Source organism: Heloderma suspectum, chromosome 5 (genome assembly GCF_057233095.1).
Source record: "Heloderma suspectum isolate Gila_16-S chromosome 5, 16-S_ref, whole genome shotgun sequence".
Lineage (NCBI taxonomy): Eukaryota > Metazoa > Chordata > Lepidosauria > Squamata > Helodermatidae > Heloderma > Heloderma suspectum.
The window spans coordinates 92,335,344-92,562,971 of NC_139462.1; the positions used below are offsets into that span (position 1 = coordinate 92,335,344).

The 227,628-nt window shown below is 42.7% G+C and overlaps 1 protein-coding gene across 7 annotated transcripts; it reads right to left on the bottom strand.

The window, feature by feature from the left end:
• Positions 1–23,938: 23,938 nt before the first annotated feature.
• Positions 23,939–196,917, bottom strand: TUSC3 (tumor suppressor candidate 3). Of its 7 annotated transcripts, none has more exons than XM_084856689.1 (10): positions 196,759–196,917; positions 148,711–148,880; positions 130,711–130,828; positions 128,651–128,791; positions 125,734–125,874; positions 110,903–110,992; positions 61,257–61,320; positions 37,408–37,482; positions 34,163–34,253; positions 23,939–24,787 (listed from the first exon to the last, which is right to left on the bottom strand). In XM_084856689.1, exons 1-10 carry the CDS (start codon positions 196,864–196,866, stop codon positions 24,772–24,774), a joined length of 1,014 nt encoding a protein of 337 aa, XP_084712815.1. In that variant the 5' UTR covers positions 196,867–196,917; the 3' UTR covers positions 23,939–24,771. The 7 variants fall into 7 exon arrangements, 5 of the variants coding, with proteins under 5 accessions (XP_084712815.1, XP_084712814.1, XP_084712817.1 ...); XM_084856688.1 differs by lacking the exon at positions 23,939–24,787 and adding an exon at positions 31,332–32,574; XR_014792154.1 differs by lacking the exons at positions 23,939–24,787; positions 34,163–34,253; positions 37,408–37,482 and adding exons at positions 54,557–54,570; positions 56,199–56,258 and having other exon boundaries at positions 61,155–61,320.
• Between the last annotated feature and the right edge of the window lie 30,711 nt (positions 196,918–227,628).

The following is a 227,628-nucleotide window of genomic DNA, read 5'->3' on the forward strand; positions in this document are numbered from 1 at the left end:
ACATCTTAGTGGGGCGGGGGGAGTCCTAAAGATCCTGTGTTATTTATCTGCATGAGGACAAACATGAATGTGTATGCAAGAGATATGTCGGAATTCTCATCTTGTATGAGAGGCAGCATGCAATTCCAACAGGAATTCAAATACCAGGTTTGCATGATTGGCAGGCAGTTAACAAGCCACGGTGGCTGTTGTAGGGTTCTGGGTATCTTGTTAACAACATGCCACCCTGGCCAGGTTCACATGACTTGACAAGCTGTGCTGCCAAGGTAATTATGCAAATCCCCCAGCATATGACCAGCTCAAGCAGAGTAGTTAACAAGCCACAGTGGCTTGACTGCCCGCTGAATGTGCAAACTGGGCCTAAGTCTTCAGTGCAAGGTGATGGGCATGGAATTATGTTTACTAGGCAAAAAAGAAGAATTATTCTCAATATAACTGACAGGCATCAAACCATATTCACGGAATTCCCCCATCACAAAATCAGCCCTTGTAGAACTCTATTTCCGGGCACTCCAGGGATAATTTCAGGATTTGTTATTGTAACCTCCGCCTGCTTCTCTATCCATATGGTACTCTCCCCAATCAGTGTGACCCCATTTGCAGTCTGCCTCTCATAGTGTCCTCCACCACCCGCTTACATCAATTGTTATTTTGGAATAAAATTCTGGCTACACAGATATGTGCATTTCCTTTGATCCATATGCACATATATTTCTAGATCTGGCCCCAAAACTATGTGAACTTTCCAAATCCAGTTCTCTGGAATAGAGGAATTCAGGCGGTCTTTCCCAGAGAAACAGGGATGATTTTCTATGCTTGCTTTTCTTCATGGCGGAATGGGAACTGCAACTCAGTTTAATGAATACTGACAATGCAATTAAGTTTCTTACATGCCTTGCATATCCCAGGGAACCTGACAAGGAAACAAAAGGTAGTCCTCAATCATGTTTCCTATATCTTTGCAGAATAAAGCAAATGAAAACAAGGGCACTGAGGAGCCGCAGGATAAGCATTTCAATGCACAGTCTTCAAAGGCATTTATCTTTTAGTCTTCAAGTACCAATCACTGCTTCCTTTCTCCTTGTTTTTAAGAACACAGTGCATAAATTAGTGGAAGTTATTAATATTAGCACTAAGTAATCTCCCCAGCATTTTGGAAAATCTGTGAAGCAGTAAAAGAAGGGTCTTTAATATTATAATGGATGGACAAATGGCAAGAAATGGCTTAAGTAAACACTCAGCAATATCAAAGGATCCCAAAATATTTTACAGTTCATATGCATCAGACCTGTGCAACATGCCACCCATCAACTTGAAAGTAGCCTTCCGGCTCATAGCTGGAAGGCTACTTCCAGCCTACTTCTTCCATCACTTGGAATAAGCTGATTATCTAGATCCATTTCAATCAGGCTTCAGCCCTGGGCATGGGACAGAAATGGCCTTGGTCGCCTTGGTGGATGAAATGAGGAGGGCTTTGGATAGGGGTGAATGTTCCTTCCTTGTTCTCCTCGACCTCTCAGCAGCTTTTTTTATTTATTGCATTTATATCCCGCCTTTTTTCCTCTTGCAAGGAACCCAAGGTGGCTTACATTATCCTCCTCCTCTCTGTTTTATCCTCACAACAACAACCCTGTGAGGTGGGTTGGGCTGAGAGTCCAAACTACTGGCCCAAAGTCACCCAGTGAGCTTCCATGGCCGAGTGGGGACTAGAACCCGGATCTCCCAGCTCCTAGTCCAACACTCTTGCCACTACACCACACTGGCTCTCTCTTTTGATACCATTGACCACGGTATCCTCCTGGACCACCTGGAGGGCATTGGAGATGTCATATTACGGTGGTTCCGGTCCTTTGTCTCCAGCAGGTACCAGAGGGTAGCACTGGGAGAGGAGGTTTCGGACCCGTGGCTGCTCACTTGTGGGGTGCCACAAGGTTCCATTGTCACCCCGATGCTATTTAACATCTATGTGAAGCCGCTGGGGCTGTCATCAGGAGGTTTCGGTTGCGGTGTCATCAGTATGCAGATGACATGCAGTTCTATCTCTCGTTCAAATCTTCACCAAGGTTGGCCATAGAATCCCTGTCCAAATCTCTGGGAACAGTGAGTGGCTGGATGGGGAGGAATAAGCTGAAGCTGAACCCTGACAAGACCGAGGTACTTTTGGTGGGAGACAAGAGGAGGCTGGGGGATGCTGACCTGGTGTTGAATGGGGTACAGCTACCCTTGAAAGACCAGGTCCACAGCCTGGGGGTCATTTTAGACTCCCAGCTGTCCATGGAGGCTCAGGTGTCAGCTGTGAGCCGGATGGCACTGTACCAACTCCATCTGATACGGTGGTGGTGCCCCTACCTTCCTGACCATCTGCTCCCATCAGTAGTACATGCCCTGATCTCCTCTTGTCTAGACTACTGTAATGCACTCTATGTGGGGTTACCCTTGAAGACAGTTTGGAAGCTGCAGCTGGTGTACAGTACAACACGGCGGCTCGCCTGATTAAAGGCAGCCACTGGCATGATCACATCACTCCAGTGCTGAAGGAGTTGCACTGCCTACCAGTTGTTTTCTGAGCCAAATTCAAGGTGTTGGTTTTGACCTTTAAAACCCTATTTGGCCCAGCCTGCCTCAAGGAGTAGCTCCAGCAACACCAGGCAGGCCTCTCAAACAAGATCAGCCACGGATGGCCTTCTCTCTGTCCCTTCTCAGCCAGGACAGTTAGGCTGTTGAGGACAAGGGAGGGGGCCTTCTCTGTGGTGGCCCCCACTCTGTGGAACTCCCTCCCTAGGGAGGGAGCATAGCCTATCACAGACAAAAACAGGGGCGCAAATGGCATAGCGGACACCATTTGCGGCCGTAAGGCTGGTCGATTAGCCTAAATGCAGCTGTAAATGGCTGCGTTTAGGCTAATCAACCAGCTTTATGGCCTCAAATGGCGCCCACTATGCTATTTGCATCCAGGGGACTGACTTACACAGAGATACGGCACGGCAATGGCTGCCAGCCACATCGACTTTCTCCAGTCCTGCGGAGCTGGCAGCTGGCTCCGCAGGGCTTCGAAGCGGAGCCAGCCAGGATGGATTCTGGGGGGGAGGAATGGATCACCTCCCCCCCATCGAGGATCCTGGGGAGAGGAACGGATCCCCTCCTTCCCACCAAGGATCCCCAGCAGACTGGAGGTAAGGGATTTCATACATCCCTAAAAAAACCTGTTAACTTTTTTCTCTTGGTCAGAACTGGATAATAATTTCAGGCATTGTTTGTATGTATGTATGTATGTATTTTCTTAATCGCCCATCTGGCCAGTCACCCGGCCACTCTGGGTGATGTACAATGGTACAATTTAAAGCCGTAAAATTATACATTAAAACATTATTTAAAAATATTTCAACCCACCCCAAATGCCTGCCTGACTAACCAAGTTTTCAGTGCGTGGCAGAAGCTCATTAAAGAGGGGGCATGGCAGAGTTCCCTAGGGAGGGAGTTCCACAGAGTGGGGCCCACCACAGTGTGTAGTAGGGGATTACACCTGCCCAATGTCAGAAAAATAGGTGCAGGGTTTATATATAGATTTTCTTTTAAAGGGAACTGCCAATAGCATTCTTATTCCTTGGAAGAATTGGATAAAAATTACAGAATTCATTGCCCCATCACAGGAGATTATGTCTGCCAAATTTCAGAATGATAGCCACAACGGTTTTTGTGCAAGAGTGGCCTTGACATTTTGAGGTCTCCAAAAAAGGACATACTTATCTCCCTCTGTTCCTTGTGGACCATTGTTCTGAAAATTACAGACAGCCTACAGTTGTCCCTAAGTAAGAAACCAGCAAAGTTTCAGAAGGATAGGTGCAGCAGTTCATGTGGAAGGGGAGTTCTCCAATTTGGGGGAGGGAGTGATTTGCTTTCCCTTCCATTCACCCCTTCCCCAATAGTCTCTGGATAAATTCGTATGAAAATGCACAGGTCTTTAGAGGTGTCCCCCAGCCAGGCAAGAAACCTGCAAAGTTTCTGAAGGATATACATGCATGCAAATTTAGAACTACTAGAATTTATTTACATTTCACCAATGTTAGCAGGAGTTGGGAAGTTGCTATTGCACTCATGTCCTGCTTGTGGGTTTCCTATGGGCATCTGGTTGGCCACTGTGTGAACAGAATGCTGGACTAGTTGGACCTTGGTCTGATGCAGCACGGCTCTTCTTATGTTCTTAAATAATGTTCTTATATAGAGTGCCTCTGAGCATGTGCAGAATGTTTTTCTTTCACCACTGGGCACTTTCATTCTCCCCCTCCCAATTCCAGTCCCCTCCATGCAACCATCCCTCCTCATCCTACCATCCTCCAGCAACTCTTCATCAAAACGGATGTCTTGTTTTGTGCAACTCCTCTTTACTTCCTCCTTCTTATGCTCAAGCTCTCATTGTATCTTCCTCCCCATAACTTCATTTGTGCCAAGACTTCACCAGGATTCAGACAATGAGTCTGTTTTCAAAACTAGGGCTAAGTTATGGAGAAACTCTGAGCATGTACTAAGTGCCTTTCCCTCACCACTGAAGCTAGAGTTCATGCAAAATAAAACACACACACACAAATGACAAAACATGCATAAGACTGAGCTGAAAGGGTAGTCAGTTCATTAGATGGAATTGGGTAAGCAGCACTATGTTAAGCTCACAGTACCATGCTCACAACTCAGGACTTATTTCTGAGTAATCATGCAGAACATCAAGGTCCAAACCTCTCTGAAAAAGTAACTTGTGCTGGAATTCTATGCACACTTTCCTGAGGGTAACCCTCATTAAACATAACGGGGCTTCTGAGTAGGCATACATAGGATTGCATAAATTAGCAATATTTATCTCCCCTCCACTTAAAAAAACAAACCCCAAACTCCTTTTTTTTTTTTTAATTAAAGCTTTCTGTTCATAGGAACACAGGAAGCTACCTTATGCTGAGTCAGACCCTGGGCCCATCTAGCCCAGAAATGTTGACACTGACTGGCAGCAGCAGCTCTCCAGGGTTTCAGGCAGGATTCTTTCCTAGCCCTACCCAGAGATGCTGGGGATTGAACCTGGGACCTTCTGCATGCCAAGCATGTGCTCTACCACTGAACTACAGCCCTTCCTATTGCGGGATAATGGCAACTGACAAACAAAACAGCCCCAGATTTGTTTTTCTGCAACCATGTGAACTCACTCTTCTCAAATACTTGAGTGAGGAGAAGGAGAAAAACCAACCCTCTTGTCTCTTTGTATAAAGTCAAATACAGTTCAGAACTTATCTTGCTCACTGAAGAGAATTCTGTTTAAGAATTCCCCAAGATATGCTCTGGGTGGAATAAAAAAGAGAGAGGAAGAAAGAACAGGATAGGTGAGGGAAGAAGAAAAGAAGAATGGTGATTGGAAATGTGCGCAGGGGCAGAGAGAATTCCCTAAGCCAAGGGGCTCCTTTCAGAGAGGTGGTACTTCAGAGGAATTTAGGAAGCTGTGCAGGGTTTGCAAGGATTGTTGTTTTTGTTGTTGTTCAGTCGTTAAGTCGTGTCCGACTCTTCGTGACCCCATGGATCATAGCACGCCAGGCCTTCCTGTCCTGCACTCTCTCCTGGAGTGTGCTCAAGTCCATATTCATTGCATCGCTGATGCTATCTAGCCATCTCATTGTCTGCCATCCCCTTCTCCTTTTGCCTTCAGTCTTTCCCAGCATCAGAGTCTTTTCCAGAGAGTTTTCTCTTCGCATTAGGTGGCCAAAATATTTGAGCTTCAGCTTCAGTATCTGTCCTTCTCCTTCCAATGAGCAGTCAGGGTTGATTTCCTTTAGGATTGACTGATTTGACCTCCTTGCAGTCCAGGGGACTCGTAAGAGTCTTCTCCAGCACCACAGTTCGAAGGCATCAATTCTTTGGCGCTCAGCCTTCCTTATAGTTCAGCTCTCACAGCCATACGTTGCTACTGGGAAAACCATAGCTTTGATTATACGAACCTTTGTCAGCAAGCTGATGTCTCTGGTTCTTACTATGCTGTCTAGGTTTGCCATAGCTTTCCTCCCAAGGAGCAAGCGTCTTTTAATTTCATGGCTACAGTCACCATCTGCAGTGATCTTGGAGCCCAAGAAAATAAAATCTGTCACTGCTTCCATTTCTTCCCCTTCTATATGCCAGAAAGTGATGGGGCCAGATGCCATGATCTTCGTTTTTTTTAATGTTGAGTTTCAAACCAGCTTTTGCACTCTCCACTTTCACCCTCAACAAGAGGCTCTTTAGATCCTCTTCGCTTTCTGCCATTAGGGTGGTATCATCTGCGTATCTGAGGTTGTTGATAATTCTCTCGGCAATCTTCATTCTGACCTGTGATTCATCCAACCTGGCGTTTCTCATGATGTACTCTGCATATAAGTTAAATAAGCAGGGCGACAATATACAGCCTTGTCGTACTCCTTTCCCAATTTGGAACCAATCGGTTCTTACTGTTGCTTCTTCACCCTCATACAGGTTTCTCAGGAGACAGGTAAGGTGGTCTGGTACTCCCATCTCTTTAAGAATTTGCCACAGTTTGTTGTGATCCACACAATCAAAGGCTTTAGCATAGTCAATGAAGCAGAAATAGACGTTTTTCTGGAATTCTCTTGCTTTCTCCATGATCCAGCGAATGTTGGTGATTTGATCTCTAGTTCCTTTGCCTCTTCGAAACCCAGCTTGTACTTCTGGTAGTTCTCGGTTCACATACTGCTGAAGCCTAGCTTGTAGGATTTTGAGCATCACTTTGCTGGCATGTGAAATGAGTGCAATTGTACAGTAGTTTGAACACTCTTTGGCATTGTGCTTCTTTGGAATTGGAATGTAAACCGACCTTTTCCAGTCTTGTGGCCACTGTTGAGTGTTCCAGATTTGTTGGCATATTGAATGCAGCACTTTAACAGCATCATCATTTAGGATTTTAAATAGCTCAGCTGGAATACTGTCATCTCCACTAGCTTTGTTGTTAGCAATGCTTCCTAAGGCCCACTTGACTTCACTCTCGAGGATGTCCGGCTCAAGTTCAGTGACTGCACTATCATGGCTATCAGGGACATTAAGATCTTTCCTGTATAGTTCTTCTGTGTATTCTTTCCACTTCTTCTTAATCTCATCTGCTTCTGTTAGGTCCCTGCCTTCTTTGTCCTTTATCATGCCTGTCTTTGCATAAAACATTCCCTTGATATCTCCAATTTTCTTGAAAAGATCTCTAGTCTTTCCCATTATATTGTTGTCCTCGATTTCTTTGCATTGTTCATTTATGAAGGCCTTCTTGTCTCTCCTTGCTATTCTCTGGAAATCTGCATTCAGTTGGGTATATCTTCCCCTTTTTCCCTTGCTTTTCGCTTCCCTTCTTTCGTGAGCTACTTGTAAAGCCTCATCAGACAGCCACTTGGCTTTCTTGCATTTCTTTTTCTTGGGGATGGATTGAGTTGCTCTCTCCTGAACAATGTTACAGACCTCTGTCCATAGTTCCTCAGGCACTCTGTCTATCAGGTCTAATCCCTTAAATCTATTCATCACCTCCACTGTATATTCATAAGGGATGTGATTTAGGTCATACCTGAATGGTTTAGTGGTTTTCCCTATGTTCTTCAATTTAAGCTGAAATTTTGCAAGAAGCAGCTCATGATCTGAGCCACAGTCACCTCCAGGACTTGTTTTTACTGACTGTATTGAGCTTCTCCATCTTTGGCTGCAAAGTACATAATCAATCTGATTTTGATATTGACCATCTGGTGATATCCATGTGTAGAGTCACCTCTTGTGCTGTTGGAAAAGCGTGTTTGCTATGAACAGCGTGTTCTGTTGTCAAAACTCTATTAGCCTTTGTCCTGCTTCATTTTGTACACCAAGGCCATGCTTGCCTGTTATCCCCGTGATTTCTTGACTTCCTACTTTAGCATTCCAATCCTCTATGATGAAAAGGACATCTTTTTTGGGTGTTAGTTCTAGAAGGTGTTGTAGGTCTTCATAGAACCGATCAACTTCAGCTTCTTTGGTCTCAGTGGTTGGGGCATAGACTTGAATTACTGTGATGTTGAATGGTTTGCCTTGGATTCGTACTGAGATCATTGTATCGTTTTTGAGATTGTACCCCAGTACTGCTTTTCCCACCCTTTTGTTGACTATGAGTGCTACTCCATTTCTTCTAAGGGATTCTTGCCCACAGTACTAGATATGATGGTCACCTGAATTAAATTCACCCATGCTTGTCCATTTTAATTCGCTCATTCCCAAGATGTCGATGTTCAATCTTGCCATCTCTTGTTTGACCACCTCCAGCTTACCTTGATTCATTGGTCTTACATTCCAGGTTCCTAAACAATGTTGTTCTTTACAGCATCGGATTTTCTTTTCACCACCAGACACATCCACAGCTGAGTGTCCTTTCAGCTTTAGCCCAGCCTCTTCATTCTTTCTGGCACTACTTGGAAATTCCCTCTGCTCTTCCCCAGTAATATATTGGACACCTTCCAACCTGAGGGGCTCATCTTCCGGTGTCATATCTTTTAGCCTTGTGATACGTTCCATGGGGGTTTCTTGGCAGGAGTACTGGAGTGGGTTGCCATTTCCTTCTCCAGTGGACCACATTTTGTCAGAACTCTCCGCCATGACCTGTCCGTCTTGGGTGGCCCTGCACGGCATAGCTTATGGCTTCACTGAGTTACGCAAGCCCCTTCTCCACAACAAGGCAGTGATCCATGCAGGGGCAGTGATCTAGATGAACTTTATGAAGTGAGGTGGCTGAGGGTTTTTTCTTAGCTTATTTAAAACTGTAGAACCTATTTAAAAGCCCCAGCAGTTTCTTGATCATGACGCCACATAGTCCTAACCCTCCCTTTGGGATTATTTGAGTCCTACAGCTATTTAGGAGAAATTAAAGTGGAGGGGAAGAAAGAAGTTTGTGGAGGCTGATTGGATCCAGTTCGGGGCAGTAAAATCAGATGCTGTGTGAAATACCAGTATTTCACATGGAGCATTTTCGTCCCTTCCTTGTCCCTCTTCAAAATTTCATTGCAGGCAAGCTCACAATGGTGGGCATGTAAGAGCAGAAAAGTAGGGGGAGAGAGGTTTTTTGCAACTCAAAAAAACCTACACCAGAGATTAGGAATAGTGACCTCCTAATGGTCACCTTAAACACTTTCTGGTTGGGATCTCTAATCCCCTGGGTGACTTTTTTACTTTTTGCTTTAGACTTTGAGAAAAGGAAACTTTATGCATGGCTAGCGCAAAAGCCACTGGACCTAACTGTCTGAAATTTGGTAGGTTCAGTCACCTCTATAGGGCCTGCTTGGTCCTCAAATTCCATGAATTTATGTTGAAGCACAAAAAAATTACAGCTCTTTACTTTGACAGATTTTCTTGGAAAAAGCAAATTTTACCTGTGGCTAGCACAAAAGCCACTACACCTCACTGTCTGAACTTTGGCAGGCTCACTCATCTCTATAGGGGCTGCCAGGTCCCCAAATTCCATGCACGTATGTGGAAGCACAAATCTTTGCTTTGGCAGATTTTCTTGAAAATAGCAAATGTTACCTGGGACTAGCACAAAAGCCACTGGACATAACTGCCTGAAATTTGGCAAATTCAATCAGTTCCATGGGGCCTCCAAATTTCATGTATTTATCATACAAACTAAAAAAGTTATGGCCATTTTTGTTTTCCAATGCAAGTCAATGGGAAAATGTTAAAAAAAAAAAAAAAAAGGCAATTAGGACAGTTCGAAAGATCTGCCCAGGTTGATCCTTTGCTAACAATGCCCTTGTGTTCCTCCATATGTTCCTGTCCGATTTGGAGGCTCTTCACTGGGTGCTGCCACCCACAATGATGAGACCAGGAAAAGAACCTTCTCTGTAATGCCCACCCCCCCATGTGCGGAGTATCCTCGCCAGGGCAATCTGCCTGTATACATTTAGACACTAGGTCAAGACCTTCCTCTCCCAGCAGGCATTTAATCTTTAATCTGTTGCTCTTTTTATCAACTGTACTGCTGCCTCTTTAATACTTTCAGTGTTTCACTATCTTGATATTTCCATGGTGGCATTTTTTGTTTGGGTTATTTTAGTGTTGTTTGGGGTTTCTCATGATTGTAAACAGTCCTGAGGGCATCTGCCAGCTGGGCAGTATAGAAATAAAATAAAGAAATAACTTCTCCCTTTTCCCAAGTAAGCAACAGAGCAGCAGAGATGGATTGTAGAACCAATGAAAAGCCCAGTGTGAGGTGAGCCCATTGGAGAAGGGCTGTACCTGACTGGAATACGGGTTCCTCTGTTCAAGGGAAAGGGGTTTTTGCATTTCCAAGATCTCCTTTTTGAATACTTATCTCATCCTGTTCCTGAGTGCTATAGCTCACATGCTCCTATTACTATACCAAGCACATTCAACATGTCTCAAAACAGCTACTGCATGGTAAATAGCCCAGTACAAACCTATATCTGTGTAATACTAGTGCTGTAGTAAAATCACCACAGGCAGACCTTTACGAAGCTATCTTTTTCAGAGCAATCAGAAAAAAATATGGCCACACAGAGCTCTAGGGGAAAAAAACACACACACCAGTAGAACTGATGGTTAACCCTTCCCCCAAGTAAAGCCTTTTTCTGCAAGGAATATGTGTGCATGTGAAATCATCTGCAATGCATAAATTACTAGTTAATCCAACACTCTATATTAGGAAGACAGAATGCTTTACATCTGAAAAGACTATGTGTGTTAGCTGTCATTATTGTTCTAATAAGTCAGGATTATTCATTATAGCAGAGTATATTTGACAGATATGTTTTGTGAAGAACATAGAAGGTTGGTGTCAGATCTAAAAATGGATTTAAGCTTTGTATTTTCTCCAAATTGCTTTATTTTATATCATGCACACACACATTTTCTTTCCTTTACCCTTCCTCGCTGGAGAGAATTACAAGCAAATCACTGCCCAGCTGTTTCCTCCTTTACTCTCTCTGGTAGCGGCTTCTGTTCCTCCTCCCAGCTGTTCAGGCAACAGAAGATACTGCTCCTACCAGAGAGAACATGCATAGGGAATATGTGAACTAGCACTTATGGAAGAAACAATGGAAGATGTATATTAATTTATCCTATACCGAAGTATAACCCATTATCAGATACATGAAATGTTATCCCACACATGCATACACACACAAATTCAGATTGTAAGCAATGGGCCAAAATGGCTATTAGTGCAAGAGTCCCATTGATTTCAGTGGGTCTACTGCTCTAAGAATAACTATATCTGGATTCAACCCATAAAGTGCAGTGGACATTCAGAACAGCTGTGAATGAACACTGTGCTTCTACTGTATCCTGTTTTTTCCCTTCCTTTTTCCTATTCTGTTCATTTTTGCCATTTGCCATTTCTGCAGCCAGATCACACTGCTGATTCCTATTCAGCTCGTGATAGACTACAACTCCAAGATCCTTCTCATACATACTATTGCCAAGCCAGGTATCCCCCATCTTATACCTGTGCTTTTGATTTCTCTTTCCTAAATGAAGCACTTTGCACTTATCTCTGTTAAATTGCATTCTGCTATTTTCTGCCCAATCTTCTAACCTATCAAGATAATTTTGAATGTTGTTTCTGTCTTCCACCCAATTTTGTGTCACCTGAAAATCTGATAAACATCCCCCCTCACCTCTTCCTCCAAGCCAGTAATAAAAATGTTGAAGAGTACAGGGCCCAGGACTGAGCCCTGTGGCACCCCATTTGATACCTCCTTCCAGTTTGATGAAGAACCATTGACAAGCACTCTTCGAGTATGGTTCTCCAGCCAGCTGTGGATCCATCTAGTAGTAATGTCATCCAACATACACTTAACTGACTTTCTAATCAGTATACAGTGGTGTGCTTTATCAAATGCCTTGCTGAAATTGTGATATATTATGTCCACAGCATTTCCACAATCTACTAAGGAAGTTATCTGATTGAAAAATTAAATAAAATTAGTCTGACAGGACATGTCCTTGACAAATGCATGCTGGTTTCTAGCGATCACTGTATTAGTATCAAGGTGCCTACAGACTGAGTGCTTTATCAGCTGCTCTAGAATCTTCCAAGGTACTGATGTCAAACTGATTGGTGGTGGTTTGTAATTTCCTGGATCTTGCTTTTTGCCCTTTTTGAAGAATAGGAACAACATTTGCCCTCCTCCAGTCCTCTGGGACTTCACCTGTTCTCCAGGATTTCTCAAAGATAATAGATAGAGGTTCCAAGGGTCCATCCACTAGCTCTTTCAACACCCTAGGATGCAGTTCATCCGGACCTGGGGCCTTGAACTCATTTAAGGAGCTTAGATATTCCCTGACCATCTCTCTGTCAACCTCAAGCTGCCTTCAGCCTGTTTGTCGCATATGCCAGACAGAACACAGACCCTCTTTTGGGAGAAGACTGAGCCAAAATAGGAGTTGAGCAGTTCCACCTTTTATTTGTCACCTGTGCAGCTGGTTTATTATTACTTTTGTCCTCCTTTTACTTTTAACATATCTGAAGAAGCCCTTTTTGTTATTATTAGCATCGCTCATCAACCTCAGCTCATTCTGAGCATTAGCCTTCCTGACACCATCTCTGCAGTTCCATGCTATCTTACATAGCATGTAGACAGGAAGCTGCCTGATACTGAATCAGACCCTGGGTCCATCTAGCCCGGTATTGTTGACACTGACTGGCAGCAGCTCTCAAAGGTTCCAGGCAGGATTCTTTCCTTGCCCTACCTGGAGAAGCCGGGGATCGAACCTGGGACCTTCTGCATGCCAAGCAGGTGCTCTATCACACTGAACTATGACCACTTCCTGTACACTTCCTCAGTGACCTGCCCTCCTTCCACCTCCTATATGTGTCCTTTCTGATTTTCATATAATTGCTAAGCTTTCTGGGCAGCTACATTGTCTTCTTCCATTTTTCCCCTCATTAGGATTGTTTCTGATTGCGCCTTTAGTATCTCCTTTTTTAGGAAATCTCATCCATCTTAAACTCCTCTTCCTTCTAGGTTTTCCTGCCATGGAATCCTTCGTTTCACTGCTCCAAGTGTATTAAAATCAGCATTCCTGAAGTCCAAGGTATACATTTGACTATACCCACCTTTAGTTTTACTTAAAATTGAGAAGTCAAGCATTACATGGTCACTTCCACTGAAAGTTCCTGCTACTTTCACCTCATCAACTAATTCTTCCCTATTGATCAGAATCAAGTCAAGGATGGCTGATCCCCTCATTCCTCCCTCCACCCTCTGAAAAAAGAAAGCTGTCAGCAAGTCAGGAATTCCCTGGAGAGAGCATGCTTGGGAGAGTTTGTCTCCCAATAGATATCAATGTAATCAAAGTCCCCCATTACTACTACTTCATACTTTCTTGTAATATCCTCAATTTGCTGTAGGAAAGCATCACCCACATCTTTTCCGTGGATGGTCAGTAGTATACTCCAACCACAATATATTCCACTCACGGGAGTCATCCCATCCAGTCTCAGTTATACCTATTAAGTCATATTTATATTCTTGAACTGAGAGTTCAAGCTCATCTTCTTTATTTCCCCAAACTCTGAGCATTAGTAAAAAGACATTGAAAGCCATGAACTTTATGTTCCAATGACCTCTCTGCATTTTTATGAAGAGGTTTAATAGGCCACACTACAGCTGCTTTCCCAGTTCCTGCTACAGTGGATGAGGCCTTATCTGTAGTCCTTACCTCTGGGCTCTCATCTCCATCTCCCACAGGATTCATTTTAAAGCCCTCCTGATGATCAAACTTGTCACCCTTTGAGCAAACGCATTCTTCCCAGTCTTTGGGAGGTGCAGTCCATCTTCCGCCAGCAGTCATTCATTCAAAAAGTATAAACCATGGTTCCAGAAACCAGATCTATCACAGTGACACCATCTTCATAGCCAGTTATTCACCTCCAGAATTTTTCTTTCCCTTTCTAGTCCTCTTCCATGGATTAGAAGGATGGATAAGACCACTTGAGTCCCAAAGTCTTGAGCTTCCTCCCTAGAGCTTCATAGTCCGACACAATGAGGTTATAGCTGTGCTTGGCAGTATTGTCCATTTCCCGATGGGCAAGCAGGAGGGGATAACTATCAGTGGACCTGATGAGTTTTGGCAGCAATTCCATCACATCTCTAATTCATGCTCCTGGGAGACAACACACTTTTCAAGCCAATGGGTCTGGCTGGCACACATTCCCTTCTATTCCTCTCAGTAGGGAGTTACCAGCCACTGCCACCCTTCTCTTCCTTTTGCTGCAGGGAGTGGTTCTATCCCATCTGCTCCATAGGGCTCCAGCATCTTGTTTCCTGTCATATGAGGTCTGCTGTAGATCTTCCCTCGAAGGCTGAGAGCCACTCTCTTCCGTAAGAGTCTCAAAAGAGTTTCCGTAAGAGTTTCTTAGTCCTAGTGGTGCAGAATGCCTTCTGAATCTCTTCCTCCTGAGTCTTACTGTCATCCATGACGGTTGCTCTTCCATTTGTTCATCCAGCTCCTCTTTCTGAGTCGCTCCCTGCAATTGTCCTTGCAGCGCCTCCTGTGTTTTGTCCAAGAACTCTTCGTCCTCTCTTATATATTGAAGCATGGCCACTCAGTGCTCCAGGCTGCTTACCTTTTCTTCTAGTAATGCAACCAGCAATTGCTGCAAATGTACACCATCTTATCATCAGGCAGGAAAACAAATATACCACATATTTTGCAGATCACCACTGCTGAATGGCATCTGTCCATTTTAACTTCCATGTCGGTCCTCCCTCTTCTCTATCAGGGCCCTTCCCTTCTTCTTATTCACTGAACTGCTCAGTTGGTGGGCCCGCCTAAGTACACACTGTACACTTACCTTATGGGGAAGTTTTGTTACAGACCTCTTCCTTGATCTCCGCTGCCAAACTCCATGTTCACTTGCTCGGTGAGCTCACTCCTGGGGAGGTGGCTGGCTTATTCTAGACCTACTGATGCAGCTTCTGCTGGCTCAGCAGGAAGCAGTCCTCCAATGGTCAATGAGCAACCAAACAACTATTTTAGGAGACACGCTTTGCAATCAAGCAGCAGTTTCAGAATGCACCCCTTTTCAACCAACACAGCTGAGCACACGATCCATCAGAGCACACGGTGGAGCACACGGCCCCTCAGAGTAACCAGACCACACAGCAGAGCATAGAGCTTCTCAGTCTTGCTTAGGCACAAGACAGCTCTCCATCCCTTGTCTTTTCACCTCAGCCTGGGAGTACATCAGTCTTTGGCCAAAAATGTCACAACTGAGAGGGCAAAGGAGCCAATCCTTAAGAAATCTATGTTCCTTATTTCCAGAGGGCTCCTGATTGCAACCTTCATTTTGCACAGTTGTTCAGCCCTGTCTTGTAGCTGGAAGTTGCATGGCACACATTGTAGCTTCAGGGCTGTATAATGGTTAGCTCTCATTGAGGATGGAAGCAAAGATCATGCCATCCTTTCCTTCACCTGTCTTATGAATGCTAGCAGTTTCTGACAACAAAAAACCCACTGACCTCTCCCGCTGTTTGCTTCTTCTATTATTCTGTATTAGCTTTTTCAATTGACTCTTTGGGGGCTTTGTACTGCTGGCTCCAGATAACTCAAAACCCTGAATTTAAAAGCCTGCCAGTATACAAGAACATTGAATACAACAAGTGTCTCCAAGGGGTGAGTAGCATTATGCACTTTCTCCTTTATATGAAATTACGGGAGGCATTGATTGAAAGAGGTATATTGATATCCAAGGTGTACACATGACATTTTGAACTTCTCTTTTACAGCAAGAGTTGTAAAAAGAAAAACCAGACAAAAAACCCACCCGTTTTTATTGGGCTGTCCTTTCAAGGGTCAAGGTCCCCTGCAAGCACTCCCACACATTTGCTTCATGGACAGTGAATTTTTGCTACCATTTTGAGGTGAATATTCACACGGAACCTGGTCTTGCATCCTTCCTGCTTGAAAAGCGAGGCTGAGGCTGAGTCAGGGATGGGAAACTGGTGCCCTTTCAAATATTGTTGGATTCCAACTCCCATCAGTCCCAGTCAGTATAGCCAATGGCCAGGAATGATGTGAGTTATGGTCCAACAACAGCTGAGGGACCACAGACAATCTCACCCCTGTTGTTAAGTGAACAACAAAGCATATAACTCTATATGAGCCGGTTTGATGGTTACAATGTTTGATTGGGGCTTGGGTGATCTGGGTTTTAGTCCCTGCTTGGCCATGAAGCTTACTGGGTGACTTTGGGCCAGTCACTTATGCTCAGCCTTATCTACCTCACAGGGTTGTTGTGAGGTTAAATGCAGAGGAGGAGACTATGTAAGCCACCTTGGGTTCCCTGTGGTATATAAACGTAATAATAAATACGTACAAATATATTGGAATAACTATCCAATTATGCAAGATGACATACATCCAGAAAGGGAAATTTTCTTCTACCTTGCAGGATAGATCTCCTTAACCACCATGTTGGACTCAAACCATAACATTACAAGGAAGGCATTAAAGATCTTTTAGAGCCATGTGAAGAATTCTATGCTGCCATGACTAAATGTGATTGTCATGTGGCAGTATGGGCCATCCACTATTTTTTGTTTAAAATACCCAACAGATGTCAGAGGAGGAAAAGGGAGTGATTCGATAGTAGGTATGTTGTTGAAGCTGAAACTAATTATTTAGATCAGATAAACCACAGCTTTAAACTTGAGTCATGGCTACTATCCCAGGTCAATCATAGATTCACAATTTTTTGCAAGATGCCTCCAAGCTCAGGACAAGTGAATAGTCAGAAATGTGTACTGTTTAATTAAACCCATTAAAAACTTGGGGGGGGGGAGTGGAATCCAAAACCAAAACTGATCTTTTTTTTGAGCAGGGTGGGGGGAACAACTTGTTTCAACCATTACCTGGAAATATTTTAGCATGAGGGATTACACTTCACCATTGTTGATTGTGTTGTGTGTGTGTGTGTGTGTGATGCCATCTTAAATGTACATAATTACAAATTGGAGTAAAAATCAACAGGAATAACAAACAGGGTTGGTTCAGACACCAGGGAATGCTTAAGTCTGCTCTCAAGGACTGTGCTTTTAGTTACTGTTCTTGCCAGTCTGCTGCATGGCCTGTTCTCAGTAAGCACTTTATTATTATTGCAGTTGTTGTTGGTTTTGCGCCTTCTGTGTAGCCTTCACTTCATGTAACTTTTCATTGGCAACAAAGGTGGGATATGTCTGACTAGGGATGGACAAACATGCGATGTCTGAGCTTGATGAGGTTCTCTAAATTCTTCTTCAAACTTCAGTTCACCTTGTTCATGTTCCTGAACGTGAGCATCCTTTTTTCTGATTGGGAAAAGTTAGCATTTTTGATCAGGGAAAAATTCACATTTTTAAAAGTGTGCACCCAAAATCCATACTCCCCCCCCCAAGTGTGAAAATGCAGATTTTGGGTGGGGGCATATACATTTTTGGAAGTGCACACTTGTACAAGTGCACAGTTTCGAATGTGAATGCAAGCTTGAGAAATTGTGAACATTTCTTGAGAATTGCACTTCTCACGTTCATTTTCAGGGTTGCAAACAGGTCATGTTTGCAGGAACAAAATCTCATACATCCTTACATCTGAGCCACACAGAGTGGTTCTTTATGGACTAGAGAGAGACAACAGAATCCTGCTGAACAGATTCATTTAGTGGATTTCTACCAGATGTCAAAACTTTTGAAATAATTATTTCCCAATCACCAAGACCTCTAGCTCTCAGCACCCTCCCAAAGGTGTTAATGGGTGTATGCCTTCACCTAGAGAAGGGGTAGGCAACCTGGTTTCCTCCAGATGTTTTGGACTATAACTCCCATCAGCCCCAACCCACATGGCCAATGGTCAGTGATTATAAGAGTTGTACTCCAAAACAAAACAGTAATCCTTAAAACAAATTGATCATTATTTTGTAATAGAAACTGCAGGCATGGGGGTAGGATTTAGATTGGGCCAATAGAGGCAGGGGAGAGTTAAAGACTGGGTTCCCTGCACCTACTCTAGGGTAAAAATGAGAAAAAAAGGTGTAGCTGTTAGCTGTGTCTTTAAAGCAATATCTGATTTGGCCCTCAGTCTGAGACAGGCCATTTAGTGTGTTCCAGCTTAGAATAAACCTCAGTTATTGCACATTGCTTTCTTTAATGAATCCTTACCTGGAGGCTTTTCTCTCTCTAGAGTCTGCAAACTGTACACACCAAAGCTTTTCATGCCTTCTTCAAAACTGTAACGTATATTCTGAAATCTATTTGCAAAGTTCTGGCCAAACATGAAAGCCTGTAGAAGCCAGCAAAAATGAACTCCCGTTACTGTAAGGTAATCTAAATACCAGCATCTTGGAAGCTGACAATCTTACAATGACATGGACTGGAAAGGCGGAAAATAAATAAGAAAAAAAAGAGTGGTAATCTATAGAGTGGTAATCAAGGGGTTCTGAAAAAGAGGGGAGACTAGATGTATCCAACTTCTAATGCATTAAATATTTGTTTTGCTTTGAACCTCTGGTTAGTTAGAGCTGAAGTGAGGATACATATTTCATTTTTAGCAGTGGTGGAAAGTGAAAACAAACAAAAACCTGTACTGGCTTGTTTCCCTGCATATAATGGCTCAATTGAAAAGTCAAAGACACTCAACTGTATACTTGAAATCCTCCAATTCAAATGTTACATTATTAAGAACCTAAGAACCTAAGAAGAGCCATGCTGGAACAAACCAAGGGCCCATCTAGTCCAGCATTCTGTTTATACAGTGGCCAACCAGCTGTCAACCATGAACCCACAAGCTGGGCATGAGTGCAACAGCACCCTCCCACCCATGTTCCCCAGCAACTGGTGTACGTAGGCTCACTGCCTCTGGTACTGGAGGTAGCGTGTAGCCATCAGTAGCCATTGATAGCCTTCTCCTCCAGGAATTTGTCCAACCCCCTTTTAAAGCCATCCAAATTGGTGGCCCACACTACTTCCTGTGGTACTGAATTCCGCAGTTTAACTATGTGCTGTGTGAAGAAGCACTTCCTTTTATCTGTCCTGAATCTCCCACCAATCAGCTTAATAGGATGACCCAGGGTTCTAGTATTTTGAGAGAGAAAAATGTCTCCCTATCCACATTCTCTACACCATGCATAATTTTGTAGACCTCTGTCATGACTCCCCTCATGGCCTCACCTTCCTTGTTTTCAAGCTAAGCAATCCAAACTATTGTAACCTTCTCTCATAGGGGAGATGCTCCAGCCCCTTGATCAGTTTAGTTGCCTTTTTCTGCCCTTTTTCCAGCTCTACAATATCTTTTTTTTAGGTGTGTCCAGAACTGGACACAGTATTCCAAGGGTGGCCACACCCTAGATTTGCATAGGGGCAGTATAATATTAGCAGTTTTATTCTCAATTCCTTTCCTAAGTATGTCTAATGTGGAGTTTGCCTTTTTTACAGTGGCTGCACACTGGGTTGACATCTTCATTGGGCTGTCCACCACAATACCAAGATCTCTTTCCTGGTTGGTCACCGCTAGCTCAGATCCCATCAGGCTATACATGAAGTTCGGATTTTTTGCCCCAACGGGCATCACTTTACACTTGGCTACATTGAACCTCATTTGCCATTTAGATGCCCATTCTCCCAGTTTGGAGAGATCCTTTTGGAGCTCTTCACAATCCATTTTTGTTTTAATCACCCTAAATAATTTGGTGTCATCCACAAACCTGGCCACTTCACTGCTCACTCCTAATTCCATATCATTTATGAACAGGTTGAAAAGCATTGGTCCTAATACAGATCTCTGTGGGACCCCACTATTTACTTCCCTCCTTTGGGAGAATTTACCATTTATTCCTACTCTCTGCTTTCTCTTCTTTAACCAGTTACAGATCCATAAGAGGACCTGTCCTCTTATTCCATGATGGCTAAGTTTGCTCAGGAGTCTTTGGTGAAGGACTTCATCAAAAGCCTTTTGGAAGCCCAAGTAAACAATGTCTACTGGATTACCCCTGTCTACATGTTTATTAACACTCTCCAAGAACTCTAAAGGTTAGTGACACAGGACTTACCTTTGCGGAACCCATGTTGTTTCTTTTTGAGCAGGGTTTGCTCTTCTATATGCTTACTAATTTTATCTTTAATAATGCCTTCAACCAATTTACCTGAAACAGATGTTAAGCTGATGGGCCTGTAATTTTCCAGATCCCCCCTGGATCCCTTTTTGAAAATTGGTGTTACATTGGCCATCTTCCAGTCCTCTGATATAGAGGCTGATCTTAGGGACGTGTTGCATATTTTGGTTAGAAGGTCAGCTATTTCATATTTGGGTTCTTTGAGAACTCCAGGATGGACACCATCTGGGCCCGGTGATTTATTTGCTTTCAGTTTATCAATACGTTTGAGAACTTCATCTTTTGTCACCACTATTTGCCTCAGTTCCTCAGACTCCCTTCCTGAAAACATCAGTTCAGGTACAGGTATCTGTCCTATATCTTCTGCAGTGAAAACAGGTGAAAACAATTAATTCAGTTTCTCTGCCATCTCCTTATCTTCCTTCAGTACTCCTTTAACTCCACTGTCATCCAGTGGTTCAACTGCCTCCCTAGCTGTTTTTTTTTTTTTGCTTCTGATATATAGTAGGGCTGTCACCCAATTACAGAAATCTTAGTTCATCCAGTAAATTTGCATAACTTCACATACGGGTACAATCTGTCATTTTGAAGCACAAAACAACTTTGCTTTATTGTAAGACGATGCATTCTTGTATCATATCAGATATAAACTTGGAGGAGGCATTCCATCCTACATAGAGAAAAGAGGGACTACCTCTTTAAGATGGTGTTTGCAATCTGAGGGGTACGTGTGTATTTATGTGAGGCAGATGTGTGCATGTGTGTATATATAATCTGTTTTCCAATCAATCACGGGCACCTTTGTAGTTGATCAAATGGTTTTGAAATTGATTAATCTAACCAAATCATCAGTTAAACACTGTAGCCCTTCACTTTAGTCTTGAATTCAGATGGTCTTAATAAAGGTGAAATGGACAGCAGCAGTTCAGCTAGCTTCTGCTAATTTGAGGTAGTTGACTGAGATATGACACTTTCCCAACCTCTACCCTACCAGCTATCACTTCATACATTTTGCAGCCACTGCTCAGAGTTTTATTTTAACCGTATCTCTGAGTAAGAAATCTCAGCTTCATCAAGTCTGCTAGTAAAGTCCTATGTTACGTCTGGGCCATTGGTACCCCAAGATATTTGTGGGACACACTGACTTCCTGAGGAAATAACAAGCCTTTGATCATCTCTCACACAATGCTGTCCTGGCAACCATAGTTGTTCATGTTCTATATAACAACAACCCCTATAAAGATGAATCAGCAGCCATCAGGAATATTACTCCAGATAATGCTACAGTACGTTTGATCACCTAGTTTGCTACTGGGTCCTTATCCACTGTTATGTTTGGTGACGCTGCTAAATTTCAAAAGTAGTCGGCTTGTCAGTCAAAACTCACCTGTTCATAATGCTCACCTCTGTAGCAAGCCTGAATCAATGTGTTATGGATTCGCTATTATGTTTGGGATTGTGAGCTTCAACGTGTGCAGTAAAGGAGTACACAGATTCCGCCCTAACTTTTCAGTCATCCTACCACCTAGACCCACCCCCCACTTACTTGAAGCAGGCTCGTTAGCTACTTCCTCATCACTGCTGCAGCTCTGGCTCAGAGGAGTAGGAGAACTCTGTGGGTCCATCTTCATGCTGGTAATTGCCGATAGCAAGTAAATATTGCATGATTATCATCACTCAGGCAAGCCACGAGAAAGCAATCAAACAGAAAGGGGGCACATAATGTGGTGATGCATGATGTCATGCTGCTTTACGCTATTCCAAACTACAGCTCCTAAGATGCACATTGATACTGTGCATGTGCAAAAACTTGTATTTATGTAATGAGATTTCGTATTAAAGGAGAGCTCTCATCTGAGCTTACATGGACGAATTGGTTAATTTCTGAGTCAATAGCAATTCACCTGTGGTACATTCACCCATCACCAGTTATGTTGTATTTGGGGAGGGCTTGCATCTTCAGGTCAGTGGCACTGCCATGATTACTCACATGGCTCTGGAGTAGACCAACTTGGGTGGAAATTGCAGAGAAGCAGAATTCATCTAAACATTAGGAGATAATGTCCTAACAGTAAGAGCTGCTCAACAGTGGAATAGATTGTCTCAGGAAGTGGTGGGATCTCCTTCGCTAGAGGTATTTAAGCAGAGAGCCAGTGTGGCGTAGTGGCTAGAGTGTTGGACTGGGAGCCCAGAGATCCAGGTTCTAGTCCCCACTCAGCCATGGAAGCTCACTGGGTGACTTTGGGCCAGTCACAGACTCTCAGCCCAACCTACCTCACAGGGTTGTTGTTGTGAGGATAAAAGGGAGAGGAGGAGGATCATGTAAACCGCCTTGGGTTCCTTGCAAGAGGAAAAAAGGCGGGACATAAATGCAAAATGCAATAAAAATGCAATAAATGCAATAAATAAGAGGCTGGATAGCCCTCTGTTGAGAATGATGTAGCTGCATCCAGCATTGCAGATCCTGCATTGAGCAGGGGCTTGGACTAGATGGTCACCAGGGTACCTTCCAACACTACAATTCTATGAACTAGAGCCCAACCTGGACAATGATACTTTCCTCTCATAGGGCTTGGGTGGCAGATCTGTCCTTGCTTTAAGATAGCCCCTTAACCTAAAACAGCAGCTCACCATCACCAACAGGCCACAGGGCAGAAACACAAACGTAGGGGCCAGACCCTACAACATACCCAGATGCACCCTGCCAACATTATCATAGGAACTAGTGACATCAATCCATAATAATATCAGGGGCTCATTCAAATGCTCATCTTCCAACGTAATATGGAAGTCCTTGAAGGGCCGCCTTCACCCATATCAGTCTGCCCGCACTTTAAGATCAGAAAGAGAGGCCCTTCTCATGTGCCCACCCATGAGAGCAGTCAGGTGGGTGATCACACATGAGAGGGCCTTCTCTGTGGTGGCCTCACACCTTTGGAACAAGCTGCCATCGGAGGTCCGCCATGCCCCGTCATTGCAGACGTTTAAGAAGGCCTTGAAAACATATTTTACCTTGGCCTTATGACTGCTGTTGCTGTTACTGCTGTTAACATCATTGTTGGTTTTATTGTTGGCTTTTATTGTTTTTATCACTTTTATTATTTTAACTGTTTTTATGTATTTTATTCCTGCGAGCCTCCTGGGGAGGGCTTCTGTCCTGCAAGGCGGCCAAGAAATATTTTAAATAAATAAATAAGTCTGGCTGGACTTCAGGAGCTAAACTACTAGTTCTCTCTGCACATGTGTGTCTCCAAATCCAAATTGGCAATAAAAATATAGCAATGCAGGGGCTGGAGTCTCTTACAGGTAGGAGTCAGAGGGTGGGGTGCTTAACCTCTCCCTTAGTACTCTTGTGACTGCAGAAGGCTGGGATATAAATAATACATTACTTACTAAAACAGGCTATCTCCTAAAAATGCCCTCCCACCCTCTCCCAGCAATTTTCCCTCAGCGAGGCTTACTTCTGCTTTTGAGGTTTTGGGGAAAATCGATTAAAATGACCTTGGGGTGCATTTCCAGCGGTCACGAGAATGGGTTAAACTCCACCTCCTGCTTGCAAATTCTCTCCTGCAAGCACACCCTGCCTCTGTATTAATGTTATGAGGGACACACTGGCGTAGCGCACCGCCTCCTCTCCCTCCCCCCCCCCCCCGCAACACAAAAGAAGGAAAGTTGTAAAGGTGCTTAGGAATAATTTTAAAGAGAAAATCAACACACATTCAGAGCATTGCTTCCTCTTCTTCAAGGAATTCTAAGGTTACTTCCTAAATACACAAGAAGGGCCTTGCTGAATCAGACTGAAGGCCTATCTAGTCCAGCATTCTGTTCACACAGTGGGCGGCCAACCAGTTGGCTGTGGGCAATGTTGGCCACTGAGCACAAGAGCGCCCTCCTGCCTCAGAGACAACTTATTCTTACATAAGGAATTAAAAGAAGGGGGAAGAAGGAAAGGAAGCATTTCTCCCTGAAGTAACCTTAGAATTCCCCGAAGAGCAGCAAGCTCAGCAAAGCTCAACATTTGTCGGACGTTTGCTGATTTTCTATTAAAAATTACTCTTACGCACCTTTGGGCCTTTTCCTCTTTTCCTGATTTTAAAAATGAAGCTCTCTTGGCTATTAAAGAATGCCAATTGAAATAATTATCTGTCATACAATGCATGCTAACAAATGACTCTGCAGTCTTCAGCCCTCATTCAGTTTTTGTTTCCTTTATTAGGCAAAGCTGGGTTGGTAATCTTACATTACTTTATCCACAGGAGTTTCAAAATCCTGAATGGTTTGACTTGTTTCCAACTGAAGTCTATACAAGTGTGATACAACAACGATGACGACGACAACTCTAGACTTTCCCACTGGAGTTAGCTTTATTTAAATTCAGGATCACCAAGCATATCCCACTTTCACTCCTGTTTATCGCATTTTCCATTTAGATATCCAATATTTGCTATGCATTATAAATTAGATGAAGCATTTGGTAATAAGATACAAATGCAAAATTGTCTTCACATAAACGATGCAATTTATCATAGGAAGCGGACGAACAAAATGCAAAAACTCTTGAAGAAATGTAATGTTGGTAAGCAGATACTATCAGGAGCTGCTTATCTTCATAGTAAACATTAGCCTTATGCTAATTTCATTTGAATTCACTTAATTAAGAAGCTGAAAAGAAAGAAAAAAATATGATCAAATGCTGAAAAGAATGTGCACATTTGTGTGTGTGTAGCTTTGGCTTCACTCCTGTTGTTGAAAAATCAAGATCTGAAATGCCCTTGGGCTTGGGTAACCATTAACACATTAGAACCAAAGCAAAACACATGCGATTCCAAAATGTATAATTCTATATGTGATGGATACATAGAAAATTAGGCCATTTTAACTAAATATTCAGTTTTTATAAAACTGCATAGCCTGTTTCTCTGTGCGAAGAGTTCAGGGGAAAATAGATAATTATAGCAGATTCCTTTTTACTTTCATATGCAGATTAAGTATCTGCCACATTTGTGTCTGCCTCTTTATTCATACTAATCTAAATGCCAGAGATGAGGTTCAGTAAACAGGCTATCAATAATTACACCTTAACAAAGCTGTAAATAAGCGAAGTATTTGATATTTACAACACAATCCATGCACTCAGGAACATCTCCCACTGCGTTCAATAGGGCGCATAGTAATTGCATCCATAGGATTGAGGCTTTAGTCGAATTACTCTCCTATGAACCCTAGCGTAGGTGCTCCTTGTGACTGGATGTATACAGTCGTCATTGATTCGTTTTACTAAGGGAAAAAGATGGTTGTGTTAGTCTTGATGATGCCCCAATATTCTTAGAGAACTGTCTGAGAATGTCTATGAATCAGTCTTCCCCAACCTAGTGCCCCTCCAGATGTGTTGGACTACAACTCACATCATCCTCAGATTGGGGAAGTCTGCTATAAATGACATCAAAATTTGAACACATAGTTCCTTCCACCTGTCCACACTTTTTGTTACCGGTAAGCTATGCACACAAGTGATCTTAAAAGCCACAATGGAATTTTTAGTTAATGGAAAGTGCAGCAGTTACATTTAAGCTCCTTTGCTGTCCTTGAAAATACCTTGCTGAGAAATGCAGATGGAAAGCAGGTCTCCTGACAGCAGTGTAATTATTGCCAGAAAAGGCCAGGGAAGTTTCATAATTTCACCCTGAAGAGATTATCATCCAAAAGTAGCTAAACAAAGTTGACCATGGTAGATTAGCTGTAGGCTCTGCTGAACTGAAGTTAACAGAGGACACTGTTCAGCACTTTATCAGATGTCAGTTAAACCTGAAAAGGTAAGAGCAGCCCTGCTGGATTAGACCAAAGGCCTATTTAATCCCAGCATTCTCTTCCAACAGTGGCCAACCAGAAGCCCATCGGAAGCCCACAAGAAGGACATAGGTGCAATAGCACCTTTGTGCTCTTGTTCCCTAGAAACTGAAATTCAGAGGCGTACTGCCTCTAATACTGGAGATTATATATAGTTATCATGAGAAGTAGCCAATGGCAACCTTACCGTCTCTGAATTTCTCTAATCCCCTTTTAAAACTGTCCAAATTGGTGGAAATCGCTATCTCTTGTGGAAGTGAATTCCACAGCTTAACTACGCACTGTATGAGGTACTTCCTTTTTTCTGTCCTGAATTTCCCACCATTCCGTTTCATCGGATGACCCCGGGTTCTATTATTATGACTTTTTTTTTGCCTCTCCACTTTCTCTACATCATGCATCTTATACACCTCTTATCATGTTCCCCTGTACATGCCATTTTTCCTAAGCTAAAGAGCTCCAAACATTAAAACCTTTCCTCAAAGCGGAATTGCTCCAGCCCCTTGATAGTTTAGGTTACACTTTTCTGCACCTTTTTTAGGTGACTAGGGATGTGTGAATCAGCAAAATGAGCTCGTGGAAGTTCTTCGAATTCCACCTCAAAGCTCATTCTGACTCAAGTCCTTTTCACATTAGGAGCGTTGTTTTTGTCTTTTCACATGGAAATCTATGGGTATTTCTCCAATTGTGCACATCTTTGAAATGTACACATTCTTCTCCCATTGATTAAAGCATATTTGTACACATTTTTCAAAAGTATGCATTTTTTTCCAGGTGCATTTTCCAAATGTATGCATGCTGTCAAATGCTTTTTCTTGGTCTGCAGATCACATTGCGAGCCTGGAAATGTAGAAATTTTGACTGCAGATTGCATCCAAGTTGGTGTTTGGTCTGGAAGGCATGAACTGTGTAAATCCTGATCAAAACCGAATTGACACAAGTTACTCATACATTCCTAGTGGCGATTAGAAATGTACATAGCAATTTTACTGTCCACCCCACACATTTTGAGAAATCCAAACTCCAGGTCCAGATAATTTATCAATTGCTCTAACTTAAAGGAACACTGATGTGGCTGTGCAGTTAAATTTAACTGATGTACTTTCCATGAACCAAAAGGGGTCATTTTAATGAGCATACGTATGGCTTACCACCTGCAAAGAAAAAAAAAAGGGAAACAAATGGAAGGAGAGATAGCCACGGTGAGAGCAAATGGCACGTGTAGAGGGATCATCACACCATTTGGAATTCCAAACTGGGGGTACAGCAGGAAACTAACCCACTGGTGCTATTCCACAACCAAAACATCCCCCCTCCAATCAAATGCAGAGTGAAATTAATACAGAGGGACTTACAGGAGCATCTTTAGTGGAACAGTAGTATCATGGAGTCAGGTTTCCAAGTTAACTTTCTATAAATAGCAAACTCATCAAAAGGTCAGGATTGGCTGTAGCTCACTTTCAAGTATATACTTTGGCGGCAAATCTGGATTGGTGTGCAATGTATGCGAAGTCCCTAACTTTTAACTTTAATGACACAGTGTACACATATGGGTTCTTGACTCAAGAGTATGTGACATTTGGTTTTCTTTTGTTGTATGAACTGATGTTTTCCATATAACCATTTAATGTTTTATTTTCATTAAATAAACATTACAAATCTGAAATGAGTTTCTGGGTATGAATTTTTTATATTTCTAATGCAGCCCAGGAGATTTCTTCCCCTTTGCTATTTGTCAGTATTCAACATTACTCTGTTTCTCCATCTTCTGTCCCAAAGCTCAGCAGGGAGGAAAATGCAGATTGATTTTTATGGCTTAAGAATAAGTCCCCCAAACGTTCTGCTCCAATAGTTCCAGAGCACCAGTGAAAAGAATCTGCCCACATTTTCCTTTGTAATCAACTGCTATAAAGCAAACACAATACCTTAATGGCCCTGGTGTTTAATTAAATAATTACACCCTTTTTGCTTTTTTAGGGGCAAGTTTATTCACCCCCTTTCCCCGCACTTTCATGAGCAATCCTGACCTTCTTGGGCATTCAGTCACATGGTGCCATGTTCACACATTACAATCTCTGATCTGTCCAGTGGTGATTCCCAATAATCACAAAACATTTTCCTGACATAGGTAACCAGCTATGTCTATAAGCTGCGTACATCTATTACATTATTAATAATTACATTATTAATTAACAGGACCACCAAGTGTGATGATCCAGACGTGGTAGTTCCAACATGGATCTGATTTCCATAGAGGGAGGCATTTTATTATGTACGAAAGGACCCTAACTCAATTACAGATCTTTACTCTGACCTTTCATCCCCTTTTCATTATGGAAACCCCTCCCAATACCACTCTGCAGGAAGCAATAGTTCCATGATATATGAAATCATAGTTCCAATTTATTCTGCACTGGTCAGGTGGTGGCCACATCTGGAGTACTGTGTCCAGTTCTGGGCACCAAATTTTAAGAAGGACATTGATAAACGGGAGTGTGTCCAGAGAGGGCAACCAGGATGGTGAGGGGCCTGGAAACAAAGTGCTATGATGGTATGATTAGCCTGGAGAAAAGTTAAGGTGAGATGTGGTAGCAGGCTTCAAATATCTGAAGGGCTGTCATGCATAAGATGGAGCAGACTTATTCTTTATTGCTCTAGTCAACAGAACTACAACCAATGGGTAGAAATAGCATGAAAATAGATTTCAACTATACATTAGGAGCCACTTCCTAATGGCAAAAACTGTTCAACAGTGGAACAGACTATCTTGGGATGCGGTGCGCTCTGTTTACTGGAGGTATTTAAGCAGAGGCTGGACGGCTATCTGTCAAGAATGTTGCAAATGGATCCTGCATTGCAGATCTTGCATTGATCAGGGGGATAGGCCAGATGATTTCTAAGGCACTTTCCAACTCTATGATTCTTTATTCAGCATTTAGCCCTGTTCAAATGTGGTGTCTTATTACAGAATTTGAACTGCTGAACAAGAAAGTGAGAATCAGACTTGTGGAGGAAGGATAGGAAATACCACTGTTTCCCTAACTTTGCTTCTTCACAAGGAACCAAGAGGTCCATTAATAGCCAGACTTGCAGTGCAGTCCAATACATGCTTACTCAGAAGTCTCACTATGACTAATGGGATTACTCCCAGAAAAGTGTGAATGTGCATAGAATTACAGCTTTAGTGGCTGGACACACTGAGTTGCATGGAGCTGCATCCCTGGCTCCTCTACACTTCTGGTATAAAGTGAAATGAACTGGAAGACCAGGAAGCTCAGTGCCTTACAAGATCCTCCTACCATTTTTATGTGACTATATTAAATGCAGGGGTAGGGTGGGGAAGGCAACCCTTTCCCTCATATTTCACTCTTGATTTATTTTTATTGTGACAGAGCATTACCTCATGGAGGTCCGCAGTGAAAAGAGAGGGTCAATCGCAGGAGACCTATTATTTGGGGGGCCCTTTATTGGTGCACGCTGCTTCAGAGGAAGATTAATATGGCTGTTTAGTGACGCATAAAACACAAGATGTGTAATATTTGTGACCTGCAGTTTAGGGTGAGCTTCATGTTGAGGGTTGCATCTTTTAAGTGTGTGGCGTCAAATTTCTCTTTAAAAAACCCAATTATTTAAATAAATCAAACAGAAAGATTCAGACACTTTATTTCAGAGGTGTAGTTAGTCATCAACTTGTTTAAGCTCTGATGAAGTCTAGTCACCCTGTAATGTTTTAATTCCCACAGTTATGTATCCAGCGCTGTCACAGAGCTAGCACAACGCCATTAGCGCTTGGCGGGCAAAGGGAGAAAACAGTGATTAGCCACCACATTTCGGTGGCAATCGCCACTTTCTCCCTTTGCCCGGCAAGTGCTAGCATTGGTTTATGGTGGCGCAATGTCATTAGCACTAGTGCTGTGACAGCGTTGGGTGCTGCCCTATGATTGAGAGCTGTCCACAGCATGGGTAACACAAAGGCCCATTTTCTGTTGGGGCTGAGTCGCTAACAGCACATTATGTCAGTCAGTGTGATCCTACACAAGGCATCTTACCACACATCTGTATCTGATGTGTGGTAACATTATTCTTACTTATTGGAAGAATGGTAGAAATGAGCAAAGCACCCTGGGGTGAGTTCTCTCTTGCCCAAAGGTAGACTGGTCATTTGTACAGGCTCACTGCTGATTGGTCTTATCCACCAAGCACATTTCATTGTGTAAGTATCTTTTCCTGTTGTTTTTGACTCGTAAATGGTTTGGGCTCCACAGATCTTAGAGACCACTTCCCCACTCATGTGCCCTTGCATATTCTTCATGCCCTTCTGACTATGCCATTTATGCACTGAGTCTACAAAAGCAGAACATATTCTTGTAGCCCTTTCTGACTTTGCTTTAGTGCCATTGGAGCCACTGCAGTGTGCATCTTTCCCATGCTGTTCCAGAAGCTTCAGGGCATGTGAGAGTCAGGGATGTGAGAAGCAGTGAAACTCGAGCTCGCTGAAGTTCTTTGAATTCCATCTCGAAGCCCGTTCCAACTCGAGTATCAGATTGTGAGCACTAGTTTTCTTTTCATATGAAAATCCATGCATATGTTCGTGCATAGTTCCTTGCATCAGTTGTGTGCATCTTTGAAATGTACATAGAATATTCTTCTCCTGCTGACTAAAATGTATTTGTGTGCATTTTTCAACAGTAAGCATTTTTTTCATGCACATTTTTCAAATGTACACATGCTGCTGAACACATTTGGGGAGGGGGGGCGGGTCGTGAATCACATTGCCAGCTTGGAAATGTATGGACTTCAATCACAGATTGTATTTGGGAGTCTGAGTCTGTGTTTGGTCCGGAGGGTGCGAACTGGGTCCTGACCAAAAACAAACTGAAACAATTTATCATACATCCCGAGTGAGAGGTCTCCCCAATATGGCTCATCCCCATGCCAGTTGTGCCACAGCTCCAAAAAGGGGCAGCACTGGCATGGAAAGGAGCCAAGCTGTGGCTTCTGACATTAGTAGTGCAACATAGGAAAATGCAGCCATTCCCACACTTTCAATTAACATTGGAAGGGACTCATGGTGGCTGTAGAATTTGCATCCTTTAGGTTTCCAGGCTACCTTTACCCTTCCTTTGAAGGGTGTCAGTAAGATAACTGGGTCAGTAAGAAGATGCAGGTGGGAAATGTGTTCTTCTAAACCATATAGAGGACTGGCAATTGCCCAGTAAAAGTTGGTCTACTCTAAAGACAACGGTTGTGGGAGAAGAAGAACATATGGACTAAAAGATAACAAAATAAATAATATATAAAAGTTAACTTATGGTTGAGCAGTTAATGGTATCAAAGGGAGCTTTTAAAAAAAACCCAAGATGCTATTTAAATACAGGGCAACTCAGTTTTCTCTGTTGTATTTGGCAAACATACACATATTTTTCATTACAACTAATGTGAGTTACATGCATGCCTGGAGGAGAATATTTAACCTAAGGAGTAAGGCAAGACTGCAGCACAACCACTGAAGTTTACCGCAGGAGACAAAATTGATTTCATGAAAAGCCTAATGAATCCAGCAATGCTTTGCTCAGACTATAATATCCCCAGAGAGTTGGGTAACAACTCCCCAAGCAGAAGGGTGTAGCACTGGATGACTTTGACATGGCATTGGAACCAGTAACTAGGCCAGGAGAGTTAAAAAATATTGACTGAGGAGCTAGAAAATTTAGGTGTAAAGGCTGTTATGCTGCCAGCTATTAGATATTCTCCAAACAGCACACCTAATGTCTAAGTACTAGGTATGCCACTCCAATTACTCAGCCAAAAATGAGTAGAACCGTCTGGGAAAGTATTAAAAATACCTTTGAAAATTGGTATTTGAAAAAAGCTCAATTCAAAATGAGCTGCAAATGTGGCTGGGCATTTCTCTCCTCTGCCCATTGAATCCCACTTATTCAGAAAGAATGACTTAGGTTATAGGAATACAGATGAAGAACAATTTTGAGAGTGACTATTTCTCTGTTGTCCTTACCACAGGGAAAACAGCCTTAAAAATGAAGCAAATTTCTGGGGCAGAGACCAAAAGTCAGTTGTGAGCTGCACAAAGGGGTTATCAAAGATGTGAGTTCAGGTGGTCTCCTGGGTCCTGTGAGCCAGAAGGTTCTGTATGTTGTACACCAGTGACTTTCACACCTGGTTCCTGCAGGTCTTCCATTAGAAGATAACCAATGGCAGACAAGCTTTTTTTTTTTTTTTTTTATAAGACAGCTTTCACACTACTACCAATCTTCCCCTGCAGTTTGATCTCCTGATGGCCAATGCAAGAGGCACAAGGGACAGCAAAAATGTTTACAAGCCAGCCTCCCTCAATCCAACTATTCCAAGTAGCACACTGCTCTTCCAGATGTTCTAACTGCCACTCTGCTTCTGAAACTTTGGGCCCCAGCAGGTCTTGGAGGGGAATGGCCATGGCCTGGAATGGCTGTTAGAGCAGCCAGATGTCAGTCTCTCACAGGTGGTTTTTTCTTTTTCTTTTACCCAGGCTGTTCCTGCCGCCTCTTACAAATATGCAAACAGTGATCAGTTGATGAATTCTGCACTGTACACAGCTGAACATGCTAGGTATGAATGATATTAATGAAAATAAAGTTGTTAAATTCTCCCTAGGAAGCCAGAACATTACAGTACAAAAACAAATAGAATCCGATCACCCCTCAAATTGGTGCCACCTGAGATATGGAGTGCATATCTCAGGTGCACTCCACCTGAGCTGGGTATTTGAATTTTTCAAATATCAGAAATTCTTATAAGATTCTGTGCCTGCTCCCACAGATGATGATGCCCTCCCCACCCCTGCCCCCCTCCACAAAAAAGGTGATAGAAAGCTGTAGTCAGTTGCCATTCTGCAAACCCAGCGGACCCGGGGATCCACATGGAGTTACAACGGAGTGCAGTACGAGTGGGCAATCCTCCAGCAGTAATGCAATAAGGTTGCCTCTGTTTCCATGGAGCTCCACGAGCATATCATAGCTGTGTTGTTAGGGCCAGCTTTCTGAACATTATAATTTAATTGTTAATGACTTAGGGCCTTTTCTGGACCAAACACAACTGATGTGGGATTTTCTTTTTAAAGATTTACCATTTAAAAACATGGACTGCGGGCTTTTGGTCAGAGCAGTGGCACTGAGGTAACATGGTGTTTAATCCACTGCCCTGCACAAAATTGCCCTGATCTAAATTGCACCATAAAGCTGCTGGTAGCCCTTCAGGGTGTCTGCACCTCTACTTTCCCCCTCCACTACTACTGAAGCTGTGCGTGTGCGTGTGCATGTGTGTGCTTCTGTGCGCCCATGTATGTGAGTGAAATGGTGTAGGGGAAAGGGTTAAAATCCGCTCTCATAAAATTTGAAGTCTCCTCCATTTCTTAAGGCTAAAAAAAACCAGTGGAAGATCTAATTACAGATCTCCTACATCACATGGTGGTTTGGCTCTCAGCTGGTCAAAACTGCAGCAAATGTGAATGGGATCCAGAGGTCTTTTCTTCAAGGAAAAGCTTGTGTTGGGATGAAGGCACTCAAATCATAATATATTGTTGTGGGGAAAATGTCATCATTTTCCAAACTAGTGGATCCATTGCCATTTGGAATCTGGAGTACAGCTGCACCAGTGTGTCATGGGTACTCACTGGATAGTGCCCATGTCATCTCTGATGACAAGCAACAATTAAATCCTATGTCCATGCTACACAAGACTCAGTTTACAAAGCAGGAACATTCAGTTTCCAAAGAGGGCGCATTCATCCTCGAGACTTCTTTATATGGAATGACTGACAAGCTGAAATTGATTTCTTCACAATTTGCCTTGATGCTAGCTGGGGTTGATCCCCTGTGGAAGGTCCCTCTTTGCATGATAAGCACTTGCTTGTTTCATACATTAGACTACATCACCCTGCAAAAGGCTGCTGTTCCCCACTTACATGTGTGATCTCCAGCACACTATTGCCTTTTCATTATAGCTTTCAGAACCATCCCACAAAGGCTAAAAGATAGTGATGGCAGGTTTTGATATGATCATCAAATAAGCCCTTCAGATACAGGCACAACTTACTTGTTCATGAATTCATGAATCTCATAGCAGAAAATTGGGAGCAGAGGTAGCTGGCTGAAAAAAGGTACTTGGATGCTAGCTGCATTATTTGTGGTTTACCTGTATGGATAGCCATGATACTTGGAGCGGAATATTGACAGTAGGAAGCTGAAGAAGAAAACGACGAGACCCAATCCCACCAGGCATATTACTGGAAAAAATATCAACATTGAAGATTCTCTCAAAAAGCAGTATTATATTCAACATTAGGTACAAATAACTTACAAATATATTTTGTATTAAGTAAGTTTAGTTAGGTTGTCTGTATCACCTGAGGTAACATTATAAACTTTTAAAGAAAAACAGATTTCCAACAAATTACCTTTTCTTGTCATCATAAATGACAATAAAATGGCTGTTTAAAAGAAAAAAAAGAAACTGAGGTGGCAACATAGCAAACATTTCATTTGCTAGAGGAAGCAATGAACTTGGAAATATACATTTCAGGCAGCATTATTTCACATTTATGTCAGACCCTTTTGCAGAAAAAAACTACTTCTTAATTGCCCATTGCCACACGTTGTCTAATTCACAGCAACCAGATCCCACCCCATGCATTTTTTTTAAAAGGAAGTGGTTGACTCAGCCAGTTCTTATGCAACTGAGGAATAAACTAGATGAGACAACATTCATGCAACTAGTAATTCTGTGAATGGCTTAAAAAATTATTGCAAGCACAGGTCCTTCAAAATAGATTGGGACCCTGACACAGGGGGTAGGGGGCTTTAAGCATTTGCCCCTGCAGCAGTTCCGAACTAGATTGGGCCTTTGCACCTGCTATTTGCTTGAGGAAAAGAGCTCTGATGGGAGCTTTTCCCAATGCAAACAGAGGTGTGGGCCCCCCAACCAAATTGGGACCACAGTGGGGGGCGAAGGGTTAAAAGCCCCCTTATCCCTCACACCAGGGTGCCAATCCCAATCAGGGGGCCCACATCTGCAATTTACTTTAAAAGTGCCATACGCACAAATGTTAATTGCATAAATGGCATTGTGTTGGCTCTGATAAAATGCTGATCGCTTGATTTAGGTTTGAGGTCAGTGATCATATTCCCAAATCCCCATTAATGTAAGACCTTTATTAGTCCAACCAAATACATGGATTTTGGAATTTTACTTACGGTCAACATGGCTATCTTTGCTTTTTGTGAGTGTTCACATTGTTTCATTAATGGAATTTATTTCCCCAAGTAAGGCTTGGATGATTTCTGCAGCCAATGAGCTGAATCCAATGACTATCCCAAGTCCCCTTACTTTCAATGGGTTTACTCTAAGTAGAACTAATGTTGGATTCAACCCCCTGCTGTACTAGTTTCCTCCATTCCAATTTTCAAATGTTCTTCTAAATTCATCTCTCTCCTGCTTCTACGATGTTGCCACCTCTCAGCTTTATTTTTGCAATGTGTCACTGCTATCCTTCAGACCAACATCAGTGTTCAAGTCCTTTCTTTTAAAGCTCTCCATCTCCCTGGCCCTTCCTAGTTTAATCAACAACTTAAGGCACGGGTGGAGAACAAGTGGCCCTGCAGATGTTGTTGGACTGCAACTTCCATCAGAACCAGGCAACATGGCCAATGCTGAAGGATGACAGCAGTTGCAGTTCTGACAGCAGTTGCAGTTCTACAACTGGAGGGCCACAGGTTCTCCATCTCTGACTTACGGAATGATTAAAGTATCATCTGTTAATGCAGCACGTTCAACAAACATGTTCTTTACTTTACATGTTCTTTACCAGTTTACTTAATACAATATTGAAAATGCTGTTTAATGTACAGAGCCAACGTTTTAAGCAACCTGCTTGTACATAAAAGATTGCCTTTTCTCTAGGGCTGTGTTTCCACGGCAATGGAAGGTGAAGCAAACAAAGGAATACCGGATTTTTCATGGAATCGGCATGGCTCTGCACAGGGCTCCACAAAGGACTGCGCTGCACCATTATAAGTTGCTGACAGAAACATACTCCCGGGTGGGGTGATTGGAAGTGAATGTCATTAGACTGGCAGGGGCTGCTCAACCAATAAGAAAGGCTCTCCCCTCCAGGCTCTACTCCCCTTTCTCCTCTCCCCCTAGTTAGGCGATGATGCAAAGGATTGAAGCTGGAGTTAATTACTCCCAAAAAGCCTTGAACCAAACAGCAGAGACATGCAGCTTTGGAAATGGCACTTCACAGCATTTAGGGGAGTTACTATGCCTTTCACCAAATGAATACATGATGTACCCTGGGTGAACTTATTGTTTTTGGTGTAATGGCAATCTCAGCAAATTCGGGAACAAGCCTCACTGATTGCAACAGGAGTTACTTCTGAGTAGACTTCCCAGACCTATGCCCAATTCTGCCCATTTTTTCCCCTTTCCCTCTAAATATCAGGCTTCCACATTAGCAGGCACCCCTGAATAAATCTGCTATCACGTGATAGCACACTTTTCAAAACAAGCCTTATTGACTACAACAGGAGTTAGCACATTAGTTCAGGAGGTCCTGCTATCAAGCAATAGCACAAATGTGTGTTAGTGCTATTTTGCGATTTAGTGATAAAGTGAGAGCGAGATACTGACATAGAGGGTATGTGTACTGAGGGAAGAAATGCACAGTAGTCTTAGAATGAGATAGTGAGAGGGGTGTAGAGGTGCTGCTGGAGAACTGGGGCTTTTTTCGCTGTTGAGCGATGCCATCTAAATATACAACTGAGGATTCTGCAGTAACTACCTCTAGAACTGCAATCTGGCCGGGAACTTATATATGTACACCCCCCATGGCTCTTTTAGTAGTGTAAGCCTTCGCCCCTGATAGAGTAGCAGCTTTAATGTCCAACATTGATACAGTTGGTGGCTAAGTGAATGGGGAGTGCTTAATTCTGGTTCATGACATAGCGCTCAAACATCTTCAACTGAAAACTAAACATAAGCTCAGGAGAAAGTAATCAGGAATATCTGCTTGCTTGATATATTACACAATTGCTTCTAACAATCACACACAAATATGGCCAGAATCCAAAGCATTGCACAGCTACTTCCAAGTAACCAATGAAGTTCTTTGAACAGCAGTTCTTCATGCTACATGGCAAGCTGCTTTGGAAATGGAAAGAACATGCCTCAAGTAGTTTTTTGGAACCCAGCCTGTGGTGTTATATCACAATTACATGGAAATGTGTTTGTAAATGAGCAAACACATTCGCAAGTGCTCTGGAAAATATGGACATACATTTTAGAATCAGCGTGCTTTCATGCAGATCTGCAGTAGTCACACATACATTTAAATGTCAAGAGAACAACTATGATGATGTGGCCTATCACATCAAACAACTTACTTCTCCTTTTCCCAACATCTCCTTTGGAGGTAGCAGCTTCATTCAAAAGAACCATTCCCATGGTGATAGCAGCATCTATATTGTTGTTGTCAAGGAAACAATAGAAACTGCAAGTCTCGCAAAGCAGTGCAACTGTAAACTTAGGAAGTACCTATTTTATGATTTTAAAAATGTAAAAAACATGTTCTGTTTATGGATTGTAAATGTATGCAAAGCTGTCAGGAGAGGAAAAGCATTAAACCAGTGAGAATTCTTATGTATAATCTACATTTTGTGTGTTACTTACCTCTTTGCTACTTTTAGATTTCTGTAAATCATCAAAATACAATAGCAAAGTGTTTAAGGACTCTAAGTACACTAATGATGTTTTGCTAAATTAGGTAAGTACTGTAAAGCTCTCAAACCTACAAGATACCTGAAAACTCGTGTACCAATTCTGGTAGTACAAAATGAATGTCGCCCGGAGACAGATACAGGGTGCATAAAAATAATTACATTAATTCTCTGATTAACTGATGCATACTAAACCATTTAGATAGGGAACAGTATGTTGTTTCTCAACCAATGTTTCCAAGACGGATAGTATCTGTCTAATATGCCACAAGAATGGAGTAAAATCACTGCAGCGGCAAGTGTTTTCAGTCACTAGCCATTTTTAGAGTCTTAATTGCTAGCTTTTACAAATGCAAACAGGCACATAATGATAAAATAATTTAAACTAATTTGCCAGGATCCTAAGCTATTCACATAATTGTTTGAAAATGTATCCATGAAAAGCAACTGTTACTACTGTAATTAACATCTGTTCCAAGCAGTCGGCATACAACAATGCAAGTGGGATTGATGTATCATGGGAACTGTATCTATTTCTAGCTCTCAAAAAAATCTACCATTTTATAATCTAGTCTTTTTTTTAAGCCTCTTTAGTATGTACAGTAACTAAATAAAAACTATCCATTGGGCATCACCCTTGTTGTAAACACCTCCCATTAACTAACTAATGTTTGACATTAGGAGATTCATCTTTTTATAGGACTATAATGATTAAGAATATGAGACATAGATAGAATATAATTGGAGAAAGATTCTCCAAGTTACAGTGCAATTCTATCTGTGTCTACTCAGAAGTAAGTCCCATTGATTTCAATGAGCCTTACTACCAGGTAAGTGGGTATTAGGAATGAAAGAGTAATGAAATTATGACTGATCATGAAGAGCTTGAAAATGGGGATGGAAAGATAAAGCAAGTCATACTCCCCCTTCTAAAATGTGTAATCGTTCTTGTCCCCTTTCTGTGTGGAAGTTGTAGGGATGAAAAAAACAGGATGAGCCATAGAGAGGGGCAGTAGCTTTAGGGAAGGGCTGAAGCTCAGTGGTAGAGCACATGCTTTGCATGCAGAAGGTCCCAGGTTCGATCCCCGACATCCCTTGGTAGAGCTGGGAAAGAATCCAGCTGGAAACCCTGGAGAGCTGCTGCCAGTCAATGCTGCCAGTACTGGGCTAGATGGACCAATGGTCTGACTCAGTATAAGGCAGCTTCCGATGGGCAGCCCAAAAATATGAAGAGTGCAGAAAGAAGCCCCATCAATTTTAGTGGGAGAAAGTTAAGGCACGTGCTTAACTTTCTTCCATTAAAATAAGCAGGGTTTTAAAGAGCTTAACTATGGTTAAGCTTAACTATGGTTGGAGGAGGCCCAAAGTTCACAAGGAGACACCCCAACCTTGCTAACGCTAAAACATTCACCAGCTTGAGATTCCTCCCATAGACAGACACTGTTGATGTGAAATAGGGGAGTTCTTGCACATTATTTGATGTCTGAGAAATGTCTGAGCTCCTGTCCATAACATAAACCAAAGGCTGTCAATGACATCACAACTTTGTTGAGTTGTTGTTGTTGCTTTTCTTAAACACTGAAGTTTTCTTAAATTTTGGCATATGGTCTTCACTTTGTTGGTCTGAATGAGGAAATGGACAGGGTTACTTGTTCATCATATTATTTTTATTTAGTCTGCTTGACAAATTTGCAGGGAATGTTAAAAAATCTAACTGTGTGAAACTCAGAATTCATGATAAGGTACTCAAAATAAAATTTACATTTGAGAGGTAGGCAACATCTTGTTCAATACTTGGGAAGGCTCAAAGGAATACCCAAGTTTCATAAGTTTATGCAGTTAAAAACCAGGTATTTTTACCCAGTTAAATAAATTTTGCAGTGCAGTCCTATATACATCTCCCCTTCATGGATCACTGCCTTGTTGTGGCGAAGGGGCTTGCGTAACTCAGTGAAGCCATAAGCTATGCCGTGCAGGGCCACCCAAGACGGACAGGTCATGGCAGAGAGTACTGACAAAATGTGGTCCACTAGAGAAGGAAATGGCAACCCACTCCAGTATTCTTGCCAAGAAAACCCCATGGAACGTATCACAAGGCTAAAAGAGATGACGCCGCAAGATGAGCCCCTCAGGTCGGAAGGTGTCCAATATGCTACTGGGGAAGAGCAGAGGGTATTTCCAAGTAGCGCCAGAAAGAGTGAAGTGGCCAAACCCGAAAGGACACTCAGCTGTGGATGTGTCTGGTGGTGAAAAGAAAATCCAATGCTGTAAAGAACAATATTGTTTAGGAACCTGGAATGTCAGATCAATGAATCAAGGTAAGCTGGAGGTGGTCAAACATGAGATGGCAAGATTGAACATTGACATCTTGGGAATCAGCGAACTCAAATGGACAGGCATGGGCGAATTTAATTCAGGTGACCATCATATCTACTATTGTGGGCAAGAATCCCTTAGAAGAAATGGAGTAGCACTCATAGTCAACAAAAGGGTGGGAAAAGCAGTACTGGGGTACAATCTTAAAAATGATAGAATGATCTCAGTACGAATCCAAGGCAAACCATTCAACATCACAGTAATTCAAGTCTATGCCCCAACCACTGAGGCCGAAGAAGCTGAGGTTGATCGGATCTATGAAGACCTACAACACCTTCTAGAACTAACACCAGAAAAAGATGTCCTCTTCATCATAGGGGATTGGAATGCTAAAGTAGGAAGTCAAGAAATCACCGGGATAACAGGCAGGCATGGCCTTGGTGTACAAAATGAAGCAGGACAAAAGCTGATAGAGTTTTGCCAAGAGAACACGCTGATCATAGCAAACACTCTTTTCCAACAGCACAAGAGGCGACTCTACACATGGACATCACCAGATGGTCAATATCAAAATCAGATTGATTATGTACTTTGCAGCCAAAGATGGAGAAGCTCCATACAGTCAGTAAAAACAAGACCTGCAGCTGACTGTGGCTCAGATCATGAACTGCTTCTTGCAAAATTTCGGCTTAAATTGAAGAACGTCGGGAAAACCACTAAACCATTCAGGTATGACCTAAATCATATCCCTGATGAATATACAGTGGAGGTGAGGAATAGATTTCAGGGATTAGACCTGATAGACAGAGTGCCTGAGGAACTATGGACGGAGGTCCGTAACATTGTTCAGGAGGCAGCAACGAAATCCATCCCAAAGAAAAAGAAATGCAAGAAAGCCAAGTGGCTGTCTGATGAGGCTTTACAAGTAGCTCACGAAAGAAGGGAAGCGAAAAGCAAGGGAGAAAGGGGAAGATATACCCAACTGAATGCAGAGTTCCAGAGAATAGCAAGGAGAGACAAGAAGGCCTTCTTAAATGAACAATGCAAAGAAATCGAGGAAAACAACAGAATGGGAAAGACTAGAGATCTCTTCAAGAAAACTGGAGATCTCAAGGGAACGTTTTGTGCAAAGACGGGCATGATAAAGGACAAAGAAGACAGGGACCTCAGAGAAGCAGATGAGATTAAGAAGAGGTGGCAAGAATACACAGAAGAACTATACAGGAAAGATCTGAATGTCCCTGATAGCCATGATAGTGCGGTCACTGAACTTGAGCCAGACATCCTAGAGAGTGAAGTCAAGTGGGCCTTAGGAAGCATTAGTAACAACAAAGCTAGCGGAGATGACAGTATTCCAGCCGAGCCATTTAAAATCCTAAAAGATGATGCTGTTAAAGTGCTGCATTCAATATGCCAACAAATCTGGAACACTCAACAGTGGCCACAAGACTGGAAAAGGTCACTTTACATTCCAATTCCAAAGAAGGGCAACACCAAAGAGTGTTCAAACTACCGCACAATTGCGCTCATTTCACATGCCAGCAAGGTGATGCTCAAAATCCTACAAGCTAGGCTTCAGCAGTATGCGAACCGAGAACTATCGGAAGTACAAGCTGGGTTTCGAAGAGGCAGAGGAACTAGAGATCAAATCGCCAACATTCGCTGCATCATGGAGAAAGCAAGAGAATTACAGAAAAACGTCTATTTCTGCTTCATTGACTACGCTAAAGCCTTTGATTGTGTGGATCACAACGAACTGTGGCAAATTCTTAAAGTGATGGGAGTACCAGACCACCTTACCTGTCTTCTGAGAAATCTGTACGAGGGTCAAGAAGCAACAGTAAGAACCAGACATGGAATAACCGATTGGTTCAAAATTGGGAAAGGAGTACGACAAGGCTGCATATTGTCACCCTGCTTATTTAACTTATATGCAGAGTACATCATGAGACATGCCGGGTTGGATGAATCAGAGGTCGGAATTAAGATTGCTGGGAGAATTATCAACAACCTCCGATATGCAGACGATACCACCCTAATGGCAGAAAGCGAAGAGGATCTAAAGAGCCCCTTGTTGAGGGTGAAAGAGGAGAGTGCAAAAGCTGGTTTGAAACTCAACATTAAAAAAACAAAGGTCATGGCATCTGGCCCCATCACTTCCTGGCATATAGAAGGGGAAGAAATGGAAGCAGATTTTACTTTCTTGGGCTCCAAGATCACCACAGACAGTGACTGTAGCCATGAAATTAAAAGACGCTTGCTCCTTGGGAGGAAAGCTATGGCCAACCTAGACAGCATAGTAAGAAGCAGAGACATCACCTTGCCGACAAAGGTCCATCTAATCAAAGCTATGGTTTTCCCAGTAGTAATGTATGGCTGTGAGAGCTGGACTATAAGGAAGGCTGAGCGCCGAAGAATTGATGCTTTCGAACTGTGGTGCTGGAGAAGACTCTTACGAGTCCCCTGGACTGCAACGAGGTCAAATCAGTCCATCCTAAAGGAAATCAACCCTGAGTGCTCATTGGAAGGACAGATAATGAAGCTGAAGCTCCAATATTTTGGCCACCTAATGCGAAGAGAAAACTCTCTGGAAAAGACCCTGATGCTGGGAAAGATTGAAGGCAAAAGCAGAAGGGGACGGCAGAGGATGAGATGGCTAGATAGCATCACGGATGCAATGAATATGAACTTGAGCACGCTCCGGGAGAGAGCGCAGGACAGGAAGGCCTGGCGTGCTATGGTCCGTGGGGTCACGAAGAGTCGGACACGACTGAACAACAACAACCTATATACATCTAGTCAGAATTAAGCTCCACTGAGATCAATGGGACTACCAGGTAAACATACTAGATTGCAGCTTGCTTTGATTTGTAGGTGTCATATGGTGCAATCATATGCATGTTTAGACTGAAAAACGTTCTACAACTCCCAGCATTCCCCAGCCAGCTATGCTGGCTGGGGAATGCTGGGAGTTGTAGGACTGTTCCCTGTCTAAACATGCATACGATTGCACCTTTAGCTAGTTAATTAAAGAAGCATACACTTGGTATGAAAAAAACATTATAGATTTCATGAAATGCTTTCTTTTTAATGAGACACACATGCCACAGCAGGCATCATATTAGAGGAGGCATCTCCCTTCTCTCCCATGAGAAGCAAGGCATCTTCTAAGGAGGTGCTCACCATCTGAAGTTGTTAAAAAATAAGTATTTGTACTAAAAGTGATAATTTTTAAAAAATCTGCTGCTTGATTAATTGGCAACACCTATTTTGTCAATCAAAATCTTTGGGAATCATCAATGAACTAAAAATAGGGGTATGCAATGTGGTGTCTGGAGGCACCACTGTGCCCCAAGACACCTTCTTTGATGCCCACCAAGACACCCCACTCCTCCCAATTTTTATTTTAAAATATTTGTATGTTTTCTTTCTAGCAGTGGAGATTGTTTCTGAGTGAAGTGGGAGCCTCTAGCTGCTGCCATCTTAACTCCCCATGACTGCCTCTTGGCAGGTTACTTGTCCTTTCCATGCCCAACCATGGAAGCCATTTTATGTAGGGATGGCGGAGAATTTCTCCCCGAAACTCCCCGATAACGTAGCCTATCACGGCTAGATCTGCAAAGTCAGCCGTGATAGGCTACGTAAATCGTCACATAGCCTATCACGGGTGACTTTAAAAAAAAAGCGCGTACGGATAATGGCGGCCCCCATAGGGAGCCGCCATTCCTGTTCCTTATTTGGTCGCCGTAGTCTACGTAAATCTTTACGTAGACTACAGCGACCAAATAAGGAACGCGAATGGCGGCTCCCTATGGGGGCCGCCATTAGCGTACGCGGTTTTTTTTTTTAAAGTCACCCCTGATAGGCTACGTGACGATTAACGTAGCCTATCATGGCTGACTTTGCAGATCTGGCCGTGATAGGCTACGTTAATCGTCACGTAGCCTATCATGGGGGCGTTTGTTTTTTTTTAAAAAAAACTTTCGAGTTCACGGCCGGGCGAGGCAGGAAGCCTCCTCCCCGGCCTGAATTTGGGCCGGGGCGAGGCGGGAAGCCCCCCCCCCGGCCTGAACTTCGCGGGGGGAGCAGCGAAGCACCTCCCCCCCACCGCGAACAACCTTCGACAAAAGGTAAGTGACTTTCGTCCACCCCTAATTTTACGGTTGCGCCCAGGACAGTTTCTCAAATATCCAAATGTGCACATGGATCCAGCAGGTTGCCTACCCTGAATAGGCATTACAGGCCTGTAATGAACCCTGAATAGGTCTGTTGCTGTTTTCAGAGAGAGAGAGAGAGAGAGAGAGAGAGAAACACACACACACACTCTTTCACCTTCCTAGCTATTTCATCCTGGGATGCATGCCTGAAGTGCAGAGCTGGAACATGAATGGTTACAAACTGTGGCTCTCTTACAGGGAATGCAAGACAGATACATTTTCAGCCTTTAATAAAGCTCTTGTAGACTCCATGCTGTGCTATGCCCTGATCAGCTTTCTTTCGTCATATTTTTACTCCATTAATTAAATCTGACTTAATAAAAAAGAAAACTTTTTTTCAGGTGGACAGAAATAGCTAATGATATTTGAGTACCTGAGGCAGAGTATCTAGCTGGTGCCTCCCCGGCCCTGTGATAGGATACAGTAAGCTAAATAATCAACAATATGATGCACTTTAATGAGATGAATTGGTTTCCCCCTGAATCCATCCCTTGATTGCTCTGTGGGTTCCACTCCTGAATTTTGGTGGAACTAGAAGAATTTCAGCAATTAATTCTGGAATTGGGGCTATGTGCAGTTTTGCTGTAGATTTCAGTTGCTTCAGATCTCTTTCTTTTGTTTTCGACATTTCCACTGTGTTTTTGCACACTGATAGAACGCTGCCAAAAAGAAAAGAAATCCTGAAGTGAACACGTGGACAATGGCATCAAGGTTCTTTTTGTGTGTTGTTTTACTACAGTGCAACTATATGTACAGCCACATCTTCATACAACTGAATGTACAGTACAAAACACTTCAAGAATGCTTTTGTGTGAGGTGTCTTTCAGTGGAGATCCACATTCATAGTGTGTGTGTGTGTGTGTGTGTGTGTATGTATGTGTATGTGATGAACGACCTGAAACCTGCAACAAACTGCAGAGCTACAACTTTCTGTACAAAATTTGGGAATTAAAAAAATGGATGAATGAAGATTTCTAAGGCATTATCAGTTCTGCCTTGGAGTCACCACCAGGTAATTTGCACCTCCAAATATCTGGGAAGGAAGAAACTTTCAGAAGCATCCTTAAATAATTACCCACCCCAAAGGCCTCTTCCAGAGGTGGGGTGTGTAATGCAAGGGCTAGTCTATCAACTCCATGTTGCAAGATAGCGGCCTTCATTCTGAAATTTCCATTTGGAAGAAATGGTGGGTAGTGGCTATGGTCTAGGGAAGCTTATTTAAAATCAAGGACTAAAGGAAATGACCTTCAGCAATGGAAGCAACATTGGCACTTCTGGCCATGTAGTTAAAAAGGCAGGAAAATAAAACTGGCAGATTTGGTCATTCATTGTATGTGAACGGGCAGACACTTGGCCTCCTTGTCCTTCAGGCAACTCAGCTGGAAAATTGAAAAAGTAAAATCTCACTGAAAAACCAGATGCTACATCTGAGCCGAGATATCCCGAGCAAATAAATGACAAATGTATAAATAAATAAAAGGTCATTGGCTCACTATGAGTTAGCCACTCAAGTATCCATTTTAATTTTTAGGAGACGAGTATTAGGCTAAATGTAAAGCTTCGCAGTGAGTCCAAATCTCAACCAAGTCATTATTTATTGAATTTATTTATTCATAGGGTAATAATTACCAACATTTATCAAACCCTGGCACCATGGAAGAGGTCAGCAGCTGCAAGCATGGCCAATGAGGCAAAGAATGCTGCCAGCTTCCCTCCATAGGCCGGCTCCCAATGGCTGCATAATCCCCCCTTCAGAACTGTCTGGCGCCAGCTGAAGAGATAGCAACATCTTAGGGGATGAGTCTGCAGTGGCGTCACTGCAGAATGTCAAGAGTTAGGAGCCAGTAGCAATTCACAGGCTGAGGCACTTCAGGCTCATGCCATTTTTCCATGACTGAAAGCAAGCTGGGAACAGCTGAAGCAACCTGTCAACCAGGTCTCCACAGGACAGCAGCCCTTTGGCTCAGTCCTTCCCCATACACGTTCAGCACTGTTCAGTACCTGCTGCACCCTGGTTAAGGTGTTTACCATATTTTCTGATTCAACTAGCTGAGAGTAGATGGCATCTTTACAGCCTGAGCTATAAAACCACTGGCTCCATAGCTATGCTGTAAGAGAACTACAGAGAATCTGAATGCTCCCTGCTACCAAATATTAGGAGTGGTTTGCATCCCAACTTATGCTCTCCAAAAACTCAGAGAAATTGGCAACGTTCCTGAATGTTTCTAATTGCAAGCAAGGCCCATCGCTTAAAAATGGAATGGAACTTGAACACTGTTGTGAAACCACCACCTAGAAGGACCTTTTGGATAATCTGCTCTAGTGGAGGCCCCTCGCCATACCATACTTTTTTCTTATACAGACTGAAAATGATTTTCAAGGCAGACAAATGGTGCTGCAGCATAAACTAACAGATGTATTCTGTCATGTGCAAGATGCAAAAATAAAAATGGACACGTCTGAATACCATTTGGAGCACTTCATGTAACTTTTGATTACAGCACGTTTGATGTCCTTACTGCTATAGCTTAACATAGTACAAGATTAGATTCTTCGAATTTGTTCCTGTACAATGTCTGCTCAGCTTCAGAGCTATTCCTTAACATTCCGATTTGCCCTCAGTTAAGTGCACTTAGGCCTGACTCAAGTGCACTATCTGTATGATGTACTATTTCTCTCTAGCTACTCAGTCTATAGACCTGTCAGCTTTTGGGGGGTGTTTTGCTGTCTAGTGGTGAACAATCTGAGGATGTGCAGGGTGATGGACTATATATGAGTACAGAACAGCCTTCATACTGCTTTGATTTAAAAGTAGCCACCCTTGCTTGTATATATGTATTGGACATCAGATTCTGAACAACTCTGTTTACCCAGTCTTTATACTTAACACGACTTCTTCAACCACTTTGACATTGATCACATTTGGATTATAAGTTCCCTGGGATATTGTTGAAGAGCCATCTACGATTGCATGTGTGTCTCTTAGGCACTGTACAGTAAAAAAGACAGAATTGAAGAGAATTGAAGAGAGATGACACAGAATTGAAGAGATTGAAGAATTCTGCCAACAGACTTCATTTGAAGTAATCAGACACACAGGGAAAAGGAAAGGCGGAAGGGAAAAGGCATATGCAGGTGATAAAAATGGTGAGAGACCTGGAAACCAAGTCCTATGAGAAAAGGTTGAAGGAACTAAGTATGCTTAGCCCAGAGGTGAATAAGAGGTGAAAGAATAGCCATCTTCAGATATTTAAAGGCCTGTCAAGCAGATGATGGAGCACATTTGTTTTCTCTTGCTCCAGATGGTAGGTCCTGAACCAAAGGGTTCACATTACAATAAAAAGGATTTAGGCTAAACACTAGTAAGAACTTCGTGATGATACACACTGTTCGACAGTAGAACAGACTGCCTTGGAAGGTGGCAAAATATTCTTCATTAGGGGTTTTTCTGCAGAGGCTGGATGGCCACCTATCAGGGATGCTGCAGTATTGGATTTCCTGCATTGGCAGGGGGTTGAACAAGATGCCTTTGAGGTCTCCTCAGATGCTCTGATTCTTAGGAATTAATGACAATGAGCAGCTACCAGGAGTCTATATTCATGCACTCATAGCTTCAAGGGAAATAGTTCTAGATAACCTTGAGATGATTTTCTCTGACAGCTTTTCATGCAGCAAGTCAGGTCCTCTGCAGTAAAACTAGGGATGTACGAAAGTGACTTACCTTTCGCGGATTATGTTGATGGTGGGGGGGGGAGGCGTTCCGTCCCTCCCCGGGAATCCTGGCCGGGGGGGGAGGCGCTCCGTTCCTCCCCCTAGAATCCTCGAATGGCCGGCTGTGCTCCGCAGTAGCTCCGTGGAGCAGCTGGCCAGGCCCGGGCCGGCCAGGCCAGAGCCATCCGCAGCCGGATTTCCGGCCGCGGAGGGCTCTGGGTAAAACAAAAAACAAAAAAAAAACCGCGTATGCAAATGGCGGCGGCTACAGCCGCCATTTGCGTTCCTTCTTTTTGGCCGTCTTAATCTATGTAAATATTTACATAGACTATGACGGCGAAAATAAAGGGGAATGCAAATAGCGTAGCGGGCGCTATTTGCATCCCTTTTTGATTCGCCGTTTTAGCCTACGTAAATCTTTACGTAGGCTAAAATGGCGAATCAAAAAGGGACGCAAATAGCACCCGCTACGCTATTTGCGTTCCCCTTGATTTTCACCATCATAGTCTACATAAATATTTACATAGATTAAGATGGTAAAAAGAAGGAACGCAAATGGCGGCGGCCGTAGCCGCGACCATTTGTGTACGCGGTTGTTGTTTTTTTAAACCCACCCAACCATGATAGGCTACGTAAAGATTTACGTAGCCTATCACGTCTTTTTTTTCTTTTCTTTTTTTTTAAACCTAGCCATGATAGGCTACGTAAATCTTTACATAGCCTATCACGTCTTTTTTTTTTTTTTTACACACAAGCCTGGAAATGGCGGTGGCGGCAGCCAGTCAGAAGACCGGCCGCTGCCACCGGAGCCGGCGCCACCGCCCGGAAGATCTGCCCCACTTGAGTCTCGTCCTGGGGGGGATCCGTGGGGGGGCGGCAGGCCGTTCCGCCACTGAGTTCGGGGGGCCAAATGCACTGGCATTCGGCCTCACCGAGATCCGTGGCGGAATTCTCTGACATCCCTAGGTACAACAAACACATATACAGTGTCAGGATCTGCTCCCTCCCTCATGGTATGTGCATTCAACACAAAATCTACAACCTGCCTCTTGTATGTGTATACAGAACTCTCCATGCAGTCAGGAAATCTGAAAAAGCAGGGCTCTCCATCATGCAGAGTGGGGTGGGCAACCTGTGGCCCTCCAGGTGTTTTACCCTACAACTCCCATCAGCCTTAGTGAACATAGATGACAACAGTGAGGGTTCATGGTAGTTTCAGGCCAAAACAAACTTTCTTCCACAAATCATCTCTTTGAGATGTTCTCTTAGCCAATCAGATCTTTCCTAAGACTGTAAATAATACAGCTCCCCAGAAGAGAGTATTTTTAATATTAGCATTCCCAGTGATTTCAAGGAATTCACTGGGAGCTCAAATGCGCATCGTTTACTTGTAGAAAAACAGGACCAGTCATTCAATCATTTGCTACAACGATTTTAGAAGAGCAGCATTATTGTAACAGTATTGAATTGAGAATGGGGGCTTTTGTTATCTGGCTGCCTATAGTACCAATATGAGTACATAATTCTAACAGGAATCTCAAACAGTAAAATGCTCATCTTAGGTATATGTGTGTTGTTTTTAAAGGAAACACCCCAAATATAAGCTGTTATGAAGCTTGACTGTTTCTGATGATCTCTGCTGCTGAGAACCAACGTTCTATCTAAAGCTATCAGATCCATGAAGGTAAAGATTTTAAAATCCATTTCAGCCCAGTCCAGCTACAACAAGCAGAGTACGGAACTACACCTGACTGGATGACAGACCACTGATTTTCAGATTTTTCCTTCTCAGTGAGATAACACCTGGGCTACTTAGAAAGGTGCCAATCAAACTGGTTGGAGAAAATAGGTTTTGAAAAGCTTGAAAATGAGAGCCCAAAATAAAAGTTGAGACACGGATATACAATTACGATTTCGAAAACAACAACCCAAGTATGTGGAGTAGAGGTGATAAAACATTGATTTGTTCTCTGAAGAAAGAAATAATCTGTGGTAGAAGCACACAGCCACCCAAGCTTATGAATTTGTAAGAAAACTCCCCTGAAATCTCTATTCCTTTATTTACTTATACTCTCTATTCTACTACTTAATTGGTATGGCTGTTCTGCCTTGTTTTCTGTTATATCACCTGCTCCTGCAAATGGCTGCCCATTTTCTCCAGGCTTCACCATTCCAAAACGTTTACATGATGATACTTCTCTCTCTCTCTCGCTTCAAATTCTTGGTGAAAACCCCACCTCTCTGAAGCTACTGGCTTAGCCTCTTAAACTTTGTTCCCAACTTCAACACAGCATGTGCATGTAGCTACGCAGCCTTCCCCAATCTGCCCCCAGATGTGTTGGACTACAACTCCCAACATCCCCACTGGGATGCTAGCTGGGGATGACAACACTTGTAGTCCAAGACATCTGGAGGGCACCAGGTTGGGCAAGGTTGTATCTGTATTTCCTCATATTCATCTCATCACTGTCAAGCCTGGCTTCCTCACAACTTCAGCAACCAAACACATGTTAAAGAAACAGTGAACTCCTTTATCATAGCAGGATACAAAACACAGGCAGCTCACAGATCAGAGTCCTTAGTGAACCCAAGTTCAACCAAACTCAGATAATCTAACAGGAGTCAGAGACAGGGTTTTATAATCCAGTGGGATAATCCAAAACAGGGTCGCCCATGGCACAGGATTCAAGACATGTGTTAGTTCAGGGTTCATGAGTAGTCTCAGCAAAGGAGTGTCTGGGATTAGCAGTGCTGTAACCACCAACCTCATATGCCTATGCACCAGCTTTTATGAGGGGGAGACTAGAGTTCCTCACTTGTTAATCCAGCCCTGCATGGGAACTTAGCTTGGAGTTGAAAACCCGACCTGACGGTTTTTCTTCTCTCCTTTTCAGTCACCAGCATTATGTGGGAGACAGCCTTGACCACATCCCCTTGTCAGCCCCCTGGCCTCATATCAAAAAATGTTCCTCAGACTGGGCTGAGTCTGCCACTTTTTCCCAGGCTAGCGCTGGCTGCAGGGGAAGAGGAGTAACTGCCTCCTCCTGATCACAATCTACTGTGAAATCAGGAAGAAACAAACTCCCAGCACCCTCACAATCCAAAACTCAACTAGGCCTAAATCAGATCCTTCTATCTCTGAATCAGATTCTCCCTTTGAGACTATAGTTTCAGGGGAAGGCATGACAATCACCCTACCCTTTCCCTTTCATCTATTCCCTTCCCCTTTTGTCTTCAAACTGACCTTAAAACACCTAATTAGAAAACTAAGTAGTTTTAGTAGCTTAGTTACCAACATTTTATCTGCATTAAATGTATTTTAGAGGATTAACTGTGAAAAAAGGCCTGCTTGTTGTTCAGTCGTTCAGTCGTGTCCGACTCTTCGTGACCCCATGGACCATAGCACGCCAGGCCTTCCTGTCCTGCGCACTCCCCCGGAGTGTGCTCAGGTTCATATTCATTGCATTGGTGATGCTATCTAGCCATCTCATCCTCTGCCGTCCCCTTCTCCTTTTGCCTTCAGTCTTTCCCAGCATCAGGGTCTTTTCCAGAGAGTTTTCTCTTCGCATTAGGTGGCCAAAATATTGGAGCTTCAGCTTCAGTATCTGTCCTTCCAATGAGCACTCAGGGTTGATTTCCTTTAGGATGGACTGATTTCACCTCCTTGCAGTCCAGGGGACTCGTAAGAGTCTTCTCCAGCACCACAGTTCGAAGGTATCAATTCTTCGGCGCTCAGCCTTCCTTATAGTCCAGCTCTCACAGCCATACATTACTACTGGGAAAACCATAGCTTTGATTAGACGGACCTTTTTTGGCAAGGTGATGTCTCTGCTTCTTACTATGCTGTCTAGGTTTGCCATAGCTTTCCTCCCAAGGAGCAAGCGTCTTTTAATTTCATGGCTACAGTCACCGTCTGCAGTGATCTTGGAGCCCAAGAAAGTAAAATCTGTCACTGCTTCCAATTCTTCCCCTTCTATATGCCAGGAAGTGATGGGGCCAGATGCCATGATCTTAGTTTTTTTAATGTTGAGTTTCAAACCAGCTTTTGCACTCTCCTCTTTCACCCTCAACAAGAGGCTCTTTAGATCCTCTTCACTTTCTGCCATTAGGGTGGTATCGTCTGCATATCGGAGGTTGTTGATAATTCTCCCAGCAATCTTAATTCCGACCTCTGATTCATCCAACCCGGCATGTCTCATGATGTACTCTGCATATAAGTTAAATAAGCAGGGTGACAATATGCAGCCTTGTCGTACTCCTTTCCCAATTTTGAACCACTCGGTTGTTCCATGTCCGGTTCTTACTGTTGCTTCTTGACCCTCGTACAGGTTTCTCAGGAGACAGGTAAGGTGATCTGGTACTCCCATCACTTTAAGAATTTGCCACAGTTCGTTGTGATCCACACAATCAAAGGCTTTAGCGTAGTCAATGCAGCAGAAATAGACGTTTTTCTGGAATTCTCTTGCTTTCTCCATGATGCAGCGAATGTTGGCGATTTGATCTCTAGTTCCTCTGCCTCTTCGAAACCCAGCTTGTACTTCTGGTAGTTCTCGGTTCACATACTGCTGAAGCCCAGCTTGTAGGATTTTGAGCATCACCTTGCTGGCATGTGAAATGAGCGCAAGTGTGCGGTAGTTTGAACACTCTTTGGCGTTGCCCTTCTTTGGAATTGGAATGTAAACTGACCTTTTCCAGTTTTGCGGCCATTGCTGAGTGTTCCAAATTTGTTGGCATATTGAATGCAGCACTTTAACAGCATCATCTTTTAGGATTTTAAATAGCTCAGCTGGAATACTGTCATCTCCGCTAGCTTTGTTGTTACTAATGCTTCCTAAGGCCCACTACACTTCACTCTCGAGGATGTCCGGCTCAAGTTCAGTGACCGCACTATCATGGCTATCAAGGACATTACTATCATGGCTATCAAGGACATTAAGATCTTTCCTGTATAGTTCTTCTGTGTATTCTTGCCACCTCTTCTTAATCTCATCTGCTTCTGTGAGGTCCCTGCCTTCTTTGTCCTTTATCATGCCCGTCTTTGCACAAAACGTTCCCTTGAGATCTCCAGTTTTCTTGAAGAGATCTCTAGTCTTTCCCATTCTGTTGTTTTCCTCGATTTCCTTGCATTGTTCATTTAAGAAGGCCTTCTTGTCTCTCCTTGCTATTCTCTGGAACTCTGCATTCAGTTGGGTATATCTTCCCCTTTCTCCCTTGCTTTTTGCTTCCCTTCTTTCCTCAGCTACTTGTAAAGCCTCATCAGACAGCCACTTGGCTTTCTTGCATTTCTTTTTCTTGGGGATGGATTGAGTTGCTGCCTCCTGAACAATGTTACGGACCTCCATCCATAGTTCCTCAGGCACTCTGGCTATCAGGTCTAATCCCTGAAATCTATTCCTCACCTCCACTGTATATTCATCAGGTTTAGTGGTTTAGTGGTTTTCCCTACGTTCTTCAATTTCAGCTGAAATTTTGCAAGAAGCAGCTCATGATCTGAGCCACAGTCAGCTGCAGGTCTTGTTTTTACTGACTGTATGGAGCTTCCCCATCTTTGGCTGCAAAGGACATAATCAATCTGATTTTGATATTGACCATCTGGTGATGTCCATGTGTAGAGTCGTCTCTTGTGCTGTTGGAAAAGAGTGTTTGCTATGATCAGCATGTTCTCTTGGCAAAACTCTATTAGCTTTTGTCCTGCTTCATTTTGTACACCAAGGCCATGCTTGCCTGTTATCCCGGTGATTTCTTGACTTCCTACTATAGCATTCCAATCCCCTATGATGAAGAGGACATCTTTTTTTGGTGTTAGTTCTAGAAGGTGTTGGAGGTTTTCATAGAACCGATCAACCTCAGCTTCTTCGGCATCAGTGGTTGGGGCACAGACTTGAATTACTGTGATGTTGAATGGTTTGCCTTGGATTCGTACTGAGATCATTCTATCATTTTTAAGATTGTACCCCAGTACTGCTTTTCCCACCCTTTTGTTGACTATGAGTGCTACTACATTTCTTCTAAGGGATTCTTGCCCACAATAGTAGATATGATGGTCACCTGAATTAAATTTGCCCATTCCTGTCCATTTTAGTTCGCTGATTCCCAAGATGTCTATGTTCAATCTTGCCATCTCATGTTTGACCACCTCCAGCTTACCTTGATTCATTGATCTGACATTCCAGGTGCCTAAACAATATTGTTCTTTACAGCATCGGATTTTCTTTTCACCGCCAGACACATCCACAGCTGAGTGTCCTTTCGGCTTTGGCCCAGCCGCTTCACTCTTTCTGGCGCTACTTGGAAATACCCTCTGCTCTTCCCCAGTAGTATATTGGACACCTTCTGACCTGAGGGTCTCATCTTCCGGCGTCATATCTTTTAGCCTTGTGATACATTCCATGGGGTTTTCTTGGCAAGAATACTGGAGTGGGTTGCCATTTCCTTCTCCAGTGGACCACATTTTGTCAGAACTCTCTGCCATGACCTGTCCGTCTTGGGTGGCCCTGCACGGCATAGCTTATGGCTTCACTGAGTTACGCAAGCCCCTTCGCCACAACAAGGCAGTGATCCATGAAGGGGATCCCCTGTGAAAAAACTGTGAAAAAAGGCCTGCAGGTTATTGTAAATCCCCATAACAATGACCTTCAAATTTATCACTTGCTATACTAGTGAATCTATTACTTAAAATGAGAAAGTCTTTTGATAAAGAAAATATTTATTACTTGAGCTGCATTAAATGGAATGTTATTGCAACTGCAAGTTGCTAATCTTTAGTGTTCTAGTGCGAGAAAACTGAAGCAAGTATTGTGAAAAGCTTATGGTAAAATGTGCAGAGAACTGATGCATGCTTTTGGCAGGATTAGAAATGTCATCTAATTTCTAGCACTCTGGGCACATGCACTGTGTGTGTGTGTGTGCGCGCGCGCGCGCGCGAAAAGGGAGAATTAAGCATAGATTCCCCTCCCCTCACTTACCAAGACATTCGAAGAATGGAAAGGCTGACAGATTAAAGGGCAAGTGGGGAAGAGAATAGTGTTCCAGACCTGAATTCCAAATGTATGTTAATTTTAGAACAGGGCTTCCCCCATCTACTGCAGTTAAAACCAAGAGCTGATATTCAAACTACAAGAGCTACAAGAGCAGGAGAATGACCATATGCTACACTTACTAGGATGTTCCTTAAGAGGGACATTAATTGGAACACTTGGCCAAATAAAAAACTAAAATTGGGTGTCACTGTGAATCTTGCTTGGTCATAATGAAATTCTTTTCCTTGGCATGCTTATTCTCTATCTACAGGAAATATTTCCCCTTGAAGAATTGTATCCCAACATGTTTGAAGAATCCCAACATGTTGTTTCTCTTAAAAGTCCACAACCTTCCCTCCCACTCAGTAGATACTACTACATATAGAATAAATGCAGTCTGGTCCCAAAGACCTCCCTCACCCACTCTCACAGAGAATAAATTAAAAGGAAGGTTTTATTTTCCAGGGGAAATCTAGTTTGCCTTATAAGTTAATGCTGTAGATATGAAATACAGTAGTATAGTGCCAATTGCTGACAGCCTATAAACCCTGCAAGCAAGTCACCACTTGTATACAGAAAGGCAAACATACACCAATTTCATAAACATGCCCCCCACCTCAGATTTCATGAAGCTTCTAGGTATTGCTGGTGCCAAACAAATAAAATGATTCCATATTGGTGTACTAACGAGAAGCAGGACATAGCTTAGGCAAATCTATTTTATGTTGATTTCTATTCAGTTGATCAGTTTTCTTGTATTTACAGTCATTCAAGCTATCTCACGTGCATCTCACCTTCTAGGATGATTTATTCTAAAAAACCACACACCTAAAAACAAAGCAACCCCCCCCCCCCACGCTACTCAGGGCACCCAAAATATTGATATAAGCCTGCCTAAAAACATGAACTATTATTTGTGAAAATGCATACAGTACCTTCAGGCAATGATCATCGACATGAGCTGGTGACAAATATGTTTATAGTACATAAATCTTCATTCTCAATTGTACCTGATAACAAGCTACTGTTGCTCTTAGGAAGGAAAACAGGGCTTTGCTAGTTTAAGATACAGGAGAACAGATGTTGAGGAAAAATGGCATTATACTGTTGTTATAATGACAGATTAAAAGAAATTCAGATCTAAAAACAATTCTCAAACAGCATTCAGCATTAATTTTTCATCCCCTGCAAATACCTGTCCTTGGATGCTCTGCATGCAAACAAATCTGGCAGTAGAGGCCCATCTATTCCATTCCTGGGAAAAGAATCCACAGTTTGGGAAGTTCGCCTTTCAAAATTATGTGAGGCAGTAAAAAAACGAGCCTTGTTATCCCTTAAGTAAGCTTTAGACAGGCCTAAATTATTACACTTTGACAGAACTACCCTGGATTTACTTTGATGTAAATGGGACAGGCATGATGCTCATATTGTACAAAACGTGCTAGATGGAGCTGCCAGGAGGAGCAGGAGGGTAATCCCTATAAGCTTATGGCAGCAAACTCTGATGTCTTATGATGACATTTGCGGACTTAATTCTGCACTACCTGAGAATTGCTTTAAACAAGCATGTTGTCTAGAAAACTGAAGGGATATTAGAAGCTGGTGCTAGTAAAACAAAGCAAGTATCCAACGCCACCCCCCAACTGAACACACGCACCTACCCGCAGTGGCCACTGAAAAAAACGTGCCTGTACTGGAGATTTAGGCATGGGAAGTAACATCGGAACTTCTCCATGTGCTGGCATAATCATGCACAATATCATGTCAGTTGCTTCTAAAGAGATAGGATGCTGGCATGTTAATGCTACCACAATTGGATTCACACACAAGGGCTCCAGCATTATTCCCTTCACCTGAATCACCAGAATGGGCAAGGGCTTTCTGGCAGCAATGACAAATAGGGGTGCATATTGGAAGTGGCCCTAGCAGCAGATTAAACTCGTAACAGGCAATGCTAGATGGCAGCTTTCCACATGTCTGGTTCATTGACAGGAGCACATGAAGTGTCATGGAGGGAAGGCAGGCTCCGCTTTTTCTTGGGGACGCCTTCATGCTCCCCAAGGCAGACATGCAGACCTGACAACTTATGCCTGTCCTGCTTGTGGAGATGCAGAGACCAGAGGCATCCTGCACATCTGGACTACATGGTTCATAAGCACAGAATAAGATTTTAAAACATTTCCTACCATCCCCCTAAAGTGTGCCAAGACAGCTAAGAGAATAATAAAGTACAATAATCCCCCAATAAAAATATTGAGCAGTATCTAATACTGCCTGTGTGCTAACGGGACCTACTGCTAGCACAATGGGAACCCAAAGCAATCCAAAATGAGTGGAAACGCTCCTTTCTGGAAGGGGGCAGATCAGCAGAGCTCACAGAAGGGTGGTCTGCTAACAAGTACTGTTCCAGAAATGAATGTTTCTGCTAGTTTCTGGGGTTACTTTTAGAACCACTAATTCCCTGTTGTTCAAGCAGTGGGTCCTGGGAGCACAATGGAACCAGCGAAGGCAGAGCGGCAGTACTGGATTCTGCTCATTAGCATTAAGCATGCATCAGTTCAACAATGAAAACCAATATATGAAATCAGCAGTGGAAAGTAATGTAGACATTATCTGAATGGCTCATGGCTTGACTAAAATGTTTCTACCCAATAACTACCAAATCTTGCTAATGAAAAGGTCCAGACACAGCCTTCAAGTATGTGATCTTGTTTGGCTTCCTTATAGACAGAGGGTCAAGCAAATTTGTCTCTTGTCTGAATACAGATGATTCTGCGATGCATGGGAGCTGCACAGCCAAAGGTTTTGGATTTATGGTCCTAGATTACATAAAAGCTCGATTCAATTGCAAATTAGTATGTTTTAATTGCTATAGCAATTAGTTAATATGATTGCTTGTTCAGGAAAGATACGAATTTCAAAATGGGAAACTTGATTTAAAGCAATTATTTAATCCAGTCGGTCTTTCATTTAGCCATTATCATGAAAGGGAACTTTCAAATTCAGTACGCCTCTGCATATCAATTACTGGGAGGCAAAACAGTAGGGAAGGTCTGCTGTCTTCATGCCCGGCTAGTGCACTTCCCAGGAGAATCTAGCTGGCCACTGGTAGAAACCAGATACTGGAGATTAGACAGTTGTTTCATCTGATCCAGCATAGCTTTTTGTACATTATTAAGTTTTATGAAAAAGACAAGACAACCTCTGCCTTTCAAGCATTGTCACTTGGTAGTTGTTCTGGAATGGGAGAGAAATGGATACGTTTCTTTTCTGGGTGACACATCCAAATACAAATTGATTGAATGCTTGAATGCTAGTTATCTACCAAGCAATTCTCCTGCGCAATTTGAGATTGAAGTGTGCATGGCACTATAAATCCTCAAATCCTGCTATGCTTTCTACATTGGTATCAAATCAAAAGAAAAACAAAAACCTTGCTATCCATCATACAGCTGGTGTGATTCAGCCATATAAGCACTTTTAAGTCACACTGATTTAAAGTGGAAAATTAAATATATGCTTAAATTTCTTCCACTGAAATCAATGGGACTTAAATGTGCCCAGTAGTAGCTGAATTGCACCCTTATCCTTATTCTTAATGTTATAAGAACCAAGTTGTTAGATGAATCACATTAAATTTGACAATGCAATTTTTATAAAATCCACCATTAAATAGCACTGTTTAGGAAAGTTATTTGGCACTTTTCTCTTTATTCTACACATTGTTTTGAATTAAAGAACAAAACAAAGAAACAATGGAACAAGTAATAATTATTGCTGCCATAAAGAGGGTAATGGAAACAAATTTTTCCAAAGACCATACATCAGACTTCACACTGCTTTTGAAACCACTTTGCATCCCAAATTTCAGTTTGACGGTACTGAGCCACGAAATAAAACCTTCAAGGACTCTTGCTGGAAGATGGATTAAGATGCCACATGCAGTTATTTGTTCTATCAACATTATGAGTGGACTGGTATTTTAAATAATGCATACAACCAGGAAGCTGTGAGAATGATGTGTCAAGTCCAGTAAAGAAAAAAAAAAGTGTCTCAGCAACTTGGCTTCTTGGTTATGTATGCTGCTGTGGGTATGATGACATTTACTGGAAGTCAGGTTTTAGGATCATGGAATAAAAGTCCTCCATTCTTCCAAATAAACAAATGCATTTAAATTAGACACTCTGTTAAAAGTTGGGAGCTAACAGAAAATTTCTCTTTGGAAACTGGAGTGCTTTCACTTAAAACTCATGTTGTCCACTTCTTGGTCAGGACCTATTTACTTAACCTAACATTTGGATGTAGTATGTGCACATGGTAATGTATGAAGTTGGAACTGCTAGCTGTGAAGGTATCATCACTGCCTGTGAACTTGCCTCAGATACAGGGAAGGAAAGAACAGTGTGGAGGGGCATTTCATCAACCAACTATGGCTGTACTACTTATCCAAGAAAGGAAATATGGCTCTGGTGTAGACAAAGGCTTCAACACATCCAGAACTCCACACAACTATGAGCTGCCCATACTTTTTTGTGAGTTGGGGAATGTTCCCTATAATACCATAGATAAAATGGAAGATCATTCCTGGAGAGAACGCCTTATGATGATTAGAATCCATTGGAATCATGGATTTGTCATAGATCAGGACTCTGAACCCTTGTGCTCAAAGAGGCTTCAGAGTTAATGTAAAATGACTCTGCTGTGGAAAGGCACCATGAGGTTTTCATCTCTCCAGAACCAGTTCTCCAGAACGATTACAGCAGTTGTCTCCCTTGTGTCCAGAGGAGGTTGCATTACTGAGAGCCACGAGGACACTAGCATACCACAGCCACTCCCACTCCATCACAGCTTGAGACTGCTAAAACAGGCTAGGTCCCTTTGACTAGGTCCCTTTCAGTCAGTAAGGAGACAGGGCCAATCAAGCCAAAATTCAACTAAATTCTTATTTAAGGCTCTGCTCCTTGTTGGAGCAACATACAGACAAGCCTGTCCAGCTTCCAGCCCCTCTTGGAACTTTCCGTGGTCCTGATGTATACGTATTCCTGAAACCCAACCATGTGGAAAAACCCTAATCCATAGGATAATCCTGCAACCCAGACCTCGCCAGCACCCAAACCACGTAAAGCCCTCATTATAGTAGAGGCAGAATAGAACAGGATTTTGTCTAGGGAGTAAGGGTATGTAGATGTGTGTACACACACACACACTCTATAACCACCTTAAATTTGTGAAGTATTTCTGATGTATGTACATACTACTAACAGTGAAAATGGGAAAGATCTGACAACTAACAGCAAAATATTAGGGAGCACCAGAAAAAATATTTGTAATGACACTATGAAGTTTGTGCTATATGTAGGTTAAACATTGGAGTTTGGTCAAAATATATAATACATTTTCATTGCAATATACAAACATTTTCTTTAAAATCTCCTGTTTTAAAATCATATGTTTTTTATTTAAAAACATAAAGAAACTATAGTGAATTCTCTGCATCCAAAGATATTGGCCCCCACATTTTTCCAAGTTTGGAGCATAGTCACAGGGCTATATTTAACACTTGGTTGATGAAATTATTAAATGAGAAGGACAGAGTTCACACAGATCCAGACAGCTGGCACCTGGAGTTTATGTGCATTCTCACCATTCTGTGTAGAATACATTGTCTGACTGGGTGTCTATGTGATACCTATGCTTGTGATCCACCCAACTATTTTAGCAGCCGACTGATTGTGAGGACAAGGAAGGTGCACTTAGAGATGCATAGGGGTTGGCACTGGATCATATAATATGTTCTGTGTGTGATAAGCGTGAGGGAATGCACATTCATGAATCTGTGACTTGCATCCATATTTCAACCGTATAGCGTCTGCATGAACCAGGTCTTTAGTTCTGACAGGCAAGTTTATCAAGAGATAAAATTATGATCATCTGATGATCATTATCTTTGCTGATTCTCAGTGCATTACAAACATGTTTGGTTTCTGATATGAAGGAATAAAAATATATAGTGCAGCATCAGGAAACTAGTTAGGATTTAGAAAATGAAATCACTACATAATAAAACCAAAAAGAGCTCTAGATTTCTGTAAATAGCAAAAATATTGAGCATCATCTTACTCATATAGTAAATAGGCAGGGAATGAAATACCTGTTCAAAACTTCAGTGATATTCACTGCCAACGCAATTTCATTTAATAGCAAACTCTTGCTTTAGCTTGCCTTGTTCCATCCATCAACATTTGAAGGATACTCAGGAGCAGTATAATATGAGACTCCGCAACAAATTGTGCCTGGCTGCTTCCATGTATGTAACTCTAAGAAACAGAGGGATGAGAGAGAATAATAGATGAGTATTTACAAAAGATTAGTCTGTACAAAATGTATTTTTTAAGGGATACATTTTATAATGTTACATGGAAACCGAATTAAAACAACACAAGACCAGGCTGACAAAACAAGGTACAAAACAAGTACCATGTAAAGATGAAACAGGTACATAAACACAGCTGCAGAGTTGCACTTTCCTTCATTAATTCTTGCTAAAAGCAAAACAACTCTAAATGCTAGGGCTGCTGCCTTCATGCCCTGTTTGCAAGCTTCTTGGAGGCATCTGATAGACTGTTGTTGGCAACAGAACACTGGACTAGATGAACCTTTGGCCTGATCTGGGAAGGCAGTTCTTCTGCTCGTAAAGCAACGTTAGCCTGCCAATTCCTGCCCCCGCCCCCCCGGTCCTTGTAATTTGATTATAATGATAGCATTAAAACAGAACTAAACCCACGCATTAAATCGTTTTTAGATAATAGGTATTATTCAGCATGCCAAGCTTTTAGCCTGGTCTCTTGTGTGCTTCCTTTCTAAGGAGCTTCCCTGCTGTGGCAGCTGGATACATTGGCTGCCCCCCATGCCCAGTTGCTGGCACACATCTCTGTGTCTCATTTTTGTGTGTTAGCACAAGGAGAAGTGGATTGGCCACTTACTCTTTTTGCATGTTACAGACTATTATCAACTGTCTCCTTTATGATGGAAACCATTATAACTCCTCCCTCCGCATCACCTTCTGCTATACAATTCAAGCTGATGTCATTTATGTCCCTGAACCGTGCTCATCTTCTCTCACCATCATTGTATTAAACCTGCAAGGCAATGATGTACTGATGAAGAACTTGCAAATTTCCATAAGCACAGGATCAACTTCTGACCAAGGCCCTCAGGTCCAGTCTCTGTTGGCTTCCATATGAGACCACACTGATGTAAAGTATCCTAGAAAACCACTTGCCCCATCCTCACACACCAAGTGGGTGGGTGGGGAAGCACTGAATGGTGTTTTGGGAGGGGCGAGTCCAGTGTTGTCCCCTGCTGGCTGCACCATCTTTTTGTGGACCAGCCAATGAGGAGATGGTTCCCTTTTGGCAGCAATAGTACAACTTAAGAGGGGATTAAGAGACAGGGAATTGTTGGTGAGCACTCGGAAGCATCATCTGGAGGGTGAAGGGGGTTTCTTAAGATCAGCCTTTCGGAGCTAGTGTACTGGGTTGAGGAGCAAGGAACCAATGCCCACTCAGAGCTAATGGGCTTGATGGTGATGATTCTGGCAGTATGGAGATATCTTAGTTTGCTTCTGTTGATTTTTAAAACATGTCTAAAACACCTGCCTTTTGCTGTGTGTGTGTGTGTGTGTGTGTGTCTGAAGAGCTGTTTATTTCATTCATCCAAAAGCACAAAGGTGTCCATTTGTGTTGAGAACGACCCTAATGAATGAGATTGGTAATATGTTGTATGCTATAACTTAATGTCTCTCATAATTTCCCTGTGGCAACAGCCTTCTGGTTTCATGGACCACTGCTTACCATTTACCAGGAAGTTAATTAACATCTGCACCCCCACCTGTGTACAGAGCAGCCCAAAAGTAGGTATACAGTATAGTTTATTTGCATTTTATTACATTATTACATTTACATTTGTTTAACACTGTTTAATCTCGTAAGTGCTCAAAATGTATTCCATCAACGTTACAACATTCCTCGAACCTGTCCAGAATGCTGTGACACACAGTACGACACAAATTCCGGTCCGCATCAATGTCCATACTCTTTTAATTCATTCACTGTCCAGGGATTCCTCTCAAAAACCTTATTCTTTACTACACCCCCCCAAAAGAAGTCCATTGGTGTTAAGTCGGGTGAACATGGCGGCCATTCAATGCTGCCACGTCGTCCGATCCAGCACTGTGGGAAGGTGTTGTCAAGATAGTCCCTTACTGCAAAAGCATAATGAGGAGGCACCCCATCTTCTTAGAACAGCAGTTCGGCGAAGTTAACCCTGGTTATGAGTTGTGGCACTACCACGTCGCGTAACATGTTTAGGTAATTGTTACTATCCACACTTATATCAAACAAAACAGGTGCTACAACACCTTCACTGGACAGTGCACCCCACACTGTGACGCCTGGCTGGTTCAGTTGAGATGTGATAGTCAAATGAGGATTTTCATCTGCCCAATACACACAGTTATGCCTGTTCATGTGGCCTGACAACTTGAAAGAAGCCTCATCTGCCAAGATGATCTTATCAATAAGGTCTAGTTCGTTAGAGATTTGGTTACGCATCATCTCACAGAATTGCAACCAACGGTCTGGGTTGTCCTCCAGAAGACCATGTAACAGTCTTGGATGGTATGGCTTCAATTTCAATTTACGCATTAAGTGTTGCAAGGACATTCTAGGTATGAATAGCTGCTTAGACGCACGTTGTGTGGACTTTTTCGGACTGTTCACAAATGTCTCATCTCACCCACACATCTTCTACTCACAAATTATCTCCCCCTCCCATCAACATTCTAAACAACTGTATACCTACTTTTGGGCCATCTGGTATATGTGTGCGCGCACACGCACACACAAACACAATTTCAGGGTCCATTAATTGCAAGGGGTATTTTATTACATTTGAAAGAACAATCATATGTACTAAGTGAAGAATACCCGTTTCCTAACCAGATTCATAAGATCCAGTTGAGGTCAACAGGCGTATACAGTGATTGAATCACTTGAACGATGCAGCCAGTAATAAGCACCTGCTTCCATACAATGCTTGCTTTTGTAGATAATCTCAGGTTCAAATTTAAAGCAACTCCAACTCATGTGCAGAGAATGCAGCGTTAACATTGCCAAAATCGTCCCGCTAGCATGGGGGCAGCACAGGATAGTGCCCTAACTTATTAATCTATAATAATAAAAGAAGTGTGTCTCTCCGTCAGCACCACAGCACCACGACCAGGCAACCTAGACACCTGAAACTTGGCATGCATATTAAGAGACCATAAAGACTGTGCATCTCACGAGTATTTTGTTTTTAGAACATATTAATTAATTTTAATTGATTTAAATGTGTCCATGTGGTTGAAGCCTGCAGCAGCATCTTCAGCCACTAGGGACAAGCATCCGGAAACCGGCGCATAGCTTTGCAGTTCATACAGTTTGAAGCCAAGGGAGATTAGCTGGCCAAGCAACTGACTTGTATACCTACCCCCTTCCCTCTGCTGTCACTGCTGGTATAAAACTATATTGCACAGAAGAAGAAGTCATAATTGACAGTAGCTTCCTTATCGAATAGCAGTCATTTGGGAAGTCTCCTTTAAAAAGCACCACCTCCACACTGAACTGTGTGTATGCACTGCCTCTTTTTAAGCAGAATCCCCACTTCCCTATAAATACAAGCCTCATTACAATGCTATCAAATGTTGGGATATCTGAAGGAAAGTCGACCTAGGGGATGGAAATTAATGAAGCCTAAATGAAATTAAGCACCCTCTGGAAAGCCAATTAGTATATCCATATAGCCATTAACATATAACACCGAAGTGCACAGCACCTAAGTTACTTGTCAAGATGGGAAATGACACATAAATAACCAACTTGCTTAGATGGAGAAGCACACAAATCACAGCTTTTAAATTTGTGAACATATATTCCAATTCCCCCCCCCCCCCCCAAGCAAATAGAGTACTGGGTTAAGTGAGAGAAGCACCAATACATCTGATGCTCATTTCACCTAATGCAATTTTGTATACAGATAGGTGAGCTTTAAAAGCTCTCCTAGGATTAACTCAGAATTTACCAGAGTGTTGTGTGTGTGTGTGTGTGTGTGTGTGTGTGTGTGTGTGTTTGGGGGGGAGGGGGAAATCAGTGAGTAATTGTTCCAAGCCAATCTGAGATGAACCATTACTTCCTATGAGTATGGGGAAAAATACAGTAGCAGTGAAAATGTTTGTAGGGGACAAAAACCAGCTCCCCACCCCATGGACAATTCAGGGGAGGCTGGCTTTCAGACCACTCCTGATTTTGCCCTCAAAGTATCTGTATCTTGCACCCCATAGGAAGTCAAGAACCATGGGTTCTTATGGAGGTGAGGAGAAAAAATGTCCCAGGGTGAAATTGGGTGGTGGAGGAGGGCCCCCAATCACCAGGGGCCAGGGCTCCATCCTCCACTACCCAGTTTTGCTCATGCTAGTCTCCTCCCCACCCCCAATACAAACTAATGGAGTGAAGCAGCTCCATTAACTTGCATTGGGGCTGGAACAAAAACATGTTAGTCGTCATATTTTGAGCTCAAGGAAGGTAGTTCAGGGACGAGCTCAGTTTGGCTTTGTCTCTTAAGAACCTGCTGGGTTCAAATGGAGCCAGGCTCGGACAAACTCTTGTGACATCCATAGCCTGGCATTTGCTTGAAAATGTCCTATTTGTGTGACATTGAGGAGCTGGGACAAGTTAGAGCAACTGCTCCTGGGCTTGGAGTCAGGGTGGAGTGAAGCTGAGAATGGAGTGTAAAGCAGTGGGGATTCTAAAGGGTATTGCTTGCTAATACAGCTGGTGCATGTGCTTTAAAAATATTCCACATGAAGCATCCCTGTAGATACAGCTGCATAAAAGAAGCAAGGAGCTGTTCCTTGGTAGCATCTGAAAAATGTGTCACAGCATAGAAGGGGGACAACATAGCCAACCAACTCTTATGTTAGAGCAGCTTTCCACAGCCTGGTGCCCTCTAGGTGGTTTGGACTTCAACTCCCATCAGCCCCAGACAGCACAGTCAACAGTGAGGAATGCTGGGAGTTGTAATCAAAAATATCTGGAAGGCACAGGTTTGGGGAGGCTCTGTTAGACGTCCTTTCTGCAATCAGTCCAGAAGGCTGGTTTGTGTGAAGGATTCTGGCATATATGAACTGATCCAATGTCACTCGGAGATTGTTGCCTTGCACATTACTGAATTAAATCACATTCGCACTGGAACCTGCACATGGAGTTTTCAAGGCTGATGTAGGAAAAGCTGAAGTCAAGAACCCCGGACGAATTAGCACACTAACTTGCCCTCACACGTTAGTTGAACTTAAGAAACAACTATACAGTCTTCACCCAAGGTCTTGTAACTGCTGTATTTCTTTCCAAATCCACTTTAGTGATCAAAGTCACTGCAACAGCAAGTCACCATGGCCAAAGGGCCTGGCAGACTTCAACAAGACTTAACATGACACTCAAGGGTCACTGCTTCAAAATATATTTTTCTTATAACACTGAAGATCAAGGATTTCATCTCCTAAATCTTCATATGAGTGTGATGCCATTTATAGCAATAATGCCAAATCTCTTTCTATTAACACTTACTTGTTTCAGAGGGCTTTGGTGTAGCCTGTTGGAAATAATTTTAGGTTTTTCATACAGTCACAAGTGCCGAGTTCTTTGCCAGTAAAAATGCAGATACATTTCATTATCTAAAAATCAACTGTAGGTTACTAAAAGCAGTACAGTATTACTCATAAGTAGTAGAAATGCAATAATACAAATTATATTACTACAACTAATAAAAGACACAAGAAATTTCATAGATAGGAGGTTGGGATGAAGGCAGGGTGCCAGTCTCTTGACCAATCCTTTCCCACTCCTTCACTTCTCTCACCCCTCTTCACTTCTCTATCTTCCTCATGCTCTATTAATCTTCTGTTCCCCTTTCCCCCAATAGTTCCCTGGCTCTCTTTTTAGTACGACTAGTGCTACTAAACATTTGTAGAGTGCTTTAAAGTGTTCAAAGTCCTTCACCAGGTTCGCACGAACAGAGGGTGGTTAATATAGGCCAGAGGCTTGTTAATCAACCTGCATGTGCCAGGGTGTTGTAGATTTCTGGGGTGGCTTGTTAACCACGGCAACAAGCCACTCTGGCTGTGTTTGCACGACACGACAAACCGCACTGCCAAGGGTAATTATGCTGCTACTCTCCACCCCCGAGCAGGAAAAATACGCCACTGTGATTTATTTTCCCATCTGCGATTCTGTGAACTGGGCCATTAACTAGTTGTAATCCTACCAACCATGTAAGGTAGGTGTTATCCCCCAAGGCCACCTAGTGAGTTCATGACAGAATGAGGATTCATACCAGGAACTTCCTGACGGAATGTTAGCTATTATTGTTGTTCAGTCGTTCAGTCGTGTCCGACTCTTCGTGACCCCATGGACCATAGCACGCCAGGCCTTCCTGTCCTGCGCACTCTCCCGGAGCGTGCTCAAGTTCATATTCATTGCATCCGTGATGCTATCTAGCCATCTCATCCTCTGCCATCCCCTTCTCCTTTTGCCTTCAGTCTTTCCCAGCATCAGGGTCTTTTCCAGAGAGTTTTCTCTTCGCATTAGGTGGCCAAAATATTTGAACTTCAGCTTCAGTATCTGTCCTTCCAATGACCACTCAGGGTTGATTTCCTTTAGGATGGACTGATTTGACCTCCTTGCAGTCCAGGGGACTCGTAAGAGTCTTCTCCAGCACCACAGTTCGAAAGCATCAATTCTTCGGCGCTCAGCCTTCCTTATAGTCCAGCTCTCACAGCCATACATTACTACTGGGAAAACCATAGCTTTGATTAAACAGACCTTTGTTGGCAAGGTGATGTCTCTGCTTCTTACTATGCTGTCTAGGTTTGCCATAGCTTTCCTCCCAAGGAGCAAGCGTCTTTTAATTTCATGGCTACAGTCACCGTCTGCAGTGATCTTGGAGCCCAAGGAAGTAAAATCTGTCACTGCTTCCATTTCTTCCCCTTCTATATGCCAGGAAGTGATGGGGCCAGATGCCATGATCTTAGTTTTTTTAATGTTGAGTTTCAAACCAGCTTTTGCACTCTCCTCTTTCACCCTCAACAAGAGGCTCTTTAGATCCTCTTAGCTTTCTGCCATTAGGGTGGTATCCTCTGCATATCGGAGGTTGTTGATAATTCTCCCAGCAATCTTAATTCCGACCTGTGATTCATCCAACCCGGCATTTCTCATGATGTACTCTGCATATAAGTTAAATTAGCAGGGTGACAACATGCAGCCTTGTCGTACTCCTTTCCCAATTTTGAACCACTCGGTTGTTCCATGTCTGGTTCTTACTGTTGCTTCTTGACCCTCGTACAGGTTTCTCAGGAGACAGGTAAGGTGGTCTGGTACTCCCATCTCTTTAAGAATTTGCCACAGTTCGTTGTGATCCACACAATCAAAGGCTTTAGCGTAGTCAATGCAGCAGAAATAGACGTTTTTCTGGAATTCTCTTGCTTTCTCCATGATGCAGCGAATGTTGGCGATTTGATCTCTAGTTCCTCTGCCTCTTCGAAACCCAGCTTGTACTTCCGGTAGTTCTCAGTTCGCATACTGCTGAAGCCTAGCTTGTAGGATTTTGAGCATCACCTTGCTGGCATGTGAAATGAGCGCAATTATGCGGTAGTTTGAACACTCTTTGGCGTTGCCCTTCTTTGGAATTGGAATGTAAACTGACCTTTTCCAGTTTTGCGGCCATTGCTGAGTGTTCCAAATTTGTTGGCATATTGAATGCAGCACTTTAACAGCATCATCTTTTAGGATTTTAAATAGCTCAGCTGGAATACTGTCATCTCCGCTAGCTTTGTTGTTACTAATGCTTCCTAAGGCCCACTACACTTCACTCTCGAGGATGTCCGGCTCAAGTTCAGTGACCGCACTATCATGGCTATCAGGGACATTCAGATCTTTCCTGTATAGTTCTTCTGTGTATTCTTGCCACCTCTTCTTAATCTCATCTGCTTCTGTGAGGTCCCTGCCTTCTTTGTCCTTTATCATGCCCGTCTTTGCACAAAACGTTCCCTTGAGATCTCCAATTTTCTTGAAGAGATCTCTAGTCTTTCCCATTCTGTTGTTTTCCTCGATTTCCTTGCATTGTTCATTTAAGAAGGCCTTCTTGTCTCTCCTTGCTATTCTCTGGAACTCTGCATTCAGTTGGGTATATCTTCCCCTTTCTCCCTTGCTTTTTGCTTCCCTTCTTTCCTCAGCTACTTGTAAAGCCTCATCAGACAGCCACTTGGCTTTCTTGCATTTCTTTTTCTTGGGGATGGATTGAGTTGCTGCCTCCTGAACAATGTTACGGACCTCCGTCCATAGTTCCTCAGGCACTCTGGCTATCAGGTCTAATCCCTGAAATCTATTCCTCACCTCCACTGTATATTCATCAGGGATATGATTTAGGTCATACCTGAATGGTTTAGTGGTTTTCCCTACGTTCTTCAATTTCAGCTGAAATTTTGCAAGAAGCAGCTCATGATCTGAGCCACAGTCAGCTGCAGGTCTTGTTTTTACTGACTGTATGGAGCTTCTCCATCTTTGGCTGCAAAGGACATAATCAATCTGATTTCGATATTGACCATCTGGTGACGTCCATGTGTAGAGTCGCCTCTTGTGCTGTTGGAAAATAGTGTTTGCTATGATCAGCGTATTCTCTTGGCAAAACTCTATTAGCTTTTGTCCTGCTTCATTTTGTACACCAAGGCCATGCCTGCCTGTTATCCCGGTGATTTCTTGACTTCCTACTTTAGCATTCCAGTCCCCTATGATGAAGAGGACATCTTTTTTTGGTGTTAGTTCTAGAAGGTGTTGGAGGTTTTCATAGAACCGATCAATCTCAGCTTCTTCAGCATCAGTGGTTGGGGCATAGACTTGAATTACTGTGATGTTGAATGGTTTGCCTTGGATTCGTACTGAGATCATTCTATCATTTTTAAGATTGTACCCCAGTACTGCTTTTCCCACCCTTTTGTTGACTATGAGTGCTACTCCATTTCTTCTAAGGGATTCTTGCCCACAGTAGTAGATATGATGGTCACCTGAATTAAATTCGCCCATGCCTGTCCATTTGAGTTCGCTGATTCCCAAGATGTCGATGTTCAATCTTGCCATCTCATGTTTGACCACCTCCAGCTTACCTTGATTCATTGATCTGACATTCCAGGTGCCTAAACAATATTGTTCTTTACAGCATCGGATTTTCTTTTCACCGCCAGACACATCCACAGCTGAGTGTCCTTTCGGCTTTGGCCCAGCCGCTTCACTCTTTCTGGCGCTACTTGGAAATACCCTCTGCTCTTCCCCAGTAGTATATTGGACACCTTCCGACCTGAAGGGCTCATCTTCCGGCGTCATATCTTTTAGCCTTGTGATACGTTCCATGGGGTTTTCTTGGCAAGAATACTGGAGTGGGTTGCCATTTCCTTCTCCAGTGGACCACATTTTGTCAGAACTCTCTGCCATGACCTGTCCATCTTGGGTGGCCCTGCACGGCATAGCTTATGGCTTCACTGAGTTACGCAAGCCCCTTCGCCACAACAAGGCAGTGATCCATGAAGGGGGTTAGCTATTATAGCTTGCCCCTAAAACACCCCTAGGACACTGCCTCACCTCATTCCTCTAGTCTCTCTGACTCCTCTCTCTGATATTCCCTTGGCTCTCTCCTCCCCACCCCCAAACACGTCTAGCTTGCTTTCTCTCACTCCTTTCATCCCATACTGATTACTGCAATGTGTTGTACATGGTGCTGCCCTTGAATTACAGTTTGGAAAGTAGAGCTAGTACTTTCAACTTCCATAAGCCACAGCGAGCGTAACCAATGGTTGATATGGCCTTTAAATGTTATTTTCAATGTTTTACTGCATTTTGAATGGATGATGGTGTTTTTCTTCTGAAAACTTTGTAAACTGTCTTGTTTGGCTTCAGAAAGGTAGTACAGAAATTCAATCAATCGATCAATCAATCAATCAATCAATCAATGCCCAAAACATCAGGCGGGGACCAGGTTGCCTACCTCTGTTCTAAAGTGCAGAGGTGGGATGGAATAACATAATAATACTTTAGTCTGAAGTGTTTAAAATTTACAATGGAGGTCTGATTATTCTTATGAATTCATGTTATATAGTAACAGAGTAGCTAGTATTGAGTATGACCTTCAATCATTTTGACTTAGTTCCTACACAAAATAATGCCTGGCAGACCAAACCTGTGCTTCTGCATGGCACCCCTATTGGGGTTTGCAATTCTCCTCTTAGACTTGACTTTGATCCCACTGAAGGTGATAAGAGTGTCCGTGCAACGTATCAAAATGAATAAAATCAAATACATGTATAATTCTGGAGAACCAAATTAAGTATTTATCTGCTCTCCTAGACTTATTTGGTATTACTGAATCAGAGATGGTATATATTTTACACACACTCTCTGGAGTAATCAACGACAGCCATAATGGATTATATTTTTAAATTTATCTAAATACTGCGTATGTCTGTGATCTCCAGAGTGATATCTGTCACGGTTCACTAAGACACTTACATTAAATGTAGATTGCACTCATTCCTTTCTCCCTGTTAAACTGTGTAAATAAAATAGAAAACGGTAATTGGAAACAAGACCTGTGTGAGTTACATTTTAGTCCTCAAGGCAATTCAATTAGCTCCTGCAATAGCCCACATTAAAATTTAAACATGATTGCATATTTTAGATGCCACAACGGTCTGCAGCACTGTTACCTGAATAAAGCAGCATGAGTTTGGTGCTTCAATAAGCTGGTACAGGTGATGGGGGAAAATAATAATCTAGACATGTTTGTGAGGGGGCATTAATTAAACACAATTTAATTTAATAAGCTGGCATCAGAGGAAAGCATTTCCTCCCAGTTGTTTTTTTAAAGTTTACTTTTCTGTTTTAAATAGATGGGGATGCACTGTTTTCCAAACAGCCTTTTCTGACACAGTGAAATGAAAAAGCTGCCATGAGCATGAACATTGAAAGAACTACGTATAAATCTGCTTTTACTACAACAGCCCAGGTCATTGTCCTGTTACAGTTAAAACAATATGGTATGTGGTTCTTCACAACTAAAAAGCCATTCTCCTGGTTGCACCAACTCCGGCAGACTTTCAGTTTATTAATTTATTCCTTAGCAATATTTCTCAAGTGCCAAGCCTCCGGTCAGTTTCTGGCTGATTTTGATCCAACTGATTAGCTGGCATCTGGAAAGACTCCTCTCTGCCACTGTTACCCTGCCCTGTCTCCAGTGACTTTGTTATCTCTACCACCCCTTTCCCCTCTTCCTCATCTGACTCTGAATGTGTTCCCACGCCTCTGCTTGTCAAGAGGTGTTGGGCCCAATCTTCACAATATTTATATATCACTTTTCATTTGAATACATACTGAGGTGATTTACAAATGAATACAAAAAGTATCATATTAGAGGCTGGTTCAAAGATCGCTCATTGCTGGGGAAAATGTTTTCAACCAGTGCCTAAAATACACCAGTGTTGAGGCCTATCATACCTGATCATTCCATAGGGTGGGCACCACTGCAGAGAAGGCTCATGTCTGTGCCAACCCTAAACAGAAATCTGTAGGCTGCAGCATGAATATGGCCTCCCCTAAAGATCGTAGTGGCTTGCGAGGTTGCCATAGGGCAGGGGGCGGCAAAATGGCACTCACGTTGGCCAAGTCTTCCAATTATGCCAGCAACATTGCTCTACTGACTTTAACAGATGCAGGGAAAAGGGTGTCCTGATGAAAAACATTTTAGGGGAAACCCTCCCCCCGCCCCCAAGGAACCTTGGGACATCAGGGTCCTTGGTGGTGGGTAGTCCCCTTCATTGGCGTCATAATATATTAGCCTATTATCCCCTTAATGAAGATGGTGGTGGGAATGGACAAGGCATAATTGGGGAACTAGTTGTCTTGTATTAGGCCACTGAATGAGCTCATGTTCTCAGGTTAGGTTTGAATTGAGAACTTCCCAGCTCTTGAATTTGCCACTGTCCTACATGAATTCTCTGAGACAGCCAGAACCCTTAAGCCTGATCTTATGACCCACCACAATTTAGCACCTGTATATGTATGGGGGCTGTAAACAGTTGTGGAGCTGGATGTGTGCAGTGGCCTCAAATCCAAATGAAAACTTACTTGCTTAGCCAAAGACCATCACCAGGCATTCAACAATACAATAAAATGAGGGGCACACTGTTCAAAATAAATTAAAACATAGCCAAGCATCCTTCAGAGAAGACTTCTCCTTGTGAAAATTCTAAGGAAGCATTATGAGACTATTGTTTTTGAAGAATAGTTATCTAAAGCTTATTGTGCCCCCACATCTACTGCTTTAATATCTACTGCTGGTTTTTGTGGCAGATGGCTGATGTTTCTTTTTTTTTTTCTTGTTTTTAAGAATTGCAATAGTTAGGTTGGACATTATTTTGTGAACTGCCTCTAGCTGTCAAAGAAATGGGGTAAAAATACTTTAAATAAAATAAAGGGAGGTTTCCAAATGATATGAGAGCATGGCTCATAACATCTATATCTATATACACATGCAGTGTACAGCTATCACCTCTTCTGCCCCATTATGCATCTAACAAACTATTTATTTATTCATTTTTATTTAAAACATTTGTATCCCGCCCTATATCTTTAAGATCTCAGGGCAGCATACTGATAAAATAAATTTAAACGGTATAAAACAAATAATTTAAACAGCTAAAAACATATTAAACCATTAAGTAAGTGAATACCAATTTTAAAGTCTAAAACAATAGAACACTTAAAACAGTGTGCAACTTTAGGGAATTCAATTAGCCCTCAAAGGCTTTGGTGAAAACTTGGCACCAAAATGAAACCAATGTCTGCAATCAGGTCTCCAAGGGGAGGGCATTCCACAACTGGGGTGCCACAGCAGAGAAAGCCCTCTCCCACGTCCCACCATAGTAAAACTAGTGCTCCCATCCCTATTGAAAACCCATGCCACAATGAAAAACCTCATTAACATGACACAAAATAGTCTTTTCCCTCCTCTTCTTCTAAAAAGTAACAGTGACTGGCTCCACAGCAAGACCTAGTGCCACACACAGGAGGAGGGTGCAGTTGCTCTTAGCCTTTATGCAGTTATGTAAGGAGGGCTTTGGCATTTGTAGCTCCTTTCTTCCTTGCTCCCTTTCGAAATCTCTTCCCTGCAGGAGTCTTTCCAATATTTTCACCTTCATCTAACAGCATAAAGTCAATCACCCTCAAAGCTGAAAGACTAATGAATGTACTGTGAATACCAATGTTACGCTCCTAAGGCGTATTATTTTATTTACAAGACAAGAAAGAAGCGAAGTCAAATGAAGCTATCACAATAGATTCACAGGCTATCTTGGCGGTCAATAGAGAGCATGCAGCGTTTACGTTGTTCCTATGAAGGAAATGCCTGTTGTCAGTTCCTACAGGCCTAACAATATTGTTTCATTACGTTAGTGGGAGATATTTTTTTTGTCTTCATGAAGAGCTCTAATAGTCAAACTGTCAGAAGTTACATCTGATACAAACTTGGTACAATTTATTATTAAATCATCTTTAATGTTTAACAATATCCTTTTCAAAGCACTTTTCTTGATAGTTTGTGCAGCTAACAATACTTCAATTTAAACATCAGGCAATTATGCCTTTATGTCATTTTTAACATCCTCTAAATAAATGAATGCATACATACATAAAGGCAGATAGGGAGAGACTAGACATTGGGAGCAGTAGAGGAAAGCCATGCACACACACATTTATTATTCATTTAGCGAAGATAGGGGAATGCAGTCATTTGGGCAGATGTATACTACTGCATTGTAGCGTCAGCTGCTCTATGGGCTGATCCTTTGAACTGCGGTTTCCCACGTAGAGGATCAAGATCGTAGTACCAAAATGATATTCAGTTTGGTTTTGCCACGGTTTTGCTCAGGCCTGATTTATACATGACAGACTACGATGAAAGTCCTTTTCCCTGCAAGCTTTACACATACACACACAGCCACGCTTTACACACAGACACACACACGCACACACACTGGCCCAATTGCACCTTCATGGTGGCACACCACCCTGGCCTATTAATTACTGCCAAGATAACATTAACACTCATGTGGGCCAATGTACATGGTAAGTGCATTTAAACATGGCTCTCTCTGTGTGCGTGGGGGGGGGACACTCATAGGGGTTAGGGCTTTCCCTGGTAGTCCACATTCTGTACAAATCAAGCTACATTCATCTGCCAATGTCTAGGTTTTCAAGGATGACAAATGAACACAGCACAGAGTAATTTCAAGTGGCAAAATAAGAAGTTGGTGCATTTTTCATACAGGGCAACCTGTTCCAGAAAAGGGGGGAAGCTCATCACCAGATTTTGCATTGAACCTTTAGATCTTTAGAATCACTAGAATCAGGTTTTCAAGTTATATACGTAACTCATCTGTTGAGAAGCAACAGAGTTTGCTCACCTGAGGAAAACAATGGGCAGTATGCAATGCTGCCCCTGACCTAGTGGGGCCTACTGCTAGCACAATATTATTTATTATTATTTATTATTATGAATTATTAAATTTACTAATCACCCATCTGGCTGGTCACCCAGCTACTCTGGGCGATGTACAGCATACAATAAAACAGTTTAAAACAATAAAATTCTACAGTAAAAACATTTTCTAAAATACCCTAACCCACCCCAAAAGCCTGCCTGAACAACCACATTTTTAATGCACGACGGAAGCTCATTAAAGAGGGGGCATGGCAGAGTTCCCTAGGGAGGGAGTTCCACAGAGTGGGGGCCACCACAGAAAAGGCCCTCTCCCTCGTCCCCACCAGTCTAGCTGTCCTGGCTGATGGCACAGAGAGAAGGCCATCCGAGGCTGATCTTGTTAAGTGGCCTGTCTGGTGCTGCTGGAGGCACTCCTTAAGACAGGCTGGGCCGGAACCATATAGGGTTTTAAAGGTCAAAACCAACACCTTAAATTTGGCCCAGAAAACAACTGGTAACCAGTGCAACTCCTTCAGCACTGGAGTGATGCGATCTCACCGGTGGCTGCCTTTAATCAGGCGAGCCACTGTGTTCTGTACCAGCTGCAGCTTCCGAACTGTTTTCAAGGGTAACCCCACATAGAGCGCATTACAGTAGTCTAAATGAGAGGAGACCAGGGCATGTACTACCGATGGGAGCAGATGGTGGGGAAGGAAGGGGCGCAGCCGCCGTATCAGATGGAGTTGATACAGTGCTGTCCGGCTCACAGCTGACACCTGAGCCTCCATGGACAGCTCGGAGTCCAAAATGACCCCCAGGCTGCGGACCTGGTCTTTCAAGGGTAGCCGTACCCCATTCAACACCAGGTCAACATCCCCCAGCCTCCTCTTGTCTCCCACCAAAAGTACCTCGGTCTTGTCAGGGTTCAGCTTCAGCTTATTCCTCCCCATCCAGCCACTCACCGTCTCCAGACATTTGGACAGGGATTCTACGGCCAACCTTGGTGAAGATTTGAACGAGAGGTAGAGCTGCGTGTCATCCGCATATTGATGACACCGCACCCCAAACCTCCTGATGATAGCCCCCAGCAGCTTCACATAGATGTTAAATAGCATCGGGGAGAGGATGGAACCCTGTGGCACCCCACAAGTGAGTGGCCACGGGTCCAAAACCTCCTCTCCCAGTGCTACCCTCTGGTACCTGCCAGAGAGGAAGGACCGGAACCACCGCAATACGGTGTCTCCAATGCCCAACCCCTCCAGGCGGTCCAGGAGGATACTGTGGTCAACGGTATCAAAAGCCGCTGAGAGGTCTAGGAGAACAACGAAGGAGCATTCACCCGTATCCAGAACCCTCCTCATATCACCTACCAAGGCGACCAAGGCCTAAGAAGAACCTGCAAATTACAACGATTTGTAAGACTGCAAAACACAGTAGTCTGTTTTCTATACAGTAATACCTACAGCGCCCACCACATCATAGGTACAATTAAGGGGCAATCCATTATAGGCCAAGCCATGTAACAATCCAATGCTTAAAAAAAACAAAAAATAAAAAAGCTGCTTCAGGAGAAGGGAATTTTGAACGGAGAAGTGTGTGTGTGTGCGTGTGCATGTGCATATACTTAACCCTTTCTCGTCCCAACATGGAAATTTGGAGTGGAAAAAATGACAGGTGGGGCAAGTGTGACCCCTCCCTTCTTCTGTGCTCTAGTTTCAGCTCTACTGAAACACTGTCCCGTTTTTAACAAAGGTGATGGGGTTTTCTAATATACATTTGTACGCTGTCAGTACTTAATGAGGGGTTAGCCCTTCAGTGTCCTGGTCAACCAGTCCTCTAAGCAGCATTTATCCTCAGAAAATGGAATGGCATCTCTATTCCCCCTGCAAATTAAAGTCTAGTCATTTTCCACAGTTCAAATCATTAATGGGACCGTTTGAATATCCTGGGCTGGGGTTTTGTTTGTTTTTTGCTCTTTGCATGATTGAAGAGTGCATACATTTGAAATCAATATCTGTTTCTTAAATTTTAGTTTTGGCATTCAGAAATTCATAAGGGAATTGTTTCCCTAGTATCGTAATTCATTTGAACTTAATTGTTTGTTCTGTTTGACTGTTAGAGGGCAACTTCAGACATATTGGCTCTCTGACACGTGTATAGTGTGTTATGTATTCAATTTACATTTCCCTGACACCTTGGCTCATTTGGTTCCAGAAGGCACAGCGTGCAAAGCTGCCAGGAATACAATTAAGGCCCTGGACCACTGCAGAAACACAGGAGCCATAGTGTATATGTGCTGCCTGTAACTGTGGGAGCATGCAAATACCTGCCTGACTGCCATGCCACCCACTAGCCCTCTAATCCACGAGGGTACCTTTGAATTGGCCAATACATAGCTGTGGTGGAAAAAAATTATTTATTTTATTTATTTATTAAATTTATTAATTGCCCATCTGGCTGGTCACCCAGCCACTCTGGGCGATGTACAAGCATATAATAAAACAGTTCAAGACAATAAAATTCTACAATAAAAATATTTTCTAAAATACCCTAACCCACCCCAAATGCCTGCCTGAACAACCACGTTTTTAATGCACAGCGGAAGCTCATTAAAGAGGGGGCATAGAGAAGTTCCCTAGGGAGGGAGTTCCACAGAGTGGGGGCCACCACAGAAAAGGCCCTCTCCCTCGTCCCCACCAATCTAGCTGTCCTGGCTGATGAGACAGAGAGAAGGCCATCCGAGGCTGATCTTGTTAAGCGGCCTGTCTGGTGTTGCTGGAGGTGCTCCTTAAGATAGGCTGGGCCAGAACCATATAGGGTTTTAAAGGTCAAAACCAACACCTTGAATGTGGCCCAGAAAACAACTGGTAACCAGTGCAACTCCTTCAGCACTGGAGTGATGTGATCTCACCGGTGGCTGCCTTTAATCAGGCGAGCCACTGCATTCTGTACCAGCTGCAGCTTCCGAACCGTCTTCTAGGGTAACCCCACGTAGAGCGCATTACAGTAGTCTAAACGAGAGGAGACCAGGGCATGCACTACCGATGGGAGCAAATGGTCGGGAAGGAAGGGGCACAGCCACCGTATCAGATGGAGTTGATACAGCGCTGTCCGGCTCACAGCTGACACCTGAGCCTCCATGGACAGCTCAGAGTCCAAAATGACCCCCAGGCTGCAGACCTGGTCTTTCAAGGGTAGCTGTACCCCATTCAACACCAGGTCAACATCCCCCATCCTCCTCTTGTCTCCCACCAAAAGTACCTCGGTCTTGTCAGGGTTCAGCTTCAGCTTATTCCTCCCCATCCAGCCATTCACCGTCTCCAGACCTTTGGACAGGGATTCTATGGCCAACCTTGGTGAAGACTTGAACAAGAGGTAGAGCTGCGTGTCATCCGCATATTGATGACACCACACCCCAAACCTCCTAATGATAGCCCCCAGCGGCTTCACATAGATGTTAAATAGCATCGGGGAGAGGATGGAACCCTGTGGCACCCCACAAGTGAGTGGCCACGGGTCAGAAACCTCCTCTCCCAGTGCTACCCTCTGGTACCTGCCGGAGAGGAAGGACCGGAACCACCGCAATTTGTTGTTGTTCAGTCGTTCAGTCGTGTCCGACTCTTCGTGACCCCATGGACACGCCAGGCCTTCCTGTCCTGCGCTCTTTCCCGGAGCGTGCTCAAGTTCATATTCATTGCATCCGTGATGCTATCTAGCCATCTCATCCTCTGCCGTCCCCTTCTCCTTTTGCCTTCAGTCTTTCCCAGCATCAGGGTCTTTTCCAGGGAGTTTTCTCTTCGCATTAGGTGGCCAAAATATTGGAGCTTCAGCTTCATTATCTGTCCTTCCAATGACCACTCAGGGTTGATTTCCTTTAGGATGGACTGATTTGACCTCCTTGCAGTCCAGGGGACTCGTAAGAGTCTTCTCCAGCACCACAGTTCGAAAGCATCAATTCTTCGGCGCTCAGCCTTCCTTATAGTCCAGCTCTCACAGCCATACATTACTACTGGCAAAACCATAGCTTTGATTAGACGGACCTTTGTCGGCAAGGTGATGTCTCTGCTTCTTTCTATGCTGTCTAGGTTTGCCATAGCTTTCCTCCCAAGGAGCAAGCGTCTTTTAATTTCATGGCTACAGTCACCATCTGCGGTGATCTTGGAGCCCAAGAAAGTAAAATCTGTCACTGCTTCCAATTCTTCCCCTTCTATATGCCAGGAAGTGATAGGGCCAGATGACATGATCTTCGTTTTTTTAATGTTGAGTTTCAAACCAGCTTTTGCACTCTCCTCTTTCACCCTCAACAAGAGGCTCTTGAGATCCTCTTCGCTTTCTGCCGTTAGGGTGGTATCGTCTGCATATCGGAGGTTGTTGATAATTCTCCCAGCAATCTTAATTCCGACCTCTGATTCATCCAACCCAGCATTTCTCATGATGTACTCTGCATATAAGTTAAATAAGCAGGGTGACAACATGCAGCCTTGTCGTGCTCCTTTCCCAATTTTGAACCAATCGGTTGTTCCATCTCTGGTTCTTACTGTTGCTTCTTGACCCTCGTACAGGTTTCTCAGGAGACAGGTAAGGTGGTCTGGTACTCCCATCACTTTAAGAATTTGCCACAGTTTGTTGTGATCCACACAATCAGAGGCTTTAGCGTAGTCAATGAAGCAGAAATAGACGTTTTTCTGGAATTCTCTTGCTTTCTCCATGATGCAGCGAATGTTGGCGATTTGATCTCTAGTTCCTCTGCCTCTTCGAAACCCAGCTTGTACTTCCGGTAGTTCTCGGTTCGCATACTGCTGAAGCCTAGCTTGTAGGATTTTGAGCATCACCTTGCTGGCATGTGAAATGAGCGCAATTGTGCGGTAGTTTGACACTCTTTGGCGTTGCCCTTCTTTGGAATTGGAATGTAAACTGACCTTTTCCAGTCTTGTGGCCACTGTTGAGTGTTCCAGATTTGTTGGCATATTGAATGCAGCACTTTAACAGCATCATCTTTTAGGATTTTAAATAGCTCGGCTGGAATACTGTCATCTCCACTAGCTTTGTTGTTACTAATGCTTCCTAAGGCCCACTTGACTTCACTCTCTAGGATGTCCGGCTCAAGTTCAGTGACCGCACTATCATGGCTATCAGGGACATTCAGATCTTTCCTGTATAGTTCTTCTGTGTATTCTTGCCACCTCTTCTTAATCTCATCTGCTTCTGTGAGGTCCCTGCCTTCTTTGTCCTTTATCATGCCCGTCTTTGCACAAAACGTTCCCTTGAGATCTCCAATTTTCTTGAAGAGATCTCTAGTCTTTCCCATTCTGTTGTTTTCCTCGATTTCCTTGCATTGTTCATTTAAGAAGGCCTTCTTGTCTCTCCTTGCTATTCTCTGGAACTCTGCATTCAGTTGGGTATATCTTCCCCTTTCTCCCTTGCTTTTCGCTTCCCTTCTTTCGTGAGCTACTTGTAAAGCCTCATCAGACAGCCACTTGGCTTTCTTGCATTTCTTTTTCTTGGGGATGGATTTCGTTGCTGCCTCCTGAACAATGTTACGGACCTCCGTCCATAGTTCCTCAGGCACTCTGGCTATCAGGTCTAATCCCTGAAATCTATTCCTCACCTCCACTGTATATTCATCAGGGATATGATTTAGGTCATACCTGAATGGTTTAGTGGTTTTCCCTACGTTCTTCAATTTAAGCCGAAATTTTGCAAGAAGCAGCTCATGATCTGAGCCACAGTCAGCTGCAGGTCTTGTTTTTATTGACTGTATGGAGCTTCTCCATCTTTGGCTGCAAAGGACATAATCAATCTGATTTCGATATTGACCATCTGGTGACGTCCATGTGTAGAGTCGCCTCTTGTGCTGTTGGAAAAGAGTGTTTGCTATGATCAGCATGTTCTCTTGGCAAAACTCTATTAGCTTTTGTCCTGCTTCATTTTGTACACCAAGGCCATGCCTGCCTGTTATCCCGGTGATTTCTTGACTTCCTACTTTAGCATTCCAATCCCCTATGATGAAGAGGACATCTTTTTTTGGTGTTAGTTCTAGAAGGTGTTGTAGGTCTTCATAGAACCGATCAATCTCAGCTTCTTCGGCATCAGTGGTTGGGGCATAGACTTGAATTACTGTGATGTTGAATGGTTTGCCTTGGATTCGTACTGAGATCATTCTATCATTTTTAAGATTGTACCCCAGTACTGCTTTTCCCACCCTTTTGTTGACTATGAGTGCTACTCCATTTCTTCTAAGGGATTCTTGCCCACAATAGTAGATATGATCGTCACCTGAATTAAATTCGCCCATGCCTGTCCATTTGAGTTCGCTGATTCCCAAGATGTCGATGTTCAATCTTGCCATCTCATGTTTGACCACCTCCAGCTTACCTTGATTCATTGATCTGACATTCCAGGTTCCTAAACAGTATTGTTCTTTACAGCATCGGATTTTCTTTTCACCGCCAGACACATCCACAGCTGAGTGTCCTTTCGGCTTTGGCCCAGCCGCTTCACTCTTTCTGGCGCTACTTGGAAATACCCTCTGCTCTTCCCCAGTAGCATATTGGACACCTTCCGACCTGAGGGGCTCATCTTCCGGCGTCATATCTTTTAGCCTTGTGATACGTTCCATGGGGTTTTCTTGGCAAGAATACTGGAGTGGGTTGCCATTTCCTTCTCCAGTGGACCACATTTTGTCAGAACTCTCTGCCATGACCTGTCCGTCTTGGGTGGCCCTGCACGGCATAGCTTATGGCTTCACTGAGTTACGCAAGCCCCTTCACCACAACAAGGCAGTGATCCATGAAGGGGACCACCGCAATACGGTGTCTCCAATGCCCAACCCCTCCAGGCGGTCCAGGAGGATTGTGGTCAACGGTATCAAAAGCCACTGAGAGGTCTAGGAGAACAAGGAAGGAGCATTCGCCCCTATCCAGAGCCCAATGGCCCAATCCTGAATCACTCCCACCTTTCAGACAGGTGAACAAGGTCAAGCACTAACTGAACACCCTTCATGACACATTTTGTTTCAAGTACTGTATTGCTATAGCCCTGTATAGCTGGAGACCAGTAAATTCATCAAGTGACAAGGACCCTTCCTGAGTTTTCTATTCATTTCACAGAACCAAACCACTATTCCTTTTCTTTGGACTCATCCTGGGTCCAGTCTGACCAATCAAGCTCTTTGTACCCTTTGTTTTGAACCATTTAACTGCCTTGGAGTTTGGACAGCAGTTGTTCAGTCTTTCTGCTTGGGTATCCCTTAAGCTGGTATGTTTTAGCTCTGAGAATAACCCAGGATCTAATTGGCTTTAATACTGTACCTCATGACTCTTTCCTAGCATAATTCTCTGCTCCACACTGGCACCTAGCCCACATTTCCAGGGGCAGACTTCTCCTTGTACTTTCATATTGAACCAATTCATTCTTGCATTTTGCCCAAAGAAACCCGTTTACCTTGCACACCCACAAAGAAACTCTGGTAATGCACCCATTGAGTACCAAAGTCAGATTCCATACATGTGGGAATGCAGTTTGACCTGCAAGGACACGCAGGTAATCTGCAACCTCCATTTGAGTTGCTGTCTTTGAGTCCAGGGCAGGTGGTCAAGAAGCGAACGTAAGTTATTGGGAAGAGGCTACCAAAAAGTCTTGAGTGAAATACATAATCTCTGAATTGTATTGGAAATTCTAAGGCAAGACTCTTCATCCAAACTATTTTGAACCAAACTGCAGCGACTCCAGGGTCATTCACAACAGCTTAGCTTTTGTTTGGATATTACAAGAATTCATAAGAATGTTGTTGTGAATGTGAATGAGGAAGCATGGCAACAGGACCTATACCACTTTTTATTTTCATCTGTGATGCTTTTGATCCCACAAGGCAGCAACAAGGGACAGGGACAAGCTCCCTGATGAGGTCCGCCTGGTGCCAACATTATTATCTTTTCGGTGCCAGGTTAAGACCTACCTCTTTTCCCAGGCATTTGGCAGCATATGATGAGTTTTAATCAGTCCTGGATGTGTCTGTTCTATTGAACTATTATGTCTGATAGTTCAATGTTTTTAATTATATATTGTTTGTGTACATTGTTTGTGTGCTTTTTTAATGTGCTTTTTTGTAAATGTCTTTTGAACTTTTGATATTGTATTTAATGTTTTCACTTTTGTAAACAGCCCAGAGAGCTTCGGCTATGGAGTGGTACAGAACTGTAATACGTGATGACGATGATGATGATGATGAAAAAGCTGCCCGTCTGCCCTCTAGCTAAATGGGATTATTTTTGTAGTTCTCTTGGCAAAAGCTGTCTTTGCATGACGGCAGATGTTTCTAACTCAGAGCAAACTACAGAGGTGTGCTCACAGGTTAGCTGGTTTGAAAGACAACAACCAGACTACCCGAACATTTCCTCATCCAGCTTCTTTAAATAATTGACACTCATTTATATAAAGAGAGTGCTGTGGTAGTACTTGATATATCTGAAACAGTGAAAACCTATGAAGTTAAACTAATGAGCTGCAAGTCATGCAACTGTGTACAAAGGCAAAGAGGGCGACCATTATTTCTCGAAGTAATAATTGCTGCTGAGGCAGGCACTATAAATCTGAATTAATTTCCTCTTACCTTAATGACTTGATAATATCAGTAAGGAAGAGAGAAAACTTTTCATAATTTTGCAACCTTGTACATTTATTATTGTGAAGCTTTGATATCATTAATAAATCACTCTTCTTCCTTATTCATTCTGGGTTGTAATCCAGAGAACCCCTTTAGGCAGTCTGGTTGCATCCGAACTAGTTTATTATAATGTACTATACATAGAGATGTCTTTATAGACTGTTTTAAAAATGCAACTGGTATGGAAAACAGCCACCCAGGTTTGCTTGGGGTTCAGGCATTCTGACTATATTACAACACTACTGTGCTAGTTGTGTTGGCTGCCTATTTATTTCTGGGCTCAAGATGCCGGTTTTGACCTTTAAAGCTTTAGATGGTTTAGGACCACATTCTCTAGAGTGCATCTTGCACCCATGTCAACCTGACTGGGCCATGAAATTGGCCTTAGGAGGCCCTACTCTCTACCCAACTGTCAAGATCTATCAGACTAGTAGGTAACAGAGGCAGGGCCTTTTCACTGGTGGCTCACATTTCTGGAATTCTCTCTCTAAAGATTAGGTTATGGCCTCATCATCTGTATCTGCCTTTAACAACTTTTTGGGCCCCTCAGCATTTCACTGATATGTTTCGTATGCTGGTTGTTAGCTGTTCCTGCTGTTTCTATCAGTTTTTTAAAAATTGTTTACTTCTGTTTAAGCTATTGTTTGTTCTTGTTTTACTTTTTCATAAACTGCCTTGGAGCCTGAAAGTTGGGGTATAAGTAAAAAAACACCAACTCACAAGGACTTGTGATGTACATCTTGGTTCTCAGTATATTTTTAGAACTGCACTTTCAAAGCCCATGTGTTTTGCAGGCAGTATTTTGAAAGTTGTGGCATGAAGAGGGGTCAGATGACTCACTGAACACTCAGAACTAACTTCATAGCCCTCAGTATTAGAGCTCTACCCTCTTTCTTGTTCCGAAACATACAGCAACAGGGTCACATCTCTTTGCTTCTGATGCTTTTTCATTGATTACTTTTCCCTTTTTGCACTTAATTTAAGACTGTTACCTTCAAAGATATCCATTCTCTAGCTCCTGCTTATCTTTCATCTACAAGTTCTTTATTTTCTCCTCCTCAATTTTTGAAAAAAAAAGTTTCTTTGTTTGTTAAATCCCATATCTCTTATTCGATGTTGCATCTTTGCACCTTTTCCTTATTGCTCCTTATTTATAGAACTCTTTACTAGTTCACGTTCATTCAATTGACTGTCTTCCTTTTAAAGAAACAATTTAAAGCTAGTGTATTTCAGCTAGCCTATACCCATTTATTTTTAGGCTCCCCCTTGAGTTTTTAGCATTTTAGCTTTATTTTTAGTGTGAGTTGGTGTGTTTTTCCCTAAATTAGAATCCTTTTGAAAATGTATTTTGGACAGCATGTACAGTTTTTCTTTAGATAATTCACAAATAATACTTATTATTCTCAAAATTGTATTTTTAAGATGTTCAGAAAAAAACTTCCCCCTCCTTTCATACATAACTCCAGTATTTCCTCCTAGTTAGTACATTTATCTGGGTAGTTTCTATAGACAGCACTTAAACCAATCTAATTAAATTCCCACCTGTTACCTCTTCTGAGCCCCTGGGATATAACAGAATATAAACATTCAGAAAATAAACGGAGGCAGCAAGTTTTGGAGGCTTTATCCCCTTCCTTCCTTCCTTCCTTCCTTCCTTCCTTCCTTCCTTCCCCCATTATATTTCCCTTAACTTTAGTGCCCTTCCCCAATTTCTGGTCCCATGTCTTAGCGCCCATGGCTGCACTTCATCTGAATTTTGTTCACTATATCCCATAGCTTCAGCTCTTGGCTTATGGCACACTGTATGACATGGGCAGTGAAGACCAGCCTGTGATAGGCCTATTGCATGAAAGATCCTTCTTTGGATGGGGGATGGAAGTGAGTGCCATTTTTACAGACAAGATATTCTGCAACATTCTAGCAGGCCTCCCTCAGTAATGGCCTAGTTAAAATTGGGGCCAGTTCCAAGAATTTGTTTTCCTTTACTTTGAAAAAAAGTACTAGAGTTTTCTGGAAACCAAAAAAAGCTACCCATTTTAGAGACAGAAAACATTTAATCTCCGCCTCATTCTCAGCAGTCTCCCAGCCATTTCCATTAAAATAACCTTCCCAGTTTCAGTACTGAGGCAGGCTTGTGACATAAATTATTTCCATCCAAACTATTTGAGTCTGATTATGAGCATCTGAAAATAGACACTGAATGTGCTATAAGTATAAGCAGACTGCTACTGCTGTGCCTATAAATATATATACGTATTTATTGGCGTTAATGGAACTACTAGTGTGAATAAGGTTTATGAGGGTAAAAGCTTTATAGGATGAGACGTTTTATGGTACCAATTATTTTAGGCTCATAACTACATAAACACTTAACATATTAAAATTTAAATCATAAAGGATGTGCCCGATTTTCTAGTAGTACAACTGGGTTTTACTATTCTGTTCAAATTTACACTCAACTCATTATATGGTCATTTTGTTGCAATACGCCTCTATTTTGATGATGCAGTTCTCCATAATATCTAAATATTGATGTGTAGGGTTTATTATCATGTAGCACAGCTATGCAGGATAGCAAAATCAATATTTTCCAAGAGAGAGCATACAGAAGTGTGGCTGCATTCAAAAATGCAACGGAATAGGGCTAATATTGGCGCCATAATTTGACCATCCAGGAGCAGCGCTGGATCAAAGAGCAACCCCAAGTTGTGTACCTGGTCCTTCAGAGGAAGCTGAATACCACCCAGAAAAGGTTGTACTCCCAATCCCAGGTTGGCCTGTCTATTGACCAACAAGACCTCCATCTTGTCTGGATTGAGCCTTAGTTTGTTTGCCCACATCTTAATACATACACAAGAAAAATATGATGCATGGAAAGTACTCATCAGTCAAGTATCTCCCTTAAAGCAAATTAAAATTACTAAATGACCATAATTTACCACTGTCCAGCACTTCAAGACATTTAAAAATATGTCATGATGTTATGTACTAACTGAGCCAAGGACATTGCAGAGAGGAAATCAAACTATACAAGTCCACATGATTTAAATTCAGTGTACAGACACCTATAACTTACTGCTAAACTATAAAGCCTGAATAACTTATCAATACATCTGTAAGTATCATAACTCAATGCATTTTTGTAGTGATTTTCCCCCCATTATGCAGAATGTTACATGACAAAGCCCTATCGGTTTAATATAGCTTTAACTGTCCCAGCTTTGACCAAGGTTCCTGAAAATTGAGAGATTGCTAGGTCCTTCCTTCAGAACTATAGTTATCAGGATTTCCAAGGAAAAGCAAATGGCTCTATCGGAGATATGCCCTGACCATTTTTCTTGGGCCTAGTTCACACATGCATATACATCACTTTGTTTCTCTTCACTTGAACGGCAGCAAAATGTGCGACCTGATTCCACTGAAAGGTTTTCTGCCCAAATTGGGAAGGGGGAAGGAAGGGAGAAGAACCAACTTACATAAGAGCAGCCAAGCAGGATCAGACCAAAGGCCCAACTAGTCCAGCATTCCATTCTCACAATGCCTAACCAGAGGCCTATGGCAAAACCTACAAGCAGGACATGAGTGCATTAGTAACCTCCCACTTACACTGCCTAGCAATTGGAATTGAGAGGCTAACCGCCTCTGATACTAGATGCACTAGAACTATGTGCTGTGCAAAGAAATATGTCCATTTATCTGCCTGAAATCTGCCATCATTCAGCTTCATTGGATGACCCTGGATTCTAGTATGAGGAAGAAAAACGTCTCCCTATTCACTTTTCCAAACCATATAGAATTACATACAACTCAATCATGTCCCCTCTGCTTTACTTGCTTTTTTTTTCTAAGCTAGAAAGCCCCAAACATTGTAACCTTTCCACCCGGGGGTTGCAATTTTCTGCACCTCTTCCAGCTCTGCAGTATTCTTTCTCAGGTGTAGTAACACAATGTTCCTTAGGTTGCACCTTAGATTTGTATAAAGGTATTAAGATAATGGCTGTTTTATTGTTTTATCCCTTTCCTAATGGTTCCCAACATGTAATTTGCCCTTTTCACAGCAGCCACACAATGAATGGGTTTGCACAATACCCTAAAACACGATGGTTTATTTTTCTGAGTAAACCATGATGGCTTAGCATGTTGTCTGTGTGCTGTGTTTCCCAACCACAGTGGTTTATTTACCCAAAATAAGCCATGGTCCAGGGTGAGGTTTATTTTAACCATCGTGGCTTATCGTGTCGTCTGGCACTCCACGGTGGTTTAAGCATATGGCCTACGGAGTTGCCTGGCAAGAGCAGTCAAAAGTGCTACCGCCACTCTGCTCATCTCACGGGATCTCTGTTTCAGAGATCTGTCTAGCAACTAATTGTGCTGCTGCCTGACTACACGCCCCCCTCCTTTGGATACGTGCTCTGCAAACTTTCTGCAAAAGTCTCCTTCGCCCGTGAGCCTCCCCAAGAATTTCACATGCAGTAGGATCCCCATGTTTCCCATGGAGAGACATAGTTTTTCAGGGTTTTAGTTGTGTATCGAGTGCCTCCCTATGAGGGGAGGCTGCATATGAATTTTTGTCCCATTCCTGCAAACTTTCAAGGGTTTAGACCCCCACTCCCTTCTTGGTGCAAAGGTATTTTTGCTTGCATGTGTTTGTAATGGCACACAGGGTTTTGGTTGTGCATTGGGTGCCTCCCCATGAGGTGGACCTGTGTATGAGATTTTGTCCCATTCCTGCACACTTTCAAGGGTTTACAGCCCTCACCCCTTTTTTGTGCACGTGGCTGGAGACAAGGGAAAGGCTTATAAATTCAGCTTGGGAAGTACAGCAGCAGCCTGAGGGATGGTGGGATATGATTTCCCCTGTAAAGGAAGCTGTGATACCTGCCCACCCAGATGGGAGTAATATAGAGAGTGGAGGGGTGAGGGGCAAAACCCCCCTATGCTGAGTAGCTCATTTTCCCGATCGTGTGACGGGTACAGTGAGTTAATTAAAAAATTAAGCTACTGTGAGTAGCTTATTAAACCACCATGGGTTAAAGCGACGTGCGAACCCACCCATTGGGTTGATTTTCATTGGGCTATCCATCAAAACCCCAGGATCTTTCTCCTTGTCAGTCACTGCCAGCTCAAACCCCATCAGTAAATTATGTGGTTAGGATTTTTTGTCATGTGCTCACCTTATACCTGGATACATTGAACTGCATTTGCCATTGTAATTACCATTCCCCAGATCAGAGCTAATTTTTGGGAGCCCTTTGCTTTTCACCCTTTGTTTAATCACCCTGTTTGTCATGTATGTGGGAGCTTTCTCCTACGCTGGTCCCAAACTCTGGAAGCCCTGTGGAGTTGCAAGTGGCCCCCACACTCTCTGCATTCAGGAAGTGGGTCAAGACACATCTTTTTAACTTGGCTTTTTAATTGTTATGGTTTTTAATGATAATTTTAACGTTTTACTAAGTTTAAGTGAAGATGTCTTTAACGTTTTGAATTTTTTATAAACAGCCTTGGTTGGCCTCAGAAAGGCAGTACAGAGATACAGAAAGTAAACAAACTATCTTTTATATGCTTGATAATCTTATATTTAATTAAGCTTTCCACCAATTTACTTGGAACAGATGCTAAGCTAATCAGCCTGTAATTTCCTGCCCATCATCATCATCAGCATCTCCATAACGCCCCATAGCCAAAGGGACTCTGGATCCCTTTTTCAAACTGGCATTATATTGGTCATGTTCCAGTCCTCTGGTACAGAGGCCAATCTTAGGAACACATTACATATTTTTGTTAGAAAATCACCAGTTTCACATTACATTATGCCCTAAAGTATGCCCTGATAAGAATGAATCATTAAAGATAGCTCCCACAAAACAAAACTGAAATTTCTATTTGTGCCGTGCCTGGTCTAACAGCAATGTTCTGAATTTATTGCACAAGTCCGAAATTCTTATCACTGGACTAATATTTGAACCACATTAACTACATTTCAGTATATGCAATGAGAAATTGGTTACACTATAAAAACACACTGATAATGCTGTTATCTTTTCCATTCCAGCAAATATAACCGCAAAAGGAAGCTCCCTCTATTCATAGTTCAAAATCTTCATGAGTACATGCATTATGATTCTGACATTTCTATGACTGATAGGAGACTGAAAGTCGCAGAGAAAGTTTGAAGGTTATTCTTTTAATTGTCTTGTTTAAAAGTAGTATTTTTAATATTGTATGATGTACCCTTATCTGACTTGAATGTTCTAAGAGATAAATGCACTCCGTTTCTGATGGAATTAAAATGCAACCTCTATTCATCTGAATCTGCTCTCATCTTTGCCAGACATGACCCAGTGATAACAAAAGCACCATGGATAACCAAACTTGCTTTTTCAAAATCAGTAGAAGAAACATTATAACGGGAAAATATATCTTTTTCAAAGTTGACTTAAATAGCAATTCTATAAAGAGAATATCTAAGTACTGGGCAACCCATTTTGATTCTTTGTTTCATTATGCATCTAAAAGGATACAAGTTCTTTGAAGAAAACCTGTATATTACCTGTATAAGAGATAACAATTAAAAGAAGTTGAGCAGAGTGCCTTTGCCCCCAGAACAAAGCAGCTCCACTTGCTCTTTATCTGGGCATCATAAATATTGACCCCAGAGACCCTAAACTATTCTTGGGCTACCACTAATCCTGACAGTTTAGCCATAACAAAGGACAGACCCTAAGCCCCAGATTGTTGGAATTGTGCCAGAAATATTATGTCCAACACACTGAGATGATTGGGAATAATTTGTTCATTTCAGTCCTGCATCTCACAAAATAAAAGATTTTAAAGTACCAGTTCTCATGTGACCGGGACATTTTTTCTCTCCTCTCATGTCCGGAATTGCAAGGACATAACAATGTCCATGCCTTCTCACTGCAAATGGGTTTGCACATAAAGACTACCTACAACTGTTTCCATAATCATGGCAGCTGCATGTATTTTTATGATGGTGGAAATGGCTTTACATTGCACAACCGTGTGCATGTGTGTTATGTATCTGTAATATTAAAGGAAGAAAATATGTGTGCAAGCAAAACCAAAGGTATCTCCCCATCTCTGTTTACCAAATAATCTGCTGTTTTTGAGAACTAAGTCCAAGACACACATTTTAGCTTTTATGTCATCCCTATCTACTGGCTAAAGTTTTGAATCCAGAACTCCAATACAAAAATGGATTTTACACCCTTCCTCCTAAGGGTCACCTACATCCTTTTGGTCTTAGTACTAAAACTTAAATTCTTCCAGAGCTGAAATCCTTCTTCTTCCCACAGCCTACTTGCTACCCTCCTACCTATAGTGGCATATCCAATGCCCACTATTGGGCATAGAAAGGAGCCTCATCAGAAACCAGATCTGAAAATTGATAGGAAGATGTCTGGCTGATTTGAAGCTGTGTACAGAAACTGATTGAACACTTATGACATACAGTCAGGGCCAGAAATATTGGAACAAGGATAACTGTTTTGGCAGTTGGCCTCTGTACACCACCACACTGAAGTTGAAAGGAAACACACCCAGATGGGAGCGAAGTCAGGACTTTCAGCTGTAATTCAAGGGGTTTGACAAAAGTGGGGCACTAACCATTCAGGAAGGACAGCCAGTGGCATACACACACACACCCATCGTTGGTGGCTCATAAGTAATGTAACGAATGGCTGACAAGTGGCTGCATGGCCAGATGTGCCTGTTTCCTGCGTATTCCATGACCAATCAAGCAGAGAAAAGGTCTGGAGGTGGTTCTGAGTGTTACATTTGCATTTGGTAGCTGTTCACTGGAACTCCCAACATGAGGTCCAAAGAGGTGTCCATGCGAGTGAAGGAGGCCATCATTAGGCTGAGGAAACAATATAAACCCATCAGAGAGATCGCAAAAACAGTGGGAGTGGCCAACACAACAGTTTGGAACATCCTGAAAAAGAAGGAATTAACTGGCAAGCTCAGCAACAGCAAAAGGCCTGGAAGACCACGGAAGACAACTAAAGTGGATGACCGCAGAATTCTGCTCATGGTGAAGAGGAACCCTTTTACAAGATCTAGCCAGGTCAAGAATGCTCTTGAGGAGGTAGGCCTGTCATTGTCAACATCTACAGTCAAGAGACAGCTTTAAGAATGTAAATACAGAGGCTTCACAACAAGGTGCAAACCACTGGTAATGCTCAAGAACGGACAGGCCAGATTAGCCTTTGCCAGCAAACACCTAAAAAAGCCTGCCCAGTTCTGGAATAAGATTCTTTGGACTGATGAAACCAAGATTAACTTGTACCAGAATGATGGGAAGAGAAAAGTATGGAGAAGGAAAGGAACAGCTCATGATCCAAAGCATTCCACAGCATCTGTCAAACATGGTGGAGGCAGTGTTATGGCATGGGCATGTATGGCTGCCAATGGAACCTGGTCACTGGTGTTTCTTGATGACCTGACTGCTGAGAAAAGCAGCAGGATGAATTCTGAAGTGTATAGGGCTTTACTTTCTGCTCAGATTCAGCCAAATGCTGCCAAACTGATAGGACGCCGCTTCATATTGCAGATGTATAATGACCCAAAACATACAGCAAAAGCTACCCAAGAGTTTCTCCAGGCAAAGAAGTGGGATGTTCTGCAATGGCCAAGTCAGTCACCTGGTCTCAACCCAATAGAGTATGCTTTTCACTTACTGAAGACAGGACTGAAGGCAGAAAGACCCACAAACAAGCAGCAGCTGAAGGCAGCTGCAGTAAAGGCCTGGCAAAGCATCTTGAGGGAGGAAACTCAGCATTTGGTCATGTCCATGGGTTCCAGACTTCAGGCAGTCATTGACTGCAAAGGATTTTCATCCAGGTATTAAAGGCGATCCTTCAGTTTGAAATGATGTTGGTTTGTTCCATTACTTATGAGCCACCAATGATGAGTGTGTGTGTATGCCACTGGCTGTCCTTCCTGAATGGTTAGTGCCCCACTTTTGTCAAATCCCTTGAATTACAGCTGAAAGTCCTGACTTCGCTCCCATCTGGGTGTGTTTCCTTTCAACTTTGATGTGGTGGTGTACAGAGGCCAACTGCCAAAACAGTTATCCTTGTTCCAGTATTTCTGGTCCTGACTGTAGGTGGAAAAAAACCTACCTGTACAAATGCTGACAGGCAGCAGTGACTCAGGTTTGTCTCTTGAAGCAAGGGACTATCAAGCACTACTGTAAGAGTTTTCAAGCTGAATTTGTGCACTGGAATCATAATCATGCTTACCCAACAACATAAAAACACTAACAAAAAATATTCTATATTTCAATACAGGTGTCTGGGCATACTTCACAGCATATTTCTTTTCCATCATTAGCTTGGTTCCAAACTGCAAATGGGTCTGTTAGGGAAGATAAGAATCCATTCCGCTTCTGGGGATTCAGATGGCTCTGCTATTTGCAAGGAATAATCATAGGGTAGCTAGCTCCTAGAAGGGTTTGTCACATAGTGACTCACTGTAAGATACTATTATTATCTCACAATGATCTGTGATATATACAAATGGGCAGACAAGTTGTGTGAATACACTAGAATATCAGTGAGGCTTAAACTGTGGACTGAGGGCCACTGATGTGCTTTCAGGCGAGCATATCACAGTTTAGAGCCACACAAGGAACTCTTTACTTCCTTAATTCCTAGCAACACCATTCATGCACCAAGTATGAATGACAAGATATAAAACAGGGGAGGGAAGCCAAAATGGGGGGGGGGGCCTGGATGACACCCCCCAGCACTCCATGGGCCGAATGAGCACTCCATGGGCCGAATCAAAGGGGCTGTGCCCACACCCTGGTCCCCAGTGGGAAGATGATTGTTTTGGCACATCCACCAGGAGCTGGCTTCACTGTGAGCAGGCCTTCTCCCATAGGAGAAGGCCAGTGAATACATACCAAGCCACTTCACCTGCTCCACATCTTCTACCACTGGGAAGAGGATGTGGCAGAGGTGAAGCCCAATGAGTCCTTCATCTGCCCTCATCCGACTCCACCTGTATCTTTGATCACAGATTGGAGACAGCCATGGGGATTTCTCCAGGGGTGGGGAGTGAAGGCCAGGCCCCTCCCACTGGGGGAACCCAGGAAGGCTCCATGGGCAACTTCCATGGGCCAGATTAGGCCCGTGGACTGGCTGTTGCCCTCCCTTGGCATAAAAAGGTGCTTTGTTGGTAACTACGGAACAGTTGTGGAATCTCTTTCCTGTCATAAGCATAACTTTTTGCCTTGGCTCATGTTTGATGGCTTGGGTAAAGCAAATGCAGAACAAGTTTAATTTTGGTTATTTTACTATTTAAAGGTTTTGAAACACATCACCAAGCCAGAACCTTTGGAACTGAGTGATAGATGTACTGAAATAAATGTAATGTATAGAACTTCACCCATACTTGCTTGCTACTGAATTTCTTAACAATTGTTTTTAAAGGTGGCATACACTCACATTTATATTCATCTTTCATTCACATAACTTGGAAAGAATTAGGCCTTTCATGATTGGATATTTTCTGATGTTTTCCTTCCAGCATTTGGCATTTTCCTATTTGACTTGCACTACAATAAAGATTTAGACAATGCTGTTGGGCACACTGTAGGATTAAATTAAAAACATACATACGCAGAAATGTCGACTATGACCTTGCAAAGTCAATGTTTCTCTTTCTCTTAATAAGCTAAACTATACTTCATTTTTATACTAATTCTTCACCACCACATATTAAGTTAATATTAATATGCTTTGGAGAATCCACACACAGTACATTCTACAGCCTGCCTAAATGAGATCTACCCAGAATGGATGCTGACAGAATGGGAAACAGTTAGGTTTGCCACTCTTAGCCCAAAACATTATTGATTTTCAGCACTATTGCCTCACTCTTTCGGTCCACAGGGAAATCAAAGGCACCTTAGAATGTTAAAAACAATGAGAATATAAAACAAACAGAACTGAAAACTCTTCCCACAATAAAACTTGCAAACCATACCATATCCAGAAGCAGCCCAAAGTTTATCCAAAAAGACACTGCCCATCAAAAAGCAGGTAGAGATCATGACAAATAGGCCTCTCTGAAAACAGCGTTCTGAAGTTGTGACACAATGACCGAAAAGGCCCCTTCTGTCATGTACTTGCCTCACCGTTGAATGGAGGGGAACACTGGGCAGACAAGTAAGCACATGTGTGATAAGGTGGGCCTTCAGCTAGGCTGGCCCCACATCATGTAGGGCTTTAAAGGGTAACACCTTTAAACTGAGCCCCAATGAAGACTCCAACTGCAGCATGTATTTATTATTTATTTAAAATATTTATATACCGCCCCTCTTTATCAAAGCACAGGGCAGTGTACAAAATTCATTGAAACAACATTTAAAATAAAATACGAAGATACAAACAAACAAACAAACAAACAAACACAAGTCTGCTAAGCTATGTATTAAAAACAGCAAATGCCTGGGTAAACAGATGTATTTTCAAGAGATGCCAAAACACCATCAAGGATGAGACCTCTCATACTTCAAGGGGGGAGAGAATTCATAAGACGGGGTATTTAGAACCAAATATGGATGGTACAGTTCTTCATTGCATCAGTAAAGCAAAATTAGAAGCATACCAACACACTTACTGCAACTGTTGCATAATCATGGATAATCATAGATAACTGGTCACAATGGTATTTTAATTACACATGAAGCTGGGAAACTGGTCACTGATGTCTGCTGCTTCTTATTCCCCTTAATTTTCCTAGACAACATTTTCAGTGAGCAGAGCAGGTAAGACAAACCAGATAACTAAATGCATTTTTTTTTTTTTTTTTAAAAAGCTCTTTACTTCCATTAAGGTTTTTTAGGCTATTGGTTTTTTTTCTTCACCTCCAGAATCCTTCTCTCTCTCTCTCTTAAATATATTTATTTAAAATGGAGGAAAGGACTGACTGAAGCTTGGCCATTTTGGGGGGTGACGGCAGAGATATGTGCTTGTCCCAGCTTCAACCATACTAAGCTTTTAAGAAATCCATAAAAAATAAATAGATGGCAACTCCAAACCCTTTCCATTTGCTCACTGAACAAACATCACTGAGAATCAGACACATACCATTACCGCTACACGGAGCACAAGACTTTACAGTTCCGCCTGATCTCCAGTCTAATAGTTGTGTCACCATTAACAAGCAAAAATCTGTATCAGTGTTAGGCAACCACAAAAAATGGCTATTTGGGTGTGGCTGTTGGGATGCTCGACAATGCAGCACAGAACAAACAAACAAACAAAGGAAGAATTTAATCAAAATATGTTTAAAATTTTTAGTGAATATACTAAAATATACCCAGATAAAAGTTAACATATAAAAGGTATGGGGATGGGGGCTGCTGGAACTTGGGACCTTTGGCATGCAAAGCATGTGCTCAGTCATTTTATGAGTGAACTCACACAGAAACACACAGTAGCTCACTCACTCACCTACTCTTTCAAGGAACAGATGAAGCAAGTGTTTATGCAGGTTGGAGGTCATTGAAACTTGGGACCATCTGATTGCAAAGAATGTGCTCAGTACTTTATCTTCTTACTTCCACTCACACAGGCAGATTTTCCTTGAAGGTGGGGGTGGGTGGGGGGAGCTCCAATCATCCTTCCACTCATTAACACTCACACAGCCAGGCAGACACATTTTTGTGGTGGTGGTGGTGGTAAACTTACTTACAGGTGCTGCTCACAGGACTCGACCTCATGTCTTCACATCTCCCCTTTGCAGTGAACTGTTACATCTTCCTCCCCTCTGGGAGCAAGTTCCTTCCCCCCGCCATAATTTCCTCCCCCCCCCCCGATCACATCTTCCTTTCTCCTCCTTCCCACATCCGGCTCACAATTTCCTTCCACCTTCTCTGCCTACAAGTTCCTCCTTTCCTCCTCAACTCAACCCTCCCTGCTTCTGAAAAGCAGCAGCAGCAGCAGCAGGGGGAAAGGAAAGGCCGCAGTGGAGGAAAGGCTGCAGTGGAGGAAAGGTTGCTGTGGTGGTGGGAGGAGTGGTGGCACGAGTGAGAAGCAGGGGAAGGAAAGGCCACAGGGAGCATAGGAGGAGTGGCGACAGGAAAGGAAAGGTCATAACAGCAGGCAAAGAAAAAGCAAGGACATGGCAGGTAGGGAGGAAAGCTCAGGGGTTGACCAGGGTTTGGCAGGTCAGATGCCACATTGCTGATCCTTGATCTATATTACAAGTTGCATAAATAGCTCTGTGTAATGTGGGCTGCTTGAACAAGATCCCTGTAGCAAACACTGTTCTCCTAGGGGTTGGCTCATTTATCAGTCTAAGTAGAAATATATGCTCATGGGGCTATACCTGTTCCTGACATGAGGGAGAAGTTGTAACACTAATTAAGTAATGGGTTAATGCAGGAATATAGGTACATAGTATCCAACAGTGTCATTTCACTAGCACAAGCCAAGTGCTAAACTACACGGAAGGAAAGAATCCAACTAAAGTTCTGGTTGCACAGCCACTTGCGAATCTTAGGTTTACGAAGTGAACTGCTAGTGCTCGTGTAACCACTTGCACAATGGGAAAAGGTAGCGGAGCTCTCGTAGCACAGCAGTTTCTTCCACTAACAGTACATTAGATTTGGGCCATAAATATAGACAACTTTGGAACTGCATTTTATCTCTCAGTTGCTTGTGTTGAGAAAGTGTCACTCCAATAAAATCTGGTCCTTGTGGACCACGCACCTACATTTGGAGGGTTTTTTCATGGAATCACTGCTAATCTTTGCTTCTCTCTGTCTGTCTGTCTGTCTCCATGAAACTTGAACCCTAAGGGGCTGTAACCCTAAACAAGGAAGGCTAGCTATCAATACTTCTGACAAGTGTAGTGTAGTGGCTAGAGTCTTGGACTGGGGGTCGGGAGATCTGGGTTCTAGTACCCACTCGGCCATGGAAGCTCACTGCGTGATATTGGGCCAGCCACAGACTCCAACCTACCTCACAGGGTTGTTGATTTGAGGATAAAATGGAGAGGATTATGTATGCTGCCTTGGGTTCCTTAAGGAGGATGGGATATAAATGTAATAAATAAATACATATATACATACCAACAATCTGCTTTTACAATACCCCATCATTTAGAATCCCTCACCTTTTAATTAAAACCATGATTGTCATCATGAGGTAGGGCACTGTAACCCCACAGCTTCAACAAAATACTCACAACAAATGAGCTGTACTTTTCATCAACAAATTTGATGAAAATTTGTTGTTTTGTCATTTGTTTTCATCAACAAACAAAATGTACTTTGAAAAAAAACACTACAGTCCTTTCCTAACAGTATGGGAATTCTCTCCCAACTTCAATGAGCCATACAAATAAAAGACATGAAAGATGAGAATCTGACATCAAATACTTCCCACTGTCTTGATCTAGAATTATTCTCTTTGCCTGAAGCACAGACACAACAAGTTGGATCCAGATATCCTCCCACAGAGGGGGTAGGAAGAAGCTGACTTTCCTGCCCTGTCCTCTCCCCACCAGCCCTCAGAGGCCCTAAAAATACTCCTCTGAGAGTTGGGATCCCTGCTGGGAGGGGTGCTGCTGAGGGGGAAGGGACAGTTTGCAGAAAATTGGGTGGAGGCACCTTCTACTCCAATCACAAATAGTGCCCCTGCCTGATTTTCTACAAACTTTCCCTTCCCCCTCAGCCTTCTGCACCAAAGCCCACCCTACCCAGCAAAGTTCCCTGACACCTGGGGGAGCATTTTTGGGGACTCTTGGGCTGAGAGGAAGCCAAGAAACAGGGAAGTCAGCATCTGCCTGCCCTATCTGGATCTAACCTAATGTATTGAGCCATGTAACCAATGGAAAACTGACCTAAACGTTTTACTGACTGTGTATTTTTATTCTTCTATTGATGTTTCAGTGTAAGCTTCCTTGAGTGCTTCATAACGAAGCAGAAAAGTGGGACATATTTTATAAATAAAGAATACAATACAGTAAAATAAAAACACTTCTTATATAAAATCAACAATATAAAGAAAAGGGTCAGGTGGAGGGTAGGAACAGCTGAGGCAACCTTTATTCCCCTGGGAACCAGATAAGAATGAAAGCAATTTCTACATGGTTCCTGTTTGTGGCAGGGCTGAACAGCAAGGACAACACTATAAAGAGGAACACACAGTGCCTGGCAGTACTCCTCTGACAAATGCTCAGCTGAGGCCACATTTCTCCTATTTATTTACTAGTGAGGCCCATTATCTGATAAATTGTTGTTTATGACAATGAATGTTTGACTACAGATGTATTCATATTATGTAAACTTATAACAGTGTGATCCTATACATGTCTACTCAAGAGAACATTCCATTAAATTCAATGGGGCTTTTTCTAAGTTAAGTGGATATAGGATCTCAGCCTAAGTGTGCCTAACAGAAAGCAGTTCATTTCAGTTATTATTGTGGATAAGTAAAAGGATAAGTGCAATACTGAGATACAAAAGGATAAGATTTTCCCACTTCACTATCTGTAGCATAATTTGGTCAGAGTCATTTTGAGAGAACTACAGACTTAAGGAGAATTTGCTGCTTAATTAATACAGCATGGATTTTTGAAAATGGATACAGGCAGATTTTTTTTTTGAAAACTGACAGTCACTATAGAGCAGCTTTCCCTAGCCTGGTACCCTCCAGATGTGTTTGATTAAAAAAAACAAAACAAAACATTATAGCATGGCCATACAACTTGCTTTTGATAAACTAAAGGACATCTTTCAGGAGGGTTTTGGGATGGTGGTGGCTGCTGTGGTTTTTTAAACAGTTGCTAGCTTTCACTGTTTCAAAGAAAATTTAGCAATGTGATGAAAGTGTCTTTTCAAGACCACGAAAGAACAATAGCTATGGCTAGCATGTTATCACGTATTAGGCCATGTGGGACATCATGTGGCTGCCAGTTTATGACTCAATTCAACACCCAGAGAACATGTTGCATGTTTGTGGGAAGAAGGGACAAGGATGGGGTGTAAAGTCAATATTCCCTATCAGATTATAGCGTACAAGCCACCATTTCATTCACCTGAAGTAGTTCAACACCGAAGACAGCTTTCATCCTGGAAACTGCATTTTATTACTTTGAGAGTGTTGAAGCCCACTGGATATGCCTGAATGAGATATTAACATTCTCTCATTTAGAAGAGAAGACATCCACAGCAAAATTTATAGGGTACATAAACTTTCTCATTTACAAAATTAAACTGGAATGTTAATATTTCATTAAAAGAAATAAAGAATAACTGCCACCTTTTAAGCAATATAGAAAGACTGGAATCCCCCCCCCCAAAAAAAAATGATAGTCATCTCTAGTGACCCATATCTTTTGCACTGTAAAAGTACTATCTTATATGAAGAAAAAATATATAGGACCTAATTATACCGTGGCCCCTAATACTGAAGGTAACTCAACCCAGTGCCAAGGACAGTGGACTCTAACCTGGCTTCAGTCATATCATGGATTATTTTCCGCAGGTTTAGGCCCCAATACTTTATGCAAAAGTCTACTTTATGCAAGCTCAAAGGATTTCCCTGGCCCAATAAGATCACCTTTTCCCCCTGCGAACAGGACCCCACAATGCCTTATTAATCTTTGGAACTGCCCTCAGTTTCAAAAGTAGTTTGGCATGCAGCATGGGGAGATATTGTTCAAGAAACAAGCCCAAGACCCTCTTTGGCTCATAGAACTAGTTGCATGGCCCCTAGCTATAGAATTCATGAAGTTAAACTCTCCTGCATAAATTAAAAGAAAAGTGAGTGCTTTTTTTTACTTAAGGCTCACAACCAGCATTCTTTGTACATTCTTAGCCAAAGGGACCCAAACAACAAGAAATTAGAGATAGCAAAACAAACAAACAAGAAACCTTAAGTAGATACATACCAAGAATAAAAATGAGAACTTTGGCTCAGCTTGATAAATTACATGTTTTCCCTAAAAGCTAGAATATGTTATGGAATGCAACTGCTAGCATTTCTGCTATTTTAGGCAAAATAAAATTCAAAACTCTCCCAAATATTAGTATGGTTTTAACAAGCTGAAACTAAGGGTTTAAACTAATTTAACAATGCTCATTTATAATGCACTCATTTATAATGTAGCGAGTGCATAATAAACTCCCTTGCCAAGAGAAGTCTCATTAACTATAACAGTGCAAGTAATTTAACCATTTTCACTTTATACCAGTTTCCTAATTTATCAGATTAATGACCACAGCATGACTGTATTTTACAGAATCCAATACCATAAACTAAATCTCTGGCAGGGGCATAAACAAGAACTCAATAAATAATAGATGGGGGAGTCAAGCTTCTTTTTCTTTTGATGCAAGAGTTTACAAAGATGTGATTTCTACATGTCTTTTCCTAGAGCAATTCCTGAAAAGTTACACATGTTTTTTTGAGGTACAGATCATACTAGAATATGAGGGATACTTAACACAGATACTTCTCCCCTGCCCCATCCCTATTTTTCTACATACGCAGCACTAAAGTCTTTAGAAAAAGCCTACTTTAAATTGAGACCATAAATTAGATTACTTAAAATTCAAATAATGTCAACAGGGAAATGGAAAGGCCAGAAATAAAAGTGCACGGTCTATTCTGAAGTTTTCAAAACTAAAAGAAAGTTTTATGTATATTTAAATTACTATTATTTTTTGTAAAAGGGAAAGAGAACATCATTAATTTTGTTCTCTTAGAAGAGGCATCTTCAGACTTTGTTCTTGAGAGATGTCATTTCATTAAACTATGTGATCTTTAACCACACATCATTATGTCTTGCTTCCTGCCGTTGATGGAGGATGGTATATTTTTTTTCCTCCAACATACAGAGCATTGTACTAAAAGAGCAGAATGTCCAAGCCTTTGTGATAGCTGATGATGGCTAGAATGATCTCATTATTTAACAGGACATTGAATGGAACTGAAATATTGCTACAGGGCATTCTCTTCACACTTTATCTAGCCTAGATTCCATGTGGAGCTAACACATTTTCTCTGGACTGGGGCAAAGTTTCTAGGCGAAGTGTGTAGATGTTTATAATTTTATGCAGTGGTGCCCTTCACTCCGAAGAAGCCTTACAGTCAGGGCCAGAAATACTGGAACAAGGATAACTGTTTTGGCAGTTGGCCTCTGCACACCACCACATTGAAGTCGAAAGGAAACACACCCAGATGGAAGTGAACTCAGGACTTTCAGCTGTAATTCAAGGGGTTTGACAAAAGCGGGGCACTAACCATTCAGGAAGGACAGCCAGTGGCATACACACACACACACACACTGTTGATGTCTCATAAGTAATGGAACAAACCAACATCATTTCAAACTGAAGGATCGCCTTTAATACCTGGATGAAAATCCTTTGCAGTCAATGACTGCCTGAAGTCTGGAACCCATGGACATGACCAAATGCTGAGTTTCCTCCCTCAAGATGCTTTGCCAGGCCTTTACTGCAGCTGCCTTCAGCTGCTGCTTGTTTGTGAGTCTTTCTGCCTTCAGTCCTGTCTTCAGTAAGTGAAAAGCATGCTCTATTGGGTTGAGATCAGGTGACTGACTTGGCCATTGCAGAACATCCCACTTCTTTGCCTGGAGAAACTCTTGGGTAGCTTTTGCTGTATGTTTTGGGTCATTATACATCTGCAATATGAAGCGGCGTCCTATCAGTTTGGCAGCATTTGGCTGAATGTGAGCAGAAAGTATAGCCCTATACACTTCAGAATTCATCCTGCTGCTTTTCTCAGCAGTCAGGTCATCAATAAACACCAGTGACCCGGTTCCATTGGCAGCCATACATGCCCATGCCATAACACTGCCTCCACCATATTTGACAGATGATGTGGTATGCTTTGGATCATGAGCTGTTCCTTTCCTTCTCCATACTTTTCTCTTCCCATCATTGTGGTACAAGTTAATCTTGGTTTCATCAGTCTAAAGAATCTTATTCCAGAACTGGGCAGGCATCTTTAGGTGTTTGCTGGCAAAGGCTAATCAGGCCTGTCTGTTCTTGAGCATTACCAGTGGTTGGCACCTTGTTATGAAGCCTCTGTATTTACATTCATAAAGCCTTCTCTTGACTGTAGATGTTGACAATGGCATGCCTACCTCCGCAAGAGCGTTCTTGACCTGGCTAGATCTTGTGAAAGGGTTCCTGTTCACTATGAGAAGAATTCTGCGGTCATCCACTTTAGTTGTCTTCCGTGGTCTTCCAGGCCTTTTGCTGTTGCTGAGATTGCCAGTTAATTCCTTCTTTTTCAGGATGTTCCAAAGTGTTGGCCACTCCCACTGTTTTTGTGATATCTCTGATGTTTCCTCAGCCTAATGATGGCCTCCTTCACTTGCATAGACACCTCTTCGGACCTTATGTTGGGAGTTCCAGTGAACAGCTACCAAATGCAAATGTAACACTCAGAACCACCTCCAGGCCTTTTCTCTGCTTGATTGGTCATGGAGTACCCATGAAACAGGCCACATCTGGCCATGCAGCTGCTTGTCAGCCATTTGTTCCATTACTTATGAGCCACCAACAATGGGTGTGTGAGTATGCCACTGGCTGTCCTTCCTGAATGGTTAGTGCCCCACTTTTGTCAAACCCCTTGAATTACAGCTGAAAGTCCTGACTTCGCTCCCATCTGGGTGTGTTTCCTTTCGACTTCAATGTGGTGGTGTACAGAGGCCAACTGCCAAAACAGTTATCCTTGTTCCAATATTTCTGGCCCTGACTGTATATTCCACAGAAATACATTAAACATATTGTTGTTCAGTCGTTAAGTCTCATCCGACTCTTCGTGAACCCATGGACCATAGCACGCCAGGCCTTCCTGTCCTCCGCTCTCTCCCGGCGTGTGCTCAAGTTCATATTCATTGCAACGGTGATGGTATCTGGCCATCTCATCCTCTGCCATCCCCTTCTCCTTTTGCCTTCAATCTTTCCCAGCATCAGGGTCTTTTCCAGGGAGTTTTCTCTTCGCATTAGGTGGCCAAAAGATTTGAGCTTCAGCTTCAGTATCTGTCCTTCCAATGGGCACTCAGGGTTGATTTCCTTTAGGATGGACTGATTTGACCTCCTTGCAGTCCAGGAGACTCGTAAGAGTCTTCTCCAGCACCACAGTTCGAAAGCATCAGTTCTTCGGCGCTCAGCCTACCTTATAGTCCAGCTCTCACAGCCATACGTTACTACTGGGAAAACCATAGCTTTGATTATACAAATCTTTGTTGGCAAGGTGATGTCTCTGCTTCTTACTATGCTGTCTAGGTTTGCCATAGCTTTCCTCTCAAGGAGCAAGCGTCTTTTAATTTCATGGCTACAGTCACCGTCTGCAGTGATCTTGGAGCCCAAGAAAATAAAATCTGTCACTGCTGCCATTTCTTCCCCTTCTATATGCCAGGAAGTGATGGGGCCAGATGCCATGACCTTTGTTTTTTTAATGCTGAGTTTCAAACCAGCTTTTGCACTCTCCACTTTCACCATCAACAAGAGGCTCTTTAGATCCTCTTCGCTTTTTGCCATTATGGTGGTATCGTCTGCGTATCTGAGGTTGTTGATAATTCTCCCAGCAATCTTAATTCCGACCTGTGATTCATCCAACCCGGCGTTTCTCATAATGTACTCTGCATATAAGTTAAATAAGCAGGGTGACAATATACAGCCTTGTCATAATCCTTTCCCAAATTTGAACCAATCGGTTGTTCCATGTCCGGTTCTTACTGTTGTTTCTTGACCCTCGTACAGGTTTCTCAGGAGACAGGTAAGGTGGTCTGGTACTCCCATCTCTTTCAGAATTTGCCAGAGTTTGTTGTGATCCACACAATCAAAGGCTTTAGCATAGTCAATGAAGCAGAAATAGATGTTTTTCTGGACTTCTCCATGCTTTCTCCATGATCCAGCGAATGTTGGTGAAAAGTAAAAACACCTTCACAAAGTTAACAATTTCATATGCTAGTGTTTTTCCAATTCAAGTATTGCTAATACTGGAACTTTGGTATGTATTGCTCCGAAATTAAGAATGATATTGAATTTGAAACGTTATTACAATTGTGAAGGTTACCATGGCAATCTGGTGAAGCAGTTAAGAGACAGCCCTCTTCCTGCATCAACTATGGAAAAGAGACAGGTAATGGGGCATGGCCTGATGCGAGAGGTGGCAGGCCGGATGGGGAGGCTTGGAAGACTGGAAGTTCCCAATCTGTGGTTTGAACCCCAGGATTCCCCAGAACATCATTTGGAAACCACTGGCTTATGGTTTAGGCAGGGAGGCAGAAGACACATGACTCAGAGAAGGTATTGCTTCCATCTTAACTGGTTGGCCTTTTCAGAGCAAAGAATGTGTGTGGTGAGGATGCATCCATAGGACAGCAGAGGGTTCTAGTTATTTATCAGGCATACAAGGTTTATTTCCCTTCTTGAATGCACCTGGTAAATTCTGGACATTTCTCCTTTAGAAAATCACGTTTCTTAATTCCTGACACGGTGGCTATTTTCTGGACTGTGTGTGTTAACACACACATGGACTTGAAACTACTGCAGGCTAACAGAGGAGAAAGGTATATCTTTATTTTCAATCCACATTGTTTAGACTTGTCTAAACCTATTTTTGCAACGATATTAATTAAGTAACGGCATGTCTAGAATGAATGTCTGCCAAAGATATATGGATACACATTTACCCCATGTGCTTTTATATCATTATAACATTTTAACATAACAGTTTTTAGGTTTTACCATTCTGATTTTATTTCGTGTATTGTGACATATATGTTTTGGATATAATGTTTTTAATATTTGCACTTTCTAACATTAAACTATCTAATTGTATATATCTTTGTTTTTTTGGTTTTAACTTTTCATCCACACGACAGTTGAGGGTTTTGGTTTTCGTCAGTTACTTTCTGGACTGTCCTGGCAAATTCAGCTCAGTTGCCATAGCAGAAAGAGGAAAAAGCACTCCATTTTTCAAACAAAGAAGTGGGATGTTCTTCAATGGCCAAGTCAGTCACCTGATCTCCACCCAATGGAAACAATTACCTGGGGAGGTAGTGGGCTCTCCCACACTGGAGGCCTTCAAGACGAGGCTGGACAGCCATTTGTCAGGGATGCACTGACTTGGATTCCTACAGTGAGCAGGGGGTTGGACTCGATGGCCTTGTAGGCCCCTTCGAACCCTACTATTCTATGATTCTGTGATTCAATAGAGCATGCTTTTCACTTACTGAAGACAAGACTGAAGGCAGAAAGACCCACAAACAAGCAGCAGTTGAAGGCAGCTGCAGTAAAGGCCTGGCAAAGCATCTCGAGGGAGGAAACTCAGCATTTGGTCATGTCCATGGGTTCCAGACTTCAGGCAGTCATTGACTGCAAAGCATTTTCATCCAGGTAGTAAAGGCGATCCTTCAGTTTGAAATGACGTTGGTTTGTTCCATTAGTTATGAGCCACCAATGATGGGTGTGTGTGTATGCCACTGGCTGTCCTTCCTGAATGGTTAGTGCCCCACTTTTTGTCAAACCCCTTGAATTACAGCTGAAAGTCGCTCCCATCTGGGTGTGCTTCCTTTCAGCTTCAATGTGGTGGTGTACAGAGGTCAACTGCCAAAACAGTTATCCTCGTTCCAATATTTCTGGCCCTGACTATATATATCTACCAACTTAGGATAGCACTTCATACATCTGGTCAAGTGGACTCTAATTTACAAAAGCTTACTACATAATAAATCTGTTAGTCTTTAAGGTGTCCAAAGTCTATTGTTTTCACTAGTGATTAAAGCTTCAACTACAATTGAACATCTTGCCCAAATCCATCTGAGATGACTGAGAAATAGGAATTGAGCACCTGGGCAGTCACAAAAAAAGAAGTTGAGACAAAAGTTGGAAATCTTCTCATACCTATACAGCTGACTGGATACAGGAATGTCTAGACCAGGAGTAGGCAGCCTTCTTGGGCTGTGGGCACATTTTGCTATTTGAGAAACTGGAGTGGGCGCCACCCCAAAATGGGTGACTCTACACTCATGCACAGCTGGGCTACACATTACATTGACTACATGAAAAGTAGCCCCGCTCTGTTCATTCAGAACTTTGAAGGCTTCCTGCAAAGCTGAAGAGGACTGAACTACACAGAAAAGAAGGGGCTGCTTGTCAGTTTTCTCCCTGGTTTCATTCTTCTTGTTAACCATTCTCACCCTTGTTTCATTGCCATTGCAGATAGGGCTGGGGCAAAGCTTCACCAGTCGCCACAGCCTTTTTGTTGTGACTTGGTGGCGGGGTATTGAGAGGTATTTAGGATGAAATCCTATGCATGTTTAGACATTAAAAAGTCCTACAACTCCTAGGATCCCTCCAGCAAGCCACGTTGGCTGGGGCATGCTGAGAATTGTAGACATTTTTCTCTCTAAACATGGACAGAATTGCACCCTTAGTGTACTTACAGTTAATACACAGTCTGAGAGTTTTAAAAAAATATTTTCCAATATTTTTTTTAAGTGCTAAGGCACTGCTGCTCAAAGCAATTAGGCAGCTTGGCTGCCACTACATGCTTTGAAAATGGGGCTAGAACGCCCCTAGGACAAACAGCCTGGCTGTTACTTCTATTGATCTGCTAGACTACATTGCCTCTCCAGTGATTATATGCATATGTTAATTGTAATCTCTGCTTGCAGCCTTTCTTGGGTCTCCAAGAAGAAACAGCTCCTGAGCAGAAAAAAAAAAATGTCACCAAACGAGGACTGACAACACAGTACGAAGAAGTCAGGAAAATGGCAAGAAGAAACAAACAAAGTCTGTCTCCTCTTGATATTCCTCCTCTAGGCAGAAAAACAGAAGTGAATCTATAAAAACTGACAATTTATTAAACACACACACACTAATACACTTGTTAGTACCAGTGTCTGCTCCCTGCCATCTCTCACCTTTCTGTCACTCTGTATAAAAGGCATCATAAATTAAATACTGAAATGGAGTAATGAAAACATTCCGAGCTGCTCCTAAACACAGTGTTTTAGTGACACACTTATTTATTACTTCCTTAGCCAAAGTGCTGCATAACAAAGCTGCCAGACCAAGTGTGTCATTTTATGTCATCAATCAGCTCCTATTCTTCTGTCACCAAGTCGCTCAGTCATCAAATTCAGTCCATCACTTTTTTTCTTACTCTAATTAAAATATGAGGCATCAAAGAAAACTAAGAATGGATTTCCTCTCGCAAGACTAAGCAAATTATTCTCCATTAACCAGTAATAAGAAAGCTTGAAAACTGTGGAAAGTTCAGCATGATACAGAGTGGGGGGGGGGAAAGTGAAGACAAATCACATTTTAACTAGGTTCTCAACTCAACTGCTCTTGTGAAAACGGTACATTTTATTGTAGCAAAATACTTTTCTCCCTCTTCCTTCATATTACAATACAAGAATTTGGCCCATTCTCAGCTCTTCTGTTAGGTGACAAACAGTTTCTCTTACTATTCTTATCTATTTTATTTCTCCCAGCCCCCACCCCACCCCCATTTTTCCATTCAAGCAGAAGCTTATACTCTGAAACCCATGTACACATACAAAAGAAAAATAAAAACCAACACAACACTGAAAAACCCAATGGCCATCTCAGATTCAAATCACCCTCTGAAGTAAAAAACAAAAACATGAGTATGCAATAGCAGCACATTTCATACAACTTGATTCATTGGATATAGGGAAGAATTTACAATAGTTAAACCAAAGGATCATCCATAAAGTTATGTTAATATGTTTGCAATATTTTTCAGTATCTCCTAACCCTCTCTTCTAGCCACACCTTGGTACACTTTAAACCAGAAGTCCATCCCTTTTTTGTCACATTTTTATTATCGCCTGCCCACCCTTAATACAGAATATGGGAAATCCACAACTACAGGATAGCACAAAGGTGACAAAGGTAAGGCCTATACATCAACTACTTTTGCATGGATTTCTTTACTAGGGGAATAGATGAATTGGTCAGTTTCACTTTCTCCTGCATTCAAATTATTTTAAATCTCAAGTTCTTTCCATCCTGAATATGAAGAGAATTGTGAATTTTGGTAAATTCTTATTAAGAAAACCTGAAACAAAATTCTCACCCATCTGTACTGTCCAAACTCAATCAGTACAGCTATTCCCATCACACAGAGAACCATCCTATAACTGCCTATCATATAGCTGTTAAAGATTAAGAACCTTTAAGGTCCCAGGCATGGTCTGAAGGCACATGAGACAGCTACCACGCTGAAGCTAAGCAGGTCTGGGTCTGGTCAGTGCTTGGAGGAGACGGAAACCACCTGGGAGCCATATGTAGCCACCTTGAGTTCCATGATGGAAGAAAGGTGGGATATAAAAAAAAAAAAGAGAGAGAAGAACCTGTCAGAGAAAGAGGTGGCAACCCTAATTTAGCACTAACATGGTTTAATACACAGGGATTCAACTCTGGACTTTTAAGAGCTAAGCAATCACAGCTCCTAGCCTGGATGTCAGTTTTGGTTTCTCCCACTTACATTTTTTTTAAATCTCAAGTTCTTTCTTCACCAAATATAAGGACATTTGTGAATGTTAGTAAATTATTAATAAACATTTATTATTAATAAATGAACTGAAACAAAATTCTCACCCATCCCTACTTTACACTACTATGTAACAAACAAGTAAGTTAGCCCTCAGCAATATAGGAAAATACATTCAACCACAAATTATGAATACCCACTAACAAGGGTAGTAAAAAAGTACCTTTAATTCAAGCTGCTTCCCAAATATCATACACAGTTATATGAAGTAGCCCAATGTTGTCAAACAGGCTTGAACATACTCAAAGGAAAGAATATCATAGACTTCATGACAAATAAACCACTATGTTTTGGCATTTTCCATAACTATGCAAGTTGTATATAAGTTTTGCTTGTTACACCTAGGCTGCAATACTAAACACACTTACTATGGAATAAGCCACACTAGACACATGTGCAGAGTAAATATGCAATGCTTAATTGTTGCTTCAACTATCACGGTCATATCAACTAAGAATATATCTACATACATTCCCATACCAGAGTAAATATGCATAGGATTATGCAGCTGGAAAAACTTCATGAGCTGATTAGAGTGCAGCTGATTGTCATATTTTTATGTTAAAACTGAGCACTATAGAAGGTGCTCACAGCTGAATATAGTCCCTGTCATCACTCATACACCAGGAAAGGGGGAACTATAGAACGAATTTTAAAACCTTGTTAAAAGATCACTGGGAGAATGGACAACTACAATGAGTATGCATTTTGTTAGGAAGGCTGAAAGACAAATGGGACACATTTAACTAAAGCTATTTTACATACTGAACTTCAGCAACAGATGAATTGTTTGCTCAAGCTCACTGCAGAGTCCTACAAAAGAGTTCCATTAAGTTTATGTTTTATCACATACATGTGCTAGGCAAAAGAGTTCGGGGGGGGGGGAGAGAAATGTCCCTAAAGATAAATAATCTTCATATATTTCTATACTCTATTCCTCTGCAACTTGAATGTATAGGCGTCTATGGTGATATTCTTTTTATACACTGGTACAATAAAAGCACTTACCACTTGCCCATTCTGAGGATTTTTATGAGCATACGGGGGCCCACGAATGTGATTCCACATTTGGCCAGAAGTCATGGCAAAAACAACACACTGAAAAACAAAGAGAATACACTGTTTATAGAAAGAAGAAAAAAATGTAACTTCACATGCCCAGGCAATTTAGAAACTTTTTTTTTAATTCTTGAAGTTAGGATTTTAGTTATTTACAGCCTAGGCAGGAAAAGACAGAAAGAAGAGAGAAGAAGATGAAAAAGAAAAAGAAAAAGAAGAAAAGGAAAAAGAGAAGAAAAAAGAAGAAAAAAGGAAAAAAAGAAGAAAAAGAAGAAGAAATTGTAACTTCACATGCCCAGGCAATTTAGAAACTTCTTTTTAATTCTTTAAGTTAGGATTTTAGCTATCTACAGCCAAGGCAGGAAAAGATAGAAAGGAGAGAGAATGGGCCTTCATAGGTTAGTAGTGATGGTGTCCTAACTTCAGAAAAGAAATCTGAGTCTAAGGTAACAATTTACAGAGTATCTCTGATGCTCTATGTTCACCAACAAGAGTTATAGTTAGAGCTGAGCCTGAATTATTCACCTTGCTCTTCTTTGGGCACTCTGGGGAGGTACAACCAAATACTACCTCATGAATATTAAATTGTGCTACTTCATCTTAATTGTAAGTGCCCTCCATTTCAGCACCAAAAATTAGTAGTATCTGGAGCCCTTCCTCCTCTCCGCAAATCCCCCCCACTCACTTTTGCATGAGATGACTGGCATCTTGAAAGCGTGGGACATTTTTGCCCTAGCCCTAGTCTATACTCCATAGATTTTGTAATTGGGCTTCCTTCTATCTACTGTGAAAAGTGTTGTAGGTTGGCTTAATTTTCTTTGCCCTAATCTAAATCCATGATCACCAAAACTGCAAAGTCTCAGTCAAGATACTAACCAACATGGGACATTTGGTATTCTGATCTGAAAAGACAGCGATGGTCAATGGCATTGGGGGAAAGATAATGAGCAAGACATTTTGGACCACCAGATAAAAAATAGAAGTGGTAACAGAAATCGATGAAGTCTGATGAACTGCAAAGGCCTACCGGCTGGTGGAATCCATATGTAATCAGTCACAATGAGGGCTGACATTAAAAAGAATTTTTGACACCGCAATTTTGGCGTTGAACCACTGTTATTGAGACAGACACCTGAAACAAGTGTGAGAAACAAGTGTCAGGTGTGTGGGGGGTAACAAACTGTTTTAGGGGCCATCTACTCTTTCTTCACACGTCTAGAATAGAATTCCTCACTGCAACTGGCTGCTAGCCAATTCTGCCCCCACACCCGAACACTGCAATGTAGCATCACATAGGAAGGAGAGTAACAGTGGCAAGTGGCATCGACGAGAGACCGGACGCCATTATTCTCCCCTGTAGAATGTAAAAATGAAGCAATGTTCTAGGGGAGGATTGGCAGCTGGCCACCAGCCACCATGAGGAACTCTCTCACCACTGTCACACAAGCAGTGACACAGAAGTGGAAAGAAACCTGATTGTAAAGATCCTGGGCCTCCAAATGAAGTAGCGTACCCCTCATTGCACCACCCATGATATGGGGTTCTCCTTTTTGCTACTCACAACCTATCCTCTGAGCACAATTGCTTGTAAGACTAGAACAGGGGTAGGCAACTTTTGGGGGCCCCCAGGAACATTTCTTGGGGGGGGGAGGCACAGACACATTTGTTCTGTGACCATTTGGGGAAGCGGGCATTTATTTTTGGGATTCTCTCTTTTCTCGCCCCTCCATCTGGAATGGATCTTCTGTTTTCATGCCCCCACCTATGGGCCAATAATATATTTTAGATTAGGTCACTAGCAGCTGGTGGTAGAGGTTGGAAAAATGCACTCCTGGGGAAAAGGGCTATTTCCTCAAGTCAAAGATCACAGTTTCTCCAAACCAGTACTCAGCAAGGCAGCTGCCAAGGCCCAAGCACCTCAGGGGGGCCTGCCACCAGCTTAGATCCTCCTGCCTGCCCATTCCCTCAGCCACAGGCTTATTTGTCAGCAGCAGCTGGGAAGCCACTTGCCATTTAAATTTCTCACTGTGCCTCAGAGTGGTGTTGCATCAGGCACTCTGGTGCACTGCATGAAATTTAAAATAGCAGACTACTTCCCAGACCCACCTGCTGCTGCCAGATAAGCCTACAACGGGGGGGGGGGGGTCAACTGGTATCTTGGCCCTGTTTCCAAACACTGCCTTTTCTGTTTCCCTCCATATCACAGCTTTACCACTGTACTCCTTCCACCCTTGCTGGAGAGGTGGTTCAATGGGAGAATGCAGAAACAAACATGAAGCTGGAATGTTAAGAGCATAAAAAAATGGAACAGCGGCTCATACCTTACTGAACTCCGCACCTATGGGTTCAGTGAAGAAACAACCATAATTATGGGAAGCTTCATTCACCTTCTTGTAATTATCTATGTGGGGGTAAGGGCTCTCCACACCCATCCCTCAAGTAGCATGTCAGAAAATGGGAGCAGAATGGAATGGGAGTGAACATGGCTTCTCACCTATCTTGTTTTGTTTTGTGCTTGCTGGTTTAGAATTTAAAATTATTCTTTATGTCGATGACCTTTTATTCTTTATTTCAGAACTCCAGTCATCTATTCCAGCTTTGATGCCACTGATTAATACTTTTGGTGAACTGTCTGGTTATTCAATTAATTGGTCAAAGTCTGAATTGATGCCGACTGGAGATAATACATCTCCTAGTGTGTTGGCTAATAGGCAATTTCGATGGTGCTCTGATTCTATTAACTACTTGGGAATACTTATTCCCAGATATAACCCAACTGATTAAACTAAATTTGAACAAGTTGATTAATGAGATTGAATGAGATATAGATAGATGGGCATCATTAAAGTTGAGTTCGTAGGGTAAAGTTAACACACTAAAGATGAATAACATACCTCAGATTGTTTATGTTATATGTGGGATTCCTCTACTTATACCTGGCAAACTTAATGCTTTGCTTCGTAAATTTGGGGGGGGATTCCTCTCTACCACAAATATCTTTGAAACAGATGCAACTTCCAATTAAAAAAGGTTGGTTTGGTTTTCCAGACCTTGCTTTATACCATTGGGCCAACTTGTTGACCTGAACTACATTTTGTTTTTTTCCAGTCCAATTAGATTTTCTGCCCTGGCCAGTTCTGGAATCCTTCTGTTTGGACCCCCTTTCCAAATGAGTGGCACTAGGTTCTCAGCATATTAGAAAAGACAAACCCCCCTCACAATTCCGACTGTTAGAGAGGTGTGATGTATAATATCATGTCAATTACAGTTTGATCCATTATCTCACACTCAACTGACTTTATGGGAAAATCCAGATTTAAAAAATGGAAAGATAATGTTTTTGTGGAGGACATGAACAGATAAGATTATTTTTACCCTGGATCAATTACTGGGTCAGGACAACGAGTTTTTGTCATTTTCTGATCTGTGTGCCAAATATGATTTACCTGCTATGGCTGAACGGCAATACTTGCAATTGCAACACTTGCTGGAATCTAGGTTTGGTCCGGCCGCTTTAACAGCTTCAGAGTATCCATTGTTATTGGAAACACTTATAGTGGCTGATCAGTCATACAGATGCACAATTCATGTATATAAATACTTGTTATCAGTAAATACATATGATACTCAGCATCTAAAACAGGAATGGAATAGAGAACTGAAGCACCCCATTTTGCCTAATCAATCGATTGTTGTTTTAGCATCAGTATCTGAAGTATCTATGGATCTTAGGCTATGCCTTATTCAGCACAAAAATCTTATTTCAGGTTTACTGGACTTCACAGCATCTTTTTAATAAGGGTTTGTAAAATTCGCGTAATTGTTGGAGATGTAATACACCTAAAGCTTCTCTTATCCATATGTTTTGGCAATGCCCAATAGTCACCTCCATTTGGGAACACATCATAATACGGATAAACTTTGTATTGGAACACTCTTTAATACTGAATGATGTACGTGTCCTCCTAAACGATTTACTGGTTTCTTGGAATTTAACATATGGTCAGCTCAAATAGATTTTCCGAGCCCTTTTAACGAACAAAAGACTAATATTACAACACTGGAAGGATAAATATTCACCTCCTATAATGCAATGGACTGAGGACCTAACAACATTGTCAATGTTTGTACTTAATGGAATATTGATATTTCTATGTTTGATATTTCTTGTCTTTTTTTTCCCTTTTACACGATTTGTTTTGTTAAAATCACAATGAAAGGTTTAACAGAAAAAAACCTATATTTATGCCACCAAACAAGTTAATGATTGTGTTATTCACCCAAAGCTTTAGTAAGCCTAATACATATACATATGGTAATCCCAGATCCAGCAGGGAGCCACATGCAGCCTGTGCTTAGAGCTCTTTGAGGCCCCGGACAGCTTCCAAGCTTATGCTGACGACTGACTGACATAAATTAAGTTAAAAGTCGTTTCAACAACCACATACCTATTGCCCATTTGAACTATTTCAGAGACTGGCCTAGGCCCTCTTGTCACCATTATAATGAATTAACTATTAATAAGCAACAAGCTAGCACATAATTAATGTGGAAGCTAATGGGCAACTTTAATGGGCCATTTGAATTCACATGCAGCCTGGAGGCAAAGTTATAGGAGTCCTCTAGATCTATGTCTGGATGATTAGAGGAGCAGGATGCATGGAAACTAAGAAAAATTTGGACTCGCAAAGAAAGCTGCTCTTCCTTTCAATTTATCTATGGCTGCTTCTGTTTTCACAACACTGCAAAGCACAGTTCATTTTATTATCTCTTTCATATCTTTTCCATCTTCTAAGGTATTCAACTCCACCTCCCCATCCATGTTATTACATCTTCAAGCTGTCTCAGATTTCACACTATGCGATCTAGAGGCTCAAAACTCCAACAAACAAATTTTCTGAACCCCATTGGATTGGTGCTCACTGAGGTACTCTAATCTACTTTGTCATTTTCCACTAATATCTCTGCATATGCTAAAACCATTTTATGGATATTTTTGCATCCGTGATATTTTCATCCACTCTTCCTCCAAGGAACTCAAGCACCATAGATAAAATACCCCCATTTTATTCCAACAGGTAAAGGGTAGATAAACTAAGATATATTTAGGTAACTACCTAACCTACCTTTAGGAAGAGTCATGAGTTATCAGGGGATTTGAACCAAGCTCTCCCTAGCCTAAGTCCAATACTCAGGCCGTTTTTAAAGAGGGGGCAATTAGTCCAGGCCTCACACATGGAAGGGGCCGCATCATCACTGACAATCAACATTGACAGAGAGGCATTGTCATATTGTTGCCAGCTCCCCACCCCCTGCACAGACACATACAAATCCCATTAACCTGAGTTCCATAAACTAACGAGAACCATCACAAAACTAGCTCCACTATGGCCTAGTAATCTCCTTTTCCCACGAGTTCCCTAAATTAATCGCACCTTAGAAAGACAAATTGTAGTTGGTAGCTAGTGTGCATCACCAAACAGACGTAGTGTTTTAGAAGTGGAACTAGCTACTCTCACACCCCATCAACAAAAATAGCAGGTGGTCCTCTTTCACCTTTGCTGGGAGGAGTCAAGTTGCCAGGCCAAATATGTGGTCTGAGAGAGATAATTCCAAACCAACTCTGCCACTGATTGCTTCTGATCCTGCTTGGGTTCTTCTTGGCCAGCAGCCGCTGCTTCTGCCTGCAAGTTTAGCTTCAGAGTGGCTGAAAACAAGCAGCCAAGGAGGCCTACTCTTCAGTCTGCATCCAGTCTGGGTCTGGGACACAGCAGAACAGAAACTGAGGTAAGACCTAGCCTAGGGTTGATCTGCCTGAATAAGCCTGCCTGATACAGCTATTATCACTGTTTCCCATACTATAGTAGAATAGTGCCTCCACAAATGTCTGTGTAGAGACATGTGGAAAAACATTTGAAAGTGGAACTGCCAAAAAGAATGGCAAAGAGACTTCAAGAAAAAACAGTGAGGAAATACCCAGAACTTTCACAATTTTTTCAGTGCTTCATGTCTCAGAAAGCATACCAATAGGCTTCAGAGAAGACTGTCTCCTAAGAGGTTATCCTCCTCTCAAAAGCAGTAAAGTGCTGTCGACTGGGAAGTCACTAATTGTAAAACCAATAAAGAGCCTATTGATGAGTCTTAATATACCAAGAGAAGATCTCATCACTCTCACTCTTCCTTATGTGGACAGAGATCCTGCTAAATGGCCTTTAGAAGTTACTGAAGTACAACATTTCTGCATCAGAGGTACAACATTTCTGCATCTGAATATTTCCAGAACATAGCTAGTTTTTGAAAGGATTATATGCATATTATACCACTGTTCAAGCATGCAGCTTTCTCAACATGTTGTTGTTGTTCAGTCGTTCAGTCGTGTCCGACTCTTCGTGACCCCATGGACCATAGCACGCCAGGCCTTCCTGTCCTGCGCTCTCTCCCGGAGCATGCTCAAGTTCATATTCGTTGCATCGGTGATGCTATCTAGCCATCTCATCCTCTGCCGTCCCCTTCTCCTTTTGCCTTCAGTCCTTCCCAGCATCAGGGTCTTTTCCAGGGAGTTTTCTCTTCGCATTAGGTGGCCAAAATATTGGACCTTCAGCTTCATTATCCGTCCTTCCAATGAGCACTCAGGGTTGATTTCCTTTAGGATGGACTGATTTGACCTCCTTGCAGTCCAGGGCACTCGTAAGAGTCTTCTCCAGCACCACAGTTCGAAAGCATCAATTCTTCGGCGCTCAGCCTTCCTTATAGTCCAGCTCTCACAGCCATACATTACTACTGGGAAAACCATAGCTTTGATTAGACGGACCTTTGTCGGCAAGGTGATGTCTCTGCTTCTTACTATGCTGTCTAGGTTGGCCATAGCTTTCCTCCCAAGGAGCAAGCGTCTTTTAATTTCATGGCTACAGTCACCGTCTGCGGTGATCTTGGAGCCCAAGAAAGTAAAATCTGTCACTGCTTCCATTTCTTCCCCTTCTATATGCCAGGAAGTGATGGGGCCAGATGCCATGCTATCTTGCCTTTTTATCCTCAATGAGACAAAGCTTTTGAATATGCAGGGAAGACTTCCTGTAATTTAAGCTGCACCCAAAGAGAGAAAAGGCTACATTATCTAGGGTCAGGTTAACACATCTGGAGACATCTTCAAAGCTTTGCAGCTGAGAGCAAGTTTGCTCAATCAGGCTCCTTGAACTACACCTAAAAGGAGGCTTTGCCTTCTCAGTTAAAGAAAAACCAGTAGGCAAAGCTCTACTGGGGACTTCTGAAAGGGAAGCTCCAGAAAGTAAGGGGGGAGGGGAGAGAGAGAGAGAACAAACACATACCTTAGCCATACAAGGAGACCACCCCCAATGTTACCTCTCCAAAGTCATTCTGCCACAAAAAATTGCGAGATCAATATGGCACTTGGAAAATGATTTTCTCATAGAATTATAGAGTAGTAGGGTTGAAAGGGGCCTACAAGGCCATCGAGTCCAACCCCCTGCTCAATGCAGGAATCCAAGTCAGAGCATCCCTGACAGATGGCTGTCCAGCCTCATCTTGAATGCCTCCAGTGTGGGAGAGCCCACCACCTCCCAAGGTCATTGGTTCCATTGTCGTATTGCTCTAACAGTCAGGAAGTTTTTCCTGATGTTCAGCCGGAATCTGGCTTCCTGGAACTTGAGCCCATTATTCCGTGTCCTGCAGTCTGGGATGATCAAGAAGAGATCCTGGCCTTCCTCTCTGTGACTACTTTTCAAGTACTTGAAGAGTGCTATCATATCTCCCTCAGTCTTCTCTTCTCAAGGCTAAACATGCCCAGTTCTTTCAGTCTCTCCTCAGAGGGCTTTGTTTCCAGTCCCCTGATCATCTCTGTTGCCCTCCTCTGAACCCTCTCCAGCTTGTCTGCATCCTTCTTAAAGTGTGGTGCCCAGAACTGGACACAGTACTCCAGATGAGGCCTAACCAGTGCTGAGTAGAGGGGAACTAGTACTTCCCAGGATTTGGAAGCTATGCTTCTATTAATGAAGACCAAAAAAGCATTGGCCTTTTTTGCAGCCACATCACATTGTTGGCTCATATTCAGCTTGTGATCAACAACAATTCCAAGATCCTTCTCGCTTGTCGTGTTGTTGAGCCACGTATCCCCCATCTTGTAACTGTGCATTTGGGTTCTTTTTCCTAGGTGCAGAACTTGGCATTTATCCTTATTAAATGTCATTCTGTTGTTTTCTGCCCAGCGCTCCAGTCTATCAAGATCACTTTGAATTCTGTTTCTGTCTTCCAAGGTGTTAGTTATCCTGCCCAATTTTGTGTCATCTGCAAATTTGATCAGCATTCCCTGCACCTGATCCTCCAAGTCATTAATAAAAATGTTGCAGAGCACTGGGCCCAGGACTGAGCCCTGCTGTACCCCACTCGTTACCTCTCCCCAGTTGGAGAAGGTCCCATTGATAAGCACTCTTTGAGTCCGATTCTGTAGCCAACTGTGGATCCACCGGATCGTTGTTTCATCTAGACCACTTTGAGCTAGTTTGCTCATCAGGATATCACGGTGCACTTTGTTGAAAGCTTTGCTGAAGTCGAGGTATATTATGTCCACAGCATTCCCATTGTCCACAAGGGAGGTTACTTGATCAAAAAATGAGATCAGATTCGTCTGGCAGGATTTGTTCTTGACAATTCCATGTTGGCTTCGACTAATCACTGCCTTGTTTTCAAGGTGCTTACAGATGGATTGCTTTATCATCTCCTCCAGAATTTTCCCAGGGATTGATGTCAGACTGACTGGTCTGTAGTTCCCAGGTTCCTCCTTTTTGCCCCTTTTGAACATAGGGATAACACTAGCCCTCCTCCAGTCATTTGGCACTTCACCTGTCCTCCATGATTTCTCAAGGAGAATAGACAGTGGCTATGAGAGTTCTTCTGCCAGTTCCTTTATTATTCTAGGGCGGAGTTCATCTGGCCCTGGAGATTTGAAATCATTCAAAGTAATTAAGTGTTCCTTGACCATATGCCTATTGATCTCAAGCTGTAATCCTGCCCCTTCAGCCTGCACTTCGCCTTTGCCAGGTCTTTGTCATAGACCCTCTTTTGAGAGCAGACTGAGACAAAGTAGGAATTGAGCACTTCTGCCTTTTCTTTGTCATCTGTCATCATTTTGCTATTCCTATTTAATAGCTGAACCACCATTCCTCTGTCTTTTACAATGCACGTAGCTGAAGAAAGCCTTTTTGTTGCTTTTAGCATCCCTCGCTAACCTCAGTTCATTCTCAGCTTTAGCCTTCCTGACACGATCCATGAAATTCTGTGCTACCTGCTTGTCCTCTTCCATTGTTGCTTGGCTTCTCTCCACTTCCTATATGTGTCCTTTTTTTGTTTTCAGTCATCTCTAAGCTTTTTGTGAAGCCACACTGGCTTCTTCTGTTGTCTTCCACCTGTTTTTCTTGTTAGAATTGTTTGTAATTGTGCCTTGAGAATTTCCTTTTTTAAAAACTCCCGCCCATCTTGGACTCCTTTTCTCGTTAGAGTCGCTTGCCATGGGACCTTACTTATCATTGTTCTGAGTTTATTAAAATCAGCTTTCCTAAAATCCAGGGTATGTGTTTGGCTACACTCGGCTTTTGCTTCCTTTAGAACAAAGAACTCAAGTATAACTCAAGTATCAAGTGATTTGATAACAGTGTGTGTGTGTGTGTGTGTGTGTGTGTACACACAACACATTTATACATACTATGTTTTATATAGTATTTTCAGTAACTGCATTTGCAATTGTGATTTGTTGTATCACATAATTTTGAGTATGCTTTGAATTTTTGTAAAGGCCTTTGGCCATATGCAATAAACGTTTGACCTGGACCATACTGATCTAGATGGACCAATGGAGCTACATGGATTCAGTATCTGGCAGCTCTCCATGTTCCAAAAGAACTGTGGGACCGGTTTTGTGCTCCCAAGGAACTTTAGATGATCCCATACCACATGGTGAACTGATTTGAGATTTTTGTCATGATTCAAAAACAGTTTGGAAAAATGTTCAGCTGGCCTTTCATGCTAAAGAAAAAAGTCAAAAATTTCATTGTGCTAGTGCAAGACACTTACATGAGCCTAAACAATTCTTTACATTCTGGTCTAAACAATGTGGTGCATCCCACTGTCAACAATATTGTGACCAATCAGGAACTGAGGCCCTTTAGGTTTCCCTTACTCTGAAATAAGGTAAACATATGTCCTTTGACTTTACTTCTTTCTCCTCCTGAAATTCCTCTGACTCTGTCCTTTTGTGCGGCCCACCACATGCCATTAAAAATACCAACCATACCAGCATTATTATCTTATCTCACTGCCAGTAACTAAACTTTAGGAGAGGCATTTCAATCTTTTGAAAGGGGGAAAACTGCACAAAAGCCAGGAAACCACCAAACAATCTGTGTTCATGGGAAAGGGGGCGGGGCTAGGGGTGTGGCCATCCAGGGGACCCTGGAGGGCCAGATTGAGACTCCAGAAGGGCTGGATTTGGCCCCTGCGCCTGAGGTTCTGCACCCCTGATCTACCATGTGCATACTACACCTTTGCAAAAGATCCCACTATTTCAAGGTTCATCAGATACACATACATACATGCACGTTCACAGACATTTGTGGATGAGGGCATTCAGCAACAATAACCTGTAAAACAGTGTTGACTGGGGGATGTGGGGAGAGAAGAGAGAACTAGGTGGCATTAAGAATATAAGAAATAAAACAGAGAAAACTATTTTAAGTCAAGTACTTCCGGAGACAGATATGATTTTGTATGAATAATGAAAGAATGTTAAAAGTCACCAACAAATCACCCCCAGCACATTGTATCTTTGAAGATACCACTATGGAAATGTTCACGATAGGAAATATGTCAAGCCCTTTCGCTGCAGTTGTGATTTTGTGCGGGAGCTGGGATACAGCTTAAAATGGCTCCTTTTCATCTTCCTAGCTCTGCAAAGTTTTGAAAAGGCCTACCTATGGGTAGGAAAACTACAATCTTAGGCAGAATTTCAATGGCAACTTCAGGAGCTGTCAGTCATAAAGGAAATGTTTAGCTGTCTTGCTGAACAAAGAGTCTTGTGGCACCTTAAAGGCTAAGAAATAAATTGTGGCATGAGCTTTTGCATGCAAGGACCTACATCATCAGATGCAGAAGCTGGACAATAAAAATGCTGGATTTATATTTTAGATAGTTAGGCAGACCGACATGAGGCAGACCATACAGCAAAGTGAGAGTGAAAGACAAATGTATATATGGTATTTCTGCTTCCAGTACAGCATTCTATGGCCTGCCAGCTATTGTTACTGGAGCCGGGGGAAGAGGTAAGAATGGTTGGAAGACTTTAGTGAAAGGGGGGTTAGAGGTACTACTCTCAATGACACATTTTCTCAGCCTTAGAGTTCCCCACTATCCATAATTTGACTGTTTATAGACTGCAATAGGAAAAAGAACAAGAGTGTGTTGTGTTAACCTCATCACCATTACCTTGCCCTCATGGTTGCAAAGAACTTTAATACACAAGACAACAATAACAGTAAAATATTGAAACGCCAGCCACTGATGCCGAAGAAGCTGAGGTTGATATGAAGACCTACAACACCTTCTAGAACTAACACCAAAAAAAGATGTCCTCTTCATCATAGGGGATTGGAATTCTAAAGTAGGAAATCAAGAAATCACCAGGATAACTGGCAGGCATGGCCTTGGTGTACAAAATGAAGCAGGACAAAGGCTAATATAGTTTTGCCAAGAGAACACGCTGATCATAGCAAACACTCTTTTCCAACAGCACAAGAGGAGACTCTACACGTGGACATCACCAAATGGTCAATATCGAAATCAGATTGATTATGTCCTTTGCAGCCAAAGATGGAGAAGCTCTATACAGTCAGTAAAAACAAGACCTGGAGCTGACTGTGGCTCAGATCATGAGCTTCTTGTTACAAAATTCTGACTTAAATTGAAGAACGTAGGGAAAACCACTAAACCATTCAGGTATGACCTAAATCATATCCCTTATGAATATACAGTGGAGGTGAGGAATAGATTTCAGGGATTAGACCTGATAGACAGAGTGCATGAGGAACTATGGATGGAGTTCCTCATTGTTCATTGTTCAGGAGGCAGCAACGAAATCCATCCCAAAGAAAAAGAAATGCAAGAAAGCTAAGTGGCTGTCTGATGAGGCTTTACAAGTAGCTGAGAAAAGAAGGGAAGCAAAAAGCAAGGGAGAAAGGGGAAGATATACCCAACTGAATGCAGGGTTCCAGAGAACAGCAAGGAGAGACAAAAACACCTTCTTAAATGAACAATGCAAAGAAATGGAAGAAAACAATAGAATGGGAAAGACTAGAGATCTCTTCAAGAAAATCGGAGATATCAAAGGAACATTTTGTGCAAAGATGGGCATGATAAAGGACAAAGGAGGCAGGGACCTAACAGAAGCAGATGAGATTAAGAAGAGGTGGAAAGGATACACAGAAGAACTATACAGGAAAGATCTTAATGTCCCTGATAGCTATGATAGTGCGGTCACTGAACTTGAGCTAGACATCCTAGAGAGTGAAGTCAAGTGGGCCTTAGGAAGCATTAGTAACAACAAAGCTAGCGGAGATGACAGTATTCCAGCTGAGCTATTTAAGATCCTAAAAGATGATGCTGTTAAAGTGCTGCACTCAATATGCCAACAAATTTGGAACACTCAACAATGGCCACAAGACTGGAAAAGGTCAGTTTACATTCCAATTCCAAAGAAGGGCAATACCAAAGAGTGTTCAAACCACCATACAATTGCGCTCATTTCACATGCCAGCAAGGTGATGCTCAAAATCCTACAAGCTAGGCTTCAGCAGCATGTGAACCGAGAACTACCAGAAGTACAAGCTGGGTTTCGAAGAGGCAGAGGAACTAGAGATCAAATCGCCAACATTCGCTGCATCATGGAGAAAGCAAGAGAATTCCAGAAAAACGTCTATTTCTGCTTCATTGACTACGCTAAAGCCTTTGATTGTGTGGAGCACAACAAACTGTGGCAAACTCTTAAAGAGATGGGAGTACCAGACCACCTTACCTGTCTCCTAAGAAACCTGTAGGAGGTGCAAGAAGCAACAGTAAGAACCGGACATGGAACAACCAATTGGTTCAAAATTGCGAAAGGAGTATGACAAGGCTGTATGCTGTCACCGTGCTTATTTAATTTATATACAGAGTACATCATGAGAAATGCTGGGTTGGATGAATCAGAGGTCGGAATTAAGATTGCTGGGAGAATTATCAATAACCTCAGATATGCAGACGATACCACCCTAATGGCTGAAAGCGAAGAGGATCTAAAGAGCCTCTTGTTGAGGGTGAAAGTGGAGAGTGCAAAAGCTGGTTTGAAACTCAACATTAAAAAAACGAAGATCATGGCAACTGGCCCCATCACTTCCTGGCATATAGAAGGGGAAGAAATGGCAGCAGTGACAGATTTTATTTTCTTGGGCTCCAAGATCACCGCAGACGGTGACTGTAGCCATGAAATTAAAAGACGCTTGCTCCTTGGGAGAAAAGCTATGGCAAACCTAGACAGCATAGTAAGAAGCAGAGACATCACCTTGCCGACAAAGGTTCATATAATCAAAGCTATGGTTTTCCCAGTAGCAACGTATGGCTGTGAGAGCTGGACTATAAGGAAGGCTGAGCGCCGAAGAATCGATGCTTTCAAACTGTGGTGCTGGAGAAGACTCTTACGAGTCCCCTGGACTGCAAGGAGGTCAAATCAGTCAATCCTAAAGGAAATCAACCCTGAGTGCTCACTGGAAGAACAGATACTGAAGCTGAAGCTCAAATACTTTGGCCACCTAATGCGACGAGAAAAGTCACTGGAAAAGACCCTGATGGTGGGAAAGATTGAAGGCAAAAGGAGAAGGGGACGGCAGAGGATGAGATGGCTAGATAGCATCACCGATGCAATGAATATGGACTTGAGCACACTCCGGGAGAGAGGGCAGGACAGGAAGGCCTGGCATGCTATGGTCCATGGGGTCACGAAGAGTCGGACACGACTGAACGACTGAACAACAACAATTGAAACGAAGTACTAAGCAACCCAAATTCATTATAGCGATAATAACTGGTAAAAATTAAATCAAGATCTTTCAAAAGGCAGACTCAAGTAGCTAAAGTTACAATATCAGAGGAATAAGGTTGCAGGATGAATGCTATATATTCATTCACTACTGGTAAGCACTTGTCACGTCCAGAAAGATGGCATGGAAAGGTCTGGTTTCAAGTAACTAACATTAGCTGCAGCGATGTGGCTTGTGATACTTTTCCACATCAACTTTCTAAGAGCCTGGCTCCGTCTTCCATCTTTCACTTGCCATAAAATAATGTTAAATATCTGATAAAGTAGTCATAATCATTGTTTTAATTGCATAAACACTGGCTCTCCAGTTCAAAGCAACAGCTAGTTGCAAGTTAGAACTCTCATATCTATAAACTTTAGAAAAGACTGTCAATTTAGCCAACTTCTGCCAACAACGCTGGAACCAATTACAATTAGCCAGGGTATTGGCAACCTCTTAATTGCATGCCCTTCCCAACTAGCAGTGCTTCCCACCCTTGAGATTTGGCCCAGCTGTTCCTGTTCTGATTTCATAACCAATGCTGTCTCTCCCTAACCTATTTATTAATGCAGGGCTTTCTCATTAACAGTACAAATGGGACTTGAAACCTTGTTATATAAACAAATAAATTATTGAACTTTGAAACATTTTTAAAAGATCCCATACCAACGCTGCCATTGCCCAGCCAGTCTTGTTGTAGATGAATTCCAAGTTATTTCGCCGCAAGTAGAGCAAACCACCAACCAGTGACACCAGAAGGGCTAATGCGATAGTACCTGAATAGTTTGGTGGCCTGAACACTCTGATCTGTAAAACAGAAAAAAGCACACCAAGGATTATTCCACTTTCATGATGTAACAGTGTACATGTATCCAGTCACAGACTTCAAATACTATGCAGAATCATATTCACAATGAAACTTTTATCCATGGAGTCCTATGAAGAAGAATGACACGACTCTAGGTTTAAAATGCTCACTTATTTACAATTTCGAAAAACCTAATTAAAAAAAGAATCAAACCTGTGTGTATGTGTGTGTGCGCACATGCGTGTATGTGCATGTTGGGGGAGACAAAATAGAAATCCTTACTAGCTAACACTGTCAGGTTTAAGCCAATGAGATTTAGCCATATCATAATTTTTCTAGGAAAATCAAGTTAAATCATACCCCCTTACTTCAAAGAATAGTTCAGGAAAGTAGTATGAAACCCACGTATTCAAAAATGCTGAACTCCTGTATTCTGAAAGTAGATCCACTAGACTGAATGTGCATACACACACACACACACACACACACACACACAATACTCTAGTCTATAATACTGGACCTATAATACACACACACTTTGCTGTCTAACAGCAGGTTAGTTTTGTAAAGGGAACAAAGCTCTTTCCGCTACACTTTTGTTTTTAAAAGAGAATATTATGAGTTCACATTTTCCACTAATGAGGGGAAAGGAATCTCTCTATCAGTACACCTACAGAAATGTAACGTGTGAAAGTATAATGTATAAGGAGGTGTCCAGTTGTGCTGGTTGTTGAGACCAGGAAGCCATGGCAAAATCAGCCTGCACATCATTTTCTCAGACCATTTCTACTCGAGGCTTTTATTGCACTTCTGTGATTGCTCGCTCATGTACGTTTGAGGGTCCTTTACACAACATTGTCAACCTCCGGGGCATCTCCTGTGCTTTCTGACCTTTATCTGGGTTTTTAAAAGATTGGGAATAATGCGGTAATAAATGTCATTCTGCCTTAATGGCCATGTAAAATTGCACAATTCTGCTATATCGCAGCAGTATCTAGTGGCTGTATAATGAAACAAGTAGAACTTGCAGACAAAGTAAGTCCCAGAAAAAAAAGCTCATATCAGCCCATGTGAGGGGCTGATCTTAATCAGAAGCTTCTGCTTAAGCAGAAGCTCCAGTATGTTGAAGGATAAAAAGCCTGGTGTGGAGAAGCCCTCAGCCTCTGTAAAGTGACCCAGTACACCCTCTGGCACTCTCCAGTATGGGCTGGAATCCATCCCCACCCTGCAGCATTAGCCATGACTGGTACAGAGAGCAGGACCAGAACTGCACGCAAGTGACTCTGCATGTAAGAACTGGAAGATATCCAGAATTAGCAAGGTGCCTAGATGAGTGCAATTACACAAATTCCACATAGGAAAGAGAAAAACTTACAATGGATGAGGAGGAGGAGAAACATTAGGAAATAGCCAGGAAAGGGAACAACGTAAGGCTTTTGTCCAGATAAAAGACAGGACGCTTATACCAACTACAACCTCAATGTGGGAAAATCAGGAAACAGCACACATGTCCTGACAGATCACAAAACGTCTTGCAAGCTGTACCCTTGTAGATCTGCTTGTCTGGACACTTCCTTATAAAATACAGCTTGTTTTCCTGAAAAGTATCTGCCATGGAGTCAAAATTAAGAAAGCATAGTCACTAGCACAGTGACTATTTTTATACTGCTTTTCTGTGTACATTATGTTCAACGTTCATATTGCTATTGTGTGGATAGTGTAATTATATAGTTTAGTCACTAAGTAGCAACAAACTTGGTTGTATCTGGGTAGCGTCAGGTGTTTCCTATGTCTTCTCTGTTCTTGTTGGCGAAACAATAAACTCCTTGCTAGCTTCCTGACTAATGTGGCCCCTAAGCCTTCTGTAACAGCTATTAAACTACATTTAGATAGCAGCAAGTTTATGCTAGGTCTACACTACACACAAGTAACAAAGGCTGGCAAAAGAGCTGTTAGTCTAAATCAGGGAGACAAGCTGAATGAACTTCCACTGGGATTTCTATGCTTCCTATGCAAGACCTGATGAAATGAAAGGAAATTGTACAGGAGCTCTGGAGCTGTTGTGTAGTCCTCATTCATTTCAATGAAGTTTGTACAGAAGAACTTACTGGTAAATTGCATCCCAATTTTTTCAGGCATAAAGACAATAGCAATCATTTAAAAAGTGAACCTAAGATCCCTTCTCACCCCACGGACTTGCCCCCCACCTTGTACACCAACACTAAGATGTTTTTTGTATATTAATTCTTAGAGCTGCTTTCTTCATATTTTCTCACCTTGGTGGATTGTTATAAGTCTAGATATATTTCTAGTTTTCCTTTAAAGAAATAGTTCCATACAGTGTTCTTGCCTACTCCATCTATATACAGTTAAATAAAGTTCTTCAGCAGATTTACCAACTGCACAACGATATCATTTAAAGAAAACTTCAGTTTTCGGGAATTATTACTTGCAATAAGTAATATTTCAAGTACATGCTCACATTAATCAACTAATTGGTACACTATCATTCTTCATGTTCTGCTAGGACTGATTAATATTTTAGCTTCCAAAGCAAGATTGAAATACATCGTTATTATAATTTTTTTGAGTTACCACAAAGTGATGGAGTAGCACAGCTTGTACTTTTATTATTTTAATATATTTTGTGGAGAAATATTAGGGGAAAAAGTCATTTGAAGGTAGTGGGGGGGGGACCCCAGTTCCCAGGTTAATTTGTCACAGAGCATGAAGATAAGTGTGGATCAGTCTCTTAACTTTTGTCAAGTGACTTACATGAACATCAGTTCTGTCAGCTATCCACTTAGCTAACTGTTCTGCTGCGAATCCAATTCTCTGCAGGTCAAATGTGTCAGCTCTCTTGGGCTTACCTTTCGGAGGGAAATGCATGAACGTCGGAGCTGAGTTCATATTGAGCTACAACAGACAACGAAGATGCCATCAAATATTAAATAAGCATATCTGTTCTTTGCCTTTGTTGGTCTTTTCAAGAACTGTTACAGTATGTAAGAGTACAAAATATAAGACTTAACTAGGTGGTGTTAAAACAATGCACCAACCTTCTCTCAACCGCCATCTGCAATATGGGGATAATAATACCAAATTACCTTGCAGGGCCATGCTAAGAATTCCTCTTTGAATGCATGTGAAACACTCTGAATACTCAAAAGTGCTATATAAATGTTAAATATTACCATTACTTTCCACTAATGAAATGTAGTATCTTATTTACTGATATATACATTTCAAGACTCCAAGGGACATGTACAAATAAGGCTGCACTGAAATTTGAGAGAATGGGGGGAGAGCCCTGTGCAAGCAACAAGGATGGAGCAAGATTGCCTCTAATGATATATACATGCACAGCCACTTTCATTACCAAGGCTGTATGCTCGCTACACAACTAAATTATGTTACATAAATTCATTATTTAAAAACAGCAAATTCAAATTATGTACAATAATCAAGCTGGATGCTAAATAATTGGATTTATTCCAAGTACAACATATCCTCTTCCTCCACTGAATATTTGTTGACAGCCCAATATGTTATGAAACAGCAAATATGAGGTACTACGAAATGCATTTTTTTTGGTCAAATGTCGTATTTCAGAGGGCAGTGCATAGCCTTGCTGAATTAGACTACAAGTTGCTTTGTGGTGTAGCACACATGAGCTTCTTTTCCCTTTTTTTTAAGTCATCAAATCAAAAGACATGTGAACTCAATTACCCAAGACTGCGGTGGTGGTGGTGGAGAGAAAAACACACAACTATCAGTGTTAAGGAAGGTCAAAATTACACATTGCAGCAGACACAGGATAGCCACTAAAAACAACCTTCTTGTGTCTCCCACTCCCCCCCACCAACGCACAGTTTCATTTACCTGTGCTAGGATGTCATCTCACAATGCATTTGCTCTCCAGCAGCAAACAAAGATGCAGAATGGGAAGACATACGTGGTAAACTCAGATCAGATCACTGATATACATCATAGAGAGAGGGGAGAGAATATGACACGGTGAGCCAGTTTTAGACAGCTACTCTGTGTCTGCTATAACCTGCAGTTTGGTCTGAAACTGTTAGTGTCATAAAAATATTTATCCTATGTTCTCTTCTGTCACATTACAAGTTTCCCCTTATAACAGCAGAGTCTATATCTCGTGATAATTTGGTTTTTCAGCTACTCCCTGACTGGCACGACAGCCCAGTTCACTTGAACACCTAAACTATGGCTTAATTAGGAATAAGCTGTGGCAAGTCTTGGGACCACAGACTCCTCATTTCCTTCTTCTCTCCACACCTGTGCAAGAATAAGAGTGGGACTTATGGAAAAAACACAGCTCTACATTATGTATTAACTACTTTGCTCTATCCAAACTTAGTGAAAATAAATCAAGGGGAGAAGAGGGTGGGGAGCAGGCAAGCCCTAATCTTATCATAGATCTCCTGAGGTTTTGGACTTCAGCTTCCAGAAGCCCCTGCCATAATGGCCAATGGCCAGGAATACTAGGAGCTGAAGTCCAAAGTATCTCGAGATCTGCTCTCTGCCCATCACTGGATTAGATAATTGTCTGAACCAGGCCAAAAATGACAAATATATTAAAGTTCGTAGGTACCAGAAGCAAAGTGCTGTGTAGTGTTTATCTTTGGTGGCAGCTAATACAGTATGTTGGAATTTTTACATCAAACAAACTCAAGTCTATCCATCGTCTGTGCTTGTGCTTCCCCTTAAAAATAGGATGTAAATAATGCATTTCTGAAAAGTTAATGCAATGAAGAGTATTAAAAGGAGATTCACAGACAACAGTTTTACGATTCAGCAGTTCAGACTCTCACCTGCTGAAAAACATCAGCGCCTTCATCATAATCCACTATAGTGAAGAAAAGTTTGTTTGAAAATGCCGAAGAGTAGCGCCATGAGTTCGCCAGTACTTGATATTCCTCATTAGCTTGCCTGTAAGGTTAAAGACAATGAGGCACACGTTCAGCATTAATAACCATATAGATTAACTTGACATTAAAAAAGTTACATGCATTATTTTCCACAAAATGCTAACCTGTATAAACAAAGCCTGTACAATTCTGTGAATGAGGCAGTGCTCTTGAACAATAAATGCCTCGTCTGGAAGCACCCTCATTGTCCTCATAAAACTAGAATATGTATAAGATTGATTCCTTAACAATATAACATATGTTATACGTTTGCAAGGTATTTGGAGTTATTTGATCTGCATGGATTTTTATTAGTTCTTGTTTTCGGTTCTGTCAAGCCTGTAGCGTCCGCTTTGGTTACTCATCCACCAGACTCCCTCTTCCAGGACTTCAGGTCCTGTCTCTTGGCCCATTCAGTAGAGTCCCTATTTTCATCTGTACAATACTGGAGAATAAGTGCTGTTCTCAGACAGGAAGGCGACTGTCCCTGAAGTACACTGGAGTGTTTTCCAGCACAAGTGCTTGTTTTAGCTTCCTTGTCTTTCACAAGTATGCCCCATCACATAGAGGTGTGTGCTCTATGTCTGGGATGGAAAGGGTGGTGACTCAGAAAGTTATCAGGGAGGGGGGATAGATTTGATTATACATTTAATTTAAGAATTACATGATATATTGGTGCTCAGTGACAGAAGAGCAGAGCACTCCTCAAGGATTCTTCTACAGCAGAGCCATTACACTGCAAGTCACTGAAAGGAACACCTGATAACTGTTTCTCCATATCTGCATTTCAGGTGTGGGAATTACCACTGCACTCCACAAGCTGAGTCAAATAGTGCTATATTCAGCGTTTATTGCTACAGTAACCTCAATGAGATACGTTTTTGCTGAAATCAGTACAACCTTGGGATATATAAATAGTCTGGTTGGGCTATATTTGGGCAAGTGTTTATATATCTTACCAAAAACCAGCACAAGACTGATCACCTACTAATCTGCTTTTTTAATCTATTTAAATGTATGACTTATTTGCATTTAATATTATGAAAAGTACAGGGAGTTTTGCTTGTCAAGCATTAATAATCCATTTTATACTTTTCTATGCATGTTACCAAATTAATTGAGATATAGGCATGTATTGCACTTACGCTCTGAAAAATCACACACAATGAAGTTCAGTCTAGAAACAGAGGCACAGGAAAACTTACACACACGTGCACATTATTAATAGTATTGAGAAAATAATTTTGATTCTCAGTTTAAAAATGACAGTTTTGAAATAAGCTGGGAAAGAGGCAAGTTTTATACCACAACATTTACAAAATGATAGAAATTCAAATGCTCACATTTAAAAAAAAACATTTTTAGTCTGAAAATAAACTGCATTTTGGAACTTGTTTTCACTAATTTCAATGTTTTTGTGGATTTCTAAAGATCATATTTCCCTTAAAAGTAAAACATTTCCTCATTCCCACCTCCTCAATATTGTACTGATCTTTTTCTACCCCCACCTACTTTTAAACAAAAATTAAAATGTCATACTCCACCTATTGCACTACTGACAGGAATACAGGGAAGCATGTACTAATGAACTCAGCAGTACACCCATGCTCACCCAGTTTTGGAAATGCAAACCTCAGCATTTGGTATAACTGCTACTCAAGTTACAGAAAATGATTTCCCTCATTTCTCTCCTGCCTTCATAGAGTTCTGTATAAGAACTCTGAAAACCATTTCTGGGCAGCTGGCCAATGAAAGAATAGTAAGATCATGTGATGAAGGAATGCCCTTTTATGGGCAAAAGGATGTTGGGATATCACTACAAACCCCTGTAACATTACATCTACACCACACTACATGTGAATAACAGTACATGAGTACAGATCAACAATATGTGCACATGTGAACCCGAACTGGAGTCTCCCTACATGTGAGAGAAGCAGAACAGCAGTTGATTCCTCCTCACCATGGATGCCCACAGAACAACTGAATACACCACAGTTAACCACCACAGTTATTAACACTAACCCATTCTCTGCATCCCCAGTGGATATCCTTCATTCGGTTAGAACGAAGAAGCAATGAAGCACAATGAAACTGTGCATTCATCTCCTTTCACACCAGAAATCATTTACATAACATTTATAATGTGCAAAGTGCTGTAATATTATTTTGTATACGTTTGGCCTCCCAGAATGAGGGAGGTCAGAATGTGAGAAATAAATTATCCCCGGGCTGTGTAGTGTTCTTCAAAGCTGTGACTTCTAAGAGCACTGGATCCATTAGGCCAGGGGTGGGCAACTTGTGGCTTTTCAGATGTTTTGGCCTACAACTCTCATCAGTCCTGGCGAGCATAGCCAATGGGTGAGGAACGATGGAAGTTGTAGGCAAAAACATCTCAAGGGTCACAAGTTGGCCAACCCTGCATTAGGCCATCCCCGCTCTCATATAACCCCACACAGAGCTGATGAGAGCCTGAAATTTACACATGGGCATGGAAGCCCAAAGCTGACTAAGATTAATCTGTAGCCTGTTGAGTCTGAACAGCAAACAGTAGGGAATATCCAAAGAGCATTATTCTAAGATGCAAACTGGATTGCCAAGGCAGTTGAACTACATTGTATACCTAGATAAACTGGCTTGCAAAATTATCACTCATCTGTGGCAAGTATAAATTGCCCCCAGGAGACCAGGACATTGTCTCCATGACAATGGAAGGAGAAGTGAATGGAGGAGTAGCAGATTTTTAGAAAGGAATCAGCTTTGCTGTAATTTGGTTCATGCAGGGCTCCACGAGGGAGTGCTCTGCACAAGTAAAAATTGCTTCACAGAACATACTTCCTGGTGGGGGTGAGGGTGGAGTGAACATCATCTGACTAGAAGGGGCTGCTCAACCAATAAGAGATCCCTCCCGGCTCTCCTCCCCCCCTTTCTCCTTTCCCCTGAAAGTCCAGATGCACCTGCATTTCAGGAGCAAGTCTCATTGACCACACTGGGAGTTAGTTCCGAGTAGACACACATATGCTTGTGCTGGGAAAGAGGGGAGGGGGAACACAGGGATGGGAAACCAGCCCCCTTTCTAACTGCAGGATCTCTATAACAAAGTTGTGAAGTAGTTACTTCCTAAGGCAATAAACCAAACAAGGGAGAATCAGAGCCTCGAGATCACACTTTACAGCATTTAGGGAGTTTGTGCTTTAAACTGTGCCATTTCAATTGAGGGGGGGTCCCCTGTAAATTCTGATATGGGCATTCAGGGGACAAGCCTCACTGAGCTCAATGGGTGTTACTTCTGAGTAGACACTAATTGGTCTGTGCTGGGAAACACAAGACAGGAGACAAGAAACACCTCTTGACTGGGGTCATGGTGAAAGGCCCACCCCTGGGCAGGGCTAGCACACCCGAGGCAAATACGGGGGCTGGGGCACATAACAACTATACCGCAGAGAAGCCAACTTAAGAAAAAGAATCGAGACTTTAAGCAGTTTCAGGAAATCCAGTTTTTCCCTGATAAGCTCCAGAGTGGCTGCTGGATGGCCATTACATCATCTATCCCTAACAACCTCCAAATGCAGCCAGCTCGGAGTAAATCGCTGGTGGAGAAATCCCCCAGAGTCAATCAACAGCATATCTTTAGCAGCTTTAGAGTCAACACCTTATCTTTACCAGAAGTTTGGCACTTTAGAACAGGGTTTCTAAAAGGCCTGTCTGGCGGCCCCTGAGAACCCACCTGCCGCTGAAAAAATGGCAGAAGCACTCCAAAAAAAAGTGCTCTAGGAATTGGCTCTATGGTTCTTGCCATAGAAGCCTCATTCCTAGAGTCTCCCAGAGCATCCTAGGAAGTAGTGTTTGAAAGCTCCTGCCTGCTTCCTAGGATTCTCCGGGGATACTCTAGGAATGTGGTGTCTAGGGTAGAAACCATAGAGCCCCATTCCTAGAGCTTGGAGGTAAATCTCAAGAAATAGCTGGCATTTTCTACTTGAAACAGGATTGGTAAAATAGCCATTACGTTGGGTTGGCTGGAGTGGGGAGGAGGCTGTAGCCTCCTCCTTCGTCTAACAAGTAGGGGGGTATGAGTGTGAATAGGGTGTATGTGTGTGAGAGAGACAGAATTTCAGTGGCGCATGGGTGTGACTTGTAGATGAATGTGCATGTGTGCGTCCCTCCCCCCACATGTGTGAAGCCCCCACCATACCAGCAATCACCCAATGCAGCCCTCAAGGCTGAAAAGATTACACACCTCCTATAAAAAAAAAAAATCCTTTGTATATTTTCAGCTCAGTGCTAAGTCAATTTTCAGTACACATACTGACTGACTGACTGAACAAGTAATTTCTTTTTTGAAATCTGCTTTGACAAAAAGCATGGCTGCCTTTGTATTGGGTTTTGGACCTAATTGAGAACCCATAATTATCTGAGTAGGCTTGATTATCTGTGCTAGTTCAGGATCTTGCTTCCTTTTCCTGTATGCCCTAAGTGTTATTTGAATTCAGGAAACATTTGCAGTTATTCATCTCAGGAGGAAGCAGACTCCTCAGGAAGAAAACTGAGTGAAAAATACTTTTGGACATAGGAAAAGGGAATCTGTGAATAACCTATTAAAGTTTACTTGGAATTACATCCCATTGTGCTCAAAAGGACTAACCTACCAGGCAAGTATTCAAAGGAGCACAGCCAGCCTACAGTTCTACACACGTTGACCTGGGAGTAAGCCCTACAAAACACAGCTGGATTTACTTCCAAGCAAACTTGTGTAAAATCAAGCTGAATGTCACTGTGTTAGTTTCAGCAACAAATAAGGGTTTGTTTGTTTTAGTCTTTGGCCTTTGGGGGAAGAAAACAGAGAATTGCTTCTTTGAAGTTACCGCAAGTTGGGAATACTAAACATCTTTTTTTTCTCTTTCAGCTCCTTCTTCCTTTCCTAATTCCCTAAATCCATAACAGCTGTTTTCATAGCACTACTTTTAAGGGTATGAGATTAAAGGATTTTAAGGGTATTACACACACACACACTCACACACAGAGAAAAAACCACCACTACCATGTGTGTGGAAAAAGAGGACTAGTAAAAAGTTTTGTCAGTAATTGAGGGTTTCCCATAGGCATCTGTTCGGCCACTGTGGAAATAGAATGCTGGACTAGACAGGGCTTTGGTCTGATCCAACAGTTCTCTTCTTATGTTCTTAACTGTGGATTTATTTTCAAGGCTGAGGTAAATTCTTCTCAGCATCACCAACCAATTATACCTGTTAAAAATGCAGTCCTGATACTTTCGAGCCTTATAAACCCTCACAAATTAAACTTTTATTGAATCTTCACCATCCTCCAAGATCTTTCCATATTCATGACTATCTCTGAGGAAGCAAACAAATTCCTGGGCTGGTGAAAGAATCATACTAATCACTTATGGTCACCATCACAGATCAAATTACCTTACACCATCTGAAAAACACAATTCCATTCATCATGTGATGTGCCACTTGTTAGTGGTGGGATAATTCCTAAAAATATCATTGGGTTTTTCCAAGATATGCCAAGTATTTCCTTGCTACAAGTTTTGTTTGGTATGACCTGTTTTCTGTCTGCCGCAATGCAACTGCATTTAGGCCCAGAAGAACAAGAGGCATTCAAGTAAGATGAATGCAGTCATCACTACGCAAGTAAAAGGGTAAGAGATACTGTAACTAAATGGAATTCTGAATGCCATTTTGGAAGAAAAGCGCATTTTCCTGTCAGCACACGGCACTAATCTTCCTGTGAAAAGAAAACCAATATTTCTCCACTACGATAATAAGAAATGCAAAGCCCCCCGACACTGGACACTCGTTTGGAGACGAAGGAAAGCAAAACGTTTGCTTTTTGCTGTCAGCTGGTGAGCCGAGAATTATTCCCTTCTTTCAAAATCCCATTTAGGGGGCAAAGTTGGGAAGCTAGGCAGCTCTCATTGCTACACTGAATCTGTCACTTCCTAATGAACTGGCATAACATCTTCATTAGCAGCCTGCAGAGGGCAGTCAAGCAGCACCAAATGAATCCTGCCAAGGGCTTAAGTAATAACTGTAAGACATTGGCTGTGCTAAACCAACAATAATAGAAATTCTGAGGTTTTCATAAAAAACCAAAATGATAACATCACTTAATTCCATTTCGATCATTTTCTTTATATTTCTCAATTGGAATATATTTGTGTAAAACCAAATGTTGTAGTGTGGAGTGTTCCTTGGGCAATATATCCTAATCAGCAAAAATTCATTATATTAATGCATTTTCTGCCCTTAATTTAAAGTCACCAGCTAATTCATGTTTACCATCTTTTGTAAAAGATTATACCTTTTCTGGAATTTCAAGCTCATTAACTTACATTTTCAGCAGTGGATAGTAGATCAGAAACAATTTATTCAGACAAAAAAAATGCCCAAGGCAGCTTTATAGAGTAAAAAGACCCATAAATACATATGTGGGTTGGAAGAGCAACAGACATAATATCTGTATACTGAGTTGAAACCTAGCAGTTAATTCAGAAAGAATATTTGGATGGCTGAAGGGCAGGGGGGGGAGCTATACCCATTTCTTTCAAAGGAATGACCCTACATACCATGTTAGCTCACATTATATTTCAATTTCCCCTTCGTTATGCCCCCAGTTTTCTACAACTCTACTCAGACAGGTTTTACATTATGTCTCCTTTAGGGAATGAAGGGTCATGGAGATAAACAGTGAGGAAATATTTCACATTGGAAAGAACTGTTTCAGCAAGACCCTGAAGTTATAATGGACAAGTGAGACCTACAGAAAATCCTGTAGTGTGGAGTGTTCCTGTTCCGTGTTCCAGCCAGCCAGCCAGCCATGCTCTCATCCAGTATACACCATCCCCCCCCCCCGCATCAGCATTAGCCACTGAGCATGCTCAGTCCTCACTGATCTGTTTAGGGATTGTTGTTCTTTTGTAATGACTTGAGTACATAAGAATCTACACTCTGAGAATGATTCTGCTTTTAGGATATGATGAGGGTGTGTTGGAATCGAACTGGGAGAGATGATGGGGGAAGAGAGACTGGCTTCAAATCCCTGTATAGCCATGAACCTACATGGTCTAGGTTCAAGGTGTCTTAGGGAGCGCCTTCTCCCCTACGTCCCAGTTCGCCACCTAAGGTCCTCTGAGGGCTCTCTGCTGTGGCTGCCTAATGTGAGACTGCAAGAGGACCTTTTCCTTTACCACCACTCAGTTGTGGAAGGACCTGCAGCTGAAATGCACCTGCTAACCTCATTGAAGGTCTTTAAGCAGGTATTAAAGACGCTGTTATTCCAACAGGCCTTCCCTTTTGAGAGCTCTTCATCCTTTTGTATACTGTTTTTAAGCTGTGTGGTTTTAAGCTGTGTTGAATTGTTGGATTTTTTTAAAAAAATGTCTAGTTGAAAGTTATTTTTAGTTATATGTTGTTTGTATATATTGTCAGTATGCTTTTATGTAAATGGATTTTAAACTCTGTATATTGTATTTTAATGTTTTAACTTTTGTAAACTGCCCAGAGAGCTTGGGGTGGTATAGAAATATTATTATTATTATTATTATTATTATTAATAATAATAATAATGATGAAGAAGAAGAAGAAGAAGAAGAAGAAGAAGAAGAAGAAGAAGAAGAAGAAGAAGAAGAAGCAGCAGCAGCAGCAGCAGCAGCAGCAGCAGCAGCAGCAGCAGCAGCTGCTGCTCACCTGGGCAATTCAATATGTCTCAGCCTAACTTGCCTCATAGGTTGTTGGTGAGAACAAAATGGAACAATCCTACATATACTGCCCTGAACTCTTAGGAGGAAGGCTGGGACACAAGTGTGACTAGGTATAATTCTGCCCTTCTAAGCATCTTTAGAATTTTGTGAAATCTGTTACCTTAAATTAGACAGAATAATTGCCATTTGTTTATGAGATCTACTATTTGCTAATATTTAAGTGGAAATGACTCAGATTTGTGACTAGCCTCTCACCTTATTGTCTGTGATAAAAATTGCTCGTTGGGTGACTAGGCAAGGAACCACTACTAAAGCTGGAACCACACACTCTTTGGGTACAAATAATCATTTTAGGGTGTTCGTATGTGTGTGTGGGGGAGGAGAAACACCGAATATTTTTAGAGGGCCAGAACATTTGGTGGTCTTATTTGAAAGGCTGGAATAACTATACTGGCTCTGAGGATTAAAAAATAAAAAAGCATCAGTATGGTTTTATCTGGCTGCACACTTCCTGGAGAGGGGCTGTTCCCCCTGGATGGGTCCTACACAGTCCCTGTAAAGGTAGCAAAAGTTTCCTTAGGCCCCGTAAGTATAGAGATGGTGGAAGGCCCATTAGGCTCCCAAACCCTATTTCCCTAGCATCTTTCTTGGCTGCCCTACTAAAAAGAGATGGGTTAATTGCTTTGTTTCAGATTATAATCTGTTGTAAGCCATTTTGCAGAATTATTCAACTGGAAGCACCTTTTAAAAAAATAATAAATAAGCCAACCTACAGTTCTAGGTTTAGCCTGGCATATGTTTATAATGCTACCTGAACGTGAAAGAAAAACTAAAGATTTTGTAAAGAAATAACATTACTGCCTATTTTCTTAATATTTTAAACCACAAATGCCTACACAGTTTTCTATCAACCCCTGACCTTCACCTCTTTTAATAGAGAATGGAGTGGACCACAACACCTTACTGGGCATTCTATACACTCAAGTCAAGATCTATTTAGTTCCCTGGCCCCCATTCTGATTTCCTATTTTGTTATTCCTTAGTTTTCTGTCCAACTTTTAGCCTAACTGGTTCTGCCGCAAAAAGAACACACAGCTGCATTACCTCAACCAGCACCTGGCATCGGGTCCCTTGGGGGGTGGGGTGGGGCAAGTCCCCCCCCCCCAGAAAATCCTGCTTAAGATAGCAAAATCAAAACTTCAGTAAGGGAGGAAATTAAAAGTATACATGCACAATACTACTAGTGTGAAGAACAAAATAGTTGGCAAGAGCCATCTCATTCCTCTCTTTGGAATGGTGATTAAGAACGTACAGTAGGCTGACAGCAGGCACAGCAGGTATCAAGCCACACAAGCTGTTTCTCATCTTGCACCAGGCATGGGCTTTGTGAAGAGGCTATTCAGTAAAGTGGAGCTCATCCAGTTATCAGCATTTACTCCAGCTCCTCAAACTTGCACAGCATGCAAGAGTACTAATTTTATGAAGGTGAAAATGAAAAGGTTGCATATTTGGAGAGCATTTTTTTTTTTGTAGAGCAATAGGATCCAAATAGGAAGGGGAAAGTGTAGACAGAGTGGCCTCCGATATCTCAAAAACACAAGGAGAGATGAAGCTAGAGTGGATTCCCACTTCCACTACTTGCTCTTCCTAACGTTTGAAGCCCAGTGGCATATGACCTTCTCTCAGATCTGGAGCTCATGCATTTCAATGCTGGTGAGATGCAGAATTCCCTGATGCACAAATCAAAGAACAGGAAACGTCAATCACTCCCCCGTGTGTTCTTTAACAGACGATGCCACAGCCTTCTTTCCCCTCTTCCTCTCCCCTCATTTCATAGCACTCATGTCATAGCATTCATTGGCATCCTAGGTGTCAAACAATCTACATAATCTAATACAGTACAGTGGAACATTCTACCAGCAGGCATGATGAGAGTTCCTAACCTTGGCACGTTAACAATACTGAACATTGGCAGATGGTTTACTGACAGAAGAAAGTGGACTTTCTCCACCTTACTATAATGATATTTCATTGCAATACCTTAATGTTTAGACCCTAAGTAGCTATATGTATATGCAGCACATTCTTCACATATAGATCAGTGCCTAACCTCAATCCAATAGATAGGACTGCAAGCACGTGCTGTCCCAATCAGATTACTAGTAATGGCATCAGTTACTAACTATAACGGAAGGGAGAGGAGACAGGACTGAGGTAAGTCCCCTGTTTCCCCCTTCCAGCCCTACTGCCTCAGGGAGGCAATCACCAGCATCCATTTGTATGAGTATGTGAAGTCAAAGACACACAAACGCATAAGCCGACTTCCACATGCGTATGGCCAATTAGTTAGTATGTTGGTACCTTTCTCATTTGGACTAATTTCTGCCATCATAACGGGGAGGGGTCGTATTGAGGCTGCAATCCTAAATCCCATACGAATCAGTGGGACTTACTTCCAACTAGACATGAATGGGATTGCACTGTAAAGAGTCCCCCCTTCCCTACCCCCATGTTGATACCAAAACAATGAAAACTACAGCAGTGGCAAAATCCAAGGTGGCTAACTTCTCAATCTCACTTTCTAGCGGCTTTCTGTCATGCTTCCATGGTCCTCATAGAATACTTATTTATGCTATTCCTCCTGAAAACACACCCCTGCAATTTCCTTCTTGAAAATTCTAATTTCTGCAAAGCCCCAAATAAAGAATTTATAATTAAACTCCACATTAGGCAACTTTAGGCAAAATAAGGTTTAATTCAATAGGAACGTGTTCGTCCTTTGGTGCTAAAGCACACATTTACAGGATTTGAGATTAACAGAATCAGCTGAGACATAATGCAGGCATCCGGATGATGGAAACAATTTGATTGCTTGGGGTCTAGCAATTACTGTTAGAATGCTCTCCATGAAGGAAGAGTACAAAAGGTAACAACTGGTTCCTGAGATGGGAAAGTACTTTCCCATGCAGGGAGGCACATTAATTTTATACTCTTGTATTCCCACTCTACCATTTATTTCTACAATATTTAACCAATATTTTATTTCCTTTAGATGAAGGCTGCATTGTGGCTATGTGCTCTAAGAAAAAACATTGCAATCCTTTTTTACACATAATAAATGTATCCAATGCTATTAGAGAATGAAACATCCACCTTTATCATTGATTCAATGTATCCACTTAAGTTCTTATTTCTTATTTAGTTTTGTGGGTGCCATGATGATCCCAGTGAGCCCCAGGATAGCCTTGAACATTACCGTGGGCAATGAGAACGCAATCAAGCAATGAATGCAATAGCCCTTACATGCATGAAACATGCTTTGTGTACACCAGAATAAAGGCAATTAGACATCACACTGTCATTCCTCTTCACATTTGCTCTTAAAAAGCAGTTGCATATGATCAGTAAACTCACCTGATATGTCTGATGCTGGACTGTGCCCAGGGGTTCATGAACATGCTTAACTCATCATTTTTTAAAAAAATGGGATCCCCCATGTTTTCCCTGAGCCAGAAAATGGGCAGGGATCTTGCAGGCCTCACACTAACTTCGTAAGTGATTGAAAAGCAACAAGCCTTCTCTGAATCTTTTCCTGGCTCAGGAGAACAGCAGTGGAATTTCTGGATCCTGTACCGAACCCCAGAAAGCAGCAAGACAGCTTGTTGTGCTTGGATCCATACCAAAGTCAGATGATGACTGAGACATTCCCCCACCCTTCTCCTGAAGGGTGGGCAAATCCCCAGACCTTCTATTGAGCTCAGAGAGGCTCAGAAAGCAGAAAGCCGCCTTGCTCCTTTCGAGCCTTTCCAAGGTTCCACAAGCCCCTGCCTCCCACCACACCAGCTCAGAGTTAGGGGAGGAGGACTTGGACTTGTCTTGCAGTTGCATTCATCTTCAGGGCACTTGGAAAGAATCCAAAGAGCAGCATGTTGTCACACACAAGCAAGACCTCACCCCTCTTTTTGCAGCTATACGCAGATGAAAGTCAGAAAAGGTCAAACCCCAGAAGGCCTAAAGAAACGGATTTACAGGAAATGGCTGGAGGGTGACACAAAAAGGATCAGAGGCTGAAAGAATAGGTGGAAAGACACACTGGGGAGAACTGACACAAAAAAGAATGATCCAACATTAGACTCTATTGCAGTTAGACTAGTAATATACCTTCAGAGATGTCACATAGACATTTTCTAATTTCACCCAGTTTATTTGAACTAAATTCAATCGAACTTTCACACAGTTGTAGTTAGAGCTCGGGCAGCAGCTTTTTGCTAGAACAGGTAGCTTTTCCACTACATTTGCTAAGCAAAATGGATGGTTTCACTTAGTTACCTTACAGAATAGGAAAAAAGCAATTTTCATAGAGCTAATCATTATCTCCCAGATGATCAAGTGAGACTTAGTGATAAGGGACAGACTTAACCAATGCTCTGAGTTCCTTCATTAATGCAAATGCCTGTGGCATGGTGGGCAGAATCACTTCAGGTGACCTAAGGATCAGCTTCCTTTTTGATGAGCGAAGAGAAAAAAGATACGATTAAGTGGTGCTTTACAGTCCCATGGTCAGCCATCCCTCGGTCTATACTAAAAAAAAAAAAAAGGAAATGTGCAAAGGAAGAGCTCTGCAACTTGAGTAAGTTCTGCAAATTAAGCAACTCTTTTTATTTTGCATCGTTTATTCTCCTTTTGCTAGCTGACTAAATACGATCCCTGGGGAAGGAAACGGCAACCCACCCCAGTATTCTTGCCATGAAAACTAAATGGATCAGTACAACCAGAGATATGTCGGTATACCATCGGAAGATGGGACTCCCAGGTCGGAAGATGGTCAAAATGCTACTGGGGGAGGAACAGCGGGTAAGTTCAACTAGCCCCAGATGTGATGACGCAGCTAGCTCAAAGCTGAAAGGACGGCTAGCAGCCGATGGTGCTGGTGGTGAATGACGAATCCGATGTTCTAAAGATCAGCATACCACAGGAACCTGGAACGTAAGATCTATGAGCCAGGGCAAATTGGATGTGGTTATTGGGGAGATGTCAAGATTAAATATAGACATTTTGGGTGTCAGTGAACTGAAATGGACTGGAATGGGCCACTTCACATCAAATGACCACCAGATCTACTACTGTGGACAAGAGGACCACAGAAGAAATGGAGTAGCCTTCATAATTAATAATAAAGTGGCTAAAGCAATGCTTGGATACAATCCAAAAAATGACAGAATGATCTCAATTCGAATTCAAGTGATCCACATATACGCCCCAACCACAGATGCTGAAGAAGCAGAAGTAGATCAGTTCTATGAGGATCTGCAGCACCTACTGGATAGTACACCAAAAAAAGATGTTATTTTCATTACTGAAGACTGGAATGCTAAGGTGGGTAGTCAAACGACACCTGGAATTACAGGCAAGCATGGTCTGGGAGAACAAAATGAAGCAGGACATAGGCTGATAGAATTTTGCCAAGACAACTCACTGTGCATAACAAACACTCTCTTCCAACAACCTAAGAGACGACTTTATACATGGACTTCACCAGACGGTCGACACTGAAATCAGATTGACTACATCCTTTGTAGCCAAAGGTGGCGGACATCTATGCAATCGATAAAAACAAGACCTGGAGCTGATTGTAGTTCAGATCACGAACTTCTTATTGCACAATTCTTATTGCACAATTCTTATTGCACAGACTAAAGACAATAGGGAAGACCCACAGATCAGTTAGATATGAGCTCACTCATATTCCTCATGAATATGCAGTGGAGGTGAAGAATAGATTAAGGGACTAGATTTAGTAGCTAGGGTCCCAGAAGAACTATGGACAGAAGTTCGCAACATTGTTCAGGAGGCGGCAATAAAAAAGTCCCAAAGAAAAAGAAAACCAAAAAGGCAAGATGGCTGTCTGCTGAGACACTGGAAGCAGCCCAAGAAAGAAGGAAAGCAAAAGGCAACAGTGATAGGGGGAGATATGCCCAATTAAATGCAAAATTCCAGAGGTTAGCCAGAAGAGATAAGGAATTATTTTTAAACAAGCAATGTGCGGAAGCGGAAGAAGGTAATAGAATAGACAAGAGACCTCTTCCAGAAAATTAGAAACATCGGAAGTAAATTCCAGGCAAAAATGGGTATGATCAAAAACAAAGATGGCAAGGACCTAACAGAAGCAGAAGAGATCAAGAAAAGGTGGCAAGAATATATGGAAGATCCGTATAGGAAGGATAATAATATCGGGGATAGATTTGACGGTGTGGTTACTGAGCTAGAGCCAGACATCCTGAAGAGTGAGGTTGAATGGGCCTTAAGAAGCATTGCTAATAACAAGGCAGCAGGGGATGACGGTATCCCAGCTGAACTATTTAAAAACTTGCAAGATGATGCTGTCAAGGTGATGCATGCCATATGCCAGCAAATTTGGAAAACACAAGAATGGCCAACAGAATGGAAAAAATCAACTCATATCCCCATACCAAAAAAGGGAAGCACCAAAGAACATTCAAACTATCGAACAGTGGCACTTATTTTACATACCAGTAAGGTAATGCTCAAGATCTTGCAAGGTAGACTCCAGCAATTCATGGAACGAGAATTGCCAGATGTACAAACTGGGTTTAGAAAAGGCAGAGGAACTAGAGACCAAATTGCCAATATTCGCTGGATAATGGAGAAAGCCAGGGAGTTTCAGAAAAACATGTATTTATGTTTTATTGACTATTCTAAAGCCTTTGACTGTGTGGATCATCACAAATTGTGGCAAGTTCTTGGTGGGATGGGGATACCAAGTCATCTTGTCTGCCTCCTGAGAAATCTGTAGAACGACCAAGTAGCAATGGTAAGAACAGACCATGGAACAACGAGCTGGTTTAAGATTGGGAAAGGAGTATGGCAGGGTTGTATACTCTCGCCCTACCTATTCAACCTGTACGCAGAACACATCATGCGACGTGCTGGGCTTGATGAAGCCAAGGCTGGAGTTAAAATTGCTGAAAGAAACATTAACAGTCTCAGATATGCAGATGATACCACTTTGATGGCTGAAAGCGAGGAGCTCAGGAACCTCATGACGAAGGTGAAAGAAGGAAGTGCAAAAGCTGGGTTGCAGTTAAACCGCAAAAAAACCAAGATTATGGCAACCAGCTTGATTGAGAACTGGCAAATAGAGGGAGAAAACATGGAGGCAGTGACAGTCTTTGTCTTTCTAGGTGCAAAGATTACTGCAGACGCTGACTGCAGCCAGGAAATCAGAAGACGGTTACTTCTTGGGAGGACAGCAATGACAAATCTTGATAAAATAGTGAAGAGCAGAGACATCACACTGACAACAAAGGTCCGCATAGTTAAAGCAATGGTATTCCCTGTAGTAACCTATGGCTGCGAGAGCTGGGCCATAAGGAAGGCTGAGCGAAGGAAGACGGATGCTTTTGAACTGGGATGCTGGAGGAAAATTCTGAGAGTGCCTTGGACTGCAAGAAGATCAAACCAGTCCATACTCCAGGAAATAAAGCCAGACTGCTCACTTGAGGGAAGGATATTAAAAGCAAAACTGAAGTACTTTGGCCACATCATGAGAAGACAGGATACCCTGGAGAAGATGCTGATGCTAGGGAAAATGGAAGGCAAAAAGAAGAGGGGCCGACCAAGGGCAAGGTGGATGGATGACATTCTGGAGATGACGGGCTCGACCTTGGGGGAGCTGGGGGTGGCGACGGCTGACAGGAAGCTCTGGTGTGGGCTGGCCCATGAAGTCACAAAGAGTCGGAAGCTACTGACCGAATAAACAACAACAACAATTCTCCTTTTGCTAGCTGCAGGGAGGGGCAAGGATTAATGGCAAGCATTGAAGCCCTGGCTGACCAACAATTCCACCCCCACTTTGTTTTCAGCATGCACTGTCCCCACACACAATTTATGTTCACAGCTATAAGGTCTAGAAACTCTCGGAGGCTGGATCAAGATACACTGGATTTTGCACTAGGCACTATCACAGAATGGTATGATCACGGAAAGTGAAATGCAGATGATTAACCTTGGCCATGGCTCCATTTTCATAAAAGAGCTAAACATCACTTCCCTTTCTGAAAACAAGAACCACACAACGCTGTTGAGTTCTTCAGCCCAAACTATACTCTGGTACTCTGGGCAACAGTTAAGGGACAACTTTAAAAAGTTTTCCCAAGATTTAAAAAACAACAACCCCATCGTTTTAAACATTTAAACGTTTAAACATTAACATACCCTGAATATTTGAAGTACATAAAAGCCTAAAGATAATCTATATAGATAAAACACAACATCCTACAGACAATTCCTGCACACTAAGCAGACTAAATTGTTTCAGTGCAATTTCATGTAGAAAGTAAAGTTCATATGTATTCTTTTTTAAGGAATTGTTTTGCTAAAGTTTGTCCATTCCAAAAACAGTTCAAATGAGAAATACTGGTGTGCAATTACTTAGGAAAAAAAAATTGATAGTTGAAAACTAAACCCAAAATAGTAGAATATCTTCAGTCAGTGATACATTACATTAGGTTGTTTACAGCAAAATCCATAATATACACTGAATACAGCAGCAAGTATTCATCTTCTGTATATACTTACAACTCCTAGGTTTCAATTACTCAGCGATTTGAGTGACTTCAGTTTTCTGTTATTATTTTCAGGTGCAGCAGCATCAACTTCATTTAATTCATATTGTACTCTACAGCAAAGCCAGATCTCAATTTCACATTTATTTTAAACGTTTTGAACTAGAAGCAATGAGTTAATTGTTTCTTATTTTAGATGTCCAGCTGCATTCTGCTGAAATGACTATGCCTGCAGTCCTAATATTTACTTGGAAATGAATTTCACTGAAATTAATGGGATGTGTTCAGGGTCTATGGCATACAGCAGGATGAACCTTAAGCCCTTCTTTTCACTGCAGTAAACGGTATCCCCTTATTCAATGAAAATATTTGTACAGCATTAAATCCCAGTAACAAAGGATTTATGCACAGACCAACATAAGGGAATACGTTACTGGCTATTTCGCGTAATAATCAGAACAGCAACAATTTAAGGCTCTTCTGATTATTTCTGAACTTCAGTCTACTGAGGATAAAGCAGTTTCACAGCAACAAACAATAGGCCATATCCTGTTAATCAAGCCAATTCCGCCATGCCAACCTGCCATTCTAAAAAAGAGCTACAGTAGCCTGTTGAGAACTCAGCTGCTGGAAAAAGGAACTACAGGTGAATGCATCAGAATTAGAAGCCATATGAAGGAAACGTAGAACCTCATGGGAAAGCCCTACACAACTGAGTGTCTCGCAAATCTCCAGACAACAATGTTGCACAGGTGGATATCTTAACAGCTGCCTGACGTGTTGCAAAAACAGCAGGTACATGCTTGCACACATCTATAGTATCCCTCAAACATACAAGAGCCCTTCACATACTTTTGATCTCTTAGACATGCCAGAGGGAATGCAATGGGCCCTGGGTTCCATGGTGTGTACAGAGAATATATGCAGTGAGAGAGAGAGAGAAGATTACGGTAGAAAAGTTACATAAGTACTCACTGAACTGTTACCACATCCTGTGAAGCAGTGCTTTAGGTGCCCAGGTATCTTGTTTCCTTAAACAACATAGGTTATTTACACTGAATTTTATATTCATTACAAAACAACAAGATCTAGTCTATCCTATTGCAAATGAAGTGAATATTTATCAATTTTAAGGAGCATTTCTTTATATAGATTTGTGTAATGTTTTCCATAGCAGTGACTGAGTGCAAGCCACAGAAAGTTGGCTGCAAAACATTATGAAAAAACCCCTGTCAGTGGATGCAAGTTGTTCCAAAGATCACAGCCAAAGATCACCAATATGTGAAATATAAAGTATCTTTCATGTTACTTTTTTTTTTTTTAAGAGCACCCCCTGACTCCACCTCAATTAGTAAATTAAGCATGATGGATTTTTTAAACTAAAATTAATAAATGGCCACTTAACTTGTATACCACAGATACAGGTGAAAGTAAAGTTAGTAGTACCAGGAAGACAAATCAGATGCACGAAGACTTGTGAGTTGATTACGTAGGTAAAGAAAAATAACACTTTTAATGATTTTTCTTCTTTTTTTTTACTGAAGACAAAAGAGGAGAAGACAAGCAAGATCTGTTTCCAAGTGTAGAATTTACCTGCAAACGGAGCATTGCCTCTGTGGCTGGAGAGCTGTAAACATCACAATCACTGAGTAGTTGCGAGGTGGGGCCTTCACAAATCTTCTGAATTTGTCTCCATTCATGCGGATGACTGAGCGCCTTGAACTCCATTCCATAAGTTGTTCCACCTTCTCAGCTAAAAGATTCTGGAATCAGGTAAAAGGACAAAGGTTGGTGCTGCGACTTCAAAAAAACATGGCATGGGCTAAGGTGTAGTCCTAATTCAGACAGTGGCTTTTTAATGGACTGTCAAGCGAATAGAAACATACAGTCAGGGCCAGAAATATTGGAACAAGGATAACTGTTTTGGCCGTTGGCCTCTGTACACCACCACATTGAAATTGAAAGGAAACACACCCAGATGGGAGCAAAGTCAGGACTTTCAGCTGTAATTCAAGGGGTGTGACGAGAGTGGGGCATCAGGAAGGACAGCCAGTGGCACACAAACATACCCATCGTTGGTGGCTCATAAGTAATGGAACATACCAACATCATTTCAAACTGAAGGATCGCCTTTAATACCTGGATGAAAATCCTTTGCAGTCAATGACTGCCTGAAGTCTGGAACCCATGGACATGACCAAATGCTGAGTTTCCTCCCTCGAGATGCTTTGCCAGGCCTTTACTGCAGCTGCCTTCAGCTGCTGCTTGTTTGTGGGTCTTTCTGCCTTCAGTCTTGTCTTCAGTAAGTGAAAAGCATGCTCTATTGGGTTGAGATCAGGTGACCGACTTGGCCATTGAAGAACATCCCACTTCTTTGCCTTGAGAAACTCTTGGGTAGCTTTTGCTGTATGTTTTGGGTCATTATCCATCTGCAATATGAAGCGGCGTCCTATCAGTTTGGCAGCATTCGGCTGAATGTGAGCAGAAAGTATAGCCCTATACACTTCAGAATTCATCCTACTTCTTTTATCAGCAGTCAGGTAATCAATAAACACCAGTGACCTGGTTCCATTGGCAGCCCATAACATGCCATAACACTGCCTCCACCATGTTTGACAGATGCTGTGGAATGCTTTGGATCATGAGCTGTTCCTTTCCTTCTCCATACTTTTCTCTTCCCATCATTCTGGTACAAGTTAATCTTGGTTTCATCAGTCCAAAGAATCTTATTCCAGAACTGGGCAGGCTTCTTTAGGTGTTTGCTGGCAAAGGCTAATCTGGCCTGTCTGTTCTTGAGTGTTACCAGTGGTTTGCACCTTGTTGTGAAGCCTCTGTATTTGCATGCATAAAGCTGTCCCTTGACTGTAGATGTTGACAATGACATCCCTACCTCCGCAAGAGCGTTCTTGGCCTGGCTAGATCTTGTGAAAGGGTTCCTCTTCACCATGAGCAGAATTCTGCGGTCATCCCCTTTAGCTGTCTTCCGTTGTCTTCCAGGACTTTTGCTGTTGCTGAGCTTGCCAGCTGATTCCTTCTTTTTCAGGATGTTCCAAACTGTTGTATTGGCCACTCCCACTGTTTTTGCGATCTCTCTGATGGCTTTATTTTGTTTCCTCAGCCTAATGATGGCCTCCTTCACTCGCATGGACACCTCTTTGGACCTCATGTTGGGAGTTCCAGTGAACAGCTACCAAATGCAAATGTAACACTCAGAACCACCTCCAGGCCTTTTCTCTGCATGACTGGTCATGGGGTAGCCAGGATACAGGCCACACCTGGCCATGCAGCTGCTTGTCAGCCATTCGTTCCATTACTTATGAGCCACCAACGATGGGTGTGTGTGTGTATGCCACTGGTTGTCCTTCCTGAATGGTTAGTGCCCCACTTTTGTTAGACACCTTGAATTACAGCTGAAAGTCCTGATTTCGCTCCCATCTGGGTGTGTTTCCTTTCAACTTCAATGTGGTGGTGTACAGAGGCCAACCGCCAAAACAGTTATCCTTGTTCCAATATTTCTGGCCCTGACTGTATTTCATCTTGTTCATCTTACTGGCTCAGACAAGTTTACAGATGCATGATGCTGGAATAATACCCTTGTGAGAAGGCCAGGACAAGTTTGGTCGGAAGGAGGCATTCTCGTAAGGTATGGCTATAAAACTTGATTCTGTTAATAACCTCTGCCAGTGCACAGACCCTTCCATTCATATCATGGCTCATTAAAAAGCTACCATCTGAATAGGTACCTAACTAAATTTGCTGCAGATCCCCCATAGTGCCAATTTTGCAACATGGAGATACAGGTAAATAACAAGATAGACAAGGGACCCCATAACATAGCCATTGCCAGAGTTCCCCCCTTTTTCAGTGAAATATCACATCATGTCACCAACAAATATTTACTGGTTACTGACACAACTTATATGGAGTCAATACATCTCTCACTAAATACACAATGAAGAAACCAGATATAAGGCATGTCAGTTCTCAAATAGGGGGCTTCGACATGAACACAACACGCACCACGGTATCCTCCTGGACCGCCTGGAGGGGTTGGGCATTGGAGACACCGTATTGCGGTGGTTCCGGTCCTTCCTCTCTGTCAGGTACCAGAGGGTAGCACTGGGAGAGGAGGTTTTGGACCCGTGGCCACTCACTTGTGGGGTGCCACAGGGTTCCATCCTCTCCCCGATGCTATTTAACTTCTATGTGAAGCCGCTGGGGGCTATCATCAGGAGGTTTGGGGTGCGGTGTCATCAGTATGTGGATGACACGCAGCTCTACCTCTCGTTCAAATCTTCACCATGGTTGGCCGTAGAATCCCTGTCCAAATGTCTGGAGACAGTGAGTGGCTGGATGGGGAGGAATAAGCTGAAGCTGAACCCTGACAAGACTGAGGTACTTTTGGTGGGAGACAAGAGGTACTTTTGGTGGGAGACAAGAGGAGGCTGGGGGATGTTGACCTGGTGTTGAGTGGGGTATGGCTACCCTTGAAAGACCAGGTCCGCAGCCTGGGGGTCATTTTGGACTCCCAGCTGTCCATGGAGGCTCAGGTGTCAGCTGTGAGCTCCATCTGATATGAACTCCATCTGATATGGCAGCTGCACCCCTTCCTTCCCCACCATCTGCTCCCATCGGTAGTACATGCCCTGGTCTCCTCTCGTTTAGACTACTGTAATGCACTCTACATGGGGTTACCCTTGAAGATGGTTCGGAAGCTGCAGCTGGTACAGAATGCGGCGGCTCGCCTGATTAAAGGCAGCCGCCGGCAAGATCACATCACTCCAGTGCTGAAGGAGTTGCACTGGTTACCAGTTGTTTTCCGGGCCACATTCAAGGTGTTGGTTTTGACCTTTAAAACCCTATGCAGTTCCGGCCCAGCCTATCTCAAGGAGCGCCTCCAGCAACACCAGACAGGCCGCTTAACAAGATCAGCCTCGGATGGCCTTCTCTCTGTCCCATCAGCCAGGACTGCTAGACTGGTGGGGATGAGGGAGAGGGCCTTTTCTGTGGTGGCCCCCACTCCGTGGAACTCCCTCCCTAGGGAACTCCGCCATGCTCCCTCTTTAATGAGCTTCCGCCGTGCATTAAAAACGTGGTTGTTCAGGCAGGCATTTGGGGTGGGTTAGGGTATTTTAGAAAATATTTTTATTGTAGAATTTTATTGTTTTAAACTGTTTTATTGTATGCTGTACATCGCCCAGAGTAGCTGGGTGACCAGCCAGATGGGCGATTAGTAAATAAAATAAATAAATCTTACTCTCTGCACCCTTGCAAAGAGCAAAAATGCTGGCCTAATTTCAACTGCTCTGCAGTGCCACTGTTGCATATGGGCAGACAGTGGTATGACACCTTGTACATCCCAGCAGGAATTAGGTGACCCAAGGAGCCAAAAGGGTGCCATTGCCCTTAAAAGCAGGCCATTCTGGCCTAGCTCCTCAGTTTGTACAACTTCTTACTTGGAAGCAGACTGAGCTGCTTCACCATACGTCTGACTACTACCTCCTCTTTTGCCTGTTCAGCCTGTGGAACCCCTCGCTAGGCCCCAGGTCACCAACCCAGACACGACACAAGCTTGGCAACTGCAACTGTGGAGCAAGGCCACAAATCTCTCTCTCTCTCTCTCTCTCTCTCTCTCTCTCTCTCTCTCTCTCTCACACACACACACACCCCAATGATCAAATTAAACACAAAATGCCTCATCTAGAATGTCACGCTACAGATATGCAAACATGAATAATGATCCTTCAAAATTATTTTCCAGTAACCTAACACAGTAATTAAAAAGCATTCTTGATTCCACAAATTTCAATCTACTCTATAGGGATTAAAGAACCTTTCCCCCACACACAACTTTCCAGGAATAAGTAAAAACTACTGAAATTTAAGTGTTAGACCTTTATCACCTTCTCCCAGAACTGGAATCTTACAGCAGGCCAGGTTCCTTTCTGTCAACATATTTTGACCTAGGGAAAAGAATACTGGGCAACTTGTGGCCCACCAGATATTTTGGCCTACATCTCCATCATCCCTCACCGCAAGCTATCTTGGCTAGTGCTAATGGCAACTGTAGGCCACAACATCTGGAGGGTCACAAGATGCCTACCTCTAACCTATAAGGAACTGCATCACAAAAATGAAACTATTCATATGCACATGTGAATATGGCACCACTGAATACATTTACAAGTATAATGCAAAACTGCTGGAATAACATTCTTATTGAAAATAACAATAAGTGAAGCATGGACAAGGAAACCTATCAACAGAATGTACAACAATAATAAAGGAAATATCTGTAACCATACATCCACATGCAACAATGGCAGCCTGGAAGAACTGGTTCTGAGTATTGTCACGCTAAAGATGATGTTACCTGGATACCCACTTACTTTGTGATTAGCTAGTGGAAACATTTATAACAGTTTCAAACACACCATTTCCTCAGAATATGACAGTGCTGCTTTGGGCTTATTGTACTTCTGAATCAACCAAAAAAAACACACCCTGCTCAGTTACCAGCACAAGGTGAAAAAGTACATTAAGAACTGTCATCAAAATATTAATTTGTCGAAAGCATATGAACATATGGTTTAGAAGATCAATACAACTATGGAATCCAAGCATTTAAGTATAACATAAAAGAGGTCATCAACTTCGTCTCTTCAGCCAGATGGCTGCTTACCAGACTTCACAAAAATTGTCATCTACAGAGTGACTAAGTTACTATTTTGGATACAGCAAGTTCTACATCATCGTTGGCTATAAGTGGCTGCAACAACAGTAACAGATTTTTCACTCAACATTTGTGTAAACATACATGCCTACAGTGCTCAAGTTACATACCTATAATACTATAATAACCTCACATCTTGCAATATCATGTTGCTACAGTGGTTAGCACAACCCAACTTAATTTCTTTGCTGGTACTGCAAAGTTTTAGTACCAAGCCATTTGAAAAACCTAAGCAGGAGGCACTCAGAGGTCATCAGCAGAGGCCCTTCTCACTTGCCTGCCATTAAGGGCGCAATCCTATCCAGACAGGCAGCTGCCTCTGAACTTGGCGGCGACCGCCTATCCAAAGCGGGGCAGGAGAAGCATGGAGGGGATCATTCCCTCAGTGCTCCTCCTGCCCTGCATTTTTAGACAGACAGACGATTGTGGCTGTCTAGCTGCAGGAGGGTGGAGCGGGGCAGGAGGCTGCTGTACGCTGCCCTCCCCACCCTGGAACACCCCCCAGACACACCCCTTTTCAGCCACTCTGTGCTCCTCTTGTGAGCATGAAGGATGGGGCTGTTCCGCGCTGCCTCCGAGGCAGCGCAGAAGTGGGGGGAGGTTGGTTCCCAGAAAAAAAGATATCCTATGGCTGTCTAGCGGCCATAGGATTGCTCCCTAAGAGCAGTTAAGCTGATAAGTAAAAGGGACAGGTCCTTCTTAGTGATGGCCCCACACCTCTGGTACCAGATTGTATTTGGGGTTCATCCAGGCCCTTCCTTGAAGGTCTTCAGAAAAGCTCTGATGGCCCACCTGTTTTCGCTGGCCTTCCTGTCATGTCTTGGGCTGCTGATTTTATGAATTACTTAGGTTTTTTAATTGATTCTTCATTGAATACATATTTGTTTACTTTTTATTGTATGTTTTGTATAGATTTTTTTCTTGTATGCCACACTGAAAGGGTTCCACCCTTAAAAGAAGCCTAACAAAAATTTTAAATATACAATTTTAAAAGTATACATGGCTAGATATTAAGCCTCTGTCAGGGCTGTGCCATGGGCAACAATCCAAGGTAGGCAAGGCACCAAGAATCAGAAGCTATAGAACCAGCCATAAGTCAGGAGCCAAAGAGCAAGTCAGAACTGGATGGCAAACCAGGAGGCAGGGCCAAAAAACAGTCAAGGATACAAGAACACACCGGAGATCTGGAGGACCATATTCCCTGAGCAAGGCACAGCAGGAAAAGGAAGACCTTTATACCCCTTCCTGTCCATAGACAAGGATCCAGTGACCAGCGTGGATGGGCAGACTCAAGCCAGTGAAGGTTCTTCACTGGGAAGGCTGCCTCTTGCAATTCAGAGGTTTACTACATATGGCAGCTGCACCTCTCAACAGCCACACCACCACTGTGTGAGAAATGGATGTGGTCTTGGATATGAATTCAGTCTGATTACAGTCACAATGATATACACTTGCATAAATTCCCTGGATCTAAAGAAACACAAGCCCAAGTGGGCTTTGAACCTGTGTTTCTTGAAGTGGCCTTCTAGGCCTTTTAGCAAATTTATTTTGCTTAGAGGCACAGACTGCTCTTATTGCCATTGTTGTTGCTGCTTCTTTTATTGTTGGCTTTTATTGTTGAGTGTGTTATTTCATTGTGGTTATGGTTTTATCACTTTTAATATTTTAACTGTTCTTATGTATTTTATTGCTGTAAGCCGCCTTGAGAGGGCTTCTGCCCTGAAAGGCGGCCAAGAAATATTTTAAATAAATAAATAAATAAATAAATAAATAAATAAATAAATATTTTGAAACTGATGCTGAGGTGTGTGTGTGTTAAAACCAGTGTTGGACTTTCTTTAAAAAAATAACAAATAAACAAATAAACAAAAATAGTGTTGGACTTGACATGTCCAGTCTGCTAACCAAAGGAAAGAAGAAAAAAACCACACTGGAAATGCCCAAGACCATTACTCTGGGGTAAACCTAGAATCATCCTTTGGACCCTGCCTAATACTTGGGGGGTACTTGCATATATCCCCTTAGTTTAATGCAAAACTAAATAAAAACAGAGTAATCCACTAGGCAATGCAGTCTGTAATAAAAGAAAAATCAAATGTTTGGCAGTGGTAACTGAACTCATTGGGAAGATTTTTTTTTTTTAAGAAAACCTAACGGTTACAATGTAAATACATATATTTTTGTATATGAGAGCCAGTGTGGTATAGTGGCAAGAGTGTTGGATTAGGAGCTGGGAGATCTGGGTTCTAGTCCCCACTCGGCCACGGAAGCTCACTGGGTGACTTTGGGCCAGTCACAGACTCTCAGCCCAACCCACCTCACAGGGTTGTTGTTGTGAGGATAAAACAGAGAGGAGGAGGATAATGTAAGCCACCTTGGGTTCCTTGCAAGAGGAAAAAAGGCGGGCTATAAATGCAATAAAATAAAAATAAAAAATAAAAAAATATTTTTCTCCAGGAGAAGTGGCAAGTTAGCGTTTCACATTTTTCTGCAAACAAACAACATTCCAAGGAAATATGTTGAAAATAGTCATTAAAGAAGTCACATTTTAGTAACACACAAGTGAGACCTAGAATAAATAGTTCATGTTTATCCTCCTTCCTAATAAAAGTGATCTTGTTCGGAGTTCCAGCCATCCATTCCCTCTAATCAGGTCATTTCACACTTTCCCATGCCCCAATTCAATTCTTCTTTTGCAACAGTCACTTGACATTCTGTAGCTACTGCACAGGCTTGCTGGGCTGATCTTGAAGATGGTCACAGCCCCAGGTTTCTCTTTTAAAGACTGTTTTGGTAAATTGCCGTAAACCTCGGGGTCTCCCAAAAAACACAGATATACACCCTTGTTTCTTTGTGGCCTCATTTTGGAAGCAGTCCTGGTGGCACTCTCCATCTGAGTTCCCTATTAGAAGGAGTGATTTTAGTTATAAAAGAATTTATAGAACCAACTGATAGACCTTTTTAACGCAAGAAATGAAGGACAACACATTTGAAGGTCTCTATGTTCACGTTTTTTTATCAACTATTTTCAAAAAACGACTCCTCAAATTGCTTCAAGTAAGTAACTGACCACAACCTACTCAAGCCAGGTCAGAATGTTCTTTGTTTTATTGGCCACCAACCTTAGCAACCTGCCGCAAGAAAAAGTCAAACTCATTAATCCAATATTTTGCTGCACGACCCATTAAGAGTTTTAATATGGAAGTGTGTTAGCCAATACTAAGAAAGGAAGTAAATTGAGAGTACAGGCTGTTCAGTCCAGGATAATGTTAATGCAGCAAGGGCAAGGTGCGGTGCTCACCATCCAAAGAAGAAAGGGCAAGATGATACATCTGAGTCACAGCTCCCCTCAAGTTAATATCAATAGAGTACATTGATGACTTGAAGACAAGCAAACTCAACTGCCTTAAAACACATGGAAGCACTGGCGAAAGGCAGCAGAGCACTCAGTTGTAGGAAATACAGGGAGCCATTATACAAAAATGAGCCAATGGATTCATGGCTTTGATACAACTGGGAGGGAAGGGCTCTCTCTGAATACCAGATGACACAGACCACAGCCACAGGGATTACCCATAACTTTCCTACATTGCTTGAGAGCTTCCCAGAAACAACTAGTCCAACATTCTGAAGGAGACAGAATGCGGGGCTAGTTAGATTTTTCCTCTTATCTTGCAGCAGCACACATTATTTTAATGAAAGACACCAGGAATGGAGCAAGAATTTGAAGCAGGGTGCTCTACTAAGGTGAGTATTCCTGCTTGAATTGTTGCAAATAGATCTGAGGCAGACATAGGTCAGTGCCTCCATTCTGCTTGCACCCCAGCCTGCCTTTGACTGCTACCCCATCCCCTCCCTCCCATTGGGGGGGGGAGGTGAGTGACCTTGGGAGGCACCAGGGTAGCAGCCAGAGGAGGGCTGGCATTTTCAACCTTCAAGCATTAAGTAAAATGCTTGGAGAGCACCCCCACCCCAAGGCTTTCCAAGCATTCAACTTTAACACTCAAGGGGAACAAACACTTTTCAAGGACAGCACAAGGCCGCTTACCCATCTCTAAAAGAAACTTTCAATTCACATTTTACATGCGACCTTCTGAGTAGGCAGTTGAAACCCTTCAGTGTACATTTATATTATTTTTTTAATGAAAATAACATTTAGCCAATTAACTATATTTATCCATCCAACCTTGAGTGGAAAAAAATAAATTTTATGTCATTTTGCCCTTATCCCTTTTAATAAGTAAGTAAGTAAGTAAGTAAGTAAATAAATAAATAAATCATAGGAAATAAACTTAACGAACAGGTACATAGTATATTTCTTGAGAAAGCTGGAAGCATATCTATCAGTTCACACATAAGTAACAAGGATAAATGAAAGATGAACTAAATTAATTCAAAGTAAAGTTTCAAAGCATCCAGGTTCATGTGAGATGCCATGACTTCTGAATGTATACACTATAAATATTGACATTAATGGAAAAATAAACTGGGTAAGTTGTATATGAAAACAAACTCAGTTTGGCCAGTGGTACTGCATAGTCAGGTCTTGCAAGTTAACATGTGGGTTCATAAAAGCAAAACAAGACAAAGTGATTTGGGCGAAGGGCAGGGAGATCAAAGGATTCAGACACTTAAATATCTGCAAAATTAGAAGAAAAAAAAAACACTCCAGAAACTTTACTCACTTTTCTAGTATAATGTCACAAGAAGATTACACATAAGGTTCCTGGTGCAAACCTTTTCTATGTAGAGAAGTAATATGTCTAGTCTGTAAATAATTTACGAGACATGCATACAAAATTTTTAGCAAAAGAAATGGACACTGTTAACTGAATCAGAGCATAAAGATATTATGATTTCCCATAACTAATGCTAATGTAAAATGCATTAGAAGCATTTAGCTGCCAGAGTTCTAAACCATTGGCTCAGTGTGACATTAACAGAGTTTAACAAGGGATACTGTCTTCAGCAGGAATCAAGTCTTCTTTCATTAGATGCATATATGTAAACAGATTGTTCTAAGTTTCATCAATACCTTGCATATAAGCCAATTACATATGCTATAATAAGACTGACCTGAAACTCAACATACCACCCAGATGTGGAAGCAGGGGTACCAAAGAGGTGATGAGCATCACCCTAACAATGCAGGCATAACTAAGAGGCTCTTCCTGCTCCAATCAATCAATTAATGCACTGGCATATGAAGCTCCCTTACACAGAAGAAGACCACTAGTCCATCTTATCCCATCTTATCACCTGCTCCATTAGCTGTTCTCCATCACCTCAGACAGAGGTCTTTTCCAGCCCTCCTACCAGCCATCTCGTTAACTGAAGATACTGAGAATTCATCCTGGAACTTCTTGCATTCAAAGCAGGACTCTACCGCTGAGCTATACCCCATTCCCAAACCTTGTTTGAGATTTGGCCTTTTAAAAAATGCTTATTCATTTATTAATTACACTTGTATCTTGCTCTTCCTTTGGAAATCTCAAGAGTATATTACATAGGGTTCCCAAGGAGAGTGACAACTTTAGTAATCCAACAGCATCAAGTGCCCTTAGACCATTCTCTTAGGAGTGAATTATGCAGGTCTTGGCATGATAGAGTCCCTTGCACCTGGGACAAGGGAGTCCCCTCTTCCTTCACCAACTCCCTGCATACCAGGAAGCAGGAAAGAAGAACTAGGAGAAAGAACCTGGGGATGGGGGATCTGATGCATAAGAATATGATGCATAAATTGGCCATATTTGCAAGTAGGCTTTGAGCTGAATTTCCAGCTGCTGGTCTTATGCTTTGTCAACATGCAACTATCATCTATAAACTGAAATTTTTCATTTTTCAAACAATTAACAAACAATTCATTTGTGCATGTCTCTTTTCATGGTATCAATCCAACATCTCTAACTGCTACTTCAGCATATTATTAAAAGTTTGCAGCTTCCACACTCCCATTTCCCGTCTAGGATCTCCATAACAGTTTTATTCCGAGTGTCCATTTTCCACTTCTTACACTCCCACTTTAGTAATTACCTTTAATTAAATCATTTGTGAAAATCACTTCACTGACTGTCACCCAGAGGACTCATAGATTTAACACCTCTGATTCTACCTGAACTAGCATTCCTGACTATTTATCAATTGCTTAGTTTAGAATGCTCTGGAAATGGGGAAGGAGAAAGTGGAACCAATATAGCAATCTGGAACATGCAAACCAAAAGGGTTACTGGTAATGACCACCACAAAGCTTACAATAAAAACATAAGGGCAGAAACCTTGGCGAAGTTCACGAGCAGCCCACCAGCTCGAAGGTCAGAGAATATGATGTCAGGAAATGCCAGGAAGAAGAAATAGACAGGAGTCTGTGCCTATCAAGTTTGGTCTGGGCACATCACTTACTTTTACTGGTCATGTGATAATTTCAAAGCAAAACAAAGCATCTGAGGTATCTTATTTCTTCTGAGAGGCTTTCTCTGGGTTTCTGAGAAGCCTAGACCATTACCCTCCAAGTTCCTGTGTCCAAAAAGAAATGCCAAGGGAGTGGACAGCTCAGCACCTTGTTCAGGTTCCACTGCCAAACTGATGGAAGCCCCAAATGCTCCAATGGACCCTCCCTAAATCCTTAAAAATCAACCATTCATTTTGTCCAAGAGAAGTACTCCATCATCTCTGTAAAGATCATATTCCTTCTAAGTAAAACAAAATGGCAGTTAACGGCAGTTCCCCCGTGAGGTTCACACAGCAAGGATGGAAGGACGTCTGATCTTCCTCTCTAGCTTGGAGCTGAGGTGGGGATATTCTCTACAGTTGCTTTGGTGGGTTCTGCTAACAATGGGGGAAGATCGCTATGCTGTTTTCTGTTCCAATTCAGAGAGGAAGCTTGGGCTGGCATTTTGGGAGCAATCAGCTAAGACATCAACCATATTAGCTTTAATAACTGAGGGCAGTATTGAACAGGGTGCTTATGCCCTGCCAATTCCCATCTGCAAGTGATGCCCATCAGTTGCAGAATGGAGATTTAGCGCTTCCTGGGCCAACCAGAAATGAAATAATTTCTGGAACAGGGAAGGTTAGTGGAGCTCACATAAGGGAGCTCCACTGACCTGTCCTGATCTATGAATGAGTGTTAAATTTTAAATTAAAAATTAAATTTAAATTTAAAATATTTAAGCCTGAAATATTTGTTGAGTAACATAATTGGCAGGACCCACCACAACAGAACAGAACAGCTTCACAACAGAAGCTGCGGGGTGCAAGAGAACTGGTGGGGGTATAAGCACCCCATTGGATATCGTCCAGAGAACTACTGCAGATACCAAGCATGTGCTTATCAAATTTAGCAAATAAGGCTAATGCCCTTGCCCTTTCAAAAGTCATTCTCAACCAGTTGGCTGACCATGACATCTGGATGCCAAAACTTGCAGTATAAATCAGCGGTAGGAGCTATCCCTAACATGTACTATGCTTCACAACACATTTAAGTGGGGGGTATTTGCTCAATCCAAATTATCTGTACCACCAGGTGCACTCATGCATAGTGGACTCAGGCATATGGCATCATCCATAGTCAAACCCTGTGGATAAGACAAGTGGCTGGACAGTGAGCACTCACCAGAGAGCTATGGGACATCATGACCAATGAGAAGATCTGACATTGGGACAGGAAGGCAACAGTGGAAGCTATCCTGCCAGGCTGTTTTCCCTTTCACTAGTTTTCCAGTGACCTTCTCTTCCAACTCAAAGTTTAGGTTATTCAAGTTAGTAGCTACCCTGATCTTAGTGGTTTCAAAAAAAATGCATGAATCCCTGAGCCTATTAAACTAACAAAGATTAGAAGAAAGCACTGGAGAACATCCTAACTTTTTTCTGCATTTGTAAGAACTGCTGACAAGAGTTTTGGTTTCTGCATATATATTTTCTGAAATACCACAGAGACTGTGTTGCAACAATTACAATAAATGATTCAGCTCTCATTCCATTCCACTTTTTTTTTAAGCCAAGCTTTAGGGCAGGCATGTTAACATTGCATCTGGCCTACATTTTTATTAGTACAATTTCTGTGTAAATTAAGTAGTACATTTTACTTTTCAGCACCTTGTTACCACTGAAAAAGAAGATGCTCTGATATGGTTATGTTGCATACGAAAGTATTTTAGACTTTAAAGACACAATTGCCAATTTTGGCATTCAAAGACTGGATCTACAATCGCCACTGATCAGCAGGACAGATTTGCATTATTTTTATGTTGTGACAAAGGGGAAAGGGAAGTAGATAAAATGTTGTGCAGAACTAAAACAATACATTCTCTAGAAAACTGTTTTACATGGTGCATAAGCGCTGCAGATGTACCTACAGCAGCCCCCCACCTTTCAGCTGTTAAATTTAGCTTTCATTAAAAGTTTAGGGTCTCCATTTTGTATGAATAACGGTTTTAAAAATTCAAAAGGTCAGTTTGTGGACTCTGATCTTCACCACTGTGCCATTTATTTATTCATTCATTCATTCATTAAAAAAAAGCCCACCTATTTTGAGAAAGAAGTACATTCAAAATAAACACAATTCTATGTATTGAATTATCTGTCTTGCGCAAGGCAAACATCCACAACGGGATTTTACACTGACATGGCATTTTCTCCCTGCACAGCTCTTTGATAACAAAATGCAATACATTTTAAATGCAGGGCCCCAAAGAAGTAGACTCTGAGCAAACTGCTCTCTGGACTTATTCTATGAATGTTTACCTTTTACAGTTATTTTGATTTTTATAACAGGCTCTGCATTTTAAACCTCATACCAGTCAAAGACTTCCATCCTGGGCAATTTGGCAACAAGTTGAACTGGCAGTTCCTACAGAACTAAGATTACCTATATACAAGTAATACATTTAAAAACAATATAGCAAAAGCAACACTTTACCAAAAGGTGTAATTGTCTCATACTTGGTAGATTATTTCTGATGTATCTATTTGGGCAAAGAAGGAAGGGGAAGAAAAACAAGATACACAATGGCCATGGGGGAAAACATATACCTTTCCCCCTGATGCACTATTTTTTATGTATACAGGGAATTTTTTTTATGGGGGAAGCATTCCAATGGGAAATTACCTTTAAAGTCCTAAACAGCCTGGGACAGATTATCTTAAGAATCGCTTCCACCCATATGTGTTACAACCTTGAGATGATTGACTGCTCTGTGATTCCCCACCATATGAAGTGTGGCAGATGGGCATGAGGGATAGAACCTTTTTTATGGTGGGGCCAAGATACCACATGGAATGCCCTGCCAAAGGAAGTTCACAGGACCCATGGCTGTTCACCATCCAACAATCAATGAGAACGACATCTCCTTTCTTAACGGGCTTTATCTGTGCTGCTTTTTAAATTGTTTCTCTGTTGTTGTTTTTATTCTGAACTTCGTTTGTACCTCCGTCTTAGTGTAATGTTTATGGGTTTGGTTCAATTTTTGAATGATACTTCTGTATTGTTTCAATTTTATTTCATTAGCTGCCTTGGAAGTTAAACTATAGAATTTGCTACCGCAAAATATAGTGAGGTCCACCAACTTAGATGGCTTAAAAAGGGGATTAGACAACTTCATGGAGGATGAGCCTATCTATGGTTATCAGGTATAGGGCAACATTCCTCTGAATACCAGTTTCTGGGGAACAGCCGCGGGGGAGGGCTAATGCTCTCATGTTCGGCGTGTGGCTTAAGAACAAAATACCATAAGGAGATCCTTGCTGGGTCAGTCCAAAGGCCTATCTAGTCAAGCATTGTGTTCCCCAAAGTGGCCAACCAGATCCCCATGGGAAGCCCTCAAGCAGTTCCTAAGTGCAATAGTACCCTCATCCAGCAGGGCCTTCCTTATATTCATGTGTATTTTGTGTGGAAAGGCAGAATAAGAGTCTCAAAATCAAACCAATAAAAATAAAAACAAATCCCAAAGGTGCCCTGAACTGGTATAGTTCCAGAAAACCTTTACAACCCAATTCTGCTTGAACATACAAACTGTGCCTGTTGTCAAACTGAAAGGGGAAAGTTTCCACACACAAAACCAAGGCAGACTTTAAAACACAAGACCTCTATGCCAGAACTATATATCATCATGTGTCACCAGTATAGTCAGGATTTGTTTCACAAAGATAAGCTGTGCCCCATACAGGACATCCAAACCAACTGAAGACCAGCACTATGTAGACCAGCACTTTGATCCTTCTACTTTGGATAGATATTTCTCCAAAAGCAAACTATGCTAAATAGCTCCTTACTAGGATGGGTAGAAGTAGATGGAGATTTACTGATTGATGTCTGGGTGATTTCACCAAATCCCCAAGATGCCCATCTCTAGCAATACCAATGAAATAGTTGGGGTTTGTTCACCTTCCTGACCCCTCTGAATTAGACTGCTGAAATGAAGAAAGCTTGTGGGGAGTATATTTTGGTTTCTGCTGCTGAAAACAGGTTCCTGGGTCCCAGAGGCACACCTGTTCCATATATATATGGAACAGGTGTGCATACACACACACACACACACACACACACACACAACCACCAAGCTATCTTTTGGCACCTGGTTCCAACTGGTGGACCTCTGAGTTCTATTAATAATCGTAATCATAAAGTAGATCCTGCAAGTCTGAACTCTGCCCACCCGTACCTTAATAGTTCACAGGTCTACACAGCCATTTTCTGAGAAGATACAGGATTGGAAAACAGGATCCTACACCTGAGGTGTTGCTTTGGCCTGCCGCCACTCCACCCTCCTTTTTTTGCAGGTGCCTGTTAGAGTCGTTTCTAGCTAGAAGTAGCCAGTGGGTGTTAAAGCCAGAAGAGCGAGTTTACACAGATGGAATTGGGACAGCTACATGCATGCTGCGTTTCCTCTGCTGGAAACAGGATTCATGAGGCAATTCAGGTTACCGCTCCTGGATTTAAAAGGCTGTTGCAGGCACCAGGCATAGTGCTGAAGATGCGGCACAAAGTATCTGGCAAGGCAGCACAGGATAAGAGGAGGCACTATTTTGCACATAGTTCTTCGACCCAGGGCAATTGTTACTCATCCCAGGTGAGCAGGCAAGTAATAAGCCTGATTCATCAGGTTTCAGGAACAAAGTTACTATAAACATTTAAAAAAGAAGAGAAAGAAGGCAGAAGCTATGGATATGGCCATTTGTTAAAATAGTAGGTACGTTCCTACTTCTATTATATGTTTAGGAACTCACATTTTAGTTGTAAGCATCCTCCTGTTAACACCGTGCAATTTCAGAACGTACATATAGCAGTTACAAAATAAATCAACACACACCACAGAATGGGTTTTAGTACCAAACAGTTTAGGAAAAACAATAGTTTCCCAAGACAATTTTGCACATGAAAATTGCTCATTTAATTTCAAAGGGGGGTGGGAAATCCCTCCATGTAACAACAGTACAGAGCTTTAAATGCTTTAAAAAACACACACACAAACTCCTGCTTCAGCTAACAAACTTATAATTTACTCTTGGATAGCAAAGCAAGCATGAGTTCTGCATGAAAGCACACTGCATTAACTTCTTTTTAAGCACACTTTTTTCCCCCTCTGTGCAGGTTTGATTTGACAGAAAGGCAAACCCTAAATTTCCACAATGTAAAATAAAAGCTGAGAGAACCTGCAATCTGAAAAAGCACACACTTAAATGTTTTAAGTTTACCAACGCAGTATCTAGATGCCTAGGGGACCCATTCGATAATAATAAGCTTTTATACAGCACATTTCAGGTGTTCGAAGTGCTTCATACCCTTATTTGAAAATTCTAACAGCAGCAATATAACTTAGGCCAGTATCATTACCTTCATGTTGCTTTAACACTCTGCTGGCTAGGTTACTGAGCAACTTCATGGCAGATGTGAAATTTGAACTGAGGGTCTCTATTAGAATCATAGAAAAGAATCTTAGGGTTGGAAGGGCCTACAAGACCATCGAGTCCAACCCCCTGCTCAATGCAGGAAGCCTGATTCCCAAGCGGTCTCCCATCCAAGAACTAACCAGGGCTGACCCTGCTTAGCTTCTGAGATCAACACCAGTCTTTGTGAACCATGGCTCTAGAACTATACACTTCATTTGATTCATGTTGTTAAAAGTGTTCAGCACACTCCCACTGCATTCAGCTAACTGGTGTAGGACCATCACTAACATTTGCAATCTATTCTAAATAAGGCAGCTATAGAACTGCTTTTTAGGTTATTCAGATTATTTCATATGTATTTTACTGAATTACATTTTTAAAATGTGTCTGTTCCCAAAAACTCAACAGAAGGTGCCTTTGAAATAATGTGAGCGATAACGTCAATATAACAAACAAAAGACAGCATTGACTATTAAAAGAAAATACCATTTTTAATATTTGTTTTTCTTTGTCCCCTATTGCACCAACACCACAACAAAAGTAACCTCAAATACAGCTTTGCCAATTAAAATCTGCCCTCACTGATAAAAATCCCCCCCTCCATTTATCACCTAAGACTTTAGATGATTAATCTACCAATTAAAGTTGGAGCCCTAATTATATCCTATATTTCTTTACAAACAGCCTGGATATCTTCATCACATCACTAGTTCTTTCTTCCAATTAGTACTTAGCAGTTACTGGACAGTATCCAAATTATTAGCGCAGGTCATAAAGCTTTAAGAAATATTTAGAAGAAACTGTTGGGGAATATCAAGTAGTGACAACTTCAGACATTATCAGTGTGCAGTTTGACCATATCTTATTGGGTTACTATCAACATCTCTTAAATCTGAAGAACAAGCACAAGAGAAGCATTTTTCATTTTACAGAAGCAATGAAGCAAAAAGAAAAATAGTTTCTTACAACTCTGATACATAAACCTACTTCTAAGTTATTAGAAACCCGGTTTGCAGATGAAACCAAATTATTCAAGAGTGCAAAATCCCAAGGCAACTGTGAAGAGCTCTCTCCAAGTGGAGTGAATAGGAATAGAAGGTGAGTTCAAATCTTAAAACAAAGTACAAAGTCAGACAAACTGGAAAAAAAGAAGGTACCCTAACATTGCACATAACAGCATAAACATTAGACACTGCAAGAAGCACTGGCTGGAATCATATTAATGAACATCTGGAAACACAATGCATTTTTACAGCCAATCATAAGGAATCAATACATTCCAACTACAATTTCGTGTCATTCTTTTTCCTATGCAAGAATGTTAGACTTGACATCATTGTTCTGATCTAGTAGGGCAATTATTACATCCTCCAACAAATGCACTGTGGGTTTGTTTGTTTTCTAAGAGTTTCCCTCTCACTAGCTGCTGCAATGGAATCCACAAAATATTCCAAAGGAAACTGCTTCTAGTTCTGTCTTATCCTGAGCTTCTACACTTTTTCTAACCCCCACACCACTGGTACTTTTTAGAGAAATTTAAAAGTTAGTGCGGGAGTTGTCTGGGGACCATTGTGGAGAGGAAGATCCCATCATTCATGTGCCCCCTTTCGATTATGGTCCAGTTTTACAATTTGGATCCAAAGTACCCCTTCCATGAATGGAAGGAATACCAAGCCAGAACATCTGCACCAGCACCCCCTCATATATTCCATTTCATTTCAGTTTGCCATCCTTGTCCCACTTTGTGCATTTCTCTTACATATCTGCTTCCTCCTATCAGGATTGTGGGCTTGGCTTTTGTCCGCCTTTTAATATGTGTAGTGGAAACTAAAGATAGATTGACCTATGATTGTTGTGGGGCTGTTTTGTTTTTGTTTTGTTTTTTTAAGTACTGTTTATGTTTTTGTTGTTGATGTCTTTTGTTGTTAGTGTTGTATGGACTGTATGCTGATTTTCTTTTATATATATGCATGTGTAAAAAATATGTTTAAAGTAAAAAAGAATAAATAAATAAATAAATAGCTGGTGTGGTAAACGGGGAGAAGGACATGGGACATCTCTATGACACTGGGCAAGGTCTGAAACTATCCCAATCTCACCTCCCTCCCATAAGTAATTAGTCAAAAATAAATGGTTAAAGAGTGAAGCGTGAAGAGTGAAGTGTGTGTGTGTGTGTGTGTGTGTGTGAGAGAGAGACAGAGAGACAGAGAGAGAGAGACAGAGACAGAGACAGACAGACCTTAATGTTTTAATTTCATTTCCCCCAAATTAACCACAGGAACATTAGTAACTTTTTAAGGAGGAACAAACGTTGATGTGGAACATGAGACAACTGAGCACTTCTTGGACTGCACCACCAACTCAGGTTATTTTCAAACACCGGGGGGGGCGGGGGCATGTTTCCACCAGCGATTTACTCCAAGCCAGCTGCATGTTGAGGTCACTAGGGATAGATGACGTCGTGGCCATCCAGCAGCCACCCCAGAGTTTATCAGGGACAAACCAGATTTCCTGAGACTGCTTAATGTCTGATTCTTTTCCTTAAGTCGGGTTCTCCCCGGTAAAGTTGCTGTGTGCCTCAATCCCTGCATTTACCTCAGGTATGCTAGCCCTGCCCAGGGGTGTGCCTTTCACCGTGACCCTGGTCCAGGGGTGTTTCCTCCCATCGTGCTGAATGAGGCTTGCCCTCTCAATGTCCACAGAAATAACAGAGAAGCCCCTCAATTGACACAGCACATGTTAAAGCCCAATTCCGTAAGTGTGATTAAGCATGATCTCGCGGCTCTGATTCGTTGCCTTAGGAAGTAACTATGTCACAGCTCCCTTATAGAGATCCTATGGGTTAAAATGGGGGCTAGTTTCCCTCTCTTTACCACAACAAACCCATTAGTGTCTCCTCAGAAGTAACTCCCATTGGGCTGAATGAGGCTTGCCTTTGAATGCCCACATCAGAACTTACAGAGAGCCCCCATCAATTGAAATGGCACATTTTAAAGCCCAATCCCTTAAGTGCGATTAAGCACAATCTGGAGGCTTAGATTCATTACCTTAGGAAGTACTTCACAGACTGGTTATCGATATCCAGCGGGTTACAATGGGGGCTGGTTTCTGTCTTTGTGTTTACTGCTCTTTCCTACAACAAACCCCTTAGTGTCTCCTCAGAAGTAACTCCCATTGTGCTCAATGAGGCCTGCTCCTGAAATGCAGGTGCATCTGGACTTTCAGGGGAAAGGAGAAAGGGGGGAGAGGGGAGAAGCCTCTCTTATTGGTTGAGCAGCCCCTGCCAGTCAGTTGACATTCACTCCAACCCCCACCCCCACCAGGAAGTATGTTCTGAGAAGTTATTTTTACTGCTGCAGAGAATCTTCTCATGAAACCCTGCTCACAGCAAAGCCGATTCCTTTAAAAAAAATCCAGTACTCCTCTATTAGCTTCTCCTTCCGTTGTCGTGGAAACACACCCCAGAACTCATGACCATCTGTTTTCAGAATGAAAACCATCTGTTTTCAGAATAAAAACCATCTGTTTTCAGAATAGCTGAGCCTTTTATCACTACATGCTAAGTGGCCAAATAAAACCACTTCAGACTATTTGCAGTTTTTTAAAAAGCAGTTATTTCAAGAAGTGGGTTCAGATTCATGGAGGTTTCCAATTCAGTTGTTGTTGTTCAGTCGTTCAGTCGTGTCCGACTCTTCGTGACCCCATGGACCATAGCACGCCAGGCCTTCCTGTCCTGCGCTCTCTCCCGGAGCGTGCTCAAGTTCATATTCATTGCATCCGTGATGCTATCTAGCCATCTCATCCTCTGCCGTCCCCTTCTCCTTTTGCCTTCAGTCTTTCCCAGCATCAGGGTCTTTTCCAGGGAGTTTTCTCTTTGCATTAGGTGGCCAAAATATTGGAGCTTCAGCTTCATTATCTGTCCTTCCAATGAGCACTCAGGGTTGATTTCCTTTAGGATGGACTGATTTGACCTCCTTGCAGTCCAGGGCACTCGTAAGAGTCTTCTCCAGCACCACAGTTCGAAAGCATCAATTCTTCGGCGCTCAGCCTTCCTTATAGTCCAGCTCTCACAGCCATACATTACTACTGGCAAAACCATAGCTTTGATTAGATGGACCTTTGTCGGCAAGGTGATGTCTCTGCTTCTTACTAAGCTGTCTAGGTTGGCCATAGCTTTCCTCCCAAGGAGCAAGCGTCTTTTAATTTCATGGCTACAGTCACCGTCTGCGGTGATCTTGGAGCCCAAGAAAGTAAAATCTGTCACTGCTTCCATTTCTTCCCCTTCTATATGCCAGGAAGTGATGGGGCCAGATGCCATGATCTTCGTTTTTTTAATGTTGAGTTTCAAACCAGCTTTTGCACTCTCCTCTTTCACCCTCAACAAGAGGCTCTTGAGATCCTCTTCGCTTTCTGCCATTAGGGTGGTATCGTCTGCATATCGGAGGTTGTTGATAATTCTCCCGGCAATCTTAATTCCGACCTCTGATTCATCCAACCCGGCATTTCTCATGATGTACTCTGCATATAAGTTAAATAAGCAGGGTGACAATATGCAGCCTTGTCGTACTCCTTTCCCAATTTTGAACCACTCGGTTGTTCCATGTCTGGTTCTTACTGTTGCTTCTTGACCCTCGTACAGGTTTCTCAGGAGACAGGTAAGGTGGTCTGGTACTCCCATCACTTTAAGAATTTGCCACAGTTTGTTGTGATCCACACAATCAAAGGCTTTAGCGTAGTCAATGAAGCAGAAATAGACGTTTTTCTGGAATTCTCTTGCTTTCTCCATGATGCAGCGAATGTTGGCGATTTGATCTCTAGTTCCTCTGCCTCTTCGAAACCCAGCTTGTACTTCCGGTAGTTCTCGGTTCGCATACTGCTGAAGCCTAGCTTGTAGGATTTTGAGCATCACCTTGCTGGCATGTGAAATGAGCGCAATTGTGCGGTAGTTTGAACACTCTTTGGCGTTGCCCTTCTTTGGAATTGGAATGTAAACTGACCTTTTCCAGTCGTGTGGCCACTGTTGAGTGTTCCAGATTTGTTGGCATATTGAATGCAGCACTTTAACAGCATCATCTTTTAGGATTTTAAATAGCTTGGCTGGAATACTGTCATCTCCGCTAGCTTTGTTGTTACTAATCCAATTCAGTACTTAATTACAATCTTACACTTCTATGAAGAACATCTGTAACGATCCCATCTGTCAACCAATGTTTGTCATTGCTCTCATGCAGTAATCTGTATGTGCAGGTCAGGTCAGACCAGGAGAAATGGTTCATGCATAACCCTGCTCTTTTCCCCTCCCCATTTGGGTTGCCCTTAGCCATAGCTCAGAACTGCACAAGGATTGCTCTTTGACTCTACATGGATGGCTTCTAGAGTAGGTACATCAGAGACAAGAGCTCACCCCTTCCCTCTGACTAGCAGTCTTATGAGAACAGGGCCATGTCCTGTTACTCAGGAAACACTTGCTGTTTCCTAAATGGCACCTGCCATCAAGCTTGGATGGCATCTTTGCTTTTGCATAACACCCATCTGCTGCCCATCCACTTTTTGCTGATCCCTCTCTACCCAAAAATTGCTCCTAAGAGTTGGGAGAACCACCAGAATAGAATGAGATGTGGTGTAGAGGGCCACAGTGGGTGGAAAATGGGCAAAATTTGGGAGTACTACCTTACATAAGTAGCAATGCTTTTCGCTAAGGAAAAGACAACACCAATATACTCCAATTTCAGTACCTAGCACATGGTCAGTTTTTTTCTCTCAGACACTTAATTTGGTCTTCCCCTCCCCTAAAATAATCCTAGCCAGCTCTGGAAAGTAAAAATTTGACAACTCATTGAAATGAATTTTCAATACTACACTAAAGAGGAGGAGGCCTCAGGGTGCCAAACTAAGTACTTCATAAAGCACCACAAGATGAATGCACCAACACAAATTATTAAAAGCTTAAACAATTTGTTAAGAATATTCTCTGTCACTCAGAACTGAACAATGCTGCACCGTCGTGGAGGATCAATCTTTGAATACTTCAAACCTCAAATGGAAATATCTGTCAGATATGAACATAAGGATGTGTGCAGTTTTAAAGTTTTTATTGGCTGTGGACTACAAGGGCTTTGCAATCATAAAGAGAGAGGGAAAAAAGCAGCACTTAACATAAAATACAGATATTCGATGCAAACATGGAAGAAGTGTAAGAATACTGTTCATAACACTTTAGCCAAAACCACCACTTCCATTATTTCATGGAGTATCACTTCTGCCCAACTTCAGGGGGCAGGGTGGTAGAAAGCCAAATAGGCTAAGGTAGGTTGAAAAACATGGGCACTCCATTATTTACCATGAACGAAGCCAGGCTAACTGAGTGCTCATACATATAGGTGGCTGAAAATATTGGGAATTCTGATCATTTCAATGTGCAAACAAGCTGTCTGGCCCAGTGCTACTTTTCACAGCAAGCATAGAGATAGTGAACTGGAGCAGCTAGGAACTTCAAGGTCTTCTTAAGAGATTTCAGGGGCTTTGAGTACCCAAACCCATCATGCAACAGACTGCTGAGGCTACAGAGCCAGGTGGCCTATCTGGTGGCAGGCAGATCTAAGGGTGGGTCTAAGGGAAGGGCAGTCAATCTTTGTCAGCCTTGTGTCATTCTCCTATTTTAACCAATCAGCAATTGGCCTCACCTGGGTCCATGCTTCCCACTGTTTCACTGTTTAAAGTTTTAGCCTATTTCCATCCCATTATGGTGTGTTGCCCTTCCTCTCCACTTTCACTGCAAGCACAGTTCTAGTATGAAGCCTTATAGTATAATATATTTTAAAGTCTCTCTTCAATTATTCATACAAAAATGACTGCATATACATTATTTTAACAGCCTCATAAAAGGATATCATAGATAACCATTATAAGTAGTCAATATATTGTTGCTATTATGTAGATTCTACAAGGCAGAAAGATGCCTTCACAAGTGTACAGAATGTAAGAGAGGCCTGGCTGGTTCAGTTCAAAGGTCCATCTAAGCTAGCACCCCATTTCCCACACATTCTTCTGAGAAGCCCACAAGCGTAACACAAAGTCAAGAGCCCTCCCATACTCCTTGGGCCCCCTCTCCCCACCAACTAATATTCAGAGGTATAGTGCCTCTGAACAAGGAGGATGCATTCAGCCATCATAGCCAAGACCCATTGATACAGCCTACTATCATGAACCTGTTGTACAACCACAACTGAATGTTCTGTTTTTGACATGCAGCTGAACATACAGCTAAGGAAAGGTACACTTCTTACCACAACAGAATTACACATTAAGAGGAAAAAAGACAAATATCTTCCTCTCCTCCCCACCGCTGCAAGCTGTGTTTCCCACCTGGATACCAACAGGCTCAAAACTTTGCCCCACCCCTAATTTGAACGTTTTTCTTTTTTTTTAGAAAAAGAAACTTCTGAACAAAATGGCTCATGCATAGGTATCTGTCCATTTTCAATAGAGAATATCAGTGCAAAGGATTCATGTAGCTTCTTTGCACTCTCCCAAGCCTTCTTCAGTAAGGAAACCCTCCTTTTGCTCCTTTATCGTTTAAGCGAATGGCCACTTCCCAAGCTCCCCTTCTTGTTGCCACCATGGCTAACTGTTCTAAAGCACAATCATGTCTGAGTCTGTCACAGTTTGAACATGCAGTTATCCAGTCAGTGTCACAGTAGCAACACCATCCATTACTACAACAGTTTCTCCATTTCAATAGGGTTTTTTGGGGGAGGGCAGGCGGCGGATAGTATGGCTCAAACACTAAACTACACTTTGTACTTAATATTTTCACCCAGTGTGATTTATGTAGGAGCTCATTCCTCTTAAGCGACTCTATACCCTCTTATAGGACACCACCATTACACCCTAACTTGTCCTTCAAAATATATTCCTTCCACAGAACAATATTTCACTGATCCTCACTGTTCCACCAGGTTTCCAGTATGCACACTATATCTTGTTCAGTACCAAATGTGCCAATCCCCTTCTCAGGTTTGAGGCTTCTGGCTTTAGCATAAGCCTATGCAGGGCCTCCCTCTATAAATGGCATGTGTGTGCAATTTTACTTCTGACTCTTTACAGTGCAATCCTATATACATGCCTACTCAGAAGTAAGCCCCACTGACTGCAATGGGACCCAATTCTGAGTAGATGTGTATAAGATTGCACTGTACCTCTTTTTAAACCGCTTCCATTTATTTATATGCTCTTTGCCAAAATCTTACCACCCTATTCTCACCTTTGGGGTCCTGAAACATTTACACCATTGTCCCTAAGCCTTACAGCCTAAGGGATCGGTATTGAAACAGAAGCTGACATTTCATGACAATTTGCATGAAGGAAAAAATATTATAGATTATGCTAAAACCTTCTAACATGCAGAGCTTCATTTTAGTTATTTTGCCAGGGGGTTGGTCCTGGAATATGTGAATTAAAATAGGATTATATTTGTGCATTAGCATTCTTTACTACAGGAGGATAGTCTAACCATTGCTCTTACATCAACTAGACACTGCTGATTCTATTATATAGGATTGCAGTAGAATACAAAAGAAGACCTACCTATCTTACAAGTATGTAATTACCCAAGTAAATAACCATTTTCAGCCTAGAAACCATGTCACTTTCACAACAAGAATAAATGACATTTTGATGCGCGCATTTATCCAAGATTTGCCAGCTTCAAGACCTGGAATTTTATTTCAAAAGCTGACATAATCCCTGCTTCTTCCATATCAGACACAGGAGGTAGAGTAGGGGCAGGAGTGATTTTATCTCTACCTACAGGCTGGGTATAGATAACTTTATCTACCTATTTTTATCTATTTTAGATTTTTATTATTGCCCAGCTTTTTTATCTCTCCCTACAGGCTAGCTACATACATTACCCATGGGCAGATTTGAATTGTGGACTTCTGGTACCCGAGCAGCTCCTTGAGCAATGCAATCTTTCTGTCAAGCCATAGACCTCCTTGGCTCTCAGTAGCTTTATTGGCTTTTAGCCTTCCCCACTATGATGGGTCACTGCTATTTCCTTCTATACATTAGCATCTCCTTCCTTGTCTGTACAACAAAGCATGTGTGCAGCTCACGGACTCTGGTCCTCATTATGCCCCTGCCTTATTTTATATTTACTAATTAGCAACACTTATATCCTGCCCAACAACAAAGTTCCTCTGGGCGACTAACAGTAAAAGTAAAAACAAATGCCATGACAATGAGAACAACAACAACATAAAAACCATCAAATCAATACAGCAACACTCACTACTTTGCTTCCATGGTTTTCCAGTCTCATTATATGCTTCTTTCTCCACATCTGGCTGCATTGCCTTGTGGGATCTGACCTCATCTTGCGTCACCAACCTGTCATTTTGCCTCACTCCCTCCATCAGACACATCAGCCAGACCAACCCATTGAAAAAGGCCAAGCTGTGTGGCGTTCCAGTTCTTGTCTCCCCAAAAGATCCTGAGCCCTACGGTTGAAGATGCCAAGTGTGTGACAAGCACAGAGAAAAGTACTTCTGAACATACGCGGACTGACCCTTCCCAACCAACTTCGTAACCACCAGCAGCCTTTTCCATATGTTGAGGTGAGGGAAGCATCCCATGATGTTCTGTGTGATTTCTAAGCAGGACTGAGCCCTCCCCCGCACCTTTCTTTTTCCACACTAAACATTGAATAAAATATTATGGGGGAGCCCCATAATAACTGTCTACTACAATCCAGTTTGATATATTAGTCAAGCTGCCCATCACTTTGGCTGCCATCTTCTTTATTTTAAAAAAAGAGCAGAAGGAGGTTCAGCTATAAAACACAAGCCTGCAAGAACAGGCCAATAAGTGTTTTGCATTTTACCAATGAGACTCTTTTGACTGAAGCTCCTCCATAAGAGAGGTACTTCAGTCAGCAAGGCAGAATTACCCATTTATTAGCCTCTTTTGCCGTCTGTAAAAAGATTTGACACATAGCAGCAACACTAACAGTGTGAAGTACTATGACTTTCTCCACTTCGAATGCCCCCTTGAGAGCCATTCTAGATGTGATTGGCTCAAAATTAAAAGAAAGACCCTTTCTGCAGCATATTAAAGTGTTGCCACAAAATAAAGGCTTTGGATAAAATTCAAGAGATATATCATAAGAACATAACATAGGAACAGCCTACTGGATCAAACCAAAGGCCTATCTAAGCTCAGCATTCTGCTCCCACAGTTGCCAAATGCCTACAGGAAGCCCAAAAGCAGGACATGAGCATAATAGCACCCACCAAAGGCAGAGAGATTTAATAATAAGATGGAAGACAAATCATATGTGCCAATCTTGTTTTTAAAAACAGGGCTAGTTTTGGTCCTCCAATTGCATGTTCGAACAGATACCTGGAGAGGTATCTGTAATAATGTCTCTTAAATTGGACAGAATGGCACCACAGTCAGGTCTTGCATTATGTTTTGGAGCCAGTGACCCTTGCTCCTGGCTAATTTTTTCTTCAAAGAATGACGTGACTGTGAATCATTATCATTCCTGGAACAGGCACCCAAGGAGCCTTCCTGGTCTCCACCATTGCCAAAAATGCACCTTGTTAATTTGCCCAATTGATGGAAGTACTTGTATAAATTAGCTTAACCGGGTTCTCATCAGCTACCATGTTGTTAGATACACATAGCTCAGTTTTGCTCTTAAGATGGTTCTTAAGATCCACTTGTTGCCTCTTGTCATTTGTCAATTGCAAACTGTCTTGCAATTGTCTATCTTGTTGACCTGTACATGATCCAAGCACTAACTCCACCATAGCATGACTCCCTATATCCCAGTTTTGCTTACCTCCAAGCAGCATTCTACAGCTGTGCTTCATGATGATAGACCTCAAGGAGTACCTGGATCTGGAGTTTCTGTAATGATGCCTTGTCTCATGACTTGTTGTCGATCACAAGCTGAATATGAGCCAACAATGTGATGTGGCTGCAAAAAAGGCAAATGCTCTTTTGGGCTGCATTAATTGAAGCATAGCTTCCAAATCCCAGGAAGTACTAGTTCCCCTCTACTCAGCACTGGTTAGGCCTCATCTGGAGTACTGTGTCTAGTTCTGGGCACCACACTTTAAGAAGGATGCAGACAAACTGGAGAGGGTTCAGAGGAGGGCAACAAAGATGATCAGGGAACTGGAAACAAAGCCCTATGAAGAGAGACTGAAAGAACTGGGCATGTTTAGCCTTGAGACGAGAAGACTGAGGGGAGAAATGACAGTGCTCTTCAAGTACCTGAAAGGTTGTCACAGAGAGGAAGGCTAGGATCTCTTCTCTATCATCCCAGAATGCAGGACACGGAATAATGGGCTCAAGTTACAGGAAGCCAGATTCCAGCTGAACATCCAGAAAAACTTCCTGACTGTTAGAGCAATATGACAATGGAACCAATTGCCTAGGGAGGTGGCGGGCTCTCCCACACTGGAGGCCTTCAAGACGAGGCTGGACAGCCATCTGTCAGGGATGCTCTGACTTGGAATCCTGCACTGAGCAGGGGGTTGGACTCAATGGCCTTGTAGGCCCCTTCCAACCCTACTATTCTATGATTCTATGACAGACATCCTGACGTAGGCTATAACATACCTATGTCATCTTCAGTTCCAAGAATATTTCTACTTAGCACTGATAGAATGCCCTTTCAGAATTCAGCATGCCTTTCACATCTCTATAATCTTAACACCAAACACATATCGCAGGTATGCATGATTAACCCCATATTGTAGTTAGGGAACTGAAGCTGAGAAAGGGCGGCTTGTTTATGCCACCTAGTGAGATTATGCAAAAGATGAAATTTGAAGAGAGGACTTCCCGGTTCACATCTCAGCCTCTCAACCACTATGGTAGCTCCTATCACCACCACACATGGTGCTTTCCATCTCAATAGCCCCACAAAAGACACCTTTCATTCCATAGCATGCTATCATTTGACTAGTTTTTCCAAACATTTTTTTAAAAAAACCTTCTCCCTATTAAAATGCAGTATCTATACAACAATTCTTTTTCTAACTTTATTAGCATGTCTGAAGCATCAAAACAATTTTAAAATAGGGTTTAAAAGCAACACACACACACACACACTTTGGCTATGACTGAAGAATCCAATTCACTGCAATGAGGTTTACTCATCACGACTCCAATACCAGAGTAAGCAAGCTGGCTTTTCCATGTGGCTGCTCAAGAAGTGCTGCATAAGTACTTGCAGAACAGTTTGGTGGAAAAGATCAATTAAGCTGCTGAACTGTCTTACAGAAGCTAAGCTGCCAACTAGAGACATCTGGGATGGGAACAAAGTTTCAGACAATCTAATTACAGGAGTGCTTTGGGGCTGCTATAAGCACTATATTTCATTTATTGTGAATGACAAAAAGAAAAGTTTTATCACCAACTTTTCTAAAATCTTTTTCCAAACGAGAACACCTTACTCATGTATGTTAGAATGTGACCAAAAAAAATGCATATAAAATATTGTTTCCAGGGGGTAGCTGTGTTAGTCTGTTGCAGCAACAAAGGCAAAGTGCCTTGTGGCACCTTAAAGACTAACACATTTATTCTGGAATAAGCTTTTGTGGAAACTGACCACTTCATCAGATGCAACTGAAGCGGACAATGTGCATGAAAGCTTATGCCAGAATAAATTTGTTAGTCTTTGAAGTGCCACAAGACTCTTTGTCATTATAAATGGTGTTCATGCATGTCCCCCACACCACCTGTCACCCCCTTTTAATTGGCATGAGAGCAATATATTTTGAAAACCCTTGACTGGATTACCAGACAAGGGCCACATCACAGAAGCACTGCACATGTCGGTGCTTACATGTTTAGTGGACCATGAGGAATGCTGCCTTCCCACAGGAATACTAATTTGACTGACCTAGACAACCATCAATCCCATAACGTGTGGTGTCTATCCCTCCACAAGTTTGCACAATAGTTCTGTGTGGGCTTTGATGTAGGAAACCCAGGTTCAGTTTTCCACTCAGCCTATGGAGTTCACTGGGTGGGCATGTACAAACATGATTTTTCGGCCAAATCTACTTCACAGGGTTCTTCCAAGGATAACATGAAGTAAGCCTTCCTTGAGCTGCTTGAAGAAAGCTAAACAAATGCGACACATGAAAGGACTGTTCACCCAAGGCCTATCTCACACACTTCCAGCGCATGGAGGGGGTAGCATGACTCTGCCCCAACATCCATGTATTTAGCATGACACTGGAAAGGGGAGCCTACGCACCAAATGTTGCACTGAATACATGGACATTGGAGGCAAGAGTAGTGGGGCATGTGAAGTTGGGGGCAGGGCTGGGGAGGATGGTCACTCTGTCCCCTCCATGTGTTAGATGTATGCATAGAGGGGGTCAAATGAACAGACCTAGCCAAACATGTTACAGTCCTCTTGCAACTGGAGCCTAGGTTATTTGGGCACAAAATGCAGATGACTTCTGGATTCACTAAGTGGCTTTACACAAATCAACCTTAAATAGCCTCAGTAGAGTTTTCCAAGGTATGCATATATCAATTAAACTTAAAGACTGAGATGTCTAGTACTTTTTATGCCTACCTTAAGTTGTATATAAAAACCTTAAATAGTAGCATGTGGGTGCTGGCAATATGCAACATTATATCACATTAAGCATTTCTCTCTCACACACAGTGCAAGAGGACTGTTCAATGAACTGAAACTGAGGACAGAGAATACTAAACAGTACATCACATATTTGTCTTACTAGATGTTACTAGGGAGATAAGAGGCGGCTCCAGGAGCCATACATCCCCCAAACATCCAGTAAGGGCATTAAGTTCAATGTCACTTTTGACTGGTCAGCCGGGAGAAGCAGTGGCAAAGTGGCAGAGCACATGCTTGCGTGCAAAAGGTCCCAGATCAACTCCTGGCATCTCCAGGTAGGTCTGGGAAAGACTCCTGTCTAAAATCCTGGACAGCCACTGTCAGTCAGTGTAGACAAGGGTTAAGCAACCTGGTGCCATCCAGATATTTTAGGGTACAGCTCCCATAATCCTAGAGCTTTGCTCATGCTGGGTGGGGCTGATGGGAGTTGTAATCCAGAACATCTGGCCTACCACTAGTTTAGTCAATACTGAGCTAGACAGACCATTGTAACTTAGTCAGATCATAGCAGCCTGAGTCTCCTCCTCTTCCAGTTTAACCGATCTTGTTATTTATGTTGATGATGCCATACTACGGGGGGGGGGGGGGTGTCAGAGGTTATCTAGCTCATCTTATGGACCAAAGGAGATTACATTATACCTAATATTACCATTTCATATCTAATAATAATTCCATTATTACCCTAGATCTGTCATCATTTTAGTATTTGTTGGAGGCTGAGAGACAGTGGCTTGCCTAAAGCCACCTAGTGAATTAATGGCTAAGATCTAACCCAGGGATATACTGACTCACAACTCACACTCTTCACCAGTATGCTACCCCAGTGATATGTACTTTCTCCTTTATTAAAACTTCCATATTCAAGCAACCATCTGCCATGTCACCTCGCTAAGTTCTTTCCTGCTCTTAAAACCATTTCCCCAGTGATCCATCAGCAAATTTTCCACATCCCTTTGTTTTCACTTTTCAGAGCCATCAGGAATACTTGCCAATGGAAGGAGAGGTGTTGCAGATGTTGTTATTTGCCTCAAGATGACTGAACAGAAGTGGAAGCGATACATCAGCTATCTTGGGAGAGGTAAAAAAAGCCAGAAACAAGAACAACCTCAAACAGAAAGGTTTTATTAAGGCAGAACTTAAAGAGGGACAGGGGAGTACAACCATGTTAGTTGTCCTGGACCTCTCAGCGGCTTTCGATACCATCGACCATGGTATCCTTCTGGATGGGTTGTCTGGGTTGGGAGTTGGAGGCACTGCACTGCAGTGGTTCCACTCCTACTTGGATGGCCGATCCCAGAAGGTGGTGCTGGGGGATTGTTGCTCTGTGCCATGGCATTGGCAATTGTGCCATGGGGCTCCACAGCGCTCAATCTTATCCCCCATGCTATTTCACACCTACATGAAACTGCTGTGGGAGGTTATCCGGGAATGTGGACTGAGTTGCCATAAATATGCCGACGGCATCCAGCTCTACCTCTACTTTTCCTCTAACCCAGGTGAGGCAGTAGGTGTCCTGAATCAATGCCTGAGCAGGGTAATGGAATGGATGAGGGCCAAATAATTGAAGCTCAGTCCAGACAAGACAGAGGTATTGTTAGCAGGTTGTTTGCCTCCCCAGTTGAGTGACATTTAACCTGCTCTGGATGGGGTTGCATTCCCACCAAAAGATCAGGCACACCGCTTGGGGGTGCTCCTGGATCTATTGTTGGGCTCCACCAACTGCGGCCCTATCTGGAGATAGCCCGGTGACAGTTACCTATACTCCGGTAGCCTCCTGGTGGGATTATTGCAATGCATTGTGCATGGAGCTACCTTTGAAGGCAGTTCAGAAACTTCAAAACAGAGATGCTAGGTTACTAACTGGGACTGGGCCAATATGATCATGTGACCCCAGTGCTTCATCAGCTGCACTGGATTCCAGTCTGTTTCCAAGCCCTAAAGGTGCTGACCTTGAAAGTCCTAAACTGTTTGGGGACAGAATATCTAATGGAACATCTCCTCCCATACGTACCTGCTTGGACCCTTAGATCATCATCAGAGGCTCTCCTTCGGGTGTCCCTGCTAAAGGAAGCTAGGTGGGAGAGGGCCTTCTCAATTGTGGCACCCCACTTACGGAATACCCTCCCCAAAGAGGTTCACCTGGCGTCTACATTGTGATCTTTTCCCCACCAGGCAAAGACCTTTGTTTCCTCCCAATTCAGAGATCTAATTCTAGATTTTTATGGCAATCGATTTCTGCGCTGTTTGTTGGTTTGGTTTGTATTTTATTGGATTATTCTAAATATTTGTATTGTATTTTATATTTTTAATTGTTTGTGTAGCACTTTAGTCTTTTAACTGTTTGTAATCACCTAAAGAACACTGGTTATTGGGTGGACTAAAAATATAATAAATAAATAAATAAATGTGTTTTTAAAAAAAACAAAAACCAGCTCCCAGGTATCCTAAGAGAATGGTGGTGATCATACGCAGGCTAATGCAGACAAGAGGTTTTGTTGTTGCCGGCCTCAAAATACTGACAGGTATTACAGATGCTTAAAAAGAGATAAGAGGCGATAGCCACAAGGTGTCCAAAACATCCCTTGCAGGGATGTCTAATAAGCCTATTGGTCCATCAGAGATGGCACCATCAAACTAGAGAATGAACTTTTTGTAAAGGGCAAGTCCCCACCCCCAGAACAACAAACCTATATTTGGCAGCCCAGTTATATTTACCTATTGTTTCCTTCATAAATTTTAAGGGATTTTTTTTAAGAGTGTAAGATTTAAAGTTTACTTTAATCCATTGGGGTTCAAATTTCACGCAAAATTAAAAACCAGTTGAAGCACACTGCATGAGAAGTCTTGGACTGCAATCCTAATTATATTTTACACAGATGTAAATTGCATTGATTTCAGCGACATTAGAACCTTAGCTTTCTTAAAGGCATCTTCAAGATGTATTTTTATACATACTTAAGAGGCAACACCCACAAGCCAACACATAATTTAAGCACACTTACAGCCCATAGATTTCCATCATCTTTAACGTTCTTAATTGCACTTTGGATTGTGGCCAAAGAACATTCCCAGATGAAACTGTACACAGACTAGAGTTAGATCTTGTATTATCGAATAAGTGAGAATTGGTATGGAGAACAGAAGAGATCTAACATCATTGGTGCAGAAACACAGTTAAGCTAGTAGGTGGTAGTCTTATTCTACAACTTCATGTCAGATGTTTGGTTCTATTATTCATGTACAATGCCGATGTCAAAGCTTACAGCAGATGGTAATACTCACAGGATGGACTGGACGGGGGTGGGGATGCTTTCTGCCTCAGAAGAGTTGCATGGGCAATGCCAGCCAGTCAGGGACATGGAGAAAACCACAATGCTAGATAACCAAATCTGGATACATGGTAATGTCACAAAGCCAACTGAGAGGATAGTGCTTCCTGGCATTGCCCGCACTCTGAATGAGTGAATACTTTCACCCTCTCTCCAAACTACTGCAAAAACTGCTTGAAGATGGAGGATCCTTTTTGCTACTGCTGATTTTTTTCTCAGCTTAGCCCTAGATATGGAGTAAAAATCTAATCCTGTATCTAAAGAACAAAATTTTTAAAAGCATACAATTTTTTAAGTAAAGTCATAAGGCAGTAAAGAAAAGAAAGGTGAATGGAAGTAGTCCACAATAATATTTACAATTTTGTTTAGGCACTGACCTAAATAAGAGCATTCTACATGAGGCTCTTACTGCATGCTCGTGATTGGTCACTCACAGACGTTTGCAGGTACATGATGTGGTCAACTTCCAGGGCATCTCCTGCACTTTCTGACCTTTATCCCGGTTTTTAAAAAATCGGAGATAACCCGCTAAGGAATGCTAATCTGATATATAGGCAGTGTGTAACGACGGAGTTGCGCTATAACCACAGAGCCATCTAGTGGCTGCGAAATGAAACATATAGAACTTGCCAAGAAAGACAGCCTGAAAAAAACAGCCTGGGTCAGGCCATGCAAGGAACCAATCTTAATTCTACAAAGAATCCGGAAGCAAAAGCCCCAGTAAATTGTGGGATAAAAACTCTGGTGTGGTGAAGCCCTAAGTGTAAGCAGGAGCTTAAGTATGCAGTGCAGAATTTAAAGATCCTTCCCACTGTCACCCTGCGATGTACTCTAAGCCATAGTTTAAGCAGGTCACAATGCTCTATAGTCTGACAACCAACTTTTTTTGGGGGAAGTAGAACTATAAGCACACCTTTCCCATCCCCACATCTCTACATCAGGATCAAGATGTGTTTGAAAGAGTAAATGGATTACTTCATCCCACTCCCTAGTTTAAGAGAAGATTTATTGTACCCAGTCTTTAACAAATAATATTTTGCATACCGGGAAAGGGGCTCTGTGAACTAGGCTGGCAAAGATAATCTGAAGTACTCCAAATTGGTATCTGCAGATCTGTACAAAGGGCAACATGGAGTGAAGAACACAGGCAATTGTCATTCTCAGAAGATTCTAAAATGAAGAGGAATACATCTAGAGGAATTCCTCACTTCTTTGAGTTTCTCCAGTGGAAGAGGACCATCTATCATTTATTTTGTTCGCCAGTGCTACCTTCACCCGGTGTCTGCAAACATCTTCTGAACTTGGTCCAAAAATGAAAAAAAAAGGACACCTTATCCGTTTTTGTGTTTACTTACATTAATCTGGCCTCCTGTAACAGCACTCGGGCCAAGAGCCAAATGTGGCACAATTAAGACAACATTGATCCAAAGGCTGATTCCGATATTTTTCTGCACATACTGCATCTTGAGCTCGATTATCTTTTCTAAAGGGAAGGAAGGTTTGGAGGTACCAGGCCTTTTTATGTTTGCAAAAGAGAAGTTTGCTTCCAGAGTTTTTGCTTTCCATACACAGAGAGCCTACAGCACATCACTCTAAGCAGGTGAGACTCAGTCCATTGCCCTGGATCCAGTGTACTCCAGAAAATATTTAGGCTTCCACAAGAGAGAAATAACAGTAGCCAAAGAGAGAGAAGAAGACAGAGGGGGAAATTGCACTTTTCTTTGGCGATGTTTAAGGCTGCATTTGTTGATACACAGAGCACAATTTTTATACTGGAGACAGACTTTCCTCAATACTAAAACCCTCCACATACGTATTTACTCAATCAACATAATGAATAATAACCAGACACTGTCTTTGCAAGTTCAGGACAAACCTCCTGGCATCTCACCCAGCACCTTCATCAAGCTCTTTCTAGGTGAAGGTGATTATTTCAGGATTCCCCGCACCTGTCAAACTGGTGCGTAGATTGCAACCCAGTGCTTCTTTACATCTTCTCTCAGAATGGAATCACTGACCACATACTGGGATCAGTGCAGAACAGGGTCTTCCCTCTCCAAGGCCCATAGGGTAGTGGATGCCTCCAATATGGCATAATTTCCCAAGACACGCTTCAGCCCCACTAGCATGCCCTGGCACTAAGTTTGTGAATCACTAGCTTAAAGCATGCTTCATATAATAGATCAAAGGACTTGCAGAAATGTGATTTCTGCTTCTGATGAAAATGTGCAAAGTAGGTCATATGGATTATCATCTACAATAAGAGCCATGAGCTCTTTTCTGGTGGCATCTGGAACACACAGACAAGATTTGCATGCTCCAGAAATGAAATAAGAGCCCTTACTTAAGAACTCACACTTCCTTACAAAATACACATTGTCTCTTTGGCTATATCCATTGCACCCACTTTAGAATTGTCCCAGTCAAGTTATTATTGCAACTGTTCCATGAAGAACACTCATGTAAACATCTGTGAAAATATGGACTGCATCCCTTGTTGTTCCTTTGCTAAATACAAAGCCCTCCATCTTTCCTTATCATTTCCATCTTTCAATTAATGCATTTCAGTCCAAAGGAGAGAATGTGAAACCGCATGCACACCAGTCCTTGGGAGTAAAGGAACAAAACACACAGGGTCCAGAAACACACAAGTTATTGCAAGTTGCAAATGAATGCTGTTCCCAATACTAAGGCAGGTAAGATCAACACATTAAAAATAGAATCTGGCATGTCAGACCACCAAGACCAGATGCAATTCGCCCCATGATCTCTAAGGAACTGAAGAAAGAACTGGCTCAGACACCAGCAAAACCAGGAAGAGTTCCAAAGCTTTTGAAGGCCAATTAGGTAACCATAGCTAATGAGCAAAAGGGGAGAGGATGCTACATTTTCAAGTACATTTCTAGGTCCAGTAACAGGAAATGGTTTGATTCTTGTCTCTGCCCTGCCCCGGAGTCTCTAGAGTCCCTGCTCTAGAGTCAAAGTTAGGAATCAAGAAGTTGGCCTCACATTTAAGGAACTTAGGAACCAAAAAAACAATGGGCCTAATGACAGGTGTCTGGGTAGCTAAAGGCAGAAAGCAAGTTTTTTCTCCTGTGGTGCTCTTTGTATAACCTGGCTTCCTTTTACTCCCTTTCTCCCGACTTGGTTCCTTTTAAAGTCAATTAGTTCCCACAGCCTCACTACATTTCACTATGATGGCAGTGGGCTAGCAGCAGAAGCAGGGGTTTGGTCACTGTCTTCTTTTCCTTAGTCTCTTGTAGTGCAGCTGGACTGCCAGAAAGGACCTAAGGGACTAGGCAATGGAAGCATTGGAGGGGACTCGGGTTGCCTGGAACTTGAGAATGATTCTGCCTCAGATGGACAACTAGATGTTCAGGCATCATCTTGAAAAATGGTTTATGCAACTGACTATGGTTTCTCCTTTACTTACTGATTTGATTTCTATCATGCCTTTCTATCCAGAAGGACTCCCAAGGCAGCTTCCATAAAATCATACACTACCATAATACCGGGACTGCTTCTACTCATTCCAGCACATGTCATAGCAGTGGGGTAGCAGATCCCCCCCATTCCCTCCCACCCCCCTGCCAGGACTGATTTCCCTTAGATTTCAGAGTGACACGTTCTCTCCAAAAACATTTTGTTGCATATGGAGTCTTCTTTCTCTTCTGTTATTTCTGCTCCTACACTCTATTTTCTCTTTTATGAGATAACAAGGATGTGATTCAATAGTAGCATTGGACTAGACCCAAAGCCCATGGATGCATGTTCTTCAAAATTCACCCATTTTCATAGTTCTGTTCCCCTCTCTTGGCTTACTCTCCTCCTTCCATTTTTTATCCTTTATTTCACACTTTTGTTATCTCCTACTTTCCCATTCATAAGAACATAGGAAGAGCCATGCTGGATCAGACCATGGGTCCATCTAGTCCAGCACTCTGTTCACATGGTGGCCAACCAGCTGTCGAACAGGAAACCACAAGCAGGACATGAGCACAACAGCACCCTCCCACCCATATAGCCCCAGGAACTGGTGTACATAGGCTCATTGGTACTGGAGATAGCACATAGCCATCAAGACTAGTAGCCATTGGTAGCCTTTTCCTCCAGGAATTTGTCCAACCACCTTTTAAAGCCATCCAAACTGGTGGCCATCACCACATGCTGTGGTAGCGAATTCCATAGTTTAACTGTGCGCTGTGTGAAGAAGTACTTCCCTTTATCAGTTCTCCTTGGAGCATGTCTTGTTCAGTCGTGTCCGACTCTTCGTAACCCCATGGACCATAGCACGCCAGGCCTTCCTGTCCTGCCCTCTCTCCCGGAGTGCACTCAAGTCCATATTCATTGCATCGGTGATGCTATCTAGCCATCTCATCCTCTGCCGTCCCCTTCTCCTTTTGCCTTCAGTCCTTCTCAGCATCAGGGTCTTTTCCAGAGATTTTTCTCTTCACATTAGGTGGCCAAAATATTTGAGCTTCAGCTTCAGTATCTGTCCTTCCAATGAGCACTCAGGCTTGATTTCCTTTAGGATTGACTGATTTGACCTCCTTGCAGTCCAGGGGACTCGTAAGAGTCTTCTCCAGCACCATAGTTCGAAAGCATCAATTCTTCGGCGCTCAGCCTTCCTTATAGTCCAGCTCTCACAGCCATATATTACTATTGGGAAAACCATAGCTTTGATTAGACGGACCTTTGTCAGCAAGGTGATGTCTCTGCTTCTTACTATGCTGTCTAGGTTTGCCATAGCTTTCCTCCCAAGGAGCAAGCGTCTTTTAATTTCATGGCTACAGTCACCGTCTGCGGTGATCTTGGAGCCCAAGAAAGTAAAATCTGTCACTGCTTCCATTTCTTCCCCTTCTATATGCCAGGAAGTGATGGGGCCAGATGCCATGATCTTCGTTTTTTTAATGTTGAGTTTCAAACCAGCTTTTGCACTCTCCTCTTTCACCCTCAACAAGAGGCTCTTGAGATCCTCTTCGCTTTCTGCCATTAGGGTGGTATCGTCTGCATATCGGAGGTTGTTGATAATTCTCCCAGCAATCTTAATTCCGACCTCTGATTCATCCAACCCGGCATTTCTCATGATGTACTCTGCATATAAGTTAAATAAGCAGGGTGACAATATGCAGCCTTGTCGTACTCCTTTCCCAATTTTGAACCACTCGGTTGTTCCATGTCTAGTTCTTACTGTTGCTTCTTGACTCTCGTACAGGTTTCTCAGGAGACAGGTAAGGTGGTCTGGTACTCCCATCACTTTCAGAAATTGCCACAGTTTGTTGTGATCCACATAATTAAAGGCTTTAGTGTAGTCAATGAAGCAGAAATAGATGTTTTCCTGGAATTCTCTTGCTTTCTCCATGATCCAGCGAACGTTGGCGATTTGGTCTCTAGTTCCTCTGCCTCTTCGAAACCCAGCTTGTACTTCTGGTAGTTCTCGGTTCGCATACTGCTGAAGCCTAGCTTGTAGGATTTTGAGCATCACCTTGCTGGCATGTGAAATGAGCGCAAATGTGCGGTAGTTTGAACACTCTTTGGCATTCCTCTTCTTTGGAATTGGAATGTAAACTGACCTTTTCCAGTCTTGTGGCCACTGTTGAGTGTTCCAGATTTGTTGGCATATTGAATGCAGCACTTTAACAGCATCATCTTTTAGGATTTTAAATAGCTCAGCTTGGAATAATGTCATCTCCACTAGCTTTGTTGTTACTAATGCTTCCTAAGGCCCATTTGACTTCACTCTCGAGGATGTCCGGCTCAAGTTCAGTGACCACACTATCATGGCTATCAGGGACATTCAGATCTTTCCTGTATAGTTCTTCTCTGTATTCTTTCCACCTCTTCTTAATCTCATCTGCTTCTGTGAGGTCCCTGCCTTCTTTGTCCTTTATCATGCCCGTCTTTGCACAAAACGTTCCCTTGAGATCTCCAATTTTCTTGAAGAGATCTCTAGTCTTTCCCATTCTGTTGTTTTCCTCGATTTCTTTGCATTGTCCATTTAAGAAGGCCTTCTTGTCTGTCCTTGCTATTCTCTGGAACTCTGCATTCAGTTGGGTATATCTTCCCCTTTCTCCCTTGCTTTTCGCTTCCCTTCTTTCTTCAGCTACTTGTAAAGCCTCATCAGACAGCCACTTGGCTTTCTTGCATTTCTTTTTCTTGGGGATGGATTGAGTTGCTGCCTCCTGAACAATGTTACGGACCTCCGTCCATAGTTCCTCAGGCACTCTGTCTATCAGGTCTAATCCCTGAAATCTATTCCTCACCTCCACTGTATATCCATAAGGGATATGATTTAGGTCATACCTGAATGGTTTAGTGGTTTTCCCGACGTTCTTCAATTTAAGCCGAAATTTTGCAACATGAAGCTCATGATCTGAGCCACAGTCAGCTCCAGGTCTTGTTTTAATGACTGTATGGAGCTTCTCCATCTTTGGCTGCAAAGGACATAATCAATCTGATTTCGATATTGACCATCTGGTGATGTCCATGTGTAGAGTCGCCTCTTGTGCTGTTGGAAAAGAGTGTTTGCTATGATCAGTTTGTTCTCTTGGCAAAACTCTATTAGCCTTTGTCCTGCTTCATTTTGTACACCAAGGCCATGCCTGCCTGTTATCCCGGTGATTTCTTGACTTCCTACTTTAGCATTCCAGTCCCCTATGATGAAGAGGACATCTTTTTTGGGTGTTAGTTCTAGAAGGTGTTGTAGGTCTTCATAGAACCGATCAACCTCAGCTTCTTCGGCCTCAGTGGTTGGGGCATAGACCTGAATTACTGTGATGTTGAATGGTTTGCCTTGGATTCGTACTGAGATCATTCTATCATTTTTAAGATTGTACCCCAGTACTGCTTTTCCCACCCTTTTGTTGACTATGAGTGCTACTCCATTTCTTCTAAGGGATTCTTGCCCACAGTAGTAGATATGATGGTCACCTGAATTAAATTCGCCCATGCCTGTCCATTTTAGTTCGCTGATTCCCAAGATGTCGATGTTCAATCTTGCCATCTCATGTTTGACCACCTCCAGCTTACCTTGATTCATTGATCTGACATTCCAGGTTCCTAAACAATGTTGTTCTTTACAGCATCGGACTTTCTTTTCACCACCAGACACATCCACAGCTGAGTGTCCTTTCGGGTTTGGCCCAGCCGCTTCACTCTTTCTGGCACTACTTGGAAATACCCTCTGCTCTTCCCCAGTAGTATATTGGACACCTTCCGACCTGAGGGTCTCATCTTCCGGCGTCATATCTTTTAGCCTTGTGATACATTCCATGGAGTTTTCTTGGCAAGAATACTGGAGTGGGTTGCCATATCCTTCTCCAGTGGACCACATTTTGTCAGAACTCTCTGCCGTGACCTGTCCATCTTGGGTGGCCCTGCACGGCATAGCTTATGGCATCACTGAGTTATGCAAGCCCCTTCGCCACAACAAGGCAGTGATCCATGAAGGGGGGAGCATGTCTATGTCTTCCTAATCATATTTTCACCACACACAATTCTCTCCCTTCTCCTTCCCACTTTACTGTTCTTCATGCTTTCCACAACTTTCATTTACACACCCTTCTTAGAACTGAACTTCTCCTTTCTCCACTTCATCTTGTCTTCCCCATTTCTCCTCTTCCTTGTTTTTAGCCCTTTCCACTTTGCTCTTCTTCTGTTCACTCACTACTTTATGCCTTTCCTAGAAGCTGCTCTTCATTTACATCAGGGCTTACCAGAGCACAGCCCCAGAACCTCTGTCAGTAGAAATGCTCTGCTCCGGAATATAAGTAGTAGTAAGGGCAGCCTTACCACTGAGTAATTGCAAAGGCAACCAGCAGCCACATGATGGAGGAAGGGCTCTCAATTTCCAGATAATCTTCTTGAGTTCTGGCTTTCTCAATTAAGTATGCCATAACTGAGCAGCATGAATAGGGCTGGGAAGAAGGGAAGATCATAATGGGCCCAAAAGAACAGAATCCCTCCTTCCATTAGCATGCTCAAGTCTCCATCTCTATCTTTCCTCCTGTCTATCTTCTAAGAGCACAATCCTATATGTATACTCAGCTGTGAGACCTGCTGAGTTCCATGGGGCTTACTCCCAGTTATGTGACTATAGGATTGCAGCCTCAGCTTGGCAAAAGAAAATGCCTCCCCGATTCTGTTTATAACAGTGATAGAAGTTATATTAAAAATTAACACTTTGTTACCTTAATATTTTTTACTCCAAGGTACCATTGATTTCAATAGGATTTCTTTACCAATTTACTTAACTTGGTCCTAAACTTGGTTTATAAAAAATGGACTAATCAGAAAGATCAAGACAACTTGTAGTGTTTTAAGCAATGGCAACTGAATTGATTAAACCTTCCTAAACATCTGATAGATACCCTGATCCTAAACACTTCAAGGTCCCTTTATTTTCCATAAAACTTACTTCCAAATAAGATTTGCAACCTAAGGCTAGCATGCAGGAATAGAGAGATGCTGAAGCAACAACGAGGGCCTGCAGGCTGTTGCTAAAATCATCACAAATTCAGTTTTCGTTTATTATAACAGTTAAACACCCTTATTTTTAATCAGTAGTACAGGCAGCAGGTAAGCATCAGGGTTGTGTGCCATCACATTTTTACCTAAAAGGTTGCAAGATCAACAGATGCAGTGTGTTTCATGACCTTACATTTCGATATGTTATTTACACGTACAGTCAGGGCCAGGAATATTGGAACAAGGATAACTGTTTTGGCAGTTGGCCTCTATATACCACCACATTGAAGTTGAAACGAAACACACCCAGATGGGAGTGAAGTCAGGACTTTCAGCTGTATTTCAAGGGGTTTGGCAAAAGTGGGGCACTAACCATTCAGGAAGGTCAGCCAGTGGCATACACAAACACCCCATTGTTGGTGGCTCGTAAGTAATGGAACAAATGGCTGACAAGCAGCTGCATGCCCAGGTGTGGCCTGTTTCCTGGCTACCCCATGACCAATCAAGCAGAGAAAAGGCCTGGAGGTGGTTCTGAGTGTTACATTTGCATTTGGTAGCTGTTCACTGGAACTCCCAACATGAGATCCAAAGAGATGTCCATGTGAGTGAAGGAGGCCATCATTAGGCTGAGGAAACAAAAAATAAACCCATCAGAGAGATCGCAAAAACAGTGGGAGTGGCCAACACAACAGTTTGGAACATCCTGAAAAAGAAGGAATCAACTGGCAAGCTCAGCAACAGCAAAAGGCCTGGAAAACCATGGAAGACAACTAAAGGGGATGACCGCAGAATTCTGCTCATGGTGAAGAGGAACCCTTTCACAACATCTAGCCAGGTCAAGAACACTCTTGAGGAGGTAGGCATGTCATTGTCAACATCTACAGTCAAGAGACGGCTTTATGAATGTAAATTCAGAGGCTTCACAACAAGGTGCCAACCACTGGTAACACTCAAGAACAGACAGGCCAGATTACCCTTTGCCAGCAAACACCTAAAGAAGCCTGCCCAGTTCTGGAATAAGATTCTTTAGACTGATGAAACCAAAATTAACTTGTACCACAATGATGGGAAGAGAAAAGTATGGAGAAGGAAAGGAACAGCTCATGATCCAAAGCATACCACATCATCTGTCAAACATGGTGGAGGCAGTGTTATGGCATGAGCATGTATGGCTGCCAATGGAAACGGGTCACTGGTGTTTCTTGATGACCTGACTGCTGATAAAAGCAGCAGGATGAATTCTGGAGTGTATAGGGTTATACTTTCTGCTCATATTCAGCCGAATGCTGCCAAACTGATAGGATGCTGCTTCATATTGCAGATGGATAATGACCCAAAACATACAGCAAAAACTACCCAAGAGTTTCTCAAGGCAAAGAAGTGGGATGTTCTTCAATGGCCAAGTCAGTCACCTGGTCTCAACCCAATAGAGTATGCTTTTCACTTACTGAAGACAAGACTAAAGGCAGAAAGACCCACAAACAAGCAGCAGCTGAAGGCAGCTGCAGTAAAGGCCTGGCAAAGCATCTTGAGGGAGGAAACTCAGCATTTGGTCATGTCCATGGCTTCAAGACTTCAGACAGTCATTGACTGAAAAGGATTTTCATCGAGGTTAGGGATGTTGGAGAATTCTGCCACGGACTCCAGTCCAGACTCCACGGACTACCCCACCACCACCACCCAAAACCCCCCTGGAACGGACCGACCTGGTGGCGGCTCCGGCAGTGGCTCCGGGTCGTCCTCCGGCTGCTGCCCGGGTGCTGCCCGGCTGCTGTGGCGGCAAATGGCCCATGCCATGATAGGCTACATAATTATTTACGTAGCCTATCACGGCTAAATCAGGGACGCAAATGGCATAGGGGACGCTATTTGCGTCCCTGCTTTAGCCGTGATAGGCTAATTAAATAAATATGTAGCCTATCGCGGCCTAGTGTAGGGACGTAAATGGCGTCCCCTATGCAGGATGCCATTTGCATCCTCAGCAGCCCGGCAGCAGGTGGAGGCCCCACTGCGGATTAGCCCAGCCAGCGGCTCCGCGGACTGGCGTGGAGCAGAGCCGACCAGGCAGGATTCCGGGGGGAGGACCTGATTGCCTCCTCCCCCCCGCAGATCCCAGCAGAGCAGGGTCAGTGGGATTTCATACACCCCTAATCCAGGTATTAAAGGCAATCCTTAAGTTTGAAATGATGTTTGTTTGTTCCATTACTTATGAGCCACCAACGATGGGGTGTGTGTGTAAGCCACCGGCTGACCTTCCTGAATGGTTAGTGCCCCACTTCTGTCAAACCCCTTGAATTACAGCTGGAAGTCCTGACTTCACTCCCATCTGGGTGTGTTTCCTTTCAACTTCAATGTGGTGGTATACAGAGGCCAACTGCCAAAACAGTTATCCTTGTTCCAATATTTCTAGCCCTGACTGTATGTCATAATTCCAGTATTTTGTGACCATAAAGGATGGGATACAATGAGACACAATTGATCTAGAGGCTCACAAACTGGAAGGCATACTAACAGTATTGCAGCTTTTCTACTCTAAAACTTACAATTTCTAAACCTATCTTACATAAGATGAACAATCCCAGAGTGTTTACCATCATAGACTGATAGTTGTTGATCAGCCACATTAGCCTCATTCATTAGCCACATTCAGACATAACGATAAGCCAGAAATACTGAGAATTCTGGCTTATCATTAATGAGCAGCATACTCATGCATGTTGCCCTATATCCCCTGCTTGCCTCCTCCCACCAGCAGAAACAGTTGTACGTGTAATCATAAGTATTTTTCAAGCAGGAGCCACTTTGGGTCCAAACACCACCCTCAAGGCCACCATCTGGACCGGGGGGGCTCTTCAATTCCCCCCCCCCAAACACACACCCCATAAGAGGCGATGCTGTTTGCTAGACTCAGCTGGAGGCTTTCCGGGGCCTCCCCACCCTGCTCCATATCATCCAAGCAAGGCCTCATCAGTCAGTCACTAGTCAGGCAAATTCCAGGAGGCTCCCTTGGTTCTTGGGCTGGTCTAATGATCTTTTTTCATGACTGAGAGAGTGCTCTGCTCTGCTTAGTGCTGCCAAATCTCCTGGCACAGGTCTACATGGTGCCCTCTCTTGCCATGCATTTAATTCCCCCACACACTTCCAGTTCCTGCATAGTACTCCACTGTAGCTAGCCAGTCACATTGTTCTTTGGCTCTTGAGCTTCTCCCCCACCACAAGAAATGGGCTGATTGGGCCACGGCTAAAGCAAACAACAAGGCATAGCCAGAGAGCCGCTGGTGAGGATGACCAACTACCGAAAAAAGGGAGAGTGAGTGAACGAGAGAGTTGGACAGCCACATTTGAGGCGATTAGGAGCCAGCAGTGGCCCTCAGGCGTTTCAATAAAGAACACTGAGCTAAACTAACAAGGAAGCAAAAGCTTCCCATTACATCTGAACCTGGATCCCTGGTCTGTTGCTCCCCTAACAAACCAGTTTGAAGCCAGGGTTTGAACTTGGCTTCCCATTCCTTGTTTGTTAGGGAAGTAAAAAGGCCAGGGTCCAGGATCAGACATAACGGGGATCTTGCTTCCTTGTTAGTTTTTGCTTAGTTTCGCCACACGTACTGAGGATGAGAAGCTAAGTGGGAGCCATTGGGCAGTGTGGAGAAGCATATTGCTCATGAACAGTAAGGGTGCAATCCTAGGCATGTTTAGACAGAAAAAAGTCCCACTACTCCCAGCATGCCGCAGCCATGGGGCATGCTGAGAGTTGTAGGACTTTTGTTCTGTCTGAACATGCCTAGGATTGTGCTTTAAGAGAATTTCCAGCAATTCTGGTTTATCATTACATCCAAATCAGCCAGTGGCTACATGGTGCCCAATGCAGCTAATTTCTACCCTGGCAAAAAAATTAAAACTTTTCAGAGATTATTAATCCATTTAGGGCACAATCTTATGCATGTTGAGAAAGAGAAAAGGCCTACAACTCCCAGCATGACCCAGCCAGCATCTTAATAGATGTAAAGTATGAGCTCTTTCCTCACCTGTTCAGTGCATGTTTATGGGAAAGCAGGGATTCAAATCCCTGTTAGTGGTCAAGTAAGGAACAGAGAGAGGCAATTCATTTATGTCAAGTGCAAAGGTGTTACTTTATCTTTGCAGTATAGGAAAGTCCCCAAGTTTTAAAGGGGGCAATAACAGGTGCCTGACATGAACACTGGGGCCAGGAAGGGGAAAACAGCATGTATCTTCTCAAGAATAGGGAAGGGTCTATACTAGAGATACCTGCAACAGCAAAATTCAAACGTAGCACTAATTTAAGAAAACCTAAGTGGTAAAATTACCATTGAAATAGCTGTTGTGGTTACATTAATACCAGTCTATTGTATTGTTACTATGCAGCAGTAGGGAGGGGACAAATGTAAGGACAATGGACTAGGAATAGAGAATTCTACAAGCGATTCAGTTTCAGTGGGCTTTAGTGTCACAGAAAGTTTCAAAATACAGGCAGCAACTGGCACTTCCAGACAGAGGTCTCTTAGCGCTACCAATCAAAAGGCATTGTGTAGCCTTTCCATCTTTTTCTCCTTAAGGATTTTTTTCTGGAAAGAAAAGAGATGGAAGCAGGAATAGGAAAACATGGAAGGGTTACAGGTGCAAGGTGAAGACGTTTGGATCCCCACCCCTCAATAAAATCCTGTGAATAAGGCAGGGTGATGACATGAAAAAATCCTCGTCTGGAAGCACCAAACAATGTAAGGAGATGAGTAAGTGTGACAGGAATGAAGAAAAACTTAACAGTATTAATTCTTATAAAGTTAAATGCTTGTACTGTGGGGAAATAATAGCCTTTGACCTAAAAATCTTTTTCTCTATTTCTAAATAGTTATTTGCAATTGCAACAGAAGAGGCATTCATCACATGTTCTAAGGCACAGTCTTCTCCACTAGTACTTTACATGTCCCACAGATAAAATAGTCTGTAGAAATATTTCTATACTTCACGGGATGAGGAACTGATTGTTCTTACATGATCTAAGAAGTTAACAGTCTCTTTGGTTGTGTTTTTTTTAATATTAAAAATAAACAGATTAAATGTAAAAAAGGGTTCTGGGACTAAAACCTAGTGAGCTCTGGCTTATAGCCGTCACAAATAATCAAGAATCGATAGCCAACACCTCCACCTTTTCTACACGCCCAGGCGGAACCCATATTTCCCACACACTTGATATACTTTTGCACCTCAGCAGAATGGCTGTGCTTGTGTAAATGAAGACACTCGGAAAGAGGAAAATGGGAAACACTGCTATAAATGAAATCTAAAAGGGACGCGTGGGTGTTCATATACAAAAGGAGTATAAGTATTTTTAAAAAAATAAATTAATTAATTTTAAAAAATAGAAATGGCAGGGGAAAGATATACAATACAAATCACACAGCAGGAGCTGGAACGCAGACATTAGATGTAGAAAATGCTAGCAATTGGGGGGGGGTAGTTATAGGCATTTTTCTTTGCACAGCGGAGAGGGAGGAGGGTCGGGGCGGATGGAAACACAGAGACGCTAACGATTCTACCTCCTTCTTCTTCTGGCTGCCCCCGAGCTGGACACAGAGGAGAAGGAGGAGGGGAAGGAGGCAGCTCCTCACGGACAGGTGCAGCGCCAGGCGCCGCGACGATGCCATGGCTTCCAACCAGCGTCGCGTCAGCCTCCCTCGGTGTACCTGCAAAACGCCGTTATCCACGCCACTTTCCTCCGCACTGATTGGGCCAGGACAAGAGCCAATCCAAAAGCAGCCTGCTGCGCAAAGCGTTCTGGGAAATGTAGTCTCTCATCCTCACTCAGTCATCCTCTCTCCCTTTCTGTTTATTTCTTTTCTCTCTCTCCCTCTCCCCCTCCCTCCTTCTTCTTAAATAATTTATTAAAACGTTCCTTGGTGCAAAACGGGTGCAGCCTGATCCAATGCTTGTTTATTTGGAAGTCCCAATTTGTTTAATGGGACTTACACCCAATTAAAAAGAGTACATGGCATGGCAGCCTTAATACATAACGCTACCTAAATGAAAACAAAAAAAGGAAGAAAGATCTCGTTATTTTAACCTAGGCCCCATTTCCTACGCCATTAAAACCACAAATAAAGGAAAGTTCATTATACTATGGAGTGGATGAGGATGTGAATAGATTGCCTTTAATGGGGTTTAGGAAGAAATCTAGGGACTGCGGTGGCTTAGTGGTTAAGACACTGAACTGCAGACTTGGAAGATCGGCAGCTCAGCAGTTCGAGACCCGAGTGCTGCGTGACGGAGTTCCTGTCTTCAGTCCCAGCTTCTGCCAACCTAGCAGTTTGAAAGCAAGAAATTGCAAGTAAATGGAAAAGTGACAGCGTTCCGTGCACCTCAGTGTTCAGTCATGCAGGCCACATGACTAACCTAGAGTCATGTGGTTAACCTAGAGTTGGACACGACTGGTTGGGGACACCTTTACCTTTTACCTTTTTAGGAAGAAATGTATGTGTTATCCCAGCTCTTAAAACCAGTGGTCCAACTAGGATCTTCTGCCTGAGGTGCCTTAGCCCAGTGAGCCAAACAGCCATCCAGAGAGTACCAGGTGATGGGAGCACTGGAAAAGAGGATCCACCTCAGCATGGGCAGAAAGCAGCTCACCAGGCCTGAAGGAGCCTCCCATAGCATCGTTTCTTACTTAAATAAATAAATAAATAAAAAGTTAGGGAGCAACCCAATGGGCATGTACATGGTTACAGATGCTCATTTTATTGTTTTCACTTTAAATAGATATTATCCTTTTCTACAACAAAATGATGCTTATTCCCAAGTAAATGCATTCAGCATCAGGGCAGCAGAAGCAAATTCAATTTTATTCCTGCAGTCATGATGGTGCTATGAATTGAGTGAGTTTAAAATACAAAAGTGCACATGCTCAAAGTATTTCTTCTTCATAATCAGGGTCTGCAAATTGTTTTGTTTTGTTCCTTTGCTCTAACATACCAGGGATGTGAAGCATGGAATGTTGGGGAATGTTAGTTTTGTGCTTCGCAATGGAAGTAATACATATGGCTATATACTGGGGGGGGGGGCATAAAACCATTAAGTCCAGGGTCTAAAATTACCTAGCTTCACAGCTGCTTAAAAATCAGAAGACACTGTATGTATATTTGACCTCCCATTTCTGGCCCCCGTACATTACAGTGAGTGGTTTAATAAGAACATAGTGTTGCTTACTTTATCAGAGATGATTGCATGCTATTGGTGGTTGGGTGCTCCTATGCCTTTAATAGCTGTGTGGCAGACAGAAAAATGGCAGGTTTAGATTTTCTCATCTTATCAGTTCATCTCCAGGGAAAGCTTCGAAGGCTAATTTTCTGCCTATTGGTTAGATCTTAAAGACACAGGAACCTTTCCATACAAAGGATCACTCCTCATAAACCTATTAAGGAAAGATTAAGCCATTTATTACTGTTCTTTCAAAAGTTAAATTAGGTTGCAGCTTTTCTCAATAAAGATAAAGGAGTAAAGAGTGTTATTAAAATATTACTCTATTTACTGGAAACCGAAACAGCCATAGAAAATGGGAGGGGGGGATGTGCATTGCAAGCCTATGTGTGTTTACTCATAAGCAAATGCCACTGTGCTCAATGGGGTTTAGTCCCAGATATGTGTGCATATAGGACTGTAGTCTAACAGAGTGCATGCAGTCCTCTGCATGTCTATTCAGAAGTAAGTCTCCCTGACTTCAATAGGGCTTACTCCTAGGTAAATGTGTAGAGGATTGCACTGTTAGTCTTTCACCCAACCTAAGAGGTATGAAGCTAAGTGAAGATTACAAGCTATGGAAATGCTGCTGCAAATAATTTCTTAGGAAATACAATATGAACATTTTAGTTATTGACAGGCTTGCTTCAGCCTTTGTTAGTTACATTAGGTTATGTATAAGAATGCCCTAGTGCATAAGAAGATCCTCGCTGGATTACATCAAAGGTCTACCTCTGTCTTCCCCAACCTGGTGCCCTCCAGATGTGTTGGACTTCAACTCCCAGCAGCCCTAGCCAGTGTGGCCAATATCCACAATGTCCACAATGTAGTAGTCCAAAATATCTGGAGGGCACCAGGTTGGGGAAGGCTGGTCTGTCTTCTTCAGCATCTTGTTTCCTCCTGTGGCCATCATCTGGAAAGCGGGGCATGAAGACAACAGCCCTTCCCTGTTGTTTCCCCACCCCACCCCACCCCGCTTCCCAAACTGGTATTCCGCAGCATACTCTCTCTCCCCACTTGGAGGTTCGATTAGCTATCCTGGCCAACAGCTACGGAGGGATAGACCTACCCACTATGAGCTCATCACATCCCCCTTTAAATTATTTTCGTTTATTCTCAACATTTATATTAGAGCTGTGCACGAATGACCTCTTGAAATTCTCCACCCTATTTGTGGCCAGAGAAACAATTTCACTGAATTTCTCCAGTGGGAGGAGAAATCCTCTCACAATTTCTCAGAGGTAGAGCTCACCATTGGCAAGGGTTGTAGCGCTGCTGCTCCTCCTCCTCCCTAAGGGTTTCTGGGTTGTTGTTGATCTTTTTGCACTGCCACAGCAGCAACCATGCTGGCAGCCTGGCCCCCATTTTGCATTCTTCACAATACCCATACCTAGCATTGTTACGGAGCATTGTGGTAGGGAGGGAAGGCAAAACTCACCCCCCAAACGGGGAAGAAATTTGGGGAAATTTTGCAAAGTGGCCTTTTATTTCTAGGGGGTAAGAAAAGAAAAATCTCAGGACTTTTCTGAGAAAAATGTCTTCTGAGAAATTTTGGCTGAGCTCTAGTCGACCTTCTTTAGGGTTCAGCACCTTCCCTGGGGTCTTCTAAATGTTAAATTTCTGAGGACGAATTCTAGATGCATCTTGTCTCTAAGGTGCAGAGAGATGATTGTGCAATGAAGGGCAGGTTACTCATGCACACTCCTTGGCCACCTCATATGCAAGGTAAGCACAAGAACCCTGAACCCAACCCAGGAGAATTCTCCAAAATTTCTTTTCTTTTCAATTTCTTTTCGAAAGCAATGCCTTTTCTATCAAACTGAATAAAAATTGGTTGAAAATAATGTGGGATAAATGTTCAGCACAGCACTAATTTGTATACCGCCTTATCTGCTAAAAAGCCATCAAGACTTTTAAGTTGCACAGCAATTTAAAACAATGAAACCTCAGAACAATAAAAATAAGAACATTAAAAAGAGTATTATAACATTAAAACAACTACATAATTCAAAGGGCAGGGGAACAATCCGATGGCACCCCCAGACAGCGTTGTGGGGGGAGTAGGATACTATGGATTCCTGGATCCAAGGTCAGAGACAGACCTCTGACCTTGGGCCCAGGAATCTGTGCTCCCCTCCCCCTCACAGCCAGCACAGAGAGAACCATGCTGGCTGCCTCTCTGAGGTCACAAAAGCAACCTTGGAGAGGGGTTCCTGTAGGCAAGGAGGGGACTGGAGAGGCTTGCTTGTGAACTGTCCCCAGGGCCCAGGCCTTTCCAGCCTCCTTCTCCCGCGCAGCTCCCCAGCTAGACTGGCAAAAAAGCCTGTCTAGCTAAAATGCAGAGCAGGAGGCACGGCAGAGGCAAGGATCACCTCTGCTACACCTCCCGCATCCCGATCTGCACTGGATGCTTGTACACCTCCAAGTTTAAATTTAAGAGATGTGTCTTCACACCCTTTCAAAAAGCGAAGGGAGTGGAAGCCAACTGTAGTTCTTCAGCGAGTGCACTGCAGAGTTTGGGAGCATCACAGGAGAACGCCCTTGCAGGTACACCTGACTAAAAGGCATCTACAGGTAATGGTGCCTTCAAAAGGGCTTCCCCTGCCAATGTTAATACCTGGGCAGGTTCATAATGAAACAGGTGGTCCCTTAGATAGTCAGGTCGTAAGCCATTTAGGGTTTTAAAGATTAAAACCAACACCTTGTATTGAGCCCAGAAAGCAACTGGCAAGCAGTGCAGATCTTTCAAGATAGGTGTAATATGGTTAGGGATGTTGGAGAATTCCGCCATGGACTCCAGTGAGGCCGGTTCTTTAGAATCTGGCCCCCCAGAGTCCATGGCGGAACGGCCTTTCCCCCCCCGCCACCCCCTGAAATCCCCGGAACGGACCTACCTGGCGGTGGATGCAGCGATGGCGGATACGGCGGCAGCGGCTCCGGTTCGTCTTCTGGCCACTGCCGGGCTACTGCAGCCACAAATGGCAGCCGTCGTAGCGGCCGCCATTTGCATGCCTGCATTAGGCCATGATAGTCTACGTAAATACCATGATAGGCTATGTAAATACGTAAATACTTACGTAGCCTATCACGGCAAAGAGCAGGGGCGCAAATGGTGGCTGCTATGCCATTTGCGCCCCTGCTCTTTGCCGTAGTAGGTTACATAAGTATTTACATAGCCTATCATGGCAAAAGGCAGGGACGCAAATGGCGTAGCGGCTGCCATTTGCGTCCCTGCCTTTTGCCATGATAGGCTACGTAAATACTTACGTAGCCTATCACAGCTTAATGCAAGGACACAAATAGCGGCCACTACGACGGCCGCCATTTGCGGCCGCAGCAGCCCAGCAGTGGCCGGAAGTCCGGCTGCGGCTGGCCCTGGCCGGCGGCTCCGCAGCCTTGCCACAGAGCGGAGCCAGCTGGGGAGGATTCCTGGGGGAGGAACGGATCGCCTTCCCCCCACCGCCGAAGCCCCGGACCAGAACCAGGTAAGGGATTCATACATCCCTAAATATGGTCCCAATACCATGCACTCCTTAGCAGCCAAGCTGCTGCATTTTGCACCAGCTGAAGGTTCTGGATGCTCTTCAATGATAGCACAAGGCAGAGCACATTGCAATAGTCTAAGCTTGAGATGTAACCATGGCATGGATAACTGCCAACTTAGACTGATTCAGGAGGGATCACAGCTGGCGCACCAAGCATAAATAAGAAATACCCTGGTCCTAGGCCAGGGTTGTCAAACTTTTATCAGCCTAGCAGCCGAATTCCAGTTTGGGAAGGGTTGGGGGGGGGCATTCCAGCAGTGGGCAGATCTAAGAGTACAGAGTGGGGCCAAGGACAGAGAAAGCAAAGTGGGCAGAGCCAGATAATTCTTACCAATGTGGACATTTTCCCACCAAGCATACAAAGCAGCTCAATTCTCAGCACGTCTACTCAGGAGTAAGCCCCAGTGCAACAGCCCTCATGCCTGCAAAAAGCACAGGTCAATTCTAAGTATGTCTACTGAGGAATAAGCCCCAGTGTAACATCTCTCATGCCTGCGGTGGCCCAACTCTTTGCAAGGCATTTAAAGGTTAAACTGTGATCAGTACTCGGAGATAACAGCAAAAGAAACTTGCAGGCTGGCAAAGGAACCCCCAAGACTGCATCTGGCCCATGGGCCAGAGGTTCCCCATCCCTGTCCTAGACTATTTAGGACTATAAGGATCAAAGCTAGCACCTCACATTGAGTCCAGAAACAAATTGTTAACCAGAAAATGTGGTAAAGAATCAGCATGATGTGCTCAGATCTCCTGACCTCAACCACAGTCTGAACCAACTCAAGTTTTCAAACTGTCTTCAGACAGTTTGAAAACTTGCAGAACATATTATGCAGAACATATTAGAGTAATCCAGCCTAGACATGGGTAGGGCATAAATGAGTGAGGCCAGGTCAAAATAACTTAAGGTACAACCCTATGCATCTTTAGACAGAAAAAAGTCCTACAATTCCCAGCATTCTCCAGCCACCACAACTGGCTAAGAAATTCTGGGAGTTGTAGGACTTTTCTCTCTCTAAACATGCATAGGATGGCACTCTTAACTGTTTTCCTTTAATGGTTTTAGATGTTCACCTCAATGGGCAGTCTACCCACAGGGTACGGGGTGTCTGAGACCAGTGCTCCGTGTGAGCAAACAGGAGTTTTGTAGCTTGAAGAAAAAGCTAAGAGTTTAGCGGGAGGTAGTGAAAGAGAGATGCAGTCTTGTGGAGAGCCTGCTCTCTGGAGATCTTCTTCAGATCTGCTGCCTGCTGAAAGAGTGCCTGTTTGCTTCAATTAGGCTCTGCTTCCATGTATATACACTAAATAGATATGATAACCATGGTGGCCAAAGTTTCAGACCATCAAAGCAACAGCCCCAGCCTTCAAATGTTGAAGAGTCAGAAGATGCAGACAACCTGTACACACATATTATTTTTATATCAATAATAAGAACATAAGAAGAGCCATGCTGGATCAGACCAAGGGTCTATCTAGTCCAGCATTCTGTTCCACATGGTGGCCAACCAGCTGTTGACCAGGAACTCACAAGCAGGACACAAGTGCAACAGCACCCTCCCACCCATGTTTCCCAGCAACTGGTGTACATAGGCTCACTGCCTCTGGTACTGGAGGTAGCACATAGCCATCAGGACTAGTAGCCATTGATGGCCTTTTCCTCCAGGAATTTGTCCAACCCCACTTTAAAGCCATCCAAATTGGTGGCCATCACTACATCCTGTGGAAGTAAATTCCACAGTTTAACTATGTGCTGTGTGAAGAAGTATGATGTATAATATAAAACAATATTCAAATTGTCACAGCTACTTAGAAGTACAGGCTTTGTGGGACTCCTGGCTGGTTATAAGTCTTTCAAAGTCCCACTGAGAAGCAGAAAGGCCTTAGAGCAGGACTGAGGAACCTCAGACCCAGGGGCCAAATGATCAAGCCCCCTTCCCCTGGTTCCACATATTTTCCCTGGCCACTGATGGTTGGTGATTTCTCAGCTTTGGCACATTTTTTCCTCCACTCTAAAGGGTTTCAGTGCCTTAGATACTGGCAGTAAGCACTTTAGGATAAACTATACTGGTATTTTTGGTGTTTTCCCCCTACCCTGTTTGCCTTTGCCCCCACCCACCACAGGAACACAGCCTCCAAGAGCTTCTCCAGAATTCAATTTGGCCTTCAGGCTGAAAGAGGTTCCTCGCTGAATTGCACAAGGATACACTCTCATTTCTAGAGAAGAACCTGGACTGGGCCAGCAACTCACTGTTCTGAAAGTTGCTTGTTCTGTTCTAAAACTGTTTCTGATTGGGCCAACCAGTTCTCAAAGGTCTGATTAATGGGAACATACATACATTGATACAGGAAAATAAATGTTCACAAATATCCTCAAACATTCAAGTGGAAGGATGAAATGCAAAAGAGTAACAAAAAGTTTTAAGAAATGCTTGGAAAATATTAGCTTTCATTTATTGTTTATTGTTAACGCCTTTAATGTTACTATTTCAGAAATATCAAGTCAACTAGAAGAAACCCAACATCTGTTCAATCAAAATAAGTTTTCTAAGCCCTCCTTTAGGTATCTAACTATTCAGGTGCCACAGGGGTATGCAGCAACTCTGGCAAAAAGAGCCACATTTGGAACTTGGCAAAAAAAGAAGAAGAAAAAAGTTAAGTTACAAGTGGCATAATTTTTCATTCTGAATGATCTATGATATCAGATCTACTGGAATGACAAAGAAGTGAAATGGAGAAAAAGTTGGAAGAAAAATTACATCTGGGTTCATACCTAAGTGCCGATTTTGTAATGGGAATATTAATCATGACACATCATATATAAATGAACAGTGCTTGACAAAGTACCCGAGAGGAAAATCAGATTTCACCACCCTTATTTTCCACCAATCCTGAAGGCTCATCTTCCTTGGCAGCAAACTGTCATCACGGCACTGAGCCAAGAAGACTCAGTTTGGCAGCCATCAGAAACAAAGAGCTTGTACAGAATTTCTTGTCAATAAAACAGAAGGTGAAACTTTTGTCGAAGTAGAGATCTCTTGGACATATGAGTTCTTAGTTCATTGGCCCAGTGTAAATGTCTGATTGCCCAATCACCCAGCTATGCTTACAGAATTGGGAGTGCCCAGTGGGCCTGTTGGCTGCTGATCAGGGCCAGCAGCATCATTTGACATCCATCCTCCTGCAGCTGAGGGTCAAAGTAGTCTGGAAGGACCCATCAGTGCAGACATGGGCAATAGGACTGGGCCTACTCATTCTCAAAGTTCTGTATTTTTGACATAGTGATCAAACTTCCATCAGTCCTTCAAGAGGAGCCCTGCCAGAGGGTTCCACTTTTCTCCCAGTACAAACCTATAAATGTTTACTCAGAAGTACATCCCACTGTGTTCGATGAGGTTTACTACTTAGTAAGTGTCTTTAGGGTTGGAGCTGCCATATTTCAGACCTCTTTAAGTTGCACACCTGATCTCCAGGTTGGCACCTGGCAATGATATCTTGAAATTGTGTTATCTGGAGTAAAACTGTAGGTAAGGATAGCGTAATGAATGGTCAAGACTAAACACCTGCGACATCTCATTTCCAACAACTCTACTCACCCAAACTCATAATTACCAGATGACTGTAAGTGCAAATGGGATGGTGTTAGGGTATTGACAGATCATCCCTAAATTGTGTTTGGTCTTCCCCCAACAGGCACTGTTGGTTGCCAGAGATTGGAATTTGATATGTGTAATCTAATTGCTACTACTCTTCCTTCTGAGATTGTTTTTATTCTATGGCGGGGGGTGGGGATTCCAATTTCCATTAGTCACAGTGAGCATGGCCAGTGGGCCAGAATTTGAGCAGCTGTAGTCCAAGCACAACTGGAGCATCACAAGTTGTCTACCCCTGCTCTAGGGGAATAATAACAAATCTATTACCATCAGCATTGTCAAAGCAGCACAGTGGACATCCTATGATAAGTTCAGGATTTTAAGACATTTTTCCCCCTCAGAATTTAACTCAGCATTCCAAGTACTTTAAAGGTTTAACAAGCAATTTATTGGTGTGCATCAGACATGGATTTAGCTTTGTCAAATAGGTTATTCAGCCTATAAACGCTGCCCTCCTTCCATGTCTCAGATTGCTTGTATTTATCTGTGCTTGAAAACAAAGAATGTTCTAAAATGGGGAGCAGAAGGGTCATGGGGAAGTCAGTACTTTGTCCACATTTTCCAAGTTCTCAACATCACTTCCAGGAATGGATTCAAGATCTTTCTTAGCATTTACATTCTATTTGGCAAAAATGGGAGTGTTTGGAGCCTCAAGGAGACCAGTGGATGTTCCATTGTGACCCAGGCAATTTGGCTGGACATTATACATTTATCTAATTTCCAAGACAACAATATATAGATAGCAATTGCAGGTCTAATAAACCTGCCCTCCCCTTCAGATATGTTGGACAACTCCCATCATCCCATGTTGGTGGGCATGATAGGAGTTATAGTCCAATGCATATGGAGAGCACCAGCTAGGGGAAGGTTGTTATTAATCTGCAATCAATTAATCATGTATGAGATTGCTCTGTAGCATTAACAGAGCAATCCCATACAGGTCTACTCAGAAGTAAGTCCCACTGAGTTCAATGGTGCTCACTCCCAGGTGTGTAGGCATAGGATTGTGGCCTAAGGCCACCTTGATTACATGAAGGAATCTTTTCAAAAGCAAGAATGAGTATCAGGCCAGGGGTACCCTTTATTGATATATGAGAGAAATGAAAACCACGTGACTGAAAATAAATCCTGCTTTACTATTCCTCTGATTAATTTACAGTAGTGTGTTAATGTTTCCACAAGTGCTATCTGCCAAAGCCTTGAGAACCAGGTCTTCATCAAACAGCCTGCAAGAATGAACATGTTACTAACCTTTTGTTCTATTTCTGCATGCTGTGGTTACAGTGTTTATAATTATTTGTTAAAATTCAAACCTTTTTCAAAAAACAGTTTATTGGGATGAGTTGGACACTGTATTCTGTTTGTTTGTGGCTTAGTTAAACCAGAAAGAAAACAATCGGAAGCTCCACAAAATGCCTACTCCCCACTCCCCATCCCCAAACACTCGCACACAAAGACCAGCCTATGGAAATGTGAGTTTATGGTGCACTAGGAGAGGATCAGAAGTGCCCATGGGCCTCACTATGGCATGGTTAGACGTATGCTCTTCTTTATTGCCTCTCCCCAACTTAATAGAGTCAGGGGGAAGAAGCTGTATATGCACAACTTCTAGATGTTTTGAACATCAACTCCCATCAGGCCCAGCCATAATGGCCAATGGGTAGCAATGCTGGGAATTGTAGTACTAAACATTTGAAAGCCACTAGGCTGGGGGAGGCTGGTGTAGACAATCCTGAGTTAGAGCATTTCTACACCAGTGATTTATTGCACGCTTGTGCTTGGCCATTCACAGAAGTCTGCAGGTCCTTCACACAACATCATCAACCTCTAGGATGTCTCTAGCACTCCCCCATGCCTTTATCCCACTTCCAAAATAATTGGAGATAAAGTGATAAGGGACATTAATGCAATATATTGGTAGTGGCTGTATAATGAAACATATAGAATTTACTGGGAGAGGAAGTCTTTGATTCAAAGCACATGTCTGCCTGTGTAAAGGAGCCGATCTATCCCACAAAGAATCTGGAAGCAGAAGCCATGGTAAACTGCGGGTGTGGTGAAGCCCTTAGATGAACCAATGCTCTGAATTGGTATAAACCAGCTTCCTATGTTATTTATGTATTATTTATTTATTGCATTTATATCCCATCTTTTTTTTCCTCTTGCAAGGAACTGAAGGTGGCTTACATTATCATCCTCCTCCTCCTCTCCATTTTATCCTCACAACAACAACCCTGTGAGGTAGGTTGGGCTGAGAGTCTGTGACTGGCCCAAAGTCACCCACTGAGCTTCCATGGCCAAGTGGGGACTAGAACTCGGATCTCCTGACGTGTGGTCCAGCACGCTAACCACTACACCACACTGGCTCTCTGTTCCTGAGGCAGAAAATAAAGGCTTGTTCCACAAGGTTCTGAGTGGCTAGACCAGTCTTTCCCAACCTGGACCCCTCAAGCAGTGTTAGACTACAACTCTCACCATCTCCCAACCACCTTCCACAGTGGCAGCAGAAGGGGGAGGGGCCATTGCCCCATTACTAGAAAGGTACTGGTGCCAACACCAGTACCATGGAAGCACATGGTGGCTGACTGTATGGCCACCTCTACTGACATCATCAACCTGCGTCCACAACAGGATGACTATTCAGACATGCTTGCCTGGTGCTGACTTGGGTGCGCACACACCTTGCCTCCATCACCACCTCCTAGTGTGGAACGCTAACCGCAGGATGCGCCCTTTCCCCTCTATTGCCCACCATGGGTGTCAGCAGTTTTGCTTTGTGAACTGCCTCACCGGCCACTGCTGGACATACATGGCCCAAAGCTGATGACTACTAGGGCCAGATTTAGGGGTAGACGATCCAGGTAGTCGACTGGGGTGCCAGGTTCAGGGGCTGCCACACCTCTCAACTATCCACTCAAAAGCTGAAGCAAATAGTACAAACTGTTCATTTTCACTCTTCACTTGTAAAGCTGGTAACACAGAAATGTGTGGCCAGCATTGTGTCAACATTCATTGTTGTTGCTTTAAAATTGTGGGAAAGTTTACAGCATCGGTGTCTATTCAACAAAGGGGTGTGTGTGCGTGAGTTACCGTGCTGAGATCCATGCATGCAAATATATCGCCTTATGTGACAGGCAGAAATCATGCATGCAAATCATGTATCAATGTCATGAAATGGAGTACAAATGCAATTTAAAAACCCCACAGTATCCAAAAATTGAATAAATTGAGGGAAATGCCAAATTATCTCCTCTCCTGAGGCACAATTTGGCCATCCCTGGTCACCACTGCACTACAGCAGTCAGTTTGAAGACTGCAGCCATAAAATTAACTTGTATAAAAATGGCCCTCAGTCTAATTTAAGGTCTATTTGGCAGGCTCCCGGAAATAATCAAATGAAAATACACATATGTGCATAAGAAAGAGATTCTGCTCCGGATTAGGAAAAGCAAATCAGCTGCTATAGTACAAACAGCAAAACTAACAGAAGATTAACTTTCAGAAGAGGTTGCCAGCTTATCACTATGAACAGGCAAAAAGAGCTGAAAAGAACTGGAATAATACCTAGAATAATGGTGAAGGGGAAAAAATCCTCAGGATAAAAAGGACTGACTTATTGCCCCAGTACCAAAAATAACTAGGAAAAAACCCAATATGCAGTTAAAATAGATGGCATTCTCACAAAGCTGTTATTAACAGGAGAACCTTTATGGATCCCATTGCATAAGTAAGGCACTAAAGAATGGTTTTATCTGAACTTTAGAAGACGTAGAAAAATCTGATGTATTTTTGACATGACCTTGATGATCATTTCAAAAAGTGGCTAGCTGACACTGCATATCTATATTAATTAACTTAACACAGTTACACTTACCTATAATTGATGCCACTTTCAGTGCCTGCACATACACATAATGTTTCCAAGTGACCACGGTGGCAGATGGAAAGGGAACGCAGGAGGCCCAATTATTAATTTCAAAAAGTGAGGTGGCATGCTTCTAGTCTGCCTAGAATCCACACAGCTTGACAAGGAATATTCGAATCCTAACTCCAGATGTTTTCAGTGGTGTGGAGTCAGCTACATTAAGGGAATTCTGCACATGCACCAAGATGTAATTTATAAATTTGCTTCACGTGTTCCAAAGCTGAGCCATCGGAGAAGACAATACTGGAGCTGAATTGATAGATTCTAGGGGAAAACATGGGCTCCAATTCAAATCAAACTCTTAAGAGATCTTGTTGCTGAATTTATCCAGCTTGATTTCAGCATGGAACATTGTTGTGTCTCAGGGCTGGCTGCGGGGCGGGGGGGGGGGGGAAGGTAGGCACTCCATGTCACACAGCTCCCTGCCTGCCTCCCTCCCTCCATTCAGACAAACACAGCCAGAGACAGGGCTCATTATTGCAACCAACAGCTCAATTTATTTAGTGTTGTTACACTCTCAGGCCCTGGTGGTTGTTTTTATTTTGACAGCCAGCTTACCGTCTCTGTACACTCCTTCTCAGGCTTCTGATTCATTCATTCATTCATTCATTCATTCCTACTGAGCGATGCAGGCCCCAATTTCTGGCAACTCCACTAGCTGTTCCCATCCAGGAGACAGTTTCCACTGTCAGTCCTTACCTCATCATTGACCTTTGGCCTGCACACAATTAATGGTGGCCTCTGTGCTTCTCTTTCACACATCCTGGCTTCTAGCCCAGAAGTGGGCAATTTGTGGCTCTACAGATGTTTTGGTCTACAACTCCCATCAGCCTTCACCACTGGCTACACCGGATAGGGCTGATGGGAGTTGTATTTATTTCATTTCTATACCACCAAATAGCCCAAGCTTTCTGGGTGGTTCACAAGAATTAAAACCAAAAAACGCAGGATGAAACAATATAAAATATAAAAGCATTAAAACCATAATATAGTAATGTTGTTGTTTATTCGATCAGTTGCTTCTGACTCTTCATGACTTCATGGACCAGCCCATGCCAGAGCTTCCTGTCGGCCGTTGCCACCCCCATCTTGCCCTTGGTCGGCCCCTCTTCCTTTTGCCTTCCACTTTCCCTAGCATCAGCATCTTCTCCAGGGTATCCTGTCTTCTCATTATGTGGCCAAAGTACTTCAGTTTTGCCTTTAATATCATTCCCTCAAGTGAGCAGTCTGGCTTTATTTCCTGGAGTATGGCCTGGTTTGATCTTCTTGCAGTCCAAGGCACTCTCAGAATTTTCCTCCAACACCACAGTTCAAAAGCATCTATCTTCCTTCGCTCAGCCTTCCTTATGGTCCAGCTCTCGCAGCCATAGGTTTCTACGGGGAATACCATTGCTTTAACTATGCAGACCTTTGTTGTCAGTGTGATGTCTCTGCCCTAAACTATTTTATCAAGATTTGTCATTGCTCTCCTCCCAAGAAGTAAACGGCTTCTGATTTCCTGGCTGCAATACAAACAGAATAATTTCAATTTAGATTTAAAATACAGATTTAAAGAACCAAAGCTAAAAGACTAGGAAGCTAAAATACTGGGAAAATAAAAAGGTCTTCACCTGGCGCCAGAAGGAGTACAATGTAGGTGCCAGGTGAACCTCACTGAGGAGCTCATTCCAGAGCTGGGGTGCCACAGCAGAAAAGGCCCTCTTCCTGGTAGCCATCTGCCTCACTTCCTTTGGCATGGAGAAGGACCGCTGAGGATGTTCTTAGGGTCTGGGCAGGCACATATGGGAGGAGGCGATCCTTCAGATAACCTGACCCCAAGCCGTTAAGGGCTCTGAATGTTAATACCAGCACTTTGAATTGGCCTGGAAATGTACTTGCAGCCAGTGCAGCTGGAAAAGTACTGGTGTAATGTGATCTTGTTGGCTAGTCCCTGTTAACAATGTTGTTGCCCTATTTTGGACTAGCTGAAGTCCAAATTCCAGACTATTTTCAAAGGCAGCCCCATATAACACATTGCAGTAATCCAGTAAAGGTGTAACTGAGACTTGGGATGACTCTCATGACTGGAATACAGCAATTGAAGGATATAATTTGTTCAAAAAGAACAGGAGGAACAGAAAGGGAGGTGGGGTTGCACTATATGTGAAAAATACATATCTCATTCTCTGCACAGAAATACAGTTGGTTGAGCTTGGTAGCCCAATCAAGAGCATCTGGATCAAAATAAATGGAGCAAAGAATAAAAGCAACCTGGTGGTTGGAGTCTACTACCAGCCACCCAATCAAGGAGAAGACGAGGATGAAACTTCTGAAAAGCAAATAGCCAATGTTTCAAGGAATCATGATGTAGTAGTAATGGGAGACTTCAATTTCCCTGATATTTGTTGGGAGAAAAATTCTGCAAAACTTGGCCCCTCCAAAAAATTCCTGACTTGTGTTGCTGATAACTTCCTCCTACAGAAAGTAGAGGAAGGAACTAGAGGGTCAGCTATCCTTGACTTGATCCTAACCAACAGAGATCACTTAGTGGATAAAGTAGCAGTTACAGGAACTCTGGTGGAAAGCGACCATGTTATACTTGAGTTCTTGGATCTAAAGGAAGCAAAAGCTGAGTGTAACCAAATGCATACCCTAGATTTTAGGAAAGCCGATTTTAATAAACTCATAACAATGATAAGTAAGGTCCCATAGCAAGCGACTCTAACGAGAAAAGGTGTCCAGGAAAGGGTTGGCGGAGAATTTCTCCACAAATCTTCAGGAGGCCGAGTGCCGATGCATTCGGCCCCCCGAAAGTGTTGGGGAAATTCTCCGCTGGCCCCCCGCCCCTCCCTGGGATGGGACTTACTTTCGGTGAAAGTCCCTCCCGGCGGCGGGTCCCAGCGGCGTTTCGGCGGGGGCGGCAGCCGGTCTCCCGACCGGCTGCCACCGCCGCCATTGCAAAAAAAAAAAGTAAAGTAAAAAAAAAACCACACACCCGTGATAGGCTACATAACAATTTACGTAGCCTATCATGGCTAGATTTCCAAAGTCAGCCGTGATAGGCTACGTAAATCGTCATGTAGCCTATCACGGGTGACTTTGAAAGAAAAAAAAAAGCGCATACGCAAATGGCGGCGCCCATGGGGTGCCGCCATTTGCGTTCCTTATTTTGGCACGTCTAGTCTACATAAAGATTTACGTAGACTACGGCGAAAATAAGGGAACGCTATTTGCGTTGCCCTTATTTTCGCCGTAGGCTACGTAAATCTTTATGTAGACTAGACGTGCCAAAATAAGGAACGCAAATGGCGGTCCCCATGGGAGCCGCCATTTGCGTATGCACTTTTTTTTTCCAAAGTCACCCGTGATAGGCTATGTGATGATTTACATAGCCTATCATGGCTGACTTTGGAAATCTAGCCGTGATAGGCTACGTAAATCGTTACGTAGCCTATCACGGGGGGGGGGGGTGTTGTTGTTTTTTTTACTTTTTTTTCATGGTCGGGTAGACGGGGCGCTCCTACCCGGCCTGAATTTCACCGGCGAGGGATGGGGCGCCTCCCCACCTGCCTGAATTTCGGCCGGGCGAGGCAGGGCACTTCCCCACCCTCGCCTGAACTTCAGGGGGAGAAGCGAAGCGCCTCCCCCCCACCGCGAAGCAAGCTGTGGGACAAGGTAAGTCCCTTTCGTCCATCCCTAGTCCAAGATGGGTGGGAGTTTTTAAAAAAGGAAATTCTCAAGGCACAACTACAAACAATTCCAACAAGAAGAAAAGGCAGAAGACAACAGAAGAAGCCAATGTGGCTTCCAAAAAGCTTAGAGATGACCTGAAAACAAAAAAGCACACATATAGGAAGTGCAAGGAAAGACAAGCAACAAAGGAAGAGTACAGGCAGGTAGCACAGAATTGCATGGATGGCGTCAGGAAGGCTAAAGCTGAGAACGAGCTGAGGTTAGCAAGGGATGCTAAAAGCAACAAAAAAGCTTTCTTCAGCTACGTGCAGAGTAAAAGACAGAGGAAAGAACTGGTGGTTCTGCTATTAAATAAGGATGGCGAAATGATAACAGATGACAAAGAAAAAGCAGAAGTGCTTAATGTCTGCTTTGGCTAAGTCTTCTCCCAAAAGAGGGTCTATGAGCCCCCTGGCAAAGGCAAAGTACAGGCTGAAGGGGCAGGATTGCAGCTTGAGATCAATAGGCATATGGTCAAGGAACACCTAATTACTTTGAATGAGTTCAGATCTCCAGGGCCAGATGAACTGCATCCTAGAGTAATAAAGGAACTGGCAGAAGAGCTCTCAGAACCACTGTCTATTCTCTTTGAGAAATCATGGAGGACGGGTGAAGTGCCAGATTACTGGAGGAGGGCTAATGTTGTCCCTATCTTCAAAAGGGGCAAAAAGGAGGAACCTGGGAACTACAGACCAGTCAGTCTGACAGCAATCCCTGGGAAAATTCTGTAGCAGATGTAGGGATGGCGGAGAATTCTGCCACGGATTTCAGTGAAATCCATGGCGGAATGGCCTGTCCCCCCCACCCCCCCACAGATTCCCCCCGGGATGAGGCTTACCTGGGGCGGGTGTTCCGGACAGCGGCGGCTCCAGTGGCAGCGGCGGCTAGTCTTTCGACTGGCTGCTGCAGCCGCCATTTCCATCCTGGTCTTTGCCGTGATAGGCTATGTAAGTATTTATGTAGCCTATCACGGCAAGCCAGGCAAAAAACAAAAAAACAAAAATGGTGCACGCAAATGGCGGCGGCAACGGCAGCCGCCATTTGCGTTCCCTATTTTTCACCGTTCTAGCCTATGTAAATATTTATGTAGGCAATTACGGCGAAAAAAAGGGAACCGCAAATAGCGTAGTGGGCGCTATTTGCATTCCTTTTTTTTTTCGCCGTTTTATCCTACGTAAATATTTACATAGGATTTTAAGGCAAAAAAAAGAAAGAAACGCAAATAGCGCCCACTACACTATTTGAGGTTCCCTTTTTTTCGCTGTAATTGCCTACATAAATATTTATGTAGGCTAGAACAGCGAAAAATAGGGAAAGCAAATGGCGGCTGCCATAGCCACTGCCATTTGCATACGCCGTTTTTTGGGGGAGGGGGCATGCCGTGATAGGCTACGTAAATACTTACGTAGCCTATCATGGCAGCCTGGAAGGACGCAAATGGCGGCCACTACGGCGGCCGCCATTTGCGTCCGCAGCAGCCTGTCCGCGGCCAGAAGTCTGGCTGCGGACGGCCCTGGCCGGCTGCTCCGCAGAGCCACCGCGGAGCAGAGCTGGCCGGGCGGATTCCGGGCGGGAGGACCGGAGCGCCTCCCCCCCCCCACAAATCAATTCCACGAAAAGGTAAGTGACTTTCATACATCCCTAAGCAGATGATAAAGCAATCCATCTGTAAGCACCTTGAAAACAATGCAGTGATTACTCGAAGCCAACATGGATTTGTCAAGAACAAATCCTGCCAGACAAATCTGTTCTCATTTTTTGATCAGGTAACCTCCCCTGTGGACTGTGGGAATGCTGTGAACATAATATACCTCGACTTCAGCAAAGCTTTCGACAAAGTGCCCCAGGATATCCTGATGAGCAAACTAGCTCAAAGTGGGCTAGTTGAAATAACTATCAGGTGGATCCACAGTATGCCACAGATCAGACTCAAAGAGTGCTTATCAATGAGATATTCTCAAACTGGGGAGAGGTAACAAGTGGGGGTACCACGGAGATCAGTCCTGGGCCCAGTTCTCTTCAACATTTTTATTAATGACTTGGAGGTGCAGGGAATGCTGATCAAATTTGCAGATGACACAAAATTGGGCGGGATAACTAACACCTTGGAAGACAGAAACAAAATTCAAAGTGATCTTGATAGACTGGAGTGCTGGGTAGAAAACAACAGAATGAAATTTAATAGGGATAAATGCCAAGTTCTTTACCTAGGAAAAAGAAACAAAATGCACAGTTATAAGATGGGGGATACTTGGCTCAACAATATTACAAGTGAGAAGGATCTTGGAATTATTGTAGATTACAAGCTGAATATGAGCCAACAATGTGATGTGGCTGCAAAAAAGGCCAATGCTCTTTTGGGCTGCATTAATAGAAGCATAGCTTCCAAATCCTGGGAAGTACTAGTTCCCCTCTACTCAGCACTGGTTAGGCCTCATCTGGAGTACTGTGTCCAGTTCTGGGCACCACACTTTAAGAAGGATGCAGACAAACTGGAAAGGGTTCAGAGGAGGGCAACAAAGATGATCAGGGGACTGGAAACAAAGCGTTAGAGGCTGAAAGAACTGGGCATGTTTAGCTTTGAGAAGAGAAGACTGAGGGGAGATATGATAGCGCTCTTCAAGTACTTGAAAGGTTGTCACAGAGAGGAAGGCCAGGATCTCTTCTTGATCATCCCAGAATACAGGACACGGAATAATGGGCTCAAGTTACAGGAAGCCAGATTCCAACTCAACATCGGGAAAAACTTCCTGACTGTTAGAGCAATACGACAATGGAACCAATTCCCTAGGGAGGTAGTGGGCTCTCCCACACTGGAGTCGTTCAAGATGAGGCTGGACAGCCATCTGTCAGGGATGCTCTGACTTGGATTCCTGCACTGAGCAGGGCGTTGGACTCAATGGTCTTATAGGCCCCCTCCAAGTCTCCAACCCTACAATTCTATGTTTCTATGGTTCCAGACAAGAGGTTATCAGAGCATGGATAACTGTAGCTAGGCTATCTCTGTCCAGATAATGGCATAGCTGGTATACCAGCCTAAGCTGATAAAAAGTGCTGCATGCCACTGAGTTCACCTGTGCCTCAAGTGACAGTTCTGGGTCCAAGAGCACCCCCAAACTATGAACCTGATCCTTTAGGGGGAGTGCAACCCCTCCAGAACAGGTTGAGTATTACCTAGCCGGCCAGATGAACCCCCAACTAACAGTACCTCTGTCTTGTCTGGACTGAGTTTCAGTTTTTTGACCCTCATCTAGTCCATTACCAGGCCTAGGCACTTATTCAGAATAGCCACTGCCTCACCTGGGTTTGATAAGAAAGAGCAGTAGAGCTGGGTGTCATCCACATATTGATGGCACCTCAGCCCACACCTCCAAATAACCTCCTCCAGTGGTTTCATGTAGATGTTGAACACCATAGGGGATAAAATAGAGCCTCGTGGAACCCGATAGCATAATTACCATGGCACAGAATAATAATCCCCCAGCACCACCTTTTGGAGTTGGCCATCCACGCAGAAGCGGAACCACTGCAGTGCAGTACCTCCAACTCCCAGTCCAGATAGACTTTCCAGAAGTATGTCACAGTCGATGGTATTGAAAGCTTCTGAGAGGTCCAGGAGAATCAACAGGTCACACACACCCTGTCCCTCTCCTGGCAGAGGTCATCCCACAGGGCGACCACGGCAGTTTCCATTCCAAAATCAGGCCTGAAGCCCAACTGAAATGGATCTAGATCATTGTTGTTGGCCAAAACATCTGGAGGTCCACAAGTTGTCCACCCCTGCTGTAGCCCAGGGCCTGTGTTTGATGTTCCACCTCTTCCTCCTCTCTAGCCTTCTCTATTTCCCTTTCTTTCTCACTAATCCCATCTCTCTTATAGCCTGGATCCACTGATGCCACCCTTCCCCTCTTACCTGCTTTCCAGGAACCTCTTTCATAGCTCCTCCTTTTTCTCTGGCTTGAGCCCAGCAGGGCTCCTGGCACCCTTAGGCTCTTTTCCTTTTGGGCTCCACACGGCTGCCTCCTTGGAGACCCTTGCAAGCCTATAACTCTCTCATTCTCAAGTTAGCTCCTGCAGGCTTCCATCCCCAGTCATCCAACAAATCATGCATTCTTTTACCCAATCAGATCCATCAGGTTTTAAACAAGAGAAAATTTTCCACCAGAACAGCTACCATATTTTGAAAACTGGACGAAAATGTCATTGCCAAGGGGGAGATATTCCTATGAACTCCTGGCAACTGGGCTTCCCCCACCCCCTCCAATCCTTGCTAAGATTTTGAACCTGAGTGACCTGGCTCAGATGTCATCTTTCCAAACTTATGAAGTTTAGAGCTGCTGTGCAGAGCCTCAGGCCCGGGAGCCAAATCTGCCACTCCAGGGTTCCCCAGATGGTCCCACCCCCTTGCCCTCAACCACTGATCATTTGATGGTCCCCCAGCTTTTGTGCAGTTTCTCCCTTATTCTGAAGGTTGGGATGCCTCTCTCCTAAGTCTTAGCAGCAAGTGCTTTCAATATGCTATTATTTTCAGGATTTTGGCCTCACCCATTTTGTCTTTGGCCCACCCACCACTGGAATGTGGCCCTAGAGGCCTTCTCCGAAATGGATGTTTAATGCCCCTGGTTTAGAGCCTAAACCAGCCTTCCCCAGCCTACTGCCCTCCAGAGGTGTGGCACTGCAACTCCCATAATTCCCAGCCAGCATGACCAGGCTGGCTGGGAATTATGGGAGTTGCAGTCCCACACCTTTGGAGAGCACCAGGTTGGGGGATGCTGGTCTAAACCATGGTTCAGGAAGATGATGCTGATTCATGCATGGATTCTTCCTTCCATTTCAGACCAGCTATGGTTAATGGTAACCTCCAAACCATGATTTGAAAACATGGTCTGAAGTGGGTTTGCTACCCATTGTCTGACTATAGTTGCCAGCTTCGAATGCCACAGTAAACTATGGTTATAGCAACCTGAAAATGGCAGAGTCCATCTCCACAGAGGAGGTAAGGGATGAAGACTGTCTGTGAGCCCCTGATACATGACCAATCCAGTGTCTCAGTTGAGCCACCATATGTAGTGTTCCAATTATATCAAACCTTGGGCTAGCATGATGGGCTAGCATGAACCTAAAGTGTTTTCTACCCTAGAGAATGCAGCAATGAGACCCACATTACTGAGGCCATTTTCCTGATGCTGCTGAGGCTAACTATCCTCCACACACACACACACACACACACACACCCCACCACTATTTTCAGACTCATTTTTCTTTAAGATGTCTACATTCGAAACTGTTGGGAAGGCTAGATTAATTGGCTTCATCTCATTCATTTATGTTGACAGAACATCAGGACCACTGTCTGCACATTTCTCTACTTCTCAATAGAGGATTGCCAGTGCATTCAAGCCTGAAGGCAACTTCATCTTTGTTTCTGCATCTGGTGGAAGATTTTGTTTGTAAGATACGGGCTAACATACAGAGAGGGTATAGGGTAATGAAAATGTTCTCCTGCCCTTCCATGTAATTCACTAGTATGCTTGAATGCATGATTACAGTGGGATAGAGCTGCCAAAAAATCCCAGTGAATTGACCAGAAATTAGTGAAATTGCCCCATTAACTAAAGTATTGATTTCGTAAAATCCCCCCTCAAACTACACATGGATTCATTTTGCTGAGCAATCAGCACATTTACTTGGGAGTAAGTCCAACTGAAATCCATAGGGCCGATTAGACATGCATAAGATTGCATTGTTAATCTCTCTCTCTCTCTCTCTCTCCCCCGCCCCCAATTTAGCATGGGATGCCTTTTAAACTTTTGAGCATACTTTTGAATAAAACATTGGGGGGAGGGGTTCCTCACTGAGCACCTTTTCAAATTTTTGAGAAGCTGGTTCACATATGTATGCAGCATTCTTGATTTCTCTTTGCTTGATTACTCTACACTTACAACTGGTTGATATGTGCATGTCCATCCCTTGATGACTGAACCATCAAGTGATGGCTTGCACGTGTGAATGTACCATTGCAGATATAATGCCACAGGTAGAATTTGCATTTTGTCTCATAGCACCTCTAACACCATGCTTCTTCTAAGTCAATTCACACATTCTGGCGGAGTGGGGAGAAAGATGACACCTTAATCCTTTCCTCCCTGCCAGTTTTCCACCTACAAATCACACCCTCAGTTGCTTTTAAACCTCTAGAGGAAAAGAAATGAATACCTGTAACCCCTCGCCACCCACAGACTAAAAGGAGGGAGGATTGGAAGTGGAAATCTGCCTGGCAGTGATGCCAAGATTAAGATAGCTTTCCCTCTATTCCTGTCTCCATTGGAGATTGCAGCTTGGGAAGCGGTTTTAAATTAAGAAAAACAAAAACAAAATGGTGGTTCAGGGAAACTACACACGATTAATGTCAGGTGTAGTTTGAGCCTTGGTGCCTTTGTACCTCACACCAAAGAAGCAAGCCTGACCAGAAGTTCTTATGGGGGACAATCTCGCTCTGCATCTTTGTGTTCAAGATGATCTTGCTGTTCTTTCTTGCAGTTCCTTCCTAGGTCTAAAAGCTCAGGTAGCTGAATCCTTGCCTGGCATTCCCAATATCCCAAGTTCCAAACCACAGCCCGGACAGTCACTCTTCGTGTTTGTCAGTCACCAGTCGTTCAGGGTGGAAGTATCCAATGCAGTCTTAAATCAGCATTCCTCAACCTGGGTCCCTCCAGATGTTTTTGACTACAGATCCCATCAGCCCCACTCAGCAGGGCTGCTGATGGGAGTTGTAGTCCAAAACATTTGGCGGGGCCATTGTTGGGGCTGGCTGCCTTAAACTGTGTAAAGATTGCAGGGCACTGAACAGAGGAACACTGAACACAGGTAGCAAGTCAGTCCATTGGTCCAACTTGCTCACTAATTGTCAGGAACACTCTGGCGGCTTCTCCCAGTAGATTCCAATAGCCAACTCAAGATACAGATGAAAGGATTTCTTTTCAAAGCTTTAATCCTTTTACAATTTAATGACTCTTTCAGATGCTAATCACCAGCGACTAAAGCAAGGAACAGGGTAGCCTAAGCTTCAAGTAGTCAGTTGATCCCCGTTTGAAAGAGAATCACTTGAAGACCCAGAACTTATGGGCTAGGGAGAGATCCTCCCTCTTTCCCTTGGGTCCATGGGAGGCGGCCGTTGCTTGTGCACCAAACGGGCGCTACGCCTCCTTTCTGCACCCTCCATCGCTCATCGCTCTTTGCATCTGCGTTGAGCGTCTAAGAAGCATTCCCTCACTACCCGGGTCGCTATCTATCTCTGGAATGCCGGCAGGAGGAATCTCTGCCAGGTGCTGAGCCTGGGAGGGATGAGCTGGCCCCTCTCCCACCGATAGCTGTTCCTCCTCAGAATCTGAACTGCTCTGAGGCTCTCTGGGCTCAGTTTCCACCCTGACACTAATGTTTACACCAGGGGTTTATGCCTCTTTCACCCCAAGGGCCAAATTGAATTTCAGAGAAGCTCTCAGCGGGCTGCTTTCCAGTGGTAGGCAGGATCAAAGGCAAAAGGGGTGGAGCCAAAAAACACCAGCATATGTGAGCTTCAAGCTCTTATTGTCAGTAACTAAGCCTGAGGAGAGGCATTGCAACCTTTTAGAATGGGGGGCAGGGGACTGCACAAAAGCCAGGAAACCATCAGACAATTGGTGGTCTTGGGAAAGGGGCTAGGAGAAAGGGGCATGGCTATCTGGGAAACCCTCAAGCTTGAGGTTCTGCACCTGTGTTTTACACTATATAACCGTAGCTCTTTAGGGTTTCGGACAGGAATCTTTCCACGCCCTATAGGGAGATGCTGGAGATTGAACCTGGGAAATTTGTATCCAAAGCATGTGCTCTCCCACTGAGATATAACCCTTCCCCAAGTTGTTTGTGGATCGCACATGGACTGTGAAGAGTCTATTTCCAGGCTTATAGACAGGAAGATGGGGAACGGGGACAGGTTAGGACATTTTCATTGTGGCTTTATTCCATAGGCATCCCCAATAATAAAAAAGAAAAATGTGGTCGTTTCAACCCTACAGCTAACTGATGCAAGATTTGAGGTGACAGCCATAAAAAGCAGAAACATCCTCATCAAAATAAGACAGGTGGCAATGCAGCTGTTTCAAAAGCCCATCCAAACATATGTATCTTTTCATTTGGCGGTATTAGTATGCTGCGCCTAACTGTTACTAGGCAAACTGATGTTAACAGCACCACAGATCACTTATTAATGCGGCACATCTGTCCTCTTTGTGTATAGAGACAAACAGCATTTCCATCAAGCAAGAAACTCTTGTACCATAAATCCTGATGAACCAAATGGCACTGGGATTTTTTCTTTCTTCTTGTGCAGGAAGGACAGGAAGGGGTGTGTGAGCTGGTTTTAAATCCAGGCAAACGGACAATCAGTTATCTCTTCTCATTATTTCACCATCTAGCACCAGCTATGAGTTAATTTTATAGTGGTATTTGTGTATAAGCTGGAGCTTGCCTAAGCAATTCAAATTTAACTACCTTCTTTTTTCCCATTTTGCCATCAGTGCTGATTTGAAGGTGAACTGTTAACAGAACCTAAATAACTGACAAGATTGCCCAATTAGAACCAAACAATTGTGGCCTGCTTTGTTATGAAAGCAGTAAGTATTTGTTTTCTATACTGTTTTCCCAATCCACTGGCTTTCAATGGGTGGATTGTGACCCCAGGTGGGTCATTTTGGTCCAGAAGACCTCCAACTGGGTCGTTCTCTGACATAGGTTAGCCCAATGGTACCACTGCTTCCAGGTCCCTGTAAGGCTGGCCTTAGGCCAAATGGTGCTTAAGAGAAGAGCATCTTTGGTGCTACCTCCATTTGTTCAACTTTTGGAGATCTTATTGACCCCATCGCGTGATTTGCATGCAGGATTTATCCCAGTCACATAACTGCGCACTGGTAAATAAAAGATAACAACAATTCACATACACACACATAGAGATGTATGAGCATTTTGTTTCAGTTTACAAATCACTAAAAAAATGCTCCATTCACAATTTTGAACATGAACAGGAGTGCATTTTCTACAAAAATTAATGTTAGCAAATTCCTGAATTTGACTTCACGTTTGCAAAATGTGTTCTTTAAAAATGAGCAACTTCCTCAAAATGCACAACTTTCTCAAAATGCACAACTTCCAAATCACCCACACTTTAGTCTATGGGGGGAAATTTGTGCAATTTTGGAAATTTGTGCAAATTTGGGGCTTGTTTGTGCAATTTTCATGTTCAATAGCTTTTCATTTTGCACAATTTCCCCATTTGCGCAAAATGAACAGCAACTGCAAATATGAGTGCAAATGGAGGAAAGATGACTTGCAAGTGATGTTTGGAAAATCTTGGTGAACTCAAACATTGCTGGTTCACCCATGCCTACACACACACCATTTGTTGACTATGCACTGATGTTGAAAATGTTCTCACTAAACACACACACACAATTTAGAAATAACTTTTAACACAGTGTTAGCCATGCGGGACAGCCTTGCCAGCTTTCCAGATGTTGCTTATACTATTTGTTTCAGCTGTTGATTGGATAATTGAGTTGATAGCCCATGACAGTGGCCCCAGGATCCAGCACTCACTAAACATGGCATTCTCTGTGATTTCCTGGGTCACCTGCCTCTAAACCCAGTCCTATTTCCCTAGAGAGGCTTCAATTAGCATCCTTGGTTTGATGCAGGAAGCAGAGGCTTCCGGGCTTTCTTGTTTAGAAAGTGATGAAGCTGTTCTGATCTGCCTGCAGCAGTGGATGCAGCACCATGGAAAACCCCAAGTGAGAAAATAGCTCCAACCAAAGCTGGGAGTGGAGTGATGAATCCCTCCATTCAATCCGCCCTTCTGAAGCTCTACCCCTCTGCATGAAGTGTGCTCACCTTTAAACGGCCACCCCGTGCCCTCAAGTTGAGCACTTTTCCTCCTATCTGTGGTCTCATGCCTGTGCGCTCCCTGTGCCATTGAGCAGGTACAGTGGCATGGGAGGTACTTCTTTTGTCAGCTGAATCAAGTTCAGGAAAAACTGTCCACAAGGGTCCTGGCTTGGGTTCTGCTGGTTTCTGACTACTAGCCTCAAATTCATTATCAGGAACCTTGTCCAATTCTTCCACCAGTGGTACTTGCTGAATTTCAGATGCAGCAGATTCACTCGGAGGCCGTGACACAAGGCTTTCTTCCTCAGCTGTACCATGAAGCAAATACACACACACGCATGTCTCAGAATAACAATAAAACACTTTTAAAAGCCTTCCAAAAGAAGGAGTACTCTACAAAAGATCTGAACGGTGTCTTTACAAAACTATCTCAAAATTCTGTCTGCTTTCAGCTTTTCAAATATTGGTGCCAAAGAAAAAGAATAGAGTTTGGTGAGAAATCTGCTCCATCATTGTGAGTGTGTGTGTGTGTGTGTGTGTGTGTGTATTTATCCAACTCACATCACCTGGACATGGACATGGACTGGACATACATTTCAGGACTTGCAATACATTTGGCAGAACAGAAAAGATGTGTCCAACGAAATGCGCACGTTTGAAAAGTGCACCCCCCAAAAAAAGTGTACTTTTGAAAAATGTGCATGAAAACACACATTAAAAAAAATACACAAAATAATCCGGGTGCATTTTTTCTGATTAAAAAAATCCACACAGAACCAGTACAAAACATGTTTATTTTATATACCGCCCAACTTGCAGATACTCTTAGGATGGTTTACATTCAGGTGTGAGGTCAGAAATGGAGGAAATGTGCAGAAATGGACCTGGCAGAACTGTTTCTCACAACATTCAACCAAATAATCTTGGAGCAAATTCTTCTACAATGGCAAACAGATGTCTGATTTAGACTTAATAGACCTCGTTCAAAGATAGCAGTGGATTTTTTTTTTAAAAAAAGGTTGCCGCATAGAGAGAAACATCTAAATCCCCATACAACCTGACTTAAAAAAACACACCCTAGGATAATCCAGTTTCTTTTCTTTTCTTTGTCTTTCTTTTTTTGTTCCTCTTTTAAGAAAGGTTATTCCAAACATGAAGCACCACTGAGCTCCATAAACTCATCCTGCTGACTTACCCCTGTTAGAACAATTTAATTAGGAGAAGGCTTATTTTGAAATCATTCATAATCAACTAGGGATGGGAAATAAAAGCAACCATATTATCTGAAATTTCAAAGTGCATGTTTTCCTATTAATGCTAATTACATTTATAAAACTGAAATCGCTTCCTTTTCTCGGTCTCTGTACAAACATGTTAATATGCCAGCTTCAATGCAGGGGGCCATGCAAACTGAAGCAGATCATCTACATATAAAACTAAAACAATTAGTCGGCAAGCATGATTTGTTGCATCAACCAGCACTGGGAATAAACTAGTATTGTTGTAGAATAAAACATTAGGGATCATCTACCAGGATCTTCAGTTCCATCAAAAGCTGAGCCAGACTTCTGTGAGTTTTAGTTTTCGTGTCTGAATGTCCATGTCTGTTGAGAGTAGGGATGTCAGAAAAATTCACAATGGATTCAAATGAATTTGGATTTCTGTGAATCTGACCTGTGGATTCCACGGTGGACTGGCTTTTTTTGAGTTGCGCAGATTCCACAGACTTGTGAATTGTTTTTTTTTACTTTTTTTGAGGGGGGGTATTTACACAGATTTACACTTGTGCTGATGCACATTTACAAAAGTGGGACAAAATTATCACACATCCCTAAGAAAATCTGATTCTGTCAATGAACAGATGATGGGACAAAAGACGTGAATCCGCGAAACACAGATGGAACAGATTTAACAAAATCAGACTGTTTCACTGAATACCTAAGCAAATAATATGGAAGTTTTTGCTGTTCAAGAAACTAATTACAATTCAGACGTAGCTGTGCAATTGCCCCCAAAGCTTTTTTTTTTTAAGTCCAGGAATTGTGTCGTTTCTGAGTGAATTTACAGGGAACAGCTTAAGGAAGCTCCCCACCCAAACCTTGTTTGACCAAGTGCATGGAAGTTCCATTATGTGGCTGAGCTAAAGTTTTTCTGTGTAAGCTCCAGTGGTTTGTAGAGCCAAGGCTCACAGGGACAAAACAGCAGCACCTTTAGCAGGAACACTGACATCATCTGCCATCCCCCTCAGAATTATCTGTTCCCTCTGAGCTTAGCTGCAATCCTCCCAGGAGCTGGGTGGGGATGACTTTTCCCAGTAATTATATATATTGTTCCCTTTTGTAATGCAAATTATTTTGCAGTGGCTTGGTGCTAAATGGGCAATTAAGATCCATTTGCTTTACAAAAGACTTGTTCCTGGTGGATGAAAACTGCTAGAAGAACTCGATCAACACAGCAGCCTGAACTGTTGGACTCTCCTTGGAGTATAGTTATGGGTACTGTCGTGATGAGTGCCACTTCAAGAATTTATCACTATGTCACTGGTAAGCAATCCCCCAACCAATGTGACTGTAGGAAGGAATATGGCAGGGCTGTTACCAGTTACATTGATTGGTTGACAGCTTACACAAGCGTATATAAGGAGTTATGGCTAAGCTCTAGCTCACTTCCATTGGGGAGGTTCCCTGAGCTTGGTCAGATAACCTTGCTCCTAAGGTTGAGGACCTTTTGGACAGCCACCTCCAGTATCTAAGGGGAAAACAGAAGAAATTTTGAGGCGACATTTGAAATCACAAGCAAAATGGAAATACGTTTCAAGGATAGTGACCCAAAGTACCCTCTTTTGCTACATCCTGCAATGTGATAAAGAGCAATACCAAAAATCAAAAGAGGAAGACCAGGGTTCAGTGAAGGTAATTGCATATCACAATTTGTTCTTTAGAGAGTGTCCTCCTTGGTTGCGCTCCTGGGACCATTAATATTAGTGCTGAAGGTACTGTTCCATGATTCCTTGCAACGCAATGTATTTTCGATGAGTTTGGGAGCAGGACCTTTTGTATAACGCCACCAGTTTTGTGGATCTTGCAGTCCAGGGAAATGTGTGTGTGTGTGTGTGTGTGTGTGTACGGGACCTTCATGTCAAGCATCATGTCTAGACCCATCCTAAGTTCTAAAATGCTGATTACAGCTTGTTAGTGTTTAACATGCTGGGCAATAGGCAGCAATGAAAAGCAACTGCCATCCAAGGCAGAAGCAGGTGGGAAATGTGAGATCGAGCATATTGGGAAGATCTGAGGATTGCTTTAGAAGATCAGAAGCCAGGACTAAGTAGAATTGCCAAGCAGGAGCTAAGGCTGGATCATGCAAGAAGTTCAGATGCCAAGCTCAATACAATATGCACACATGCATGTAGTCAGAGAAGGAGTCAGGGTCGGAGAGGTAGAGGTGACCTGCACATTAGGAGCAATGTAATAGGGCTGCCATTGACCCAACAAGGTTCCCAGCTGTCGTTGGACCACTTATACAGCTACAAGAGCTAGCCAATAGAATCAAATTCGGTGGTGGGGCTTGCCTGAGAAACAGAGAAGACTCAGATCCACACAGAGTGGTTAGGAGAGAGGAAGTTGAGAAGGGAGAAAGGGGGTTGCTCAGGCTCTTAACTGATAGTCCTGGAGCCCTGTGGTTCAACAGTCACATGTGCATCCCAGGGAGCTCCTGCCCTTCATCACTCGCCGCATATATACTGGTCTCTTTGTCCAAGGCGCATTGTGGTTTGAAAGGAAGCTGGCGTTACAGATGAAAAAATGATTTCCCAGCTTTTGTGTGTTCAGTTCAACCATAAGCCATGAACCACCATAGATTTTTGCCACTGATATCACACACAGAGACATGGTTTCCCACTACATGCAGCTTCAGCCTTGAGAAATGGAAACTTACAAATGGCTAGAGCACGAAAAAGAAAATGGAGTTCTTGATAGCTGTGTTCCAGGCCTTTCCTGTGGCTCTTTACCTGGAGGCTGAAGCACTGAAATCCAGAAGCCACTGGTGAAGACCCCTCCTGGCCTGATGGAGCAGCCCTGTTTGTGAGAATCTGCAACATGTTGTGAACGGCTTGTTTTTATCTTAATAAAATGTACTGTATGTTTCTAAAGTAAACCAAACAATCGACATACTCCAAACACAGGAAGCAGCTCTCTACAACTGGACCAACTTGAAGAAGAACTCAGACATAGGCAGTGCACTTCTGGTCATGCAAATGCAGCCATTCTTCCAGGCCCAAACCCTGTCCAATCAAGATCTCAGTTATAGATCTGTACTCTATATCCACACTTCAGACCAAAGAACACCCAGTTATGCCTGGGAAATCTGAATTGCTCATTGCTAACGTGAAGCAATTTCCCCCACATAAGGAATGGTTGCCTAGGGTAGCATATGAAC

What these genes read in the sequence shown, in the direction of transcription:
- TUSC3 (XM_084856688.1), bottom strand. Translation starts at nt 196,866, where the DNA reads ATGGCATCGTCGCGGCGCCTGGCGCTGCACCTGTCCGTGAGGAGCTGC. An exon ending in GCAGCCAGAAGAAGAAGGAG is followed by an intron (nt 148,881 to 196,758) that starts GTAGAATCGTTA and finishes ACCTGATTCCAG; the next exon opens with AATCTTTTAGCTGAGAAGGT. An exon ending in TCATATTATACTGCTCCTGA is followed by an intron (nt 37,483 to 61,256) that starts GTATCCTTCAAA and finishes ACAACAATATAG; the next exon opens with ATGCTGCTATCACCATGGGA.